Raw genomic sequence first — 288,358 nt, forward strand, 5'->3', positions numbered from 1 at the left:
TTTGCCTTCGGCAAGGGCACAACCTATGTTCTCTATCATATATATTATTATTGTGAGAATGCTGTGAAGCATTCTCACAATAATAATTTCAATAATAATAATTGTTTTCCTGTTTCTCTTATTATTGTTGGAATGCTGCTTCAGCATTCCAAGTATTATTCTTTGAATCTTTATTGTTGGAATGCTGAAGCAGCATTCCAAGTATTATTCTTTGAATCTTTATTCAACTTCTTCATATTCTTCTTATTCTATTTCTTCCATGGCACGTTTCAGCGCCTTCAAATCTTCAGCTATTAAAACCGTTCAGCTATCAAATAATTCAGCAGTTTCAGGCCATTCCTGCTATGACTTTTCAGCTTTGTACCTCTTATGCTTGAATTAATATAAATCAATATTCATAATATTTTTAACACGGGTTTCCAATGGAGTTTTCTTTCAAATCCTCTCAAACTTCTTTAAACTTCAACTTCCAAATCCTTCTTCTTCCTCAATCTTTCAGCTAGAGCCACCATTTAAACTTTAAAATGTTGACAAACCCCTAAACTATTTTTTTAATAATTCAGCTTTTTGATATCTATTCAACTTTGTTCAATATCACTGATTATGTTTCATTACTTTTTCAAGCCGTTTCTGAGATTTACATGGGTGTGTACGTGAAACCCTAGAGTGCAGACTGAAACGCTTAGAGTGGAGGGCTGCTTTGGATGTCGTTGAAAAAATATATCTAGTTTGCCAGCATTGCCACAATTTTTGCTCTTCATGCTTCATTTTTGGATCAATAGATAGCTAATTTTGTGCTGGTCGTAGACAGTTGTCTGTTGAATCCAACAGACGTACATATTTGTTCAGAGCCCCACGAAAGCGAGACAAAGTCCAACTCTCGCCCCATAGAGACCAATGCAAATCTGGTGACAAAATCGTCAGAGAAAGCAAAAAGAACAAGATTTTGAAACTGCCGGTATAGTCGTATTTCTGACCGCACAGAAGTATAAAGGACATCTCTGGTTTCGGCAGAGTCTTGGGTCTCGGAAAATATCCTTATTTTTTGGATTGGACGTATAGTTTTGCGTCTAGGTCAACTTGTTTGAGGTGTGGATGCTAGGTAAATGTTCGTTTTTCTCTCTGCCTAGCTCGTTAGCCATCACAGCTGCGCCATCACCGTGGCAACCAAACAAACACGCACCAGGAAAGCAAAAGGAACACGTTTTCGAAACTGCAGGTAGAGTCCTATTTCTGACTGCACAGACATATAAAGAATATCTTTGGTTTAGGCAGAGTCTTGAGTCTCGGAAAATACCCTTATTTTTTGGATTAGACGTACAGTTTTGCGTCTCGGTTAACTTGTGTGAGGTGTGGATTCTAGCTACATTTCTGTTATTCTCTCGTATAATCGAGCTAGCGCGATGGCTCTCCATAACTAAAAACGGTTCGACTTTTTTTCCACAATCGACCAATGGCCAAACAAGGTATGTACATTGAGCTTAAAGTGTACATAATCTAGCTATATCGTTTTTATTTTAGCAAGTTTCACAGAAATTTGCAAAAATCGAGGCAAAAGACAGTCATAGCTGACTGTCACGAACAGCCAAAAACCGGGGCTGGGGCATGTGTTTGCTGCAGCTGGCATTAATCCTACGAACAAACGCTTCGTAACTGGAAAGTTTTTACTTTTAATTGACGATATTGAACACATATGTTAAGTAAATTGTCTTTACTCTAAATATCTTCTCCGTTTTCAATTTGAAGCAGTAAATCTAACACAGTAGGAATTCTCCCACGACATCCGCTCGCTCTGCTTTGACTAACAAATATGTTCTCAGTCCACCATACATTAGACGAGCTAATTTTCGAGCACTTTCGATACAAGATACAGGCCATGTTAGAGTTGAATTGTGTGGGCAATGTAGAACAGCAGACAGATTTGAAATATGATCTTTTGTTATGGCCATTCTAGTGACACTACGACTGTCATCATACGGCGAAACCAGGTCACATAGCTAGCTGGGCAATTCCATGGAAAGGTCACCCTCACCATAGAAAAAAAAAGTTGTGCATACACAAATATAACTGTTGTTAAAATGTTCACATAGGTCTATATGTTGTTGCCTTCCCCACTCAGATCTAAATTTATAGACAATTGCACTCTTAATATATACATAATACATAATATATATACAAGTTGTGCACTCACTTTTTTTTTTTAAATGGCCGTTTTGTACCGTTTCAAGAACGGGGTAAATAGACTGCAGTTTTCAATAAAATGTTACCATTTAGAATTTTCCTGATTGACAATGGAATGATAGAGCATTGTGTATGCTCAGCTTGAGTTAAAAGCACAACTCCTTAAATGCATAGGCCTCTTGTTTATGAGTCAGTGAGTTCTATGGCCAAGTCACGTCCGTAACGTTTTGTAGAATACGTTTATGCCGTTTATTCAAACAGTGCCGATGCTACCATCCAAAGTTTCTGTGCAAAGCTTATTTATACCAATGGTTAGTTTAATTAACAAATCTTGCCCCTTTGTTACTTTTAAAAACTTTAATGATGTGTTATGGATGTGACGTTACGGACGCTACACAATGTTAATTTTCACAATACACTGTTCACAACACAATGTAAATGTTCTCAAATGAAACGGCAAAGCTGACAATCGTGTTTTTCGGCATAATGGCTGTTATAACCCCTTTCACCGACGTGTTTCAGTGAAACGGACATTCCAGTGATGATTATAGTCGTAATCATGGGTAAACCAAACATGATATAAACATATCTTCAACCATTGACATCTTCTCGAGTGACACTGACATTTCGGGCAGCCTAATTATCTTGCCGTAACTGTCTTTGACATAACCTCGATCCCCGCTCTATGTTTATAGTATTTACTTCCTACTTTAGAGGCAACTCGAAAGTGCGCGAGGGACTCGATTGGTTTAGGTGTTTAAGGCGGCGCTCTCTAATTTGCTCGCACTAGAATGAAGTCTGTACCTAATGTAATGTACTTTATACATTATACGTATATAATTGTTATTTATTTATTGTAAACTGATGGTCTATTTTATGTGAATTAATATACATTTGTATTGATTTGATTAAATACTGTATTAATTTTAAAAGAGCATTTGTCCTGATTCTTCCTCTGGATCTCAGTGAGGACTGAGAATGCAATAATTAAATTATTCAAATACTTTTTTGCTAACTCAGTGTTTCAGTGCTAAATTAATAGTTTAATGTTGAACTCACTATTCAAGTAGGTGTTTTATGTAATTTGCAGAGGACTGGTCCAGACGCGTCACATCCATAACTTTCAAACGTCATATCCGACATGCTGGTTTTCCAAAAAAGACAAATATTTTCAAAAATACTTTTTTAGTGTTTCATTACTCAAAATCATTTGTAAGACTGTGTGGGAGTATTCACAGCTAAACATGATCTGTGACCATTCTGAACTTTTATAATAGTAATTTGACAACAACTCCATCTAAAAAAGATAAGATTAGCCATTATCAATGCTATTTTGGTGGCCATCTTGAAAATCTTCAGGGACATTTCAGATGGTGTTCCTAATGTTAAAACTAATTCACTAGTTATTTTAGATGTTGAGAAAAGCGCTGTGAAAGTTTGATTCTTGATTTCCCAAACAGATTCTGTGTGTATTTCAGACACGTCACATCCATAACAGAATAATGTCACATCCATAACGCAGGTTTTTTCCTCATAAAATTCTACATAAAATACTACATGTTTTAAAAATTGCTATTTTTATGTTCACCTAAGACTCCATGATCATGTCAATATCAAACTTTCTACATTAGACTTAATGGTTCACAGAGTTACAGAAAAAAGTATAGTCTCCAGAAAATGACTGTCATTTCTCGTCACATCCATAACAAAGTGTTTTTGTAATAATTTTGTGTCTGAAAAAATTTTTTTGCCAAAAGTTTTTTCCTCCTCTATTCTACCCATTGAATGCTTTCAGAATATGCATGAGTAATTTAAATATTGTAAGAACTTTTGTTTTACTGAGACATTTTTCTTGTCATTTTGAGTACAAATGTCACATCCATAACACTGGAATAACCCAGCTACATTTTTCCAGACATGATATTCGTTACCTAGCTACAAACAAATGCTTCGTAACTGAAGAGTATTTACTTTTTATTGCCTACGGTGTTAATACAGTCTGTAAAAATACCACTTTGACACACTTGCAAGATGATCCGCTGGTTACATTTTTACATTTTACATTTAGCAGACGCTCTTATCCAGAGCGACTTACAGTAAGTACAGGGACATTTCCCCGAGGCAAGTAGGGTGAAGTGCCTTGCCCAAGGACACAACGTCAGTTGGCATGACCGGGAATCGAACTGGCAACCTTCGGATTACTAGCCCGATGTGGTTAGATGTAGCATGATCTTATTTACTACCCACAATAGTTCAACCTTTTTTGCAGCAGCATTTTAATCAGTTAGCTCCAGGTCCTCTCTAAAATACATTTCAGACCAATTTGAAACCTGAGCAAATGACTTTCTACTAAATTTTCAAATTCTTCTGAATTATTTCTCTTTTTGCATTGTTCTTCTCTTTTCTGTAGTTTTATGCCTTCGTCCAGCTCCTGACCCTTTCAAAAATACCTTTCGGGCGCTTTGAAGCTTCAGCTTATAACTTTCTACAAAATTTTCACTATTTTCAGCTTTTTTAGCATGGTCAAGCAGACAGAGCCTTGTTGTCACAGACTATCACTGAACCATCACTTTGTCCACCTGATGTCCTGCACATCTTTGCAACTAATAAACAGGTTGATTCACACAACTCAGTAACATTAGCTCTGCTCCATTCTAATATCACCAAGATCGATGCAGATGACTACAAGAAGGACCCACGAACTGGAAGAATGGCTCGACAAGCCCAACCATACAAAGGAAACAGAAATGAGTTACCCGATACACTAAACCTAGCTGAAGGTGCTCGAGTCATGCTCACCATAAACATAGACGTGTCTCAAGGATTGGTGAATGGATCGTTTGCTACACTTGTCAGGGTGATAACCTCAGAACAGAGTGGTGTTGCACATGTCACTATGCTCGGGCTAAAGATGGATGATCAAACTGCTGGAAGGAATTACCGTAATAGAGCACCAGGCGGCCCTGATGACGTGGTGTACATAGAGAGAGCTGAGGATAATCTGAAACAGAAAGGAGTGTTACGCAGGTACTTTTCCTGTTAGACTTGCATTTGCCTGTACAATACACAAGGTTCAGGGTATGACAAGGACATCAGCTGTAGTGTCACTGAAACACATTTTTGAACCTGGCATGGCTTGTTAGCTATCAGTAGAGTGACCTCTCTCAGTGGACTGCACATGCTGGATCTGGATGAGAGTAAAATCTATGCCAACCCAGAAATCACTGGAGCCCTCGAGACCATGAGACAAGTCAACTTGGACGACATGATGCCTCTTCTTCATATTACACAGACATCGAGCAGACGTGACACTCTGACCATTGTTCACCATAACACGGAAGGTTTGCCTTCTCACATCAATGACATCAGGAGCCATCATGAACTGTGTCTTGCAGATGTTTTGTGTCTCACAGAAACTCACCTTCAAGGTTCCTTTGTTGCAGAGTCTCAATTTAGAGGGCTACAACATGTTCAAACGCAACAGACACCTTTCCTACACAAATGTTCAACAAATAGCCAACAGAGGTGGTGGTGGAGTTGCCTTTTATGTGAAAAGCCACATTCAAGTGCGTGAGAAACAGTACATACATAATGTAACTGATCTTGAGTTTGTGGCTCTGAAGGTAGAAGCCCCAGTGAGTGCCCTGATCGCAGCTGTGTATAGACCTCCAGACTACAGTGTGAGATCATTCCTGTTTAACCTGGGGAGCCTGCTGGACTCATTGGAGATCATGGACTGTCAGCCCATCATTGTCTGTGGTGATTTCAACGAGAATCTCTTCTCCAACACTGCTAAGCCAATCCTTGAGCTCTTCCAGTCCAGAGGATATGCACAAATCATTACTAATGCAACCACTGATAAGAACACACTGCTGGACCTCATTTTCATCTCTCAACCACAACACTGTCTCCACTCTGGTGTGATGAGAACTTATTACAGTTATCACAACCCTGTCTATTGTGTCATGTCCTCTAACGGTCCATGAAGGTATCAGCTGAGTTTTAAAGAAAAAAGTAATGTACCTGTGACTTAATTTAAACTAATATTGTATATACATTGATTTAATACTAGTGTCCACAATTATTCAATACTAGTGTCCACAATTATTCCGAAGATGGGTATCCTCAGCCATTTTTATCTTCTCAGCCACAGCAGGGCCTTTATTCTTGTACAGTAAAAAAACTTTTCACTTGCCACAATCACGTTGTCTGTCCACATTCCTACAACAGGTCTTAAAATGTTCAGGTAAGACCAAAATCCACTGAGAATCATGGATTTTCTAACAACACCACATTGTTGTCTGGGATTATGTAATTGTCGATGTAAAGAAAACTTAATCATCTGGTCAAAACATGTTGTTGCACTTTAATTAGTTAGTAGAATGGGGTAATTTTAAGTGTTCATAGTATTGGACAACATTATGGGTCATACAGTTTTCCAGGTAACCATGTTGTTTTTAGCTATATTTCTAACACATTTTGGCCTGTGCATTTATCAGGGTGGGTTTGGCTCAGGGTCTATAAATGCACAGGCCAAAACTCTTTCAGCAGTGTACAATGCTGTGTACAGCATTGTACACAGCTGCTGACATTTAGTGTAGCAGATGCACATCAGAAAGTATGTGTTCTAGATGTAACACATACTTTCTGATGTACCTACCAGCTGAAACCCCACACTTCCATCCCCATTAATTTAATTTGAATTATCCTGTGTTCTCTGTAGTGTTAAGTTTCCTTTGTACCTCACAGGAGACACAGTCCTCCTGTGTCCTCTGTAACGTTAAGTTTCCTTTCTGATGGACAGGAGACACAGTCCTCATGTGTCCTCTGTAGTGTTAAGCTTCCTTTGTACTGGACAGGAGACACAGTTCTCATGTGTCCTTTGTAGTGTTAAGTTTCCTTTCTGATGGACAGGAGACACAGTTCGATGTGTCCTCTGTAAAGACACCTTCCAGTTTTGGCCTCACCTCCTTCCACACTGTGAGGATCAGCTCACAGCATCTACGACTGCAGCACCAACTGAACTGTCAATCAACTGAGGACCCATCACAGTTAGACCTCATAGGCACACATTTGACTTCCTGCTTGTCCCCGTCATTCTTCAAAGAAAAGGATGAAAAAACACCTGCCTGTCCTTGCCTCACTTTCTGTCTGGCTCTGAGATTCTGGATCAGCTCATACCGACCAAGACATCATGCCACCACAGAGCAGATGTTGAAGCACCATCTCAACTGTTCATCATCAGTGGACACCACTGAGCCACATGTCTTCTCCCTGCCAGTGTTGAGTTTTTTTTTCACAACAGATAATAAGGTATTGTCTTCTTATTTCATTTGTGATTTCTAATGTTTTGTTCTAATTCTGTTATCATTCATGTATTCATTTTGTATAAATGCAATATTCTTAATAACAGTAGTTGTACATCCAATATAACATTGTAATTTATATCCATTTCTTCCTTCAGGTCTTCCTTCTTTGTGATTCCTCCACATCACAGTGAAGACACTCAGGGCAGAGAGGGCAAAGCACATGAAAGAAGATGAACATCATGAAGCGTATTCAGGTGCACTGGACGTACATGTTGATCTGCCCTGCAGCAGAATTCAAGGTATTTCATTACTGTGAATCATAAACCTTTTTAGAAAGTTTAGTTTGTCTTTAGTTTATAACGATAACTTCCTGTTTTCTTTTGTCAGGATCAGGTGTGCGACTGCAAGGAAGCAAACTGCTGCAGAAGAGTCATCAGTCAGTCATCACTGTCCCAGTGATCACTGATCAAAGGTCTTAATGTTACAGGTCTTTAAAGCATTCACTACTAACTCATGAACAGTATGAATGTCTCTAAAAACTGCAAGTCTATTTTGTTTGTTTCATCTCTACCGTATTTGATCTAACAATGTATGTTTTCTTTATGATTCATCACATTTCTTTTTTTTAGTTGACTGTATTTATTTATTTATTCATGTCATTTGTCCCCTTTTCAGTCAGTTTTCTAACAAATATATGAGAAAATTAAGGATGGAAATGTTTGTTTGATTGCCTCGTGCATACAAACAAATTAACCTTGAGGAAATTGCATATTTGTATCACAATGAGTCATTAGTATGGGGTTTCAGCTGGTAGGTATATTCAAGATTTTTCACACGTGTACACCGATCCTTAGGGTAACCTAAAGTCTACTGAGAAGATGAATATTTAAGGCAAGTGTTAAATTGTATAGCTGTGAAATCCATCTAAGTGTGTCATCTTCAGATTGGCCAAAGCATGACTTGTCAAAAGATTTAACAGGAAAACAAATCCTACAAAGCTTGTGTTCTAACCTTGAGTCAACAAGTGACTCTAACTCAATGTTCAATCAAAGTAAGGAAAACTCAGTGTTTCAGTGAGCCTCAGTAAACTAAGCTTAACGTTGGAATAGTCTATATGACAATGTTGACAAGACCTATCTGTCCGGGGCTACTGGACCTTGAAGTCCTGAACTTCTGTGAGTATTAACCTAGGCCTGGAAATGATGTGAAAAGCCTTTGATTGTAGGAAATGAACCATATTGTTAACTATTGAAACTATTGAAAGTATATTTATTCATGAATATCAAAGGGACCAATGTTCACAAAACTCTGTGTTGATAAATTTGTCAAGTTTTTATTTTGCACGAAATTGTGCACTGTACTTATCTATATTATTTTATTATATTTAAATAGAAGAAAATGGGTCAAAAAATGATGTAAAGACCGGATGTAAATGCATCTTTTGAAATATAGCACACACCTCACACTACTGAAAAATAACAACACAAAATAATAATGAATGAATAATGTTCTGCCTGGTCTGTGGTATACGTCTATTTAAAAACTTTTGCTTTTTAGGCACTATGGGTACATCTTGTGGGATCTTTGTGGAAAACCCAAAGGCTTCTGCAGAAAGCGTTTATTTTTTCTTTATTTCCAATTCTATGTTTTAATTCACTTGAGAGCACTTAAATTATGATGAGTTAATTTAACTGTAACTTATTTCAGATTAATGCAGTTTGATAAACAAGGCATCCTTACTTGGACAATTAAATATACAAAGAGAAAAACATTTTTACTTTGCCAGTTTTCATTTGCACGTGTACAGATAATTTTTATTGACATTTTTTATAATTGCTATTGCTTTTCCTCAATAAAATCTAGTGATTTATATTTTTGCATGAGCAATATATTAGGCTTTTCTGTATGTTAGTTTTGACATGCTAATACTAATTACGTTTTTAATTATTTTGAAATTGATGGTTCGCAAAATTGTATTCTAAATGTTAACAAGTAAATGTTTGCAATGTCATTGTCTGCTTTATACTCGATACAACATTGAGAATACTACTGATTTTTACGACTACACCTGCTGCTACTGTTGATATACAAATGCTGCTACTACGACTGCTACTACTGAAGGTCTTGATACTAATACTGCTAATATTACTCCTGCATCTGTGAATACTACTACCAATACTTTTGCTATGACTGTTATTTCTGCAGATTCTGATGCTAGATTTCAGATGGTGCTACTATTGGTTGTATTCTACTACACCACTGATACTACTGTATATGCTACTGCTATTACTATCCCAGCTATAATTTCAGCTACTAAAACTAATATTATATGATGTGTTATAATATGTTTACTGCTTCTTCAAGTGCTTCTACAGTTTAACAGTGCAGATTTTGGCTTCTTTTGCATTGTATTTCAGCTCTTAGCTTTGTTAAATGCTGCAGTTCATCTTCCACACTGCCACTTTCTGTGTTAACTTTCATGGCGAATAAATCCCATTCTGATTCTGACTTTTATGTTTTCCTGCTGTGCTGGTCTTGACTTTTTGGCATTAACACTTTTTCAGCAAAGCCATTGGAATATTCAATATTTTCCGCAATTTAACTTAATTTCATTTTTGCGCTTGGTGGTACTTTGTCATTTCAGTTATTTGGCTTGCTGGTATATTTTCGGATTTCTGTATTTTCAGCAATTTTTGAAAGAATTTTCTGCTTTCAGCATTCCAACGCATTTTCAGCAGGAAATGCCTTTTCTAGTTATTATTCCAACTTCTTAGTTCTTCCGTGTCCTTTAACTAGTCCTGCATACTTTCACCGATTCCTACAATTTTGGAATCAAAACGTTCAGCTCCTTCAGGAGATGTGTGCTATGACTTTTCTCATTTCTCACTTTTATACTTTTAATATATTAAGGTTTTTGTGCAAATTATTCTCCCTTTAAAAGTAATGGTAAATCCTTTCAAATCATTAAAAAAGCTTCCTCCTCTTTCAAACTTAACTACTTCAGCATACTTTCAGCTAGAGACACCATTCAACCTTTAAAATGTTCACAAGACATTCAGCTATTCCCAAATGATTCATCTTTTTCAAATATTCAGCCAATTTTGAATTATGACAGTTTCAAATACATGAAAACTTTTGCTCCTTGATTTTTATGAATGAGCAGCACACTGCTGGCTGTTCTTTTTCTGATATTCAACTAAATTGTAAAACAAATTCCTCTAATGTTCATATAGTTTAACTTACAGAAACAAGTTATACCTCAAAATGTAGGACACATTGTCCTCTTTCAGCCAATGTAACTACTAAAGAGCTCACATTTACAGATTTTCAGCTATGAGCCTTGAAGCGAGAGCAGCCTTTCAAATTCTCTCACTAACTTCAATGGAGAGGTGGGTAAAATTCGTCAGAGAAAGCCGAAGGAACAAGATTTTGAAACTGCCAATAGAGTCGTATTTCTGACCACACAGAGATATAAAGGACATCTCTGGTTTCGGCAAATATATATATATATGGGTCTCGGAAAATATCCTTATTTTTTGGATTGGACGTATAGTTTTGCGTCTAGGTTAACTAGTTTGAGGTGTGGATTCTAGCTACATTTGTTATTCTCTCTGCCCAGCTCGTTAGCGATCACAGCTGCTCCATCGCCGGCAACCAAACAAACACCACCAGGAAAGCAAAAGGAACACGTTTTCGAAACTGCAGGTAGAGTCGTATTTCTGACTGCACAGACAGTAGCGGAGGGGGGGTGGGGGCGCCGAAAACCCCGGGCCCCGCACCCGAGGGGGCCCCCGATCTATGTATTTTTTTCATAATTTCTCTTTGGCAACAAAATCTATTGTGAACAGCACATATTAGCCAATAATAAATGTGTTCAGTCATCATAGCCCATAATGTGCGAACCAAATGTAGGCCAATAGGCTCGCATTCAGCATTCATTAGAATCTCTCACACACAGTATACTGTAGGCCTACACAAATCCATGCATAAAATGGGTTTAATGATCTGTCCATTTACCAAATACATTATATTCAAATTCAACGAAGAGGTCATAAGCCCCCCAAAATGAAGTTAAAGACAGTACTGTCTACTACTCAGCCTATAGTCATCCTAACAGTGACAACTTATAATAAACAAACATAGGCCTATATAACAATTCTTTCAGCAACAATTTGGGTCGAGCTACACGCGCGAACCAAGCTCCCATGAAAAAAAAACGAGTGCGCAACACACACGCGTGATGCGCACTGCAGTAGGCCACCTACAGCCGGCATGCTACAATTGAAATAAAATTCCATTAGACTATAATCATTTTCTTTTCCGAATTGACATGTATTGGGATATTCAAAACCAGCAAACTCATAGCGTACACACAGGTCAAAACACATTATTTAACTTTAGTTTTACAAAGGCAGAATATATAGGCTATGCAGACATGAAACAGGCCACAACAAATGTCCTTGCCTATTTAAATCAACATCTGTCTGTTCTTATCGTTAGCAAATCTGGCGATTACTTTGTTAATGTCAATCTCGATGTCCCTCTCGATGCACAGCAGCGCTAAATTGGACAGCCGCTCCTCTCCCATGCTTGATCGCAAGAAACTATATTAATTTCAGACGGCTGAAAGTCCTCTCTGCCTTAGCACTGCTTATCGGAATTGTCAAGTAAATACGATAAAGAATGGCAAGGTTGGGGAAAGCACGGTCCATGTTGTTGTCAATGAGAAATGGTAGGATGCTGTGTGTGTTTAGTTCATGTTTTTCCATGCTCAGCTCACGGTACATAGTAGCCTACGAAATGTAACATATTTGTCAACCACATCAGCGTCCTTAAGGCCGATTTATACTTCTGCGTTTTTACGGAGACGGAGACAGGGAACGCCCTCTCCGTGCCCTCTCCGAGCCCCTAGGAGAGCTCTACGTGCACCTCCTGATTTTCCTGACTGTCCGTCCGTCATTTTACGGATACCCCTTGGCTGTGATTGGTCTGTATTGCAGTTTTTCTCCATTCCTTTGGCTCATTTCACGAAACAGAAATGACATTTTCAAAACAACACGTGCAAACCTCCAAACCACTGGGCACTTGTTCACAACTCATTGGAATTTTTCATTCCTTTAATCAAATTGCAATTGTATTAGCACATCCTCATATATGACAAGTGCGATTGCCTACAGTTTGCACAAATTTCAAATGGTTTAGCACATCTTTGAAATGGTTAGGTATAATTGCCTTCAATTAGGCCAATTATCAATTGAAAATATCTTGCTGGTCTAAACTGACTGTTGCTTCTCAGTCAAGTGGTTGTTCGCTGCAAAACATGTTGGCATAATTTCCTTGTGTACATTGTCACCTGCACAATAGTTCACTCCACTGTCAAAATCTCTCAGACACATAATACCATGAAAAATATCATGGTATATACTGTAATATGGATCTCTTGGATGATCTGCTTACTAATTGTCATGTGCAATTAGAACTTTACTAAACAAGGGGGAGTGTCACACATCCGATCACCAATCACACAGTAAGTTCAGTTAGCTGACAGGTGCTATCCAGGAGTATAAATGCTTCCATCAAATATGTAGAGCTTGACCAAATTCAGTACATATCATGAACATGGAAGCACCTGGCCAGGGGAACAACCAAGGGCAACTGCCTGCTCGAGGAAGAGGAGGAAGAAGAAGAGCAAGGGTGCGTGGTGGTGGAGTAGGGGGAAGAGGCCGAGGAGGACGAAGGCATCTTGCTGTGCCAGATGAAATTCGTGCTGCACTTGTGGACCATGTGGTCAACCATGGCCTCACAATGGCAGAGGCAGGTCGTCGAGTTCAGCCTAATGTGCTACGCTCTACAGTGTCCTCTATCATCCAAACATTCCGCAGGGAAAACAGGTATGTGCTCAGTCTACTATGGAATTTTAGATGCTAGATTTACTGTAACTGTAGTATTCAAATGTATATATAACTAAAGTCAAAGTAAAACAACTAATTACAAATGGTAATAGTGTCTATTTGTGAATTCTAATGTTAACCCTTGTGTTATCTTCGGGTCATTCTGACCCATCAATCATTGTGACCCACCGTCGTATTGCGACAAATTGACCTCATACAAAAACAAAGTGAAGCATTTTTGTCGGGCTGTCTCAGACCCCCCACATTGGAATGGTTAAAAGAAAATTATTTGTATTTGTTTTTCTATTGGGTAAAATTGGGTAAACACAACGATGGTTCGTTATGAACCTTTGGGTCATGTGACCCGAAGGCAGCACGAGGGTAAAGGACCGGACGACAACCTGGTGCGGGTGGCAGAAGAGCAACCAACAGCAAGAACAAGAAATCTGCAATATTGTCATGGCAAACAATGCTATCACACTGAGAGAAATCCGGACCACAATCCTAGATGACAATGCTGGCATCTTCCAGGACGTAAACGCAGTCAGCATCTCGACAATTGACAGGGTCCTGAATCGAAATCAGATGAGTATGAAGCAACTGTACAGAGTACCATTTGAAAGGAACTCTGAGAGAACGAAGGAGCTGCGCTACCAGTATGTACAGGTAAAGCAGTGGTGTGCACTACGCCTAGTATATTGTACAGTCAGTGTTATGCGTTGTTTATCATTGTGACCTGTTAGCAGTGGCGCACAAGCCCAGTTTACAGTATTGAACTTGCAGAGAACACAGAACATTTCCATGTAATTTGTTGTATGATTCTACTGCTTACATAACCACTTTTGTTTACTGTTTTGTAGAGAATAAAGGATCTGGAGGCGAATGAGACCCCTCACACCCTCATTTTTGTGGATGAGGCTGGCTTAAACCTGGCCAAAGGAAGACGGTGTGGCCGTAATATCGTCGGCCACCGGGCAACGGTGGATGTCCCAGGCCAGCGCGGGGGCAACATCACCATGTGTGCTGCCATTTCAGAGAATGGTGTAGTCACCCACATTCCCAGTCTTGGCCCATACAATACCCAGAAGCTCCTGGTGTTCTTGGACCACCTTCATTCTGATCTTATCCCTCAACATGAGAGGGGTTTGGTAGGGCCTCACTTGCCTACATTCGTCATTGTGTGGGACAATGTAAGCTTCCACCGTGGCCCGCTCATCAGGGCGTGGTTCACTGCCCATCCAAGAATGGTGATGGTGCTCTTATCACCTTACTCCCCATTCCTCAATCCTATCGAGGAGTTTTTTTCTGCATGGAGGTGGGGGGTCTATGAGCATCAGGCTCAAAACCAGAGGTCCCTGCTCCAGGCAATGGATGCTGCTTGTGGTGATGTCGCAGCAGATCTGTGCAGGGGATGGTTGCGGCATGCACAACGATTCTTCCCCAGACAGACAGGAGCGCGAGGATGAGCAGGAGAATGAGGACGACAACTGGTGAAACTCCAGCTTTGCTTTACTTTCTTACTGTATGTGTTGGTAGTGTAGGCTATGCATAATTTCAGTTTTGATGTGCTTACGCATTGTATGACAGTATATTGTGCTGTACACATTTTCTGTTAACCACAATGTATGGCAATTACAGTATTCTGGAAATAAAACATTTACTACAGTAACCATTCAGTGTCAAATGACTGAGCCAAGATTGAAATGTGTACATGACTAGGTTTTACTATGGTCCACTGCCATACTGACAAAACATCTAAACATTTTGACCTGCAGTGTTTACACAATAGCAAAGGGACTTTTCATTTTGGGGACACTGACTATTTGTAAGATAAAAGGATTTAGTTTTGACTGATGAGTTGTCTGTTTTAGGAGAAAGATGACCCTTTGCAGGTGTGCCATGGTGTTTTGCTGAACCATCTAGTTTATTTTGGCAAATGTATTTAAAGCTTTGAGAATGTCCTCTTTTTTCTCGAGAGATGGGCCAAAGCAATCGAGAATGAACTTTTCATTTTGGGGGCACTGACTATTTATATGAGAAAATGATTTGGTTTTGAAGCATGAGTTAACTGTTTTGGGTGAGATATGACCTTTTGAAGGTGATCTATGTATTTGTGCTGAACCATATAGGCTATTTTGCCAAATGCACTTAGAGCTTTGAGAATGTCATTTCTGTTTCAAGAATTGACCCAAAGCAATGGAGAAAAACTGTAAGAACCGCTTGCGTCAGGGGCGCCGTTATAAACAGGACAAACAGAATCCTTTGACCACCATTGCTGTAAGTTTTTACAATTCATATTTCAGCTAAACAGTACATGTAAATCAGCATCTGAATTAAAATGTGACGACAAATGGGCAGTGTAGTTGCTGAAAATGTGCGTATTTTATTGATGAAACTGCTTATTTGTAAATTTGCTCCGACTTCTCAATAACCTAGGTAAATAAACACTCGACGACGACTTACAAAAAACCATTGCGCCACCTACTCTTCTGGCGGTGAATTGTTTTCAGCACCCACAGCCTTCGGAGTACTATAAATTCAACCAATCCGTCCGACTCCGTCCGTCCGTAACGGAGTCGGAGAAGTATAATTCGGCCTTTAGACAGATCCTCCAAATAGAACTCCGCAAGCGCTCTAACTTTCCGAGCAGCATCGGGGTGACAAAAATGTTTTGGAAAATGTAGGCCTATATATTTAGTAAAATAGTCTACCATGGATACAATCAACGTTTTGTTGCCAAAGAGAAATTATGAAAAAAATACATAGATCGGGGGCCCCCTCGGGTGAAGGGCCCGGGGTTTTCGGCGCACCCGCCCCACCCTCCGCTACTGTGTAGCGCACCCCCCCCCCCCCCCCCCCCCCCCGGCATCCCCGTTGAAATCGACATTAGCTTTGTACAAAAATGTATTCATTGTTTACTGTTTAACTGTAGCTATTTGATTTTACTTAACTGTTACTATTTGATACTTAAGATGATTTTGAGAGAGCACTCAGATGGAGCAAGACAGCTGAGGTCTGCCGTGGAAACAGAGGAGGACCAACCTAAAAAAAGAAATATCAAAAGACCAAACAAATTTGGAGACAGCAGTGAAGGTAAGAACTTACCAAAAACATATTTGGTGTGGTAGTCATTTAGCAGAATGGCCGATGTTTGACACTTTCATATTATATGATTTGAACTTGGCTGAAAATGGAAGATTCTATAGCTAAGCCTAGCGTAGCTAATAGAAGTGTAGAAGAAGAGCAACGGAACAATGTAAATGTGTATGTATACATACTGTATATGGTTTGCAGCATTATAGAAAATTATATTAAGAAAATTAATGTAATAAACCTGTTTGTGCTTCCCCCCCCCTTGCCCAATAAGAATCGATAAGAGAATCGATAATAGAATCGAAAAGCAGGAATTGATAAGGAATTGGAATTGTTGGAATCTTATCAATACTCATCCCTAGTATTGTTGCTGAAACGCATAAAACACCATTGTAATTACTGTATAATATACATATAAAATGTTACATACATTTTACAATTAATTATCCAAGGAATGAACCATGACTTGAAGATAGATCTCCTTGTCAACAATTATCGAGAAGTAAAGTATGCTACAGATCCTTCTCCTTGTCAACAATTATCGAGAAGTAATGTACAGTAAAGTACAGCTCTGGGATAGAAGCTGTTTCTCAGCCTGTCTGTTTTTGCTTTGATGGTCCTAAAGCGCCTCCCTCCACTGTTGCACTCCCTGAGTGCAACAGTTCAAATAAGTGGTGACCAGGGTGTGTTGAGTCTCTGAGGATGCTGTGGGCTTTCCTGAGGCAGCGTGTTTTATAGATGTCCTCAAGAGGTGGAAGAGCGCGGCCAATTACTTTTTGTGCGGTGTGAATGACCCTCTGGAGTACCTTTCTTTCTGCTGCCGTGCAGCTGGCAAACCACAGCGAGATCAGAATCAGAATTTGGTTTATTCGCCATGTATGTTATACGAACACGGAATTTACTGTGGCAGGGAGGTGCAAAACACTAAACATATACAAATCTTAAATTAAGTAAAAGTACAAAAGTTTAACTATTTCTAAGAACTAAACAATCTAAGAATACAACAATTTAAATATAAAATAAAATATATATAAAAATAACGATAAGAATGAGTGGTCAACATAGTGCAATAGGATACTGAGGTAAGGTGGCTTGTGCATACTGTAATTGCCATTAGATGGACTTATAATAGTTAAATAAGTGAATGAATGTCAATGGGAGTTCTTGGCCTTGTTGAAGAGGCCAGTAGCAGATGGAAAGAAACCATACCTCAACACTAACTCCTCTCCTGCAGCCTTACACCTCTCCTGCAGCCTTACACCCCCACCCGTCACCTACGGTCTTCTTCAGACAACCGCCTGGTGGTCCCACCGCTCAAGACCGCCCGGTCCCAACACAAGCTCTTCTCCTGTCTGGCCCCCCAGTGATGGAATCAACTCCCCACCTCCATCAGAGATACTGACTGTCTTTCCACCTTCAAGAAAAGGCTCAAGACGCACTTGTTCCGGGAGTACAACGGTACTTAGGAATGGTTCGCTTGACCCGATGTTAGTTTCCTCAAGGATCACAATGACTCTTGCTTAGAGACTTGTTGCTCTTGTGGTTAGTGGTAACTGTTTAAAATTTTTGTTCTCGCTGTGATATATTGTTTTATTACTGTTGCTTGCTTTTTTCCACAGGTACACTTGCACTTATAGCGGTTCATGTTGTTTAATTGTAACTTGTTTAACTACATGCTCTTATGGTTCTTCCCTTTGGCACTTACTTTGGTTGTTCACAATGTGTGCTTCATGTTTTGGCTACTCGCGATGTTTTTTGGCTATCTTGTTGTTATGATCAGTGACCTATGCACTTTGTAAAGCTCTCTCTTGGAAGTCGCTTTGGATAAAAGCGTCTGCTAAATGAATAAATGTAAATGTACCTCCACAGAGCAGCGGTAAAAGGACACTAACAGTTTCTTTTTTTATTTGTTCTTCCTAAGTAACCTCTGGAAATACAGCCTCTGTTGTGCCTTTTTCAGCAGTGCAGTGGTGTTTCTTGTCCAGGAAAAGTCCTCCTCGATGTGAGTGCCCAGGAAGCTGAAGTCCGATACCCTCTCCACTCTCTCCCCATTGATGACAATAGGCTGCATGTCTGATTTTTTCCTCCTATAGTCGACTAACAGCTCTTTTGTCTTGGAGGTGTTGAGGATAAGGTTGTTCAAGGTGCACCATGTTGACAGCCTTTGCACCTCGTCCCTGTATGCAGTCTCATCTCCTCCTGAGATGAGCCCCACCACGGTTGTATCATCTGCAAACTTAATGAAGCAGAGTGCAAGTTCAGTCAGGCAAGACCACTCCCTGCACTCGGGCATCTTCGACGATGTTTCACTACTAACTCCCCCCACTAAGAACGCTCTTCTTTCCCTCTTTCCTATGTTGGGCTGTCATATGGTTCAGTTCGATTATCGCTCCCGTCTATCAATTAACACTGTCAAAGAATCACATGATCGTGCCTTTAAATAAGATTCTCTCCCCGTGTAGTTTGTCCAGGCTATCAAGTGCGCGACTGTGTGATGCGTTGGCTGGACTCGCTATTGTTTGTTGCTTTTGGGGGATTTCCTACGATGTCTGATTCAGAGCTGGAGCTCGAGGACGCCGTCCTGGTTTCTCGCCGTAGCTCTCGGCTTGCTTCCCATCGGGGCTCCGACGGGTCTGCAGTGGCGGCGGGGCTGAAAGCTCTGGGCGTCTTTCCTGCTCCCGGGTTGGGGCTCTCCCAGTTCCAAGAACTGGCCGCCGAGGCGGACGGCGTCTCCTCTGACCAGGTCCAGTCGCCCCCAGCTTCCAGAGTCATCGGCGCTCTGGGTCGGAAGCGTGCCAGGAAGTCGCTTCACCAGGAGCTCCTGGATCCGGCCGCCGGCGCGTCCGCTGGTCCTGCTGTTGCTCCCCCGCCTGTTCCCGCTTCTCCATGGGGCGTCGGCCCATAGCCTCTCAGGCTGTCTGCACACAAGGATGTCGGTCCTTCAGCCAGCACAGGCTGTTCACATAGACTCAAGGGCGTCGGCCTTGTAGCCATATAGATCATGTACGCGGGGACGTCGGTCCTCCAGCCGGCACAGGCTGTTCACATAGACTCAAGGGCGTCGGCCCTCTAGCCCACATAGGTCATTTACGCGGGGACGTCGGTCCTCCAGCCGGCACAGGCTGTTCACATAGACTCAAGGCGTCGGCCCTCTAGCCGACTAAAGACGTCAAAGGCTATCACATGCATACCGAGGGCGTCGGGCCTCAGCCGTAAGGCTATCTCCGAAGGCATGAGGGTGTCGGCCCTCCAGCCCATATAGGTCATGTACACGGGGACGTCGGTCCTCCAGCCGGCACAGGCTGTTCACATAGACTCAAGGGCGCCGGCCCTCTAGCCCATATAGGTCATGTACGCGGGGACGTCGGCCCTCCAGCCGGCATGGGCTGTTCACATAGACTCAAGGGCTTCGGCCCTCTAGCCGACTAAGGCCGCCAAAGGCTATCACATGCATACCGAGGGCGTCGGCCTCAGCCGTTTAGGCTATCACTGACAGCATGAGGGTGTCGGCCCTCTGGCCATTGCACTTCAGGGCTTTCTGCCCTCTAGCCGTGGCTGGCAGCAGCGCTGCCTTTGCCGTCGTCTGGTTCTGGAACCGTCTACGGAGATGTCCTTGCCTTGCCATTTCCTGCATGATCCGGCCCCGGGTATGTATGCTTTAGCTATGTTATTATCCCGTAATATTGTCGCACCGATCGGTGCTATGCACTTTTGTTGGGCGTGCTGCGTTTGTGTGGCTTATTCCTCAGAGGTTCATGATTACTTCCCATTGGTGAGAATGTTTTATTGTTTCACTTCTGACCCTCTTAACTTTTGGGGATTCTTCTCGGATGTTGGGCAGGCGCCCTCTGATCTATTATTCCCCATGGGGTCTAAGTTCCAAACATTGTAGTACAATTAAAATTCTGTAATAAACATCACTTTACTCATACCAGGTCTCTCCTGATTGAAATGAAGCATAGCGCAAGTTCAGTCAGGCAAGACCGCTCCCTGCACTCGGGCATCTTCGACGATGTTTCACTACTAACGCCCCCCACTAAGAATGCTCTTCTTTCCCTCTTTCCTATGTTGGGCTGTCATATGGTTCAGTTCGATTATCGCTCCCGTCTATCAATTAACGCTGTCGAAGAATCACATGATCGTGCCTTTAAATAAGATTCTCTCCCCGTGTAGTTTGTCCAGGCTATCAAGTGCGCGACCCTCCATCTCCCCGTCGCCATCCGGTTCCTGTCTCTGTCTTCGACTCAGGGCCAGCCCAAGGCATAAGCGAACTAAGCGGCTGCTTAGGGCCCCTGTGGCCACCAGAGGGCCCCCAAGATCACATGAAATTACAGTTTAATGTACCGTGTTTCTTCAATTAAACGCTGCTCTCGTTTAAACGCTGCACCAAAATTGAACATTGTGTAATAAACGCCACCCCAGAAATACGGTAGGAGTAGCATGTCCTGAAATACCTAGTAGCAGCATGTCATTTTAATGAACATTCTCGTGTTGCACTAGGGGTCCACTGTTAGCTAAATACGTTTCAAATATCACATCAACATACCTTACTTAGCAAATTACTCTAGCTAGCTAGAGACTAGCTGTTAGTTGGCATTTGAAGGGAAGCTTACGAAAAAATAGCCAGAAAACTAATAGCAGTCTAGCCTATTGCTTGCGTTAGCAAGCTAAACTAGTTTACAGGCTACAGTAGGTAGTCTAGGTGTTTTCGCTATCTAGCTGTTCTTGCATTCCTTGCAAATCAGCCTTAATAAAAAGCAGATGAGATAGAGCTAGCTAGTCTAACTAACATTGACATTTGCTCGTTGCTTAATCGGTGATTTAGAAGACGGTACTGTTCAAACTGTCTAAGAACATTTAATGTAGCGAACTAACACGTTAGCATGTGCGCGCAGCTATCATAGAATACCGTATTTCTTCGATTAAATGTCGCACCAAAAATGAACAATGTGTAATAAATAGAAGTTTAATCGAAGAAATACAGTAATTAAGAAAAAATAATAACAATTGGCGACGCCGAGGGGCCCCCAAATAAATTCTGCTTAAGGCCCCATAAAGGCTTGGGCCGGCCCTGCTTCGACTCGTTGGTCGTCGGCTGCCGCCACTGCCACCAGTGTCTGGACTCCATGGGGGATTCTTCTTGGATGTTGGGCAGGCGCCCTCTGATCTATTATTCCCCATGGGGTCTAAGCTCCAAACATTGTAGTACAATTAACATTCTGTAACATCACTTTACTCATACCAGGTCTCTCCTGATTGAAATTATGGCATTGCTTGGGTGGGTGGAGGTGCAGTCATGGGTATAGATGGTGTAGAGTAGGGGGCTCAACACGCAGCCCTGTGGGGAGCCGGTGCTGATGCTGAGAGCTGAGGAGAGGTGAAATTAGTTACTCAAATTCTAAAACCAAACGGCACAACTAAGAATTACGAACACTAGAAAATCTAATTAAAAAAGCTGAGATCTAAATTAATACGGGTAATGGACCCTGAAAAATTACAAAATCTATCTGTAATGAGAGATAATTATGATAAATTAACAACTGACAAAGTGGCTAAAAGCCTACAGTGGACTAAACAAACATACTATGACCAAGGAGAAAAGGCAGGTATATTATTGGCCTGGAGGATTAAGTAAATACAAGCGGAAAGGACAATTTATAGTATGAAATCAATATCTGGCAACTTAGTTGTGGACCCGTTAGAGATAAATGAACATTTTAGAAACTTTTATAAATTGCTGTACAAATCAGAATACACAGAAAATGGAAATGCTCAGAATGGATTTCTTGACCAGTTGTAATTTCAGACTATATCAGAAGATGAAAAAGTTATACTTGATAGTCCATTGACAACAGAGGACCTTTGTGAAGCTATAGGGGATAAGAATAGCGGAAGAGCACCAGGACTGGATGAGTTACCAATAGAGTTTTACAAGACATTTAAAAGACAACTGGTACAACCGCTTCTTGACATGTATGAAGAATCATTTATCAAAGGAACGCTCTCAGACTCATTGAGATTAGCTATAATAACCCTGATATTAAAACCAAACAAAACCCCAACTGAATACTCGTCTTACAGGCCGATTAGTTTAATGGGATGTGACAGAAAAATACTTTGTAAAACGCTTTCAAGAAGGCTGTATAAATATCTACCTCAGTTAATAATTGATGATCAACAAGGCTTTGTACAACAAAAACAGGGCTATCAAAATATTAGGAGAGTCTTGAATATACTGCATGAGAAGCATGATGCAAAAAACACAGCAATGCTCTCAGTAGATGCATGCCAAACATTTGATAGGATAGAATGGGATTATATTTTTGATGTACTCCCAAGATTCAGATTAGGCAAAACTTTTCTCAAATGTATCCGACTACCATAAAACAAATCCAGCCGCTGAGATCCTAACTAATAGTAACATCTTAAGACCCTTTCGTTTACAGCAATCTACCCGTCAAGGTTGCCCTTTGTCCCCACTACTATTTACTAGTGCTGTCAAACAATTAAAATATTTAATCGCGATTAATCACATTAATGTCATAGTTAACTCACGATTAATCGCAATTAATCCAACATTTTTATCTATTCTAAATGTCCCATGATTTATTTTTGTCACATAATTTGTTCTCATTTTAATGCTCTTATGAACATGGAAAAGGGGATTGGATTGCTTAGTTAGTGCAAATGTTTTTTTTAAATTGAAAACAACATTGCCTGGCTTTGACGAGGGGGCTGAGAATTCGCATCAGCTGTGTGCTTGGCCATCAAGTGGTATTTTAGACTGGACGTGCTGCGATGATAGCTCAGTTCACAACGACAAAACACACAGATCAATTTGGTCTTGTCAATGGAACCATTTGGCAACTTTTTAACCCTTGTATTATCTTCGGGTCATTCTGACCCATCAGTCATTGTGACCCACCGTCGTATTGCGACAAATTTACCGCATACAAAAGCAAAGTGAAGCATTTTCTTTTAACCGTTGGGCTGTCTCAGACCCCCCACATTGCAAAGGTTAAAAGAAAATTATTTGTATTTGTTTTTGTATTGAGTAAAATTGGGTAAACACAACGATGGTTCGTTGTGAACCTTTGGGTCATGTGACCCGAAGGCAGCACAAGGGTTAAAAGTAACCTTTCCATTCAGAATCTTATTGGCATCCATTTCGGCGTCTCGCGCTCATAATCCACTCAAAACGTAACATTAGCCTACTACTCTTTAGCCGGCTCGCAAGCCCAAACAAGTGTGTGCGGCATGCCTGTTGTTTTGTTTCCAGTCTAGCTAGATCCGGTGTGGTGTTGTAGTTTTTCTAACGTCAGTAGTCGTTGCAACAGCATGTGAAAAAAATTACAAAGTTTGCTAGGCCAGAAATAATGTTAATTTCGCGATAAAAAAATGAACGCCGAAATGGGTTAACTAGCAGTAGAGTTTATTTCCGTTATTTTAAAGCAGATTTAACCATTTTGTAATGAACGCTATGCTCATGGCATGAGAAACGTAATTATAGCCTAATATAATTAGTTATAATATCGTGGCATGTTACGGCGTCATTATAGATTGTTGACATGTTATCTGGAGCAAAGACGAAGATGAATAAATCATGTCTGATAACCACAATATTGTTATGGTCGTTATATTCTTAGAACTTTATGTCAGTTAACATCACAACAATGGCATTAACAATAAGCTAGTAATAGTAGTAGTATAGATTTTACCTGAAAGGGCATTGTAAGCTATTTGGTTTTATTTTTTAATCCATTTGGTTTTATTTGTAATCTATCTGATATCAATACTGATATCAAAAAGTTTAAGTGTGTGTGGGTGTATGTGTGTAGATACGTGTATCTGTGCTATGTATATGTTCCTGGTTCCAAACTGTTGTAAGCTTCTTTGCAATGACAGTATGTAAAATAAGACAATAAATATATTTTGGGGGAAAAAAAAGAACCCCCAACTTTACATTATACAACACCGACGAAAACCACATTGCTCCTCCTGAATCCGAGGTTCGACAATCCGACTGACCCTCCTCTCCAGAACCCCTGAATAAACTTTCCCAGGGAGGCTGAGGAGTGTGATCCCCCTAAAGTTGGAGCACACCCTCCGGTCCCCCTTTTTAAAGAGGGGAACCACCACCCCGGTCTGCCTGTCCCCGATGTCCACGCGATGTTGCAGAGTTGTGTCAACCAAGACAGCCCTACAACATCCAGAGCCTTAAGGAACTCCGGGCGGACCTCATCCACCCCAGGGGCCCTGCCACCGCAGAGCTTTTTAACCACCTCGGCGACCTCAGCCCCAGAGATAGAAGGCCCCTCCCCCGATGTCCCCAGACTCTGCCTCCACGTCGGAAAGCGTGTTGGTGGAATTAAGGTCTTCTTCAAAGTATTCCTTCCACCGATCCAGGACGTCCCCCGTCGAGGTCAGCAGCGCACCATCCCCACCATATACAGCGTTGACAGTGCACTGCTTCCCCCTCCTGAGTCGCCGGATGGTGGTCCAGAACCTTTTCGAAGCCGTTCGGAAGTCGTTCTCCATGGCCTCGCCGAACTCCTCCCACGCCCGGGTTTTTGCCTCCGCGACCGCCAAAGCCGCATTCCGTTGCCCACATGAGCATTGAAGTCCCCCAGGAGTACGAGGGCATCTCCGGGAGGAGCGCTTTCCAGCACCCCCACCCCCCCAGAGACTCCAAAAAGGGTGGGTACTCTGAGCTGCCGTTTGGTGTGTAAGCACAAACAACTGTGAGGACCCGTCCCCCCACCCGAAGGCAGAGGGAGGCTACTCTCTCGTCCACCGGGGTGAACCCACACGTACAGGCGCCGTACCGAGGGGAAACAAGTATTCCCACCCCAGCTCGACGTCTCTCACCAAGGGCAACTCCAGAGTGGAAGAGAGTCCAGCCCCTCTCAAGGAGACTCTGGTTCCGGAGCCGATGTTATGCATCGAGGCGAGGCCGACTATATCTAGCCGGAACCTCTCTACCTCGCGCACCACCTCAGGCTCCTTTCCCGCCAGCGAGGTGACGTTCCACGTCCCTAGAGCTAGCTTCTGCAGCCGAGGATCGGACCGCCAAGGCCCCCGCCTTCGGCCGCCGCCCGTCTCACACTTCACCCGACCCCCATGACCCTTCCTATAGGTGGTGAGCCCACTGGAAGGGGGTCCCACGTTGCTTCTTCGGGCTGAGCCCGGCTGGGCCCCATGGGAAAAGGCCCGGCCACCAGGCGCTCGCCATCGGCCCCACCCAAGGGCCTGGCTCCAGGGGGGGGACCCCAGTGTCCCGCGTCCAGTGATACTGGCATTCAAAAGGATCTTGCCAAGCTTCTCCTTTGAATTAATTTGGCTAGTGATTGCAACGCTACCAGACAAGTTATACCAAAAGAAGTAGACAAACCGCAATTCTAATTGCGACCTGACTGAGATAAAACTAAATCTCACCGGATTTAAAGGAATTATTTTGACGAAAGGACATTTGATCGAACTATACGGACTCCTACAGCCTCGAACTTAAACGGAGCCCGCTTCGACCCACAAATCAACACACTGACAAAAGTGAATGTGACTAGCTATATTTTTTGTGACATTGGCATGAAGTTGGCATGAAGACTATTCTCACGAGGGCCTTCGTTTACTCTACAAAGTGAGACTGGTAACATTGACTGGTATCGCTGACCTAGACTGAGACACCTTGGTGTTGTAGGGGGTTAAATATTGGCCAAACAACCAAAACGAATTCCCCTATGGTTTAAAGGAAGATGGGAAACTGAACAGTGTATTAGCATGAACCAAATAATGCAAATACAAATAGAATTAAGGTTATTTGACTCTATGGGTTAAATCAGAGCAAGAATGGTTAAAGTACGGTTAAATGAAATACGCATTTAATAACATTGCAAATGAATGAAATCAATTACAAGGCAAACATGTTACAAAATGAAGGCTTTAAATCTTACCTACTCTACCATGATCATTGTAAATCGGAGAGAAAGCAAGAGTAGGACAGTAGGACAAGGGAGAACTGAGGAGAAGTTCTCAGGAGATGAAGAATCCACAGAACAATGCATTACAATTCCCTTTATACACAAGGACAACCAATCAGACCAAATCTTGAATGGGGTGTGAGACCCATCAAGTTGAGACCGTTCAGAAACTCCAGACTTTAGCATATGAGAGGTGGGGGCAGGTTTGACTTCCAGCCTTACAGTGTGTTGTATTCATTGTTTGATTGCATCATTTCTTATCAATAAACTACAAAGAACTTGGTTTGGCATTTAACCTTGTATTCTTCTCCACCCAAATTAGAACACAACATTACCGCTACTCTTCCAGTTACCAGACAAGGCCTGATTCTTTCCCCTCTTCCCACTCGTTTTACCTTTCCATTGTTCCAATTGTTCATTTTGTTGTCCAACTCTAAAGGCTTATATATGCTTCTGCCTTTTTTCGAAAAACGGACACATGGGAACGCCCTCTTCTCCGAGGAACGCCCTCTACGAGCTCTCCGTCAGCCCTCGGAGAGCCCAGGAGAGCTCGACGTGCACCTCCTGAATTTTCTAACTATCCGTCGTGAGCGAGAGCTACGGAGACCCCCTTGGCGGTCAGTATTAAGAATCGCTTGCGTCAGGGGCGGAGTTGCCGGGATAAACAGGACGAACAGAATCCTTTGACCGCCATTGCTGTAAGTTTTCACAATTCATATTTCAGCTAAACAGTACATGTAAATCAGCGTCTGAATTAAAATGTGACGAGAAATGGGAAGTGTAGTTGCTGAAAATTAGCATATTTTATTGATGAAACGGCTAATTTGTAAATTTGCTCCGACTTCTCGATAACCTAGGTAAATAAACACTCCACGACGATTTACAAAAAAACGCTCTTCTGGCGGTGAATTGTTTTCAGCACCCACAGCCTACGGAGAACCATAAACGCAGTCTATCCGTCCGTATCCGTGCGTATCCGTGCGCCCGCCCATCCGTAAACGGAGACGCAGAAGCATATTGCGGCCTTAATACTAAACCAAGAACATACAGTACTGTTCATTATATTTCCATTTACTTCAATAAATCATTGTGTATAATATTCACTTGCGTAATTTGTTCCTTCTTGTTATCTGATCTGCTCTTCTCTTAAAATGAATGAATTCTTTCAGAATACTGATTATTACATATGAACTATAGGTTTCCTTGGTTCCTAAACCTAATGTAGGCGGCCAATTTGTGATCCTCAAACTCTGCCGCCGAGAGGCTGAATAGCGCTTTGTAGATTTGTATTTATTTGGTCTTAAAACAAACAACGTTGTGCATCCAGTATAGCGGTCAGCAAAATATGACTTCCCCCGTCACCCCCTCCTCTCCTCAAACACACAGGTGAACAAGTTAAATAACATAACTTCCTCCGCCTCCCACCAGGTGCCCTAATTACCACGACCTGGCTCTTACATTCCGGCCCCTAATTAATACAGTCAATACACAGTAATAATTACATATACATGACACACGCAGAAGAATACAGAACACAATAATCGTAAGTCCATCATACAAAAATAATCCAATCTTCGGTTCTTCGGTACCCCCAAAGGCATAAAAGTCAAAAAATCTTCAATATGTCAAGACAATTAAGTCAAAGTCACGTTATGCAAGTAATGAGATCAGGGTTCGGCTGACTCCTGCAGAAGACAGATCTTAGACACAGGCCTGCATATACAACTGGTGTGGGTCTTGATCCAGACTCGTCTTACGAGTCCTCTGCTGTCTGGAACCACGTCGGTTATCCTTCCAGTGATCCAGGAGTTGCGGGGCGCAGAATCATCCACTATCAATACGATGTCTCCAGGAATTAAATTACGCTTAATCTTTGTCCATTTCTGTCGTTCCTGCAGTTGTGGCAAGTACTCCCTAGTCCACCTTTTCCAGAACAGGTCAGCCATGTATTGGACTTGCTTCCATCTACGCCGTGCATACATGTCTTCTTTCTGAAACAGCCCAGGAGGTAGACATGGTTTAGTTTTGAGAAGCAGAAGGTGGTTCGGAGTTAACGCTTCCAAGTCGTTCGGATCTGTGGATTCCTTGGTGATGGGTCTACTGTTAAGAATTGATTCCACTTCACAGAGCACCGTGGAGAGGGCTTCTTCATCCAGACTTTGTGTCCTCAATGTAGAGTTAAGGACCTTCCTAATAGAACGAATCAACCTCTCCCATGCTCCTCCATGATGTGATCTAGTAGGAGGGTTGAAGGTCCATTTAATTCCTTTCAACAAGAGTGCGTCATTGATCTGTTCCAAGTTCCATCCGTCAATGGCCCGTCTCAACTCGCACTTTGCGCCGACAAAGTTGGTCTTGTTGTCTGACCGCAACTCTTTGACCTGCCCTCGTCTTGCGATGAAGCGTCGCAGAGCATTAATGCAAGAATCTGTGTCCAGTGAGGAGGCAACTTCAATGTGTACTGCCCTTATCGCCAAACACGCTTAACCTCGAACGGACCAAAGAAGTCGACTCCAACATGACTGAATGGAGGTTCTTCCGAAGAAACTCTATCCGCAGGCAAGTCCGCCATCTGCTGTTGACCTACAACTCCATGTAGCCGTCGACACACTACACATTTAGCCAAAATCCGACTTATGGAACCACTAGCACCAGGGATCCAGTATCTCTGGCGTAATCTCGACAACAAATGATTCCTACCTCCATGGCCAACCTCTCGATGAATATGTTGTAAAATGAGGTCAGAAATATGAAGGTCTTTAGCTAGTATGGCCGGATGTTTTGACTCTTCAGGCATGGCAGCCATACTCAGCCGTCCTCCAACCCTTAACACACCGTCTTCCAGTTTCGGATTGAGTCTACGTATATGGCTTCCCTTTTTCACACTTTCTCCCTTTTGCAAGCATGAGAACTCTTCTGAGAACCTTCTTATCTGACAGAACATGATAACCTCCAGTTCAGCTCCTCTGATCTCTCCCGATGAGAGGTAACCACCACGGAGCCTGTTCCTGGAATCACGAGTGTCCTTAGTGAGAGCATCTTCATGTTGCGTTGCATCAGTAAGACATGCAGTGTCCTCCGTTCTCCTTTTGAGTTTCAAAAGCAATGCCTTGAATCTTAGGATCCAACCCATCACTCTTATTAGACGTGTCCAAGATGAGGTGCGATTTATCAAACAAGTCACGGCATCATCTTCATTCCTTGTTGTAGAAACCCCAATTGCAGCTGATACCTTTACCTCGAAGTCTTCAGATGGAAGTTGCTGCAATCCGTCTGGGTTAACGGGCCAGCATTCTTCTGATTGTAAGAGAAACGAGGGACCGGATATCCAAAAGTCGTTGTTTAGGAATGGCTCCGCCCTTACACCTCTGGAGGCAAGGTCTGCAGGATTGCGTGCAGTGTCCACAAATCTCCATTGAGATGCGTCACAAACCTTAAGAATCTCTGAAACCCTGTTTGCTACAAAGATTCGAAATCTCGAAGTCTCATTTTTGATATACTTTAACCCTTGTGTTATCTTCGGGTCATTCTGACCCATCAGTCATTGTGACCCACCGTCGTATTGCGACAGATTTACGGCATACAAAGACAAAGTGAAGCATTTTCTTTTAACAGCTAGGCTGTCTCAGACCCCCCACATTGCAAAGGTTAAAAGAAAATTATTTTAATTTGTTTTTGTATTGGGTAAAATTGGTTAAACACAACGATGGTTCGTTATGAACCTTTGGGTCATGTGACCCGAAGGCAGCACGAGGGTTAAGACAGACAAACTGTCTGTCCAGAAAACAGAATCTTGAAGCTGTAGTCTTAGCTCCTTTCTCCATAGTTGGTCCATACGTGCTGCTACAACAGCAGCTGTCAACTCCATACGTGGGATAGTAACAGGGTCATAGAAAGAGCTAACCGTTGAAAGGATCCCTCTGCGGGTCAAGGGTCTCTCCTGAATAGTTATGCTGAATTTAAAGGTGTCGGACTGGACTCACCAACACACTCCCAATGCTCTCTCGACAGGTAGTGAGTCATGGTCCAGATCCAGGTCTTTGACTTCTTTTGCTCTCTCCTCTTCTGGTATTGAGGCCAACACACTGCGGCTGTTACTTATCCACTTCGTAAGATGAAAGCCGCCTTTGGCACAGATGGCTTTAAGGTCTTTATAGAGGGATATAGCTTCCTGTTCTGAGGCTACAGAAACAAGGCAGTCATCCACATAAAAACTGTACATGATGGTCTCAAACACTTGTTGGCTGAAAAGGCTTTTGTTGTCTTCTGCACACCTTCGTAGAGCAAAGTCGAAGACGTTGCCCCAAACAAATGGACAACCATCCTGTACTCCTCCATACACTGACTGAAGTCTCCACTGGACCACCAAAGAAATCTCAACAGGTCTACATCCTCCTCTGGAACCTGAACCTGATGGAACATTGCCTCGATGTCAGACATCAGAACAACAAGCTCTTTTCTGAACCTGGTCAGGACTCCAATCAACGTACTAGTACTAGATGCTGCACAATCAAAGACAACTCAAATTTTTCCTTTCTTCGGGTGGTACACCCCATGGTGTGGGATATACCAAACCTTTCCATCACTGCGTTTTAGATCTGTGGTTGGTACTTTGTCTGCATAGCCACTGGATATAAGGTTATTCATGAAACCAGTGTAGTCTTCATGAAATAAGGAGTCTTTGATAAACCTTCTTTTCAGGTTAAGGGTGCGTTGTTCTACAATGCTACGGTTGTTAGGCATGCTTATCTTCCTGTCCCTCAAAGGTAAAGCAATACTGTAATGGCCATCAACTGATTTCACAGTATTGTTAGCCATTTCTAAGAACTTGCAGTCCTCCCTGGAAAGTCCTGGCTGTTCCTCCTGACTGCACTCTGGAAAGTCCGTCTTAAACTGTTGCTTCCAGAGTTCATTAAGTGTTACAGCAGAAATTATGTTGATGGTAACTGCAGACGGATACACATCAGGTCCATCACAACATTCTCCACCAAGGGGTCCATTCACCGTCCAACCAAGCATCGTCTTGATGGCATATGGCCCTTCTTCCACACTCCGGATGACTTCAAGTGGTTCCAAAGCTCTGGGCACATTCATGCCTATCAGAAGCTCCACATCTGTATCTATCTCAGGTAAGTACACATGTTGCAAGTGAGGCCATTTATGCAGATCTTCCTGTCGTGGGACGTTACTCCTATTAACAGGCATCCTACGTTGTGTGAATATATCTGGCATTTCACGGTACCAGTCACTGTTCAATCCAGCCACTTCCAAGTCTGACACGATACAACTGTCCACAATTATCTCTTGGCCCATGGTATGCAAACGAATCTTTGTTTTCCTCCCAGAGAGATTCAGTCTATCCATCAAACCCGTTGTGCAAAAGGATGCTGAACTGCCCTGGTCCAAAAAGGCATAGGTCTCCACCGTCTTTTGACCTTTCTTTGATTTAACCTTTACTGGTACAATGGCGAGCTTAAAGTCTTGTTCACCGGCCCCAGTAAGACCACTGGTTTGGACTTCAACCAAAGAACGTCCCACTGCACTCTTCAAGTTCCTCTTGCCTTCCTCTGCCTCTGCTCCCTTGTCCTTGTGGTGGATGTGAAGCACACTAGGGTGCCTTGAGCCACACATTTTGCAAGAGAGACGTTTCCTGCACTCCTTACTGATGTGACCAGTACACAAACAGCCAAAACACACTCCATTCCTTCTCAGGAAATCAATCTTCTCACTCTGAGCCCTTTGCTCCAGCAGAGTACAGAACTCCAGCATATGTCCACCATTGCAGTACAGGCACGTCCTTTCAGGTACATGTCCATCTTCAACCCTGTGTTCTGTGAATGTCCTTCCAACTGTAGTAGCAGCAGTGGCAAAGCTACTTCCTTTAGCCCCTAAGTGAGGTGGCCTTGTCCTGCTGCTTTCTTTATTTACCACCAACATCGGGGCATCCTGTAGGTTTCCAAACACAGGGTCTGTCATGATTTTTACTTGACGCTCCATAAAGGTCACAATATCAACAAACATAGCTTTCCGGTGATGCCTTTCCTGGACGTCACATGACACTGTTCGCCATTTGTCTCTCAGTTTGTACGGTAGTCTTCTAATCACAGTGATCATATTGGTAGGTGTATTCAATTCACACAGACTATGAACCTCCCCCATGGCATTACAACATCCACGCAAGAACAAACTGTATGCATGTAAAGCCTTTCCATCTTCTGGCTTAATTATTGGCCATGAAGAGACCTTATCCAAATAGGCAGATGCAATCATATGCTCGTTTCCAAAGTGGTCATGCAGTAAAGTCCTTGCCTTTGCAAAGCCCGAGCCGTCAGTCATGTGTTGACAGCTCCTGACAAGTTGTTGTGGTTGTCCCCTGGTGTACTGTTCCAGAAAATGAAGGCTGTCTTCAGCATTGTCGGTTCTTTCCTCAATTATTTGTTCAAAGGACCTCATGAAAGCATGGTACTGTAGAGGATCACCATCAAATATTTGCATATCCCTTTTAGACAGTGATGCAAGACATTGCTGACACACCAGCATGGATGTTATCTCATTCTGTTTCTCCATTATAGACAACATGTGGCTCGGTTCCCTGTCAAATGTTCATGAAAGAAGGTGTATGGACATCTCTACGATGAGGCACTGTACTAGCGTTTGGAACCGTGCTCTGTCTCATAAGCCCCAAGGGCATCTGCCGGAGATGAATGGTATTGTCTGCCCTTTTCTGTTTTGTCCCTCCAAAGTGTATTTCAGAATTTTCCCTTCTTATCCCTTCCAAGTTTATGTGGAATGAAGATATCTGAATCAATATTAAGAGCTTCAACTGCCTTGTCATGTTCCTGTTGCAGTTGTCTTGTCATGGTTTTCTTGAAGTATGACTCCATGCCATTAGATCGGTGAGAAGTGGCAGTTTGCACCCCAGATCCACAGGTCCTTAGAACATTCACTTTGGCCACTGATGCAGCTATATCTGTGTCAAGCTGAAGTTGTTCCTTTCGTTGTCTTAAGTCCTCTTCCTGCTTCTCAAGAGAATGTTTTTCTTTCAGTAAACCATGACGGGCAAGCAAAGCAGCCATTTCAGCTTCCGCTGTGACACATGCGGATGAAGTAGTGGAAACATTTGAACCTTGTTTTCTGCTGCTTAGGTTTGATATACTGTCACGTGGCAATATGTCATCCTGGTCGTCCTCCTGGTGAGATGAGTGGCTTTGCCCACTGTCCCATTTTTCCATCCTCATGAACTCCACATTTTTCTCAAGCAGAACTTCCTGTGGCTCAATGTTATTGGTCAGCTCTGAACGAGGCCTAATGGTTTCTGAAATCCACACTTCAACATCCTCAACAAATCCTTGATTGTATCCAGTGATGCTTGTGCACCATTCGTTTTGGTTTCCTTGTTCATCAGGTGGTATTAAACACATCAGAGATTCATGCAAGGCAGTGGCATTTTCTGACAATTGCAACAGAACGTCCAACTGTGCTTTGACTTGTGAAGAATTTTGTTCATCCTTCATGAGCTCTTTGAGAGACTGTATATGTTTCTTTACCTTGCTTAATTCCTTTTTACGCTGGTTCTGAATTGACTCAATCCTGTTTGCCAGAGCCTTTTCAGTCATTGTGAGTTTTCTCTTTTCCATTTTTGATGAAGTTGAACCAGCCCTTGAACTACTCATCTTGTGCCTGTAGACGGATGCAAATCACATAGCAACGCAACGTAAAAACCCAACACCGACAGCCGCTGCAAACACATGCAGGCACGCTAACCAGCACGCTGAAACAACACACATAGATCAGATAGGTCCGCTCCAAAAACGCTGCAGACACAATCCCACACAGCGGCAATTCACCCGCTCCACACAACGCCAGAACAAAAACTCAACAAGTGGTGGTAACCCGTTCAAACTGCGTACCAAGCAAACCGTAGCACAGTACGCCTACAACACAGGTTACATACCACTGTTTGGCTGGGTTTCTCTCGGGCTGCCGTCCTACGATCCGTTGCCGGGGCTTGCGTGTGTGGTTTTCGCGTTGTTTCCTTTCCGTTGATTTTGAGGTTGTTTGCTGACAAATGTAGGCGGCCAATTTGTGATCCTCAAACTCTGAATCTACAAAGCGCTGAATAGCGCTTTGTAGATTTGTATTTATTTGGTCTTAAAACACACAAGGTTGTGCATCCAGTATAGCGGTCAGCAAAATACGACTTCCCCCGTCACCCCCTCCTGTCCTCAAACACACAGGTGAACAAGTTCCTCCACATAACTTCCTCCGCCCCCCACCAGGTGCCCTAATTACCGCGACCTGGCTCTTACACCTAATATCAAGGTGGTTCCCCTTTAACTAAATACTTGATTAGAAATTAAGTATATCTATTCTTAAACAATCATACCCCGCTACACAAGTAATACACAATTTATATTTCCAAAACACTTTTGCCATGTCTGAACCAACTAGAGTAACATGTTAGAACAGTCAAAGTTGATGGGGAACCATTCACCCAGAAGTTACAAACAAAACAATGTAAATGCACTGAAAACGCTATTTAGGAGCTGAAAAGCAGTTTAAGGCAATAAAAACTGAATGTCTCAAAAAACGGATTCTGATACCTAAATCTTGTCAGTAGAATGTGGATAGGATGACATACAGCTGATTTGAGTCAGTGTGATCCTATTTTAAGATAGCACTGTCATGTAATGTGAACTACTAAAATGCACATGACACACAATTTCTATACTAAAACACCTTAAAGGGGTGATTGACTGTTTTTAGGGGGTATTTCACACTGTTCCTTAAGGTCTCCGAATAAGGTATGTAACATTGGTTTGGTTGAAAATGGCCCGGGTGCTGTTCTATGCCCCCTGATAGATCCTCAGAAATTTTCCCGGGAAAAAACACTAGCTTTTCTCCTTTTATGGTATGCTCATTAATATTTAGATTAGTTGCGCGCTGATTGGTTGGTTGTCAACGAGTGATGCTGGGGAGCAAAAACGCAACATGGCCAACAGCACTCACTGAAACACCGAAGGAGGAGACTTGACATAAAAACGCGCAAATAAATCTATTGTGTCTATACAACACTGTTTTCAACAGATTAACTAGATATCATTTGAAATGATAACGTTAGTTGTTTCCACTTCTGTTGTCGAAGCAAACTGGATTGACTTAGGTGGGTAGAACGTTACAGCTTAGCAACCAAACTATATCGTGATTCAACTCAGCTTCAGTTAGCTAGCTCTAGACATCTTGCTGAAAAATAACCTGACAAAGATCTGGACAAACATGCATCGTGAATTGTAGATTTACATAACAACACGGGTTATTTATTTGAATGAAACAGTCAGGAACATGAAACAACGTTAGCCCCATTGCCAATAAACTAAGCTAATTCATTCTACCTATGCTCTTGCGTTAGCAAGCTAAACTAGTTTACATGCCTACAGTCTAGGTGTTTTCGCTATCTAGCTTTTCTTGCAAATCAGCGTTAATAAAAAGCAGATGAGCTACAGTCTAGCTAATAATAGGTGCGTTCGACATGGACTGACTTCATGCAGCGCTGCAGCCGGCTGACTTGAAACAGTGAATTCTGGTGAAACGGCGCCGAGGCTAGGTCACTGTGACGTAGCCATCAAAGTACCGTGAGATCGATTCGAGAACTGCCGGCTGTGTAGCCGAGCGCATTTTCTCAAGAGCAACTGCACGGGTTCTAATGACGACACAGCTATTTCATGATTGGCCAGACTCACACACGACAACTTTGACGCGTGTTTTGTAATTATTCTGACACCTTCAGTTTCGCCAACGCTCAAATCCGGACCAAACAGTTTAATTTAATAAAAAATGTGTTGAAGAAAGGGCTTTAGTCCGCCTCTTCACTAACGGAAAGACTACGTTTAATTATAAATAAAGTAAAGTAAGCAAACTGCGCTTGATCGGCCATGACTGACGTCAACGCAGCAAACCACGAGAAGCTGGAATGTCCGACTTTACAGAGCCGTTTTAAACTCCTCCCCGACTGCAAGCGGCTACTCTCGCCGGTCGTTTCATGCAGCCGCAGTCCATGTCGAACGCACCTATTGACTAGACGGGCATGGCTGATGTTTGTCTATACCGTAGCGTAGAAGATCCCTGTGCAGTTCGACCCTCGACACATTTGCGCGAACCATTTCACCAAGGACGGTTTTGAAAACCTGGGACAATGTAGCTAAAGCAGGATTTGCTATGAAGCTGTTGCTGAAAAGAGGTGGGTTCCGACCTTACGTTCATCACAACCGCAAGCTGCGGTTGATTTTGTCGGTAACAGTTATTAGCAATGCTAACGTATCCTGTATCTAGTACCTGCCTTTCTCCAGTTCTTTCAAATAGATAATCTAGACAGGCGTTAGCAATAGGCCAGACTGCTATTTGTTTTCTGGCTATAAACTTCCCTTCTAATGCCGACTACAGCTAGTCTAGCTAGAGTCATTTGCTAAGTAAAGTATGTTGATGTGGTTAGAAACGTATTTAGCATTCTACCTATGCTAGATACAGGCGACGTTAGCATTGCTAACTGTTACAGTAGCGACAATTCATACTGTAGCCTACTTACAGCTTGCAGTTGCGATGAGCGTACGGTCGGAACAGCACATCTTTTCAGGTTCAGCTTCTTAGCAAATCCTGCTTGAAATTGACCAAGGTTGTCAAAACTGTCTTGGGTGAAATGTTCAGATCAAATGAATAATTGAATGTCGAACTTCGCCGGGATCTTCATATGTTCAAATGTTTGGCTCCTTGGGAAGACTGAGTGTTAGCCTTCCCTGTACAGCCTGGAACACAGAATTTACGACCGTGGTCCATTTTCAATATCCTTGTTATAATTCAAAACGTTCTTCTTTGTAATTCCTTATAAGCAGCCTACACAGAGCAGCGCGCAGCTAAACTAGTATCGGAGATCTACGCTACCTCGGACTGAGCAAGAACATCAGTGAGTGGGCTGGTCTGGATGTAAATTTTGGGGCTTGACAAAGATACAGACCAGAGCCAAAAAGGCGGGCCACCGGACTGACGTCAGTCCGGTGGCTTTGTTGAAAAGCTACCGTTTTACAGCAAAAAAAAATCATTTTGAGATTTGCATAGGAAAGAGGTGTCAATGGACTTGGAGGTTCACTGTATGTTCATTTTACCCACCGAACTGTCGTTAATCAACTATGACAAGGTAAAATCGGTTTTGCAATCAATGACTCCTTTAACATTAGAAGCGCCAAGCCGGTTTTACCTACTAGAAGCTGAAGGGTTGAATGACCCGAGTCTTCAGACTGGGATGTTGTTACTAAAAAGGGATGGTCGCTAGATGACGCTTCTAGCAAAGGCACGGTCAAATAAAGAACGTGCCTTTGTCAATCTGTCATTTATTTTCCATGTTGTTAGTCAGTGATTATTTCATTAGTGTTTGTTGTCTAGCCCTTCAATCATTCATCAAAACGTAATTCATCAAAACAACAAAAAACCCTATATTATGCATGCCAGGCCTTGGCGATGTCGCTCTGTAAAGAAACACTACGCGCCTGCCAACATAAGCATTCTTCCACAGAGCGGTGAATACAAACAATGAAACGATAAAGATGGCGAAGGCATAGAGCAATTTTGTCTGGATTGACAATGAGGTTGCTTTATTACTACAAGTGACCTTGGACTATAAAATGGCAAAATGTCAGGAATATGTGGACTAGGAGTCAGGCCAGTCGAACCCCTTATTCACCACGGACGCGTCTGCGGCGCGTTGCGGCTGCGATGCCGGTGTCGGAGCTGATCGCGGATGATTGCGGCAACTCTAGTCAATGGTGCAGTTCACACCAGACACGCCACGGCGCGTTTCGGAAGCGACTCAGGGCATACAGGGCAACTTCGCAAGAGATAGGTAGCTTTTCTATTTTTGACGGAGGTTGTGTCCAAGCCAACTTGTAGTAAAAAGCAACCTCATTGTCAATACAGACAAAATTGCTCTATGCCTTCGCCATCTTTATCGTTTCATTGTTTGTATTCACCGCTCTGTGGAAGAATGCTTATATTGTCAGGCAAGTAGTGTTTCTTTACAGAGCGACATCGCCAAGGCCTGGCATGCATAATATAGGTTTTTTTGTTGTTTTCGTGGATTTGTGTAGTGAATAATTTGAAAAATGTTGTCGTCTGTACACGAAACAGTTCAAAAATGCAAAGGAAAACCATTTCTGTTTTTAGTACATCATTGACGTGTGAACGTATCCTAAGAACACAAGGCACAGTTTTAAGTATTGTGTCTCATTTGACAGTCTGGGAGATCTCATTTTGATCTCTTATCACAATGCTTACAGCTCTGCAATGTCTCCTTTGTAAACATTGTAAACACAATTTTACTTACTTACTTAACAATTCAAATTCTTTGTATTTTATCTCGCAGGGGCTTCGCTAGTAAAATCTTAAATTTAAGTTTTAACAATTCACTTTATTAGTCAGTTGAGTTGTAGTTCAGTAGGCTAATGGCGGCGGAGAAAGATGCGAGCGAAGCTATTCGGTCTGTTGTGGCAACGCTGCCGAATATCCATAAGTTAAAGCCGGAGCAAGAACAATCCTTGCTGAGTTTTGTTGGTGGCCATGATGTTGTGGCCCTCCTCCCCACGGGGTTCTGGAAAAGTTTGATTTTGAAGCTACGGCAGCTAGCTCCGTTACAGTAGTGGTGAAGGAGTTGGCTAAGGCGAACGCTAGCAATTGGTTATGGCAGATCAGAGTGGCTCTGAGCAGATCCAATAGCTTTAAACTTCAACAGAGTACCTGCCTTCAAAGAAGTTAACGCTTGTCAATGGAGCAATCCCAGACCCTCTGTACAAATGAAATGTACGAGGGTCTGGTTAGGACCAGGCTACAGGTGAATGCCACAAAATGTGCAAATATTTCGAACATGTTTGGGGGGGCTTTAGCTGCTTCAACATCAGCATTACCTGTGAGGAAGGAGGAGAGGTGGCTGTCTCAGAGAGGCCGAAACATAGGCTACTGACAGAGTCAGGGAAGAAGCCGAGGAGCAGGAGAGTGACCATGACAGGGCAATGGGAGCGAGTAAGGAAAAGATGGAAGAAAGAGTAGTTGACGATGTGGTAAGGAGTAGGTAAATTAACAGGGACTCAGGAAGGGAGGCAGTGTGTGTGTGTGTTTGTATTGTATTTAGCAGACACTTTTGTCCAAAGCCACAAAATATGAATCTTACAATAATTTAAATGAACAGTAAACAGTTTTAAAGGTTGCTAAGCCAATATTAAGCAAAATAGTAATAATAACAATACAATATCAAATATCACTAGAGAGGGTACAATGTCTGGGGAAATTGTAGGGTGTGCTTGCTTGCGTCGGTTGTACAGGGATTTTAATGCAATTTTTACAACTGATATTCCTGTATATTTTATATAAAAATGCATAGGGCCTACTTATTATGCATAAATATTACATAGATTTAAAAGCATCTTTTTTTTGCTGCTCATTTACAACTCAAAATACGAGTTAAGTGTAGAATGAAATATGACGTCTTCTCATTTCCCCTGCAAGAGGCAGCCTCATAGCTGAATCAACGAATAAATTTGGCAGACCGGTGTAAAAATTGACCTAATCTCTATGACTTAAACGTCCTTTTAAGTTTTCCCTTCTCGTGATATTTTCAGGCATTTAGCCTACTCATATTGCATTCATTCATTAATAAAGAACCCCCTTTGAAGATTATTCTACGACGTTACCGGCAGAAGATAGAATCGCGATTCAAACAGTACCATCTGCTAACTGAAAATATGCCCCCAAAAACGTAAATAAGCTTGACATTTATTTAGTGGAAAATCGCTCATTCATAAAACGCTCACTGCTAGCGATCATTGTCAGTAACAACTCAAAATGCGATATAGCCCTGTGTGGAGAAGCTGCCCCGGTAAATTGTACTACTACGGTACAGTACAAGACTACTGCTGTGTTCGTCTTGGTAGCGATTGCGTTGGTTGAATTCGATTAAACGTTCCGTTGTACGGTTTAGGCTGAAATTAATTATTTTCATGAACAGATTGACAAAGTTTAGGCTGTGGCAATGAAGTTCAGGTTAGTAGTCAGATAGTTTCACCTATTGAAAGACTTTTGATTTAAGTAAGGGGAGTGCCGAACATGTTCTGTCGCCGTTTGACTTCCTAAACAGCTGTGTAGATGTTTTTCTCGTGTGTCTCGCGTAGGCTACAGTGTTGCAATGAACAACACTGGTTTGAAACCACAGGTAATGATAATTTCACCAACAAATCGTTTACTTGTAATGTCATAGTAAATCCTACAAAGAAAATTTATTTGTGAGGAATGTTTATTTTAACGATTGAAAACAGATGCATCATAGACCACTGTGGTATGTGTTGCCCGGGCAAAAGAGGCTAATGTCATGCTAATGCTTCAGTGAAATAGTAGACTACCGTTTCCGAAAGTAGATGTGGGCCTACTTCCTTAATAATATCAGCTAATATTGTACATTACATTTCATAATTGTGTTTCACATCACAAAGTAAAATGAGTAAATAGTTATCACCCTGGCCTCTTTGCTTGTGGCGTTTCTGCAGCTGCCTTGCAGTAAAGCTATAGTTAGCCTAGCTATCCCCCAAGTTAACAGATGCGAAACGAATGTTCTGCTACAGGTAGTCACGCGTGTTTTCGTGACGTTAGTGACGCAGTGACGTTAGTAATGTCAGTGACTGTGGCTAGCAAATTAGCCACCGTTAGCTTCACTTTTCGCCACAAAAACTTAACTTCAGCCTAAACCATGCAACGGAACGTAAATTCCAATAGAAGCAACTCAATCGCTACCAAGACGAAACTTTTGACACCTACGTTGTCTGAGTTTTAGGGGGGCAAAAAGAATAATAATAATAATATATATGTGAGTTAACAAAGGTTGTGCCCTTGCAGAGAATATGCAGAGAATATGTATATATTTTTTAATACCATATACAAATCATAACTCTAAGAATTAATTAAAAGTGTAAGATCAACAGATAAGTCTTGAGACCCTTCTTGAAGGATCCAAAACTATCACATGAACGCAGAACACTAGGAAACTCATTATAGAATGCACGCATATTTTAAGGACTGTCTGCAGGGAATGTGCCTGACCAGTCACGGTGGGTGTGGGCCGCCTGGGCCAAAAATGCCAGGGCCGATTTTTTGTCCTAAGCCCTACCAATCATCTTATTTTGACTCAAACATAATAACAACATGAGTCCAACATATTTTATTACATGAAGCTCAAAAAACTGTATTTGCTATTAAATTAATAAGAAGTACTATTGATATCCCTGCCAAAATTGATATCAAACTTATGGCCCTGAACTGTAATATAGTGGGTTAAGCAAGGGAAGTTTGTATAGTGCATTGTGTTGCACACTTCTTGTGGACAGTAAAGTTGGAAGAAAAAAAAGGGATATGAGAAGGGGCCTGTGCCCCGTAGAGCTTTATGTCTAACAACGCTCCTGATAACTCGGGACATTGATAGCATTGATTGAATACGCATTGTCTCGTAGAGGATCTATGTACTATCAGCCACCCACTTAATGCAGGAAGGCAGGAAGTTAATAATTATGTAATACAACAGAATAATGGGCCTCATTCACCAATGCCAGAATCTTCGTGAAAACTGCATAAGTGGGGTTTAAGAACAAATTTGGTCTTAAGAACATTTGGTGAATGAGGCCCAATGTGTTGAACCAGGCTAACTCACATGAAATAAGACATGAGTGATGTAACCTCTCACGTTGCAAACAACCTGAACATTTATGCAATGGAAGCCATTGCAAAACCCAGATTGAAGGTATTTCTTTGAATTGTACTTTTGGAATTTTATTATGTTATGTAAGAAATTGCTGATGAAGAGGCCATTTGTGAGAAGGAGCTGTTTAACTTACCCAGAAATCTAACTAGGAACACATTCCTTTGTATGTCTCCCAAGTCATTATAAATACCATCTTCCAACTTGACACTACTGAAAGTACTACCAGTAGTACCACCACAGTAGGCTAGAAAATGTTTTGGGACCATATGAATCCATTACTGCGGCAAAAAATAATTTAAATAGCTCTGAGCCACACGTTTGTTGCTTGTTGGGAGACAAAAAGGACTATATGTCTTATTTTACCTGACTTCTTATTATTTAACTAGTCACTATTAACCCTCTAAGTTGAATATTTTAGTGTGACTCCCTCACTTTTTCATTTAACAATTCTCCCATTCAAAAATATAACTTTTAAAGCTAGTATGTGTACTCCAGAGAGGCTAGTAGTGAGCAAGCAAGCTTTGAAAGCATAGAGCCCGCCCTCGCTTCAGAGGTGTCTCCATGCCTCCTCTATTACACAAACACACACACAGAGCAGAGTCTAAAAACGTAATTACATTAACAAAATATATAAAAACAAATCAAATCATGTTTGGACCATATTACCTGTCCAAAAGAAAAACGGCAACTATGGTGTCGGTTTTCAGATCCTTCAATTCCTGCAGTTGCTTCCAGCGAGGAAAAGCAAGTTATGTTGATTCTGTTTTTAGACCGCTGTTGATCCAGACGTTTTAAATTTGTTGTTTCTAATACAGACTTTCTTTTAGTCTTTGCTTTTACTTGTGGTTCAGGAGGAACATAAGGTTGTTACGGTTTTCCCTCCATTGTCACGTTCGCTCTGCACAGCAACAAGGAACCCCAGCTAATGACGTGTGATTGCCTGCGCGAACAAGTTGTGCGGCATTGTGCAAAGATAGGATGTCCTTCCTGTCTGTCAATCTATCATTACACTCGGATGACTGAGCTCCTCACCCTATCTATCAAATTTGTAATAAAAACAGTGCATGTTTGAGAATGAACACCCATGCAGTCAGTTCCACATTTTGTCTTGCAATAATTGTATAAAATGTCCATCCCAGTCAATTTATTTCTGATGAAACGAACATAAACAATTGGAAGTTTGGCCAACAAAATATGTGGATCTATATTTGTTGAGGAGAAAATCTGAAATATGTGTATGGATGTGAGAGAGAGTAGTCATATCACTGGCGGTTATCACATGGATCAGCCACTCGGCCAGTGAACACCATGGTGTTGATGGTGGACTCTCGGATGAGCAGAATGAATGGTCGGTTTGCTACAAACACCTCCCGGTTAAAGTTGATGGAACGACCAATGGCCACCACAGCTGTTGCAGCTGCTGCCTCACTGCCTTCCTCATTAACCTGGAACAATAAATGGGTTCTTAATGGTTACAATAGACTAAATAGACTAGGTATTGTATATGTATCCATTCTCATGATGATTGAGAAATTAATAATTCATTGTTTTGCCACTTTGTTTGCCGTTTCTTTTATATTAACAACAATGTCCTGTATACTGTAACACAATTGACAAATTAGTACGACAGTGCTGTTATGCCAATTTATGAAAATAGTTCTGATTAACAACAGATGACAATAATCAGTAAACCACCATCCTGGATCCAGGGTTAGGGTTAAACCAGGATTCATATTTAAGATTGTGAGCTAGTTTTTATCTACATACTGTATGTTAGGCCATCTTTGGAAAATTTATGTTCAGTTGCTTAGATATTTTGTAATATTTTTGTACACACCTCCAGGAATGCCTTATGGAAAGCATCAGAAATGTACAGGGGACTTCTTTCATCCTCAAGGATTCCTGAAATAAAGTATAAGGTTTAAGTTACTTCATAAATTATTAACCAAAATGTTGCCAAATACAAAACTAGTTTAATTTAGAGATTTTTCAGATACTATGTTACAAATCAAGTAAAGTGTCAATATTTCTACCTGGCAAGCTTGCCTTTTGGGAATTGAATAGATCATGAAGACCCATGGCCTGTAATTTTTCTTTCAAACTGAAGCTGTCCTCAATTTTAAAGCGTGGGACCTGTACAGATACTGTTGTCTCCTTCATTGCTTGCAACCAGCCCATGAGTTTCTTCAAATCCAAATTTTCTTCCACCTTACAGAGAATGTGTTAAAATAATACACTATGGCATTGTATATGTTTGTGAATGCCTTTAACAACATTGTAACAGTTTCTTTAAAAATAACATAGGAAAATCTGCAATGACACCCTAATTTTACATCATGCTGTATGCATTTAAGGACCACATAATGTGATGAATACACATACAGATATACAGAAAGCAGGCAGGCAGTTTAAATGGTAAATCGATAGTATACTGTATTGTCAGTTAAGTGTGAATGTCTGTCACAAGGAAGCAAACATCACCCCGGACCAACCTCAGACAGTGGTTTCTCTTTAAAGGGCAGGATCAGCACCATGGTAATGTCCCCTCCATAGTAAGGCAGCTCAAGGAGCTGGACTTTGTCTTCAATGAACCTGCCGTAACGGAACTTAGTTTCCTGGTACATCATGGATACATGGCAGGTCTTTGACTTACTGACATAGAAGTCAGACTTGAAGACATTCTCTTTGTCGAATTTGTTTTTCCACTGACCCTAAGAGTCAAGAATAACACATTAAAGAAACACTTCTGTATACATTATTTACAGCATGATAACAGTTAAACTTTGACAGGACTTGTAACATTCACAGGACATCTGATTTGTAATCATTTTCAAAATGAAATACTCATTGATAATGATTGAATAATACTCTTCAGAGTACCTTGAAATAGATAGTGTTAACCAGGACCAACACTGTATTAGAATCAAGCACCCCTTCTGGTAGTGTGTCTTTAATTTTATTCTCTGTCTGGTTTGAGATCCATTCGTTGATTATCTTTCGCGATAGCTCTGGCTTCTCCTGGAAGACAAGCCTGTGTTAACAGATCTTTGTTGTTAAAGATAAGAATAATATGTTTTCTCACATTATGTACTAATGTACTAACAAAAATTAAGAAATATATATCTAATTTGCATAAATCTAATAGCACAAAATGTAGATAGATATACTTTTTATATTTGCTTGCAATAGCTGCAACTAAATGCTTCCATCATTGCAGATGGAAGTGTTTAGAAACTTTTGAATGCAGTGAGCGAAGGAAATTTTACAGTGAATGTCCTATGAGCAAAACCTAAGGTTGTACAGCATGTCAAAAAACTACAAAGAGCTATTATAGTTTACTTTCCCCTATAGAATTACTATAGTATTTTTTGTCCAACCCATCAAATTAGATCGAGAGCAGCACCCCTTACAGACTTTATAGACAATTGAGAAGCAGTGCCGCTGCACCCCTTGTCAGCCTTCCTGGCTACAAAAGTGCCAAGGTTGCTTTGAAAGATAGCAATTAATCAAGCTGACAGGTGAGAGCTGGAGTCCAGCATACAAGTTGCCTCCTAAGCCAAAGTGTTCTGTCTTGTCATCTGAACAGGAGTAATCAATCCGACCCAGAGAAGCATAGCTTGTCGAGCTGAGGTCCAGGGCCGAGAGAACGACGTCCCAGCAAAATGTTGCTTTCCTTAAGTTTTCCTTTTTTCTGCATTCTTTCATCAATTTCAGTCCTGTGCTGAACTTGCTCCATGTGCCTGACTCCTCTGGTAGCTTGTGCTACACTTACGTGTCAGTGAGGTTGTCACAATATAAAATAAATAACTAGAGAGGTTACAATTCTCCTGTCTGGCCCCCCAGTGGTGGAATCAACTCCCCACCTCCATCAGAGACACTGACTGTCTCTCCACCTTCAAGAAAAGGCTCAAGACGCACTTGTTCCGGGAGTACAACGGTACTTAGGAATGGTTCGCTTGACCCGATGTTAGTTTCCTCAAGGATCACAATGACTCTTGCTTAGAGACTTGTTGCTCTTGTGGTTAGTGGTAACTGATTTAAATTTTTGTACTCACTGTGATATATTGTTTTTATTATTGTTGCTTGTTTTTTCCACAGGTACACTTGCACTTATAGCGGTTCATGTTGTTTAATTGTAAGTTGTTTAACTACATGCTCTTATGGTTCTTCCCTTTGGCACTTACTTTGGTTGTTCACAATGTGTGCTTCATGTTTTGGCTACTCGCCATGCTTTTGTGGCTATCTTGTTGTTATGATCAGTGACCTATGCACTTTGTAAAGCTCTCTCTTGGAAGTCGCTTTGGATAAAAGCGTCTGCTAAATGAATAAATGTAAATGTAAATTGCTGGGGAAATTGTAGGGTGTGCTTGCTTGCGTTGGTTGCACAGGGGTCTGTTTTTAATGAAATTTTTACAACTGATATTTCTGTATATTTTATATAAAAATGCATACTTATTTTTTATAAAGATTACATAGATCAAGCATCTTTTTTTGCTGCTCATTTACAACTCAAAATACGAGTGAAGTGTAGAATGAAATAGATGTCTTCTCATTTCCCCTGCAAGAGGCAGCCTCATAGCTGAATCAAAATGAATAAATTTGGCAGACCGGTGTAAAAATTGACCTAATCTCTATGACTTAAACGTCCTTTTAAGTTTTTCCCTTCTTGTGATATTTTCAGGCATTTAGCCTACTCATATTGCATTCATTCATTAAATAGAGAACCCCCTTTGAAGATTATTCTACGACGTTACCGGCAGTAGAAGATGGAATCGCGATTCAAACAGTACCATCTGCTAACTGAAAATATGCCCCCAAAAACGTAAATAAGCTTGACATTTATTTAGTGGAAAATCGCTCATTCATAAAAAGCTCACTGGTAGCGATCATTGTCAGTAACAACGCGAAATGCGATATAGCCCTATGTGGAGAAGCTGCCCCGGTAAATTGTACTACTACGGTACAGTACTAGACTACTGCTGTGTTCGTCTTGGTAGCGATTGCGTTAGTTGAATTCGATGTAACGTTCCGTTGTACGGTTTAGGCTGAAATAAATTATTTTCATGAACAGATTGACAAAGATTAGGCTGTGGCAATGAAGTTCAGGTTAGTAGTCAGATAGTTTCACCTATTGAAAGACTTTTGAAGTAAGGGGAGTGCCGAACATGTTCTGTCGCCGTTTGACTTCCTAAACAGCTGTGTAGATGTTTTTGTAGTGTGTCTCGCGTAGGCTACAGCGTTGCAGTGAGCAACACTGGTTTGAAACCACAGGTAATGATAATTTCACCAACAAATCGTTTACTTGTAATGTAATGTCATAATAAATCCTACAACGAAAATGTATTTGTGAGGAATGTTTATTTTAACGATTGAAAACAGATCATAGCATCACAGATCACTGTAGCATCACAGATCACTGTAGTATGTGTTGCCCGGGCAACAGAGGCTAATGTCATGATAGTAGACTACCGTTTCCCAAAGTAGATGTGGGCCTACTTCCTTAATAATATCAGCTAATATTGTACATTACATTTCACAATTGTGTTTCACATCACAAATTAAAATGAGTAAATAGTTATCACCCTGGCCTCTTTGCTTGTGGCGTTTCTGCAGCTGCCTTGCAGTAAAGCTATAGTTAGCCTAGCTATCAGGTCCTATACTTTGCGGCCAATGGATTTTCGTTTTGAAATAAGAAAACCAAAATTGGGAAACAAGCTGAATCCGTGTATCATTCGTTCTTTCATTTTTCAATTGATAAACCAAAAACCCAAAATTATTCGTTTTTCCGTTATTCAATTGAGAAACCAAAAACGAGAATCGAAAAACGATTGTTTTTCTTGTTATTCAATTGAGAAATAAATCCAAAAACCAAATCCAAAAACGGGGCACTGACCGAAAATGATTTTGAAATTTTGTTTTTGATGACCCGGAAGCTGTTACTCATACGCCCGTTGGCTGCGCGCAGTTTGCAGTGTAACCAGCGCTAGAAACCATGAAAACGAACGGAGCGTCCACCATAGATATATACACTAGATGTCTCGTCCGCGTTGCCAGACAACGGAGTCGAACGTCCGCACATGGCGGCCATCTTGCGACAGTCAACTCGCTCACCCATAACATTGTGTTGATGCTACATGTACTTTTTAAATGACCATAACTTTCTCAATTTTCAACCGATTTTGAAACGGTTTGGTTTGTTATCAACGTCAGAGATGTCGGTATGCCACTGCATACTTATGAATAATTATGTTATAAAAAAAAAAATAGAATAGAAGTATGCAGTGGCATACCGACAACTCTGACGTTGATAACAAACCAAACCGTTTCAAAATTGAGCAAGTTATGGCAACCTGTTTATGCTCCTGTTTCGCCCGCGTTACAAAAATGCTGCCCCCCCCTTCCTCAGTTACGATGCACTAAATTCTAACAAATATATTTTTTAGACGCTACACATGTTATACATCATTGTAAAGCTACGATTCTTGTGCTTCCATTGAAATAAACCAATTCAAGATCAAGTCGCAATAGCAAGCAAAGTCAACGTCTTTTTCCGGTGAACATTCCTTCAACAATGCCAAAGAAAAAAGTTGTACTCACCCTAAGTGGTTCAAATAGGTCCAGGTGTGCAAATCATGCCATCAAAACTTGATCTGCTAACAGTCCCAAGGGTTCAAAGTATCTAACCATGTAAAGTAATTTGTCCAAATACAATGTTTTACGTTCATGAATAGCCATTATCCTTTCTTTCATTATGCAAGTTAGCCGACAGAAGAAACAACTTGTTCACATAAAAGTGTTCTTTTCTCCGGTTAGCAACGGAGTATTTACAATATGAAGGCATCAAAATGTCCTTTGAACCCTCCCCTTTTGATTCACACCTTGTTTGACCCAATAGGAGCTTCCATGCCCCGTTGACAGCCCTCTAAAGCCAACTAGGTCTGTGCGTCCTGCCCCCCTTTGGGTATGCTGTTTAGGTGTTTTTAGGCACATTTAACAGGAATCTTAAGAGGATAAAAGGTACATGTAGATTCAACACAATGTTATGGGTGAGCGAGTTGACTGTCCCAAGATGGCTGCCACGTGCGGACGTTCTAGACTCCGCCGTAAGACATCTAGTGTTTATATATATATCTATGGCGTCCACCAGAAAACACAAGGAAGAATGTAGATAGATCCCAAACTTGAAATGGAATGTTTGCACTTTCAGTGTATATTTTGTTATATGTATTGTACGTATTTTTTTCATGCCAACAATGTTAATAAAATTATCAAATGCATTCAGTGGCACTCATAATTTCTCTTATTTTCACCGAAAAAATGTGGTTAGTGGAAATTCAGATTGTTACCATAGCCACATTGGCTGGTGATCAAAAAAGTTAATTTAGAACCCTGATGACAACCGAAAAAATCGGCAGGACCTTCCAGGTTAGCCTATCTATATTTGCCTATAAACCCAGCGCTGCGCTAAGAGCCACTGTGAGTAACAGTGGTATGGTGTCGACACCATATGGCCGCACTGGAACGTTACTTTGATGTAATTATGGATTTATTTCTAACTGGGAAGACGCATAAAGAGATTTCCAAAACTCTGCAGCAGATGGGAATCCATCCATGTATATTTTGTTGTATGTATTGTATGTTTTTCATGCCAACAATGTTAATAAAATGATCAAATGCATTCAGTGGCACTCATAATTTCTCTCATTTTCGGTCAGTGCCCCGTTTTTTCGATTTTGGTTTCTCAATTGAATAACGGAAAAACGAATAATTTTGGGTTTTTGGTTTATCAATTGAAAAGTGAAAGAATAAATTTTAATTCCCGATTTCCATGTTTAAGCACATCAAAGAAAATCAGATAACGGGTTGTTTTTTCGTTTTCCGTTTTCTATTATCGAAACAAAAAACGGAAAATGGGTAGTTTTTTGTTTTCCTATTTCTAAATGGTAGTCGGGAAACAGATCTTTTCCCGATTTTGGTTTTCTAATTTCAAAACGAAAATCCATTGGCCGCAAAGTACACGGACCCTATGCCCCAAGTTAACAGATGCAAAACGAATGTTCTGCTACAGGTAGTCACGCGTGTTTTCGTGACGTTAGTGACGTCAGTGACTGTGGCTAGCAAGTTAGCCACCGTTAGCTTCACTTTTCGCCACAAAAACGTAATTTGAACTTAAACCATCCAACGGAACGTAAATAAAAATACAACCAACGTAATCGCTACCAAGACGAACATTTTGACACCGCCGTTGTGTATGTAGTCCAAATATTGAGTGATCCTTAGGGGCGTGAAAATAAACAATAACTAGAGAGGGTACAATTTCTGGGGAAATTGTAGGGTGTGCTTGCTTGCGTCGGTTGCACAGGAGTCCGTTTTTGAATGACATTTTTACAACTGATATTTCTTGCATACTTATTATTTATAAAGATTACATAGATTTAAAAGCATTTTTTTTTGCTGCTCATTTACAACTGAAAATACGAGTGAAGTATAGAATGAAATAGATGTCTTCTAATTTCACCTGCAAGAGGCAGCCTCATCGTTGAATCAAAACGAATAAATTTGGCAGACCTGTGTAAAAATGGACCTAATCTCTATGACTTAAACGTCCTTTTAAGTTTTTCCCTTATCATCTCACATTCTCATATTGCATTCATTCATGAATAAAGAACCCCCTTTGAAGATTATTGTACGACGTTACCGGCAGTAGAAGATGGAATCGCGATTCAAACAGTACCATCTGCTAACTGAAAATATGCCCCCAAAAACGTAAATAAGCTTGACATTTATTTAGTGGAAAATCGCTTTCATAAAAAGCTCACTGGTAGCGATCATTGTCAGTAACAACGCCAAGTGCGATATAGCCCTGTGTGGGGAAGCTGCCCCGGTAAATTGTACTACTACGGTACAGTACTAGACTGCTGTGTTCGTCTTGGTAGCGATTGCGTTGGTTGAATTTGATTTAACGTTCCGTTGTACGGTTTAGGCTGAAATTAATTATTTTCATGAACAGATTGACAAAGTTTAGGCTGTGGCAATGAAGTTAAGGTTAGTAGTTAAATAGATTTTTTATTTAAGTAAGGGGAGTGCCGAACATGTTCTGTCGCCGTTTGACTTCCTACAGCTGTGTAGATGTTTTTGTAGTGTCTCGTAGGCTACAGCGTTTCAGTGAGCAACACTGGTTTGAAACCACAGGTAATGATAATTTCACCCACAAATCGTTTACTTGTAATGTAATGTAATAATAAATCCTACAACGAAAATGTATTTGTGAGGAATGTTTATTTTAACGATTGAAAACAGATACATCATAGACCACTGTAGTATGTGTTACCCGGGCAACAGAGGCTAATGTCATGATGCTAATACTTCAGTGACATAGTAGACTACTGTTTCCGAAAGTAGATGTACTTCCTTAATAATATCAGCTTATATTGTACATTACACGTCACAATTGTGTGTCATATCACAAAGTAAAATTAGTAAATAGTTATCACCCTGGCCTCTTTGCTTGTGGCGTTTCTGCAGCTGCCTTGCAGTAAAGCAGTTAGCTTAGCTATCTCCCAGAAGTTAACGAGCTGCTAAACTAATGTTCTGCTAGAGGTAGTCACGCGAGTTTTCGTGACGTTAGTGACGTAAGTAGTGTCATTGACTGTGGCTAGCAAGTTAGCCACCGTTAGCTTCACTTTTCGCCACAAAAACTTAATTTCCACTTAAACCATGCATCGGAACGTAAATCCCAATAGAGGCAACTCAATCGCTACCAAGACGAAACTTTTTACACCTAGGTTGTCTATGTAGGCCAAATATTGACTGAGTTTTAGGGGGGCAAAAAGAATAATAAAAAGAATAATATATATGTGAGAGAACAAAGGTTGTGCCCTTGCCGTAGGCAAAGCACACCCAACTAGAAAAGGCTGTTCCTGCGAAACAGCAGTGAGAATGCTGAAAACCTTGAATGGGGATAGCTGACCATGCTAAAATAGCTGAAAATAGTGAAAATTTTGTAGAAAGTTATAAGCTGAAGCTTCAAAGCGCCCGAAAGGTATTTTTGAAAGGGGCTGGAGCTGGACAAAAGCATAAAACTACAGAAAAGAGAAGAAAAATGCAAAAAGAGATATAATTCAGAAGAATTTGAAAATTTAGTAGAAAGACATTTGCTCAGGTTTCAAAAGGTCTGAAATGTATTTTAGAGAGGACCTGGAGCTAACTCTGATTAAAATGCTGCTGCAAAAAAAGCTGAACTATTGTGGGTAGTAAATAAGATCATGCTACATCTAACCAGCGGATCATCTTGCAAGTGTGTCAAAGTGGTATTTTTACAGACTGTATTAACACCGTAGGCGTGAATAATGCATGCATCGTGATTGTCGTCCATCTGTAGCCGAAGCGAAGCTAGAGAGAGGATGCAATGGGAGACTTTCTACAGTAAGCCATATCTACTGTTTCAATTAGAAAACGGAGACCATCTTTTGATTAAAGACAAGTTCCTTAACCTCTGTTGACAATATCTCCAATAAAAAGTTAATACTCTTCAGTTACGAAGCATTTGTTTGTAGCTAGGTAATGAATGATAGTTATTAGACCGTATGTGACCTGGTTTCGCCGTTCTATTCGCAGCCATGATGACAGTAGCGTCACTAGAATGGCCATAACTAACAAAAGATCAAATATCGAATCTGTCCGCTGTTCTACACCAAAAACGAACATTTACCTAGCATCCACACCTCAAGTTGACCTAGACGCAAAACTACACGTCCAATCAATAAAATGAGGATATTTTCCGAGACCCAAGACTCTGCCGAAACTAGAGATGTCCTTTATATGTCTGTGCGGTCAGAAATATGTCTCTACCGGCAGTTTCAAAATCTTGTTCTTTTTGCTTTCTCTGACGATTTTGTCACCAGATTTGCATTGGTCTCTATGGGGCGAGAGTTGGACTTTGTGTCGCTTTCGTGGGGCTCTGAACAAATGTGTACTTCTGTTGGATTCAACAGACAACTGTCTACGACCAGCACAAAATTAGCTATCTATTGATCCAAAAAAATATTTTTTCAACGACATCCAAAGCTCCCCTCGACTCTTAAGCGTTTCAGTCTGCACTCTATAGGCTTTCACGTACACACCCATGTAAATCTCAGAAACGGTTTGAAAAAGTCATGAAACATAATCAGTGATATTGAAAAAAAGTTGAATAGATATCAAAAAGCTGAATTATTTAAAAAATAGTTTAGGGTTTTGTCAACATTTTAAAGTTTAAATGGTGGCTCTAGCTGAAAGATTGAGGAAGAAGAAGGACTTGGAAGTTGAAGAAGTTTTAAGAAGTTTGAAAGGATTTGAAAAAAAAAAACATTGGAAAACCATGTAAAAAATATTATGAATATTGATTTATATTAATTCAAGCATAAGAGGTACAAATCTGAAAAGTCATGGCAGGAATGGCCTGAAACTGCTGAATTTTTTGATAGCTGAACGGTTTTAATAGCTAAAGATTTGAAGGCGCTGAAAGGTTTCACGGAAGAAATAGAATAAGAATATGAAGAAGTTGAATAAAGATTCAAAGAATAATACTTGGAATGCTGAAGCAGCATTCCAACAATAAAGAGAAACAGGAAAATAATAATAAATAATATATATGTGAGAGAACAAAGGTTGTGCCCTTGCCGAAGGAAAAGCACACCCAATAATAATATGTGTGAGACAACAATGGTTGTGCTCGCCGAGGGCGTGAGCACACCCAATTAAAGAATGCCTGTGCCTCATCGTCTAGTGTTCTTAACGACACTCCATGGTGACAACTAAATGTAACATTGAGCCAACACACAACCTCCCCAACAAATTGGTCCTTCGAGCCGGATAGAGTCATTACCATAGCAACCTCAGGGCACAGTAAATCCGTATCCGCACATGGCTCCAGCTTGCGTCCGCACAGGGAAACCAGAAGGCCGGCACACCTTGATGGCTACGTGGTCAGCTACGCGGACGAGCCCATCAAGCAGTTCGTTTGTCGCAGAGAACATGTGACGACATCCACCCCCCAAACCACCACTACCAGGGACATCAAGTACAACTGAGAACCTCCTGCAGCAGATAGTGGAGATCACCAGGCAGCAGAGTGAGACAGCTAGACACCAGACCGAGTTCCTGGAGAACGTCCAGAGCATCATCCAGCCATCAGACACCTCGGACCCCTTTTCAGTCACTTACCATGCCGGAGCCCAACAGGCAGTCTGCATCTGCACATAGGTTAGCACCACTGCACCCAACCTACCCAGCTGCACCCCCAGCACAAGGTTATGCCAAGCATGTACCTGCCTCCTTGCAGGTACATGCTAATGCCGTACAGCATGTCCCTGCTTATGCTCCACACTACGGGTTTCCACCTGTAGAGGGGCCCACCTTTCCTGACTTCACCAAAGAAGAAAGGGCTCAGTATGTGGAACTCTGCATGGACTGCCACCGCCCACTCCCATATCAAAAGGTGACAATGAGGAACATATAACGTGTTCTAGCAAGCAAGTATGATCCCCTGGGATACATACTCCCATTCACCACCAGAGCCAAAGTTCTGATCCAACAGCTGTGGGCAAAAGAAAGAGGATGGGATGACTCACTCCCTTCCCTCCGACCTCCTCCAATCCTGGGAAACATGGGAAGCAGAGCTGCAGCACCTTCCTTGATCACCCTTCTTAGATGCTACGTATCAGACAACTTGGATGTGCTAGATTTGAGGAGGCAACTACACATCTTCTGTGATGCCTCGGAGGCGGCCTATGGATCTGTCGCGTACCTCCGCACTGAACACCAAGGAGAGGTCCAGGTGGCATTCATCCTATCCAGATCCAGGGTGGCTCCAAAACGCTAACAGTCGATACCTAGACTGGAGCTCAGTGCTGCGCTCACAGGGGCACAATTCACCAGGCTGCTTCACCATGAGCTCTCATTGGAGATTAGCAGCACAGTCCTATGGACAGATTCAATGACTGTGCTAACCTGGTTGCAATCTGAATCTTGCAGTTTCAAGGTGTTTGAAGGCACGAGAGCCGCTGAGATCCAGGAGCTCACAGACAGCCATACCCAGCTGACGATGTTACCCGTCGGAAAGGTTTGATGGAACTATCACAGCCTAACAGATGGAGTCAAGGGCCCCCATTTCTCTACCTCCCTCCTCATTCATGGCCTGTAGGCTTGGCTGCCGGACCAACCGAGGACACCAACGAGCTTCGTACTGCTAAGTTGTGTGGCCTAACCTTAACCGCCGTTAACCCCCCTTTTCCAGATGCTGTTCAGTATTCAACTTTTGAGGACCTGGTGGAAGCCACCTGCAGGTCTCAACAGTGGATGACAGGCCATACAGGAAACCCAGGAGCAGCTTATTACCAAAAAGCCGAAACTGCACTGATTCGGCAATCCCAGAGGGACAGTTTCCCAGAAGAAACACAGGCCTGCAAATCTGGTAAGCCTGTTTCCCCTTCCAGTCGCCTCCTTACCCTATCTCCCGAGTTTGATGCCAGTGTTGAGCTCAGTGGGTGGCAGACTACGTCATGCCGATGACCTCAGCTCAGACGCCTTGCATCCCATAGTCCTGGATCCCAAACATCCCATCACCCGTCTCCTCATAAGGCAATATGACTGCAAACTGTGCCATCCTGGGCCAGAGAGTCTTCGCAGATGAGAACCTTCTGGATCCTCAGAGGGAGAGAAGCTATATGACGGCACCAAAACTCCTGCATAGTGTCAGAAGTGGTGATGGCGGACCTCCCTCCAGCCCGCCTTCGCCTCCTAAAGCCAGCGTTCTACTCTACAGGTGTAGACTGCTTTGGACCGTTCCTGGTGAAGCGGGGGAGATCCAACGAAAAGAAATGGGGTGTGATTTTTAAGTGCATGAGCACCCGTTGTGTTCATCTGGATCTGCTCTATAATATGGACACAGATTCCTTTCTTATGGCTCTGAGACGGTTTGTAGCTCGATGTGGAACTTCTCTGTGATCATGGAACCAACTTTCAAGGGGGTGATAGAGAGCTGCAGGACGCCTTCAGCGCCATGAGTTTAGACCTCCAAACACAACTGGCCAAGTAGAAGATCCGGTTTGAATACAATCCCCCGAACGCACCACATTTCGGAGGTATGTGGGAACGTGAAATACCTTTAGTCAAAGCCGCTCTCCATACAACAGTAGGAGTTCATACATTGACAGAGGAAGTCTTCAGGACACTCCTGACTGAGGTTGAGGCTATACCGAATTCCAAACCGTTGGGATATTTCTCTTCTGATGTGGCCGATCCTGATCCTGTGACCCCAAACTACCTGTTGATGGGGCAGCCTGACACTTCACTGCCGCAGGTCGTCTATCCCAGTGGTTCCCAAAGTGGGGGTCGCGAGATGATTTCCAGAAATCAAGGAACATTTTAAAACAATTAGAAATAGCATTTTTAGCCAAAATTTTAACAAGTTAAAAATAGTAGTTAAAGGCAGCGTTCTCAGCCAAGACACTGGCTGAGTTTTGGATTTCAGTGGAGAGGGAATACCCATGGCCGCAGGAACTAGGGGTGCTGCAGCACCCCCTGACAGCACGAGAATTTAAAACTAGAGAGGGTACAATTTCTGGGGAAATTGTAGGTTGTGCTTGCTTGCGTCGGTTGCACAGGGGTCCGTTTTTGAATGACATTTTTACAACTGATATTTACATTTACATTTAGTTATTTAGCAGACGCTCTTATCCAGAGCGACTTACAGTAGGTACAGGGACATTCCCCTGAGGCAAGTAGGGTGAAGTGCCTTGCCCAAGGACACAAAGTCATTTTGCACAGCCAGGAATCGAACCAGTGACCTTTTGATTACTAGCCCGATTACCTAACCGCTGAGCCACCTGACTCCCAAATATACAGATTTACATTACATTTACATTTAGCAGACGCTTTTATCCAAAGCGACTTCCAAGAGAGAGCTTTACAAAGTGCATAGGTCACTGATCATAACAACAAGATAGCCAAAAAACATTGCGAGTAGCCAAAACGTGAAGCACACATTGTGAACAACCAAAGTAAGTGCCAAAGGGAAGAACCATAAGAGCATGTAGTTAAACAAGTTACAATTAAACAACATGAACCGCTATAAGTGCAGATATTTATATTTATTATTTATTTATTTATATTTATATTATAACAGATATTTCTGTATATTTTATATAAAAATGCATACTTATTATTTATAAAGATTACATAGATTTAAAAGCATCTTTTTTTTGCTGCTCATTTACAACTCAAAATAGGAGTGAAGTGTAGAATGAAATAGATGTCTTCTCATTTCCCCTGCAAGAGGCAGTCTCATAGCCGAATCAAAACGAATACATTTGGCAGACCGGTGTAAAAATTGACCTAATCTCTATGATTTAAACGTCCTTTTAAGTTTTTGCCTTCTCGTGATATTTTCAGGCATTTAGCCTACTCATATTGCATTCATTCATTAATAAAGAACCCCCTTTGAAGATTATTCTATGACGTTACCGGCAGTAGAAGATGGAATCGCGATTCAAACAGTACTATCTGCTAACTGAAAATATGCCCCCCAAAAAGGTAAATAAGCTTGACATTTATTTAGTGGAAAATCGCTCATTCATAAAAAGCTCACTGGTAGCGATCATTGTCAGTAACAACGCAAAATGCGATATAGCCCTGTGTGGAGAAGCTGCCCCGGTAAATTGTACTAATACAGTACAGTACTAGACTACTGCTGTGTTCGTCTTATTAGCGATTGCGTTGGTTGAATTGGATTTAACGTTCCGTTGTACGGTTTAGGCTGAAATGAATTATTTTCATGAACAGATTGACAAAGTTTAGGCTGTGGCAATGAAGTTCAGGTTAGTAGTTAGATAGACTTTTGATTTAAGTAAGGGGAATGCCAAACATGTTCTGTCGCCGTTTGACTTCTTAAACAGCTGTGTAGTGCTAGATGTTTTTGTAGTGTGTCTCGCGTAGGCTACAGCGTTGCAGTGAGCAACACTGGTTTGAAACCACAAGTAATGATAATTTCACCGACACATCGTTTACTTGTAATCTAATGTCATAATAAATCCTACAACGAAAATGTATTTGTGAGGAATGTTTATTTTAACAGAGGCTAATGTCATGATGCTAATGCTTCAGTGAAATAGTAGACTATCGTTTCCGAAAGTAAATGTGGGCCTACTTCCTTAATAATATCAGCTAATATTGTACATTACATTTCACAATAGTGTTTCACATCACAAAGTAAAATGAGTAAATAGTTATCACCCTGGCCTCTGCTTGTGGCATTTCTGCAGCTGCCTTGCAGTAAAGCTATAGTTAGCCTAGCTATCCCCCAAGTTAACAGATGCGAAACGAATGTTCTGCACGCGTGTTTTCGTGACGTTAGTGACGTAAGTCACGTCAGTGACTGTGGCTAGCAAATTAGCCACCGTTAGCTTCACTTTTCGCCACAAAAACTTAACTTGAGCCTAAACCATTCAACGGAACGTAAATAAAAATACAAGCAACTCAATCGCTGGGGCTGAAAAATTAAGAGACAAAAAGACATCACCTTCACTAGACAAGGTTTTACCAATTGAAAAACGGCTATGTTTATTTTACACAAAGCTCAAAAACTATTTTGCGCTCAAATAAAGGCAAAGAAATTGGTCTCGCACGCTATTACTATACTTACAGTAAATACGGGGACATTCCCCCGAGGCAAGTAGGGTGGAGCGCCTTGCCCAAGGACACAAGGTAATTTTGCAAGGCCGGAACCGAACCGGCAACCCTCTGATTGGAGGGTTAGCCCGATTCCCTAACCGCTCAGCCTTCTGACCCCCAGGTATGCGCGCTCGCATTAACTATCAAACTCCCAAACTAGCATCACATCAAACACAGAATGTGCATGCATTAGCAGGTTAGCTGTGGTGGCGTATACGGGGGCCGGTTCTGGTGGGCTGGTCTGGATCAAAGTCCAGGGCCTATCTTTACTCCCACGTATACGTAAACCACCTCCGTGGATGCTGGGGTCGCGAGTCACTGGCACCATTATTTTAGGGGTCGTGGGCTGAAATGTTTGGGAACCCCTGGTCTATCCCGAGTCAGAGTTGCTGAGTCAGTGGAGATGGCGTCACTCCCAGGTACTGGCAGATCAATTCTGGAACTGCTTCATCAAGAAGTATCTGCCCAGCCTTCAGTTGAGACAAAAGTGGATGAAAGACACTGAAGACCTCAAGCCTGGATCTACCGTGATGCACTCTGGCCTGTAGGCCGGGTCGAAACCACCTATCCTGGAGCAGATGGCCAAATGCGGACATCCAGATCAAGGACAGACGCTACCATCGACCAGTTGCTCGCCTTATCAGGCTGCCTGCTATTCCTTATGACGATAACCAGCTGGCACCTCTTCCCTAGATAACACTGCCTACAGGACATACATTCACCCAATGAATGTAGGGGCGACTGTAAAAGAGAGGGGATGAGAGGCATGCTTTGGCCAACCATGGGATGTGATTTTGCATCCCCTGTGCACGTGAGGGACAAGCATGGGGTTAGCCAATAGCGCCACAAAAGGAAAGAACGAGAGACAATGACATGGGAGCGATAGATGCTTGTTGTGTTCGTATAGTGAGGAAAACACCATATAGAAGTTTACTATAGTTCCAGTAGTTATTTGTGTGCGTTAATGAATACCAAACAAACCAAAGTTCTTATAGTAAAAGAAATGAAAGAATGCCTGTGCCTCATCGTCTAGTGTTCTTACCGACACTCCATGGTAACAACTAAATGAAACATTGAGCCAACACACAACCTCCCCAACACTCAGTGCATTCATTTAGATTGATCATCTTGATTATAAAAGAAACACAGCATCCCAATCAATGCAGTTTAACCAAAAGCACAAACTGAACTGAACCGTGTCCGCAGAATTCATAACTGTGCGCTCTTTGCTTGCTATAATAGCCACTACACCGCGCACACATAAGTCCAGGTGTCGGCACGTCAGAATTGAGGTAGGCTAAACATTACAAAACTAAAGAAAGTTTCGAAATAATAGGCCTACCGATCATCTGATTTTGAATCAAACATAATGACAACAGTACTTGCGCTCGTTATTGCGAAAATAAATTGTCTCTTGCATTAACTATTAATGTCCCTACCAAAGCTGATATAATACTGTACGTATTATGATTAGAGGCCTGTGCCCCAGTAGAGCGTTATGTCTAGCAATGCCCCTGGCACACACTTTCAAAAAACACTTGGCAGGTGATTGGAGAAACCATCTCTCGATCACCATCTATCACAGGCAAACTTCAACCACATCAGTAGTTGCCAGGAGTTCCTCATAGGACGCTGATTAGTCTGAACCACCGTGATGAAGAATAACTTGGAGCTTGGCAAGATGGTTGTGATCTCGCAAGGTTAGACTATACTACCCAAATTGGACCCTCAGACACTGTTCCAAGCCGTCTGACTGAACTCATCACATCCAAAGAACCCAGACGTGTGACTGACTGTTTGTGTGATGTTATAACAATTTGGTCTATAGGCCAGGCTTGAAATACATCCATGCTCGAAGAAGCACGTTATAACACAGGATATGATGTGCATTTTAGAGCACACAGTCTTAAAATGCAATTCAGTATGATTTGTAATATGTTAATACTTGCTATTAGTTATACTTAATGGAGATGCAGCTCAGATAAAGTGTGATTCCATCCTGAAGCAGATTAAGTACTAAACAGTCAATGGCTGGCCAAAGCATGTTACAGACCGAACTTGAAATCTTATTGGAAGTAAGTGATAGTAACACGTGGAGATTTAGAGTACACAATTGTACTGGTACTGCTAAGAGAGCTGCGTAAGAATTCTGGGTGTTCTATTTCTCCCTTGCTTTCCTGCGTTTGGAGGAAGCTGGTCACTGTTACAATGCGACTATATTTGTTAATATCATAATAATTATTACTATTATTAATACTACATTTGTAATATGCTATAATGGCCTGTTATGGCTTGTTGCTTAACAGTACAGTCTCATATAAAATGCAGGGGAATTACCTTAAAATTAAGTGGCATGAGTTTGGCTCCATACACCAGTTCACTAATGTTCTGGTATGTTTCATTGAACACAAGGAACTTGTCTCCGAATAGACGGTTGGCTGAGATCAGTTCTGTTGTCTTGTCTTTCTTACGGTACAGGCGACAGTTGAGTTTTGCAAAGAAGAAATGTACTTGGTCGGATGTCTTCTCTTTAATTGTATCAAACTTAAAAACCTGATTTGGAAAGAGAAAAAGGGTGGTTGGTAGACTGGATTTTTACTTATAGATATGTTAAAAATAAGTTGAAGGAAAATAAAGAAAAGCAAGCATATCAAATGACAAATAATTCAGCAGTTTGTTTTGTAAATTTACTTTGTGCATAACCATTATCACAAAACAGTATATTATTCCAGGGCAGATGTTTTAATTTTGGTTTAGAGATACTCTTACATTCATGATCTGCTTCAGTGTGTCATTGCAAGCACCCAACTTTGTCATGGCAAAGGCAGTGGAGATACTAATGGGTGACAGAAAGATATTAGCATCTTGGGGTTTGCTTTGGGCCAGCTGCTTGAACAAGGACAAGGCAAAAAGGCTGTTAGCCTTGGATAACTCCCACACCCTGGGATTTGTTGCCTCAGGGACCTTCTCTGGATCTGGATCCCCAGTGGGTGCCTCATCAGGGCTGCGGTAGATGCACTTAGGCTCCAGGGGCAGGTCTCTGGGCTTGGCACTGCATATATCATGGGCACCACGTGAAGATGATAGAATGGAAAGCAGCAGCCATATGCATGTGGTCAGCTTCATCCTGTGTGAAATCATACATTTTGAAGTCAATATTTTATAATATTATATCCCAGAGGGGAGGAGAATATCTAAACAATAATCACCTTTATATTACCAAGTAACAAATCCCAGCCCCCTTCAAGAGAAATGTATAAAATGTTAATCAATAATAATAATATTGTATTTATATAGCACATTTCATACAAGAATTGCAGTTCAAGGTGCTTTACATAAAATCAATAAAAACAATAATACAAGTAATAAAAGTAATAAAACCCTTCTGAGAAAAAAAAGAAAGAAAAAAAGTAAAATGCTTTGGTAAAAAGATTAAAGATTTTAAGTTGTCTTTTGAAAATGTGTAGCATGTTTGCTTCCCTAATATTTATGGGTAATGTGTTCCATAGTTTTGGGGCGTAGTTGACAAAGGCTACATCACCAAACTTCTTATGACTGCTTCGGGTGACCTCTAATAGGCCTGCATCTGATGATGGCAGTGTTCTAGCTGGTGTGTAGTTAGTAAGAGCATTAGCAAATTAGCTAGGTCCTTGTCCATTTAGAGCTTTGTATGAGGAGAAGGACATTAAAGTCAATTCTGAAGGTAACAGGAAGCCAGTGTAAAGTAGCAAGGACAGGACTAATGTGTTCTCTCCTTTTAGTTTTGGTTAATAATCTAGCTGCAGAGCTTTGAATGAGCTGTAGTCTTTCAGTGGTTTTCTTGGGAAGACCAGCGAAAAGTGCGTTACAGTAGTCCAGCCGGCTGGATATAAAAGCATGAATTAACTTCTCTGCATCATTTTGGTTTATGAATGGTCGTACCTTCACTATATTCCTGAGGTGAAAGAAAGCTGTTTTGGTCACTTTATTAATGTGAGAGTTGAAATTCTTGGTTTAGCCAGGAGGTTAAACCTCCTAGATTCTTAGTTAGTATCTCTCTTTTGGATTTGAGACCACGAGAAACAGCTTTTTTTATTATCCAGTTACTGAACTTTGTGTAATCCATGCCTGAGAATGGCTCAATTGGCTGAGATGTTGTGCAAAGGGCAAAGGGTTGTAGGTTCAAAACCAGTTAGAGGCATGGTTTTTATTTTTTATTCTGACAAAACGGTTTCTAGTCTTCCGATCAATCCTCCGGTTGTAAAACATAGCAATGCATGTTTATTTGAGCCCATCACAACACTCCGATCATCTGTTTAGCGAGACTGTGTAAACCACTGCAGGACTAGTTGTCCTTCTGTATAAAGGGAATTGTAATGCATTGTTCTGTGGATTCTTCATCTCCTGAGACCTCCTCAGTTCTCCCTTGTCCTACTGTCCTACTCCTTGCTCACCTCTTTCTTCTCTCTGATTTACAATGATCATGGTAGAGTAGGTAAGATTTAAAGCTTTCATTTTGTAACATGTTTGCCTTGTAATTCTTAATCTGTTATGGAGCCACATTTCCAAAATGCATCTGCACAGCGACTCAACTTTAATAAAGGTGGTTCAGGAAGCCTCAACCCCAAAGCTAAACCTTAAACGTAAAAATATTACTTTAATAGGATGATCTTTTGCCTTTGGCGCTGTGTCAGATGCTCGCGTAGTGACTTGTGACTGACTGGTTTCTTTTAACAAGATAAACTAGAGAGGGTACAATTTCTGGGCAAATTGTAGGGTGTGCTTGCTTGCACACCCTACAATACCGGCCTACAGTCGGTTGCACAGGGGTCCGTTTTTTAATGACATTTTTACAACTGATATTTCTGTATATTTTATATAAAAATGCATACTTATTATTTATAAAGATTACATAGATTTAAAAGCATCTTTTTTTTGCTGCTCATTTACAACTCAAAATACGAGTGAAGTGTAGAATAAAATAGATGTCTTCTCATTTCCCCTGCAAGAGACAGCCTCATAGTTGAATCAAAACAAATAAATTTGGCAGACCGGTGTAAAAATTGACCTAATCTCTATGACTTAAACATCCTTAAGTTTTTCCCTTCTCGTGATATTTTCAGGCATTTAGCCTACTCATATTGCATTCATTCATTAATAAAGAACCCCCTTTGAAGATTATTCTACGACGTTACCGGCAGTAGAAGATGGAATCGCGATTCAAACAGTACCATCTGCTAACTGAAAATATGCCCCCAAAAACGTAAATAAGCTTGACATTTATTTAGTGGAAAATCGTTCATTCATAAAAAGCTCACTGGTAGCGATCATTGTCAGTAACAACGTAAAATGCGATACAGCCCTGTGTGGAGAAGCTGCCCCGGTAAATTGTACTATTAGAGTACAGTACTAGACTACTGCTGTGTTCGTCTTGGTAGCGATTGCGTTGGTTGAATTCGATGTAACGTTCCGTTGTACGGTTTAAGGCTGAAAGTAATTATTTTCACGAACAGATTGACAAAGTTTAGGCTGTGGCAATGAAGTTCAGGTTAGTAGTGAGATAGTTTCACCTATTGAAAGACTTTTGATTTAAGTAAGGGGAGTGCCAAACATGTTCTGTCGCCGTTTCACTTCCTAAACAGCTGTGTAGCTAGATGTTTTTGTAGTGTGTCTCGTGTAGGCTACAGCGTTGCAGTGAGCTACACTGATTTGAAACCACAGGTAATGATAATTTCACCAACAAATCGTTTACTTGTAATCTAATGTCATAATAAATCCTACAACGAAAATGTATTTGTGAGGAATGTTTATTTTACCGATTGAAAACAGATGCATCATAGACCACTGTAGTATGTGTTGCCCGGGCAACAGAGGCTAATGTCATGATGCTAATACTTTAGTGAAATAGTAGACTACTGTTTCCGAAAGTAGATGTACTTCCTTAATAATATCAGCTTATATTGTACATTACACAACACAATTGTGTGTCATATCACAAAGTAAAATGAGTAAATAATTATCACCCTGGCCTCTTTGCTTGTGGCGTTTCTGCAGCTGCCTTGCAGTAAAGCAGTTAGCTTAGCTATGTCCCAGAAGTTAACGAGCTGCTAAACTAATGTTCTGCTAGAGGTAGTCACGCGAGTTTTCGTGACGTTAGTGGCGTAAGTAGCGTCATTGACTGTGGCTAGCAAGTTAGCCACCGTTAGCTTCACTTTTCGCCACAAAAACTTAATTTCTACTTAAACCGTGCAACGGAACATAAATAAAAATACAAGCAACTCAATCGCTACCAAGACGAAACTTTTGACATCGACGTTGTCTATGTAGTCCAAATATTGACAAAGACTTAGGGGTGTGAAGAGAAACAATAATAATAATATATGTGAGAGAACAAAGGTTGTGCCCTTGCCGAAGGCAAAGCACACCCAATTATTACTCATTCATTGCAGCAAATTACAGTCCCATAATTAAAACTTGAATCTGAATTCCAACGATGGAGTGGTCTTTATTTGTCTTTAGCTGGTAAAATTAATTGTGTTAAATGAATGTGCTACCACGATTATCGTATGTTACATAATCTTACAATTTTCTTGCCAAAATCCCTTTTTCCGACTAACAGATTGCTGTCTTCCTTTGTATGTGGGGGCAAAAAAACAAGAATACGTAGGGAGTTTCTTGAGAGACCAAAAAAAGGATGGAGGACTGTCTCTCCCAAAACTGTCAAATTATTATTGGGCAGCAAATGTACAAAAAGTCGTTTATTGGTTCCAGTCTCCACATACAGACTGGTGTGCAGCGGAGGCTAAATAGCGTAAGTCAACATCACTTGCTGTACTGATTACAATGAAGGCTCCATTCTCCTCAAGTCCAGTCATTATTTATACTCTCAAAATATATAATCAATTTAAGTATCTCAACTCAGACTTTTCCTTGGACAACCCCATATGCAATAATCATATTTTCCTGTCTGCCAAGCTAGATCCTATCTTCAAGCAATGGTAGCACCGGGGACAAGTTAAATGTAGGGACTTTTTTATTGATAATATTTTTGCTGATTACAGTGATCTTGTTAAAAAATCACAGTTCGACTCAGTTCTGAGGTCGCCATCACACCTTAACAGTGCGTGTCCACTGCAGCGACGCGATGCGAGCGACAACATGTTTTCCATAAATTTTCAATGGAGCCAGGCGAATCGCTTGCGTGGTGCATTGTGGGTAGCGACGCGACCGAGTTGAGATTTTCTCAACTTTATGCAAACGAGGAGCTAGCGATGGCCAATCGGAGTGTTTTCTTGTTTCTCGTAACGTAGCAACCATGGTGAACATTTCTAGCTTTCTAGGTTTCAAGGTGGAGGAGAAACTCATCGTTTGTGTGGCTGCTTACCCAGTCCTGTACGATACATAGCTGTATTCGTACAGAAATGTTAATAAAAAACGATGCATGGCGCAAGGTTGCCGAAGTTGTTGGTGCTTGTACTTTCAAATTCAATCTAGTCACATTACGTAACTTCGTTCTGTGGTAACTACAGTAGCTAGCTAGCCCGGCTGGAATCGTATCGACAGATTAGCAGACTTTGAGTAATATAATAAAACATTTTTTACACATGTCAACGTTTATGTCTATTAAACAGTTTTGTATTTTGTATACAAGTTGTATTTTGATCGATGTTGCGAGTACGTTAACCCAAGTCTGCACACTTGTCCATGACAACTACAACAGTGACCTTAGAGAACTACATTTTACATTAATCTGTTTTAAACGCCCCCGAGCGTGGTGAACTGTGGGAAGGCAAGCGATTTGCGTCGCTGCAGTGGACACGCACTGGGATCCATTTAAAAAAATTACAACTTGACCATGTTGCTCCAAAACGTTGTCATACGTTCATTTTAGCCTACATCCATGGACAAAATAGAATGAATAGGCTTATCTCAGGCATTGCATTGTGCACAGGATGAATTTTGTTTTATTTGACCTGGTAAACCATGAAAACATCTTTCAGGCTATTTTCGTAAGATGCGATTTGCACCAACAACTTAACACATAACTTGAACCATAACCGGGACAGGTAAAGTTCAATGTAGTCAGTACAAAAATACTGGGTGATAAAACACACATATCTAGGATGAGTCAAGAAAACAGGATACTGGAATATGATTGAGTGTGAATATTTTATATCTTATATCTTTTTCTTTACTGCAGTGAAATAACCACTTGACATTTCTAATGATCAACACAAAACAATCACACCTCTCTTGAGGCGTAAAAAGGTCAATAAATCTTTGAAGCCGAATATCTGGGCTAGAGCTTTCCACATTCAGATACACTGAATCTTCTTTAACTATTTTCCAGATTTCAATGCAAAATACACATCATTTGAAAGCTTACAATTTGCACTTTCACAATCTGTAAAAAAATGGAGAAAGGACCTCGGCCGACAATGTCCCCTTTAAAATTAACTTTGTGTTGATTGATTAGGCGATTCTACCTTTAAATATTTATGATTACAAGCTAAGTGAAAAAAGGCAATTAAAGGCAATTAACTACATAGAATTATGTGATAATCCGTTAAAAAAAGAAGTTGCTTATTGCAGCATCAATTTAGCAGACACTTTAATCCAAAATTCTAATAACAGCAGCCTTTCAATCTAAATTAAGATTGTTTTAAGGGCGTGAGCTTTTTTGGACCCTAGTCTCTGTTGCCTGTTGGCTGCATTCACAATCATATTTATTCTATAACTTTTTCGTGATAAAAAAAAGACAAAGTAAACCATGTACATTTATATCAAAGATTAAAAATAAAAAAATCTATGTGAACACAATTTTTGGTATAGAATTTTACAATTAATTAATACCAAGTTGTTACAAGGCAACTTATTCATGGCCCTTGAATCTTTAAGTATGCAATTCATCTGTAATTACTCTTTAATTGCAGATAAAGAACAGGTTTCTGTTTTTACATGCCTATTACACAGTATTCACCTCCTTATGGTGTAACAGTAATGAAAAATATAAATGATTAAGTACACAGGCTAAATTGCTGAGTATCATAAGCTTATGCTCGGTATCATGGGAGGGGTTAGTAATGGAGGAATTATAATTGACTGGTACATTGACTAGAATAAGTTACAGTTTGTTACTATAAATGCTGATGAATCAGCAATTGGATAGTGAATGAAAAACATTCTCTAAACTAGAGTAGGTGTCATTAACTGTCATATACAGTGATATTCCTGAACATGACAAGTTATTTAAGACCTTTTAGGCATGAAATAATTCTTACCTTGGATATATATTTTTTTATAATTCTTTTGAGACCTGGGTGTGAGCAAAGAGCTGAGCATAAGAGTCTGTCTCATAGAGACAGGGTCAGTGTTCTGCAGTGCATGATGGGGGTGGAGAAATCCATTTGCACAACACAACCTTTGTAGTATTGATTGCTTCAGTTCAAATGGAACATTCCCCATGTCAAGTCATCCTGTAAAAATGTTTTTCAAAGTTTTTGTTCCCTGACCATTTCATTATAGCTTTGGCTGTGTAATTTGCATAATTGGCTAAAGGTTCACCTCAATTTGAAATCTGTAGCATGACTTCTGTTCTTCGAGACTCCATGCCAACACTAACAGTTTTCAAACTTTGAAAGGGATTTTTTCTTAATGTTGGTGCTAGTAGAGGCTTGTAAGCAGAAATGTCTCTCATCTATACTTTATTGGGACAAAACCAATAAAGATATTCTAGTTTTTGTTTTTATTAACTTTTTATTGTAGAGTAAAAACATTCAAACACACCTTGTGTTGTACACGAGTGAGTATTCCCGGTGCGACTTTGTTCCTGCCTCATTCTACTTGCATTTGGGTCCACCCCCGGCACTCACCTCCTGACACCTGGGGAGCCCTTTCAGAAGAGTATTTCTAGAACCCAACATAAAGGCTTATACCTAGAACCGCCTGGGAAAGGTTCCACCCAGGATCCCCTTTGAGAGGCTGTTCACGCTAGACGCACATTTCTCCTCGCAGGTCACCAAGCCTTTCACCTCCTCTGAGCTTTCTTTTTTCACATGTAAACCTGACATGGTATATAAACATGGCATAGGCTATATTTAGGCAACTTGTTGCTCCAACAGCCGTCGCAACAGCATCCCAACATGACAACATTTGGCTTTTTGTTGCCGTAGTCTTTGTAAAATATGTGCTGTGGATCATAAAACTCCATGTAGGCCTAGGCTACTTCTCAACTTCGATGATTAACTGTGTCATCAATCTTACCAAATGTCTTCGTTGGTTTGTGATGTAGCCTATGGGTTTCAGTATCTCTTCTGCTTGAGTGTAAGCATAGCTTACACTCAAGTTTTCACTCAATATGTTGTCTTGAAAGTCAACGCAATCATCAATGTGGGTTATTTATTTTAAAATGCTTACATTTTGAGAATTGTTTTGATAGTTTTTTTATCGGGGTAAACACATGGTTGACCATTTGTTACCAGCGTAGTGAAGTTGGGTGTTAAGTGATAGGCTACAGCCTACAACTAATGTAATAAAATCTTAACATGTTTATCTAAATATATCATATAATATGGTGTATTTTATCATCCTGCAGCCGAATTCGCAAGCGGCTCGTGAAAAAATTCGACCTGCTGCCGAAACGATCGCTGCAGAGCGCGAGCCGATCCCGGCGCTTCGCAGCCTGTGTGGCTGGTCCAATTTGATAACATGGGCGCCGAAAGGAAAAAGGCTGCGAAGTGCCGCGATTGGCCGAGAAGCGCCACGATTGGCTGCGAGGCGCCTGGAAGCGCAACTGTGATCGGCTTGCGCTCTGCAGCGATAGTTTTGGCAGCTCGTCAATTTTTTTCACGAGCCACTTGCGAATGTGTGTCCTAGGCGTTAGACAGAGCGGCGATGGGGAGGTGGAGGGGCATACCTAAAAGGAGAATGAACAAACAAGGCAGAGAGAAACATGTGTAACGAGACAGCAGCAAGATAATAGGCTAACAAAGGAGGCATGTCACTGTGCTATAGGATAGAGACCGGCTGATCCGAAGAGCTGATGACAGCCCAGGCATCGACAGCGAGGAAAAATTATAAAGCATGCATAGCAGTGGGGTGGGGGGGTGAACAGTGGGATGGAATGGGAATACAGGCCCAAGTGTGTAGGATTTGGTTTTGCTGACTGAACTTTTGCTTGAGCTTAATTTCCATTGCAATAAATGTTTAAATCGATACTTGTGTCTTGACAGAAATAAGTGTAAAAAAAAAAGGCTTCTCAGTGTGATAGGGGTGCTGCTGTTTAGGGCGCGTGAGGACTGCTGTATTCCAACACGCACCAGGGTGAACTTCAACAACGACAAGCCCTGGTTCTCAGCAGAGCTCAGAAGGTTGAGGTCAGAGAAGGACGAAGCATTTAGGAGTGGGGATAGAGACAGATTCAAGGAGTCGAAGAACAGGTTTAGCAAGGTGGTGAGAGACACTAAACAACTGTACTCAGAGAGACTGAAACACCAATTCTCTGCTAACGACTCTGCTTCTGTCTGGAGAGGGCTCAGGCAGATCACCAACTACAAGCCCAGAGCCCCCCACTCCACAAATGATCTGAATGAGTTGTACTGCAGATTTGAAAGAAAACCAGACTGTCCTGAACTACCCCTTCCCACCCATGAGGCCTCCTCCCTCTACAGTGACAACTCTCTCCATTCAGGAGGGTGAAGTTAACAGACTTTTCAAGAGGCAGAACCCCCGCAAAGCAGCTGGGCCGGACTCCGTCTCTCCTGCCACCCTCAAGCACTGCGCTGACCAGCTGCCTCCGGTGTTTAGCAACATCTTTAACACCTCCCTGGAGACATGCCATGTACCGGCCTGTCTCAAGTCCTCCACCATCATCCCTGTGCCCAAAAAGCCAAAGCCAACAGGACTTAATGACTACAGACCCATCGCCCTGACCTCTGTTGTAATGAAGTCTTTTGAGCGCCTGGTGCTGGCACACCTCAAATCCATGTGTAAATGCAGTTGGTGCATGTCAGTTTAGGAAAAGGTAGCCTTTTAAACCTCTAGGTAAAAAAAATTGATTGGAAATCTCTCTTTTAGTTGGATTTGACATTTAACAGACATTTTATTCATTTAGCAAGTTCTTTGACTTTCTTTCACTTACAAAACATGAATAGAAATAGCTTGCTAATCAGGCAGATCTGTGTTCCATCAACGTATATTAACCCTCGTGCTGCCTTCGGGTCACATGACCCAAAGGTTCATAACGAACCATCGTTGTGTTTACCCAATTTTACCCAATACAAAAACAAATAAAAATAATTTTCTTTTAACCTTCGCAATGTGGGGGGTCTGAGACAGCCCAACGGTTAAAAGAAAATGCTTCACTTTGTTTTTGTATGCGGTAAAGTTGTCGCAATACGACGGTGGGTCACAATGACTGATGGGTCAGAACGACCCGAAGATAACACAAGGGTTAACGAAAAGCCAGACTTTTTTCGACAAGCCATGCGAGGGATTTCAGTTGTTGTGTTCGTTCAGTTAAATGTGTGTAATGTTATTGTTTGTTAGTTAAGACAATCCTGTTGGTCACCCTGATTGTGCATGTTGTGTAGTTTAATGGGATCCGAGTCTGACCTTGTGAATGTATTGTCAGGCTGTTGTACCTTATGTTGCAATGTTAACTGTTTTGTTTGTCTTGTCCTTGTTTTTCTTATGTTTTAATGTTTAATTTTTTTAATGTTTTTGTATTTAATGCTGTTGTATTTATGTATTTATTTGTATGCAGCAGGCTATCTAACAATGGAGCGTGTAATGGTGAATTTCCTACTTGTGGATAATAAAGTTTACCTTGACCATCCCAAGGTACACTTGCAAGCAGCTGAACATTAGCTCTACCTTGGTCCAGTTGCCCGCATTATTCTTGTCAGTTGTGTTTTGACTGAGATTTTAGAGAGAGGTCAATGCAGGGAGAGTTCCAATATAAGTCCCGGGGAACTTTGACACAGTGTTGCTGCGTGTGGTATGTTTTTTTAAACCTCATACGGCCGCTGCATTTATGCCTTGGGGTGACCTGCGCTGGGAAAGAGGGAAACAGCATGGATAGGGAAAGTGTGTGGGCAGAGCAAGCAGTAGTAGTACATAACCTACACACACTTCCTTTAGTAAAGTGCATCCTCACTTTCATAAAGTTATTGTTGTAGTCCAAGTTTTTAAAGAATCGATGCATGATGGGCCTGACCAGAGCACAGGTGGCCTTACAGAACACACTTATAAGTTGTCACTTTCAAAAGGGCGGCATTTTGACCCTGTCAGGCCAATATGTCTGAAAGTTGGTACGCAGGCCTTATTGATCATGGGGAACAAAAAAGTCTCAAGAACCCATAATGTCGGCAGCATGGATTTTTCTCTAGTGACAATTTGTGACGAATTTCAAAAAATGACTTAAAATAAGCCATTGCTCCAATTGTCTTGAACTGTTGTGTACATGTATGAAATACATGTCTGTATCATGTCAATTTTGCAAAAGTTTGCAATGTTGAGGAGGAACCTGCCATTGCTGCATGCAGCTATATTTTTTATTATTCTTGTAATTTATCTCATGAACTCATGGGCAAAAAGTTTCCACCCCATTGCTCCAATTCTTGTGAAACTTGGTGTACATCCCTCATTTTTCATGAGGAACAAAAAAGCCTCATGAAAAATGAGGACCCATACAATGATAATTTGGATAAAACCTTCAACATTCTGAAAGGGGTGTATTTATGTAAATGTCCACATTGCCTCAATATGTTTGCGTGACTAAATCAAATGTCATTTTGAATGACACCCCCCTGAAGTACCCTGCAAAGTTTCACCTTGATTTGTGAAAATATGACTGAATTACAGCTGTTTGAGCTTGGACCAAATCTGACAATGCTTGCCATAGGAGAAACGTCTTATTTTATTATCCAGTTACTGAACAGGGCAAAGTCCAGATCTGGGAATGGCTCAATTGGATGAGATGTTGTGCTGGTAAACGAAGGGTTGTAGGTTCAAAACCAAAACACTTTACGAAATGTACGTATCTTTATTGTGGACAACTTTTTCTAACCCAATCTCAACGAACAGCCAAACGCAGCAAGAGGACTGACATTGTTTAAAAAAAATACCACAGTAACTTGCTCACTTCTTATGCTTCTAATCTCGCAGAATTCCATCAAAACAGTCATTTGCGCGTCTGAAACCGGAAGTTTTCAAGGGCTCAAATTAACAAATGAAAATTCTAGAATGTTCATCAAAAAAGCTCTATAGGCATTCTATACAAATTCCAAGTTTTACACATTGCCGGTAACATTTAGCCTACAATATTTCTATATCACAGTAGCCTAGGCTACGTCACAGTCTGTAGCTATCTAATAGGCTATACATTGTGAATTTGGTCTCTATGTTGCAATTGAGTCATGACGTTGTGTTTGAAGAAAGAGATAGTCTACGAATTAAGAAGATAATTATTGGAGTAAAGGATCTTTTCTTATCTTTGAAAATTTACATCAACGGCCTAGTTTGTGTTTTTGTACAACACCGTAAATCTCATGTCCTCAACAGTTACGCATTACCTTTTTCAACCCTAAACCTAACCCTAACTCGGGGGTAGGCAACCCTGGTCCTCGAGAGCCGCTGTCCTGCATGTTTTAGATGTTTCCCTGCTCCAGCACACCTGGTTCAAATGAATGGGTTGTTATCAAGCTCCGTGGAAGCCGGGTAACAACAATTCATTTGAATCAGGTGTGCTGGAGCAGGGAAACATCTAAAACATGCAGGACAGCGGCTCTCGGGGACCAGGGTTACCTACACCTGCCCTAATCCATTGGAGAAACTGGTTATTTTCTGATACAAAAACTGAACGGGCAAGTAAGATTAGTAGGATGACACAGTGCTGATGTGCGAAGGGTTGTGGGTTCTAATCCAGTCAGAAGTATATATATATTTTTTTTTATTCTGACAGAAATTACGGTTTCAATTCTTCTGGTTAATCCCAGTGTAACTATCTATTATGTCAATTTTACAACATTTTGCAATTTTTTTGGGAGGAATCCGCCATTGCTGCTTGCAGCTATATTTGCAATTTATTTTAGGAGGATTATAGGAGGAAAAGGTCAGAGGAAATTTTGTTTGATCATGAGTGAAATGGGTGGAAAATGGTGAAAAGAATACAAAACCTCTCTTTAATCTGGAAAAAGAGAATTGTGAACTCTAAGCAGTATGCAAATTTTTTATTTTACCAAGAGAGTCCCATTGAGATTAAACATCTTTTTTTCAAGGGAGACCTGGCCAAGACAGGCAGCAACATAAAAATAAAGTTATAGACAAAAGAACACAGAATGAGAAAGAAAAGTCAGTTATGTGACCTACGTAATTTAAAAACATTGACATTTTTGGAAACCTGCCTCTATTTCTTTCATTTAAGATTTAAAAGCAGTGAGTGGTATCAGTTCTTTGAGCTTTAAATCATTCTGCAACAAGTTCCATGATAAGGGTGCCCAATACATAAAAGCCCCTTTTCCCATTCTCGTTCTGGCATTTGAGACAGCGAGCATGTCCTAAGATTACAAGGAGTATTGTCCAGCACTTTTCTGCATGATAAAAACACAGGTAGTTTGGGCGCAGACCAAGGATTGCCTTATAAATGAAGGTGTACCAATGACAAAGCCTACGGGTGGCCAAAGCAGGCCATCCTACCCGAGAGTATCCGAGAGTATCTCTGGATAAGAGCGTCTGCTAAATGACTAAATGTAAATGTGAGTATAACTCACAGTGGTGAGTCAGAGCTTTACAGTTTGTAATAAAACGCAGTGAAGCATGGCAAGCTGTGTCCACCATACGAAGACAATTTGCAGAGGCATGCATATATAAAAGATCACCATAGTCCAACACAGGTAAAAAAAAGTAGCAGCAACTAATCGCTTTTTTTTACATTAAATAAGCACAGCTTATTTCGAAAATAAAAACCCAGTTTTAACCTAAACTTTTTCACCAGGTACTGCACAAGTGGCTGAAAAGTGAGGGAGTCATCAATCAAAATACCCAGATATTTATAAGAGTTAACAACCTCTATTTTATTTCCTTCAAGAGTGACCACCGAGGGGATATTCTGTGGCCTACTCCGAGTCTTTGAAAACAACATAAGTTTTGTCTTATCTGTATTCAGAAAAAGTTTCAGTTGAAAAAGGGTATTTTGAACAACAGCATTTTGCAAGAGATCAATTGCCTGCACAAGAGTTGACGCACAGCAATATATCTATCACAGTGTCATCAGCATAGAAATGAAACTTAGCGTCCAACACATTTTGGCCTAGATGCTTTATATAAATAGTAGTGGTGGGCATAGATTAATTTTTTAAATCTAGATTAATCTCACTGTAATCTTGGCGTTAATCTAGATTAATCTAGATTCTAGGCTCATTTGAATTCCGCCGAAGGCATTCAGAATGTGTGCTACCCAAATAATGACTAAAAGTAAGTCTTTGAGAATGGGTTTCTCAAGCCAGGTGGCGCATTAGACCAGGAGCTCATCTCCTGTTTCCAAAATGCATCACAAACTGCTTGAGAAAGTTGTTCTACTATGATAATTGGTGATGAAAATAAATTATGTTCAATAAGATGTACTTGTGTTTATTAACTGTTTATTGACGGGCTTGCCTCGGTTGCACTCAAACATCGTAGTTTGACGACGACTCTTCCCCTGCGCTACATCAGTGCTTGGCCCGGCATCTTCCGCATTAGCTAAGGGATGCTTTGCGTTTAGGTGGTATTTGAGACTGGAAGAACTTGAGACTGGAAGAACTGTATTTTTAAGAAGCTTCTTAAAAATACATTTTCCCTGAAGCAAACCAGGCGGCTTCATAGCTGCATCCATGTTAGCACGTCACGTTTGATGTGATAATTTCATACACAAGGCATACACACAGGATCGAAGACTCGTTCTCGCCCCCTACAGTGCAATTCGGCTAGGTATACATCTGCGCTAAACTATCAAGGTGAAAGTCATCATAGATTGCGTAGTATAGACCCAGCTCCCAACCCAACTTTGAGAATAGATTAACGACGATATTTTTTTCATCGCCCGATAAGAGTCTCACGTTAACGCAGCGCGTATAACGGCCCACCACTAATAAATAGTCAATAAAAGTGGACCTAATACAGAGCCTTGTGGCACACCTTTGCAGACGGTTGCAATATCAGAGCATATGCCATCATATCTAATGCACTGCGACCTGTTTTCAAGGTAGCTGTGAACCAAGCTGCCGCTTGCTCCGAGAGCCCTGAGTTGAGGAGCCTTAGCCTTAAAAGGGTGATTGACTGGGTTTTTGGGGTATTTCACACTGTTCCCTCAGGTCTCCGAATAGGGTATGTAACATTGGTTGGGCTGAAAATGGCCCGGGTGCTGTTCTATGACTGCTGATGCTTCCTGTGAATTTGTCCAGGGAAAAAACGCTAGGTTTTCTCCTTTTATAGTATGCTCATGAATATATAGATGAGCTGCGCGCTGATTGGTTGGTTTACAACGAGTGAAGCTGCGGAGCAAAGACACAACATTGCCAACAGCACTTACTGAAACTAGAACGTGGAGACTTGAAATAAAAACGTACAAATAAATCTATTGTGTCTACACAACACTGTTTTGAACAGACTGACTAGATAACATTTGAAATGATTACGTTAGTTATTTCCACTTCTGTTGTCGAAGCAAACAGGATCGACTAAGGTGGGTAACGTTAGCACTACAGCTTAGCAAACAAACTACAGCTTCAATTAAGCTCTAGCTATCTTGCTGAAAAATAGATCTGGACAAACATGCATCTTGAATTGTAGATTTACATGACAACATGGGTTATTTATTTGAATGAAACACAGTCAGGAACATGAAATAACGTTAGCCCCATTGCCAATAAACTAAATCATCAAGCATTCTACCGATGCTAGATACAGGCAGGATATGTTAGCATTGCTAATAACTGTTAGCGACAACATCATACTACAGCTTGCGGTTGTGATGAACATAAGGTCGGAACAGCATCTCTTTTCAGCAACAACTTCATAGCAAATCCTGCTTTATATTGTCCCAGGTTTTCAAAACTGTCCTCGGTGAAATGGTTTGAGCAAATGTGTAATTGAGGGTCAAACTGCACAGGGATCTTCTCATAGACAAACATCACCGGCCGTCGAGTATTTGGTTCCTTAGGAAGACTCTGAAGTGTCAGCATTCCCTGTAGAGCCTGGAACACTGCATTTACCACCGTAGTCCATTTTCAATATGCTAGAAAAACGTTCTTCTTTGTAATTCTGTGGAAGTACACAGAGCAGCGCGCAGCAAATTTTGGGGCTTGACCAAGGTACAGATCAGAGCCAAAAAATGTGGCTTCAGTTCGGTGGCTTTTTCAAAACCTACCGTTTTACAGCTAAAATCATTTATTGTGAGATTTGCACAGGAAATAGGTGACTTTGAGGTTCACTGTATGTCCATTTTACCCACCGAACTGTCGTTATTCAACTGTGACAAGGTAAATTCGGTTCTGCAATCAATGACCCCTTTAAAACATCATGGTCAACTGTGTCAAATGCTTTAGACAGGTCAATAAACAGTGACGCACAATGTTGCTTCTTGTCAAGAGCAACAGAAATGTCATTTACCACTTTCAGAGCAGCTGTAGTAGTGCTATGTTTTTTCCTAAAGCCTGACTGATTGGTTGATAAAATGTCATTGGTGTATAAGAACTCCTTAAGTTGTTTGCTCACAAGAGCTTCAATAATCTTTGCAAGCACAGATATATTATATATTGGCCTATAGTTATTTAAAATAGCTGGGTCACCACCTTAAGCAATGGGAGAACAAAGGCAGATTTCCATTTACTTGGCATTTCCTTATTTTTCATTGTCAGATTAAAAAGATATGCAAGAGGCTCTGCAACAAAAACAGCAGCCAGTTTCAAAAAATAAAGGTCTATACAGTCAGGCCCTGAAGGTTTCCTGTGATCTAAGCTTTTTAGGGCTTTATGAACTTCTTGCACAGAAAAAGGGATACAATTAAAAGGCTGACCAGTATAAGTATATAACCCTGTACTGGAACACCAAGAGTCAAACAGCAACACCAAGAGTCAAACAGAGAGCCAGGAGATATGACGTGTTTGTTAAAACAATTAAATATCTCCATTTTGTCATGAACAGCGACAGAACCCTTCATAATAAAAGCAGGTAAAGCTTGTGAGTTCTTGCTCACAGAGAGGGATTTTAAAGTTTTCCAAAATCTCCTTGGATCATTTAAACTTTCAGCAGTAACAGACAAGTAATATTCAGATTTTGCTTTCTTGATAAGAGGAGCATTTGTTTCTTAATTGCCTAAACACAAGCCAGTCAGTGGCAGAACCTGTTGTTCTTGCCTTAGCCCAAGCCAGGTTTCGCTCATGAATACTGTCTGCTAGATCAGAGGAGAACCAGGGATTATCACGTCCCTGTATTCTTTATCTCCTGAAAGTGGCGTGTATATTTATGAATTGGGTAAAACTCATTAAAAAAAGACCAGGCTGTCTCCACATCATGGATCAGCTCTATCCTCCTCCAATTAAAATTAAACAAATCATGATAAAACCCTTGTTCATTAAAATGTTTGAGATTCCTCTTATAAATGATACGCAGTTTTAATTTAGGGACCTTAGTGTTTCTGTTTGCAGCAACAACACAATGATCACTTAGGTCATTGCAGAAAACACCAACAGCTGAGAATTTATGAGGAACATTAGTTAGAATCAAGTCAATCAATGTGGGCTTCTCAGAGCACTTAAGATTTGGACAAGTGGGTGAATTAATTAACTGGGTAAGATTAACAGAATTCACATAACAGGCAACTCCGCCACCTTTCTTTGCCCTCAGCTCGATAAACATTGTAACCATCCATGTTAATGTAATCATCGTTAACAGTCCGCATCTATTCAGGTGGCTGAGCGGTGAGGGAATCGGGCTAGTAATCCGAAGGTTGCCAGTTCGATTCCCGGTCATGCCAACTGACGTTGTGTCCTTGGGCAAGGCACTTCTCCCTGCTTGCCTCGGGGGAATGTCCCTGTATTCACTGTAAGTCGCTCTGGATAAGAGCGTCTGCTAAATAACTAAATGTAAATGTAAATCTATTGATTTGACCCATATTATAATGATATCAATTTTCGGTAACAAGCTTCGCACATTTAAATGAATAATATGTAGACCAGGCAAAGATATAAAATCAGCTGGCGTCTGAATACACTGCAGCTCAGGGCCAGGGTTTGGCTGCACATTACCAGATATAAGCAATAATAAAACAATCAATCACGATCAACCATATCTGTTTAGAAACATGATATGGCAATTCCTTTGTCAAATCATATCAGAAGTCCGAACAAGTCCTCTCACAGTACGCAAAGTAGTTATTTAAATCCAGAAGGCTCCGCACATCCTCCTTGAAAAGTTTATGTCCTGTGTCAACTGCTTCGGGGTTTGCAGGGATTGTACTACAGCCATGACGCATGTACCTCCATTAGCAATGTCCGATGGGCAGTACACATTGTTAGATGTACTCACCCAGGTCCGATCGCTCGCTCCCAAATCCCACACAAAAAACGCACAAACAACACCACGAGAAACGCCATTGTCTCTCTCCAGGGAGAGAAAGTGCATGTGCGCACCCGCAGCAAGCCGCAGGCAGAGAGGCTGGGGCGGTAAGAGGTGAGGAGGAGATGCGGTGGTGTGGTCAAGTGCAAACACCAGGTAGATGACGATGCAGTAAGCCTTCGAGACCGATAAAGAGAAATATTTTCTGAGGATTGGAGCAATGCAAGTATGTAAGTCACAGTCACAACCCAAATGGATTCCTTTCTGGATAAAGTGGCCAATAGCGCGCACATTTTTTTCATGATGATTTCAAGAGTTTATGTGATCAAGCAATAGGGTTAGATGAGATTATGAGTCAATAAGAAAATCTGAAAGATAATCGTTCACCTGGGAATGACGGCCTAACTAGGGAATTTTACAAGGCTTTCTGTGATGAGTTACGTCCTTTCCTGGAGAGCACATTTAGAGGATCTATTGAGAGAAAAAAAACAATTGCCAGCATCATTGAGGCAAGGGGTTATCACTTCAATTCATATTAAACACCTATATGTCTGCTAAACATCAATGCAAAATTATTCGCACTGATATTTGCAATAAGATTTAAACACAGGTTAAGCTCCATCATAGATAAAGAGCAATCTGGTTTTATGCATGTGCGACATAAGCAATAGTATAGGGTTAGTACTAGATATGATACACTATAGCTACCTGATAGCCAACAAAAGTTTCATTTTCTTTAATGACTTTTACAAAGCATTTGACACTATTGAGCATTTGTTTATATTTAAGCAATACAATATAAAGAATTTATTGCAGACCTGCAAGGTCCAAATGTCTGGTACACCCAAGAGGGCTTGAAATTAACTTGTTTAATTGCTGGCACTGGTGAACTTAAAAAAGTTAGGGGCAACAGCAAAAAAAAATTGAGCACCGACCGAATATTAAGGAGCAACTAAAATCTTTGTTATAGATGTACAGGGCTTTCAAGTTTTATCAAAAGTTTGGTGTGAGATTACCATACCTTAACATACCAGATCACCATCTCATGTTTTAAACTGTTTAGGAAGCCTGAGCATGGCATCTAAAAATGGGTTGATACTCGTTATGTTCCTCTCCAAGGAAGTCTTTAGTAAAATTTGGTTTGATTGGTTTAACCTAAATTAGGCCAGTCTTCCTGATGAGGGGGTGGGGAGTCTTTTTGGTGGCGGGGAGGGGGGTAGCAGTTCGTGAGTGTGTGTGTAGGGGTGATGGTGTCCTTTTTGGGGGCCCAGTCAGAGGGGTCCCAGGTGCTGCAGCGGGTGTGGATGATGGGGTTGGGTGGGAACCGGTTTTTGGGGGTGAAGGGCGCCGCTGGAGGAGGGGGGGGGGTGTATGACTGGAACCCTGTGACGATAATAGGGGAGAGAATGCAGAGGGAAGGAAAGGAAGGGTGTAGGTAGGGGTACTGGGAGGGGTGTGTGAAGGTGGGGTGTACTTCCCATTTGGTAAGGTGGGTTTATCCTCTCCGGACCCACGTACGGGAGGCAAGTGTTGGTTCCTCTCCAAGGGGATAAGTCATAAAACTAATGAGACATAAAACCAATCTGTTAACAATTTTGTTACATCTTGAACAGTAAGAGAAGACAAACAATAAAATAATTTAGAAGCCTTCTACCTAGTATTTTAACAAGACTGCCTTTGCACTGGATTCTGTATGTCAACTAAAATAACTTTGGGAGCTGACGTAGTCTACTTAAGTCTAAGAAATGTCCAACTGACCCTCCTTCTGGCAGTGGACTCCCCCTCATGCGCTTCATGTAAAGACAGCAGCTGCTTTGCACAGTTATTTTCTTGACTTGGTGTCATGGTTGAAAAACGTTTTGGGACACAGTTGCCTTTGTAAGCACAGGTTCTGTGACTGGGAAAAGAAAGCGCTCCTGCTGATGGACCTGATCAACTTTGTTGATGGGGCACCAGTTCCAGAGGTTCTTGAGGTCCCCCTTCTTCGGTATTAATACATTCACACTAATTAGTGTGCAGCTGCTGTCTTTGCGTCTAGTTTTATGACCCCCAAGAACCCACTAACTAGTGTGAATGTACTCTGCCGCATAGACTCACCTAGCCTCCTTTCCCCGTAGACTGAGCCAGATCGCCCTTCCGGAGTTCCCAGTAAGCCTGATAGAATTCCGCCGGGATCCCGTCTGGTCACAGGACCTTCTGTGTGTTCATGGAGTGCACGGTCCAGTTGAGCTCCTCCAGGCCCAGCTCTGGTTCCTCGCCCTTGCCTCCCTCGTCGATTTTCTCCAGACGAGAGCCCCGTCAGCCGGCTTGATGTCGAACACTCTCCTGATGTTGTCAGTGTTCGTGACGGTCTGGTCGCTTGTGTTGTAGCGGGACAGGATGCCTTGTTGTTTTGACTGCGTCTCTTCCTTGGTCTCTGAAAGCTCCCGGGTGGGGAACACTGTCGCCCCACAGCAAGAAGGTCCTCGGTTTGATTCCCGCTTGAGGCCCATCGCACCCAGCTGCAAACAGGCTGCAGGGAGACCACCTTGCATGCTCCTGAGCATCAATGGGCCACCTCTGGGAGAGTTTCCTTACGATAGAGCCTTAGAGCTCTTCTTCGACCACTAAACACCACCATATAAATAGGTCTAGCAAAGAAATATGTTTAAAAAGTATGTTTTGCAGTCAAGTGTAATCTTTTCTCAACAATTCTCTATCCCCCCCCCTCCCATTCATATGGGATGAATATCATGCCAGGACTCAAAACCGTAAAAAAAAGTTTCTTAAGTTCATTAAATATTTCTAATCCGAAATAAGTTTCTTAAGTTTCGCTGTCTGTCAATAATACCTAACCCGGTAAATAGAACATGTAATTGGACTGTACTTCAGCATATATCCTATTGGTCAAAACTAAATGCCCCTACCCCGTAGGATTACGACTTGTTTTTTTCGTTTACAAACTGTGTTTTACAGACTAAGCTCTGAGAGCTACAAGAGAACACTGCCAGGAATCACTATTCACAAGCTCGTAACTGTATGGGTAAATCTTTTAAATGTGGGTATTTCATACTAAGCTCTTTAAAGAATACGAGTGGAAATGTAATTTAATGTATTAAATTTGGCCTGCCGAAAATCCAATTTCAACTTTGCAAAACCTTTTTACGAACATAGTTTTCATATAACAATTAAGTTTCAAACCTGCCAACAACAAAAAGACGAGAGAACAGTGCCATTTTTTAAACTCTGAAAACTTGTAAGCAAAAGATAAAAAAGTGGAGCAAAAAATATTCTGTCTTTTGAAAATGTATTTCGATCTTATAAAACTTTATTCAGTATTTTTAAACAATATTTTTTAGACCCCAAAAGCTTTCAAAACGTTTTGGGGGTTTCAGAGCTTTTTACGACCTTTTGCGTTTTGCCGTGGAGGATCGATATGATCCATGTTCTACCTCTCGGTCTGCTTAAGAATAGGGAGCCCCCGCAATTATCTTGACTTCTTGAATCTGACTTGAATTTGTCAGATTGCGTGAACTATAATTGGCGTTTATGGAACCGCTTTAGCCCCGACTGACTTGTTAGGTTAATTCAAGTCAGGTTTTGGAATTTAATCCCAGTTTTTTTGAGCGGCCTTTATGGAACAGGCCCCTGATGTACCCAGACAGTCTTTAGCCCCATTCTATCAAGGACCAACATGTGATTATACACGTGTAAACAAGCTTTGGCAATCAGCATAATGACAGTTTTTAGATAATACAAGCTACATAATTCATACACACAAAAAGGCAATCCAAGATGGCGCCGCTGATGGCAGCCTCGGCCTGTCGGTGCGCTGTTTTGTCTGTTAATTCAGTATTCTTCCAGGATTCCCTGAGCTCTCTAACAAGAAACTTTTTTTGCACCAACCATGTTGCACTCTTCTCTTTATCTTATTTTATATTTTTCTATACCAAAAATAACAAATTGTTGTTCATTTTCTACTTTTTGTATTTAAAACTACATGTTTACCGTATGCACCTTCCTGCCATTGTAAATTCCTTGTTTGTGCAAACTTACTTGGCAAATACAGCTGTTTCTGATACAATGATAAGGCACACAATGTTTCTCCCCTTTAGTAAGTCTGGTAATACAAGGACACGGTGGTTTGTCTGAGCACGGTAAAACACAGAACTGTTGCAACAGGATAGAGGTAAAACAATCTTAACACATTTTAGAATCAAATAAAGTATAAGCATAATATAATAATAATTTGTTAGAATCTTTAATCTTTGTTAATTGATCAGTGGTTAATGACAGACCTCTTCCCATGGAATCTCAGAGAATTTCTATTGATTGGCAGGGCTGCCCAATCTCTCCCTTTTTGCTTTTACTACTACATGTACAAAAGTACATGTTAACACAACCAAAATGTATATTCGTTTTTCACAATTGCTAAAACACTAAACCATATTCTCTGAACAAAATTATCAGTGGCCTAAACCCATTTGACACTCTTGGCAAAACTCTAAACGCATTCTCACTCACTAAAATAATTTTGCACATTTACCACTGTCTAAACTGCCATGCTTCAACTCGTAGCGCTGACTTGGAACTCAGAATATCTGTGTTTCAACTTCCATTTGCACATTATCTCTACCCTTGATGGGTTAGGGATATTTTTAGTCTATGGCCTGCACCTCTCTGTGACACTGACCATTTCTGGATAAGGGGATCCCTAACTCAATTGCTCCTTGCAAGGTTTCTTCAATTTCTTTCTCAGTGAGATTTCCTGGGAGTTTTAGGGGGTTTATGTTTGTTTAGGTACAGTTCCATGGGCCTATGTGAAGCCCTCAGTGACATTGTTTGTAAAAAGGGCTATAATTATTTTATTGGATTTGATTAAGACTCACACCAAACCTCCAGACAGGTGCACAGCATGACTAATCTTAGAATGTACTTTTAATAGGAAAACTTAAGTAAAATCAGCATTTGATATAAAATGTAAGGACATTGAAACAAATATAAAACACAGAAATGCCAACTAAAAAGCATAACCTTGTACCTAAACAAATAATGTGACTAGTAGATCTGATGACGCCCATTCCAGATCAAGAAATCAAATATGCAAAAAATACAAGACAGCAAAGGCAAACTAGGCTTGCAAAGAATGTGAAATTGTCCATGTAACTTTTTAATACTTTAATTTTCACCTGGTAAAGACAAAACAATAGAGAATTGGGAATAATGTAGATTAGAGAGAATGGAGTCTGGAAAAGCATGGTACCAGAAAGTCTTTTGACATGGAGATGTGATTTATCGAGGGACTAAAGCATCCAATGCTAATTGTAAATTATTGAGTTAGCTTGCTGCTCTTTTATTTCATTTTTAAATTTTTGTATTACTGATACTAAAGGTCAATAAATGACTCAATGAACCAAATGAAAATAAATACTAAAACTATTCAATTAAACCCTAGCAACTAAGGACATTTTGCCAAGGATAGTCCCCGTCATAGGCATGGTATCAAACATTTCTCAAAAAAGTATAGATTATACAGAAATACAACTAATTGGACATTCCTAATAATTGTACCGTTCAATATGGAATTGTGAAACCAACAATGAGCAATAGTGCACCAAGGCGATAAGTCATAAAACTAATGAGACATAAAACCAATCTGTTAACAATTTTGTTACATCTTGAACAATAAGAGAAGACAAACAATAAAATAATTTAGAAGCCTTCCATCTAGTATTTTAACTGGATAGACTGCCTTTGCACTGGATTCTGCATGTCAACTAAAATAACTTTGGGAGCTGATGTAGTCTACTTAAGTCTAAGAAATTTCCAACTGACCCTCCTTCTGGCAGTGGACTCCCCTCATGTGCTTCACGTAAAGACAGCAGCTGCTTTGAGTTCTTTTCTTGACTTGATTTGGTGTCATGGTTGAAAAACGTTTTGGGACACAGTTGCCTTTGTAAGCACAGGTTCTGTGACTGGGAAAAGAGCGCGCCTGAGGAGGGGGCTAGCTCATTTGAATAGTTTTTTTTCTGAACAAAACCTTTCTTTTGCTCCTGCTGATGGACCTGATCAACTTCGACAATGACAGTACCATGCATTTTACCATACATCTCTTGGTTGCTGTTCCCTTCAATCAGTCCATACCTCTTCATGTATTTTTGGGTAGCCATGGACATGTTGCTAGGAGAGAAAAGGCTTAGTCCCATAGGGCTAATATCAGCTGATGGCTGCCTTGAGAGCACAGTGACATTGGGGCGGAGCTTGGGCCTTGAGGACATCCTGGCAAGCTGAGAATCATTCAAGTACTTATAAGCAATGGCATTAGCTTCCAAGCTGAGGTCTCCACTGCCAGTGAGGCTACACATGTTGGCGTCCATGACCTTTGGAAGGGTCAGTCTGGGCAACACTGCTTCTGGACTGATGTAAGCCAAGGTGCTGACAACACAAAAACAATTAAACAGACAAATTATTTAATAATGACTTCAGATTAAAATAAACTATAGAAAAAACTAGAGAGGGTACAATTTCTGGGGAAACCTATTAACCTATCAAAAACCCTCCAAACCTACAGTCTAAAATATAGCTGCAAGCAGCAAAGAGGGGGCCAAACAGTTAAAACCTTTTAGAAATCCACAGAACAGGGTTCAGAGTTTAGCAAGTTTGGTGTGAATCCATCAAAGATTTGCTGAGATACAACCCAACTTCCCGTTTGGCGGCTCAGCAGCCAAATTTGATTGGCTGTACCGGACAAACTGTTTCGAAAATTGAAAAACCACGTGATAACTTTTGTGACAAGCACACACTTCCCACCCCACAGCAAGAGTTGACCGATGTTGAGTGGCAGCAATGGGAACGAGTTCAGGACCAAACAGAAGATGGAATTCACTACAATAAAAGACTTGTGAAGCACAATGGCACCGCTCATCAAACTGTATTAAGACAAACTAGGTGAAACGCACAGAAGGCATGCCTCCCTTGTCTGAGAACAACACACAAGTTAAAAAACGATCCTCCAATTCGCTAGACTTGACAATACCATATGCTCCTAGGTTTTGGTGATGTGAAATAGAATGGACGTAAAGCACAGAAGGATCAATAACTGAGTTTAGTCAGTCAAAATCTAGAGTTGCTGGACGGAGTCTGCTTGATGGGTCTCACACCTCATTATGTAACTTACTGTTGCATTGCTAGTCAAATGTTGATAAGTAAGGGGCAAGATGTGGTATGATTGGTTGTGTATAAAGGGAATTGTAAAGCATTGTTCTTGGGATTCTTAACCTTTATTTTGTTAGCCTTTTTGTTGTCAACATGTTTGCCTTGTAATTGATTTAATTCATTTGTAATGTTATTAAATATCTATTTCATTTTAACTTTACTTTGACCATTCTTGTTCTGATTTAACCCATAGTGTCAAGAACTGCAATTGGCATTGTCATACTTTGATTAATGTTAATACACTTCAGTTTAATAACAATATATATGTGAGAGAACAAAGGCTAATTGGGTGTGCTCGCCGAAGGAATTTAACATGAACCCGAATTAATCGCGTATTGCATGATAGAAAAGATCCTTTAGCACAGCGCAATACTTTTTGAGAAATATCAGTTCTCATTTACATCATTAATTTGTTGGAACCACATTAAATTATATGACATTAAAGATGATAAACAAAGTAATTATGAAAATACTAAAACATGTAAGCCTACTGTTATAAGCGATAAAACATCTAACGTGGTCACTACTATACTTGAAATTTTTCTGCTACATTTTGCCAGCCCTCTCTTCTGGATTTTGCAGGATTCGAGGTGTTCCCTGGTGTTTTGATTAAATCTTCAAATTTGGAGTAACCTTCGAGCAAGCTCTTGCTCTGTTTGGCTCGGTTGCGGAAAAAAACTGGGAGCTCTTTTTGGCCATGGTGAGCAGCCAATAGCAGCGTGGCTGATCAAGGTTTCTACAATCGATACATACCCCCTTTCAAACAAACGCATGAACACGCAATTATCCAACAATAAATGAAGAACCTTACATGTTTTGCCAGGATAACTGGATCTAATTAGCCCATTGAATGTTTACGATGTCCCTGTGTGTTTATACTTTAAATGGGGACAAGAATGCGATCAGTCAGCCGACTATAAAAAGGCAGACAAAGTCAGGCTACGCATTTATAGACCAACTTCAGTCTAAACCGCAACGTCTGACATCCCCTTTAGCCAATAAATTAGATTTTGCTGAATGGTTGAAGGGCTAAACAACAAACATTCTAATGAAATAATCACCAACTAATAACACGGAAATGAATGACAGATTGACAAAGGCACATTCATTTTCCAACATTGCCTTTGCAATGCAAGAAGTGCAAGAAGTGCCACCTAGCGATTATTACATATCAGTATCAACGTCCCTGTCGGAAGACTCAGGGGTCATTTGACCGGCTCAGCACTTCTAGTGTTGAACAACCACATCACGCTACAATACATAATGAGAGAAAAATAAAACACGTACCTAGCAGTTTCTACAACAACACGTGTGGCTTTGTGTGCGTTGGCAGAATCCAGTTCCATATTGACCCCTAGCTGCTTCAGCTGTTGTAGTGTGGCACTGAACACATGGTCCATGTCTGTGTGCTCTGAGCTAGAAGCTGGCTTCCAGCCGCCAGAGATGTAGTTTGAAGATGATTCACATGGAAAGCCTTCAGAGGACAGGCTGTGCCTTTCCAAGATAGAAGTACTTGAATGTTCTATTGCCTCCTTCTGGAGCTCTTCATTCACAGTGTCCTGGAGACGACTATTCACTTGGCCCTGGGATAGGAAAATTTAACAAAATATATATATAATATATATTTTTGCATAAAGAGACCAAACCAAAAGCGATTCCATACGAGGACACTTAAATATAGTAATGTATAAGTGATCAACTTCATGCTGAGGTTCAAATGGGTTTCAGTATTACAGCACAGTCATTAATTTAAACACTAACCAATTTACTGAAACAAACATGTAAATATTAACAAGAGCTGAGGGTAACCTTACCAATAGCTGCTGATAAAACATGTGCTCATCCTTCAATTTTCTAGTATCCTGTCTGACAGGGATCTCTCTCTCTGGGGACAAGGGCTGGCAGTACATGGAGGCACTCTCTCCCAACTTTGGGCTCTGGCAACAACTGCTTCCATGAACTACCCCATACCTGCAACAAACACACCAGCAAACATCTGGTAAAAATAAGTATAAAATAGTGCTGTCAGTTAAACGCTTTATTAACGGGGTTAACGCAAACCCATTTCAACGGCGTACATTTTTTAAACGCGAGATTGACGTTGTTTTTGGCATAGCAAACTTTTTAGTTTTTTTCACACGCTGTTGCAACAACTACTGACGTTAGAAAAACTACAACACCACACCGGATCTAGCTAGACTGGAAATAAAACAACAGGCACGCCGCACACACTTGTTTGGGCTTGCAAGCCGGCTAAAGAGTAGTAGGCTAACGTTACGTTTTGAGTGGATGGCGAGCGCGAGACGCCGAAATGGATGCCAGTAAGATTTTGAATGGAAAGATTACTTTTTAAAAGTTGCCAAATGGCAACTTCCATTGACAAGACCAAAGTGATCTGTGTGTTTTGTTGTTGTGAACTGAGTTATCATCGCAGCACGTCCAGTCTGAAATACCACTTGATGGCCAAGCACACAGCTGATGCAAATTCTCCGCCCCCTCGTCAAAGCCAGGCGATTGCAATGTTGTTTTCAATAAAAATAAAAATAAACATTTGCACTAAGCAATCCGATAAATTTTTCCATGTTGATAGGAGCATTAAAATGAGAAAAAATTATGGGACAAAAAGAAATCAAGGGACATTTAGAATAGATTAAAATGTGCAACTAATTGCGATTAATCGCGAGTTAACTATGATATTAATGCGATTAAATATTTTAATCGTTCGACAGCACTAGTATAAAAGTTAAAAGCCGGGTCGGCTGTGGCTCATGGGGTAGAGGGTCTTCTGTTAATAGCAAGGTTGGTGGTTCGATCTCCAACTTTTCCAGGCCATATGCTGAAGTGTCCTTGAGGAACACACTGAACCCCAAGTTGCTCCTGATGGGAAAAGTTAGGGCAGCTATGGGCAGTTCTGCCGCCGTCGGTGTATGAGTGTGAATGAGTGAATAAGAGCCAAAAAATGTAAAACGTGAGGCTTTAAAAATGCAGTCTGTTTACCATTTACCATGAATCTTGCACGTTCTTGTCTTTTTTGAAAAAGTGTGAATGATGTGTGAAACATATTAGTTTTTTACCAAGTACAGCACGCATCACGAAATACCTTTCGTGAGTTAATCAGCCACAACAATTGATTGACACACTATTTTCTCCTCCAATGTTCTGAAACATACAATAATCTACATAATTCATTGAGATGCCACGTCCCAGTGGCTCCAAGGACTACAGACCGGTGGCATTGACCTCCCACATTAATGAAGACCCTGGAGAGACTGGTGTTGGAACAGCTGCGGCACATGGTCAGTACAGGTGGATGCCCCCCTCGTGTCCTGGATTGTTGACTACCTGACTGGAAGACCAGCAGAATGTAATGCATAAGATAAAGAATGTCAAACACGTTGCGGGTTAAGCTAGACTGCAGTTGGTCTATAGTAGGCCGACATATCAACATTTTATAGTCGGCTGGCAAGGTCGTGTTGTCCCCAGTCAAAAGTATACACAAACACACAGGGATATCATGAACATTCAATGGTCTACTTAGATCCAGTTATCCAGCCTGTTGTCAAAAATAATATTAAACTGGTTGAGAATGTGTATTTTGGTTTTATGTAGGCTATTGTATTACTATAACATTGGGACTCCAGTTTCAAGTGTAGATGGCGGGTTACGTAAAGGCAGTAGCGCATGTAAAAAACAAAAGTTGCATTTGATAAATTAAGTAGGTGGCCTATCTACTACAACTAGCCTGACATTATTTAGAATAGCCTACGTTTTGTTCCTTTTACATCTACGGACTAAATCTAATAAATAGGCTAATCTTGGGCACCGACTGCATTGTGCACAGAATTTCAAAGCAGAGATCGTAGCTTCTAGCTTAGAAGTTCCAAACATACAATTCTCTCATTTTTGCAATACTTGGACCATGCCCTGTCAATAAATAAAGAACAATAACTGTTTTGCCAGGATAACTAGATCTATCAGACCCTTGAATGTTTATGAGACTATTTCAATGTTTACGAGACTATTTAAATATGTACTTCTATAGACCTACTGATCGCAAACTAAGGTTTGAGTGTCCTCTAATTCGCCTTACATACGTAGATTGTCAAATTACATTTTATTGGCTAATGATTCGTTTGACCCATGTTTGAATACATGCAAAAATGCTTTTATCTGCTTTACAAAACATACTATAAAAACAAAACAACTATGTGTATCTAAAGGCTGGTTAAGGGAGAAGTTGGACAGTTTTTTTTGTCTCGTTCCAGTGATTGGCACACCTGGGTGATGGGTTATATGCATTTCCACTCACATGCTGAACAACGCCGACACGCAGTGCTCGTCTTATCCACCACTCTCTCGCCTGTACTACTGTAACTGAATGGGAAACCAATGTTTTCCAAAACTTGAGATCTTAGAGAGGGATAGAGGTCCTCTATCTCTCGTGGGTCGCCACCACTCGCCATACTCATCTTTAGTGCTTCTAGCCATCTCTGACTCACGGCGGCGCCAATCAGAGCTTCAGAGCTAAAGCGGGGCAACAGATTAGGTGTTCCTAAAGAACACGAGTATCTAACAGTAGTTCCGCATTACATTAATTTGCACGAGTTGTATTTATTTTTATACCGTGTATTCTCCGTGTAATTTCATGCACCAAACCATGACGCCTGTACTGTTTTGGTTCAATACTGTAAGAGGACATATGCCTGCTACGCCCTCTACGGGGGGTGTGGCGGAGTACAGGCGTCGCCAGAGTGACCAGGTGGGGCGAATCATGCTAATGACTGTGTTTGTACCCTGAAGGTGCTGGCTGAGGCTAGAAGAAGGGAGGAAGAAGGACGGAGTAGGGGGAAGGAGGTCTCTCCAACGTTATGATGTGTTGAAGGAAGAACGCACATAAAAATACAGCATTTTCTTTATTTCGAGCCGCGTCTCTGGTTGTTTCTTTCTTTTTACACTGTCACAGTGGAGCCGTATCATACAAACGCTCACATTGGTGGAGAATGCGGGCATGCTGACTAAATTCCCCGGATAAGGACGAAGAACGGCGACCAACATGGATGAGGCAATCCTGAACCAGCTAGCAGCATGCACCGTCAAACAGACACTTATTAGAGGCAATCCAACAGGATATGGCTAAAGAAAATCCAGAACCGTGGAGGACCCCCCCAAGCATAAACAACCTCATCCCCAGACAGTCCAGGGAGGATGACATGGAAGCGTACCTCATAGCGTTCGAGAGGATCGCTAGAAGGGAGGGATGGCCAGGCGATGAATGGGTAGGGCTGATCGCGCCTTTACTAACGGGACCAGCGCAGGCCGCCTATTATGACTTAAGTGAGGACGCCGATGTTCACTATCACTGCCTGAAAACTGAGATTTTAGCCCGGTATAACCTAACACCCCGGGCACGGGCACAAAGGTTCCACGCGTGGACCTATACATGGGGTGAGTCCCCGCGAGGGCAACTCTACCAGTTGACACGGCTGGTTAAAGGCTGGTTGGGGCCGGCCCAATCAGTAGCCGCAGCGTTCAGGCAGCATGGTTTCCCTTATCCAAAAGACTATGACACACAACAGGGCAGCGGTAGAGGGGGAGGTAGCGACCTCCCCCTCTACCGCTGCCCTGTTGTGTGTCATAGTCTTTTGGATAAGGTATATATGGGGACACTCAAGTCTACCCAAGAAGTAAAGTAAGAATGATCACCCCTGTGGGACGAATCACTATGCATATGGGGTTCTCCACAAAATTAACGGTACCCGTCTTACTGGGACGGGATTGTCCCATCTTTGACAAGCTGTGGGCAAACGCAGAGAAACACGAGAAGGAGAATAAGAAAAAACGAAGAAACCGGTTGCACACGGGTCTGGCCCATAGCCCTACGAATCAACACAAACCAAGGGAAAAGAGAAAGAAACAAACAGGACGCTGTGAGGGGTTCTTAGGGGAAAAAGAGGAAACGGCTAGGGGACATGTTCGGAGGGTCATCCAACAGACGTCCAGCGACGAGACATTCAAGGGGTTTGAGAGTTCTGAGAAAGACGATGGAACTGACACGTCGGAGGAGAATCAGGAACGGAAGGAAAGAAATCGATTGCGGCAGGTCTTTGAGGAAACGACGCCTGAAGAGCCATGGCCGGGTTTTGAGGCAGATCCAAATGAAGACAGTACAGGACCACCCCCTGGCCAGCCAAACAGGAGAGCAACGACCCTGTCAGAAGACCTGATGGGCCAGTTCGGCACGGCACAACAAAGAGATCCCAAACTTCTGCGGCTGATGGCAAAAGTGGCAGTTATAGACGGAGTGAGACTCCAGGACGAGGGTGAGTTGAAGTTCCCTTTTTCCCCCCATAAGAAACGGTCTGTTGTATTGGACACGCAAGAGCAGGGGAGTCGAACATGAGCTATTGCTGATGCCTAGATCGTACAGGGACACGGTGCTGCATTTAGCTCATTCCCACGTATTAGGGGGTCACTTGGGGCGGGACAAGACAGAGGAGAGAGTGTTAGCACGGTTCTACTGGCCCGGGGTAACCAGAGATGTGGCTCGATATTGCCGCACATGTGACAAGTGTCAGCGTACTACTCCTAAGCCCCGTTACCGAAATCCCTTGATTCCCCTGCTGATCATAGAGACGCCGTTCGAACGGATAGCTATGGATCTGGTAGGGCCACTGCCACGATCAGCAAGGGGACATCAATACATATTGGTGGTAGTGGATTATGCAACTAAATACCCAGAGGCAATTCCTTTACGCACTATGGCAATGAAAGGGATAGCAAAGGAGCTGTTTCTGTTGTTTTCAAGAGTGGGGATGCCTGCTACTATCTTGAAGGACCAGGGAACTCCTTTTATGTCACGCAAACTGTACAATGTGGATCAACTCTGCACCAGTGTGTATCATCCACAAACAGATGGCTTATGCGAAGGTCTGAATAAAACCATCAAGGGCATGTTAAAAAAAGTTGTGGACAAAGACGGAAAGAATTGGGACATGTTATTGCCGCATTTGATGTTTGCTCTCAGGGAAGTGCCACAAGCATCCACGGGATTTTCCCCGTTTGAGCTATTGTACGGGCGCCCGTGTAGGGGCATATTGGATTTGGCCAAGGAGGCATGGGAAAATCAGCCCTTCCCATACCAGTCATTCGTAGAGCACGTAGTGTTAATGCAGGATAGGATGGCGGCTATATGGCCGGTGGTGGAAGAACACATGGCCAAAGCTCAAGCTACACAGGCCCGGTCATACAATCGAACTGCAAACCCACGAAAGTTTAAACCAGGCGATAAAGTGCTATTGTTAGTGCCATCTCTTCAGCACAAACTCCTAGCGCAATGGTTGGGTCCCTATGAGGTAAAGGAGAAAGTGTCCCCGGTAACGTACACAGTAAAACAGGCAGGGAGACGACGAGCAGAACAGCTGTACCACGTGAACTTACATTTACATTTAGTCATTTAGCAGACGCTCTTATCCAGAGCGACTTACAGTAAGTACAGGGACATTCCCCCTGAGGCAAGTAGGGTGTAGTGCCTTGCCCAAGGACACAACGTCATTTTGGCACGGCCGGGAATCGAACCAACAACCTTCTGATTAATAGCCCGACTCCCTAACCGCTCAGCCATCTGACTCCCAACTTGTTGAAAGCCTACCAGGAAAAGACAGCTGAAGTGATGATGGGGATCGAGGGAATAGGAAAGGAGAAGAAGAGGGAAGTGCCTTTGGGCGAAAACTTGACAGAGCATCAAAGGCGTGATATGGAGAGGCTGGTTTCACAAAACCTGAGGGTTTTCTCGACCACCCCAGGTAGTACCACTCTGATACAACATCACATACACACAGATCGAGGCGCTAAGGTGCATTTACGCCCCTATCGGATTCCTGAGGCAAGACGGATAATTGCTAATGCAGAGGTTAGGGAGATGGCAAGACTAGGTGTCATTGAGCAGTCAACCAGTGCATGGTCCAGTCCGATCGTATTGGTTCCAAAACCTGACGGCTCACTAAGGGTCTGTAACGATTGTAGGGCCCTTAACGCGGTCTCCCATTTTGATGCCTACCCGATGCCACGGGTGGATGAGCTAATAGAGAGGCTAGGGAAGGTCAAATTCATCTCCACTCTTGATCTCACTAAAGGCTACTGGCAGGTTCCGCTGGCTCCGCTGGCTCCTGAAGACCGCCACAAGACTGCCTTTGCCACCCCAGATGGCCTCTTCAAATACGTCCGGATGCCGTTTGGCCTGCATGGGGCGGCCGCAACGTTCCAGCGCCTGATGGATACCCTCCTGCGACCCCACCAGGCATATGCAGCTGCCTATATCGACGACGTGGTGATTCATGCAGAGGAGGACTGAGAGGATCACTTGATGAAGGTACGGGCTGTGTTAACGAGTCTGGAGGCAGCAGGGCTGACTGCCAACCCAAAGAAATGTCACCGTGGCCTGAACGAGGCGGAGTACCTGGGGTACACTATAGGAAGCGGACTGATTAAGCCACAGAAGGCAAAGACGGAGGCGGTGAGAGAGTGGCCGAGATCTACCACAAAGAAGGCGATCCGCGCCTTCCTAGGATTGACGGGGTATTACAGGCGCATCATCCCTAATTACGCGACCATAGCAACCCCGCTAACAGACCTGACGAAAAACGCTAAGCCAGTACGGGTGGTATGGACGGACGCTACGGAAAGGGCTTTTACTACCCTGAAATCCTTGTTATGTACAAACCCTGTGTTGCCTGACTTTAACGCCCCTTTTACCGTGTTTACAGATGCCTCAGATACGGGGATAGGGGAGTGCTGTCGCAGGGAGAGGAGGCGCATCCCATCATATATATCAGTCGCAAGCTTTCCGATAAGAGAACGGAAATATGCCACTGTGGAAAGGGAAGCCTTGGCTATTAAATGGGCGCTGGAATACTTGAGGTACTACCTTTTAGGAAGGAGTTTCCGCCTAGTCACGGACCACGCCCCCCTAAAGTGGATGACGGGACAGAAGGACTCCAACAGTAGGGTTACGAGATGGTTTCTGGCGTTACAGCCGTTCAAGTTTGAAGTCGTCCATAAGCCAGGGAAGTTGCATGGGAATGCGGACGCGCTGTCTCGCCGTTACCGTTAGAGCACGGCTGGCGCAAGACCCTCTGGGTCTGTCTTGGTGGGGGGGTTATGTAAGAGGACATATGCCTGCTACGCCCTCTACGGGGGGTGAGGCGGAGTACAGGCGTCGCCAGAGTGACCAGGTGGGGCGAATCATGCTAATGACTGTGTTTGTACCCTGAAGGTGCTGGCTGAGGCTAGAAGAAGGGAGGAAGAAGGACGGAGTAGGGCGAAGGAGGTCTCTCCAACGTTATGTGTTATGATGTGTTGAAGGAAGAACGCACATAAAAATACAGCATTTTCTTTATTTCGAGCCGCGTCTCTGGTTGTTTCTTTCTTATTACACTGTCACAGTGGAGTCATATCATACAAACGCTCACAATACAAATTCATGTACCGTTCCACCCCTAGTGAGAACACGCACATATCTAGGAAAAGTCAAGAAAGCCTGGAATTCGATTGAGTGCGAAGATACTATTTTCTATTTTCTCTTCACTTGCTCGATGAGCCATATCTGCGAAGTTTAAATATCAGGGTGCCGCTTGACAAATTCCTTTTCTACAGGGGGATTAGAAAAGCTCTTGGTGGAAATCACTTGTTGAAAATTCCCACTCTTTTCTTCCTGACCTAGTAAACTGTGAAAACCTTTCAGGCTGTTTGGAAGGTGCCATATCCCATAACATCCCCCCTTCTAATGATCGATTGGGTAGTGAATCAATGGATTTGGTCCCTCAAGTTCCCTTCAATGTATTGTCTACTCAAGTCAAGTTACCGTCAACATTCCAGGCAATACAATGCTTACACAGCTCTTTAAACACCTCAAAAATAGACCTACATTTCCTTTAGCTTTTTAAGATCTTGTAGAATACTCATTTACTTATTTATGGTAACTCACTCCACTCATTTATACCTCTCAATATTTCAGAAATCCATTTATTTGTTATGTGTAAGCTATTCTTTACAGCAGCAACCCAGTCATCCCGTTTTTATGTCCCATATATAAATATGACTAAATTACATCCGTTTGAACTTTAACCAAATCTGACAATGGGTGCCATTGGAGAAATGTCTTATTTTCTGATACAAAAACGGAATGATGAAATGTCAAAGTCTGTGAATGGCTTAGTAGGATGAGACGCAGTGCTGATGTGTGAAGGGTGGTGGATTCGAATTCAGTCAGAGGTACAAACATTTTTTTTAAAATTCTGACAGAAATTACAGTTTCAAGTCTTCTGGTTAATCCCAGTGTAACTATCTGTCAATTTTACAACATTTTGCAATTTTGAAGGAGGAATCCGCCATTGCTGCTTGCAGCTATATTTCATTGTTGATGTTGTAGTGTATAATAATAATAATAGAAGTATTTATAATGCATTTTATATTAACTAAAATCGGAAAGTGCTACAGGTTAAAAGCAAGAAAGGGCGAATGAAATGTAATAAAAACAATCATGTCGACCAAAAAAAGGAAAAGAGAAAAAAGAAAAGAGAAAAAATAGAAAAAATAGTCAATCAACAAAAGGCTCTGTTAAAAAGGTGGGTTTTTAGGCCGCGTTTAACAGCTTATGCTATTGACGCTTCTTTCTCTCCAGCTCAGAAAGGTAGCGTTACCTCTAGGTAGGGCCTAGCGTCGTCTTTGTCTTCCATAGCTATTACCTATAATGTAACAATAGTTATGGGCTTGAAATTGTGATCATCGAAATTGCTCCTGAAATTGTATCTGTGCAACCTCTAAATATATGGGAGCATTTGTGCCAGTGCAAATAATCGTTATCGTGCGACCTGTTTAAATTAAAAATGTTTGCTAATTAGCCTTCTGCACAGTATGTGCCTGCTCTACCGTTCTATCCAATGTTACATTACCATTTAAACTTAATCTTTACGTTATTCAATACAGATTTTAGGTTTAAATTTGCCGTCAATAACTCCTTGTCACTGCGCTCCGTTGTCACATGACAGGGAGCTAACTCGCGCTCAAAATTTTAAGAGCTGAAAAGTCTAGAATCTTTCAATGGGGATTTCTCTTCTTGAGCATTTCAGGTTTACCAACATTCAGATTTGTTTCTTCAACTATTTTCATGTAAATCACTTCATTTGAAAGTTTACAATCTGCACTTTCATAATCTGTGACAGAGAAATTTGATTTTTAAGGAGCAAAAGAATCTTAGAAAACTGTGAAATAACCTTTTAAGGAGTAGCATCACGTGAGCAAAAGAAAGTCACTTCGCATATTTGTGATTCGAACATAAATTGAATATTTTCCGTTAGACAAAAACTATGCGACAAACGCTTTAGTATGGATTCGGAATGTACAAATTAGAAGGCTACCAAGTAACACTAGCATGGTAGAAGAATAATGCTGGGTAACACCGGTTCAGAAAAATTATTTGTTATTAAGCTGTGGGGATTGTTGGAAATATGTGGAACAGCTAAGGGTTAAGAGCAAGAGTTTCAGCAGCAACAGAGTTTTCCTTGGCGACAGCTTCCCAAGAACGTAGTTTAAAATGATGTTACAGCTAAATAATCTTTTTACTACACTATTACACCGCGTTCCCACTCTAGAAACTTTCCCCAGGAACTAGGGACTTCTGAGGTCTAAATTAAGTCTAAATTAAGTTCCAGGTTAAATATTTTCCCCTCGCAAAGTCCCTTCTTGGGAAGTGGTACTTTTCTAAAGCCAGGAAATTTTGGGGTGGGACTTGGATATGGAACATGCTGATTGGTTGAGTGCACGCAGCATTTTATTTCTACCACCATGTTTAAAAGTCTAATAAGTCTGCAGCGTACAGTTTATGATTTGTCGCGTTGCCTCTTTTCCAGTGTTTTCTCAATTACCTCTTTAGCAAAGCAATACATTACAATCAACAGCAGCACAGCTTGAATCTCCTCCATGCTATGTTGTTGGTGTTGCAGTGTCGCACAAATATGTCTGATGCTTTGAATGACATATTATTGTTGTATAGTCTTTATCGCCCCCTCCGAGACTGGAAGGAGCAGTCGCGTGCAATCATACGTCAGCAAACTATTTGCCGAGTCTTTGCGGTATCTTAGACCACTATGAAAACGCAGACAACAAAGGTGCGGAGGAGCCAAATGGTCCCTTGAAAAAAGTTCAGACTAATTGTTCCGGCTAATTTCGGTTGCAACGCGGCTTTTGAGTGGATTGATTACAAATTACTTTGAATAACCATTAACTGCAGTGTTAGCAATTCACTAAATATTTTGGTTAGGCAAAGTTTCCCAATGAAAGGCAACACACAGGTATACCTCTCAAGATAGCAATGCAGTATGCTAGAGGTACCTGCAATGCTATTGTGTTAAGTGTTGGTAAGCCACCTTCAGAATGTTGTGATCTTGGTCAATATAGAAGCAGTGTGCAAGCACCTTTGCATCGACTGGTTTGAAGGTGAACCTGACACATGTTGCTCCTTCATGTCTTCAAGTATGTTGGCATCAGGGACATCAGGGTCAAAGTCTGCATGCCAGTCCTGCTGTGAGCACTCTTCATATGAAGGAACATCTGGGTCTCCCCAAAAGAGACTGGCACCTAAAAATTGTGGGTGAACAATTAACACTTAACGTTATCATATATTTAGCCTTTGAGGAAAATAAATGTTTTCACAGAATATAACAGAAGAACTTGTCATAGATACTTTTAGAATGACATAATTTTGTTAAAATGGTTTTATACTTAACAGACTTTATACATGACAGACTTATCTAACAACTTCACCTACACTTAAGAGCTGTGCATCACTACTTAACACTAGAAACACTGAGCAGGGGTAATTTTACCCCAATGAAGATATGTTTTTTTAATCTTGGCACTCAAATTCCAGGACCCTGCTTTCTTGACTTTTCCTAGATGTGTTATCCACCCAGTATATATATATAAAATAAAATAAATAACATAGCTAATTTAAGGCTATTTTGCTCATATTTTGGTTTAACATATTCAGTATTATTTTTATTCTATATTATTTTATCTATCGTATTTTATTTTATATTATATTGTATAGCTCTGCCAGTAGTTTATTTTATTTTGTTGTACATTTTCTTTTTGTTCATTATGTTTAAATGTTCACTGTATGCACCTGCACACCAAAGTAAATTCCTTGTTTGTGACCACTTACTTGGCGATTAAACACAATTTTGATTATGAATTGCTGCCAGCTACGCATTCGGACATTTCTTTCCCTGTCTTTCAAAGCTGCGATTTCGCTTTGGGTTCCCTTACACAAGTCTGTCATTCAGACAAAGATTATATAGCCTAAATAAGATTTATATGTCTAGCAAAATAAGTATAGTTTACTAGTGCTGTCAGTTAAACGTGTTATTAACGGCGTTAACGCAAACCCATTTTAACGGCGTTAAAGCAAACTTTGTAGTTTTTTTCACATGCTGTTGCAACAACTACTGACATTATAAAAACTACAACACCACACCGGCTCTAGCGAGAAACAAAACAGCAGACACGCCGCACACACTTGTTTGGGCTTGCGAGCCGGCTAAAGAGTAGTAGGCGAGCACGAGACGCCAAAATGGATGCCAATAAGATTCTGAATGGAAAGTTTACTTTTAAAAAGTTGCCAAATGGTTCCATTGACAAGACCAAGGTGATCTGTGTGTTTTGTCGTTGTAAACTGAGCTATCATCGCAGCATGTCCAGTCTGAAATACCACTTGATGGCCAAGCACACAGCTGATGCGAATTCTCCGCCCCCACGTCAAAGCCAGGCGATTCCGATGTTGTTTTCAATTTAAAAAAACTTTGCACCAAGCAATCCGATCCACTTTTCCATGTTGATAAGAGCATTAAAATGAGAAAAAATAATGGGACAAAAAGAAATCAAGGGACATTTAGAATAGATAAAAATGTGCGATTAATTGCGAGTTAACTATGACATTAATGCGATTAATCGCGATTCAATATTTTACTCGTTTGACAGCACTATAGTTTACATATAGCCTATAATTATGTGCAAAATGATGACATCAATATAACTGAATTCTATGAAGTGCATTAGCTGCACTACAATGGGCATTTGCGTGTAGACGTGAAGCACAATTCTTGGGCCTATGTCATGACATAGCGGGATCAATAATTTTAATGGTAAAATGCAAGTATGTTTTATAAAATGGATAAAGAATAATACATTTTGCATATATTCACACATGGGCGAAACCAATCATTATTTGACGGATAGTTTGCAACAATTTAGCTAATGGTAGGATAGTACCAGCTTTTTCCAGTATAACTATCTAATTAGACCATTGGATGTTTATGATGTCCATGCGTGTTTATACTTTTGACTGTCTTTAAAATATTTATAATGTCAGGCTACTATAGACCAACTGCAATCTAAACCACGTGTGAGACATCCTTTAGCCAATAAATTACATTTGCTGAATGATTGAAGGGCTAGACAACAAACGTTCTAATTCAATAATCACCAACTAACAACAAGGAAATGAATGACAGATTGACAAACAAAAAATTATTTTCCGACATTGCCTTTGCTATCTAGTGCCATCTAGTAATCATTACGTGTCAGTAACAACATCCCTGTCTGAAGACTCAGGGGTCATTTGACTCCTAACCGTGCTATACGTAGTGAAAACTGGCTTGGCGTTTGTAGTTTTAACATCAGGATTTGCAACAGACTCAAAAGTTAAATTACATACAAAGCTCTTAAAATGCATTTCCAATAACAAATATAAATTAATTTAAGATTTTTGTACGATCGATTTAGCCAAAATGAAAAATTATAATGCCTTACTAAACAATGTCCCAAGTACCTGTTTCTACAGCAATGTTAACTTTATTCAATGCAAGTTGTCCAGGAAAAGTCTGATTGCTTTGAATGGCTGTCTCTTCTGTGGATGGCAATTGGCAGACCGGCTTCTCCTGACACTCTAGTAGTTTTCGGATCTGGTATGTGGAATAATTAGACAAACAAGTCAACAGTCAGTTAACTATTAATTTACACATAAGACAGTCTTGACATAGTTAGGCAAATGTAGCATAACACATAACATGTGTATGTGTTTAACAAATACTGATGATCTATCCTACCATAGCAGAGTTAAACTAGACAAATTATTATTTTACAAATAGGGATACCCATGCAATTGGTCAGGAATCAAGACTGAAAGATTTCGTTATTTTACAATATAGCCTTAATGCACAAAGGAATCTTTCACATTTTTCAACACACATTACCAGGACTGATGTGCGATACCTGATAAGTTCACCAGAATACATGAAGCAAAAAGGTTTTCCCTATAATTATGGCCAAACACTACTTATATATTCACTAGGGCTGTTGAAGTTAACGTGATAATGCGTTAACGCAATCTCACTTTAACGCGATAAAAAAAAGTGCCGTTAACGCAGGTTTCTTTTTTACCCTGAACTTGTTTTATGGACACTGTAGTATGTGACTACATGTGTTAAATTTCCATTTACATATCCAAAAAATATAACAATGTGTTGTATGTAGAGTCATTGTGATCCTTGAGGAAACTAACATGGGGTCCAGCAAACCATTCCTAAGTACCGTTGTACTCCCGGAACAAGTGCGTCTTGAGCCTTTATATAGATGAGCTGCGCGCTGACTGGTTGGTTTACAACGAGTGAAGCTGCGGAGCAAAGACGCAACATGGCCAACAGCACTCACTGAAACAACGAAGGTGGAGACTTGAAATAAAAACAGACAAATAAATCTATTGTGTGTACACAACACTGTTTTCAACAGATTGACTAGATTCATTTGAAATGATTACGTTAGTTGTTTCCACATCTGTTGTCGAAGCTAACAGGATCGCCTTAGGTGGGTAACGTTAGCACTACAGCTTAGCAAACAAACCATCGTGATTCAACTCAGCTTCAGTTAGCTCTAGCTCTCTTTCTGAAAAATAGATCTGGACAAACATGTATCTTGAATTGTAGATTTACATGACAACATGGGTTATTTATTTGAATGAAACAGTCAGGAACATGAAATAACGTTATCCCCATTGCCAATAAACCATCATCACACATTCTACCTATGCTCTTGCGTTAGCAAGCTAAACTAGTTTACATGCCTACGGTCTAGGTGTTTTCACTATCTAGCGTTAGCTGTTCTTGCGTTAATAAAAAGCAGATGAGCTAGAGTCTAGCTAACATTGACTCGACGGGCATGGCTGACGTTTGTCTATACCGTAGCGTAGAAGATCCCTGTGCAGTTCGATCCTCGACACATTTGCGCGAACCATTTCACCAAGGACGTTTTGAAAACCTGGGACAATGTAAAGCAGGATTTTCTATGAAGCTGTTGCTGAAAAGAGGTGCGTTCCGACCTTATGTTCATCACAACCGCAAGCTATAGTATGATTTTGTCGGTAACAGTTATTAGCAATGCTAACGTATCCTGTATCTAGCACCTGCCTTTCTCCAGTTCTTTCAAATAGATAATCTAGACAGGTGTTAGCAATAGGCTAGACAGCTAGTCTAGCTAGAGTAATTTGCCAAGTAAGGTATGTTGATGTGTTTAGAAACGTATTTAGCATTCTACCTATGCTAGATTCAGGAGACATTAGCATTGCTAATAGGCTAACTGTTAGCGACAAAATCATACTTACAGCTTGCGTTTGTGATGAGCATACGGTTGGAACAGCACCTCTTTTCAGCAACAGCGGCTTAGCAAATCCTTCTTTAAATTTTCCAAGGTTTTCATTCAAAACTGTCTTTGGTGAAATGGTTCGAGCAAATGAATAAATGAGTGTCGAACTTCACAGGGATCTTCTCATAGAAAAACATCAGCCATGCCCGTCGAGTGTCTGGTTCCTTGGGAAGATTATGAAAAGTGTCAGCATTCCCAGTACATCCTGGAACACTGCATTTACGATGGTCCATTTTCAATATTCTTTAAAATCTTTCTAACTTTCTCCTTTGTTGTTCGTGTGGAAGTACACAGAGCAGCGCGCAGCTAAACGAGTGTCTGAGATCCTGGGCCAGAACACCAGAGGGCTGGTCTGTATGTAAATGTTTGGGCGTGACAAAGGTGATGCGGAATTTGTGACGTCACAAATTCCGCTTTTTCAAAACCGATCGTTTTACAGCTGCAGTTTCAAGTTGTGAGATTTAGATAGGAAAGAGGTGTCAATGTACTTTGAGGTTCACTGTAAGTCCATTTTACCCACCGAATTGTCGTTATTCAACTATGACAAGGTAAAATCGGTTTTCCAATCAATGACCCCTTTAACTTAATAAACAATTGTAGTTTGCAAATAAATCTATAGAGCACAACCATACAACAGAACTCAGATAAGCTCGGAAGAAACAAAGCGCAAAAGAATAAATTAGTCAAAAGCAAAGGCAGTTTATAAAAATATTTGAATATTTGAGTTCAGTGAGTGGTGATTCACCGCAGTATTGAGACACCAGATAACCTCAGCGCGCATCGTTGATGTGACGCCCATAGCCAACCTGATGTTGGTAGACGATATGGCAGACGATGGGGCAGAGGTCGCTGTCGTAGCTGTTTTGACAAGTTCAGCTGTCGTGTTGGGTAGTGTCGCTAGTGGAGCACAGAAACTGGCGATGAAACTGCTCTCTGCGGCCAACGGTGGCCTTGTGGCTAGCACCATGCATGTGGGACTCGACAGCGTGGATGCCCATCGAGGCTATACGCTAATATTCTTTTTAAAATATGTACAGTAGCTAAACCTCACGGTTGTTTTCAGCGACAGGCTTCAGTCCGCAAATTTAGCCTACATTTCCCCATTTCGGAGTCTGTTTGGCGACGTGGAGGCCGACACATCACCTAACCAGGCATTTCGCAAAATACATAGTTTATAATAAATAGGGAGGAAAATAAATATATTAGTGGTGGGCCGTTATCGGCGTTAACGCGCTGCGTTAACGTGAGACTCTTATCGGGCGATAAAAAAATATCGCCGTTAATCTATTCTCAAAGTTGGGTTGGGAGCTGGGTCTATACTACGCAAGCTATGATGACTTTTACCTTCATATTTTAGCGCGGATGTATACCTAGCCGAATTGCACTGTAGAGGGCGAGAACGAGTCTTCGAACCTGTGTGTATGCCTTGTGTATGAAATTATCACATCAAACGTGACGTGCTAACATGGATGCAGCTATGAAGCCGCCTGGTTTGCTTCAAGGAAAATGTATTTTTAAGAAGCTTCCCAATGGAAACCTGGACAAGACTAAGGTTGTTTGCACCTTGTCCTATGCTGAATTAGTTTACTGTAGGAGTTCTTCCAGTCTCAAATACCACCTAAACGCAAAGCATCCCTTAGCTAATGCGGAAGATGCCGGGCCAAGCACTGATGTAGCGCAGGGGAAGAGTCGTCGTCAAACTACGATGTTTGAGTGCAACCGAGGCAAGCCCGTCAGCACAGCTCTATCAGCCAAGCTAACTAATCTAATAAACAGTTGATAAACACAAGTACATCTTATTGAACATAATTTATTTTCATCACCAATTATCATAGTAGAACAGCTTTCTCAAGCAGTTTGTGATAAATTTTGGAAACAGGAGATGAGCTCCTGGTCTAATGCGCCACCTGGCTTGAGAAACCCGTTCTCAAAGACTTACTTTTAGTCATTATTTGGGTAGCACACATTTTGAATGCCTTCAGCGGAATTCAAATGAGCCATTTTAATCTAGATTAACGCCAAGATTACAGTGAGATTAATCTAGATTTTAAAAATTAATCTATGCCCACCAATATATTCATGCATACTTTGAGTCAAACGTTGGACAAAGCTTGAACAAAATGTAATACCTCATAAAATCGGGATTAAGACTTTTAAATACCTTTTAAGGGCCTTAATCTTCCCAAAATGGATTGATCAACTTTTAATACTTAAGACCCTGCGGTTACCCTGTTATTACTTACACCATCCAACTATAGCAGGCAAAACTGGCCCTGATGTTTTATTTCATTGTTTGTTATTCATCTTTTAATTGTTATGTGGTATTAGACTTGTTGTAACTTGTTTCCATTTGTGATTAGTCTGTTTGACACCATTAACGTGTACTTTTTCTGTTCCCAGGGGGAACAACGATGTGAATCGCTAGAAGACTGAATCGCGATTCAAATGGCAATCGATTTTTTCAGGTAACTCTGTAAAGTATATATTTTGCAGGTGTCCTTTTAAAAATCTAGTGCAGTAAGAGTGCAGTACTGCGTTTGAATTTATGCAATAAACAAAGGCAAATGAAACTAAGCGTAGTAAGGAAAGTAGAGATATTCTGTTTCGTTATTTATAAGTGAGTTTGTTTTTACAAACGATATTCAGCTGCTTCCAAAGGTGCTGGCTAGCTAACAGAAGAAAAATATAAAGTGGATATACTTTGAGTATAGATGTGATTTTGTTACAAAAATGAATGTGTTTACTGATGTCAAAACTGCGCTGTATGGTGAATTAGGCCTACAATTATGACAACTGGCTCAACCATTGTGCATGTAATGACTTCTGTCATGAACTAAATGTTTAGATGTTTGTGGTAGTAAAACAATTTAACAGAGAACCAACATAGTACATTTTGACATAACATAAGCAATGTATAAGGTACGAAAGAGCAAACAAATGAAGGCTACATAATCATTTGCATGAATGTAGGCTACCACAGCATTGGCAATTTGACTAGAATAGATGTGAAGGTTAAACAAGTATTTCAGAGATGACAGAGAATTTTAATTGTGATCTGAGAAATATAAGTACTAAAACCACTGAGAAGAACTGTCATCACCAGCTGCATCACGGGCACTGCACTATATTCTATAATTCCAGAAATCTGTGTCACCAACATCATTGCGGGCACTGTGCCCTATAATTCCAGGAATCTGTGTGTGCCACCAATTTTAATCATGGGCACTATGCACTATCTATAATTCAAGGAATCTGTATGTGTGTTTCACTGACATCTTAAATCACCAACTGCATCACAGGCACTGTGCACTAGTAGTTATAAAGGGGAGAATTAAAATGTGCATTGCCTATTTCGAGTGGGTTTACCCGCGTAAAAAAAGAAAATTGCATATATTCATGGGTTTCAGTCACGTGACTTTTGTTGCGGCCGCCATCTTTAGGACCAATTGGCCTGTCCTCGGGGGTCTCCTCAGTGAGAATGGATGATGTCGCACACGAAAATAGCACACCTTACCAGCGATGAAAAGCAACAATATTTTAATTAGATAAATACTTGCGTTTTTATCCTTATTTACTGACAAGTGAACTGCTTACTCCACTAAAGTATAGTAAAAACCAGCCAAATTTGACGTTTGCTGACATCTATATTTACCTCGTCCACAATCCTTCTCCATACACCGGGGAAGCCCTTAAGGCATTTAAAAGCACCAAAGCCTACCGCTACTTCTCATCAGGATCCATTAAATAATAATTACTGCCAAAATTAATAATTCTGGAGATGAAGAAAATGTTCTTGATCATAGGAATGGTCAGTGGCAGTCTGTTCATCAAGCAATATTAACATTACACGAATATATAGTGTTTATATCACTGAACTGCCATCAGATTCTGTTGTAATATCAGTCATATCAGGCCACCAAAAGAAAAGTAGTTTAGCATACTAACGCCACTCCAACAAATAGCAACCCAACATAATTCAACCATATAACTGTAGCCGAGGGTTTTATATATAGGCCTATATATGCTAAACTTAGGTTTGGGCTTTAAAATAAGGACACAGGCTTCCAATGCCCCGGCGGAACCAAGACGGTACTGCACGTCTCACTTATTTAACTCACTCCGCCAGACCGTCAGCACAATGACTCCCCTTGTCACAATGAAAGGTCATAATAAATACCTTACATAACTAACGTTACTAATGTAAATCTATATCAACGTTATTCTGGACATTTGATATAGCTAATGCTAGCATCTAATGCTAGATGTCCAGAATAATGTTATACATGCTCAAATTTTAAATTGTGTTCTGTAGGAGTCCAGTGATCCCTCTTGATTAGGGATGGGGATCGTTAATTTTGATCGATATTGATACAATTTTTGAGACTGCTTAACGATCCGAGTCTTTATCGATACCATACTTTTATGGGGTGAGCTTGAGCTAACCACCATCTAAATGGTGGAGTCAGGTGGCTGAGTGGTTAGGGAATCGGGCTAGTAATCTGAAGGTTGCCAGTTCGATTCCCGACCATGCAAAATGACGTTGTGTCCTTGGGCAAGGCACTTCACCCTACTTGCTTCGGGGGAATGTCCCTGTACTCACTGTAAGTCGCTCTGGATAAGAGCGTCTGCTAAATGTAAATGTAAATGAATGAATTTGGCAAATGTTAAACATATAGCAGCACCCACACAACCCACGCCACACTTTATGTTAACAAGATTACTGAACAACATTTATAACAATAACTTAAGTAAAACTGATGTCAAATAGAACAATGGGAATGTGTTGCTCTCAGGTGGAGGCTGGATAAAAGGAGCACATATTTGCACAATGGATCCTGGCTCTGGCTAAATCTACAATTGTCCACTACAGATGTACTATCCACAACCTGGATGACTAACTAGTATAAATGACTGTGATTGGTTGGTTGACAAAAAGTGACATTGACAAACCGTCATTGTTCAAGACTTTATGAAAAGTTTAACACGTTTCAACAAAAGGCACCTGATCTCGCTAAATGACCAGCTAACCAAACCAAAACCTTCCTTATCTCTATTCCTATTTTGTTCCGTCTCTGTTATTGTTTAACAAGATGCTTAAGCAGCCCACAGAGCTATGCTCCCGGTGACTATGGTTTGAATGATCAGCAGCGGGGCGGGGGAGGCTAGTCTTTACTCACACACTGACTGTGCTCGTAAACTCGCGCACGCATCAAATTTTAGGGGCATAGGCGAGTGAAATAGTTGCACTGTAGAGCCCTGGCTCTTATTATTGAGGCTTATTATTGTCAACGATGGATACTTGCTACGAAGTTGGGGTGCGCTGACTGCGCTCACCATGCAAACTTGGCTTGAGAAGGAGGATTGTCCGGCAGCTGGAGTTGGCACCGTTGCTTCTCGAAGACAGTCGAATGCATTTTACCTTTAGCTGATGCACAACGTTGAGGTGCTTATTACCCTTACAATAAATTATCTTCGAACATATATTACACGTCGCTTCGTCCTTATCTTTGGCTTTATTAAAATGTAGCCAAGCCTTTGACCGCTTACGTTCAGCCATCGTAGCTAGCAATAAAATGAGAAATAAAGCGAAGTATAGGGCGTGAGCCAATTCTTCTTCTTTTAGTTTAAAGGCTGTGAATTTAGTAATTTTATTAGACAATCGATGTACGTTTGTGCACCAGTGATTTGATTTAAATTACATAACTTCTCTCTCGAGACATAAGTTATATTATATTAGCCTACCTAGTCTCGATAGCGGTATCGATAAGCTCGGACCTTATTGATTTTCGGGTATTGAGACATTTGAAACCGGGTCCTTACAGAACCGGGTATCGATCCCCATCCCTACTCTTGATAGCAGCAATCCATTTCTCACGACGCTCAGGGTTTTTGGGACATTGTAAAAGATACATTTATGTATTTGAGATTTGCTGTTACCACAGCACGGCAGATAGACGGCATCTTGCAATTCAGTCCTAGAGACGGCGCCGCGACCACTGTGTGACATCACATGAAACCCATGAATACACACATTCTGGTGTAAATTTGTATCAAAAAGGCTAAGATGTATTGTGCAAAGATGGATGATTTAAAATTCCATAGCTCTGGCCTAACCAAATCTAACTGATATCACTAGTGTTAATGTTGTGGCAAATTTATTGATCTAATATCATTGAGCCAACATTGATTGCTCCTATATGTGCTAGAATATGTAATCTATTGAATGCACGTCATGGAAAAGTATAGTCTCCTGTTGTTGCCAGAAGCACACAAAAGAGGGCCATATTATTGCCAAAAGCACAGACCGAGGGACATCACAGGCCAAGAAAGGACACGAGTTATTCTCTTAAAATTAGGCCCAGAACACTTTACTTAGAATGTTCTCTTATCACTTGGCACAAGGGACCATGAAAAGACGAGTGATAGATAACGTCTGTTCCCTGTATGCACAAGCTAGTTATTTTTCGTGTTTTAAGGTACAAGCTAACGTTAAGGATGTGCCAAGTCGACTGACATGAACACGGCAAGGCTTCCAAGGAGCCACAGGTTGCTGATAAAACACGTGTTTGGTTAAGTTATGAATGTATGGAAAACTTGTCTGTGAGGGGAGGGGGGATTCCACTAATTTTACCTATATAAACTGTGATCAAACTAAAAGGCACTTGACTACTTGCCTCGGGGGGAATGTCCCTGTACTTACTGTAAGTTGCTCGGGATAAGAGCGTCTAAATGACTAAATGTAAAAGTAAAATATATTTTAGCCCACACTTGCTAATTTTTACTTCCTGTATCATGCTTTGAGCTTCGATAAACCATCATTACATTGATTTGCAAAGACCCCGACTTCAGCATCTTTCTTAAGAAACCTTTTCATAAAATCCATCATATTCATAAATGTTTTCTAGTAAAGTACATCAACTGCACACGTATTGCAAACTGCAATCAGGTTGTCTTCTTCCGAATCTGTGAAAAAATTTCACACCGGCCACTGTTTGACTCAAGTCAATAGTCCTACTACCATATATTTACACTGCGTGACTGCTTTCCCAGGGATTTGTTCCATAAGCGAGTTTACCAAATAGAGAATGCGAAGCTGACATCACGCTGTGTTTATTTATTTTTTGTGTAGACGCCATATTATGAAGGTCAAGCTTATTTTCTGCTGGTGCGTTTACAGCTGTTTAGATTTTCTTTGAGGTTAAAAAAAATATCACAATGGTAGGTCATTCCTGCTGCATGAAAACATTGTTGTTAAGGTATCTGGTATCAACACTAAGCGGGATAGGGTTAGCACAAGCCTCACAAGATGGTGGCTGCACACAACGCGGCGTGACGTAGCTTCACATTCTCCCTAAGCCAGGCTTATGCCAGTTACTTTCCCCAACATAAGCCTGGTTTATTCAGTAAACTAGCTGTATGGAAGAGGTGCATTAAGACTTACTTTGGTTGTTCACAATGTGTGCTTCATGTTTTGGCTACTCGCGATGTTTTTTGGCTATCTTGTTGTTATGATCAGTGACCTATGCACTTTGTAAAGCTCTCTCTTGGAAGTCGCTTTGGATAAAAGCGTCTACTAAATGAATAAATGTAATGTAAATGTAAATTAAGACCTTTTCAGACTGAGTTTGATACGAGTAAACACAAAAATGCGATATATTTGGAAACTTTTTTCGTACTGAGACCTTTCATACCAAGTCCGATGCAAATATTTGCAGTTCCATGAAAAACTTTGCATTCCATGATAAAGAACTTATATTGTCATGGCATAGCTGTCAAAATAATAGACTCAACAAGTAGCTTAGTAGTAGCGATGATGAGTTAGGGTTAGTCTTTGTCATATGACCTCTTAATGTTTTTGTAGTGTTTGTGTTGTTTGTCAAAGCTCTTTGTGGTCAGACACTGAAGCGGTCTGTCCTTAAATTCCTGTCAAATTAAAGAAAATGCCTAAAAAGGACATACCCAAAGTAAATTGAAAGCTGTTCTTGAACCATTTGGAGTACATGCATGACTGTGGTCTCTTTTGAAAGGTGACACTGAAGTTATTTCCCCTGTTGTCAGGACCCCTGTAATAAAAACCGGAAAAGTGGTTCGTACGTGGTTCACAAATAGCACCACTTCGGAGCTGGACTAGATTGGGAACCAAGTAAGAACCGCTTGGGGCGGGGTTACCGTGACCAACAGAATCCTTTGACCGCCATTGCTGTAAGTTTTTCCAATTCATATTTCAGCTAAACGGTACTTGTAAATCAGCATCTGAATTAAAATGTAACGAGAAGTGGGCAGTGTAGTTGCTGAAAATGTGCTCATTTTATTGATGAAACTGCTTATTTGTAAATTTGCTCCGACTTTTCGATAACCTAGCTAGCATCGCAGTGCAGTGCAGACTGTAGTTGCTGCGTTTTATCATAATCCTATCAAATGCGTGAAATGACAAACACAAATGTTATGAGCTATTGAGCCTATATTTAACACAAATGTAATACACAAGCACTGTACAGCAAAAGTTTATCAAATGTTGCGCTGATAATGCCAGTGTTGTCATACTGCTGCGAGTCCAGGGTATTGCGCAATAGCCAAGAAAACACGCATCTCAACCTCGCGTTCTTAGAATTGATAAACAGCCTTTAGACGGGCTCTGCTTCGTGTTTGGCGCTGCCGCGCTAGCGTTGCTGGGAAAGATGAGACGTATACAGTGACGTAATGACGTGGCTCTGTGGTGGCTCTCTTTCCGGTGGAAAAGCAATCTAAGCGATTCTTAGAAGGCTCCGTTCTTGAACCAGCTCCGAACTAGCTCCCGGTTCACTTTGGTTGAAAGGGGGTATAAGTCCTACTGGTGTTGAGTAATAGAAGCTTGAACACAAGGAAATTGAACGTTTCTATTTCCACCTAGATTTTATTTTGAAAACAGAGGCCTGAAGAGGCCTAGAGGTGGTAGGTTTTAGCTGGAAGACAGAATTGGACCACAACATGAAGCCTTACCCAATTCAAGTCAAAAGTCAAATGTAATACCACAATATATTCATATTTGACACGTTTTTATAAGAGTACATCCAGGCGTTTTCTAAAAGGGCCTTTTGGAGACTCCCCTTGGTAACGGTCAAATACTTAGGATGAAAAGGTATTCTTTTTCATAATTGTTATCTCTAATGAAAGGTGGTACTTAGAACTATCATATATTATAGCTAAATCCCCCATTAGTATTGCTGAAACACAAAAACTGAAGCATGAACACATTGGAGTGCTTTATCTGATTGGATAGGATTGATGCACAAAGAACACTGCTTCTGTCATCCATTTTGCGCCTGGACTTTTATTTTGAAGGATCCACAGATACCCATCATGTTGTGTATTAGCATTTGCAGCATTTCCTTAGCTACAAGGCTAACAAGAGGCAGCCAGTTTGATAAATTAGCTTAGAATGAGAGGGGGGGGGGGGGGGGGGGCGCACAGATCTAGTTGGCTTTAGAAGGCTATCACCAGGGCTCGGAAGCCCTGGTGATTTGGTGCCAAATGTGATGATGGCACCAATGGGCCATCATCACATTTTCTGTTATTAAATATTCAAAGTGAAACTCCTTCCGTGAGTGACTGGCAAAGGCAGAATGATGCAACAAGATAGTGATGTGTGGGAGGTAATACTGTTTTGGACGAACTACTTGCCATGGTTAGATAGTTTGGACCTTTGGGAATGTAACCAGACAATTTTTGTTGGGATGTTTTGCATAACTGGACCCCTGTAAGCCGTAGTAGGTAAGTAAATACTTTTTTTCTCACGCTTTTCAACAAATGTAGTATATCACAAAGATGTTGAGTGTACTTGCTGTTTCGACTCAATCTTGAAATGTACATCATGTACATCAATGGAAGCACAAGAATCGTAGCTTTCCAATGATGTATGGCATGTGTAGCAGTCTAAAGATATATTTGTTAGAATTAGATTACAAGTAAACAATTTGTGGGTGAAATTATCATTACCTGTGGTTTCAAACCAGTGTAGCTCACTGCAACGCTGTAGCCTACCCAAGACACTAGTGAGTAGCTAACATCTCCACAGCTGTTTAGGAAGTCAAACGGCGACAGAACATGTTCGGCATTCCCCTTACTCAAAAGTCTTTCAATAAGTGTAACTATCTGACTACTAACCTGAACTTCATTGCCACAGCCTAAACTTTGTCAATCTGTTCATGAAAATAATTAATTTCAGCCTAAACCGTTCAACGGAACGCTAAATCCAATTCAACCAACGCAATCGCTACCAAGACGAACACAGCAGTAGTCTAGTACTGTACTAGTACAATTTACCGGGGCAGCTTCTCCACACAGGGCTATATCGCATTTTGAGTTGTTACTGACAATGATCGCTAGCAGTGAGCTTTTTATGAATGAGGGATTTTCCCCTTAATAAATGTCAAGCTTATTTACGTTTTTGGGGGCATATTTTCAGTTAGCAGATGGTACTGTTTGAATCGCGATTCCATCTTCTACTGCCGGTAACGTCATAGAATAATCTTCAAAGGGAGTTCTTTATTAATTAATGAATGCAATATGAGTAGGCTAAATGCCTGAAAATATCATGAGAAGGGAAAAACTTAAAAGGACGTTTAATTCATAGAGATTAGGTCAATTTTTACACCGGTCTGCCAAATTTAATCGTTTTGATTCAACTATGAGGCTGCCTCTTGCAGGGGAAATGAGAAGACATCTATTTCATTGTACACTTCACTCGTATTTTGTAAATGAGCAGCAAAAAAAAGATGCTTTTAAATCTATGTAATCTTTATAAATAATAAGTATGCATTTTTATGTCAAATATACAGAAATATCAGTTGTAAAAATGTCATTAAAAAACGGACCCCTGTGCAACCGACACAAGCAAGCACACCCTACAATTTCCCCAGAAATTGTAGCCTCTCTAGTTATTATTCTTAGGACTGGGTGTCAATGGCAGCCCCCAGAAGCGCTTGGTCGAAAGTTGTTAAATTTGGCACACTCATTGGGGACAGTCCCCTGGTCCAATTCACAAAGTTTCATGCCTCATACTTGGGCACTCTAGCGCCACCAACACGTCAAAGTTGGAGTTGCGTTTACACAAGTAACTTTTGAACCGCATGTCTGATTGTCAAAAGGGTTAAGTACCGTAGGATTCCTTGGATCAAGCCGAGTTCAACACACACTATGGCGTCAATTTCCGGTTATATAGATTTTCCGCAATTTCCGGTTTTATCAAAACCCTTTGAAAGCCTACTCCTCCTAAAATTTTTTCAAAATTACCAGAGATGATCTTCAGACCAAGCCTCACAAAAGTTATCGAAAATAATTTTGATCCTCACAACCGTTTGTCCGGTACAGCCAATCAAATTCATCAGAAAAGCCGCCAAACAGGAAGTGAAGTCATATCTCAGCAGTTCTTTGAGGCAGTGACACCAAATTTGGTACGCCTACCCGGAACCTCGTTCCGAGGATGTCCTCCAAAATGTGTGTCCTGTGACTAAAAGGGGGCGTGGCAGGAAGCATAAACGTGTTTTGGCTAATAACTGTTGAAGTGTTTACCTTAATAAAGTCATGGAAAAGTGTAAAAACCTTTTGCACGCCACAAATTTTGTCCAACGTTTACCAAATTTGGCACAGATGATCTTCAGCTGCAGAAAAGGTATCAGATGGATTTTCCATTTTCAAAACCGTTTGTTCGGTAGAGCCGATCAAAGGCGTTGGCGAAGTTGCCAAACGAGGCTCAAGAGCGTATCTCAACAACCATTTGTCCGATTGTCCCCAAACTTCGGTTCCTTCGTTCCCATGAGGAGCAGAGGAGGCCTGCGGTGTTATACCACAAAAATAACTTTGAACACTCAGTACTCTTGAACACAAACAGATATTTCAACCAAACTTGTTGTGTTGCATGAGTGCAACAGGTTGTTGTGACTTAATTGTTGCACAAGTGCTATGGAGGCCATGTCCTGCTCTGGACTGCTTGGCCACTCCATTGCTGCTTGCAGCTATATTTATTATTATTATTATTAATAATAACTTCCGCCATGGGAGTCTATGGCAGCCCCTAGAACCGTATTGTCAGAAGTTGTGAAATTCGGCACACTCTTACGGACCAGTCCCCTCATAAATTTTCATCAACTTTCATGTCTCCCATTCCATCCATCTAGCGCCACCAATGGGTCAAAGTTGAAGGTGTGTTTACACACATTACTTTTGAACCATATGCCACATTTTCCAAAATGATGTATCGTTGGATTCCCTGGATCAAGACAAGTTCAACGCACTCTATGACGTCAAATATATAGTTATATAGATTTTCCGCCATTTCCGGTTTTATCAAAAACCTTTGAAAGCCTACTCCTCTTACAATTTGTTCCAATCTTCCCCAGAATTGGCACATAGCATCGTCAAACCCTCACTATTACTTTGGCGTACTACTTTTATATTTGATTTTCAAAACCGTTTGTCCGGTAATCAAAATTGGCAACAAAGCAACCAAACAGGAAGTTGGGTCAAATCTCAGCAAATCTTTGAGATGTCAACACCAAACTTGGTATGATGACTCGGAACCCTCTTTTGTGAAGATGTCTACACAATTTGGTGTCATGTGATCACTGGGCATGGCTGCAGGAAGCAAAAATGTGTTTTGTTCAATAACTATTGATTTGTTTGCCTTTATTAAGTGATTCCTTTGTCTCATGATATCTTGGGACATCCCGTATGTAACTCATAATAATTTGTGATAATAGCCCAATTGATGCGGCCGCCATTTTGAATTAATTGAAAAACGTTTTTTCTGTACTCCTCCTACACATGTTGTCCAATCTTCACCAAATTTGGCAGAGATTATCTTCAGACCAAGCCTCACAAAAGCTATCACATGTTTTTTTTGATTTTCGAAACCGTTTGCCCGGTACAGGCAATCAAAATGTGCCGTTACACCAGCAAACAGAAAGTTGGGTCGTATCTCAGCAAATCTTTGATGGATTCACACCAAGCTTGCTCATTGCTCTCTTCTGAGGATGTATAAAATGTTTTCTGGGTCATTTGACTGCTTGGCCACTGTAGCTGTCGCTGAAATATACACATTTTCTTTATTAAAATATGTTTGTGTTTGTTTATTTGTTTGTGTGCTTGTGCATACCAAATTGTATTTATTGTTTGCTGATGTGGAATTTTGGTATTAAATGGTAAGAACACCTACTGGTGAATAAGTGAATTGAATTGCCAATTAAGCTACCACAGTCATGTGATGCACTTAACTAATAACAGGGAAAGTGTGAGTTTTGTTCTTTTGTAGCTACAATGTGCATGAAGAAGGCTGTGTGTAAGAACGAGAAGAGATTTAGCTACCCATAACTTTCTGGTTGAAGGGCGCACACGGTATGGGTTTGTTTGTCGTATTTGATTAGTTGTGTTAAAAGTGTTAAAAGATAATTCAGAGATTTGTCCAGAAATGAAGTTTTTAACATTTTCTTAAAACACTGGGACATTATAGACAATGTAAGCACGCCACGGATTAAAAGGCTTGGTAGTCAAAGCTAGGTAGACCCAGAGCCATATTAAAAGAGAGTTGCGACACTTCCATAGACATCCATTGTAATAGAAGATTGCGGCAGTAAAAGCGTGTCATTTGCGACATATAGTCCCAAACGTATTTTCCAAAGTTCAACTCCATTCATGTTCAGTGTTCCAAAGCAAGTTAGCTGGTAAATTGATCAAATTACTGCATTATTTATAATATTTTCAAAACTTGTAAGGGCGTAATAGTTTGTGAAAGACCCAGAGAAACACAAATATCCGACGAGGCAAAATCCCGGACAATTTTGGAATCCTTGCTGGACGCATTGTTTAGGTCTCGAAAAGAGGACGTCTGGTCACCCACATTTTATATAGCCAGCTTTACTTAAAGTTTATTGTAAGATATAGCTTGTTAGATTATAAATGCAGTTAGAGCTATACTGTAGGTCTAGTATCTAACGTAAGCAACACTTTTACTGTAGCTAACTAGAGAGCACGAGTATCATAACCAGAAGGTCGTTGGTTTATAGTCTGTCAAATTAGTTCTAGTTATTGCTGTTTGTTGGAATACAAAGTTAGTCTTCTCTTATTAGCATAGTTAGTACATCTAATTAGAGCTAGCAAGTGATCACATGTCGGCGAGATCAGTGTCTCGGCTCTGGCCCATTGAATCGTCGCTCGCGCGTCATCATGCTATGTTCACATCGTGCAGTCGCGACTGTCACTTGCTTTCTATGTGAAATCAATAGTATACTTGAATACTTCACTTCATCGCGCTGTTGTTCCGTGTATTGACAACAGCCCATCACTCGCGCACTGTGCTCGTAAATTATTTTTCAAGTTCGCACATACCTATTTTTAGGCGCAAATGCGAGTGAAATACTCGCACTGTAGAGCCCTGCCATAATGTCCGCCATGATAGATTTTGCTGTACTGTCCAAATTTGGTACAGCCTTCAAAACCCTTCTCCTCATGAACCATAGATCCAATCGGCTTGAAAATTGTTACTGATTTGTAGAACACATGTCTTTCTTCAGGGTCAAATTGAATAAGGAATGCAATACAAAATGGCTGAAAGAAGAGTATTTATGTAAATGTCCACATTGCCACAATATCTTTGTGTTAATAAATCAAATATAATTTTGACTGATGGTTTTTCAAACCTTTGTGCCTTCAAGATGACATCATTCTGAAGTACCATACGCAATTTCACCTTGATATGTCAATATATGATTGAATTCAATTTAATTGCTCCATAGCGCGCGTGCTCCAAATTCTCAGACTCATCCTGCCCCTTGACACTAGGGTGACCACCTGTCGCGCTTTGCGTTGTGTCGCACAGCATTATGTCGCACAGCATTATCACCCCTAGCCCCGCACGTCGCATATTGAAAATTCTGTGCGATACAGCGCAAAGCGGGACAGGTGGTCACCCTACTTGACACACGCGCAAGCTTGGCGCAAGACGCACACACATACTTTCTGGAAATTGTGTGCTGACCAAGCCTCCACCCTCGGTTTTTTGCCCGTTTAATTTTGCTTCCAATCGCAGCTCGCCGTTACGAATATAAATAATTTTTCAGCGGCCATTGTTGTTTTCAACTGGAATTGCCTGATAGCCGTGTTGGAGGCAGCCACGTTCGGTAAGTCCTATTTTTACACATTTTAATCTACAATCAATGATTGGGTTTGTGAAAGTATACTACTCTTGAATTATGGTGAAGGTTTGAGCACTTTGAGACCTTTAGATCGTGAGTTTGAAGTGAGGGAAAACCAAACTCGAAAAGTAGCTAGGTTTTCCCCTCTGTGTTTATAATTAGTGAATCATTTAGCATCTCTGCGAATTCTTCATCAAAAAGGTAGAGGAGGGCAGCTTTTAAGAGAACAAGCGATTCCCCACAGACCTGTAGGCTCAGAATTGTGATTTGGGTCGTGAAAGTCTTTGTAATTGGAGTGAGTTCGGACGCAAGGGAGACCGCATAGGCTTAGGCGGCAGCCATGCTTTGGTCGTGTCATGTTCATAAATTCTCCATTTTACAGTTCGGTCTACACCAAAAAAAGACGAGCAGGGCAGCCTTCAAGAGATGTGCGAATTGTGCTTTTAGCCAGATGCTTTTTTTTGTGATTTGTGCAAAACGTGCAAGTGGAGTGAGACTGCGTCCCGGGGATACTGTACATTGTTTTGATGTTAGCCTCAGAGTCAGACTCGGCTCGCCCACTGGCAGTGTGTAAACAATTTTGTATTTCACTCAATTCTACTCCAATAACGTCAGGGAGGACTGTTTTTTGTAGACAAGTGCCTGCTAAAGATAGCCAGTATCTCGGATGTTTCAAGGCGAGCCTGTTTCATTCGTCATATGCCCTGAGAAAACGACCTACGTTAGCTAGGCTAGTTTTGCCAATTTCACTAGGTCAAGCTATTTACAAGGTCTCTGACAGTCAGAATCACTGTTTACAGGCAAAGGTCGAGCTAAATACTCTTGCTAGAGCCTGGAATCGAACCAGTGTTTTGAGTGACTTTGCATGGGTCTCCAACACATTTGGATTCAAGTTCAAGTAGTGCCACTGCATTTCACAGTCATAACTGAAGTCTGTATCAAGTGTAGATGGAAAAAGCTTCATTTTTCACCACTGACATGGACCCTTTCTTCACTTTTACAGGTCATGCAGAGGCCTGCTCAAGAGTGCAACAGAGGATGCTGAGAGCAACACAGACCCCTTGCTGGACTACCTCTCTCTAGCTGGACAGCTTCTCTTCAGCCCTGCCCCCAAGACAGCTTCATCCAGCTGGCCTGCCCTGCCTGCCCGCCCCTGCCTTAATAGTACGCTCTCAACGAAGGCAGTCGCATTTTCTTTCCCTCTCCTCCCCCTGACCTTCCCTGCTGGCTTCCCTGCTTGGCTTCTATCGTATTGTCTAGTTATTCAAGGAGAAATGCTCTGAAGTTTCAATCATTTGGATAGTTTTTCAAGATATTACTCAAAATCAAATACTACAAAAAGGAACAACCTGAGAGGACTGAAGCCCAAGGAGAACAGAAGTATTTTGGGCTGCCCTCCAAGACTGACCACAGGCAAGCAAACTAAAGCTTGTTCCCTGTAGAACTATGGCTTGTAATGACTGCAAACAACTTACTCAGAGGATAGTCGAACTGGAGCTAAGAGTCAGAACCCTCTTAGATATCAGAGACCGAAGACGTCATAGATTCCATGCTACCTAGCCCGGAGGCTAAGCTACCTGCCAATGAGCCACCCTTGGAACCAGCTTTCTCTCCACCGGCCGTTGGACCGGATGAGTCATGGCCTGCTCTCGGCGCTAAACCAAAGAGGCCTAGCGCCGCTTCTACCTTCATCAGAGATGGGACTGTCACCAAGGATAAACAGCAAAAAAAGCGAGGCAGAAACTCTTCCTGCATCACCTCTCCTCCTGTCACACTCAGAAACAGTTTCGAACCACTGGGAACTTTCTCTCCCTTGTGTGTGGAATCCAAGGCGAAGAGGCACAGGAGTGCTAGCCACGCAGCTAACAAACATGAAGGGCCCAGATCGCCGACACACCATGATGGTAGCTACTACACACATGCAAATCCAACACATCATCGTCTGCTGCGACCGGGAGTCCCCCATTTCACTCCAAGCCCCTCTCGGACCATTCGGGGCACTGTTCGACCCCCTATCAAGCCTAATCAGACAACAATATCACAGGATTATCAAGATCCAAGGTATGCTAAGACTACCCACAGCCCATCAACACTTAGAGGAGCTAACACTGCTAGCACTATAGAATCTACTGCTAGCACTAACGCAGTGTCTAACCTTTGTATAGCACAAGGTCCTATCATTGCTAACCCAAATAAGATAAGAACTGGCCCCGCAGCTACTGATAAGGTAAACGTTATGTAACGTTACATATGGCCACTATCTTGATTGGAGAAGCCATGACAGCACATGTTAAACTGGCAAAGACAGAAAATATTTGTCTTAGCAACACATCTGTCGAGGAACTGTCCTCAGAGGTACAAACAATCCTCAACAATAAACCAAACAACCCTAAGATTATCATCCACACTGGCTCGTTTGATATCCTACACAAGAAAACTGGCACTGAGATACTTAAAAAACATTTCACCCAGCTACTGAACACACTTAACAGATATCAAGATGTATTCATCAGTGGACCGATTGCATGCTTTCGCAGAGGAAAAGAAGCCTTCAGTCGACTACTATCTTTCAACACATGGTTGGCATCTGTCTGTCTGTGACACACAAACTGAGATTTTTCGATAAATTCAATGTGTTCTGGAACTGTGCAGACCGTTTTCAAGCTGACGGACTCCACCCAAACCGTAGAGGATCTCGACTACTAACAGCAAACATCAATCACGTGCTCCTGACCACAAATCAAGCTTCTCTCCCTATCCCTGTTGTGTCTAAGCTGACTGACGCATCCCAAACAACCTCCCATTGAACAGAACAGAACATTCAAACAGCCTCCTGCAAGGACATGGGCCCTGCACAGATCTGCACCCCCCGGATGAATTCCCTTGTGATGGAACAGCTCAGTGACAGAGACTTTCCCAAAGAAAAGCTACGCTAGGACAGCCACCATGCTATTTCATTGGACATACCGGTCATCATCACAAACAGAAAATGGCATGGTAAAATGCATGGTTACAAACCTGAAACTAGTGTTAGAAGTCACATAACTATCCATATTCTTCCAACAGATTTATCTACCCCTGTTTTATCTGTTAATACCCCACAGATGAAACTGGCCCTTCTAAATGTTAGATCACTAAATAACAAAACATTCCTAGTTAATGATCTGGTCAAAGAAAACAACTTAGACTGCATCTGTCTAACAGAAACCTGGCTAAACAATGACACGGCAACAGCAACTTTGATAGAAGCGTGTCCGCCTGATTACAGCTTTCACCAAGTTTCAAGGACATCAAAAAAAGGTGGAGGAGTCGCAGCTATTTTCTCCTCTAAACTGTTGTTCAAAATCACTGAGCTAGGTGAATTCACATCATATGAATATCTTGCTATAGAGCTCAAAACCGAATCAATACTTTTTGTTATTATATATCGGCCACCCAAGCACTCAGAATCAGAATGGGATTTATTCGCCATGAAAGTTTGCACAGACAAGGAATTTACTTTGGCAGGAAGGTGCATACAATAAACATACACCTAAAATTTAAATATGTGGACTATCTATACTAAGGGTACATAAACTAGCAGTACTAAGTGGGATTAGAATATAATTAAATATACAATAAAATAAAATATAAGTTGCCGTAAATTACAATATAAAAATACAAATATTACAAAAAATACAAATGTACAAGATACCATTATTGTAATGCAGTGCAAAAAGCAGTGTGTTTTAAGCAAGAAGTCATTAGAGTCAGTGTGGTCCCTTGGCCTTGTTGAAGAGGCCAACAGCGGAAGGGAAGAAACTGTTTTTGTGGCGTGAGGTATTGGTCCTGATGGACCGCAGCCTTTTGCCGGAGGAGAGTGACTGAAACAGGGAGTGTCCAGGTCCTCGAGGGTAGGCAGATTGCAGCCAATCACCTTCTCAGCAGTGCGGATGATACGCTGCAGTCTGCTCGTCCTTGGCAGTGGCAGCAGTGTACCAGACGGTGATGGAGGAGGTGAGGATGGACTCAAAGATGGCTGAGTAGAAGTGCACCATCATTGTCTTTAGCAGGTTGAACTTCTTCAGCTGCCGAAGGAAGTACATCCTCTGTTGTGCTTTCTTGATGAGGGAGCTGATGTTCAGTTCCCACTTGAGGTCCTGGGAGAGGATAGTGCCCAGGAAGCGGAAGGACTCCACAGTGTTGACTGGGGAGTCACACAGGGTGATGGGGGTGAGTGGGGCTGTGTTCCTCCTGAAGTCCACAACCATCTCCACTGTCTTAAGAGCATTGAGCTCTAAGTTGTTCTGGCTGCACCAGGTCACCAGGTTGGCCGCTTCCCACCTATAATCAGACTCGTCTCCACCAGAGATGAGCCCAATAAGGGTGGTGTCGTCCGCAAACTTCAGGAGTTTGACGGACGGATGACTGGAGGTGCAACTGTTGGTGTACAGGGAGAAGAGCAGAGGAGAAAGGACGCAGCCCTGAGGTGATCCGGTGCTGATGGACCAGGAGTCAGAGACTTGTGTTCCCAGCTTAACGCACTGCTTCCTGTCAGACAGGAAGTCTGTGATCCACCTGCAGGTGGAATCAGGCACGTTCAGCTGGGAGAGCTTGTCCTGAAGCAGGGCGGGGATGATGGTATTGAAGGCAGAGCTGAAGTCCACAAACAGGATCCTGGCATAGGATGCTGGGGAGTCCAGGTGCTGTAGGGTGAAGTGGAGGGCCATGTTAACTGCATCGTCCACGGACCTGTTGGCTCTGTAGGCAAACTGCAGGGGGTCCAGTAGAGGGTCAGTGATGGATTTAAGGTGTGCCAGCACCAGGCGCTCGAAAGACTTCATTACCACAGAGGTCAGGGCGACGGGTCTGTAGTCATTATGTCCTGTTGGCCTTGGCTTTTTGGGCACAGGGATGATGGTGGAGGACTTGAGACAGGCTGGCACATGGCATGTGTCAAGGGAGGTGTCAAAGATGTAGGTAAACACCGGAGACAGCTGGTCAGCGCAGTGCTTGAGGGTGGCTGGAGAGACAGAGTCCGGCCCAGCTGCTTTGCGGGGATTCTGCCTCTGGAAAAGTCTGTTAACTTCACCCTCCTGAATGGAGAGTCGTCACTGTAGAGGGGGGGAGGTGGGAGGCCTCCTGGGTGGGAAGGGGTAGTTCAGGACTGTCCAATTGTCTTTCAAATCTGCAGTAGAACTCATTCAGGTGGCCAGGCGGGAGTCGTTAGTGGAGTGGGGGGCTCTGGGCTTGTAGTTGGTAATCTGCCTGAGCCCTCTCCAGACAGAAGCAGAGTCGTTTGCAGAGAATTGGTGTTTTAGTCTCTCCGAGTACAGTCGTTTAGCCTCCCTCACCGCCTTGCTAAACCTGTTCTTCGACTCCTTGAAACTGTCTTTGTCCCCACTCCTAAACGCGGCCTCTTTCTCTGACCTCAACCTTCTGAGTTTAGCTGTAAACCAGGGTTTGTCGTTGTTGTAGCTTACCCTGGTACGTGTTGGTATACAGCAGTCCTCACAGAAGCTGATGTATGATGTCACAGCCTCTGTGAGCTCATCCAGACTATTGGTAGCAGTCGTGAACATGTCCCAGTCAGTGCAGTCCAAGCACGCCCGCAAATCCTCCATAGCTTCACTGGTCCACTGTTTTGATGTCCTCACAGCAGGCTTACAGCGCTTTAGCTTCTGCCTGTATGCAGGAATCAGGTGGACCATGGCGTGGTCAGAGTGACCCAGTTCTACTCGGGGGACCGCATGGTATGCTTTGCTGATTGTAGAGTAGCAGTGATCCAAGGTGTTTCCTTCTCTGGTAGGGCATTTGATGAATTGTCTATATTTTGGGAGTTCTTGAGTGAGATTGCCTTTGTTAAAGTCGCCTATATTATATATACTCGCCAATATTCATACAAGAATTCTCTGAACTATTATCACTATGTGTCACTAGATATGACAAAGTAGTTTTAAACGGAGACTTAAATATCCAAGTAAATAAAAAAGCAGACCCAAGAACTATTGAGCTCTTAAATCTCCTTGACAGTTTCAATCTAACTCAACACATAACAGACCCAACACACCGGCACGGAAACACACTAGATCTAGTGATAACAACTGGACTAAATATCAATAATATTTCAATAACTGATCGACCCCTCTCAGACCATCATTATAAACTTTTTAATGTGGAAATTATCCTAACAAAAACCAATAAAGAATTCTTAGTCCATAGAAGATATTTAGACGATACAGCTATGATGACATTTTCTGAACAATTTGCTCTATATGAGCCGACTAACCATGATTGCTCTCTGAATGAAATGGTAGAGAACCTCAATGATGCACTATTATCTGTGTTAGACTCTGTTGCACCACTGAAAACCAAAAAGAAGTGCACAAGCAGAACCTCCCCATGGCTGAGAAATAAAAATGTTAGTGAAATGAAAAGAAAATGCCATGCAGCAGAGAGAAAATGGAGGAAAACAAAGATCACTATCCACTACAATATCTACAAAGATACACTAACCACCTATAACAAAACCATCCGTCTAGCAAGGAGAGAATATTTCTCCAACATTATTACAGAAAATGCCAGAAATTCCAGAGTTCTTTTCTCCACCATTGACCAGCTGCTAAACACTGTCCCTGCCCCACCTCCATCCTCAGCAGTTAAATGTGAAGAGCTTGCTTTGTTCTTCAAGAACAAAATAACTCTGATCAGAGCGAGTATTATTAATAGTGGGGTCGAAACTGACATCAGTAGATTCTGCAACATAACCATGAGCACATTTACCTGTATCACACTTAGTGAACTTTCCAAAATTGTCAGCGAATTTAACTCCACAACCTCAGATATTGATCCTATACCCACAACATTCTTTAAGCGAGTGTTTGATAGTGTCTCAGGTCCAGTGCTAGAGATTATAAACACATCCCTTAGAACTGGCGTCTTCCCAGATGCCTTCAAAACAGCTGTTGTAAAGCCCCTATTAAAGAAACCCAAATTGGATAACAGTCAACTTGCAAATTACAGACCAATATCAAACCTTCCATTTATTAGTAAAGTACTGGAAAAGAGTTTTATTCCAATTAAATTCTTTTCTTGAAGAAAATAACATCCTGGAAGTCTCGCAGTCAGGTTTCAGGAAATATCACAGTACTGAAACTGCTCTCACCAAAATAATTAGCGACCTCAGACTAAACTCTGATGCAAATAAAGTCTCTATCCTTATCCTGTTAGATCTCAGTGCAGCATTTGATACAATTGATCACGACATCCTAATCAATAGACTGGAAAAGCTTATTGGGTTCACGGATAGTGTATTGAACTGGCTGAAATCATATATCACAGGAAGGAAGTTTTATGTTAGTTTAGGTGACCATAGGTCCAAGAAACATGAGAACTGCTACAGGGTTGCTCAAGGAAGCTGCTTAGGTCCATTACTTTTTTCTCTTTATATGTTACCACTCGGCGACATAATCAGAGAACATAACATAGATTTCCATAGCTATGCGGATGACACACAACTATATATATCCACTGAACCCAACGATGCAACGGCCATCAATTCCATAACCAACTGCCTGTTGGCAATAAACAAACGGATGAATGATAACTTTCTTAAATTAAATGAAGACAAAACCGAAGTCCTACTATGTGGCCCCAAATCCAAAAGAGAGATGCTTATTAAGAATCTTGGAGGCTTAACCCCCTGTCTTAAACCAGAGGTGACGAGTCTCGGTGTAATCCTGGACTCAGATTTGAATTTCAACTCTCACATTAATAAAGTGACCAAAACAGCTTTCTTTCACCTGAGGAATATAGCAAAGGTACGACCATTCATAAACCAAAATGATGCAGAGAAGTTAATTCATGCTTTTATATCCAGCCGGCTGGACTACTGTAACGCACTTTTCACTGGTCTTCCCAAGAAAACCACTGAAAGACTACAGCTCATTCAAAATTCTGCAGCTAGATTATTAACCAAAACTAAAAGGAGAGAACACATTAGTCCTGTCCTAGCTACTTTAGACTGGCTCCCTGTTACCTTCAGAATTGACTTTAAGGTCCTTTTCCTCACATACAAAGCTCTACAAGGACCTAGCTACATTGCTAACTCCTTTATAAACTACACACCAGCTAGAACACTGCAATCATCAAATGCAGGCCTATTAGAGGTCACCAGAAGCAGTCATAAGAAGATTGGTAATTCGGCCTTTGTCAATTACGCCCCAAAACTATGGAACAAATTACCCATAAATATTAGGGAAGCAAACACTCTAGTCATTTTTAAAAGACAGCTTAAAACCTACCTTTTTACCGAAGCATTTAAGTAATTTTATCTCAAAAGGGTTTTCCTACTTTTAAAGTTGTTTTCTCTCTTGAACAGAGATCTTATTGGGATTTTTATTTTTGTTTGAATTGTTTTTCACTTGTATTATTGTTTTTATTGATTTTATGTAAAGCACCTTGAGCTACAATTCTTGTATGAAATGTGCTATATAAATAAAGTCTTACTTACTTACTTGATATCTCAAAAGATCAGAATTACAGCTGTTTAAACTTCAGCCACATCTTATAATGCTCGCCACAGGACAAATAGCTTACTTTTCTACACAGTAACTGACCACAATGGTTCTCAACACTGAGAATAGCTCAGTAGGCTAAGACAGTGCACTGCAAGGTCACAGGTTCAAATCCAGCCACAGTCTTTTGGCCTGTCATCATTTTGATTATCTGTTTAGTTAAACAGGATGACATCATTCTGAAATACCATGTGCAATTTCACCTTGAAATGTCAACCGTTTCTCAACCTTTGTCCTAAAGCTGACCAAAGATAATACTCAAATCACACAGTCGTGTGATTTTTTTTCTCACAAAATAGTGCGGTTACAACAGCCGTGCGAGGGATTTCAGTTGTTGCTTTTGTTTAGTTAGATGTTTGTAATGTTATTGTTTATCAGTTAATATAATCTTGTTAGTCACACAGGTTGTGCAAGTTGTGTATTTTAATGGGACCAGAGAGTCGGCTTCTGAACTGCCATAGGCTATTCTCGCAAGGAGCTGAACATGAGCTCTGCCCTAGCCCAGTTGCCCACATGACTATTGTTAATTGTGCATTGACTTAAAGAGATCAACTCAAGAAGAGTTACAATATCTGTGGTTATTAAGCCATCTTGGGGAAAGTTTGAAAAGAGTACAGTGGTTAAAATGTGTCAATTGTGGGAGGACTATCTCTAAACCTCATGCGGCCGCCGCAGCATTTCTGCCTTGGCATGACCTGCGCTGGGAGAGGGAAACAGCATGGATGGAAGTTGTGTGTGGGCAGATGTGTCTTTATATAGGGTGAAATGGAATAAGAAATGCAATACAAAATGGCTGAAAGGGGTGTATTTATGTAAATGTCTACATTGCCTCAATATGTTTGTGTCAATAAATCAAATATCATTTTGACTGATTTTTCTGTTTTTCAAACCTTATTGGCTTCGAGATGACATCATTCGGAAGTCGTACCATGTGCAATTTCATGCAATTTGACATTGAAATGTCAACCGTTTCTTAACCTTTGTCCCAAAGCTGACCAAAGATAAAATTCTGCCCTTTCTACTCATACAATCTCAACAGTTGGTGTGTAGCAGAGAGGATAGAGAGACTGACTTGTAACCTTATGCTCTAGAGTTCAAATCCCCATTCAGCCTATTGTTGTTGGCCAAACATGAAGTTGTTTTGCTCTCTTGTTGTCCAACCTTCTACATTGTAAATTTTTATAATATTTTGCCATTTTGCAGAGGAACCCGCATCGCTGCTTGCAGCTATATTTATTATTATAATTGGCTCAGCTGTAATTAAATTATTGGAGTACAAAAAAATATCAATATTTAATTATATGCCAATAATGATTTAAGTTTGATACATATTTTGCATCCCTAAAATGAAGCATTTGGCTTGGAATTTTTGCCATTCTGCCTTCTCGATTTAGAACTATTCACTGAAACAAATATATTTCACATGCTTTTCAAAAATGGTATTCGTGCTAACATTACATGGTTAAACAATGCAGGGTATTATACAATATAAAAATATAATAGTCTGTAATGATGAAAACAGAACTTAGTGTCTTACTTGAGCTTGCAAAAACTTAAGCTGCCGATCCTGGTCTTGAAGGATCTGGTAGGCATCAGTGGGTAAGATTCCAGTTGGTCCAACAACATATTGTTGGTCCACCAATGTGGTGGCAACAGGGGAGGAATCTTGGCACTGTTTCAGGTAGTCAAATGGAGGCGGTAGCTCAAAGCAACCTCTACCATTTTTATTTATAGGAGTGCACTCTGTGTGTGCTGAAAAGGTGTGTGTTTGTGGGCCTATGGTAAGACACTCTGTGTTTTGATTGGGGTGCGTAAGGCAGAAGGGGGAGAGGCAGTTGACTTGTGGCTGTGAAGTAGGGCTGGACCCCTGTCGGACGTTTGGGTGGTGTATTGGGGTTCGGTCATCGAGTTGGGTGTAAATGCAAGAGCAAGGCACATTCAGGTTGGAGTTGGGGGTGCTTTGAAAGTGCTTGTGGTTGAGCGCCACAGAGGAGGATAAGGATGATAAACATTGTGTACATCCATCTTTGGCCAGCTTCCTAAAAAGAGATTTAGACTTTTTGCTGAAAGAAAGAGATTGTTGATGATCTTGGTGGGCAACTACCATTAAGGGTCTTCTGATGGGTGAAGATTCAGTGAGTGGGGCAACCTGATCTGGGTGTCTAGGTTCTGAGTGGGCATAGTAGGCAGAATTGCTGCCGGTCTGTTGTACATCCGGGGTTGGAGCATTGTGGGATTGGCCAGTAATGTGAGAGCCCACCATAAAACTACCCTCCATTACCAGCGAAAGTTCAGGCACTGAGGGGTGGACACGGTTAGTCTGAAAAAGACAAACACAAGACAAAAAAGCTATTATTATTCATGTGCATTTTAAAAAGGGTTGTGTTAGAGCCATTAACTTGTTCTGTTCACTATTCAGAATGAATTCTCCAAACCCAAGAATGTTGTACAGTAAGAATCAGTTCAGAAAGTCATTTCAGATAGACATACAAGTTCTGAAGTTCAAAATTCTCCATGATAATGGTGTGATGTGGATAAGTGTGCTGCAAACACAGGTACAAGAGATTGTCTCTGCTCCACTTTTAAATTCAATATCTACACACATCTATCCACTTGAGCATGTTTACAACATTATTGTAGTTGAAATTTGTATTTTCCGCTCCCGAGATACTGTGAAATACTGACTATGCCTTTGAGTTTGTGAGTGGAGCTAGCTGCTGGAATTGAAATGAGAAATGTGTTATACTTTTTGCTACTAGAAAAAGTAAATAAATGAGCAAATAAGCATCTTGTGCATGAACATAAAAAAATAAGCTAAAGGAAATGTGGTCCTATTCTTGTGGTGGTGAAAGAGCTGTGTAAGCATCAAAATGGAATGCTTGGAATGTTGACGGTAACTTGACTTGAGTGTATGTTGAAGGGAACAAAATCCATTGATTCACTATGATATCGATTTTTAGAAGGCAGGATGGGATATCGCACCTTCCAAAAAGCCTGAAAGATGTATTCACGGTGTACCAGTTCAAACAGAAAAATGAATCCTGAAAACAATGCAATGCCCGAGATTAGCCGATTTAGTTCATGGATGTAAAAGGAACAAACATATGACAGATATGTAAGCCAAACACGCCGAAAATATGCTTGAAAGTTGACAAAACTACTTATACATTATGTTTAAGGGTACTTGACTCGAGACCAAATCTGCCGATTCACTAGTTGGTGATTAGGAGGGGGGGGGGGGGTATCATACTTTCTACACAGGCAAACACAGCCTACATAAGGAACATTACAGCTATTATAGGCTAATCAGCTTATTTGGGATCTGTTGGGAACCAATGTTAGTTATAAATAAAAGGAGACATTTCAGAAGGAATTTGAGAATTTCCAAACTAGTTACACTTGCTTATCACATTTGCAATACTTGGACTGTGTCCTGACAATAAATGAAGAACATTACATGTTTTGCCAGGATAACGGTTTTTAAATTATACCATTGAATGTTTCTTATGTCCCTGTGTCTTTATACTTTTGACTGGGTCACGGTATAATTTTGAAGCATGGATGTAACGGTATACATCACAATATATTCATTTTTCTTAATCTAGTTCAGGGGTCCCCAAACTATGGCCCGCCCACACATTTAGAGCGGCCCTCTGAACAATGCCAGAGACACTTTTGCAAATTTAATTTTAAATAGGCCTATATGCTTTAATCATATATCTGTATTTGATAATGAAGGTTGGCTTTCAAACTAAAATGTCCCTTAGTTATTACCTATAATTATTACCGTAAAGTATTTATTTGTTAGATTCACCCACCAACAGAATGGTACATTCAACATAACGTTCCATCGTGATCGAGCAGGTGCACCCGAGCCAGCAAGAACATTCAGAGACAACAAGATTGCCAAATGGTTGGGAAATTGAAAAGTAGATTCAGAATGCAGGGTCTTTAACCAAAACAAGTGATACATTTTTTGTTCAATGCAAAGAAATGTCTGTTTGTCTCATCTGTCAAGAAACCGTGTGTGTTCAAAGAATACAATCTGCGCTGACACTATGAACCCACCACAGAGACAAGTATGCAAGTTTACAAGGCCAAATGAGAGCAGACAAAGTGTCAAAGCTAAAAAGTGGATGATTAGCTGTTGGAGAAATTGAAGATGTAACTGATATCCTGTATAAGAATGATTCTGAGTTCAGTATTCCTTGGGTTCAAAGAGAGGCCTAACCCCAAATCTGAATTCTGGGTAAACATACAAGACCCTTATCTTGGGGCTGAGGACTAAGAAGAGGGGGGTTTTGGTTGTTTTAAGGAGATACTCTGTGACAAAGACTATAGGTGGAGACGCATGGTCTGTTGACCATTTGCTTGACACCTATGTGACCCCAGGACCGGAGATCTTGTTGTTGTGTTTCAATCTGGGTTGATGTCGTAAAAACGCACACACGTAAACATGCACGCACACACGCGTGCCAGGTCTATTCAAGGGAGCCAATGAAGAAGAGCCATGGGACATTTGCATGCCTTTGTTTTAACCAATGACTGTCAAGAGCGGGTCTGTTTAAATAGCTAGCTAGCACAACATGCTAGCAGACAAATTTGTAGCACAATGGCGTGTGAGGTTTTTGTCTCCTTGTGGGCCGGCCGCAAGCAATAAAGCTTTCTTAAACTTGTTCACCGACTGACTGTGCAATGCTTGATAGATTAATATTCCTGACATTAGCTCAGCAGAATACGTTTGGACGCCAAACCCAGTTGAACCAGTCATCCGTTCGAGCTAGCTTTCAGGCTAAACTGATTGCACTGAGCAGTAGGCCATTCAGTGATGGTGAGTTCATCGAGAAATGTATAAATGCTGTTGCTGCAATGTGCCCCGATAAGAAACACGCCTTAAATGTGGTGAGTCTGTCCGCAAGTACAATCACCAGATGAATTGAAGAAATGGGGTATAAAGTATATGCCCAGCTGAAGGAGAAAGTGAAAGAATTCAGATTTTTGATGAGAGCAATGACGTGCAGGACACAACACAGCTGCTCACTTTTCTTTGCAGAGTTAGCTCAAAATTTGAAGTGTCCGAGGAGCTAGCAGCCCTATCAAAGTTTCAAAGGCACTACGACAGGGGAGGATATTTTTGGTAAAGTGTGCCAAACAATGGGAGGGTTGGATCTAGACTGGTCTAAGCTGGCCAGCATCACGACCGACGGGGCTCTTAGTATGGTTGGCGCATCGATGGGGCTAATAGGACGCATAAATAGAGAAATGGAGGAAAGAGGTCTCACCCCCCCTGTTAAAAGTCCACTACCTGAATCACCAGCAAGCACTGTGCTGCAAAGTTCTGAAGTGGGAATCGGTTATGAAGGTGGTGGTGTCATGTATAAACTTCATCAGAGCAAACAGACTTAAACACAGGCAGTTCTAAGCCTTTCTCTCCAAGCTAGAGTCTGCTCACGGAGAGACACACACACACACTGAAGTCCGATGGTTAGGCCGGGGCAGTTGAGGTGATTTTACGAGCTGCTACCCGAAATCAACGCCTTTCTTCTGACAAAGGGCAACACTGTCCCAGAACTGATTGTCACAGAATGGAAATGGGACCTCGCCTTTTTAAGAGATGTGACAGAAATGTTGAACGGCCTCAACTTGTAGCTCCAAGGCAAGGGGAAACTAATATGTGACATGTATTCCCACATAAAAGCATTTGAGGTGAAACTAGCACTGCTTGTGGGACAAGTGCAAAAGCAGGACTTCACCCATCTCCGTTAGCCAAAGCCTCTCAGCTGAGAAACCAACAGGCTGCTGGTTTTTCAGCTGAAAAATTATCATTTCCAGCGGAAAAATCCGTGGAAGTTGGAAATGCTGAAGGCGGAGTTTGATGTGCGATTCCGTGAGCTACGTGTCCACGCTAAAGAAATCTGCCTTTTTTTAGAACCCCTTTGCTGCCGACATGGCCAAAGCCATGCCTTCTTATCAGTTTGAGTTGGCTGAGTTACAGAACTGTGATGTTCTGAAAGACGCATTTAAGCCCAACAGTCTCATTGAATTCTATCCTGCCCTCCCTAACGAGACATACCCAAACATAAAAAAGCGTACAATGAAGATGTTCACACTTTTTGGCAGCACGTATATCTGTCAGCAAACCTTTTCACGCAATGAAACTGATGAGAAATCCAATGAGATCAAGACTCACTTATGAACATTTGCATCAGTCTTTGAGACTGCCTGTGACAGGAATGGAACCTGACATTGGACTTCTCACTAGCCAGAAGAAGGCCCACAGTTCACACTGATTAATATGCATAAGTAAATGTTTTGATTTCAATAGCAATGAATATGACTTATTACTGTGTTGTCTTATTACTGTGTAACCTAAAAGCCGCTGTGATTCTCGTATTATACAGATGAAGGGAAGCCTGCCGTGTCGCCCAGTAAAGACTAGAGCAGGGGATTCATCTGCGGTCCTGACTGAGGCGTGGGTCCGCTCACTGTGGCTTGAGGCTTCAGCTTGGCCATAGGTGCTGATCTGTGGGCATCTGTGAAGTCCTATGTGAGTGTGCTTTTCCTGTCGAGACAGAGCTAGGTTCCTCGGCACAGTGTGACAGTCATTACGATAGTAATAATGCTCTTTTAATAGGCTATATATCCTTTGATATGTACGGATGTACGGTGCATAACAAAATAATTAACTAATCTAGCATGATAAATATATTTAAAATCATAATAAAATCTCCACAATAATACTGGTAGTCACTCCGGCCCATGGAATTTTCTGTTACAGACCGACCCGGCCCCACATTAAAGAAATGAAAAATGATATGGCCCTCACAAAGTTTGGGGACCCCTGATCTAGTTGATTTGTTTGAATAGAATTCAATCCGCACCACTGCAGCTAATATACCGCACTCGGCTGCATTTGGATAGGGCACGGCTGGTGTGTCGCATGAGTTGAATTTTTATAAATTTTAGTTAGGATGTAGCTTTCAACAGTATGTTTATGTGATCACAAGAAAACAATAATAATAACAAATTACTACATGGCTGAAAACTTGATTCTGTTGGCCAGGGGTGTTGCTAGACCCTTTTAACTGGGGCACAAACACCAGTACAAATCTGTTGTGCCCCAGTAAAAAATTAAATTAAAATACGTTTGAGTTTGAACAATTTACTTCTTTAGTCAGTGCATTCATTTAGAATGATAATCTATCAGTGGAGAAAAAAATAAATTGCATCTTCGCTAGAGATGGGGATCGATACCCGGTTCTGTAAGGACCCAGTTCCAAATTTCTCAAAACCCGAATATCAATAAGGTCCGAGCTTATCGATACCGCTATCGAGACTAGGTAATATAATGTAACTTATGTCTCGAGAGATAAGTCATGTCATTTAAATCAAATCACTGGTGCACAAACATACATCGATTGTCTAATAACATAACTAAATTCAATTGAATGGCCTGCCAACCACCTTTAAACTAAAATAATAATTTACAATTTACAATCTACAATGACAACTGCGGGTTCGCTTCATTTCTAATTTTGTTGCTAGCTACGATGGCTGAACGTACTAAGCGGTCAAAGGCTTGGCTACATTTGAATAAAGCCAAATATAAGGACGAAGCGACGTTGTGTATCAGCTAAAATGCAGTATATTCGACTGTCTTCGAGAAGCAACGGTGCCAACTCTAGCTGCCGTTGCAGGACAATCCTCCTCCTCCACCCAAAGCATGGTGAGCGCAGTCAGCGCACCACTTTGTAGCAAGTTTCCATCGTTGACAATAATAAGCCTCAATCATTTATTTTTATTTTATTTCACCTTTATTTAGCCAGTTGAGAACAAGTTCTCATTTGCAACTGCAACCTGGCCAAGATACAGCATAGCAATTCGACACATACAACACAGAGTTACACATGGAATAAGCAAAACATGATAATTACAGTAAATTACAATATAACAATTAAATACAGACCACTCCCTGAGTCACCACCTTATCGCGGTGGAGGGGTTTGCGTGTCCTAATGATCCTGGAAGCTATGTTGTCGGGGGCTTTATGCCCCTGGTAGGGTCACCCAGGGCAAACAGGTTCCAGGTGAAATACCAGACAAAGCGTGGCTCAAAAAACCTACCATGAAGAAACACAACAATGGTTCCCAGTTTCCCTTGCCCGGACGCGGTTCACCGGGGTCCCCCCCTGGAGCCAGGCCCGGGGGTGGGGCCCGATGGCGAGCGCCTGGTGGCCGGGCCTTTTCCCATGGGGCTCGGCCAGGCTCAGCCCGAAGAAGCAACGTGGGATCCCCTTCCAGTGGGCTCACCACCTACAGGAGGGGTCATGGGGGTCGGGTGCAGTGTGAGACGGGCGGCGGCCGAAGGCGGGGGCCTTGGCGGTCCGATCCTCGGCTGCAGAAGCTAGCTCTAGGGACGTGGAACGTTACCTCGCTGGCGGGAAAGGAGCCTGAGCTGGTGCGCGAGGTAGAGAGGTTCCGCTAGATATAGTCGGCCTCAACTCGACGCATAGCATCGGCTCCAGAACCAGTCTCCTTGAGAGAGGCTGGACTCTCTTCCACTCTGGAGTTGCCCTTGGTGAGAGGCGTCGAGCTGGGGTGGGAATACTTGTTTCCCCTCGGTTCGGTGCCTGTACGTTGGGGTTCACCCCGGTGGACGAGAGGGTAGCCTCCCTCCGCCTTCGGGTGGGGGGACGGGTCCTCACTGTTTGTGCTTACGCACCAAACGGCAGCTCGAGTACCCACCCTTTTTGGAGTCTCTGGGGTGGGTGCTGGAAAGCGCTCCTCCCGGAGATGCCCTCGTCCTCCTGGGGGACTTCAATGCTCATGTGGGCAACTACAGTGAGACCTGGAGGGGCGTGATTGGGAGGAACGGCCCACCGATCTGAACCCGAGCGGTGTTTTGTTGTTGGACTTCTGTGCTAGACACGGCTTGTCCATAACGAACACCATGTTCAAGCATAAGGGTGTCCATATGTGCACTTGGCAGCAGGACACCCGAGGTCTCAGTTCGATGATCGACTTTGTAGTCGTGTCGTCGGACCTGAGGCCGAATGTCTTGGACACTCGGGTGAGGAGAGGGGCGGAGCTGTCAACTGATCACCACCTGGTGGTGATTTGGCTACGATGATGGGGGAGGACGCCGGTCAGGCCTGGCAGGCCCAAACGTAATGTGAGGGTCTGCTGGGAACGGCTGGCAGAATCCCCTGTCAGAAGGAGCTTCAACTCCCACCTCCGGGAGAGCTTCGATCATGTCTCAGGGGGGCCGGGGACATTGAGTCCGAATGGGCCATGTTCCGCCCAAAAATTAACGATCCCCATCCCTAATCTTCGCACAATCAAATTCCAGGACCAAATTTTCTTGACTTTTCCTAGATGTGTTTTATCTTCTTTTTTTTCTTTTTTATCCACTAATTAGCCTTACACACAGATTGTCCGTTTTCATATTGGTTACATGAATGTTTCAAACAAAACAGCCTTCCTCCAGAATCATGGTGCTGCATGAAACACAGAAATACATGACTACATAGAACTAAACAAGACCTACACCTTTTCACAGTGCAAGTTCGAGAAATTCGCTGATGGCCCTATAGTTCACAGAGCGCCTCCTTAGCGTTTGCACTTGGGGAAATGTAGCCTACACAGAACTGTTGCGAATTCCAGTGGTAAATAAAATAGTCTACATCTAAGGGTGTGTTCACACTTGCCATGTTTGGTTAGATGAAAATAAATTTTGATGCGATTACTCTGTTAGCGAACCCGCTAGCGAAACACGACAGTCATAAGCTCCTCCAGCGATGAGCAGTAGGCTAATTACAGACTAGCATTGCCGTTTTTGCACATGTTGATGTAAACACACAAGCCACAGTCAAATTTATTGGTCAGGGAGCAAACATATGAGAGCAGGATAAACGGGAGAGCAAGCGGAGATCATAGCTTCTAGCTTAGAAGTTCCAAACTAATAGGCTACACTTTTACTACATTTTTTCAATAGCCTACTTGGACCGTGCCCTGTCAATAAATAACAATAACTGTTTTGCCAGGACAACTGGATCTATCAGACCCTTGAATGTTTATGATGTCCCTGTGTGTAAATATATGCTACTTACAGGCTGACCCGCTAACCTAGAACTCCCTTTGCCGGGTCGCTACACTACTTTTGACTGGAGACAGCGAAGTGATCATTGTCAACCGAAAATATAGAAGGTTGATAATGTTGGGCTACGCATTTATAGACCAACTGCAGTCTAACCCGCAACTTGTGTAACATCCTTCATCATAAATTACATTTTGCTGAATGATTGATGGGCTAGACTGTAGTAGTCCGAAATGACGGTAGTATTAACTACTACAAAGTAGTGTCGTATAGTAGAGGATGCCCACAGACAGCTACAATACTCTTGCCCTCCATTCCTTCTAAAACGTAAGTGACGTCTCAACATTGATAAACTATTGCGACACAGCATCAAGCAAAAGACGTGAATTTGCATTGCCCGTTACTAATTTGCGTGTTTGCATTTACTTTCAATGTAATCTCGCCGCGCAAAAAATGTGTGTGAAATTGTGGTGTGAACACAGCATTAGGCCGAATTTATACCTGTATATTTCTATACCATTGATACCGTCCACCCCTACAGATAACTATTACCTCTTCTGTTCAAACTGTAACTCTTCTGTTCAAACTATGGATGAACATAGTTTTACAGTGATGTCATCCAGGGGAGGATATTGGAGGTACACATGAAAGAACTAAACATGGTAAAAAAAATAATTAAACTATAGGGAAGAACAGACAAAAATAACTGACCTGCTGAGTGAGAGGGTGTGGGTTTGGGGATGGTCTGGGAGACAAATCCTCATCCACCACTCCAGAGTCATGTTCGCTGGCAGAAATCTTGGTTAAGGGAGATCCCACAGTGGCCTTTGTTGCACTGGCAAAGAAGGAATATCGGCCAATCAATTTATTTACTGACAACTCGTACTGGCACCACATCTAAAGTTATGGAAAGATTCAATTAAATCATACAGGGATTCATTACAATACTTATTGAGGATCTTATACCTTGTAAGGACAGGATGAAAGACCAGTTCACTGAAGAGGATCAATTTTTGCCATGTTTTGCTTTCTGCACTGAGCTCAAACTGGAGTGCAAGTCCCTCTGACATTTCTGCATTCTGTAAAATGTAAAAACAAAACAAAAACACATTTAGCAAGATCAAATTAGTGTGTCACTGTGTTTCAGATACCTGAACACCTACACAACTTTGTTTCATTATATACAATTTGTCAATTAACACAACCTTGCACACAGATTTTTTTTTTTTTTTTTAACACTAGTGGTTAAAGGTTTTATAACACAATTTTTATATTCTGTCTTGATTGAAATTGTTTAATTGAGCTACTCTAAACCAAAAGCACAGAACAATTGTTGGAGATAAAAATGTAATGGAATCGTTTTATTTAACCAAATACATGTTTTGTCATAGTAGCCATCTTTTGCAGATATTAGAGATGCTCCGATCAGGTTTTTTGAAATCAGTATCTGCCGATCCGATAATACCGATCACCGATCACGGTGTCGATTGAAGCATTCTATTTATTGTGTAGCATTATTTATGAAATTAATTATTTTTAACAACATTGGTATTGTATTTTAAGTATTTAAATCACGAGACGAGAGTATCATGAATTGACAACCATCCGTTCTATTGCAGGGAACGTGCAACATTCCAGTGTAGAAGCTCTCTCGCTTACTATAAAATGTGTAAATAATAAAAATATTAAAATAATAAATAAAAAATCTTTAAATAAAAATCACAACAATAGAATCACATGTGCAACATTCCACTCTCTAGAGGCTCTCAAGAGAACTTGAATACAGTAGCTTTCCTGTGGAAAAATAATACAAACTTAACTGCAACATAAACAGGCTATAGCCAAATATCCAATATGTTTCAAGTCAGTCAGTTTCAAGTCAATTTGTCTGCATTTAGGAGGAGATAACAGACAGAACTAGAGAGGGTACAATTTCTGTGGAAATTGTAGGGTGTGCTCGCTTGCGTCGGTTACAGATGGGTCCGTCCCGTTAAGTTTTTTCCCCATCTAGTGATATTTTCAAGCATTTACCCTACTCAAGAACCCCCTTTGAAACAAGCTACTGTAACAACGTTGTCACCGGCAGTATTTCAGATGGAATCGCGATTCAAACAGTACCATCTGCTAACTGAAAATATGCCCCCAAAAACGTAAATAAGCTTTACATCTATTTAGGGAGAAATGGATAATTCTAAAGAAGTTTGCTACGAGCAAGCTAGTTGCGGTGGCTAGCCAAACTTCACTGAGTGAGGGGATTGTTTTTAAGCGCCGGAAATGAGAATGTTTCTTTTGACATAAAGTTTAGGCTGTGGCACTGAAGCCAGCGACGCACCACACAAGCTTGAGTTTAAATAAATTCTTTAATGTGACATTACTTACTGTACATGCAAGTCTTGATTTGCTTAAATGTACATGTATGATGCTGCTAGTACACCACGGCACGATACGATACTCGCTGTGCAACAGCACATCTATGCATATTGTATCCATGCGTCGTTGCTAACGTAACAACGTTGTCACCGGCAGTATTTCAAATGGAATAGCGATTCAAACAGTACCATCTGCAAACTGAATGTTTGTTTTGACATAAAGTTAAGGCTGTGGCACTGAAGCCAGCGTCGCACCACACAAGCTTAAGTTTAAACTTAACATACATTCTTTAATGTGACATTACTTACTGTATATGCAAGTCTTGATTTGCTTAAATGTACATGTATGATGCTGCTAGTAGTAGCAAAGAGTCAATATAAGTTCTTTGGTAGTAGTACACACGGCACGATACGATACTCGCTGTGCAACAGCACATCAATCCATGCGTCGTTGCTAACGTGTGCTGACGTGGTGACGTAGATAGCACTGAGTACCCTTCGTCGACTAAAGGCACTTTTTTGCCACAAAAACGTTGTAACCTCCTAAACCGTGCAACGGAACATAAATAAAAATACAAGCAACGCAATCGAGACCAAGACAAACATTTTGAAACAGGCGTTGTCTATGTAGTCCAAATATTGACTGATCCTTAGGGGGGCGAAAATAAACAATAATAAATATATATGTGAGAGAACAAAGGTTGTGCCCTTGCCGAAGGCAAAGCACACCCAATAAAGATAAAAGGTGCACAGGAAGTCAGCTATTAAACAAAAAAACTAAACATGTATATCTATCTGTATAGTGTCTCACTCACTCACTCTCACATCCTTTACTCACTCTCTCACTTCATTCACTCACTCGGCGAGGGGGCATACTAGAATATTCAAACCTTACTTCTGATTAAGCAGCATCACTGGAAGATTTGCCTTGATAAATATAAGCATATCAGCATTTTTAGGAGTCAACCTGTTCCTCTTATCTAAAATATGTCCTGCTGTGCTGAAAAGTCGCTCGCTATCTACACTTGTACAAGGTGCGGAGAGGAAGACTCGTGCTGCTTGTGCGAGAGCCTTCCAAAAAGCAGTGGCTGTCTGTGACTGTTTTCGTTCGAATGAGGGTCTTCACAGAGTAACGTCGCACATGTGCGATTCTGAAAATGTTCCGATTTCCAAAACTACGACAAACGCTATAGTATGGCTTCAAAATATACAATTAGAGGCTAGTAACACTAGCACTAGCAAGTAACACTAGCAGGTAGTAGCATTGCTACGAGTATTATGCTAGGTTGCTAGGTAACGGAAGCTAACTAAAGCTAGCTAGCTTCCGTTTGGAAAAAAGCGTCTGGTGGAAGCGTCGGAAATATTTAGAACTCACGCATCTAAAGGTTAACAAATCATTTCTTACCATTGGCGGCCTGAAATGCCTATCTAACATTTTATTGAAACGTCTCTGATAGTAGTTCTCGCAGATATTATGTCATCTGATCGGCCATGTTTGATCGGACGTTTTGAGAACGCCGATCAAAACCGATAATGGGAATATCGGCCGATATGGATCAGCGCCGATCAGATTGGAGCATCCCTAGCAGATATAATAATACATAACTAGAGAGGGTACAATTTCTGGGGATTTTGCTGCTCAGTTACAACTCAAAACACAAGTATATGTGTAGAATGAAATATGATGTCTTGTCATTTCCCCTGCAAGAGGCAGCCTCATAGCTGAATCAAAACAAATAAATTTGGCAGACCGGTCTAAAAATTGACCTAATCTCTATGACTTAAACATCCTTTTAAGTTTTTCCCTTCTCGTGATATTTTCAGGCATTTAGCCTACTCATATTGTATTCATTCATTAATAAAGAACCCCCTTTGAAGATTATTTTACAACGTTACCGGCAGTAGAAGATGGAATCGCGATTCAAACAGTACCATCTGCTAACTGAAAATATGCCCCCAAAAACATAAATAAGCTTGACATTTATTTAGTGGAAAATCGCTAATTCATAAAAAGCTCACTGGTAGCGATCATTGTCAGTAACAACGCAAAATGCTGCCCCGGTAAATTGTACTACTACTGTACAGTACAGACTACTGCTGCGTTCGTCTTGGTACTGAGGTGAAGCCTCCTCCAAGCCAATCAGAACCAGATACTCAAGTCTTACCAAGCCAATGAATGTATGCAATTGTATCTCAGGGAACCAAAGAAGGACTTTTATATCTGTTAAAAAAAAGTTTGCAAAAGTTTTTATTAAAAACATGTTTAGACACATTAAAAGTGTTTTCAACTTTGTTATAATTTCGTATTTTGAAGTATTATCAAACATATGTGGTGTCTGAAGTTTATGTACTGTATAATGCAAAGGTTTATTTACTGCCAAATGTTTTTGAGGAACAAAGTTGGACATTCTTGATCCAAAGCTAATTTAGAGGTTGATTTCTTTTCTGTCTCTTGCCAATATGTCTAACCAGTCGGACAGGGCTACTGAGCAGGGCTTATTTAACATTCCAGTTTCACTGTCTTCTAAACCTGATGGGTGACTCACACAGGGGACTATAAACTTGGCTATAGAAACTGCGTTTAAATGAGACTTGAACTGTCCTCTGTCTGCATTAGCATATTATTTTGTCATTAATGTTTGTATTTTCGAAGTATTTTTAAAAGAGAAAAATTCTGATCGTTTTTTCTATTCAAATAGAAATCAAACCACGTTATTCCTAAAATGTTTCATTTTAATATTTTCCAATACAATCTAAAACCAACAGCCACAAATACTGGGCCTCATAAAATATATTTAAAAAGTGTGTTCCATCAGTAAGTGTGATTTGACATGTGAAATAACATGGTGAGCTTGGACCTCATTGTATATCTTTCACACCTCTTGAAAACGCAATGTATTGTCTGCTACATAGAAACATGTTTTAAAACACACCCATCTCACATTGAGCAAGAGGACGAGTAGTAGGCCCCTGGAACCCCCTGAATTAATAAATTATTTCAAAAAGTAAAATTGGTTCATTTTGTTTAATCCATTCTGATAGTGATTTACAATTATATTAAAAAATGATAGGTAAAGGTTGTTTATGTCAAACAATTTCAGAGTACGCCTGAAATGCCAGGTTTAATTTTGGCCGGTAAAAAATATTATTGGCTGGTAACATTTTTCATCTACCAGCCGGTAAGCCAAAAAGTTAATTTTGAGCCCTGCCCATGACCAATAAGGCATGTATCTATCAGAAATGTTGTCCTGACGGGGTCCATCATTGTGACTGTGACAACTTTGAGGCGTGGTCAAAAGCACCACCTGTGGTTGATCAGACCCATGCTTACAGAACAGTGTTTCCCATACATTGACGTACTTGAGGCGGACTGCCATAAAAAAAATATTACCACCACAAATGTATTAACGATTTTAATTGTATTTTTTACGATTTAACATTGCAAAAAAAAACATTTGATTGTAGCGTGCAGTACATTGATTCGCTCAGCCCCTGCTTGCGCCGCTCGCGTTTTCTCTCCCTCACTACAATGGACCCATCTGAATAGCCCCCTCTCTCCATGCACGCTTTGAATCAATGCGCAGGACGAACGTCTTTTTCCAAAAATAGGCAGGAGAATCAATCTGGAGTTGACGAACGGTTAGTATCATTATTCTGTGCACAAATGTGTCCAAAACTGATACATTCAAGTTAAATATAATAACATTCATAGTTAAATACATGACACAAATATAACAATATGAGTCCAATATAACGTTTATGTTACGTAAAGCTCCAAAAAAGATTTAGCGCTCCAATTAATGCAAAAACATTGCATTACTTGTTGAAGTCCCTATCTACACACATCTAACCGATACCAGGATACATTTTTACAACGTCTGGCTCCGCGCCCCTGTATACCATACCAATATAATCACATTCTGCGGGAAACACTGCAGAATGTCTTCCTAATAGATCGGGTCAGCCCCCCCTTGTCAGAAAGCCTTAAGGCCGAATTATACTTCTCCGACTCCGTTACGGACAGACGGACGGAGGCGGACGAATTGGTTGAATTTATAGTACTCCGAAGGCTGTGGGTGCTGAAAACAATTCACCGCCAGAAGAGTAGGTGGCGCAAAGTTTTTTTGTAAGTCGTCGTCGAGTGTTTATTTACCTAGGTTATCGAGAAGTCGGAGCAAATGTACAAATTAGCCGTTTCATCAATAAAATACGAACATGTTGGATACATTTTCATTGTACAGAAAAGTCCAAGATGGCGGCCGTTATGGCTCCCAATTGCTGTTTTGCAAGGCAGGTATACCAATTTTCTGGTATTTTAGACTTTGGGCGTGGCCTGAAGCACCACCTATGGACTAGTGTGGGTCCCTTGCAGTGTGGGAGTAGGCGTGGCCTGTAGTATCAATGTGCACATTTTGAAAACGTTTTACCGTTGGGATCTTGAGTTATTGGGCACTTTAGGGAGAGATAAGCATAATAAGAATACTAACGATTACAATAGTCTTTCTCCTGACGGAAGAATCCCAATAATAAGACCTCCTACCAGAGGAATCCTAATAAAAACTAACATATACAATAAGTTTCCTTTTGACGGTAGAATCCTAATAAGTACATTAGCTAACGTTAGGCTCCATGGAAATAACATCACATCCAAATATCAATGCTAGGGTCAAGTCAGAACAACTCTAGCTACAAGTAGTGCCCGACCGATAAAGGATTTTTAAGGCCGATATCGATTCAAATATATATATTTTTTTTATCCAGAAACGCCTAACAAAACATAAACAGATTTCGACCAATTTGATTAAGTTTAGTCAACCCTCAACATCCATATCTTGCAAGTAATTAGGAACAAACCTTTAAGAGTGTGAATGACTTGGTGCACGTGAGCAGCTGGAAATCCATCTTCTGTTCATTGCTTCCAGGGTTGCACTGGTAGAAGTCTGGCTCCCTGTGAGTCAGTGAGTATAGGACGACCAGGAAACACCCATTCTCTGACATCACTCTGCAAGAGAAGATATAAAATAAAGTTGAAATGTTTTCAGAAATGTTCACACAATAGTATCATGTTCACCTAAAGCATTTTACAGTATTATAGAAAATAAGAAAATTATATTATAGAGGAAAGGTGGGGTCCATCATTGTGCAATGGAAGATTTTCAAACCATGAAGACTGTACACACAGCTAGCTGTCAGGCCTGCCTAAGTATGGCCTGATGGGTCATGGACAAGAAATTCACCAAAAACCTAATGTCCACTTTAACAAAGCGTCAGAACTGCAAAGATTAAAAGAGCCTGCCAAAAGGTAAACCATCTCTGCTGCACTCCATCATTCATAATCAGGTGTCAAGTAACGAAGTACAAATACTTTGTTACCTTACTTACGACGTGGCTACACCAAGCGCAATATGGCCTTGCGGACGCGGTGTTGACTCAGCAGAGTTCTAATCCGTTGTAAGCAATGAGAGTGGCTACACCAGACGCGGAAACTGAATTTACGTGCCGACAATTTCCGCGCGGAAAATTGAGAAATGGAAGCAATAAATCCGATTATTTCCCAAACCGACGGTGATAGTAAGTAGATCGATTCAAGTGTTAAATAGGAAGTAAGATAGTTGACAGTGTTTGTAAAATAAATAAACAAAGACAGCAAAACTGATTCATCTTCAACACTTCCAGTGTAGCCGGCTAAATAAAAGATCCGCTCCGTGAACGTTCTATTTCCGCACAGCAAAATGTCCACGCTTGGTGTAGCCGTAGCGTTAAGTAGAAATTTTGGGTATCTATACTTTACGTAAGTAATTATTTTTCAGCCGACTTTCTACTCCATACATTTTCACGCAGTTATCTGTACTTTCTACTCCTTACATTTTAAAAATAGCCTCATTACTCCAATTTCAGTTCGGCTTGTTTTCATTCCGGCTTGTCATCGTTCAAAAAAACACATCCAGAAAAAACGCGCCATCCGGATAGAGTGAATTTGATTGTGGTTGGATGAGAAGTAAAAATCACGTCAAACTCCAGCAAGGAAATAGCAGACGTATGTAGCCTACGAAGATGTCCGTGGCAGAGATTTTTTCCTCTTACTACTTTTACACTTTAAGTAGTTTTGAAACCAGTACTTTTATACTTTTACTTGAGTAAAAAGCTTGAATTGATACTTCAACTTCTACAGAAGTATTTTTAAACCCTAGTATCTATACTTCTACTTGAGTAATGAATGTGAATACTTTTGACACCTCTGTTCATAATAGTAGAAGGGATGGGCACTAGTATTCGAGTACCTGAACGTGACAGCGACGATCGATCATAAAAACAATAATGGTGTGAGTTTCTTATTTCTTGTTTTATGAGGCAGGTTTGACGGGATTGTTTTCTCGCTTCCGGGTTTCCCTTGGTAACCCTTGTGTTTCACGTCACAACGCTGTGAATCGTGTGCAATTCCCCTAGATAAAGTCTGCAAAAATGTGGACTGATGAAAAGGGTGCATAACGGGCTCAAAATGTCTGCACAGAGATAGGGGGCTATTCACAGACAAGTCCGTTGTCGCGTGAGTGTGTGTCAGAGAGGGAGCGGTGCAAGGTGCTGGGCGAATCAATGTGCAGCTCTATAATGAAATCTTTTTTTTGCCATGTTAAATAGTAAAAACAAAAAATTAGCAATTTGTAGCGGTCCATTTTTTATGAATCAATGTATGGGAAACACTGGAAATAGTGATATGTAGGCTAAATTAGCGTAACAAAATGTAAAAAAAGGGGCACTCAGACTCAAGATAATATCTCAAAAGTCCCAACTGGAAAATGGTAGCCATCCATAGCTAATCGTGTAGACAAAACCTTTTGTGAACACTTACATATATGGCACGGGGTCCAGTCAGCACAGTATGCTCAACAACTTATTGTAACTTATTCGACGATGTTCATGCGTCACTGCACAGCACATTGGCCGCAACCTTCCACCCCGTTAATTTCAGTACTTGATATGTTTAGGAAAACTATTTTTCTTCAGCTAATATACTAAAACTAACATACTGGCATCAGGCCCACCCTAAAATGAAATGGTTTGCAGCGAAATGCATTATTACTCGTGCTAAGCTTTTGACATTTAAGTAGGATATCATGATTCTTGCTAATGTTAGCCTGAAGCCTGGTGTAGGTCATAAGGTTTGCTGAACTATATATATGGAACAGACTGTATTTTGTTTTGACTTCTACATAAATTAATTAAGTGCAAATCCATAAATACTTATGGTTCATGTATACTATACAAAACTAAATACTGTCAATTCTATATGGCTAAAGTAAGATGAAAATGTTATATTATTTAACAGTGTACTTTCTTCAGGACCACCTGAAAACAGGATGTCCTGCACGCCACAAAAACTGAGAATTAAGCTGTTCTAAACAGTATCTTGTTTTAATTGTAAAACCAGCATACCAGTACCAAAACTACTTTTATGATGATTTCAGACTGTGCCTCCTTTTCTGTAATTATATGTTGATGTTCTCAACCGAAGGGGTCATTTAGCACAATGAATCAATGCTAAACATTAAATAATCTGAGATTTCATAAATAACACCACCACCTTAACCAGATAGAAGGGTTGCATGTTCACTCAGTGGGTGTTGCATGTTCACTCAGTGGGTGTATGTTTTGGGTTATGATTAAAAATAAATATAAATTGTTATTGTTAACCCTATCCAGCCAGACCATTTAAATATGGGAAACCAGTTTCCCATGGTCCCACCCTAATATCTTTGCCGTCCAGTCACCGATTTTATTTCTGAAAACTTCCAGATAGTCATGACAACATAACCAATTATATGTGCTTTTAGCTTAAGGGGTGAATTAGACGTGAATAATAAATGTATCGTCTGCAACGTCGCCCATTTTTTGCCTAAGCGGAGCCAGAGAGCAGTGGTTTTCAAAGTGGGGGTCGCGAGAGAAGGAGGGGGGGTCGCAAGATGATTTCCAGAAATCAAGGAACGTTGTAAAACAATTAGAAATAGCATATTTTTGGCAACATTTTTACAAGTTAAAAATAGTAGTTAAATTAATGCATGCAAATAAAAAAGCCATCAGCCTTTTGATTTTCCATTCACTGTAAGTAAGGCAAACCATCTGACATCCAACCAGGAGGACGCATTAGTTGAACTGTCAAGCGGCCGAAAGTTAAAGACAGCGTTCTCAGCCAAGACACTGGCTGAGTTTAGTATTTCAGTGGAGAGGGAATACCCATGGCCGCGGGAACTAGGAGTGATGAGGGTGCTGCAGCACCCCTTGATAGCACTAGAATTTAAAATAATATTGAAAATCCACCACCGCGGCACAGCCCCGCAGTAGCGGACTGGCCATCGGGAGCACCGGGAGAAGAATAACGACGGAAAACCAGGCTAAGAAATGTAAGGGTGGGGCTGAAAAATTAAGAGACAAAAATACATCACCTTCACTAGACAAGGTTTTACCAATTGAAAAACAGCAGTTTATTTTACACTAAAGCTCAAAAAATGTTTTGCGCTCAAATAAAGGCCACAAGATTTGGCCTATGCGCGCTCGCATTTACTATCGAACTCCCGAACAAGCATCACATCAAACTCAGAATGTGCATGCATTAACAGGTTAGCTGTGGTGGCGTATACGGGGGCTGGTTCTGGTGGGCCAGTCTGGATCAGATCCAGGGCCTATTTTTACTCCCACGTATACTTAAACCACCTCCGTGGATGCGGGGGTCGCGAGTCACTGGCACCATTATTTTAGGGGTTGTGGGCTGAAAAGTTTGAGAACCCCTGCCAGAGAGGATACCATGGGAGATTGCCTACAGTATTAGATTTATATGGAAGCAAATTGTTACCAAAATTCAAATGCAAATGCATTTCCAGAAATGCATTTGCATTTTAAGAATTTGGCTGCATTATTTGACTCAAATGAAATTAGTAATCAATCATCCTATTTGCATTTTTATTTTCTTCTTCAAGAGTGCTCAATCTTTCACTTAATTAAAATGAAAAAGAAATAGACATTTGAGATTTAATTTTCAAAACATGCCCCAGCAAATAGATACCAAAATTCAATTTGAAATGTACAATTTGAAAATTCAAATGCATTTCCAGAAATGCATTTTCATTTTACGAACGTGGCTGCAAAATCGTGACCACAATTCAAATTCAAATGCATTTCCAGAAATGCATTTTTATTTTCAAGAACGTGGCTGCAAAATCGTGACCACGATTCAAATTCATTTCCAGAAATGCATTTTCATTTTAAGAACGTGGCTGCAAAATCGTGACCACAATTCAAATTCAAATGCATTTCCAGAAATGCATTTTCATTTTAAGAACGTGGCTGTAAAATCGTGACCACAATTCAAATTCAAATGCATTTGCAGAAATGCTAAATGAACGAAAAAGCATTCTGAGCGGCACAGCAGAGTGACGTCAGTAGCCGCTCTTCTTCAGCTCCCTGCTGACCGAGCTATCCATCTTGTTCGGTAGGGGGCGGTGTGCACATCTGCATTGCATTACATTGCAAATGTGCCGGGAAATTGATTGAATTGCCGGGTCTTTAGAGGACGCATCACAGACTGAGCAACTTGATGTCAAACAATGAATAAAACAGTGGCAGAGCTACTATTAATGTGTAAATCTGTGACGGCAGAGTATGCAGCCAAGCTCTCTATGACTTGTTCTACTCGGTCACGGGCATCAGAGTCAGATATATTATTAGATTCTACCTGTTCAGCTAATTCTAACAGTGTTTGCACAATTTGAGGGAGCGCCATGGTCTGTGATGCGTCCTCTAAAGCAGCGGTCCCCAACCTTTTTTGCGCCACGGACCGCTTTCATGTAAGACATATTTTCACGGACCGGCAGAACGGACTGGGAGGAAAGATAGGCCCTGGACAGCTGCGCTGCTAATGCATGTACATTCTGGGTTTGAAGCGATCCTAGTTAGTTCCACACCTAATGCGAGCGCGCGGAGAAAAATAGTTAAGCTGATTTGAGTGAAAAAAAAATAAAAAAGCGAAATGTTTTGGGAGTTTTATGTAAAATAAAGCCGTTTTTTCAATTGACCCATCTTTAAGTTTCTTAGCCTGGTTTTCCATCGTTATATTGTTACTAGCTCACTTTCGATGTGTCAGTCCCACTGTTGTGTGTGACTATAAGCTACGACAGTGACACCCGAAGTGCATTCCTTATATCCAGTTCAGGCCTATTCCATAATTTTGTTTGATTGCTGTCACGGCAGAAAATCCCGCTTGATGTTGGAAATGGAAGCAGGGTTTTCAGTGCTTTAGTGGCGATCTCAGGATAGCCTTCATCCAAAACACCGATAGAGTTGTTGTCTCAAACAGGCTTCATTGAGTGGTAACTATCACTTGTCATGTGTTAAGAGGAAGAGACTCGCATGATACCGTTCAATAAAGCCCACAAACTTGCTAAAAAATGAGTAAACACACGTCTTTGCAGAGCTTTTTTGCTCAGGGGAAAAGGCACACAGAGAAGGAGAGAATCAGGTCATTTTTCAGAATAAAACGTCTTTCAGACTCTGATAATCAATTAAAAGGAAATAATGTTATTAATTCTTTTTTGTGCGGCCCGGTACGAAATGACCCACGGACCGGTTGGGGAACGCTGCTCTAAAGACCCAGCAATTCAATAAATTTCCCGGCACATTTGCAATGTAATGCAATGCAGATGTGCACACCGCCCCCTACCGAACAAGATGGATAGCTCGGTCAGCAGGGAGCTGAAGAAGAGCGGCTATTGACGTCACTCTGCTGCGCCGCTCAGAATGCTTTTTCGTTCATTTTGCATTTCTGCTGTAGCAGAGCCAACAGACAAACCACGTACCATCACACCCTTCCCCTACCCCCGACAAGGAGAAAGGGTGTTTTTCCCCCTTTGTCCTTATCTCCAGAGCAGGAGCTTCAAAGCTTCTGGCCCAGCATGGGGTCAGAAGGTAGACCAAAATGGCCTTACAGTATGGAGACAAAGGATTTTAAGGAAGAACTAACTTTTCTGGATTTACAAACATATTCTCAAGGACTACATGGCTCAGGGACACTATTTCAATGACAGTAGTTGATGTGTTATAATGTATGCTTTCCCTTTAATGCTGTGTTGATATAATTTGATGTTTTAATGTAACTTTCTTTCCTGTTATGATAAATCAGTCAATCTTGATATCATAATTATTCGAATCTACAAACTAAACCATTTATGAATGTTGTATTGTTATATTTTCAAGTATAAGCAATACATGGACATTTGAAATAGCTGAACTCTGAAAAGTTATCAACCACTTCACACCCATACGTCAATCTCAGGATGGACGCCCAGGTGGGAGTAACTGACCAATCAAAGAGTTCACCTCCAAAAGGATACCCCCTTTCGCAAGGATTATAAAACCTTGACGCACAAGCAATCCTGGCTTTTTCACAAGGATTCACCGGAAGTGTTCGCGACACATCTGACCTATCCTTCTCAATCAGCAACTCACTGGACCACTAGGAACTTGAACGAAAGATTCCTTTGCTCTAACCGTTTGACAACGACGAACGGAACCTTGACTCTTCTTCTTCAAACTGACAACAGTAACTGCGATATTGCTACATTTCTTACTTGTGAACATTGGCATATTGTGATTTAATTTGTTACGTTTGATTTTAGTTTGCAAATGATTTAACCTAACTTTCGTTAGGATTAGTTAACATAATCTCCCATTGTTCTCCAGAAGCCTATCTCTCTCTCTCTCTCCCTCCCCCCTCCCCACGCGCTCTCAACCTACCACCTTGTACCAACCCTCATCATAGTTTAGGACCTACTGTATACAGTTCAACTCAACTCACTTTCAACTAACCTATAACTTCTCTGGTATTTGTTCATTATAATTACATTTCCTTAAATAAATCATTGTTTATAATACTCGCGTTATCCCTCACGTTATCTGATCTGCTCTACTTTCATAGAATTCACTACTTAAGATTAGACTGATTATTACGAAGGCTATTATTTCAATATTATTCAATAAGGTTTCCTCTATCCCTTTAACAATAAGAGGTGGTGCCCCCAAGAACTACATACTTTATCATAAATTAAGTATTGCTAATCTTAAACGAGCGAACCCCGCTACACTGCAAATGCATTTGAATTGTGGTCACGATTTTACAGCCACGTTCTTAAAATGAAAATGCATTTCTGGAAATGCATTTGAATTTGAATTGTGGTCACGATTTTGCAGCCACGTTCTTAAAATGAATTTTCAAATTGTACATTTCAAATTGAATTTTGGTATCTATTTGCTGGGGCATGTTTTGAAAATTAAATCTCAAATGTCTATTTCTTTTTCATTTTAATTAAGTGAAAGATTGAGCACTCTTGAAGAAGAAAATAAAAATGCAAATAGGATGATTGATTACTAATTTCATTTATGAGTCAAATAATGCAGCCACATTCTTAAAATGCAAATGCATTTCTGGAAATGCATTTGCATTTTGGTAACGATTTGCTTCCATAGATTTACAGCTTCAAATTGAAATCAGAGACGATATTTTGAGTAAAGACAAGTTTCTTAATGTGTTGTCAATATTGTCAATCAAAAGTCAAAACTTTTTAGTTACAAAGCATTTGTTTGTAGGAGTAACGCAAGTTATTTCAGGAAAAAAATCACGTGACCCGGTTTCACCGTTTGTGACAGGCTGCCATGACAGTAGTAGCACTGTTTAGCCTCGATTTCTGTGAAACAAAAAATATATATATATTATGCACACTAAGAAAAAATTATATACCTTGTTTGGCCAATTTGGTCGCTAGCTAGTTTTTTTGGGGGGGGAATTCTGTTTTTTCCCCATTTTTCCACTATTCACTAGAATGGCTATAACTTTTAAACAAAAGATGGTATTTGCAATCGGTCTGCTGTTCTACATTGCCCACAGATGTATGTATATTTCATGTCATTTCTAAGTTTTTCCTCTATCTTGTAATTAACGTGGTGGAAAATGAAGTTGTCTGATGAAGTATGGCGGACGGAGAAGATTTTTGTAAAAAATGGCTGCGTGAAATGTCCTTGATAAAGGATGATTTGCCTTAAGTAATCATACATTTATTTATATCATGAGAAAGCCCTAGTCCTCTTCAATATGGTATAAACAGTTCAGGTGTATGATTTAATATGAAAAATCATGTAAATATGATTTTCAGATCATCGTGCAAATTGCATTTTCAGAAATTTGGCTCAGGCTGGAAAAGGTTAAATGGCATTTTAACAAAGTTAATACCAGATTCATGTTTCACTCACCTATCCTTGAAGGAGAAGCTGAACAGGTACTTTAGACACCACGCCCACACTTGGGGGTTGGAGACGTGAGTGACTCCACTTAGCCATCTGTTAAGGTGTTTACAACAATCTTTAAACAATCACTGCGGTCGTCTCAGAACCTTTAGTTACACCCATGTTTTACTTGATAGACTTGTATGCAATTTAATCAACTATAACTAACAAATATCCCCAGTGCATTTAGATAAAATATTATACAATACTCACACTCCTACTAATGGGAGAGTGTAGGCCTTAGGGTCAGACTCAAACATGAGGAGCAGTTTGCGGGTTTGATCCATTGTCAAAAAACTGAGCATTGAAGATATAATTGTATGGTTATTCACTTTAAAGTGCTACACATATTTAAGATAACCATTGATACAGCAAGTCACAACATTGAAACTGAAGAGACGCAACAGCTCAGCTGGTGATCAAAAGCATGTCTGACTATTTTAAAACATCATAGTTGTCAGCACTTCATTAGAATGTCTTCATACCCTCGCCTGTGGTTCACACTGTTCAACGGCTGAGCCAAGATAGACAGCGCCGTCAAGTTCCTGGCCAGGGCCGTGGGGATAATGGGGATGGGTTTGATCGGCAAAGTGTTGATTGTGTTGGCGACAGTGATTGCAGCCCAGCGCATAACAAAGTCCAGGGTGTCAGTGTGCTGGGTGCCACAAAGGTGAGCTCTGAGAATGAGCATTTTGGCTAGATCCAATGGCTCACGACTGCAGCAATAGTGGCGTAACATCTATGGTAGGGTAAAGAGTACCAATCCATTGCCAATCCTGATTACAAAAGACAAGTCATTACGAACCTAACTGCCAACCCCCCCCCCCCCCCCCCCCCATTTCAAAATTGTATAATTAATATCTTTACATACAATCAATTTGACACAGATTTACACAGATTTACACACAATATATATGTTGCAGTGCATATGTCAAGAAGCCCCAGAAGACACTGCAACTCTGGCCAGTGTGTTCCTTCCACAGGTTTGTCCCACCACACTCCATCCCGTCTCAGAACTCTACAAACAATTCCTTCAACCTAGGTTTTTGCTCTGAAATGCACTGTTAATGTGGAAGCATGGACACATTTCTGCCTTTCCAAATCAACTGAATGTATGATAGATTATAAAATTGCAGACAGGGATTGTCAATGGGAACAGAATGCACCAGAGCTCGATATTGTGTCATCGCAAAGGGTGTGAATACTTCAGTGTCCTTCTGTAAGGTTGCAGATTTGAAGACCTTTCCATAATTGTCTGTCGGTATTGTTAAAGAGCAATCATTCACTTACTAATTTTTTTAATTGTACATTTAGATTAGTTCATTTTGGATGACAAAATCTCCAATGCAGGGTTTCCCGCAGAAAATGTGTTAGGTAAGGTGGTAGGGTGGGGTTTGCCGTCAAACCGGGGAGGGGGGGGGGTCTACTTTGTGCGATAGACTAATGCGTTCTGCAGAGAAGGGAAACTGGCGTTTTGGAATGGAAGGGAGAAAACAGGATGGAGTAACACGGCGGATATCGCTATAAAAAAAAATACTGTGTTGCTTAGGCGGCCGCCTTAACTGAAAAGGGCTGCGGGAAACCCTGCAATGTGTATTTTTTCCTAAATAAAAACTTTCGTTTAACAAGAAGTGGACATGTGACACCATGTAGCCTAGGTCAAGGCTCTACGCAAACTTCTCAAGGAGTACATGCGTACACACAAATACATTTAGGAGCACAGTGAAAAATGTAACTTATTATACTCTGTGTGTATACTACGAGTGTGTGTGTGTAGTAAAGGATACATCTGTGGAATTTGGAAAGCCATATGTGCCAAAACCTGTAATTTAGCCTTTGCGTTAAGACACATTTGACCGTCTTAAGACAGAATTTCCGCCATAACATGGTCTTAAGACTTTTGGACCATCTATGCTATGCATCATGCTATGTGTGCTTGGTTGGCGTCAATATACCCACCCCCTTGTTGATGTAGTGCCTGCATTGGGCTGTACGTAGGCATTTCATTGACGCAAAATTACAGGTTTCCATAGTAGAACAGCACATGGAAATTTTGGGGGCATAACTATGAGCGCAATACAGTTTGAGCCTTATGTAAGATAAACATTACATTGGACTCATTATTAGTCTTTGCAGTCAGACATTAATTTGTAAGTTTGTTACGTCTGGTTTGTTTACTATGCAATTCAGTGAGGGAGTGAGCTCAAACCTAGCCAACTTTGCAATGGCTAGCAAGCTAGCTCTGACTAAAGCACCAGCTACAGTTTGGCTTTTAACGCTAGCCAGTTTCATAAGTTGTGAATAATATTTAAAAACAAAAAGTTATTTAAACCTAACAGATTCTGGGCTTTTGAGAAAACATTCAGGGCTCAAGTCCCAGAAGCCACCCCCCACGGCCTATACCAATACCTTTTTCCAGCGTTGTTCACCTCTCTCTGACTGGACTGCATTATCAAAGAAAACTTTACTTTGTTGGCATGTTGTTTACTTTTTGGAATGTGGAACTTGTCGTTTTTAAACAATTGCAGCAGGGGGTAAATAGATTACGTTATAAATATTTTTAGGGGCAAATGCAAGTTAAATACTCGCATTGTAGAGCCCTGGCCTAGAAAAGCAAATGTCAGAAAAAGAGAACAACGCTCACCACAATAGTGACACGGTCCAGTCAGAAGGGGCTCTTGTCGGCATTCCGTATTGACCGCTAGAAGCCACAAATGCTTTTTACAGTTTTCATTTTCTTGCATATTACAAAAGTTAGTGTTAAAGAAACCACTCAATATAATAAACACGTTTAGGATCACTAAATACTCAATTTCTTCTTGTTTACCCAAGCTTCCAGTTGAGTTGTGGATGCGTCATGCGATTTGATTTGCCTCCCAGTGCCGCCGGTTTTTCCCTAGGCTACTTATGCTAGTGTGGTGGTACTAGCTGTAATGTTTTGTATGTAGGCTGTGTGTCTGTACAAAGTACAATCCCATCCCCCCCCCTCATAATCAAGTAGTTAATTAGCAGATTTGGTCTTGAGTCAAGTACCCTTAAATATATTGTTTCACAAGTAGTTGTGTCAACTTTCAAGCATGCGTTCTGTGTGTTTGGTGTACACTTTTGTCATACGTTCGTTTTAGCCTACATCCACGGACTAAATAGAATTAATAGGCTAATCTCGGGCATTGCATTGTGCACATGATGAATCTCTGTTTGACCTGGTAAACTGTGATTACATCTTTCAGGCTGTTTTTGGAGAACCCACAGAATATTAAGGAGCACCACAACTACAATTTTTATGTTGTAGATGTATTTTGCGAGCTAGTCATCTCCTTGCCCCCCCCCCCCTCCCACGACCTTCCAGCCCCCCTTAAAGTATTATGTTAGGCTACACTACCGTTCAAAAGTTTGGGGTCACTTAGAATTTTTTTTTATTTTTCAAAGAAATTCACTTTTTTTCAATGAAGATAACATTAAATTAATCAGAAAAACACTATACATTGTTAATGTGGTAAATGACTATTCTAGGTGGAAACGTCTGTTTTTTAATGAAATATCTACATAGGTGTATAGAGGCCCATTTCAAGCAACTCTCACTACAGTGTTCAAATGGTACATTGTGTTTGCTAATTACCTTGGAAGACTAATGGATGATTAGAAGAATTAGAATTAGAATGCCAAAGGTCTCCAATGCTGTAATTGCTGCAAATGGAGCATTCTTTGACGAAAGCAACGTTTGAAGAACAAAATTAATATTTCAAATAAAAATATTTATTTCTAACCTTGTAAATGTCTTGACTATATTTTCTATTCATTTTGCAACTTATTTGATCATAAAAGTGTGAGTTTTCATGGAAAACTGTCTGAATTGTCTGGGTGACCCCAAACTTTTGAACGGTAGTGTATATTTTCCAAAAAAGACACAAGAAAGCTGTATTTACAGAGAGGCAATTCTCCTCTTGCTCATCACCTCAAAAGTTACATTAATTTCCGACTAAAGTTTGCGCAACGTTGCCCTTGTTATTTATGCCTGATCGCCTGTCAATGAATACACTAGATACTGGCAGCGACTAAATTCCCAAGAATTGGCCTATACACTCCTTGCGAGCGGCTCCATGTGGTGCTGGGAAAAGCATTCACACCATAACGATTATTTGCATTTGCAAAAATTCTCCCAAATATAGGAGGTTGCATAGACAGAATTTTGGGAGCATATGCAACCAAAATGGTCGCAATTTCAAGCCATGCTAGGATAAGTTAAGAAAGCAGGATCCTGGAATTTTATCATTAAAAAGTAGGACGTTGTTTGTTTTAACCCGCTGAGTTTGCTACAAGAAAAGCTTGCTTTGCTATCTGGCTACTTGACTATTCATTCATGCAATAACAATCAATATTTAATGAAGTGTTCTTAATTAGGAGCACATGCACTCCTTGGGGATTTTTTTTTGGTGTAAAGTCCTGTAACCAAATAATAGATGTGTTTCTAGTTTGTGTGCATTAGCCATTTCTATTATTCTATTTTACTATACTCGCTATGTATAAGGAGTGATTTCTCATGTGGTAAATAACTTATCAATTTCTTAGTTCAACATTACATTCCAGTGTTTCCACTATATGCACGTAACAGCAGCGCTATGGCGCACGATTGTAATAAAGGATGGGGTTTGCGAGCGCAGCTCCATAGCACAGTTACCACCTAAGCTTAATTTTGAGCCTGTAACAACTCTGTACATTACAGTACATTTCATTTAATAATGTTAATATTATTGGCAATATTTAAACTACAATGTTATTATTGTTTATGATGTCATCGGGTCACACCATCCCTCTACACCTCCATGCCAACCTACAACTACCTCCTGCTACCCCATTGCCACCCCAGGAGAAAATGTATAGATCTGCCCCTGGTCAGGACTGTACTTAAATGTACAATGTCTGCCACATCAATTCAACAATTTCATGAGGTCCTCAAATTCAATTCAAAACCTTAAACATGGTCAACATCAGTTTGTTAGAATTCACTAAGAGCTCATTTATCAGTTGTGTAGAGCATGACATTACAACATGGCTGTATTAATGCATGCATTGAGAAGCAGTCCAACATCAACAGTTAAGGTCAGAAACCTTTAGTTTAGCTGTTTCTTTAACCATCACTTAGATAGATATTACCTTGAAAGACATTTGGTCTTCAGCAGCATGGAACACATTGTCAGCAGAAAACAGCTCTTGGGTTCCAAAAATACAGGGGACCAGAATGTCACCAGGTAACAGAGCAGTGGGGATCTTGACAGAAGTATCAAGCTCTTCCCGACCCAGGTCGAAACGGTTTAGAGCCACAGTTACACCCTCCTCATCTTTGACAAGACAAGTGAGCAGATTAAAAGTTTAAAAGTTAATGACTTGATGTTTTACGCAAACATTAAATATTAAGAATAATCAACCCTTCACGTCTTAACTTATAATGATCTTGGTGAATAAATGTCTTGTAACTAAATCTAGTGATGAAAAATGAATAATTCTCAGTCTACAATCTCAGGCATTGTTTAATACTCACCAGCATCTACAACTATATTACCCAGTAAGAAACAGGTAAACTGTGGCTTGTTACCCTGCTGGGCATGACGGTGAGCCAAGCGAAGCACTTTCTCAGATAAAAGTAGTTTGGGGTTTCTGTTGAATACCAAACATGTTTAACTTAATAAAAATGCTACCGTTCATTTGGTCAGTTCTCTTTAAGACATGGATGATCAAAAATACCTGGAATTGGAGAGGTGGAGGTTAAAAGCATCCCCATTAGGTGTAGGGTCCCAAAGAGATATTTTGGATTTGGAGTAGGTGAGGCGAATTACATCATTTTCCGCATATCTGTGGAAAATCAGAAACTGTCATAACCTGGCAAACTTGATTTCAAATCCATACATATAGCTTACTTGCAAAAAAATATCAAAACACACCTTGCCATTTTCAGACCATTCGATTCATAAACATTCTCCAATCCGTTTTATGGTAGCCTAATCCACAGAGATTTATTGGAACACGTATGTTGGAAGATGCGTCAGCAGGAAGAAAGCTTCTGTCAAACAAAAAAAGTTTCAATAAAATATGCTTGCTACTTTCAGTTAGCTAGACCTGCTTGAACAGGTACGACTAGACAGCATGCTAGCAACAATTAAACATCACCGCACGTTGGTCTGCTATTCTGAATGATTACGCAGACGTTGGCCATGGCCTATGCTGCACGGCCTTCCGACTTGCACACGCTGGTATTAAGCAAACTAGCGCTACCTGCACGGCGTTCTTACCGAAGATACACACCTATTTCAAAATGTTCCAGTTTAAGAATCCAATAAGAATATCTGTAAGTGTTATTTTTCTCATTTTGACAATTAACGCTAGCCATGGGGAATCTCTTTTCGTCCATCGACCACTTACTGCACGTCAAAAAAGTTTGACGATGCACCAGACAAACTATACATACGGTTTGACGGTCTGTATATTTATATATCAAAGTAGGAGGCTACAAGGAGTCATTTTCTTTCGTTGCAGCAGTAAATTGTTTACAAATACAGAAATTGTAGTCTGGAAGTCCTTACAGGGGAGTCTGGAAGGTTGGAGAATTTGAATGATCAATAATGGATCTTTCCATTAACTAACTTCCTACGAGCTGTTCTAGCTAACTACTTGAGAGCCACTGTCTGATATTATAAGCGTGTACGTAGCTCTCGACTTGGCAGTAACGTTGCCCACGCTAGACCCTTTGCTCTGGGTAACTAATAACTTAAGCAAATGCTGTTATTGTCTGCTGTATTGATTGTAGTGAAATATCTATAATCCATCTGCCATACCTCCCATTGCCGTACCTAGTACACCAACGTTGTATCCATCTGCTTAAAATATACCAGACGAACTTTCCCTTGCATCAGTCAAATGTTATGGCGCGGTTTGCAAGTAGCAACGGCGGGATCCAATCAACGACTGCATCTTCTTTTTCTTCTTCTTCTCTGATGTTTTACGGCAGTTGGCATCCACGTAGTTGCATTACTGCCACCCACAGGTTTTATTCTCCCTCGGTCCATTCATTTAAAATCTTATGTCCAGTCCAAGCCCCCACTACATCAGAATCAGAATTATTTTTTGTTGCCATGTAAGTTAACACAAACACAGAATGTACTGTGGCAGGAAGGTGCATACAATAAACATCTACGGATATTAATTAAAAACCCAAAGTAGAAAAAGCAGAATGTATCCACCTTATTCTCAGGGGGTCTACTGCATAGATATATATAAAGACTAGATGTCTTACGGCGGAGTCTAGACCGTCCGCACATGGCGGCCATCTTGCTACAGTCAACTCGCTCACCCATAACATTGTGTTGATGCTACATGTACTTTTTAAATGACCATAACTTGCTCAATTTTCAACCGATTTTTAAACGGTTTGGTTTGTTATCTACGTCAGAGATGTCGGTATGCCACTGCATACTTATATTCTTTTTTTAAATAACATAAATATTCATAAGTATGCAGTGGCATCTATGGTCTACTGTAGAAATGATTATGGGTGCAACTTCCGCTATCTCACCGGAAGCTGCACCCATAATCATTTATCACGTATAGTTTGCTATACGTTAGCCAGCTGTCAACAGTAATTGTTTCTAAAGTAATTTCAACTATAATTTCACTAAAACTGGTTTGTTTTTAAATGTTGTCATTTATATTGTTATTATTATTGTTATAAAATGTCATTGCGGGGCTCTGGCAGGCTACCTGTTGCGCTGTTCGCGGCTGTACTAACAACTAGACTTAGCTAAATCTGGCTTCAACTACAGTGTGTTGAACACAACAAAAAGGGATTGTTCTTGTGACAAACGGCACAGTTTCCATCGCCTGCAAACAGTTGAGGAATACAAAATAATGTAGCTGGAAAAACCTAGCCTTGAAGAGACCATCCAAAACACTGTATCGTATGTGTAGATTACTCATTTCATTTTGTGGACAAAAAGCCGACGGAGGAAATCCGCATCCTACTTTGTGTTTGGGCTACGAAAGACCTCTACAAATTTAGCTAGTTGCAGTGCTGCCAGTAAAGGTGGGATGCAAGTGTTCATATAGGAATTTTTGTGGGTTAGTAGTGCCCTGGTCCACCAACACATGAGCACCCAGCCGTTTGAATTTCACTCTGACAATGAAACTAATATGGAAGCAAATCGTGACCAAAATTCAAATGCATTTGCAGAAATGCTTTTTCATTTAAAGAATGTGTATGCATTATTTGACTCATAAATGAAACTAGAGAGGGTACAATTTCTGGGTAAATTGTAGGGTGTGCTTGCTTGCGTCGGTTGCAGGTGGGTCTGTCCTCTAACTATTTCCCTTCTAGTGATATTTACAAGCATTTAGCCTACTCATATTGCATATTTCATTAAGAACACCCTTTGAAACAGCTGCGAACCCCCTTTGAAACAAGCTACTGCACAACGTTGTCACTGGCAGTATATTTCAGATGGAATCGCGATTCAAACAGTACCGTCTGCTAACTGAAAATATGCCCCCCCAAAACGTAAATAAGTTTTACATCAATGTAGGGGGAAATGGCTAATTCAAAATAAGTTTGCTAGAGGCAAGCTAACGGCTGTTGCTCCACATTTCACTGATTGTTTGAAAGCGCCGGAAATGAGAACGTTTCTTTTGATATAAAGTTTAGCTGTGGCATTGAAGACAGTAGTACTGTCACAGTACTACACTGCCAGTGGGCGAGCCGAGTTTGACTGAGGCTAACGTCAAAACAAGCCGCGGTGTCACTCAAATTCCAAGTTTGACACAAATCACAAAAATATGCTGACCCGCTGGCTGTCTTCGCAATCGAAATATCATTAAAACACTGCCCTCCTCAGTAGCGGTTAGAACCGAAACTGTACTGTACTGTAGCGAGTGGTACGTGACAGTGGAGCGAGTGGTACGTGACAGTAGCTAGTGGTACATGCCAGTGCCTCCACTGGCACGTGACATAGTGATGGGTCGTTCGCGAACGATCCGGCTCTAAGAGCCGGCTCTTGAAGGTGAACGTCGGGAGCTGGCTCGCATATCTGAAGAGCCGACTCTATTTTTAATAGATTAATACAGCCTATAAAAACTAAATGATTATGAAATAATGAATTTTAATTGTATTTAAAATAATTGACTAATTCAAAGAACAACAAAAAAATACTTGTAGGCTTAAAGGCGCACACGATCATCCTCACATTCTGTTCCTGTCAATCCTGCATGAGGGAGGGCCGAGCCAACTCACACACAGTCAGAGAGTAGTCAAAACTCGGAGGAGAGCCATGACAAATCAATGCATTTTTAAAGATATGTGGTTACGGTTGAGTATGATTTCATTTCATCATTTAATTCAAATTGTTTTCACACCCATCATAGTCAAATTCATAGTTAAAACATGTATTTTTTAAAGAGCCGTTCGGGAGCCAAAAGAGCCGGCTCTTTTTGGTGAGCTGAGCCATACGAGCCGGCTCACGAAAAAGAGCCGGAATGCCCATCACTAACGTGACAGTGGCTAGTGGTACGTGCCAGTGCCTCCACTGGTACGTGACAGTAGCTAGTGGTACATGCCAGTGCATCCGCTGGTACATGACAGTAGCTAGTGGTACGTGACAGAACCTCCACTGGTACATGACAGTTACTGTTCTGTTGATAGTGGTATGCAAGTGTGTCGTGGCAGTTGCATTGGGTGTCTTGCAGATTTTGTTTACTGTCGTGTAACTGCCCCGCAGCCATTTTAGAATAGGAGAACAGGCTATAAACTTTTATTTAAAAAAATAAGTTAAACTGTTCGTGCTAACAGACTCCAAACCATACTTTTGATGTCTCACTACAAGCTCACCATACAAAGTAGTCGATTTAAACATTATATTGCATATAGTGTAATTGTGTGACTGTAATGTAAAGCAGACTTGAATGAATTAGTAACAAATTATTTTACTCAGAGTAACTGAGTTTAAGCGTGCACATGAGCCACCGTTGTAGACTCTCGTCTCTAATGCACATCGTTGTGTTGTTATCAGCGCCTCCTAGTGGCGTACATCATTAATTGTAATAACTGAAGTCAATATAGGTAGCCTACATTTGCATTTCGATACTCTGAGTGAATATAGTTGTTAATAATAGTTCATTATTTTCATATGAAGAACCGTGTCAATTAATGACACCCTATGATTGCAAATGTACTTTCTGGGTATTATACATATTGGAAACTACAAACTCTCCTGGATACAAATCTGTTTAAATCACTCAGATATCTTTATCACAACTGAAGTTACATCAGTCGACCTGTGTCAAAAAGTGATATGGGAGAAAATCCTTTTGTTCGTAATGACGTTGTGAATGTAAATGTCAATTTAAGTATAGGCTACATTAATAACTTCTCAGCAAGTTATTTCATTGATCGGTTGTTATGGGCTGCTGCAGCACTCAAAAGAGCAGGCAAATTAAGCATTTGATTTGACATGGCTTGAAAATCTTGCTAGCTGACATGTCCAAAAACCGTTGAAATTAATAGTTTTTCATAAGTAGTCATATACTTTTTGTACATTACAATGAAGTTTAGGGTGTTAACGATACAAAACATCAAAAATCTCAATTTTGACAGAAAACGATTTTCAATCTTTTATGGCTTATAGCCAACAATGAGCGGCCGCGACATCCACGGGTTTCCGCAGGCCGCCACACATATTTAAACAATTCTATTCTAAAATGGCCGCGGGGCAGTGACACGACAGTAAACAAAAGCTGCAAGACACCCAATGCAACTGCCACGAGACACTTCATGCATCAAAGTCATGTACCAGTGGAGGCGCTGTCACATACCACTAGCTAGTACTGTCATGTACCAGCAGAGGCACTGGCATGTACCACTAGCTACTGTCACGTACCAGTAGCTCCACTGGCACGTACCACTAGGTGCCAGTAGAGGCACTGGCATGTACCACTAGCTACTGTCACGTACCAGTGGAGGCACTGGCACGTACCACTAGCCACTGTCACGTGCCAGTGGAGGCACTGGCATGTACCACTAGCTACTGTCACGTACCACTCGCTCCACTGGCACGTACCACTAGCCACTGTCACGTACCACTCGCTCCACTGGCACGTACCACTAGCTACAGTACAGTACAGTTTCGGTTCTAACTGCCTCTCAGGAAAAACCCACTGTTTTAAAGGAATATAATCTCAAGCGTCATTACTTGACTAAACACGGAGAGCAGTATGAGAATTAGGGAGACGAGAGGAGATACGAGTAACGCAGATACAGAAAGGACTCACGTCTCAGCAAGTCAGCAAGTCTTTTCTATTTTTGAGGCCTCCATTTTGGAGTTATGTGGCAGAGGGACAATCCCACAGATTTTGGGCGTGGCCTGTAGTGCCACCTATGGTCTTATGTGGGCCATTGGGGGTTGTGGTGGTTACTTCTAGCCAGCAGTATGTGCCTTATTTGAAAAGGTTTCATGCATGAGATCTTGAGTTATTGGGCACTTTAGAGCTACTAGAATAATAATAATAAAACTAACAATAATAATAGGTTTCCTCCTGATGAAGGAACTCTAATAATAACAGTAATAATAACAATAGGTTTCCAATAGAATCATAATAATTACAATATGGTTCCTCCTAACGGAGGAATCCTAAAAAAGCATTTGTAATGCACTAACAGAGCAGCAATGTCGGATGAGCATGCAATTTCTTGGTCTTAAATTCAGTGCTTTATTAATGTTAGTGAAGTTGATTGGATGTGCAAATAGAGCTCAGAAAAGAGAGTACTTTTTATTTCCGATCATCCATTTATTCATTCATTATTATCATCCCATTTTTTTTATACTGAATGTTCAACGGAATTGTATTTGAACTATGTATGCTAATATTTACCAAATTAAGTATGAAGCTTTCAACTTTAAAGATTCTTCCAGAAAGGATAAACCTATTTATCCTCCACATTTGCATCATTTATTGTGCTTATTTATAGTTTAAATCAGGGGTCCCCCAACTTTTTTCTGCGAGGGCCAGATCATTTTCCTTTCTTTACAGTTTTTCCCCATTGCTTTGGCTCATTTCACGAAACAGAAATGACATTCTCAAAACAACACGTGCAAACCTCCAAACCACTGGGCACTTGTTCACAACCGATTGGAATTTTTCATTCTTTTAATCAAATTGCAATTGTATTAGCACGTCCTCGTAAATGACAAGTGCAATTGCCTACAGTTTGCACACATTTCTAATGATTTAGCACATCTTTGAAATGGTTAAGTACAATTGCCTTCAGTTAGGCCAATTACCAATTGAATATATCTTGCTGGTCTAAACTGACTGTTGCTTCTCAGTCAAGTGGTTATTCTCTGCAAAACATGTTGGCATAATTTCCTTGTGTACATCATCACCTGCACAATAGTTCACTCCACTGTCAAAATCTTTCAGGCACATAATACCATGAAAAACATCATGGTATATACTGTAATATGGATCTCTTGGATCATCTGCTTACAATCTTTGTCAGGTGCAACTAGAACTTTACTAAACAAGGGGACACATCCGATCACCAATCACACAGTAAGTTTAGTTAGCTGACAGGAGCTATCCAGGAGTATAAATGCAGCCATCAAATATATAGAGCTTGTCCCAGGCCAGCTCGGGGGCAACATCACCATGTGTGCTGCCATGCTTTCAGAGAATGGTGTAGTCACCCACATTCCCAGTCTTGGCCCATACAATACCCAGAAGCACCTGGTATTCTTGGACCGCCTGCACTCCGATCTTATCCCTCTAAATAAGAGGGGTTTGGTAGGGCCTCACTTGCTTACATTTGTCATCGTGTGGGACAATGTAAGCTTCCACCGTGGCCCACTCATCAGGGTTCACTGCCCATCCAAGAATGCTGATGGTGCTCTTATCACCTTACTCCCCATTCCTCAATCCTATCGAGAAGTTTTTTTCTGCATAGAGGTGGAGGGTCTATGAGCATCGGGCTCAAAACCAGAGGTCCCTGCTCCAGGCAATGGATGCTGCTTGTAATGATGTCACAGCAGATCAGTGTAGGGGATGGTTGCAGCATGCACAATGATTCTTCCCCTGTTGCATTAGCTGGAGTGAGGACGACAACTAGTGAAACTCCAGCTTTGCTTTACTTTCTTACTGTATGTGTTGTTAGTGTAGGTTATACATAATGTTAGTTTTGATGTGCTTATTGTATGACAGTATATTGTGCTGTACATGTTTCCTGTTACAGTAACCATGATGTATGGCAATTACAGTAATAATTTCCATAGCAGTGTGAGTGCAATATGTGATGTGAAACCTTGTAGGCTACTCTTGAATTATTGTAATCTTTTTTCTGATTGATACACATTTACATTTAATATTTATTCATTTAGCAGACACTTTTATCCAAAGTGACTTCCAAGAGAGAGCTTTACAAAAGTGCATAGGTCAATGATCATAAACAACGAGGTAGCCCCAAAAACATTGTGGGTAGCCAAAACATGATGCATTCATTGTGAAAAGCAAATAAGTGCCAATGGGAAGAAACATAAGAGCATGTAGTTACTAAACAAGTTACAATTACATGTAAGCAACATGAACCTCACAAGTGCAAGACTGTACCTGTAGGAAAGCAAGCAACAATACGTAATATAATTCACAGCGAGTACAACTGTGATTTACTGTAACAAAGTTACAGTAAATCAGTTAGAACTAACCAACAAGAGCAACAAGTCCCTCAATAAGTGTCATTGTGTTCCTGGAGGAAACTAACATCAGGTCCAGCAAATCAATCCTAAGTACCGTTGTACTCCCAGAACAAGTGCGTCTTTAGCCTTTTCTTGAAGGTGGAGGTGGGGAGGTGATTCCACCATTGGGTGGCCAGACAGGAGAAGAGCTTGGGTTGGGAGCGGGCGCTCTTGAGAGGTGGGACCACCAGACGGTTGTCAGAAGAAAACCGTAGGTGGTGGGTGGGGTGTAAGGCTAGAGGAGGGACTTGATGTAGTCGGGTACAGTCCCGTTCACCGCTCGGAAGGTCAGTACCAGGGTCTTGAATCTGATACGGGCCGTGATGGGAAGCCAGTGGAGAGAGATGAGGAGCGGGGTAACATGGGAGCGTCTGGGTAGATTGAAGACACATAGTATTCTGGAAAGAAAACATCTACCACAGTAACTGTAGCACAGTGCACGAGGGACATTTCTAAGGTCCACTGCCATACTGTCAAAACATCTAAACATTTTGACCTGCAGTGTTTACACAATGCCAAAGGGACTTTTCATTTTGGGGGCACTGACTATTTATATGAGAAAATGATTTGGTTTTGAAGCATGAGTTAACTGTTTTGGATGAGATATGACCATTTGAAGGTGATCTATGTAGTTGTGCTGAACCATATAGGCTATATTGCCCAATGCACTTAGAGCTGTGAGAATGTAATTTCTGTTTCAAGAATTGAGCCAAAGCAATGGAGAAAAACTGTAATGTGGGGCCGGGTCGGTTGGCCGGAGTAACTACCAGTATTATTGTGGAGATGTTATTATGATTTTAAATGTATTTATTATGCTAGATTAGTTTATTATTTTGTTATGCACCATACATCCGTACATATCAAGGGGTATATAGCCTATTAAAAGAGCATTAGTACTTTCGTAATGACCTTTTTTTATATTCATTGCAATTGAAATCAAAACATTTACTTACGTATGCGTATTATTCAGTGTGAACAATGCCAGAGACATTTTTTATTTTATGTCTCTGGCATTGTTCAGAGGGACGGTCCAAATTTCAGTAGATGAAATTCCATTTCACTCCAATGCAGTAGATGGCAGTAAAGTGTCTTTACCTTGGTTTCCAACTGCTCTGGAATGTAAAAAAAGAAGAAAAGCCGTTTCTTGCAGTTACCCTGTAATGATCCTTTAACTTTCTCAAAGCAATGTTTTACAATAATATGACTTATTTAGTAGATGTTTATTAGTAGATGTATTATTGTTTAGTCCTAGTTTAGTTTGCTATAAAATGGCATATGTGGCTGCAGAAAATGAAGGATCTCTTCAGTCTCAAGTAAGTAAGCTTTGAAAGAAAAAGTCATACTGTAGCTCAAGGGTCAGCAACCTTTTTGATATTAGTGCTAGTTTAAACATTTTTAGTTAGTGTCAAATCAGCATTAAGTTTAGCAGTGTTTTATTGTCTGTTTAATTATGAAACCACAAAAAAAAAAACATTTCCAACAGACCTGTAATTGTACTACTTCCAAATAGGCTACATGCATAGCAACAACCTAGAAACAATGCTGGCTAGAAATAGCCTGATAATGCAAAGTAGATACTTAGATATATATAATCTATCTTGCACAAGAGCTGCAAGAGCCCAGTCATCTAGCTATCACAATTTGGCCATTGTCAAAGTCGCTCGAATCCTAACAGTGCGTTCACACTGCAGCGACGCGATGCGAGCGACAACATGTTTTCCATTCATTTTCTATGGAGCCAGGCGAATCGCTTGCGTGGTGCATTGTGGGTAGCAATGCGACCGAGTTGAAATTTTCTCAACTTTATGCAAATGAGGAGCGATTTTCGCTAGCGATGGCCAATCGTAGTGTTTTCTTGTTTCTCGTAACCCAGTCCTGTACGATACATAGCTGTATTCGTACAGAGATGTTAATTTAAAAAAAATTATGCATGGCGCAAGGTTGCCGAAGTTGTTGGTGCTTGTACTTTCAAATTCAGTCTAGTCACATTACGTAACTTCGTTCTGTGGTAACTAGCTAGCTAGCCCGGCTGGGACTCCCTAGTATCGACAGATTAGCAGAGACTTTGAGTAATATAATAAAAAGTTTTTACACATGTCAACGTGTATGGAAGAAGTTGTTCGACATCTACCTGCTGGCTATTGGGGGAGATGCTTTTTCTGCTGAGAGGAAAAGAGCCCTGCTATTCACTGCTTAGGAACAGAAGGAAACCAAATCTACAACAATTTGCAGGCCTGGAGTGGTAATCTGGCATACCGGGAAAATGCACTTGGGGCCAATATGATATTTTATATATATATAAATCTCTCTCTATTTTTTTTTTATAAACTTAAAATTGGCCAACGACCAACCCATAAAGCAGGACAGCAGCCCATTGGTTCACTGGGCTGGCCCAATCACATCTCTTAACTATTTTGGTGTACTGGTGGGTGGTGTCCGACCGGTGGCCCGGTCTGAGCAAAAATGCCAGGCCCATTTTTTTGTCCCAGTCCAGCCCTGACACCTTGCCACTCACTGCTGATACCTATGAGGGAACTGTGCTTGCGTTAAAGTTTTTCACTCCCAAATTGAACGTTGTCGCCGAAAGATGACGTTTCAGACAACAAGCTCAAGCTGTTGGTGAGTCGACCGATCACTATGTTGCAGCGCTGCACGAACTGGTGAAAGACTGCAAGTTCGGCAAGATGGAGACTGAAATGCTGTGCGATCAGATTGTAGAGAAAACAAATCTACCTCGTATTCGTGAAAGGCTGCTAATGCAGGATACATTGACGTTGGACAGGACATTGGAAATAGCTACGCAAACAGAAGCTGCTATAGCTGATGCTAAAAGAATTACAGATGGCGACGCTAAGCATGTAGCTGTCGTTCATGTAAAAAAAAGAGCGGGACAGCCAAAATATACAAAGAAACCAAATGAGAAGCAAGGAAATGCTACTCACATGTGCTATCGTTGCGGTTCAATCAACCACCTAGCTACATTTACATTTAGTCATTTAGCAGACGCTCTTATCCAGAGCGACTTACAGTAAGTACAGGGACATTCCCCCCGAGGCAAGTAGGGTGAAGTGCCTTGCCCAAGGACACAACGTCATTTTGCACGGCCGGGAATCGAACTGGCAACCTTCTGATTACTAGCCCGCTTCCCTAACCGCTCAACCACCTGACTAGCTAATGATAACTAATGTCCTGACTCATGTCGGGAGCTTACTTGAAACCGAGGGGTATGTTAATCAGAGTTGGGTAACGTAACTTTTTAAAGTAACTAATTACAGTTACTAGTTTACATTCCTTGTAAAGTAACTAGTTACGTTACTTAGTTACTTGCTGTAGAGAGTAAGGCGTTAAGTTACTTTTGCGTTACATTAAGAAAAGTTTTTTTTATTTCTAAGACAATTCACCTTGGTCACTCTTATGCCCAGAAGGCACATTTAATGGGTTGACCTCAGCAATAGCACATATTGAACTGAATATTCAGTGTCACTTGCATATAACATGATCAATCCTCATTATACAGCAAGACGGATCAAGGTAATAATCCCATAATGAAAAGCAATATTTGTATGAAGTTCTTGAATCAGGAAACTCTTTAACCCGTGGCGACTATTTTGACTGACCTAATTGCTGTTTCTGGAAAAGACTTCCAGTCTGCGTGCCGTGCCTGCCCTGTGTTCACAAAGCTCCGTGTACAGATACGGAAAGGCTGGCCCTCACAAAAGAAAGCACTTGACCCTGACTTACAACCGTTTTACCTGATTCGCTATGAGCTGGCAGTCATGGATGACTGTATTGTCAGAGGTACTCATCGGTTGCCCGTGCCTGAGTCATTGCAAAGAGACTCATTGATATTGCTCATGAAACACACCAAGGTGTTGTTCGCACAAAACAACGCCTCAGAGAACTCTACTGGTGGCCCAAAATAGACAGTCAGACAGAGATACTAATAAAAAACTGTACAACTTGCAGACAAAACGATAAGACGACCATTACACATGATGCTCCGCTTCAACCTGTCTACCAGCTGCTGCCTGAGAGAAGGTTTCAGTGGACATTGTAGGCCCATTTGACATAGCACCTGCTGACTGTAGATTTGCGATAACATTGGTGGACTACAGTAAATGGCCTGAAGTAGCCTTTACTCCCTGTGTTGACACTGTCTACTGTCATACAGTTCCTGACCACTGTTTTCTCTCGGGAAGGGAACACAAAGGAACTGGTCAGTGATAATGGACCTTAGTTTGTATCTGTTGACTTTGCTGAATTTCTCAAAAAGGGGGAAATCATACACCACAAGTCTTCAATCTAAAGCATTGGGTCAACTGAGGGTCAGAAAGATAAGTGATCACGTGGTTCATGTGTCTGTTCATGTTTCAGAAAAAAGCCGAGCGGGAGATTTAAATGAATGGAAAGACACACCGAAGCGATTACGGAGCTCTACAAAAATAGTTTTCTGGTAACTAACGAACAAAATAATATGTGTATTGTTAGCTGAAGATATGGGCCGACTTGTGGGATCTCTGTAATATTCATGGTTTAAGGTAAACTAAAGAACAACTAAATACATAGTAACATTCAAAATTGTCTCTCCATAAATATAAATAATGCACTCAATTACACTAGCCTACATAATTAGCTCACAACTGACTTTGTAGTACATTGTTTAATTTAGTTCAGCTAGACTACAGTAACCCCTTAACTATTGTTTTTGGTAGCAGTACGTTAGCATTATTAGCTAGCATGACATCTCAGTACTTTAAACTAACAACGTTAAATGTACTAGATGGCAGAAAATGAGATTACATGCTACAACTATTTAGCTACTGCCATTTGACTGTGATAAGATAGAAAAAAGATTAAACATGGTGCAAATTTTACTTCTTACCTTTGAACAGTGCCGTCATACAGCAGTTTCTCAGCGAAGCGGCTACTTTGGAACTTTTCTGTTCTCCATGAATGGCCATATTGGAAAAGAAAACAGTCTCATTGAAGGCAATGGAGTTGACACAACTCTTTCTCTCTATGGCTCTGCTCATGGTTGATTCCGAGTAGACTGAACCCATTTTTAAAGCATAGTAATTTAGCTAGCTCACTTGATGCTGGCCAGTAGCAATCTAGCTTCGGCCTAACAAAAACATTTAAGCACAAACTTGGCAATGACGAATCCAACCATTTGCGATTGAGACTTACATTATGGTTTTAATTGGGTGTGCTTTGCCTTCGGCAAGGGCACAACCTTTGTGCTCTCACATATATATTTATTGGGTGTGCTTTGCCTTCGGCAAGGGCACAACCTTTGTTCTCTCACATATATATTTATTTATTATTTTTATTATTATTTATTTTCGCCCCCCTAAGGATCAGTCAATATTTGGACTACATACACAACGGCGGTGTCAAAAGGTTCGTCTTGTTAGCGATTGCGTTGGTTGTATTTTTATTTACGTTCCGTTGCATGTTTTAAGTAGAAATTGCGTTTTTGTGGTGAAAAGTGAAGCTAACGGTGGCTAATTTGCTAGCCACAGTCACTGACGTTACTAACGTCACTACGTCACTAACGTCACGAAAACACGCGTGACTACCTTTGGCAGAACATTCGTTTCGCATCTGTTAACTTGGGGGATAGCTAGGCTAACTATAGCTTTACTGCAAGGCAGCTGCAGAAACGCCACAAGCAAAGAGGCCAGGGTGATAACTATTTACTCATTTTACTTTGTGATGTGAAACACAATTATGAAATGTAATGTACAATATTAGCTGATATTATTAAGGAAGTAGGCCCACATCTACTTTCGGAAACGGTAGTCTACTATTTCACTGAAGCATTAGCATGACATTAGCCTCTTTTGCCCGGGCAACACATACCACAGTGGTCTATGATGCATCTGTTTTCAATCGTTAAAATAAACATTCCTCACAAATAAATTTTCTTTGTAGGATTTACTATGACATTACAAGTAAACGATTTGTTGGTGAAATTATCATTACCTGTGGTTTCAAACCAGTGTTGTTCATTGCAACACTGTAGCCTACGCGAGACACACGAGAAAAACATCTACACAGCTGTTTAGGAAGTCAAACGGCGACAGAACATGTTCGGCACTCCCCTTACTTAAATCAAAAGTCTTTCAATAGGTGAAACTATCTGACTACTAACCTGAACTTCATTGCCACAGCCTAAACTTTGTCAATCTGTTCATGAAAATAATTAATTTCAGCCTAAACCGTACAACGGAACGTTTAATCGAATTCAACCAACGCAATCGCTACCAAGACGAACACAGCAGTAGTCTTGTACTGTACCGTAGTAGTACAATTTACCGGGGCAGCTTCTCCACACAGGGCTATATCGCATTTTGAGTTGTTACTGACAATGATCGCTAGCAGTGAGCGTTTTATGAATGAGCGATTTTCCACTAAATAAATGTCAAGCTTATTTACGTTTTTGGGGGCATATTTTCAGTTAGCAGATGGTACTGTTTGAATCGCGATTCTATCTTCTGCCGGTAACGTCGTAGAATAATCTTCAAAGGGGGTTCTTTATTAATGAATGAATGCAATATGAGTAGGCTAAATGCCTGAAAATATCACGAGAAGGGAAAACTTAAAAGGACGTTTAAGTCATAGAGATTAGGTCAATTTTTACACCGGTCTGCCAAATTTATTCGTTGATTCAGCTATGAGGCTGCCTCTTGCAGGGGAAATGAGAAGACGTCATATTTCATTCTACACTTAACTCGTATTTTGAGTTGTAAATGAGCAGCAAAAAAAAGATGCTTTTAAATCTATGTAATCTTTATAAATAATAAGTAGGCCCTATGCATTTTTATATTAAATATACAGAAATATTAGTTGTAAAAATTTCAATAAAAAACGGACCCCTGTGCAACCCTCTCTAGTTGTGAGAATGCTGTTCAGCATTCTCACTATTGTTTTTCAACTTCTTAGTTCTTCCGCCGTTTTTTGGCCTTTAACTAGTCCTGCATACTTTCAGCGATTCCTACAATTTTTGTATCAAAACGTTCAGCTCCTTCAGGAGATGTTGGCTATGACTTTTGGTATTTCTCACTTTTATACTTTTTAAGACATTAAGGTTTTTGTGCAAATTATTCTCCCATTAAAAGTAATGGTAAATCCTTTCAAATCATTAAAAAGCTTCCTCCTCTTTCAAACGTAACTACTTCAGCATACTTTCAGCTAGAGACACCATTCAACTTTTAAAATGTTCACAAGACATTCAGCTATTCCCAAATGATTCAGCTTTTTCAAATATTCAGCCAATTTTGAATTATGACAGTTTGAAATACATTAAAATGTTTGCTCCTTCTTGATTTTTATGAAATGAATGAGCAGCCAGCAGAGTGGCACACTCTGTTGGCTGCTCTTTTTCTGATAATCAACTAAATTGTCAAACAAATTCCTCTAACGTTCATATAGTTTAACTTACAGAAACAAGTTATACCTTAAAATGTAGGAAAAAATGTCCTCTTTCAGCCAATGTAACTACTAAAGAGCTCACATTTACAGATTTTCAGCTATGAGCCTTGAAGCGAGAGCAGCCTTTACAATTCTCTCAATAACTTCAATGGGGAGGTGGGTAAAATCCGTCAGAGAAAGCAGGAAGGAAGACGATTTCGAAACTGCCGGTAGAGACATATTTCTGACCGCACATACATATAAAGGACATCTCTACTTTCGGCAGAGTCTTGGGTCTCGGAAAATATCCTCATTTTATTGATTGGACGTGTAGTTTTGCGTCTAGGTCAACTTGTTTGAGGTGTGGATGCTAGGTAAATGTTCGTTTTTCTCTCTGCCTAGCTCGTTAGCGATCACAGCTGCTCCATCGCCGTGGCAACCAAACAAACACGCACCAGGAAAGCAAAAGGAACACGTTTTTGAAACTGCAGGTAGAGTCGTATTTCTGACTGCACAGACATATAAAGAATATCTCTGGTTTCGGCAGAGTCTTGGGTCTCGGAAAATATCCTTATATTTTGGATTGGACGTACAGTTTTGCGTCTAGGTTATCTTGTTTGAGGTGTGGATTCTATCTACATTTCTCTTATTCTCTGCCCTCAGAGCGTTAGCAATCATAGCTGCACCATCACCGTAACGACAGACACGCACCACTCAGTCTCTCACACAGGTGATTGGTACGTTTACTTGACCATGAGAAACCCGATTACTAGCAATTGTCGGTTTATACCAATAATACGATTACTCCGTTTACATGTGTAATTAGTTATGCGATTACTCAATAAACGCGTCTACATGATTCTTTTTTATTAATCGTTGTATGCTCCACGGCCAAAACTTGCACCATCATCCTTCTGCAACAAAGTGTCGTCGTGTCTTCCTGTATCGGCTCTACTGCTGTATGTTTCATTCCATCAACACATTGAATCCTACTAAGAAAGCCGAGTAAACACACTCAATGGTAGGCTACATCTGCTACTGCTATTACTATCCCAACTATAATTTCAGCTGTTAAAACGATAATATTCTTGTTAAGACTAGCTAGCCTACTTCTTCTGTTTAACAGTTCAGCTTTCAGCTTCTCCCGCATTGTAGGCTATTTTAGCTGTTAGCGTTGTTAGATGATGCAGTTCAGATTCCACACTGCCTCTTTTGTGTGACTCACACATTTTTGAAATTAATTTCAGCTTTCAGCTTGCAGGTATTTTCTCATTTATCACTTTTATACTTTTTTAAATATTAAGGTTTTTGTGCAAATTATTCTCCCTTTAAAAGTAATGGTAAATCCTTTCAAATCATTGTTGGAATGCTGCACCAGCCCCTTTCAAAAATACCTTTCGGTTGCTTTGAAGCTTCATCTTATAACTTTCTACTAAAGTTTCACAATTTTCCGCTTTTTTAGCATGGTCAGCTATCCCCATTCAGGTTTTCAGCATTCTCACTGCTGTTTCGCAGGAACAGCCGTTTCTAGTTATTGTTGTTTTCCTGTTTCTCTTTATTGTGAGAATGCTGTTCAACATTCTCATCTATTGTTTTTCAACTTCTTAGTTCTTCCGCCGTTTTTTGGCCTTTAACTAGTCCTGCATAGTTTCACCGATTCCTACAATATTTGTATCAAAACGTTCAGCTCCTTCAGGAGATGTTGGCTATGACTTTTGGTATTTCTCACTTTTATACCTTTTAAGACATTAAGGTTTTTGTGCAAATTATTCTCCCATTAAAAGTAATGGTAAATCCTTTCAAATCATTAAAAAGCTTCCTCCTCTTTCAAACGTAACTACTTCAGCCTACTTTCAGCTAGAGACACCATTCAACCTTTAAAATGTTCACAAGACATTCAGCTATTCCCTAATGATTCAGCTTTTTCAAATATTCAGCCAATTTTGAATTATGACAGTTTGAAATACATTAAAATGTTTGCTCCTTCTTGATTTTTATGAATGAGCAGCAAGCTGCCTGCTCTTTTTCTGATATTCAACTAAATTGTCAAACAAATTCCTCTAACTTTCATATAGTTTTACTTACAGAAACAAGTTATACCTTAAAATGTAGGAGACATTGTCCTCTTTCAGCCAATGTGACTACTAAAGAGCTCACATTTACAGATTTTTAGCTAGGAGCCTTGAAGCGAGAGCAGCCTTTCAAATTCTCTCACTAACTTCAATGGAGAGGTGGGTAAAATCCGTCAGAGAAAGCAAGAAGGAAGACGATTTCGAAACTGCCTGTAGAGACATATTTCTGACCGCACAGACATATAAAGGACATCTCTGGTTTCGGCAAATATATATATATATATGGGTCTCGGAAAATATCCTTATTTTTTGGATTGGACGTGTAGTTTTGCGTCTAAGTCAACTTGTTTGAGGTGTGGATGCTAGGTACATGTTCGTTTTTCTCTCTGCCTAGCTCGTTAGCTATCACAGCTGCGCCATCACCGTGGCAACCAAACAGACACGCACCATGAACGTTTTTGAAACTGCCAAAGGAGTTGTATTTCTGACCCCACACAGACACATAAAGGATATCTATGGTTTCGGCAGAGTCTTGGAATGAAATATACGTAATTATGTGGGCAATGTAGAACAGCGGACAGATTCGATATTTGATCTTTTGTTAGTTATGGACATTCTAGTGACGCTACTGTCATCATGGCTGCTAATAGAACGGCAAAACCAGGTCACATACGGTCTAATAACTATCATTCATTACCTAGCTACAAACAAATGCTTCGTAACTGAAGAGTATTTAATTTGTATTGACAACAGAGGTTAAGGAACTTGTCTTTAATCAAAAGATGGTCTCCGTTTTAAATTTGAAGCAGTAGATCTAGCTTATGTAGGAAATTTTCCATTGCATCCTCTCTCTAGCTTCACGCCTTCGGTTATTGATCAAGCCTATGGTGTTAATACAGTCTGTAAAAATACCACTTTGACACACTTGCAAGAAATGATCCGCTGGTTAGATGTAGCATGATCTTATTATTTAAGTATAAAAAACTCACTAGGGACAACGACAACATTGGCAACCCTGCACTATGAATTATTATTTTGATGTCATCTTAAATTAAGTGTCTGAACAGGACTGGGTGTGCAGGCACACATGATTTTTCTCCTCAGTCTTGAACCTGAAACCTAGATTCTAGGTTAGAAATGTTGCCAGTCTGTTGCCAATGACCGACGGTCGCTACGTTTTTCCAGCAAGTTCAAGTCATTCCAGTGTTGTCCTTTTACCTTCAAATTCGTTCAACCCAGACTTCAGCAACTGGTTTTCTGCTACATTTTCCAATTTTCCTGCAGCTCATATTTCTGAATTTTTGCCCTTATTGTTTTGCATTTTTCTTCTTCTTTTCTTCTATTTTCTTCTGTTTTCTGCCTTCATCTTGCTCCAGGTCCTTTAAAAAATACCTTTCACAGCAGTACCTTCCAACTTCCAGTACTTTTGCATTTTTCTTCTATTTCTGTACTTTTCTGCCTTCATCTTGCTGCAGGTCATCTGTGCTTTTCTGTGGTTTTATACATCCGTCCAGCTCCAGCCCCTTTCAAAATTACCTTTCAGGCGCTTCAGCTTATAACTTTCTACAAAATTTTCACAATTTTCCGCTTTTTTAGCATGGTCAGCTATCCCCATTCCCCAGCATTCTCACTGCTGTTTCGCAGGAACAGCCGTTTCTAGTTATTATTTATGTTTGCCCCCCTAAGTCTCAGTCAATATTTGGACTACGTAGACAATCTAGGTTTGAAAAGTTTCGTATTGGTAGCGGTTGAGTTGCTTGTATTTGTATTTCCCCTCCGTTGCACGGTTTAGGCTCAAGTTAAGTTTTTGTGGCGAAAAGTGAAGCTAACGGTGGCTAATTTGCTAGCCACAGTCACTGACGTTACTAACGTCACTACGTCACTAACGTGACGAAAACACGCGTGACTACCTGTAGCAGAACATTCGTTTCGCATCTGTTAACTTGGGGGATAGCTAGGCTAACTATAGCTTTACTGCAAGGCAGCTGCAGAAACGCCACAAGCAAAGAGGCCAGGGTGATAACTATTTACTCATTTTACTTTGTGATGTGAAACACAATTGTGAAATGTAATGTACAATATTAGCTGATATTATTAAGAAAGTAGGCCCACATTTACTTTCGGAAACGGTAGTCTACTATTTCACTGAATCATTAGCATCATGACATTAGCCTCTGTTGCCCAGGCGACACATACTACAGTGGTCTATGATGCATCTGTTTTCAATCGTTAAAATGAACATTCCTCAAATAAATTTTCGTTGTAGGATTTATGACATTACATTACAAGTAAACGATTTGTTGGTGAAATTATCATTACCTGTGGTTTCAAACCAGTGTTGCTCACTGCAACGCTGTAGCCTACGCGAGACACACTACAAAAACATCTAACTACACAGCTGTTTAGGAAGTCAAACGGCGACAACATGTTCGGCACTCCCCTTACTTAAACCAAAAGTCTTTCAATAGGTGAAACTATCTGACTACTAACCGGAACTTCATTGCCACAGCCTAAACTTTGTCAATCTGTTCATGAAAATAATTAATTTCAGCCTAAACCGTACAACGGAACGTTAAATCAAATTCAACCAACGCAATCGCTACCAAGACGAACACAGCAGTAGTCTAGTACTATACTGTAGTAGTACAATTTACCGGGGCAGCTTCTCCACACAGGGCTATATCGCATTTTGCGTTGTTACTGACAATGATCGCTACCAGTGAGCTTTTTATGAATGAGCGATTTTCCACTAAATAAATGTCAAGCTTATTTACGTTTTTGGGGGCATATTTTCAGTTAGCAGATGGTACTGTTTGAATCGCGATTCCATCTTCTACTGCCGGTAACGTCGTAGAATAATCTTCAAAGGGGGTTCTTTATTAATGAATGAATGCAATATGAGTAGGCTAAATGCCTGAAAATATCACGAGAAGGGAAAAACTTAAAAGGACGTTTAAGCCATAGAGATTAGGTCAATTTTTACACCGGTCTGCCAAATTTATTCGTTTTGATTCAGCTATAAGGCTGCCTCTTGCAGGGGAAATGAGAAGACATATATTTCATTCTACACTTCACTCGTATTTTGAGTTGTAAATGAGCAGCAAAAAAAAGATGCTTTTAAATCTATGTAATCTTTATAAATAATAAGTATGCATTTTTATATAAAATATACAGAAATATCAATTGTAAAAATGGCATTAAAAAACGGACCCCTGTGCAACCGACGCAAGCAAGCACACCCTACAATTTCCCCAGAAATTGTACCCTCTCTAGTTTGGAATGTTTTACACTCTTTAAACTATGGAAAAACATTTGCAATTTGTTTTATTAAGTATTTTTCTTTTCATGCAATTCATACTATCCCAAAAAGGAAATAACATCGCAAACAGGCTCTGTGAATTTTATTTAAACGTTTACATTTGAGCATTTTTATGCAGTCCTGTACTGGATAGTTAGCCTGGTCCTAACCAGACTCTCATACATTTCATTTGTACAGAGAGTCTGGCCTCGCTCCATTGACAAGCGTTGACTTCCTTGTAGGCGGGTACTCTGTTGAAGTTTAAAACTATTGGATCTTCCCAGAGCCACTCTGATATGCCATAACCAATCGCTAGCGTTCGCCTTAGCCAATTCCTTCACCACTATTGTAACAGAGCTAGCTACTGTAGCTGGAAAATTAAACTGTTCCCGAACCCCGTGGGGAGGAGGGCCACAACATCATGGCCACCAACAAAACTTGTTCTTGCTCTGGCTTTAGTTTGTAGATATTCGGCAGTGTTGCCACAACGGACCGAATGGCTACGCTCGCATCTTTCTCCGCCACCTTTACAGAATTACAACACAAACTAGCGCACGACATCAACGTCATCGTTCTCAGCCACTCCCTCTGTTCGCTGATTTGCCGGTAGAAATTCTACCGGAGACATCTGACTTACATACCTCATGGCCAGACCTAGTACAGAAGCAAAATCAAAATTGAGCGGAAGTACGTAGGAGGGCAGAACCAGGCTACTGGATAGTATCGTCTTGAAAGAAATTCTGTTTCATATACAAAATATGCATACATGTTTGGCAAAATTACAGGAAATATTATCCTGTTCCAGCAATTTAGATAAGACTGATAAAAAGACATACAAGATTGAAAAAGTGGTCTTTCTGTCACTCAATTGAACAAAACAAATATATGCATCGTTGTGGGCCTACGTATATCCTTGTTATGGTCATTATAATATCTTGGTTACCATTACCTTTTTTCTCATTAGAAAGAAGAGGTGGAGGCACTTTCCTCTATATATGGTGATGAATGGTGTGTTATTGACGAATCATCAAGAACATTTTGTATCAAAATATCGGATGATCTTCCACACCCCAAATACTCAGCACGTTTACAGGTAAGACATAAGTTACATTAAATTTAATAAATTAAATGTGAATATCTTTGATCACTAACTTTTATTTCCATTACTAGATAATGCTGCCACACGATTATCCTAGTTCAGCACCACCTATCTATCAGATAAAGTAAGTCTACTACTACTAAGTCTACTATGATATTCTATTCAGGGTTTTTCCTGGCTCAAAAATAGGCTTAGGTGGTGGGTCGTGTAACCCAAATTGGGTTCTTGAATTATGCTAATTACAACTAGGTATACAGTAAACCTAAATCTTCTGGATGGTTTTTGAAAAAACTCTCCAGGACGAGGATTCAGGGCTCTCTAGTCTCAAACATTTCAACAATTTCTTACCCTCTCACACAACACCTTGTATTTCTCACGCTAAGAACTAAGGGATAACTTGTCCCGCTATATACATTTAATAGATGAGGCGCAGGCATACGGAGGTAAGTTATGAGCCGAGTTGAGAGTTGTCTTGAGTTATACTGAGTTAAATGCCACCCAAAAGCCAATCAGAAACACCAGCAGCGTCCAGGATACCTGACTACTAGGGCTGAAACTATTTGTCGAGGTTATCAACCATAACGACCAAAATGTTTTTTAGACAAATATTTCTGTTGTTGACAAGTCGTTTGATCTAATATGACCAGTGATGGGCAGTAATGCGTTAGAAGTAACGCGTTACTGTAATCCGATTACTTTTTTCAAGTAACAAGTAAAGTAAGGGATTACAATTGCAAAAACAGTAATTAAATTATTGTTACTTTCCCGCAAACAGGCTGTGTTACTAAACCGTGATTTTGTTTGTGAGAGTGTTTCATGACAATCACGTATGAGCTGATGCTGCACATTATTGGAGACAGTGGATGATTTTTTTTACTATTCACAGGGCCTTTGTCATTATATCCATTACTTCAAAAAGTAACGTTAAAGTGGAAGGGTTTTCCCTCTCGAGCTTCACTCGCAGTGCACCGGTGTGAGAATACAAACAATCTCATGTGACTGGGGGCAGAGGGCAACGCTGACATTATGGTGGCAAAATAAATTAACACAGAACTTGATGATATCGCAATTTAATTGTATTTAACTTTACTAATGATGGGCTTATCGTATTGATGCAGCCACAATAAAAAAAGTCATTGACCGCTTTGCTGCATTGAAAGAGAGAAGAGCACAGTTTCAGTACAAGTAATGTAGCCTCTCTCTCTTCTTTCGTCAAACTTAGCAGCACATCATCATTCAGGTTTGGTCTGCAATGTGTAAAGCCAAGATGCACAGACCACACTAGGTCAAGCCTCACTTGTTCATTCACTTATTTGGGACAACCAGTGTTGCCACAGTTACTTTGAAAAAGTAATATGATTACTGATTACTCCTTTAAAAAGTAACTTAGTTACTTTACAGATTACTTGATTTTAAAAGTAACGCGTTAGATTACTCGTTACTGAAAAAAGTGGTCAGACCGGCATCACTGTGTATTTCCAACTCGAAAATGCCCATCTCTCTCTCTCCTCCTCCATTGTTGTTTGTGTTGCTGCGCGGTACTTCAATGGTCTCCAAACATCTCCACTGTAACTTAGCCGATGAGAGGCAAGACACAAGTGTAATGTTGATTTATAGACAAGAGTTTCTTTTGAAATGTTGACCTAAGAACGCACTTGGAAAAATGACTCAAGTCGTAGGCCTACTTGGGGAAAAAAACAAACCATAAAAAACACCCCGAGGAGGCTACAGTAAATCTGAGATATTTTGCGAACCATTACTTTTAGAAAAAACATGGATTTAGTTGTGGTTCGTTGCATTTGTTCATGTAATAGTTTATTAATCTTATTTGTCTTTCTTATTTGTCACATATAATCAAATTGAGATGGCACCGGAGCAAAGGGGCTTGAGGAAAGTGGCGACTCAGTCACTGGGAGGGAGTGGTATGTCTATGTACAGTTAGGTCCATAAGTATTTGGACATTGACACAATTTTCATCATTTTGGCTGTGTATACCACCACAATGGATTTGAAATGAAACAATCAAGATGTGCTTGAAGTGCAGACTTTCAGCTTTAATTTCAGGGTATTTACATCCAAATCAGGTGAACGGTGTAGGAATTACAATACATTTTATATGTGCCCCCCCCCCCTTTTTAAGGGACCAAAAGTAATTGGACAATTGCTGCTCAGCTGTTCCATGGCCAGGTGTATGTTATTCCCTCATAAAGGGAGTTCGTTATTTCATTGACAAGGAGCAGATAAAAGGTCTAGAGTTCATTTCAAGTATGGTATTTGTGTTTGGAATCTGTTGCTGTCAACTCTCAATATGAAGTCCAAAGAGCTGTCACCATCAGTGAAGCAAGCCATCGTTAGGCTGAAAAATCAAAACAAACCTATCAGAGAGATAGCAAAAACATTAGGTGTGGCCAAATCAACTGTTTGGTACATTCTTAAAAAGAAAGAACGCACTGGTGAGCTCAGCAACACCAAAAGACCCGGAAGACCACGGAAAACAACTGTGGTGGATGACAGAAGAATTCTTTCCCTGGTGAAGAAAAACCCCTTCCCAACAGTTGGCCAGATCAAGAACACTCTCCAGGAGGTAGGCGTATCTGTGTCAAAGTCAACAATTAAGAGAAGACTTCACCAGAGTAAATACAGAGGGTTCACCACAAGATGTAAACCATTGGTGAGTCTCAAAAACAGGAAGACCAGATTAGAGTTTGCCAAAAAAACATGTAAAAGAGCCTGTACAGTTCTGGAACAACATCCTATGGACAGATGAGACCAAGATCCTCAAATCCTTCTCTTCTCACATAACTGGTGCTAAAACCCTCTACTTTCTGAACAAAATCAACTCAAAATCAACCGCTTCAAACCCCCACAAACTTTTTTCTACCTTCTCCACCCTTCTTAACCCTATCCAGCCGGACCATTCAAATATGGGTCGAAAAAGACCCATAAGACCCGCCTTAATATCTTTGCCGTCCAATCACTGATTTTATTTCTGAAAACTGCCAGATACTCATGACAAGTTAAGCTCAAAGTACATATCATTGGTTAAGGGGTTACTGGGAGGGGAAAATAAATGTATCGTCTGCAACGGCAGCCATTGTTTTTCGAGGCGGAGCCAGAGCGGAGACCATGGGAGATTGCCTACAGTGTTAGATTTACAGCTTCGAATTGAAATCTGAGACGATATTCTGAGTAAAGACAGGTTTATTAATATGTGTTGTCAATATTGTCAATTAAAAGACTAAACTTTTTACTTACGAAAAATTTGTTTGTGGGAGTGATGCAAGTTTTTTCCAGAAAAAACTCGCGTTCTGCCGTGTCCGGCAGGACAGGCAGTAATGACGTTAGTAGCACTGTTTAGCCTCGATTTGAGCAGATTTCTAAAAAACTTTGAAAAACAACATTAACTAGCTAGATTATATACACTGTAAGCTAAATGTACATGCCTTGTTTGGCCAATTCGGTCGATTGTGGAAGAAACTCCAACGTTTTTTAGTTATCGAGAGGAGTATCCAGCCATAGCGCTAGCTACTTTTGGGGCAGAGAAATGTAGGTTTCCCCCATGTTTCCACGTGTTTCCATGTAGTCACTAGAATGGTCATAACTTTTAATCAAAATATGATATTTCTAATCTGTCTTCTGTTCCACATTGCCCACAGATGTGTGGATATTCCACCTGCTCAAAGTTTTCCTCCATCTTGTAAATAAAGTGGTTAAAAATGAAGTTGTCTGATGAGGTATGGTGGATGGAGAAGTTTTTGTAAAAAATTGCTGCCTGAAATCACCTTGATAAAATATGATTTGCCTTAAGTAATCATATATTTATTCACATCATAAAAATCCCCTAGTTCTGTTCTTCAATATGGTGTCAACAGTTAAGGTGTATGATTTAATATGAAAATTCATAAAATTTGCATATTAATATGAATATCATATTTCAACAGCATATGGAATGTTTGGAATGTTGGCTTAGGCAGCAAAAGGGGCCCACCTCCCCCACCCCCTCCCTCCACCCTGACAGCAGACGACTTCTCCTCCTTCTTTGAGGAAAAAGTCGCCGTCATTAGCAGTCGGTTCTCTAAACCCACCTTTCCTACCCTCTCACCCTCCATGACTGACCTAACTAAATGTCTAAACTCTTTTTCTCCCCTGTCTGAGGCAGAGATCTCTGACCTCATTCTCTCTCATCGCCCCACCTCCTGTCCCCTTGATCCTATCCCCTCCCCTCTCTTTCAAACCATCTCCCCCTCCATCATAACTTTTCTTCTCCATGTCCTAAACTCCTCTCTTACCTCTGGCACCTTCCCCTCTGCCTTCAAACAGGCTAGAGTTACCCCTCTACTCAAAAAACCCTCCCTTAACCCTGCCGTCCTCCAGAACTACAGACTGGTATCACTGTTACCCTTCCTTTCAAAAACAATTGAACGTGCTGTATCTAACCAACTGTCTAACTTTCTCTCTCAGGACAACCTGCTTGACCCCAACCAATCGGGCTTCAAGACTGGCCACTCCACAGAGACTTCCCTCCTTTCAGTCACCACTGCCCTCCAGTCTGCCAGAGCGGCTTCCAGGTCATCCGTCATCATTCTGCTGGACTTTTCTGCAGCGCTTGATACGGTTAACCACCAGATCCTGCTCGCCAGACTTTCTGAGATGGGCATCACTGGCACTGCACTCCAGTGGATCTCATCCTACCTGTCGGGAAGATCCTACCAGGTTTCCTGGGGAGGCAAACTGTCAGGACCTCGCCAGCTCTCCACTGGCGTCCCACAGGGCTCCGTCCTTGGACCCCTCCTCTTCTCTCTGTACACCACCTCACTTGGACCAATAATCACCTCCCATGGCTTCTCCTACCACTGCTACGCTGACGACACGCAGCTGTACCTGTCGTTCCCCCCGACCGATCCGGGGATCTCAGCTAGGATTGAGGCCTGCCTCACAGACATCTCCGCCTGGATGACCGAGCACCACCTCCAGCTGAACCTCGCCAAAACAGAACTTCTCATCATCCTGGCTAAACCCTCCATCTCCCACGATCTCTCAATCACCCTGGGATCTGCGACGGTGACCCCTTCATCCTCTGCCAGGAACCTTGGGGTTACCATGGACGACGAGCTCTCCCTCACGGCCCACATTGCTGCGGTCTCCCGGTCGTGTAGATTCACCCTCTACAACATCCGGAAGATCAGGAGATACCTGTCTGAGCACTCCACCCAGCTGCTAGTCCAAGCACTTGTCCTCTCCAAGTTGGACTATTGCAACTCGCTGCTCGCTGGTCTCCCAGCATGTGCAACCCGCCCTCTTCAGAGGATTCAGAACGCAGCGGCCCGCCTGGTCTACAATCTACCCAGACGCTCCCATGTTACCCCGCTCCTCGTCTCTCTCCACTGGCTACCTATCATGGCCCGTATCAGATTCAAGACCCTGGTATTGACCTTCCGAGCAGTGAACGGGACTGCACCCGTCTACATCAAGTCTCTCCTGCAGCCTTACACCCCCACCTGTCACCTACGGTCTTCTTCAGACAACCGCCTGGTGGTCCCACCGCTCAAGACCGCCCGGTCCCAACACAAGCTCTTCTCCTGTCTGGCCCCCCAGTGGTGGAATCAACTCCCCACCTCCATCAGAGATACTGACTGTCTCTCCACCTTCAAGAAAAGGCTCAAGACGCACTTGTTCCGGGAGTACAACGGTACTTAGGAATGGTTCGCTTGACCCGATGTTAGTTTCCTCAAGGATCACAATGACTCTTGCTTAGAGACTTGTTGCTCTTGTGGTTAGTGGTAACTGTTTTAAAATTTTTGTTCTCGCTGTGATATATTGTTTTTATTACTGTTGCTTGCTTTTTTTCCACAGGTACACTTGCACTTATAGCGGTTCATGTTGTTTAATTGTAACTTGTTTAACTACATGCTCTTATGGTTCTTCCCTTTGGCACTTACTTTGGTTGTTCACAATGTGTGCTTCATGTTTTGGCTACTCGCGATGTTTTTTGGCTATCTTGTTGTTATGATCAGTGACCTATGCACTTTGTAAAGCTCTCTCTTGGAAGTCGCTTTGGATAAAAGCGTCTGCTAAATGAATAAATGTAAATGTAAGATCAACTTGTACCAGAATGATGGGAAGAGAAGAGTATGGAGAAGGGAAGGAACTGCTCATGATCCAAAGCGTACCACCTCATCAGTGAAGCATGGTGGAGGTAGTGTTATGGCGTGGGCATGTATGGCTGCCAATGGAACTGGTTCCCTCGTATTTATCGATGATGTGACTGCTGACAAAAGCAGTAGGTTGAATTCTGAAGTGTTTCGGGCAATATTATCTGCTCAGATTCAGCCAAATGCTTCAGAACTCATAGGACGGCGCTTCACAGTGCAGATGGACAATGACCCGAAGCATACTGCGAAAGCAACCAAAGAGTTTTTTAAGGCAAAGAAGTGGAATGTTCTGCAATGGCCAAGTCAATCACCTGACCTAAATCCAATTGAGCATGCATTTCACTTGCTAAAGACAAAACTGAAGGGAAAATGCCCCAAGAACAAGCAGGAACTGAAGACAGTTGCAGTAGAGGCCTGGCAGAGCATCACCAGGGACGAAACCCAGCGTCTGGTGATGTCTATGGGTTCCAGACTTCAGGCTGTCATTGACTGCAAAGGATTTGCAACCAAGTATTAAAAGTGACAATTAGATTTATGATTATGTTAGTTTGTCCAATTATTTTTGGTCCCTTAACCCTTGTGTTATCTTCGGGTCATTCTGACCCATCAGTCATTGTGACCCACCGTCGTATTGCGACAAATTTACCTCATACAAAAACAAAGTGAAGCATTTTCTTTTAACTGTCGGGCTGTCTCAGACCCCCCACATTGTAATGGTTAAAATAAAATTATTTTTATTTGTTTTTGTATTGGGTAAAATTGGGTAAACACAACGATGGTTCGTTATGAACCTTTGGGTCATGTGACCCGAAGGCAGCACGAGGGTTAAAAAGGGGGGGGGGGGCACATATAAAATGTGTTGTAATTCCTACACCGTTCACCTGATTTGGATGTAAATACCCTGAAATTAAAGCTGAAAGTCTGCACTTAAAGCACATCTTGATTGTTTCATTTCAAATCCATTGTGGTGGCATACAGAGCCAAAATGATGAAAATTGTGTCAATGTCCAAATACTTATGGACCTAACTGTATATCACATACACACTTATGGTGGATTAGTCAAGTTAAAGGCATACAGATTACTTCTGCCATATTACTCTCTCCATATGTGAAAGATTCACCTTTTTATGTCACCACAAAGCTATACTTTAACCCTTGTGTTATCTTCGGGTCATTCTGACCCATCAGCCGTGTGACCCACCGTCGTATTGCGACAAATTTACCTCATACAAAAACAAAGTGAAGCATTTTCTTTTAACCGTTGGGCTGTCTCAGACCCCCCACATTGCAAAGGTTAAAAGAAAATTATTTTTATTTGTTTTTGTATTGGGTAAAACTGGGTAAACACAACGATGGTTCGTTATGAACCTTTGGGTCATGTGACCCGAAGGCAGCACAAGGGTTAATAGTATCTTGCCTCTAATCAAAAGTCTAGTCATTAAAGGCAGTTTGCAGAGAGAGATCTTTCTTCTGAATTAGGAATAGCAAAAATGCATCATAGTCAAATTTGGTAAGATCAAATGTGCCAGATAAGTACCAATTACAAGTAGCATATTTTCTTAATTTCTCCAGTACCGAGAGGAGAACCAGTAAGATTGGAACTTACTAATGCTGTCTTTAATAATTTAGTCCCGATGCTTGTTTAACACTGGTGCGCTCTGTGATCGATCTACCGGAGGACACGTATCGCTAGTGTCGTTCAGTCGAGTGATAACGACTCGAATACACATCCAGTCTTATATAGACTCACAACATCTGGTCATTCTAAACAATTGTTAATCAATACAAACAATGAACTCATTCTTTTTGTATGTAACAAAAGGTCTCAACAGCAAGAGGTCTCAACAGCAAAAGGTCAAACAGCTGCTTCATTAGCACCTTACTGTAAGTCTCCAACTGACCCTTTCACAAACTTCCCCCTTGGTCGTAAATATAGATTGGAATGATGTGGGAAGTGCCCACCCACCCCAAAGGATTTACTGTCCTACAGGGTGGTCAGAAGCCTCGAGACAAACAAGCATTCCCTTTCATCCTGCACCTGTTGCCCCAACTCGTTTCCTAACACAGCATGTGTTCGTAACAATAGACATAAAAACATTGTAAGTCAAATTTACATTTAGTCATTTAGCAGACGCTCTTATCCAGAGCGACTTACAGTACAGTAAGTACAGGGACATTCCCCCGAAGCAAATAGGGTGAAGTGCCTTGCCCAAGGACACAACGTCATTTAGTTTGAACAGCCAGGAATCAAACCAGCAACCTTCTGATTATTAGCCCGATTCCCTAACCGCTCAGCCATCTGACTCCTTTTACTCTCGAACCCACATAAATTCTATCACAGTACCCATCCCAAATATTTCCTTGTGATATTGCAGTGATACAGGAAGACTTAAAATCACTATTTGTATTTATATTGTTTTATTTTTGGTTGTATTTTCACCAAGGGCACTTCAAAATAGGCTATGAAATGTCATCAAATCATGAAGTACCTACATTTACATTTATGCATTTAGCAGACGCTTTTATCCAAAGCGACTTCCAAGAGAGAGCTTTACAAAATTGCATAGGTCACTGATCATAACAACGAGATAGCCCCAAACATTGCGAGCAGCCAAAACATGAAGGATACATTGTTGAAAACCAAATAAGTGCCATAGGGAAGAACCATAAGAGCATGCAGTTAAACAAGTTACAATTGAACAACATGAAACTCACCGCAAGAGTGTACCTGTAGAAAAACAATCAACAGTAAAATATTTCACAGTGAGTACAAGAAGTTAAATTCGTTACAACTAACCAACAAGAGCAACAAGTCTCTCAATAGGAGTCATTGTGATCCTGGAGGAAACTAACATCAGGTCCAGCCAAGCATTCCTACGTGCCGTTGTACTCCCGGAACAAGTCCGTCTTGAGCTTTTTCTTGAAGGTGGGGAGACAGTCAGTGTCCCTGATGGAGACAGCGGCGAAAATCTGCTATCAACTTTGGGGGGGACAATTATATGACATTTTCTCAAGAGCAATTTCTGAGGGGGACACCAAAATGACTGCTGTAACACAGCCTACATTGTAATATGTTAAATGTATATTGAGGAACCATAATTAATACTCCTGGATCATTTATAGTTAGTAACTGAAGGGTTGTCTCAACTTGTTCAAATGTAGTTATAGTAGTGTTTCTTATCAGTCAAGTATGAATGCAGGTGTACAGTATTTACAACCAGCAATACCAAGAAAGGCCAGTATGTACTGTACACTGTATGGGTGCAGTTTATGTAATTACAATGGGCATGGTACAGTCTCATCTAAAATAATCTCAATTGAACCATCATAAAGTCGGGGGAAATCGCAAAACCATTTCTCTTGAAATGTCAACACTTTGTTGGCAAGAGTCTGCGGTTCTATAAATTGTGGGTGTGGCTGATATGGTTCTGTGCCACCACTGAGGTGACTAGACAGTGCTGTGCCACTGTCTCCTATACTGGTGCTGCTGGCAAAAAGGTTGACCCCCGGTCCTGCCATGGCTATGACACTATCATCTGAAGTCTCTCCCTGGATCTTTCCCTTTCACCACCTTCACTGACTCACAGTCTGTCTCCTAGAAAATAAATAAGATGTTTGCCATCCTCCTAACTACCAGTACCCAATACTACACAATTAATCACAACAACAATACCATTGCCTCAAATGAATCTTGGTTCAGTCACCAGTTTAAGTAGAGAATGGGGGTATCCATGGCATTGTGCAATTATGTCCCTATTTTATAAGTCTAAAGAAGAGGAACCCGTCATGTTGCCAAACAAGAGACTCAACAAACTTATTTTAGCACATTTCACATAATTTTTATGAACATTTTATCAACTAGTCTTTGAAATTAGGCCACTAGGGTTCTTTCTTCGCGTTTTGGTGTCCTGAAATGCTCTGATGTCAGTCTTTCTTTTTTCTGCAATTTTTCTACCATGCTGGCCGCACACACAATGTACAGGTTATTTACAGTAGGAGATGGGCTTTTATCATTTATTACCATTCTTCTAGAATAGGCTTCGATCTACCAGGTAGCTAGACAGTCAGTTAGGAAAGGTGAAACGGATTGCATTGACAGCTGGATTGACAGCTGTATGAGTTCACCCTTTACACAACGCAAACTGCAACCTTTTGTCATTTTAATATAATTCATGTTTTGGTTTTATATTTGGCTGGCTTCCCAGAATAGCTGAATATGCAGCTAGCGAGCCCCAATTCCGTTTGTATGGTATTTGCCATCATCTTTGTTATAGCCAGTTTACTCCAGATCGGCACACAGGTGCTTCAAAGTCCCTAGAGACGATTTAGCTTTTGCAACGAGACCATTTAAGATAATTATGACAACGGTAGAATATAGTATAGTTCTGTTCAGTATCGCTAAGCATGGCAAATGGATTTAGAAGAACTACAATATCCATGCTGATCTTGGATTAAATTGACGATAGCAAAGTTTCCATCTTTGGACGACGCCAAATGGAATAGTGCTAGCTAATGTTTTCTCTATCGGTTTGTTTGCTAGCTATGCAAATGCAGCTAGCTTAGTGTGTGTGAACCCTGCCAACATAGTGAAATCGCTATGGTGCGATTAACTGGATTAATTTCACGTTAGCCACGTGCATTTCAAATGGTAGACACTCAAGTCACCTTGTCAGATATTACAACTACTTACTGGACATCAGCCACCAACAACACAAACAGATACTGTCCGATTTTCACACACGCACCTGCATCACTGCTGAGGGCTGGGGCTGTGGATCAAACCATTGTGGGACCAAGGGCGGGGTTCGAAATCTTTTTAAACTTCAAAAAGCGCCATTGTGTCCATAATCAGCAAAGCGCTTTCATTGCATATTATTAATGTTGTTGAAATTACATAGTTATGTTTACAGTGATTTATTGGGGGGGACAAATCATATTTTTCCCCCCTGTCCCATCCGGGATTTCCGCCCATGGATGGAGATGGGGAGTTGATTCCTCCATTGGGGGGCCAGACAGGATAGCACATGATCTTGTGATATGGGGAGTGTATCAGACCATGAAGACCATATCGAATTATTATTTTATTTTTTGGATCCTGTATCGTCTCACCCATTGTAGCACCCTGGACGGAGTCTCTACTTGATGGCTCTCACACCTCATTGCGTAACTTACTGTAGCATTGCTAGTCATATGTTGATAAGTAAGGGTCAAGATATGGTGTGATTGGTTGTTCTTTGGTATAAAGGAAATTGTGAAGCATTGTTCTGTGGATTCTTCATCTCCTGAGGGCTTCTCCTCAGCTCTGGCTTGTCCTACTCCTACTCCTTCTCCTTCCTAACCTCTTTCTTTCTCTCTCCGGTTTACAATAATCATGGTAGAGTAGGTAAGATTTAAAGCCTTCACTTTGTAACATGTTTGCCTTGTAATTGATTTCATTCATTTGCAATGTTATTAAATATATATTTAATTTAACTCACTTTGACTATTCTTGCTCTGATTTAACCCATGGTCCAATAACTGCAATTCCAGCATATTGGGTAAATGTTAATACACTGTTCAGTTCTTCCTCTTCCTTTAAACGTATGGGAATAGTTTTGGTTGTTTGGCCAACACAAAACCCCCTACACTTGCAACGTAGTCTACTCAAGTCAAGTTACCCAACATCCCAACATTCAATTCGAATGCTTACACAGCTCTTTCACCTGCTCCAAAATGTTCTTTAGCTTTACGTTCATGGACTCTTTGTACAGATTATTGGCATTCTTTGCAGCCAGATCCAGATATGATAATACTCCTTTACTCATTTCTACCTCTCGATGTTTCCCGAAAATGATATTGTAAGCTATTTTTAGTGGCCTGTTATGTAGTGTACAGAAAAGGGGGACTTTGATGATGAAGAAGGAAGTCGTGTGTGAAGAGTATATGGAGACAGTAAAGTGTGACCGCCTCGCAGAGTCACGGAGACCCTTATTCTGTCCGTGTCTCAAATGACTATAAATGATAGGCCTTAAAGACGCTCGGTTACACTATTAGCAATCCAGTGAGCCCTCATCCATGCCTTCATCTTATTTTGTAGCGGAGTTTGCTCGTTTAAGAATAGAAATACTTAATTTATAATCAAGTATTTAGTCAAAGGGGCACCACCTTGATATTGGGTTTGCGGACATCAAGGAAACCTAGGTTTAATATAACCAGTCTTCTGAAGGAATGAATTTGTGTAGAGCGGATCAAATAATGTAAGGGAAAAGAATACGCAAGTTAAAATTATACAAAATGATTTATTGAAGTAAATGGAAATATAATTAACAGTAAGATATATTTGTTATTAGCTTTAGTTAGAGTTTGAAGGGCTAACACATGAAACAAAACAAACAATGGGTTAGATCAGGGGTGGGGAACCTTTTTTTCTGCCAAGGGCCATTTGGATATTTATAAAATCATTCGGGGGCCGTACAGAATTATCAACTTAAAAATGTGCCTGCTATATTTGGTCAAACATTTAATTAACTCACCCCTAATGTGATGGCTGGAACTGCTTCTCTTTGGTGAGGTTTGTGATGTTAGCTGGCACGGATGCAGCCTGCTTTGACTAGAGGTGCATCGAACATTTCTTGGGGGGTATCATGATTACGGAAAGGGATCGTATTATTTTTTATATTGCTACCATTTTTGAGACTGCTTATCGATCTGAGTGTTAATCAGGCGCGGAGCCATACATTGTAAACATTCTGGGCTTAGCCCAAACCAACAACGTATTCTGGGTTTGTATAGATAGTCCACATATTTAAATTTTAGGTATATGTTTATTGTATGCACCTTCCTGCCAAGCAAATTCCTTGTCTGTGCAAACTTTCATGGCGAATAAATCCCATTCTGATTCTGATTGATTTGCTAGAAAGGAATTCCACACTTAATGCAGAGCGCGCAAGCGACATGTTTTGGTACATTGGTAGTACGCAACGCGCGCGCCTCCACGGTCCTCTTCCGCATATTAAAATAGTGCTGCTGCCAACGAATAGTGCACCTAATAATATGGTTCCTGCAGTGCCATGGCGGGCCGGACCAAATGATTTCGCGGGCCGCATACGGTTTTACGTGTCGTCTAATCAAACACGCACAATATAAATGTACTTAATGCCAATGTCACAAATAAGAAATATATAGCTAGTTGCATTTACATGTGCTGGTGTGTTAAAGTTGTGGGTCGAAATGGGTCCGTAGTTAAATGTGTCTGTGTAATGAAATCAAAAGGTTAATTTGTGTAAGTACTTTTAATCTTCAGTGAGACTGAGTTTGGGTGATTTCAGTCTGTTGCAATTAGAATTGCGTTTGGTTACTTGCAGAATGGATCAGGTAGCAGTGCAATCACTAATCTTGTTGAATGGAGAAGTTTGGCGAGATCCTTTTTGAATGCCTATCCGGTGTGACTGGACTCGCAGTATCAATGGACTCAACAAGTGATTATTCGTTGTTAGTATTTATACTCGGAATGAAGGTGAATTGTCTTGATGCAGGTGAGACATTTGATTGGTCAGTTCCTTGACCTGGGTGTTGTCCGAGGTGGTTCACAGATACGTGTGAAATGGAATGTAACTTTAGGATTGTGACCTTAAAAGGTTTATACCTTCCATATACTTCATAATAAATATACACAACATTGATAAATGGTTTTGTTAGTAGATTAAAATAAATTAGACACCAAGGTTGACTTATCATACCATGATATTATTTTATTTAAAATCTTATTTTATATTTTCCATTGTATAGTATTGTTTAGAATTATTTAGACTATTTTTCTACTTTTATATTTAAGATTCGTATATGTTTATCGTATGCACCTTCCTGCCACAGAAAATTCCTTGTTTGTGTGAACTTACATGGTGAATAAAGTCCATTCTGATTCTGATGAAAGGAATTTACATTAAAACAGCAAATAAATCAACACAGAAAAGAAAAAAGAAGCATTGATTTTCACACATCCCTTCTTATCATCCCTGAAGTGTTCATGAATTATGATTTTGCACATAATTTAATCTATATAAATGATACACATTTTGATATACATATTAATATTATTTAGGCTATATAACCTTTGTCTCTTGCAACATCTCCTGATAGAAAAGTGAATCTCAGCCTTAAAAGGCAGGGGAAAAATGGCTGAATGTGCAGTTGGTAGCAATTTAACAAAAACAGGAGCAAAATAACATAACTAGCTTTTCCCAGTGTGATTTAGAAAATATCAAACTACTGGGTGGTAAAACACACTGGAAAAGTCAAGAAAGCAGAGTCTTGGATTTTGATCGAGTGCAAATATACTTTTTTCATATTTTTTTCCTTGGGTCAAATGATCCCCGCTCGGTGTTTCGAGTACAGGATCTGCTGCTAACATTTTGGTGCCAGATACCACAGCACACCTGCAGAGGTCTAGTGGAGTCCATGCCTTGACGGGTCAGGGGTATTTTGGCAGTAAAAGGGGGACCTACACAATATTATCCAGGTGGTCATAATGTTATGGCTGATTAGTGTAAATTATATGTTTAAGTTGGTTAGACTTGCAGATTTTGTTTTTGTACCAGAATCTAGACACTAAGTATACTAACTACTGGTGTTTCCTAGAGAGGGGGATGTTAATGTACAAATATGGGCCTTCCGATGTTTGTGCCAACATCACAAGGTCTTAGTGTCTAGATTCTGGTACAAAAACAAAATCTGCAAGAGTCTAACCAACTTGTATAATTTGTATACATTCTTAATAGTGTATTCCTGCATTCTCCCCTCTCCAGTGCTGCATGGCTACGAGGTCTTGAGAGGATTAAACTGTCTAACAGTCTGGAGGAGCTGTATTTGTAAGTACAGTTAATCAAAACATGTCATGTAAATATAAGTATTCATATACTGTTTTTGAAATACTATTTTTATGTACTAGTACAGTGCCCATGTCCATGTTTTGTTTCAATACAGCTAAGCTAATATATTAATAATTTCTTCCTTTCAGTCTGCTAGCTAGCAAGTTAGTTAAGTGTTCCACTTGACCATGCTCTCATTTGCCTTTTTTGTCTGCTCCACTTAATAAATCCTCTTTCTTACTTTGACTTTCAATTCAAACTTTGAGAATGTTACAGGTTTCATGCAAGTTCATCAAATTTAGCTAGCTAATAAGGCAGTTTGTCAGCCCTTGGAGACCCCCTATCGGGCCTGCCTTGCCTGTTAAACAAGCTGAGGCTTTTATATTACCTCAAATATACTTTTTGGCACGTCCAAACACATGCTTCACTTCACTGCAAGCATTTGAATGATTTTGTAGCATGGTGTGGTCATTAAGAAATAGTGGATACTTAAAGTGTAATAAAGTATTGAGTAGGGGCATCACCTTAATATTACCTAATGGCAAATCAAGGAAAACATGTATTTGATCTGTAAGAATCAATATTCTGACGGAATGAATTCATTTAAAGAGTAGTGCAGATCATAACATGAGGCAACACATTCTAGTTATGCAAGTAAAATTATACTGTTGTGTCTTCTAGGGAAAATCTTGGGGAAAGCATCATTTTTCTTTGGGTGGAGAAGATTAGGGAGTTCCTCTTGGGGAAATCTCAAAGTCTAAAAACAGGTGAAATGTGATTTTCAAGATGTTTTTTTCAAGATTACTTTGATACAGCACATACACAAAGTATGTCTAATTTTGTGTAACTATTGGTCAGTAGTACTTCTACAATTTACAAATTGTAAGACAACACAGCCCAATACATATCCCCGTTTTACAGATTAGAGAAAAGAGAAAGTGAAAATAAACCCATGTCCTCCTTCTAAAGCGTTCATGCTTGAAGAGAATGCTTTCTGTGATTGAATGGATTACCAACGTAGAATGTGTGGATAAAAAACAATTTCTGCAGTATTACGTATGATTTATTTCTTTTTTCTTTTTAATGGTAGTAGATTGCAGGGAAAAAATAAAACATTTGATGGCATCTACAGCAGCAGGGGGTACTGAGACAGAAAAGACAGCACACATATATACACTTAAAGCATACAAATGTTCTTTCTTTTGAGGATTTTCACAAACCACAACTATTCACATTTTTATTTTAATATAAATAAATGTTGGTTTCAATTTAAGGATGTAACAAGATAATGTAACTGTTGTATAAGAGATTTACATTTAGCAGACGCTCTTACCCAGAGCGACTTACAATACGTACAAGGACATTCTCCCAGAGGCAAGTAGGGTGAAGTGCCTTGCCCAAGGACACAACGTAATTTTGCACGGCCAGGAACCGTACCGGCAACCTTCTGATTAATAGCCCGACTCCCTAACCGCTCAGCCATCTGACCCCCTTAGATTTGCTTCACTTCTGCTATTTATGTAACTACAAATTCTATGTTTAACATTGACACTACTACAATCACACCTCATTATCCTTGTCATCCTACAATACTAATAGTCTATTAGTATTTTTTGCACTTTGAGTCATAGCTGTGTTATGGTCTCTGTATGTCCACAGTGGAACACAATGCTGTAAGGAAGAATACAGAGGAGGAAGAGGAGGATAATAATGAAGTAATAACAGATTTTGGAGCTCTAAAGATAAAAGCAGACCATGCACATAAATCTTTGGATCATGCAAGTGGTAAAGTATGATCTATATAGAATCAATATAGAATATCTAGAATTAAATTATTAGTGCTATACCGGAAAGATAGATTTAGTAATATGAATGTGTCCTTGTATTCTTGTAGATGATGAGATACCTATAATAAAACATGGTGAGACAATAACAGACAGACGCAGCACATTTCAGCCACATCTGAGCAGAGTGGTAACACCCAGACAGGTAGGTACTCATTTGTTCCTCTCCAACTACTGAAATCGCCTGGATTAACCCACAAGCATCAGACTCATTGCCCCTTAATATGTCTATTTATGATTTAAAAAAATATGATGGTGACACACCTGACAGTGGGACCCTTGCATGTTAACAACACGCAAATAACTGATTCTACGTTACTGGTACTAACTTTGTAACTTTTAAATCAGTTGTACGATATTAGTTCATTAGCATGGTGATTGTGCAATAATCAATGCATTACAAGACAGGAGAAGCATTATTCTCGGGGGCATATGGCTGCATGTGCCCAAGACTGATTATGCCTCTTTGTGCTTTTCTGTTAAAATTTTATTTGAAATGACATGGGCTGACATCAGTTTTGTCGGGAAAGATTAACATTATAAATCCTGTGCGGTAAACCTGACCATGCACGGTTGTCATTGGAATAATTGGTAATATTTTCTACGTCTTGTGTAATTTATATTAAAGACATTGTAAATGAAAATACAGACAATTTTTTGAAAAGTCAGGAATCAGCAGGATTGTATTAGTCTTGGTCTTGTCTCTGTCTCCATACAATCTGTTCATGGTCTCGACTTGGTCCCCATTATGTATTACATTGTTGTAAGTGATTAGGTGGAGTAGGTTGATACATTATATTGTGTGTCATACCTTTGTTGCAGGTTACAATGGTGCTGAACAAACTGTACGAAAACAAAAAGATTGCAAGTGCCACTCACAATATATATGCATACAGGTTAGTCAACACATTATTATTAACATTATAATAAATGATTATTTCTGTAAGCAAGACTCGTTTTGTAAATGTCCATGTGTTTTTTTAAATTTATTTAGTATTATTTATTTTTTTATAGCATACCCAAGTAATACATTTGCTTTCTGCCTCATGTCTTCTAAATCATAGCCAAGGTTCTCAACCCTGGTCATCAGGGACCCCCTGTCCTGCATGTTTTAGATGTTTCCCTGCTCAAACTGATTCATATAAATGGTTGTTACCAGGCTTATGCTGAACTAGATAACGACCCATTCATTTGAATCAAGTGTGTTGGAGCAAGGAACCATCTAAAATATGCAGAGCAGAGGTTCCCTGATGACCAGGGTTGAGAACCACTGTCCTCCAGTGTCTTTTAATGTTTTTGAGCTAGGACCTCTCTAGTGTTTCTTCATACCATGTAAGTTAACAAACACCTCTTTTGGTTGTCAGTACCGTTTACCTTTGCTAAAGGAACACATTGTATATTGTCATCCTATCACATATTTCTACACTCTTATATTTCCCACTCTTTATCCCATTTTCACTCAGTTGCCAATTTTTTTTGTATTAACCTATTCATTTATAGCCCATCCTACTGTGCCATTTCAGTTTAAACTAACCTTTTTATACTATAAACTAAATGTTTTAACTGCTTTAAGCAAGCACACAAATTAATTGTCAGGAACCTTTCAGGATTCTTTCTGGTTACAATATTGATTACATATTTGGTAATAGGACAAAAATACAGACCAGTTGTGGAATTTTTATGTTGAAGACGAGGGAGAAAATAACTGCTTCAAAGAAGTTAGTGAGAGTATATTATAAAGAAAGCCATGACCCTTGCATGAGTGTGTGAAATTGGCAATTGTTGTAATTTAAAGAAAAACCCAGAAGCAATCTGGTTGATCTTCAGCCAAAGGAAAGAAATTCTGACCTTCTGACAAATTGAAAAATATATTCTCTACATTTCAGAATATACTGTGAGGACAAGCAGACCTACTTACAGGACTGTGATGACGATGGAGAGACAGCAGCAGGAGGGAGGTTGCTTCATTTACTTCAGGTTATTGTGGGGGAATTGGCTACTCTTCTTCACTGACTCTTGTTGAGTCTTATTTCCAGAGTAAAAACACTCTGGTCTAAAGGCACAATTTAATTTGTAGAACCAGCAGCCTGGTTTCGCAGCATATTTATTTGTCAGAAACAAAACACAGACAATTAATTTAAGAATAAGGCCACACCGTCATTCAAATGAACAAAATTCAGTTGCTGAAATGTAAGCTGTATAACAACTGATTAACATCACATTGTAAATAACACGCTACTGACAATATTGATCTATTTCTTTTTACAAATGAAAATATTTACAATTTGGTAATGTTTTGCACATGACTAAAGAAAATGTATTACCTAAGATTGCTATGGATACACACAAAGGGGAGGGGACAAATGTGACCATGTCCCCAAGTGTACAAATTCTATGAAAGCCCATGTAATTACCTTAACTGTATCATCCTTTGTGTAAACCCAATATTCTATTCTGAGTAGAATACATATTTTCAACCTTCTGGGGCCAAATGTACGAAGGCACGTACGCATGAAAATGTACACAGAAACATGTGTAATGACAGGTGTACGCTCTGAGACCCACCCCGTTTGCTTTAGTATTTAATTTAAACTGGTACTGCACTAGCAGTGCACAATAATGTGGCATATTGTGCTCCCCCAGAAAAGAAAAGCGACACTACTCTGTAGTTACCACAAGCACTTCCGGGGAAAAAAACAATTTGCGCCGTAGATGACGATGTTTTCCCTGCATACACCTACACTTATTACTTATGTAATAATTACAACTTTTGTCGTATCAAAGTAAAGCCGAATTGTTAGCCTAACAATGCTTGTTGAGTAGCCAATCAGAACGCTGGCCACCGATAATCCAATAGGCCTTTAACACACTTCCATGTTTGCAAAGCAGAAGCTGCAAATATTAGCGTAAAAATCTTCCACTCTCGTCTGTATCAATGGCGGTCCCTAAATGCTCCCTAACTCTGTGTCCATTCTTTCCAACTGTGAAGAAACAAAGAAAAGGTGGATTCATGTTTTTTGGCAGGATAAAGGATTTTTTTTTGTATGTACGTGTGCGGCCAGCATTTCACAAAGTCTGACTACTCGCCAACAACCGGTCGAAAACGCCTGAAGCGTGGAATTATATCATTAAGATTTGAATGTAACAACTGGGGAAGTGTTCACCAAAAACGATCAAAAGTACCGGAAAAGAAACATTGTCAAAATTGCAGTGGATCTGAGAACAGCAATGAACAGCTAGCAGTCAGTTACGGACCCGCTCCACATGTAGAACATGACTACCCGACAGCCCCTATTACAGATCTTTTGGATGGTTCAGCTGAGAGAATAAGAGAGTAGGATTGATTGGAGTTGCTCCGTGTGTGGTCATAACCTTTGTTTCCCAGCTCTTCACAGGAACCATCTCTGACAGAGAGATAAAGCAGTCGGGACTTTTGGACCTGCTGGAGCCTGATGTATGGCAGATAAATGAATGAAAACCTTTATTGCCACAAGGGGAATTTGTTCTGCACCAAGAGCTTAGAAACAGAGATACTATCAACACTGCAGACAGGACATTACAGTGGACATAACACAATTATTAAAAAGCATAGCAAAGGTTTTTCCATAGAGAGACTACTTGAGGATGTGGGAGCCAAACTTTTCATTCCTCCATTCAAAAGAGCAGCAAAACTCACAAGGAGATTAAATTCACACAAGCAATAGCCCATCTACTAATTGTGGTGGAGAGACTCATTCAACAAATTAAATAAAATCACATCTGGGACTCTACCATTCCTCTCACCCTCACAGGCACATTGAACCAGATACCCACAGTTACCCACAATCACATGTAATTTAGATACCAATTTTTTTTTTCAAGAATGAACTGCGTTTATAGTTTAAATTGTACCAAAAAAAAAACACAAACCTAAAAAAACGTGCATTTGATGTTGGAAAATGAAATGTATTTGTATTGAATGACAAGTTTCAAACTGAACAGAATACATCGTTTTAGGGCGATTCTTCAACTACAGGCACTTTTGGCCTTGTGAACTTGAGGGGGGGAAAAAGTGTTCAAATCAAAATTGTCACAGTCTAACCGGTTAATATAACTTGTCTAGTTTGATGATCCATAAGAGAACGCACTAACAAAACAACCCAAATTGATGTTTTTTGACATATTTTCCAACCCGCATTGAACAAATGTCCTTTCCATCACGTAAATATTTGATTATTATAAAAAAAATAGTATGATATACATAATTTCTTAACAGTGTAAGACCACTTTCACACATAGTTTGACCAGTTTATACCTATATTGCAATTACCATACATTTGTGGATTAAGTAAATTAATTGTCATGAGGACTAAACACAAAGCGTACATCCACCACTACCTGAAATATAATATTGGATTGGTTAGATACATTTCAGCAAATAACTACTTGTGGTATTACATTAAGTGGAACATTATCCCATAAACTAAGTTTTTAATGAGTGTTTGGAATTTTGTAAATATAAAAACAAATCAATTTAGTCTGTTTGGTCTCATAACCAGATGAACAGTTACAGTCTTACTGTAAACAACTTTAACCACAAATAGTCACCCGAAAAATGTAAACGCATAAATTGTGATAAAATAAAAAAATATTTTTTTTTACATTCTAATTGGTTAGATGAACAGTGTTTTTAATTTTGGAATACTTTAAAAAACACCTAAACCGTCATGTCAAGGCATTGTAACATGAACTATAAAGCATCTTGAGCGCCTGTAAAGCATCTTAAGCATTTAGGGTGACCAGACAGTATGTGTGTGAGAGATAATTTAGAGTATGTGTGCATGAAAGTGAGGTAGTGTGTGTGTGAGAGAGAGAAACCGTGGCAATGTGATTCAAGGCAAAATCTTGCAGATTTCTTTCCAAACTGCCGTCTTAATCTCCTTGTGCCGTTTTGTCACTGGTACGGGCTCATGGATGAGGCCTATTATATCCATGGATGGGTACCAGATAACATCTCTCAGTGGCCAATAAAAGCGATTGATCCCGATACCAGTCATTGTTTTCACTTGAGCACCACTGTATAACTCAACATCCTGAATAATACCTGGGTACACATCTCCATCATACATCACTGCACACCACTGACCGATAAGACCCTCATGTAAGCTGTTTCTTCTGTGGTAAGCGTTGTTAGATTCGGCCAAAGTTTAAAAAACTCTAATTCAATCATATTTTGACATACCAAGGTGAAATTGTTTATGGTACTTCAGAGTGATGTAATCCTGAACCCTATTAGGTTTGAAAAACCATCAGTCAAAATGTTATTTGATTTATTAACACAAAGATATTGGGGCAATGTGTACATTTTAGTGCTGTCAGTTAAACGCGTTATTAACGGCGTTTCCGCAAACCCATTTGAACGGCGTACATTTTCTATCGCGAGATTAACGTTCTTTTTGGCATAGCAAAACTTTGTAGTTTTTTTCACATGCTGTTGCAACAACTACTGATGTTAGAAAAACTACAACACCACACCGGATCTAGCTAGACCGGAAACAAAACAACAGGCACGCCGCATTAGTGATGGGAAGTTCGGATCATTTTACTGATTCGGTTCTTTGAATCTCGTTCAGTAAAATGAACGAATCTTTTTTCGAGTCAGTCGTTCATTTCAACGGGGGGTGGGGGGGTATCCGTCCACTGCAAACACGTATCATATTCTCATGTAGGTTAGTGCATGACTTGTGCACCAGCAGATACTATTTTAAAAGACATTTTTGCATTAAAATAATGTATCATGACAGTTTGTATGATTTGGTCATTTATTATCACACTAGCATTTAATTATCACGGCAAACATTTACACTGCACTAAACTTGTGTAAATGTAAAGTCAAAATAACAAAACCAGTCAGTATGATGACTTGAGCGAATATCATTCACGTCTTACTAAAACAGCGGCCACGCGAAAGGGAATGGGGAAACTGTTTCCTCTACTAAAAAATACAATGCGGGTCACGTGAAAAAAGGATCCAAAGACTCGTAGAAAGACCGAGTCGGGAAATGAACGAATCGTTCGTTTCCTCTAACTACCACTACAGAGCCTATGCAGGTCACGTGAAAAATGATCCAAAGACTCGTAGAAAGACCGAGTCGGGAAATGAACGAATCGTTCCCTCTAGCGTTTCCTCTAGCTACCACTACAGAGCCTATGCAGGTCACGTGAAAAATGATCCAAAGACTCGTACCCGAAGACCGAGTCGGGAAATGAACGAATCATATCTGTTTACTTGGACGAGCCTATGCAACAGTCCCGATGCGCGGCCACGAGAAAATGAACGAATAACTCTTTGAGAGGACTCGTTACTCCCGAGTCCTTGTAAGGATCGTTCACGAACGACACATCACTACGCCGCATACACTGCGCTTGCGAGCCGGCTTAAGAGTAGTAGGCTAACGTTACGTTTTGAGTGGATGGCGAGTGCGAGACGCCGAAATGGATGCCAATAAGATTGTGAATGGAAAGTTTACTTTTAAAATGTTGCCAAATGGTTCCATTGACAAGACCAATGTGATCTGTGTGTTTTGTCGTTGTGAACTGAGCTATCATCGCAGCACGTCCAGTCTGAAATACCACTTGATGGCCAAGCACACAGCTGATGCTAATTCTCTGCCCCCTCGTCAAAGCCGTGTTGCAGTGTTGTTTTCAATAAAAACTAAGTTGCACTAAGCAATCCGATCCACTTTTCCATGTTGATAAGAGCATTAAAATGAGAAAAATAATAATGGGACAAAAATAAATCAAGTGACATTTAGAATATATATTTTTTTTATCTATGACATTAATGCGATTAATCGCGATTAAATAGTTTAATCCTTTGACAGCACTAGTACATTTACATAAATACACCTCTTTCAGCCATTTTGCATTGCATTCCTTTTGTTTTTCCAAACTATAGAAAGACATATATTCTACACATGCATACCAAGTTTGAAAACTATTGGACTTACGGGTCAAGAGAGGAAGAGTTTAAGGTTGTCCCAAATTTAGACAGTTCAAGAAAATTAATAAGTCTGACTATATGGGTCCTTGAGAATCCGTGTATCATTCGTTCTTTCATTTTTCAATTGATAAACCAAAAACTATTCATTTTTCCGTTATTTAATTGAGAAACCAAAAACGATAAACCAAAAATGATTTTTTTTCTTGTTATTCAATTGAGAAACCAAAATTGAAAAACCAAATCGAAAAACAGGCCAATGGCCGAAAATAATTTTGAAATGTGGTTTTTGGTGACCCGGAAGTTGTGACCCAAATGACTTCTTCTAACCCTAATGACAACACATACAAGTACACATACACTACTACAAAACAAATGCATAAACAAATCATATTCCAAGGAGTCTGCAAAGTCCAGTAAGGCTAATTAGCAACCAGTCCAATTCATAGCATCACTTAGAAGAATTCCAATTTCATTCAGTCATGTGAAGTCACAAGTGTTGAATATATCTGCAGTCTTCAGGAGCCTGGGACCCAAGTACACAAATCTTTTTCTTCTACGGAGACACAAAACTTTTTTTTACAAGTACACAAATCTTTTTCTTCTATGGAGACACAACTTTTTTTTTACAAGTACACAAATCTTTTTCTTCTACGGAGACACAAAACCTTTTTTTACAAGTACACAAATCTTTTTCTTCTACGGAGACACAAAACTTTTTTTTACAAGTACACAAATATTTTTCTTCTACGGAGACACAAAACTTTTTTTTACAAGTACACAAATCTTTTTCTTCTATGGAGACACAACTTTTTTTTTACAAGTACACAAATCTTTTTCTTCTACGGAGACACAAAACCTTTTTTTACAAGTACACAAATCTTTTTCTTCTACGGAGACACAAAACTTTTTTTTACAAGTACACAAATCTTTTTCTTCTACGGAGACACAAAACTTTTTTTTACAAGTACACAAATCTTTTTTGCAAGTTACAAATCTTTTATGCAAGTACACAAATCTTTCCTTCTTCTACGGAGACACAAAACTTTTTTTTGCAAGTACACGAATCATTTTCTACAGAGACACAAATCTTTTTTGCAAGTTACAAATCATTTTTACAGAGCTCGCTCTCCTGGCACTAATTTCAAACAGCCACAGTCTGCCACTGTCCAAGCCCCCTCTGGATCTGTTGAGGCAGACTATGTTAATTGGAAATCTGGGGCAGCTGTCCATACACTGTCAGCCTGAATAGTAATAATTGGATTTGGATTAAATATGCACGCGTAGTATAATAATTATATATTCTTAGTCATGCTGAGCAATTTTAAATGACTTTTCTGCCAAGCAAAGTGTGCTACAGTTTGGATCACCTTCTGATATGAAAGTTTGTTCTGGATCTGTGCAATAATACTTATTTCAGTGAATCCCCATTTTAGTCATGGTTATCTTTCCCTTTTATCTTAAAGGCCATATGGCAGGTTAAACACTACTGTTGATTAATGGGTACATGAAGCACTCAAGATATGTATATCATTAAAAAAATCTCCAAATGGTGTCTCCAAATGGTGTTAAAGACCAGCTTTTGTCGTTTTTGGTGTTAGCATTAGCATATTAGCGCAAATTGGCGATGACGTCACGTTGGGGAGTCATGGAGGAGAGAAGCCTCAGCCTAGTACTAGAACTATGGCGACTGACTGGGATGAAGAAGAGGTGGCAAAAACCACTAATGTGTATGATGGCCCGCAGCCGTATAATTTCGAACCAAGTAGACGAGAGGGCAAATGAGGTATTGCCGAGACCTGATGACCGTCAAAGCCAATTAAATGGATGGTCCGAGGAGAATGAGTGGAGAGTTGGTGAAGTGTCCTGGTGAGTTACTATCATTTAGCAACGCAGGAACGATCTCTGGAGCTAGTCTACGAACAGCAGTGCACATATAATTTTTTTTTTTACTGTCAGTGAATAGCACCGACTGAAAGTCAACGACAATCATGTCGTTAGCTGTAGTTCAGATAAGTAGACTAGTACTACCGGTAAACTTATCTAAATCTAGAAAGAAGACATCATGCTAGCTATGGGCTAGCTATGGGCTAACTTGCCAGTGCCACCTAGAAATCCCCCCATGATCATCCCTAATTAAATATTTTCCCCGACGTTGTAAACACATTTCCGATTAGATGTCCCATGTTTTGATGGTACTAGCAGAGACCATATTAGACATTCTCTGGTACTAGCCTAGTGTTTATTTCTAATCGATTTCAATGGTCTCTAAGCGGGCGTTGGTCGGTCGTCTCCCCAACGTGACGTCATGCAATGCATTGTGGGGGAAAGAAGAATCATTGCAAAAAGTAGCTACTTTTTCGTATTATATTCCGTTTTGTGACACCCAACAACATCAAATACAATGGATAACAGTTTAAGTGTTTATTACCAACAAGCAAATATCGCAAATTCGTTGGAAAAATTTACCTGCCATATGGCCTTTAAAGCTCAGCATTTAGCCTATCAGTTAATAAATGTGTGTGGCAAAGTTATTTTGAAGTAATTTATTAATTTTGTTCAAGATGTGAAGACAAAAACATTATTAGCCCACATCAAGTGCAATTAACCATGGCTTTCTTCAGTGTTTTGAATGTTATCCTACAATTTTCAATTGCTGCCACATTCTTTTGGGGGATATTATTCTTAATCTCCTATTGAGAATATTGGCCATAGGCTACTGTCAGAACGGTTTCAGACAGCTCATCAAATTACGCTAATTATCAGTATGCCTAACTGCATATAGTTATGTTCAGTAGATTTGGTATGCCTACAATTTACGCATTTTAACGGTCGTAATGGTTTGACAAATGTCTCCCTTGCCGTGTTAATTGCGGCAACAACTTTTTGGGGACAACTCCAAAAAAACTAAAAATATCCATTTACGCTGCTGAAAATAACACCCCTCTGCTGGTTTACGCTTTGCTTTTTGCGACATAACTCCTCTTTTCGACGATCGCCTGATCTGGGCTGCACAGTCTAAGATTATTGAGGTCTAGCTTGAATTAGCGTTGCTAATTGAAGGTGGGAAAATATTGCTTGTGATGTCGACTAAGTGATCTGGCCTGACCCAGCCCAAAGACAAGAAGAAGCACATTGATCACATGTTTACTTGTTTGATTTGTGTCCCTTTTAGTATTGTATACTGTAGTACAGTGCATTGTAGGCTGTATACTGTACAATGAACACATTGTATGGCCCTGAACATTGTGCTTTTCATTTGTTACAGTAACAGTACTGACTGCTCAATAGATTTTGACTGGTTGCAGGTTCATATCAACAAAGAACAAGAGTGAGTTGTGAGTAGTGAGATGCAGGGTACAGTACTGTATAGGGGTACAAGGAGGTGAAAGAACAAAAACAATTGCAAAGAGCAAAGCAGAGTAGTAATTTCTGATCAATTTTGAGCTACTATGATAGAACATGTTTTCGTTCATCAAAAGACAATGACGGATAAATATGAAATTTGTTTTGAGATTAAAAATGTACTTCTCCCTGAGAACTTGTTTTGAACAAGGTGTTTTAAATTTTTTGGTGTATTGTTTACTGACTGCTTGATAGTGTATATCATTTTGATCACTTTGTTTATGATTTGAGAGCAGTGTTTAATTTTGAGCACAGGTAAATCTGTTTTGAGGCGAAAGTTTGATTTTGAGCACAGGTAAAACTGTTTTGAGGCGAAAGTTTCATTTTGCAAGAGGATCCAGAGGTTTTGTAAATTTCGAAAAAAAATGGGTGAATGTTTAAAGAAATGTGTTTTAGCAATCGTGAGAAACTGTAACACCTTGAAATAACTGGATTTCATGTTGCTCAAAAAACAACAACAGTGATACTAGCAAACGATAGGAGTAGCACAGAACTTTGCTCATCCTTAACAGAAGGGAAACACGTCTTACACAAACAAAATTGAACGTAACCAAAATGATCATGTTATGACCTATGCGGGTAGTGTTATGGTTTGTTTTATTTTGGACGTATCATCCTAGAGTGCACCACGTTTACTTTGCCTAGGGTGAGGGGCAAGGTATTTGGTAAACTTCTATAAATCGTTTCTGCAGATTATTTTAAAATCTGTCAGATTAGACAGGAAGTGTGGCTGCATAGCTATATTCATGTACAGGGAAGTTCTCCAGACATGTTCTATGTAGAAAGTATGTTTTTTTTATCCATTTGAAATTCTGGTGTAAGGTTGCAAAAGGACAAATATTTGTAGGGTGTACAAGTACATTTACATTTAATCATTTAGCAGACGCTTTTATCCAAAGCGACTTCCAAGAGAGAGCTTTACAAAGTGCATAGGTCGCTGATCATAACAACGAGATAGCCACAAAACATTGCGAGTAGTTAAAACATGAAGCACACATTATGAACAAACAAAGTAAGTGCCAAAGGGAAGAACCATAAGAGCATGTAGTTAAACAAGTTACAATTAAACAACATGAACTGCTATAAGTGCAAGTGTACCTGTTAAAAAAAAAATAAAAAAATAAAAACATGACAAGCAACAATAATAAAAAACAATATATCACAGCGAGTACAAACAATTTTACATCAGTTACCACTAATCACAAGAGCAACAAGTCTCTGAGCAAGAGTCATTGTGATCCTTGAGGAAACTAACATTGGGTCAAGCGAACCATTCCTAAGTACCGTTGTACTCCCGGAACAAGTGCGTCTTGAGCCTTTTCTTGAAGGTGGAGAGACAGTCAGTGTCTCTGATGGAGGTGGGGAGTTGATTCCACCACTGGGGGGCCAGACAGGAGAAGAGCTTGTGTTGGGACCGGGCGGTCTTGAGCGGTGGGACCACCAGGCGGTTGTCTGAAGAAGACCGTAGGTGACGGGTGGGGGTGTAAGGCTGCAGGAGAGACTTGATGTAGACGGGTGCAGTCCCGTTCACTGCTCGGAAGGTCAATACCAGGGTCTTGAATCTGATTCGGGCCATGATAGGTAGCCAGTGGAGAGAGATGAGGAGCGGGGTAACATGGGAGCGTCTGGGTAGATTGCAGACCAGGCGGGCCGCTGCGTTCTGAATCCTCTGAAGAGGGCGGGTTGCACATGCTGGGAGACCAGCGAGCAGCGAGTTGCAATAGTCCAACTTGGAGAGGACAAGTGCTTGGACTAGCAGCTGGGTGGAGTGCTCAGGCAGGTATCTCCTGATCTTCCGGATGTTGTAGAGGGTGAATCTACACGACCGGGAGACCACTGTACAGGTTACCATCTGTTCAATGCTAACCTGCTTCTTGTCTCTCTGAGTTTTTTATATTTGGCAGGACTAAATGTGACAACTGACAGTAGAGACCGAGCTTATTCTCTGTGAAGCAACCTCTATGAACTAATGCCCTTTTCATTGTGGCTTCCAAACTAGAATTTGTCGTGAATTATTCCGCTATCTTGCAAATGTATTTATTATGCGATGTATCAGGAAATTACGATGGCCCTGAAGTGCACAACACAACGGCAAATAGGAAAACACAGTTTTATGATTGGACAGACAGTCCGTCTGTCCAAGTATTAACAGTTGATAAATCCATTTTGGGAAAATTAAGGCCCTTAAAAGGTATTAAAAAGTTGTAATCCCGATTTTCTGAGGTATGAAATTTTGTTCAAGCTTTGTCCAAAGAGTTTGACTCAAAAGTATGCATGAATATATTTATTTTCCTCCCCATGACTATTATAAACGACATGCTCGGTCAGCGAGTCACGTATTATGCGAAATGCACGGATAGGTGATGTGTCGCCCTCCACATGTCGCGAAACTGACTCAGAAATGGGGAAATGTAAATTTGCGGACTCGCAACTCACAATGGCTGAAGCATGTTGCTGAAAACAACCGTGAGGCTTACTGTACATATTGTAAAAAGAAGATTAGCGTGGCCTCGATGGGCATCAGCGCCGTCAAGGCCGCCCTTGGCCGCAGAGAGCAGCCGCAGCTGTCCATCGCCAGTTTCTGTGCTCCACCAGTGACACCACTACCCAACACGACAGCTGAACTTGTCAAAACAGCTACGACAGCGACCTCTGCCCCATCGTCTGCTGACATCAGGGTGGCTATGGGCGACACATCAACGATGCGCGCGGATAATAATCGGGTGTCGCAATACTGCGGTGAATCACCACTCACCGAACTAAAATATTTGAATAAACCTTGACCGTTGCTTTAATTTATTTTTTCGAGCTTTTTTTCTTCCGAGCTTATCTGAGTTCTGTTGTATGGCTGTGCTCTACAGATTTATTTGCAAACTACAACTGTTTATTAAGTTAAAGGTTTGTTGCAGATTAGAACTTGAAGTGGCGATGAGGTCTTAAAATATTTTGAGAAGGTCTTCAAAAAGTCTTAAAAAGGTATTGAAATTAACTTCAGGATTCCTGCATATACCCTGTTAATGTTGTTGTGTTTTCCTATTTGCCGTTGTGTTTTCCTGTTTTCCTATTTGCCGTTGTGTTTTCCTATTTGCCGTTGTGTTTCCTATTTGCCGTTGTGTTTTGCACTTCAGGGGCCACCGTAGGAAATGGACCAGTGACCTGCAAAACCTAATCATGAAACTGACATATACACAGGCATTAAAACACACTATCATCCTCAGATTATACATTTTTTCTGTTTCAGATTCTGGATGTGTGCAACGTGATGGTGGTTGTGTCTCGGTGGTATGGGGGTATTCTTCTTGGTTCGGATCGTTTCAAGCACATTAACAACTGTGCGAGAAACATCCTGGTCCAGGAAGCTTGCTTCTCCTCCCAGGTCAGATACTCATCCCCCTGGTATTGGTACCACAATATACTCATCAGGATTGCACCATCAGTTTTGACATCTCAGATTTTCCTTATGTTTTCCTCGCTATTATGTACTTCAGTGAGAATGGAGAAGTGGGCACTGCCTTGTGAACTATTGTTTGAACAGAGTGAACATTTTAATCTACGTATATTTACGTAAACATTTTACATTTAGTCATTTTAGCAGACGCTCTTATCCAGAGCGACTTACAGTAAGTACAGGGACATTCCCCCGAGGCAAGTAGGGTGAAGTGCCTTGCCCAAGGACACAACGTCATTTGGCACAGCCGGGAATCGAACCGGTAACCTTCAGATTACTAGTCCGACTCCCTTACCGCTCAGCCACCTGACTCCTGATACATTTATTTTGTATTAGTCATTGTGTGAGGCTTGTTTTTCAACAATGGACGCTATTTTAATAATTAAACATTTTTAATTTTGCCTGAATTTATCCTATTTACCTATTTATAACAGGATGTACTGTTTACCTTTTTATTTGGTCAATGACTGTCTTTTGCAAAATATTTACACAGAATTCCTCATTGTTTTTATATACTATAGAGTTTAGTTATTGTTTACTCATAAAGGTCAATAAGTGATTTTTAAATCAAGTGTATGTAGTGACAGAACCAGTGAGAACATCTGCATTTTAGGCAGCACTCTGAGTTTTTACTCATGAACTGATCAATGGGCCTCATTCACCAATATCTTCCTAAGTTATTTCTTAAATTTGTTCTTAAGAAAGTTCCTAAGAAAAATCTATGTGTGATTCATGACGTGTTCCTAAACAGCAGAATTGTTCGCAGGTGTGGTCTTAGAATGATGAATCCCAATATTTCGTATGTTGAAAGCTTGTGCCCCGTTGCTCCTATTTAGCATAGGTAAACTCCCCGTTAATTCCCATAAAAGGGCATGAGATGGCAGGGCCGTGTGCACACTCAGAGAAATGTCAAAAAGAAGTGGTAAAGATGGTGGAGGCCTCGACAAAAGACAGAAAAACTTTTGTAATTCTGAAGTGGAGGTACAGAAGGTACTGCAAGAAGTTAGCGACAAACGACACATCATATTTAATAGCGTCAGCGGTGGATACAAAGCAGTAAATAAAACCGATGCATGGAATGCAATTACTCATGTAGTGTAGTGAACGTTGTATCTGGAGAAGGGTGCAGAACTGATGAAGTGAAAAATAAATGGTTTAACTTTAATCTGAAATCTGAAGCAAAAAAACATATTTCAAAACATAGCCTAGAAGACAGTTGACCGTTACAAATATCCATGAGGACTGCTCTTGGTAGCCTAAAGCATCCCAACAGGTACTCGTCACTCTCTGCAAATAAATCGGTATGGTCACGGAAGATGCGTTCCCTCCTCAGGGCACGATCTGCCAAATTTTGCAGCAGCAATAAATACGCCATTGTGTGATGTTGTCCTAGTGTGCGGAATAAGCCTACTTTGGGCCTATAAATACTGTGATAAGTCACTTATTATTAGATGACAAGGTTCCCTGTTAACATAATTGATGTGAATTGAAGGCAAAGCAAGGCTAGTTTATTTATATAGGCCTAGCACCATTCATACACAATTGCAATTCAAAGTGCTTTACAAATGAGCCAAAGTGTAGTGTGTATTTATTAAAACAAACAAACATATAATTATGTGTAAAATAATGAAAATTATTAGTTGCAAAATTATAAAGCAGAGAAATATTCAATTTTTAATTAGAACAGACGAAAACGGTATAACTACTTATTTTTCGCAAATATGTCAGCTCTCAATTGTGTGTAAGAGTGCTCTCCCAAATAAGAAAACATTGATGAATGCCAGAATCTTCGTGAAAACTGCGTAAGTGGGATCTAAGAACAAATGAGTTCTTAAGAACATTTGGTGAATGAGGACCATTGATAATGCTAAAATAATAAGAGTATATTTAGCTGTTTAATATATTGCTCAATAATAATTACGAAGATTTATATAAAATAATAAAAAGACAATTTTGACCATGTGACACTGTTCTCTTAGAAGAGTCAATGTAACAAATATGCAATTAGAGTTATTGTTCATGTTTATACTCAACCCCTCCTTTCACATTGTTCTTGTTTTACAGGATGACTCACCCAAACGAGGAGCAAATAGCAAGAAGCAAAAAATCAAGAAGACAAATTAAACATCATCCATGCCTTCATCAACTCCCTTTTGGACTCCTGCTATGGAGTGCTGTCCAGGGTATCCAACGAAGCACTGAACAAGCTTCAGCATTTCTGGAAGAACCAGAGTTCTTACCCAGACCAAGCCGTGGCAGAAAATCATCCACACCCTCATCCACCTTCACTGGCTTCAGATCAAGTTATTCATTATGTAGGGAGTTAAATAATGGCCAAACAACCAAACCTTTTCCCCACGGTTTAAAGGAAGAGGGGGAAACTGAACAGAGTATTAACATTAACCAAATAATGCAAATACCAATGTAATTACCGTTATTTGAGTCTGTGGGTTAAATCAGAGCAAGAATGGTCAAAGTAAGGTTTTGTAAGGTGAAATAGATATTTAATAATATTGTAAATGAATTCAATCAATTACAAGGCAACATGTTACAAAGTGAAGGCTTTAAATCTTACATACTCTACGATGATTATTGTAAATCAGAGAGAGAGTTGAGCAAGGCGTAGGACAAGCCAGAGCTGATGAGAAGCTATAGAGAAGCTTCAGTTATATAATTCTATAACTTCAGTTATAGAATTCTATAACATACAGTACTGTGCAAAAGTCTTAGGCACAATAAAAATAAAAAAGGTTAAGGAAAAATGCTTATAATAAATAATGAAATTTAACAAAAAGTTTAGCAAAATTGCACTTTTATACTGCTGCACAAATTAAAAAAATTATATTACATATATTTATTTGATTAAACGTTGCATCCAAATCTCATACACTTAAACGCCGCCCTCGAAAAAAATGCAGCAATATTAAATGTAGATTTAATGTAATTCTTTTTTTATTTTTTTTACTTCAAATAGGTACGGTACAAAACTTTCTGCATCACTATTAGTATCCTCATCTGCCTCCTCACCGACGAGACACCAGAGATGTCGCCTACTAATTAATAAACTGCTTTGCGCAATTCCTGTGTTGTTCTTAATTACGAATTAAATAATAATAAAAGTTGCCCTTGTGTACACACCGCCCTCATCGAAACATGTAAATCAAGAAAAGCTGTGGCATTTAATTGAAGAAATACAGTATAAGACATTATTTGTGTAAAAAATCTTGGGTGCCCAAGACTTATGCACAGTACTGTATATATATAACACTTATAGTCACAGTTACATATAACATATATATATATATATATATATATATATATATATATATATATATATAACAGTTATATAACATTCTCTTGTTGCTGAAAAAGACATGAGTATATGTTTCAGTGTTGAAATAAAAGAGTGACGTCAACTGATTAATTGCTGTCTTTCTGCACTGTGAAAACAGAAAACCCAGATGTTCACAATGTTTGTGATGAATGACAGGTTGTTTGTTCATGCTAAATAGATTTGGGGTTTAAAATTCAATTAAGTTGCTTTATTTTAGGAATTTTTTGAAGGTGAATCATTAGGACAAGGGGAGTGTAGCACAGTCTAAACTTCAAAACAATGATAATCTGATCTTCTCAGTAAGACACGGTACTGCAGACCACATTTGCACAAGAACCCCTGACTTTTCATTCTTTGACGCCATTTATCAATATTGTGTAGATACATTATGAAGTATATTGAAGGTATGAACATTTTAAGGCCACAATCCTAAAGTAACATTCCATTTCACAATAATCTGTGAACCAGCTTGGACAACACCCAAGCCAAGGAACTGACCAATTAAGTGTCTTACCTGCATCAAGACACTCCCCCTTAATTCGGATTATAAAAACCAACAACTAACAACCATTCTTTGAGTTCATTAATACCGCAAGTCCAGGATAGGCAAGGTTACGGTTATTAGGCAATGTGGCATGATCCTTTCTAAATGGTAACTTGAGACTGTAATGTCCATCCACCATTTTGGCCGATTCATCTGCGATTTTCAGAAACTGTTCGTCTTCAATGGACATTTCCTTCACCTCTTCGCAAAGTTTCTCACTGAAGTCAGTATTGTAATGAGCAATCAGCATCTCCTGCAGGTTATTTACTGTAATTCGGTTGACTGTATGAGACAGAATTTCATTGTTAGATCCTGTCCCTACTGGGCCATTCACTACCCATCCAAGAAGTGTTTTCATTGCATATGGGCCATCTCCTTCGCTGTTTATGATTTGCCAGGGCTCTATTGCTTTGGGTGCATTTGTGCCTATCAGCAAGTCAATGCCTGCATCAATGGTGGAAATCTTGACATCTTTAACCCTTGTGTTATCTTCGGGTCATTCTGACCCATCAGTCATTGTGACCCACCATCGTTTTGCGACAACTTTACCGCATACAAAAACAAAGTGAAGCATTTTCTTTTAACCGTTGGGCTGTCTCAGACCCCCCACATTGCAAAGGTTAAAAGAAAATTATTTTCATTTGTTTTTGTATTGGGTAAAATTGGGTAAACACAACGATTCGTTATGAACCTTTGGGTCATGTGACCCGAAGGCAGCACAAGGGTTAAGATAAGGCCACTTTGGTAGCAACTTCTGGTTGGGTATGTTACTCTTTGTTACAGGAATCTTTGTTTGTGTGTATGTCTCTGGCAGTTATGAACCTGTTGTCTTGAAGTCCACTTACTTCCAGTCCAGTGATGATATTAGTAGACATAGTTTTCTCCTGGCCCATTGGGCGCAGCATGATGCTTGTTCTTTTCCCTTCTACATTTAGTTGGTGCATTAACCTATCTGTACAAAAGGTGGCAGAGCTGCCAGGGTCAAGAAACGCATAAGCTTGTATAACCGTGCTGCCCTTGTTGGATTTTACCTTTACAGGTACGATGGACATCAGACACTGTTCTTCTTCACCGGCCCCAGTTTGACTGCGTGTTTCGAGGGACACAAGTCCTGTGTTCTTCATCCTGTTGGGTTCCTTGGCCGCCTCCTTATACGTTTCCTGTTTTTCTGCTCCTTTGTTCTGCTCCACTTGTCCTATGTGCAGTACAGTAGGATGTGCCCTCTTGCAAATGGTGCACAACCAACGCTGGTCGCAGTCTTTGCTCATATGGCCTGTTAAGAGACATGCAAAACAGATACCTCTTTCTTTCAAGAATGTGATCTTGCCAGTGTGACGTTTCTTTCTAAACCAAGAACAGCTTGCCAGTAGATGTTCTCCTGAGCAAAACAGACAGAATGGCCTATGTTGGACTGGTGACGTGCTATTCCTCTGCTTGGGAGAAGTGGGGATAACATCAATGGTGGCTGCATTGGTTGTGAAGCCCTTGCCATTGAATTTGGATTTCCCATAACCTGAGTGTATGGGCCGTAGACCTTGCACTTTTGGTGAGGGATCTTGTATATCACATTTACATTTAGTCATTTAGCAGATGCTCTTATCTAGAGCGAAGAACACTTTGGAAACGAATATCAAGTCTCCAATGTATATCACCAAAGACAGGATCTGTCAAGATTTTGACTTGTCTTTAGATAAACTCAACCAAGGTTCTGAATGTGGCTCTGTGGTTTGTAGTTTCTTGAACATTGCATACTTCAACTCTCCATCCCCCTCTCAACTTGTAGGCCAATTGCTGACTAACAATTTCAAATTAGAAGCCAGATTTAATTCATCCATGTAGGCAATTTCGTTCATACCATTCAAGCAACCTTGGTACAGAGCATATGATTTCAGGGTTTGGGAATCCTCCGATCGAATGGAGGGCCATGTCAACGCCTTTTTAATGTACGCATTGGAGACTTGATATTCGTTTCCAAAGTGTTCTTGGAGCAATTCTTTGGCCCTTGCAAAGCCTATGTCTGCATCTAGGAAGAGACATGTCTTAACCAGCTATCTGGACTGACCAGATGTATATTGCTCGAGATAGTACAATTTCTCCTTTGCCTGTTCAGTTTTGCTCTCTATGATATGTTCAAATGAACTGATAAATGACCTGTAGTCAATTAGATCATTAGTAAAAACCTTCATCTCCTTTGGTGGCAAAGATGTTTTGTCCTGTTGCCTTATCAATGATGCTGTGATGTCGTTTTGCCTCTGCAGAATGTCTTAGAGATGAGCAGTGTCTTGTTCTTCAGGAGAAGCCCTAGGTGCACCACCTTGGGACCGTTGCCCTGAGTGGGGTTGTGATGGACCCTGGGGGTGTAGAGTGGTTTGAGAGGGCTGTGTTCGATGAGGCTCATAAATATGCCTACGGGGTTGTGGCTGGAACTTTTGTTGACTTGGCTGGGCAGGGAATCTGTACGGAGATGGATCTGGCCAGAGGGGGGGCCGCAGAGATGTAAGGAAATACGGCTCTTTTGTGGCATGAAGTTGCATTGGTTGAGGGGTGAGGGCATGTGATTTAAGTCTAACACTCACATCTTGCGTTCCTTTGCTATGCCCCTTTTGTGTGTTGGAGTGTTTTCTCTAAATGCTCATTCATTCCGTCTCTCTGTGAAACACCACTTTTTTGGTCACTCAATATATCGAGTTTGGCGTTAGCTGCATCGCTTTGGACAGCTAACATTTCCTTTTGTTTTCTCAATTCTTCTTGTCTTTGAGCCAATTCTATTTCCTCGCTCTCTATGGCGTGCCTTTCTCTAAGAGCCGCCAATCGAACTTCTAGCGCAGCCTTCTCCGCTGCTGCGCGACCCAACGCGGAGGAGGTTGAAGAGACGTTTGATCCCCCATCGTCTGATTTCCTTGCATGAGTTGCAGAAACACTGTCCTCTGGATTTATGTCCTCTTTATCGTCATCTAAATACTAGTGCTGTCAGTTAAACGCGTTATTAACGGCGTTAACGCAAACCCATTTTAACGGTGTTAATTTTTTTATCGCAAGATTAACGTTCTTTTTGGCCTCGCAAACTTTGTAGTTTTTTTCACATGCTGTTGCAACAACTACGACGTTAGAAAAACTACAACATCACACCGGATCTAGCTAGACCGGAAACAAAACAACAGGCACGCCGCACACACTTGTTTGGGCTTGCGAGCCGGCTAAAGAGTAGTAGGCTAACGTTACGTTTTGAGTGGATGGCGAGCGCAAGATGCCGAAATGGATGCCAATAAGATTCTGAATGGAAAGTTTACTTTAAAAAAGTTGCCAAATGGTTCCATTGACAATAACAAAGTGTGTTTTGTTGTTGTGAACTGAGCTATCATCGCAGCACGTCCAGTCTGAAATACCACTTGATGGCCAAGCACACAGCTGATGCTAATTCTTCGCCCCCTCGTCAAAGCCAGGCGATTGCAATGTTGTTAAAAAAATTAAAAAATAAAAAACATTTGCACTAAGACTAAGCAATCTGATCCACTTTTCCATGTTGGTAAAAAAATTATGGGACAAAAAGAAATCAAGGGACATTTAGAATAGATAAAAATGTGCGATTAATTGCGATTAATCGCGAGTTAACTATGACATTAATGCGATTAATCGCGATTAAATATTTTAATCGTTTGACAGCACTACTAAATACCCTTCGTGTTCCCCTAGCCATGCATTCACTTCCAACACGAACGATTCATTAGTCTTTTTCTTAGGTTTAGTTTCCTCCAAATCAGTTTGCACATTTTTGTATTCTGGCTTACTGGTTTCATCAGCCATTGTGTAACAAAAAGGGGAATAATCTTCGCAAAATCAAAGTATCCTTTCCAAAAAATATCACCGCTCCGTTGCAGTTAAATTAACAAGCAGCGCTTAAACTTTCGTCTAGTAACTTAAAGTCTGATCAAACTTGATTCAAAAGTAATCCATAATTCGAACAAAAATGTTATCTAACCAATTCGTACTAGCTTCGGCTCCTAGAGCTCTTTATCCAAGTATAACTTCAAACTTAAACAGAGGCCCATACAGTTTCGGCTTTTGTTTGCGCCGGCTTTCCTTTGTTCCTTTGCGGTCTGTACCTGGCGTGGCTTTGGGGCTCCAATCCTTGTAGTCCACAGGGTTGTCCGGATCCAAAAGTGAGCTTTTGACTATTGTGGTGACCATTTATCCTGCAGGAGTGTCCCTTTTGTTAGTCACATTGTTGGCGTTGACTGTTTTGTTTTTTACGCTTGCCATATGAAATAAAGGAGATCCAAAGAGGTCCAAGTACAGTTGTAAGTGGTTGGTTTATTTAAATGAATGTTTACACCTTGTGGTTTGAAAATAAATAAATAAATAATGCCTTAGAGCACAAAGACCAGCGAGGCCTATCCTCGACCAACAAACCAGCAGAATGCAAGGTCAAAAGCTGTGTGCTCCCAGTCAGCCGCACCTCCAACAGGTCACTATCCTATTTAATGGCCTTTTGACCTGTAGAGGGCACAAACTCTCAGAAAATAGAAACAAACGAAAGCGTTAAAGTAACATATAAAATAAAACACAGAAGTGGCTCCTACAATGCCTTTAACCTTGTTTAAATTTGGTATGTACCTAGATGTACATGTGCTGGGTGACAATCAGTGTTTCTCTTAAAATGGGTTCTGTAGCCCACAATTACAATGAGGCTGCTCACGTTGCTTACACAATGAGGCTTGTTGTAAATGGGAGACACGTAACACCTCCCTATTTGAGCCTAGAGGTGACCTTGTGCAGGCGACAACATAATATTCTGGGCGTAGAGCCAAAAAGTGAATCTTGACTTCTAGCTCAGGCCTGCGAAGGAAGATACCTGCCTCCAGGTGGCCTTCTCCCTCACTCCTCAGCCTTTGTCACCCTGATCTCAGACACAGGCCCAATATCTTCTATCATTTAGTGGTGATAATTCTCAGTCAACAGCTTAACATATTGTTTCCAGTAATATAGAATAATACTAAAAGTCAAGACTTTAATTTTCATTCAGATAAATCAATAATCATAACCCATCTTCATCATTTCAACAGTAGGGTGTCAATTTCCACGTCACTCATTTACACTTGAAAATACTAAGAGTGAAGTCAGGCCCGTAAAGAATACCCCCGCAGCTCCCGCACCGCGGGGGGGCCTCGCAGGGATGGGGGGACTCGCGTGGCAGGCCCCCCAATTTGAATTACATGGGATGTCTTATTGTCTTGTCTGTGTTTCCAGAGTTGATATAAAAATAAAGGAAAGTATATTTTATTGTGCTTTCTTTGTTAGCTAGGTAAGTGACATGACGAAGTAGGTCAGATGGTCACACAGACCGGCGAGCCCGCTGCAAATAGGTTGCTAACTGTAGCGTAGTAGGAAAAATGAAACGCACATTTAAAAGCGGTGCCCAAAAGCGGCATTCAAAACATAAAATTTCTGAATTAAATGCCAAACTTCCCAAAATTACAAATTTATTTTTCGACCAGCCGGTGAAGGATGCACTCATCTGCCAGAAGAGACAGGTATTGTACTGTTTGCTATAGCTAACATTACTGTACCACGTAGCTAACGTTAACCTATACTTTGACAGCTCTACTGCTGTCTGTGTTGTGCTTCCTAGCGTTAACAGAGCCTCCTTTCCAAGAGCCAGGAAAATTAGCCTGGCTCCTTTATTGACTTCCTATCAAGCTGACAACATTGAAATGGAGTGAAACTACAAAAAAAGAGAAAGTAGAAAAAGTGCATAATTATAAAATATATTACATAACTGACAATATTAGCAAACATGATAACGTATGCTTTTACTTTTTCTTACATACACTTGCACGTATAGCGGTTCATGTTGTTTAATTGTAACTTGTTTAACCACATGCTCTTATGGTTCTTCCCTTCTCCTGGCACTTACTTCGGTTGTTCACAATGTGTGCTTCATGTTTTGGCTACTTGCAATGTTTTGTGGCTATCTTGTTGTTATGATCAGTGACCTATGCACTTTGTAAAGCTCTCTCTTGGAAGTCGCTTTGGATAAAAGCGTCTGCTAAATGAATACATGTAAATGTAAATGTATGCGACAGTAGTATCGTGCAGTTGCAGCGATTGCGTTTGACTATTTAAACATACAAAAAACATAATTGATAAGATGTAAATTCTGGAGAAGGCAGGCCGGAAGGAGTCACGACAAAGGAAAGGAGTTGACTTTGGTTTATTAGTCGAGCAGCCTGGATCAAGCAATCAGTTCAAGACGAGCTGATGGCATGAGTGAGAACTCTGTCTCTCAGTTGTGCTTAAATACATGAGTTGGACATTACATATATAGAATGACACAGAATTGCTTCCTTAACGGGTCTTCAGTGGTCAATGTATTGCCACCCGAGAACGTTCAGCAGGTGAAGTGGTCGTTAATTACTTAAGCCTTATTTGTACATGATTTTCCTCACTGTCTCCCCTCAGTCTGGACTGCATGCTATATTCTGCTCAGAGGGGGCCTCGCTGTATGAACTCTTGACCTTACTGAGACACACGCTGTACGTGTATCCAGAAACTCTGCCTTACAATAATCAAAGTTACAATAAGTCATTATATTTCAGTTATATACATATTATGATTGTGTAAAACGTACAGTCAGATTCACACGACAAAAAAAAACGGCTCCATTTATGATTTAGCGAACACGCTAATAATAAAACACAACTCCATACTATCAAGTGTGCCTGATGTAGCCACGGCCATCAAATTATTTCTGACAATACCCGTGACTGTCGCAAGCGCTGAAAGGTCATTTTCCAAGCTGAAACTGATCAAAACATATCTCAGAAGCTCCATGTCACAAGAGAGGCTGTCAGGTCTGGCCATCCTTAGCATAGAAAATGAATGTGCGCGCAGTTTAGATGTAGAGTGTGGTAAAAGACTTTGCACACAGATTTGCTAAAAGATGCGCACCTGTGTAGGCTATTCACCTGCAAACCGTTTGAGCGTTTTTTTCTTATTGAATACATTTCCCTCACAAGACAAGCTTGAGTGTTGATATCTTGCATTTATTACACGGCTCTTCAGAATGTTCCAAAAAGTTCAGTTGATCGCGTCGGGGTCCTGTTCGTCCCGTCGGTATTTGTGGTGGGGGGGGGGGGGGGGGGTATTCTGCGGGGGGGCCTCATGTGTTTCCGTTACGGGCCTGAGTGAAGTGTAGAATGAAACAGGGTTCTCTTCTCATTTCCCTTAGTGCAAGAGGGAAAGGTGATAGGATTTCTGGTAGCCCTAAGTTACATTTACATTTATTCATTTAGCAGACGCTTTTATCCAAAGCGACTTCCAAGAGAGAGCTTTACAAAGTGCATAGGTCACTGATCATAACAACAAGATGGCCAAAAAACATCGCGAGTAGCCAAAACATGAAGCACACATTGTGAACAACCAAAGTAAGTACCAAAGGGAAGAACCATAAGAGCATGTAGTTAAACAAGTTACAATTAAACAACATGAACCGCTATAAGTGCAAGTGTACCTGTGGAAAAAAGCAAGCAACAGTAATGAAAACAATATATCACAGCGAGAACAAAAAATTTAAATCAGTTACCACTAACCACAAGAGCAACAAGTCTCTAAGCAAGAGTCATTGTGATCCTTGAGGAAACTAACATCGGGTCAAGCGAACCATTCCTAAGTACCGTTGTACTCCCGGAAACAAGTGCGTCTTGAGCCTTTTCTTGAAGGTGGAGAGACAGTCAGTGTCTCTGATGGAGGTGGGGAGTTGATTCCACCACTGGGGGGCCAGACAGGAGAAGAGCTTGTGTTGGGACCGGGCGGTCTTGAGCGGTGGGACCACCAGGTGGTTGTCTGAAGAAGACCGTAGGTGACGGGTGGGGGTGTAAGGCTGCAGGAGAGACTTGATGTAGATGGGTGCAGTCCCGTTCACTGCTCGGAAGGTCAATACCAGGGTCTTGAATCTGATACGGGCCATGATAGGTAGCCAGTGGAGAGAGATGAGGAGCGGGGTAACATGGGAGCGTCTGGGTAGATTGTAGACCAGGCGGGCCGCTGCGTTCTGAATCCTCTGAAGAGGGCGGGTTGCACATGCTGGGAGACCAGCGAGCAGCGAGTTGCAATAGTCCAACTTGGAGAGGACAAGTGTTTGGACTAGCAGCTGGGTAGAGTGCTCAGACAGGTATCTCCTGATCTTCCGGATGTTGTAGAGATGAATCTACACGACCGGGAGACCGCAGCAATGTGGGCCGTGAGGGAGAGCTCGTCGTTCATGGTAACCCCAAGGTTCCTGGCAGATGATGAAGGGGTCACCGTCGCAGATCCCAGGGTGATTGAGAGATCGTGGGAGATGGAGGGTTTAGCCGGGATGATGAGAAGTTCTGTTTTGGCGAGGTTCAGCTAGAGGTGGTGCTCGGTCATCCAGGCGGAGATGTCTGTGAGGCAGGCCTCAATCCTAGCTGAGATCCCCGGATCGGTCGGGGGGAACGACAGGTACAGCTGCGTGTCGTCAGCGTAGCAGTGGTAGGAGAAGCCATGGGAGGTGATGATTGGTCCAAGTGAGGTGGTGTACAGAGAGAAGAGGAGGGGTCCAAGGATGGAGCCCTGTGGGACACCAGTGGAGAGCTGGCGAGGTCCTGACAGTTTGCCTCCCCAGGAAACCTGGTAGGATCTTCCCGACAGGTAGGATGAGATCCACTGGAGTGCAGTGCCAGTGATGCCCATCTCAGAAAGTCTGGCGAGCAGGATCTGGTGGTTAACCGTATCAAACGCTGCAGAAAGGTCCAGCAGAATGAAGTTGCAGAAAAAGGAAGAAATTGGGCAATCCTATGTAAATATTTTCCTAACCAGGAATGTAGTGGAGGCTAAACGCACGTAAACGCCATTTACGCACCTCTCGAAATTCGGAAATAGCGTTTATCCACTGCTAAATTGCGGAAATTGCGTTTATCCACCTCTAAAGAGCGTTTATCCATTTATTACATGTCTCTTCTTAATGCTGTAGAATGCTCCATTCACTTGAACGTTGCTTCCCAACGTTCTGTGGTCAACGATTTTTCCATATTTGACCGTTGCTATGCATAATTGACCGCTGTCTAGGGAAGTGGCCTTTTTGCCTCGGATTCACGTCTTTCGTAGCACTCCACAAGTAGTCCAGTAACTTATCAACCCCAGCATATTCCGTTGCTTAGCGACGTCAGCTGATGATCTGAAGCCTACCGGAAAAAAACGTAGCCTACATACCAGGCAACTATGGATGAGTTTCCAATTGGCTTTAATATTTTTGGGAAATACGGCGATTTTGATACTTGGTTAAAGGCTGAGTTGTTGCCATCGCCAGTGAAGAAAAGACAAAGAGAGGACAGCAGCGTTTCTTAGCGACGTCAGCTGATCTGAAGCCAACGTCTTTGGCGAACTATTTCTCTACTGATCAACACTATGAATGGTAACAAATAAATTGTAAAAAGACACACTGTGTTAAGTAATTTTTTCGTTTTGGCAAGTAGCCGTGTAAACAAGGGATAATGTATAGAACGCCGGTCATTATCGGGAAAATAAGCCCCGACAGGGCGAACAGCACTGCTTCGCCCTGAAGGGGCATGAACTCATTCCCCTAAAGGTCGATATATGCTTCTCCGTTTTCCAAAAAATTGACACATGGGAACGCCTTCGTCTACGTGGAACGCCCTCTCCGAGCTCTCCGAGAGCCCCGGAGAGCTTGATGTGCACCTCCTGAATTTTCTAACTATCCGTCGTAATTTTGGATAGTTACGGATACCCCCTTGGCTGTGATTGGTCAGTATTAAGAACCGCTTGCGTCAGGGGCGGGGTTGCCGTGATCAACAGGACGAACAGAATCCTTTGACCGCCATTGCTGTAAGTTTTTACAATTCATATTTCAGCTAAACAGTACATGTAAATCAGCATCTGAATTAAAATGTGACGAGAAATTGGCAGTGTAGTTGCTGAAAATGTGAGTATTTTATTGATGAAAGGGCTACATTTGTAAATTTGCTCCGACTTCTCGATAACCTAGGTCAGGGGTACTCAATTAGAAACCCAAAAGGTCCACTAACCAAATTTGTATTCAGTCCAGTCTCTGGAACAATTATGGTTTATTTTTCTGGCCCTTACCTCAGAGTTCTGGGGGTAATTTTGTTCAAAGTGTCCATGCTTTGTGTCATAGTGACCATAGCCGCGGGAACATAGGCTATTTTATCAGGGGGGACATAGCCGTTTTTCAATTGGTAAAACCTTGTCTAGTGAAGGTGATGTCTTTTTGTCTCTTAATGTTTCAGCCCCACCCTTACGTTTCTTAGCCTGGTTTTCCATTGTTATTCTTCTCCCGGTGCTCCCGATGGCCAGTCCGCTAATGCGGGGCTGGGCCGCGGTGGTGAATTTTCAAATATCATTGGAATTTCTCGTGCTGTCAGGGGGTGCTACAGCACTCCTAGTTCCCACGGCTATGATAGTGACGTTTCACATTAGCTACCACTATTGACAAGGGCAACTGTCTCATTAAACACATTGGTTTTGTGCTCCCCACCGGCAGCACAAATGCATACTCGTCTGAAATTAGGTCTTTTTGGAATCAACGTTTCGCCGGGTTTAGAGCACGCCATGTTTTTCGCTAAGGAAGAAACAGGTGCTGTTAGCAAATCGATTAGCCTGCGTTGTTGCGAATGACACAAACAACCTGACCCACAGAGGTTGCGGCCAACTTTCAGTGAGTGAGTTGTCATGGTGATTACAGTTATTAAAGCTCCTGATTGGACCTTTGTATTGGACAAGTAAGATAGAAACCACATTTAGTTGGAACAAAAAGATGTTCCTTCAAAATTAACTAATTGGGTGTGCTCAAGCCTTCGGCGAGAGCACAACCTTTGTTCTCTCACATATATATTATTATTATTTTTATTTTTTTAATTTATTTTTGCCCCCCTAAAACTCAGTCAATATTTGGCCTACATAGACAACGTAGGTGTCAAAAGTTTCGTCTTGGTAGCGATTGAGTTGCTTCTATTGGAATTTACGTTCCGTTGCATGGTTTGGGCTTCAGTTAAGTTTTTGTGGCGAAAAGTGAAGCTAATGGTGGCTAATTTGCTAGCCACAGTCACTGACGTTACTAACGTCACTGCGTCACTAACGTCACGAAAACACGCGTGACTACCTTTGCCAGAACATTCGTTTAGCATCTGTTAACTTGGGGGATAGCTAGGCTAACTATAGCTTTACTGCAAGGCAGCTGCAGAAACGCCACAAGAAAAGAGGCCAGGGTGATAACTATTTACTAATTTTACTTTGTGATATGACACACAATTGTGATGTGTAATGTACAATATAAGCTGATATTATTAAGGAAGTACATCTACTTTCGGAAACAGTAGTCTACTATTTCACTGAAGTATTAGCATCATGACATTAGCCTGTGTTGCCCGGGCAACACATACTACAGTGGTCTATGATGTAGCGTTATCTGTTTTCAATCATTAAAATAAACATTCCTCACATATACATTTTCATTGTAGGATTTATTCTGACATTAGAAAACGATTTGTTGGTGAAATTACCATTACCTGTGGTTTCAAACCAGTGTAGCTCACTGCAACGCTGTAGCTTACGCGAGACACACTACTGTACAAAAACATCTACACTAAACAGCTGTTTAGGAAGTCAAACGGCGACAGAACATGTTCGGTACTCCCCTTACTTAAATCAAAAGTCTATCTAACTACTAACCTGAACTTCATTGCCACAGCCTAAACGTTGTCAATCTGTTCATGAAAATAATTAATTTCAGCTTAAACCGTACAACGGAACGTTAAATCCAATTCAACCAACGCAATCGCTACCAAGACGAACACAGCAGTAGTCTAGTACTGTACCGTAGTAGTACAATTTACCGGGGCAGCTTCTCCACACAGGGCTATATCGCATTTTGCGTTGTTACTGACAATGATCGCTACCAGTGAGCTTTTTATGAATGAGCGATTTTCCACTAAATAAATGTCAAGCTTATTTACGTTTTGGGGGGCATATTTTCAGTTAGCAGATGGTACTGTTTGAATCGCGATTCCATCTTCTACTGCCGGGTAACGTCGTAGAATAATCTTCAAAGGGGGTTCTTTATTCATGAATGAATGCAATGAGTAGGCTAAATGCATGAAAATATCACGAGAAGGGAAAAACTTAAAAGGACGTTTACGTCATAGAGATTAGGTCAATTTTTACACCGGTCTGCCAAATTTATTCGTTTTGTTTCAACGATGAGGCTGCCTCTTGCAGGGGAAATGAGAAGACATCTATTTCATTCTACACTTCACTCGTATTTTCAGTTGTAAATGAGCAGCAAAAAAAATGCTTTTAAATCTATGTCATCTTTATAAATAATAAGTATGCATTTTTATATAAAATATACAGAAATATCAGTTGTAAAAATGTCATTCAAAAACGGACCCCTGTGCAACCGACGCAAGCAAGCACACCCTACAATTTCCCCTGAAATTGTACCCTCTCTAGTTACTTTTTGTATTTTAAATATGTGATGGGCATTTCAATTTTTTGGTTCAGAATGCATCCTCATTCGAGATCCTGCAAGACCTAATTGTACGGAACAGCACCATGTTGCAGATTGGAAATTGAGAACCTGTCCGACCAGAGCTTAGTCCAGATGGAAGGAACAAGAGGGTCCAGGAGGAAAAAACAAGTTTCTGGGCGGAGTATCTTCTTGATTGCGAAGGTTGGTCAATCCTCCTTGTCCCATTTCATCCACTCAATTATTATGAAAAGCCCCAGTGTTGTTGTGGATACTGTTTGAAGTCAATTAATTCTACTTTCAGAAAATGACAGTGCAGTAACCCTGGAGGAGGTCATGATGTTTGCCACAGGTGTGCCATGCACACCTACTGCTGGAATGGAACCTCAGCCACACCTTCAATTCCTTAACAGTTCAAAACTCCCTATAGCAAATACATGTGCCAACACTTTGAAGCTGCCTCTCTTAGATTGCTATGACACCTTTAAGGCCAATATGAACTTTGGGATTAAGAATTCACCAGGTTTTGGATGCACCTAATCAGCCCTTAACTGTCAGTTGCTTGAGTCAAACTGTTAAAAAGATAACTCAAACTGTTTGGAAATCTCATTTATTTTGTTGAAAACACTGATGACTATACCATATTCTTTGGTTTAAGCGTTGTTTCTATTGGAAATAAAACAAAAAATACATTCCCAGACTGCAGACTTCTATTTAGATGTTATATTTATTTAAAGTCATGAAAAAGGTATTGTTTCATGCAGTTAGGAGTCTTAACTTACAATTAGGCTACATTAAACATCAGCCATGTTCTTCAGGGTGATTTAGATTTTTAAAGCAGACTGCCATTGTAGAGAAGGTGTCAAACCACTGTCTATGCAGTTCTTCATAGTGAATTTGCTGTTCATCTCTGCCAGCAGTTGCATGTTGCATGTTTTTATGGGAAAAAGGCAGAAGAGGACTTTGTACTGTGGATTCAAGCTTGCGGGTGTTCTTTTAGCACCACTCCCTACATACATGACTATCACTGTGACAATAAAACATGTTTCAATTTCTTGCAGTAACATGTTGAAATGAATGAATCCGCACGAATGGTTTCTGCAGATGTAGTTCAAATAAACATGATGCAATATTCACCTGTTAGGCACATGGTACATAGCCTCTGGTTTACCAGATGGGCATTGGGATTGGCAAACAGGACAAATAGTGTGTGTTCCACAGTTGCTTGTATTCGTCAAGTTCTTTTTGCAGGACACTCAAGAAGCAGAATCGCACCAAACTTGTGTGTTCATAGCTGCCATTGAAGAGATGCCTCTCCCTCTAGTCACTGAACATATCCATCCAAAATTGACTCCTATTTAGAGTACACACATTTTACTATAATGTACATTGGCCCTGAAAAAGACTTAACAATGGTTGGCATGACGTTTAAATGTGTAATGAAATTTTAATATGCTTTGAGAAGTGTTTATGTAGAAGCAACTTAATCTCACATAAATTGCTGCTCCTATGGGCCAGAACAAATTCCTTGTTTGTTGTAAACTTACTTGGCAATAAAGCTATTTCTGATTCTGAGTCAGAAATAGCTTTATGAATCTGACTCAGATTCTGATAGTCTCAAGCTGACACTAAATAAATACAACAGAAAAGGCACAGAGAAAAAAAAGTAGTAATGCCTACTCAGTATAATCACATACAGTGAATGTGGGGTCAAGTACATGAAGCATAAATCAATAAAGAACTATTAATACAAGCCACAAACTTTTGTTTCTGAAAGTAAGACCACCAGCTTTCAATGCGTTGGTTGGATGTTGAATACATGTTGCTTTTGGCTCCTGCAAATTCATCTGCATGGTCTGATCTCAAGCAACAGTGAATTGCTGCAATCAGTCCATTTTCAGTGCCGCAGTCTGTACATCTCCAAACTCAGCTACACGCTGCATGTAATTTTTAGCAATGAGCCCAGGATCACTGTTGGACTTTCCACATTTGAGCCACATAACTTTTCTGGAGAAGCCATCTATACAGCCACCATCTATACATCCAATTCCAAAAGGCTTTAATTTGTCATACCCATCAACACGCCAGACTTCGTTGGGTCCCATTGAGTGGTATTCTCTAAGGACAAATCTGCGTCTGGAGCGATTCTCTATTGCAGATGGATCCAGTTCTCCCATTATGCGCATCACATCATCTCTTCTGACTATAACCGAGTACTTCTGTTTTAGAGTATGTCACATCGCTCCGTAATGTAAGAGCTGGCCTGATCCCTTCGGTTCCTCAGAAAGAAAAAAAAAGAAAAAAAATCGCAGAGCGCCCTCTTATTACAAGCACAAAATGGAGCAAGCAGAAGGCAAGAATTATGCTAGGCAGAGTTCAGTACACGGTGAGGCAGGATGACAGGGCAAAGGTACCAGACGACAGGCTAGTATGGTAATCCAGGGCAAAAACGGTCCAGGGCAGGTCAAATACAAAGGGCAGAAGAATAAGGCACAAATGGTAGTCAGTAGTGATGTTACGCTTGATACCGTGCTCACGAAGCGGTATCGACCTTTCGAAACAATTGGTACCAATGCAAACGTGTCGAGCGTGGCTTCAAATGGGCAAAAACCACGTGATCACCTGTCGAAGTGTCGAAGTGACATCAGAAGCTTCGGACGTCACACGAGCAGCTGAGACAAACGGCATTTTATTCAAACGCTTAAAAAGACATCAGAAATCACTAATATTCGTAGGTTATAGAAAGGAGACATTGGCCTATTTACGGACGCTATAGAATACATTCATTGACAGAGCCAGAGATACAGATAGATTGCCAGAGCTAGATAGACAGAGATAGATATAGATGTGAGATAGTAGGTGTACACAAGCACTAGCCTACATCTTTCTCTAGTTATACCAGCCTTCAAATGTGGCCATCCCTGTCCTGGTTGCAAAAGCATGTTATAAAACCTTAACCGCTAGCCTACATTATCATATAATAATGTATTCATTTAGCATATACTTCCACTAAAACGGGGTGCACAGATGCGATCTCACTATGACTGAGTGAGGGGCAGCGCTCTTACCACGGGGCAGGGGCGACGCCAGAGAATTTTTAACCCTCGTGCTGCCTTCGGGTCACATGACCCAAAGGTTCATAACGAACCATCGTTGTGTTTACCCAATTTTACCCAATACAAAAACAAATAAAAATAATTTTCTTTTAACCATTCCAATGTGGGGGGTCTGAGACAGCCCGACAGTTAAAAGAAAATGCTTCACTTTGTTTTTGTATGAGGTAAATTTGTCGCAATACGACGGTGGGTCACAATGACTGATGGGTCAGAATGACCCGAAGATAACACAAGGGTTAATGCAGGTGCTAAGGGGGTGCTAGATCATTGACAGGGGGAGCTGCGCAATTATATATATTATATATAAATACTATCAGGGCCGCCTGGGCCGGAATGGGACCCATTTTCAGCCCAGCAGTGTAATGGCCAAAGCCAGCCCATCCCCCATCAGGGGCCGAGCCATTCGTTGAACAATCGGGGCTTAACCCGAACCTAGAACCTAGTCAAGGTTTTGATGCGAGGTGAAATCGGAACTTCACATGAATGCGAGCGCGCACCGTGCGCGATCGCAATTTTTGGCATTCATTTCTGTGCAAAATAGTTTTTTGAGCTTTCTGTAGGCTAATATAAATATTTTGTTGGACTCATATTGTAATATTTTCTGGAAATTACAACCCAAATTTGTACCTGAAAGATTCAGAGCTTTTGAGAAAACATTCCCACCCTTGCAGGAACCTAGATTTATGAAGTGACAGATCTTTCTTTTTTTACCTGGCTTTTTCAGTTCCTCCTGGCATCTTTCCCCCATCCATTTTATTCTTTTTGCATCAGCTTAATCTTGCTAACTCCACAACAATAAATGATTGTTTAGGCTTGTCTCCGTGGCAACAAACTTGGTACACGCACTTGTGTTTGAGAAAGAGAGCATGCGCGACAACTGAAAACAGCACTTTTTAATCCACGGTTTGATCATGCGTTTATTTAGATTAAAACCTAGTGTAGCCTATTAGCTTACTTATCAGTTACAGTAATTTAACGGTCCGTGTACCTTGTGGCCATTGGTTTTTCTAATTTGCAACCCGTGTTGACAAACGCAAAATAGGGCCGTAATATCGTTTTGTCACTTTAGTAAATCGAACACACATTGAAGTATAACGGCTTGTTTTTGGTTGTTTCGTTTTTTTTTTGGGAATAATGAAATAACCATATAACACAAATGGTATAACGAGCCATTAATCGTTGTTTTGATTATTCCATATCCTTTATGCTGATATCTGCAAAAGATGAAAAATAGGCTCGTAATATCGATTTGTCCATTTCGGAAGTCAGAACCAGATGATGGGGAAATGCGTGGTATCCGTTGTTTTGTTTTATTTTGGAATAACGGAATAACCATATAACACAAATGGTATTACGAGCCATTTACTCGTTTGTTTGATTATTCCATATCCTTTATGCTGGTATCTGCAAAAAATGAAAAATAGCCTCGTAATATCGTTTTGTCCATTTTGGATGTCAGAACCAGATTATGGGGAAAGGCTTGGTTTCCGTTGTTTTGTTTCATTTTGGAATTACGGAATATCCATAAAACACAAACGGTATAACGAGCCATTTACTCATTTGTTTGATCGGCCGTATTATGCATACTGGCACAAGTGAAAAAGAGAGAGAGGGGGAAAAATGTGAAACTATTGGGGGTGTTATAACTTGCGAACACCAGAGGGCAGCAACGACTAGCTTTTAAAGAAATGTTCCTGTGATCTTCAGGCCTACAATCTTGACGACACGGCAGCAGGTTCTTTAGTAGAAGACACACACACCAAACTTCCTGAAAGTTCTTCATTAAGCTGTTTTTGGATTTTTAAGAAGTTGAATTTGGACATAGAATATGATCAGAACAGAAAAGTATCCACAACAGTGTCAGTTGTGTGTCTATGTAAACTGCAAAGGTAGCCCACATGACCTCAACTTGCTCACTATGATTGCGTCAATGCACTTCATTAAGACGTACAACAGAACTGAAAGCGTCATTTAGGTGGGGGGAGGGAGGGTTGGGGCGTGGAGTGTTACTGGCACGGGTGTGATTGATACCGTCTGGCACTTTTGGCCTTGTTTGAACACACACTGGAGCCCCGTCTTGTAATGTTTCTAATATATATTAAAGAAACTTAATATATATTAAAGAAACGTGGGTTCATCAAAGATTTATTAACTAAGTAGCAACTAGCAAACGCGGTCAACATGTGCCTTCAGTTTGGTGTGTGTGTCTTCTACTAAAGAACCTGCTGCCATGTCGTCAAGATTGTAGGCCTGCAGATCACAGGAACATTTTCTTTAAAGCTAGTCGTTGCTGCCCTCTGGTGTTTGCAAGTAATAACACCCCCAATAGTTTCAAATTTTTCCCCCTCTCTCTCTTTTTCACTTGTGCCAGTATGCATAATACGGCCGATCAAACAAATGAGTAAATGGCTCGTTATACCGTTTGTGTTTTATGGATATTCCGTAATTCCAAAATGAAACAAAACAACGGAAACCAAGCCTTTCCCCATAATCTGGTTCTGACATCCAAAATGGACAAAACGATATTACGAGGTTATTTTTCATTTTTTGCAGATACCAGCATAAAAGATATGGAATAATCAAACAAACGAGTAAATGGCTCGTAATACCATTTGTGTTATATGGTTATTCCGTTATTCCAAAATAAAACAAAACAACGGATACCACGCATTTCCCCATCATCTGGTTCTGACTTCCGAAATGGACAAATCGATATTACGAGCCTATTTTTCATCTTTTGCAGATATCAGCATAAAGGATATGGAATAATCAAAACAACGATTAATGGCTCGTTATACCATTTGTGTTATATGGTTATTTCATTACTCCAAAAAAAACGAAACAACCAAAAACAAGCCGTTATACTTAAATGTGTGTTCGATTTACTAAAGTGACAAAACGATATTACGGCCCTATTTTGCCTTTGTCAACACGGGTTGCAAATTAGAAAAACCAATGGCCACAAGGTACACGGACCCTTAACACATATCGTTTTATTCGGTGTGTGAAAAAAACTACGAGAAAGCAGGCGATCTGCTGGGCCAATTTATGAGCGGGCAGAGCGGCCCACCGTGAATTCTCCCGATTCTCCCGATGGCCACTCCGGGCCTGAATACTATTAATAAATGAGCAATATTTTTGGGGGTGCTATCGGGGTGCTTTAGTCTTTCTTGGGGGTGCTGAAGCACCTGCTAGCCCCTCCCTAGCGCCGCCCATGCCACGGGGCCATACTCTGATGGGCTGTTTGTGTAATTAATATTATAAGAACCTAAACAAAAATGTTATGAACGTAAAGTAGCATAGACGTTATGTTGTTTATAATACAACAATATATATTATAACATATTTTTGACACTTGCAAATCGAAATATTTGTCACATAACCTTTATTTATCAAGATGTCAATGACGATTGTGAGATTGACGTCTCGAGGACTTGACATCACTAGATTCCTTCCATCGCTCGATACAGTCGACATACCATAAACTGACCAGCAGATGTCCCTATGGAGAAGATGTATCGAACGCTTCGAAAAAGCGATACTTTTTCGAGGAGAACTTTTCGAAAAAGCTAAACTTTTTCGACACAATTGTGTCAAATAGCTCGTTGCTTCGGAAAGCTTTGTTTCCCCCATCACTAGTAGTCAGATAAACGGTCCAGGAGTCATACACGTAATCAAAAGACAGGGAACAAGGGGAAAATATAAACGGCTTGGTAATGAATGCTACAAAAAACAATACCTCACAAAGCACCAAGGCCAAATGGGCGTACTAAATAGGGAGTGCTAATAGGCAACAGGTGCTAGTACTCAGGTGACTGTGATCTTAGAGTAGAGTTGTGTTCATGAGAGGCGGGTTGTGTGTGTGTTTGAAAAGGAACTGCAGGTAGAGGGCGTTAACGAGCTGGAGAATGATTGAGGGAAGACCTAACACACGCACAGTAGAAATTGGAGTATAGTTATTCCTCAGGGCAGGATCCTGTAGTCTTCTTTTCGAGACTCAGTGAAATGTTGTGTTTAGTTGCCAGAAAGTCCATTTTTATTTCATAACTGTAGCCCTCATTGAAATACCCAAGGATAAGTTCATCCACCATTGTAGCTTCAGGACCTAAAGGGTAGGAATACATTATGTTACGCCATCCCCTTTTGTATTCTCATACATTTGTGCTGGTGCATACACAGACCAATAGTATTTTGCACCATGCTCCTTATACATAGAATAAACCATTATGGTTTTTACACCTTAGCTTCTGGTGTCCCTCTTATTCATGCTAAACCCCCCCTGCTATAAGAAAGCTTATGCTTGCAACTGGTTTAAACTTCTTGACCATCTTTACCAGTTTTTTACCAGCCTGATGACCATCTTAATTAAAATATGTTTTCACATGACATTTGATGGTCAGCAAGACCTTGGCATAACCGACTAGGAGCATCTTGAACCAGTTACGATAATTTATACCAGTTGTTACATCAGTGCCCCAGATAGGGGCTCTTTATATTTTCATACTGTAATATAGCATAAAGGAAATGACCCAGCTATTACATTTGAAAACTTGGGAAATTAAATAAATGCCTAATGAAAATTAGACTTAATTCTGAACAGCCATCTTACTCATGCTTGAATGACAATTTAAGCAGGTTTGTTTCATATTGTTAGTGAGAAAGACAATTTCACCATAGTCCAACCGGATTCCCTCTCATTGCTGGGGCAATTTGACACTGGCTGAGTGGACTCAAACAAAACCAAAAGGAATAAAGGAGCCAAGGGACAAAAAAGTCCCCAGTGGATTTTGGCATTCCTCCCTGTGGCAGACTGAATAACCTCTCTAAAGAGAACAACATTGCATAAGCACCCTCCAGATCACCAACAAGAGTCATTAATTAGGCCCCAACTGATGGTTTTGAGGGAAGAGTGGATCATGAGGTCACATGTTCCAGTGATGAAGCCTGGCTGTTTACCTCATCAAAGACAAATCATAGAGACACACTACACAAGATGAAAACTGTGTGAACTGTCACCAGTGGAAGTAATATGCATTGTGTCAACATAAACACTGTTGCTATAGCAACAGTTTCTAAAGTCGCTTTCTGAGTAAATGTTATTGACATACAATTTTGCAAAGGTCTTGTGGTTAAACATCAACTGGAGGTATCTCTGAAGATCTTTACAGAAAAGCACCCTAAGATAATCCTGTAGAAAGCCTTTTTAGGCGTGAAAAGAATACACAACAATGCCTGTTTTATTCCTCTAGATACATCAACAGCTTTAGGCCAGGGTGCTAAGGGAAAGAGCTGTCTGTTTATTCCGTCTATTTATCTCCCAAAATTTTCCCACCGCTTGAGCAGAGTAGTTCTCAGTAACAACCAAATAGTTTTTAGATGCTAGGCAGGCAGAGTTTCCGTGGAAACGGCTGGGAGGCATAGAACAGCCTGGCGTGGCAGCAATGAAAAGGGCATAGGGAGAGATCCAGGCAGGCTGCAAATTCCATTGGTTCAGTGAACCCATTTAACTGGGCATAATGTGATTTGACGAGATCTTCTCTGCACCTCACAAATGGGGAAGAAGCACCACTGTCACATTTTCAAGAAAATTACGACTGGAAATGGGTATTAAAGATGTCAGTTTTGCTGCCTTGCTTAAATACAGTTTTACCTTGCATATCTTTTCAAGCAGATAGGGAATGAAATGTGTACAGCTTTGTTCGAAGAATTATGTCATTAAAAAAGTATTTAATGAGCGAATCAATTAGCAAAGTAGTGGACCATATCATTGATTAATTTCATCACATACATTTACATTTAGTCATTTAGCAGACACTCTTATCCAGAGCGACTTGCAGTAAGTACAGGGACATTCTCCCCGAGGCAAGTAGGGTGAAGTGCCTTGCCCAAGGACACAACGTCAAATTTGCACGGCCTGGAATTGATCCGGCAACCTTCTGATTAATAGCCCAATTCCCTAACCACTCAGCCACCTGACTCCCCACCTGACACTTGACTCCTGACACATACCTAAAGTGCTGGACCAGGATTGCAATAATTACTTGTTTCTTTTTCTTTCAGTTTTTTAAATGAATGGATAAGGTGGGGAATTGTATTTCAACAAGATGATTGGCTGTTAAAGGTAGATGATTCACACAATGCTATATCTTATAAGTACAACGGTACTTAGGAATGATTGGCTGGACCTGATTTTTCCTCCAGAATCCCAATGACTCTTATTGAGAGACTTGTTGCTCTTGTTGGTTAGTTGTAACTGACTTTAAACTTTTGTACTTGTGGTGTAATATATTTTTGTTGCTTGCTTTTTTCCACAGGTACACCCTTGCACTTGTTGAGGTTCATGTTGTTTAAAGGTCCTGTAAAGTAAATTCCATGTTTTGCTTCTAAGAACATTATATACGTGTGAAATGAGTTCCTGAAAGCATGTGCAAAGCGCTAAAACTTTGTCGCACTGAAATGTGGAGTTAAACCGAAGAACAGTTTCTCTTCCGTTTACAGATCAGGTTTTAATGGGTGGAGCCAAAAAATGCCCTATCTACATCATTTCGCCCCATCTACGTCAGATCACTGAATGGCTCCTCCTGCTGTACTGTTATTGTAGCTTACATCAGCTAGCTAGCTAGCTTCAGGATGTCTCCCACCACCCGCAACTGCATCTTCCCTGGATGCAAGAACTCCAGCTGCGCTGCAACGCCATTTAAGTTCCCTGGTGATAATGACAGGAAAAATAGGTGGATAGATTTTGTGTGTTCAGGCGACACGCCCCCCAGTCTTAAACAGAGAAGACTGATGATTTTTTCTTTTTAATTATTATTATTTTTTAGTCATTTATCCAGAGGGACTTACAGTAAGCACAGGGACATTCTCCCCGAGGCAAGTAGGGTGAAGTGCCTTGCCCAAGGACACAACGTCATTTGGCATGACCGGGAATCGAACTGGCAACCTTTGGATTACTAGCCCGATTCCCTCACCGCTCAGCCACCTGACTTCTACCTTCATCAGAGATGGGACTGTCGCCAAGGATAAACAGCAAAAAAAGCGAGACAGAAACTCTTCCCGCATCACCTCTCCTCCTGTCACACTCAGAAACAGTTTCGAACCACTGGGAACTTTCTCTCCCTTGTGTGTGGAATCCAAGGCGAAGAGGCACAGGAGTGCTAGCCACGCAGCTAACAAACATGAAGGGCCCAGATCGCCGACACACCATGATGGTAGCTACTACACACATGCAAATCCAACACATCATCGTCTGCTGCGACCGGGAGTCCCCCATTTCACTCCAAGCCCCTCTCGGACCACTCGGGGCGCTGTTCGACCCCCTATCAAGCCTAATCAGACAACAATATCACAGGATTATCAAGATCCAAGGTATGCTAAGACTACCCACAGCCCATCAACACTTAGAGGAGCTAACACTGCTAGCACTATAGAATCTACTGGTAGCACTAACGCAGTGTCTAACCTTGGTCTAGCACAAGGTCCTATCATTGCTAACCCAAATAAGATAAGAACTGGCCCCGCAGCTACTGATAAGGCAAACGTTAGAAATGCAAACACAACACCACATATGGCCACTATCTTGATTGGAGATGCCATGACAGCACATGTTAAACTGGCAAAGACAGAAAATATTTGTCTTAGCAACACATCTGTTGAGGAACTGTCCTCAGAGGTACAAACAATCCTCAACAATAAACCAAACAACCCTAAGATTATCATCCACACTGGCTCGTTTGATATCCCACACAAGAAAACTGGCACTGAGATACTTAAAAACATTACACCCAGCTACTGAACACACTTAACAGATATCAAGATGTATTCATCAGTGGACCGATTGCATGCTTTCGCAGAGGAAAAGAAGCCTTCAGTCGACTACTATCTTTCAACACATGGTTGGCATCTGTCTGTCTGACACACAAACTGAGATTTATCGATAACTTCAATGTGTTCTGGAACTGTGCAGACCGTTTTCAAGCTGACGGACTCCACCCAAACCGTAGAGGATCTCGACTACTAACAGCAAACATCAATCACGTGCTCCTGACCACAAATCAAGCTTCTCTCCCTATCCCTGTTGTGTCTAAGCTGAGTGACGCATCCCAAACAACCTCCCATGGAACAGAACAGAACATTCAAACAGCCTCCTGCAAGGACATGGGCCCTGCACAGATCTGCACCCCCCGGATGAATTCCCTTGTGATGGAACAGCTCAGTGACAGAGACTTTCCCAAAGAAAAGCTACGCTAGGACAGCCACCATGCTATTTCATTGGACATACCGGTCATCATCACAAACAGAAAATGGCATGGTAAAATGCATGGTTACAAACCTGAAACTAGTGTTAGAAGTCACAGAACTATCCATATTCTTCAAACAGATTTATCTACCCCTGTTTTATCTGTTAATACCCCACAGATGAAACTGGCCCTTCTAAATGTTAGATCACTAAATAACAAAACATTCCTAGTTAATGATCTGGTCAAAGAAAGCATCTGTCTAACAGAAACCTGGCTAAACAATGACACGGCAACAGCAACTTTGATAGAAGCGTGTCCGCCTGATTACAGCTTTCACCAAGTTTCAAGGACATCAAAAAAAGGTGGAGGAGTCGCAGCTATTTTCTCCTCTAAACTGTTGTTCAAAATCACTGAGCTAGGTGAATTCACATCATATGAATATCTTACTATAGAGCTCAAAACCGAATCAATACTTTTTGTTATTATATATCGGCCACCCAAGCACTCACCAATATTCATACAAGAATTCTCTGAACTATTATCACTATGTGTCACTAGATATGACAAAGTAGTTTTAAACGGAGACTTAAATATCCAAGTAAATAAAAAAGCAGACCCAAGAACTATTGAGCTCTTAAATCTCCTTGACAGTTTCAATCTAACTCAACACATAACAGACCCAACACACCGGCACGGAAACACACTAGATCTAGTGATAGCAACTGGACTAAATATCAATAATATTTCAATAACTGATCTACCCCTCTCAGACCATCATTATATACTTTTTAATGTGGAAATTATCCTAACAAAAAACAAAAAAGAATTCTTAGTCCATAGAAGATATTTAGACGATACAGCTATGATGACATTTTCTGAACAATTTGCTCTATATGAGCCGGCTAACCATGATTGCTCTCTGAATGAAATGGTAGAGAACCTCAATGATGCACTATTATCTGTGTTAGACTCTGTTGCACCACTGAAAACCAAAAAAAAGTGCACAAGCAGAACCTCCCCATGGCTGAGAAATAAAAATGTTAGTGAAACGAAAAGAAAATGCCATGCAGCAGAGAGAAAATGGAGGAAAACAAAGATCACTATCCACTACAATATCTACAAAGATACACTAACCACCTATAACAAAACCATCCGTCTAGCAAGGGAGAATATTTCTCCAACATTATTACAGAAAATGCCAGAAATTCCAGAGTTCTTTTCTCCACCATTGACCAGCTGCTAAACACTGTCCCTGCCCCACCTCCATCCTCAGCAGTTAAATGTGAAGAGCTTGCTTTGTTCTTCAAGAACAAAATAACTCTGATCAGAGCGAGTATTATTAATAGTGGGGTCGAAACTGACATCAGTAGATTCTGCAACATAACCATGAGCACATTTACCTGTATCACACTTAGTGAACTTTCCAAAATTGTCAGCGAATCTAACTCCACAACCTCAGATATTGATCCTATACCCACAACATTCTTTAAGCGAGTGTTTGATAGTGTCTCAGGTCCGGTGCTAGAGATTATAAACACATCCCTTAGAACTGGCGTCTTCCCAGATGCCTTCAAAACAGCTGTTGTAAAGCCCCTATTAAAGAAACCCAAATTGGATAACAGTCAACTTGCAAATTACAGACCAATATCAAACCTTCCATTTATTAGTAAAGTACTGGAAAAGATAGTTTTATTCCAATTAAATTATTTTCTTGAAGAAAATAACATCCTGGAAGTCTCGCAGTCAGGTTTCAGGAAATATCACAGTACTGAAACTGCTCTCACCAAAATAATTAGCGACCTCAGACTAAACTCTGATGCAAATAAAGTCTCTATCCTTATCCTGTTAGATCTCAGTGCAGCATTTGATACAATTGATCACGACATCCTAATCAATAGACTGGAAAAGCTTATTGGGTTCACGGATAGTGTATTGAACTGGCTGAAATCATATATCACAGGAAGGAAGTTTTATGTTAGTTTAGGTGACCATAGGTCCAAGAAACATGAGAACTGCTACGGGGTTGCTCAAGGAAGCTGCTTAGGTCCATTACTTTTTTCTCTTTATATGTTACCACTCGGCGACATAATCAGAGAACATAACATAGATTTCCATAGCTATGCGGATGACACACAACTATATATATCCACTGAACCCAACGATGCAACGGCCATCAATTCCATAACCAACTGCCTGTTGGCAATAAACAAATGGATGAATGATAACTTTCTTAAATTAAATGAAGACAAAACCAAAGTCCTACTATGTGGCCCCAAATCCAAAAGAGAGATGCTTATTAAGAATCTTGGAGGCTTAACCCCCTGTCTTAAACCAGAGGTGACGAGTCTCGGTGTAATCCTGGACTCAGATTTGAATTTCAACTCTCACATTAATAAAGTGACCAAAACAGCTTTCTTTCACCTGAGGAATATAGCAAAGGTACGACCATTCATAAACCAAAATGATGCAGAGAAGTTAATTCATGCTTTTATATCCAGCCGGCTGGACTACTGTAACGCACTTTTCACTGGTCTTCCCAAGAAAACCACTGAAAGACTACAGCTCATTCAAAATTCTGCAGCTAGATTATTAACCAAAACTAAAAGGAGAGAACACATTAGTCCTGTCCTAGCTACTTTAGACTGGCTCCCTGTTACCTTCAGAATTGACTTTAAGGTCCTTTTCCTCACATACAAAGCTCTACAAGGACCTAGCTACATTGCTAACTCCTTTATAAACTACACACCAGCTAGAACACTGCAATCATCAAATGCAGGCCTATTAGAGGTCACCAGAAGCAGTCATAAGAAGATTGGTGATTCGGCCTTTGTCAATTACGCCCCAAAACTATGGAACAAATTACCCATAAATATTAGGGAAGCAAACACTCTAGACATTTTTAAAAGACAGCTTAAAACCTACCTTTTTACCGAAGCATTTAAGTAATTTTATCTCAAAAGGGTTTTCCTACTTTTAAAGTTGTTTTCTCTCTTGAACAGAGATCTTATTGGGATTTTTATTTTTGTTTGAATTGTTTATCACTTGTATTATTGTTTTTATTGATTTTATGTAAAGCACCTTGAGCTACAATTCTTGTATGAAATGTGCTATATAAATAAAGTCTTACTTCCTAAGGAGTCAGGTGGCTGAGCGGTGAGGGAATCGGGCTAGTAATCCGAAGGTTGCCAGTTCAATTCCCGGTCATGCCAACTGACGTTGTGTCCTTGGGCAAGGCACTTCACCCTACTTGCCTCGGGGGAATGTCCCTGTACTTACTGTAAGTCGCTCTGGATAAGAGCGTCTGCTAAATGACTAAATGTAATGTAATGTACTTCCCTCTATAAGTACGAAACTGAACCAAGTTATTTTAATCAAGTGAGCCTGAAGCTTTAACTCTATAAAATGACAAAGGATATGACTCAGTCTTCTTTCTTGCATCTCAGGTATCAAAGTCTTTGAACCAACCAGGAGGTTTTCGCTCTCTAGCGAGATGTGCTCGATCATTTCTGTCTCTCTCAGGTGCACAGTCTTCGGCTGTCTCAGCCACAGGTTGGTCTGTGGTTATCCTTTCTGTGTCAGCCGCCTGACTGTTCTCGTTGGCAGGTGTCACTGCCGCATCAGGTACCTGTGTGAGGTGAGAGGAATGCCAGAGTTTCCCATCCGACAATCCGTATGTGCATGAACCAACTTGCTTTTGGATTTGAACTGGACCCGTGAATCTGGGATGTCCTTTGGAAACATGAGTCTGTCTTCTCACTCTTACTTTGTCCCCTACTTTGAAAGCAGGCGCACGTGCTCCCCTCCGTTTGTCACAATATGCCTTGATCTGGGTCTGACGGTTGGCAGAATGGCCAGTTTGGTTCTCATTTTACGACCAAACATCAGTTCGAAAGGCGCCACGCCAGTCATGGCATGTGGAGTTGCATGGTAAGTCTGTAGGAAAGCGGTCATTGTCTCTTTCCATGGAGCAGCTTGTACAATGGCAGCTTGCACACAGCTTTTCAGGACCCGATTGAATCTTTCCACAGCCCCATTAGACGCTGGATGGTACACAGACACTTTGATCTGTGTGATGTTACGCTCTTTCAGGAATGTGGAAAACGCAGTCGAAACCAGTTGTGGGCCATTGTCAGTCACTACGCATTCAGGGTTGCCATAGCGACTAAAGATAGTAGCGAGGAATCCTATTATGACCTCACTGGTAACGGATGATGTAAATGCCACTTCCGGCCATTTGGAATAGTAATCAGTAAGAGCAATGGCATACCTACAGTTCCATGAAGCTGTCTCGAAAGGTCCTACTATGTCAAGGCCTATCTTTGTCCACGGGGCAGCAGGCAAGGGGACAGGCTGTAGTGGTGCGGCAAAGGTCTTTGCAGTACGGTCCATGTTTTGGCAGAGTGTGCAGGCTGAGATGTAGGACTGGGCCAAGGAGTCCATTGCCGGGAACCAGTACAGCTTGCGCAGACGCTGTTTAGTTCGCACAATACCCTGGTGGTTCTCATGTGCCAGCACAACTAATGTTTTCCTTAAAGCAACCGGCACCACTAAGCGAGATCCACGGAGCACTAAGTTCTCATGTACACTCAGTTCATTTCGCATTTTGAAGTATGGTTGCAGCTCAGTACTCACTGATTTTGGAGAAGCAGGCCATCATTTTTGGATCTGTGTGCGCAATGCAGAGAGCTCGGTGCATACTGCAGAAGCAGACTTGAACTCAACAGGTGTAATAGCAGCTTGTGCTGTAGTGAGCAGTGCCACCAACTCGGGCTCAGTCTCTGGTTCATGTGAAGTAGCAGTAGGCAGTGGCAATCGGGACAGACAGTCTGCAGTTTGATTCTGTGTGCCAGCACGGTAGATGACGTCGTAGTTTACATTTACATTTAGTCATTTAGCAGACGCTCTTATCCAGAGCGACTTACAGTAAGTACGGGGACATTCCCCCGAGGCAAGTAGGGTGAAGTGCCTTGCCCAAGGACACAACGTCAGTTGGCATGATCGGGAATCGAACTGGCAACCTTCGGATTACTAGCCCGATTCCCTCACCGCTCAGCCAACTGACTTCCTGTAGTTAAAACACAACAAGCGTGCTGACCATCTGGTGATGCGCATTCCAGCTCTGTCAGCACCTTTTGTGCTCAGAAGTGTAGTAAGGGCCTGGTGGTCGGTGCGGAGAGTAAACTTGTGTCCCCACAAGTATGTCCTCGACCGCCCAAACACAGGCTAAAGCCTCTTTCTCAACAGTTGCATATTTTCTTTCAGTCTGTGTAAGTGTTCTTGAAGCAACGGCAATTGTTCGTTCAATGTTGTTTGGGTGAATCTGCGTGAAGACGGCGCCTATGCCGTAATCAGAGGCATCTGAGGAAACAATGCATGGTAAGGCAGGGTCATATAGGGCTAGTGCCGGACTGTCCAGCAGCAGCTGTTTGACCTCCCCAAAACACTTGTCAGCCTCCGCAGTCCATTTGTACTCTGAGTCGCTGCGAAGGCACGTGCGCAGCGGCTCGACCACAGTGGCGTAATTGGGTAAGAATTTGTTGTACCATGACAGCATCCCTAGCAGTGACCGTAAGGTGGCAGCATCCTTTGGTGGAGGCGCTTGTGTGATGGCTTTGACGTGGTCTGTATCTGGTTCAATTCCCTGTGCGGTCACTATGTGTCCCAGGAAGCGCAGGCTGGGCTGTCTGTATTGGCACTTTTTCTCATTGATACGCAGACCTGCCTTTCTTAGACGCTGCAACACCTCCTGAAGTGCAGCATCATGCAGCGATTGTGTACTTCCAAAACAAATGATGTCATCAAGATAATTCTGGACATTAGGCACTCCCTGCAAGACCACAGACATCATCTTCTGAAATGCCGCGGGCGCGGACGCTAACCCGTAAGGTACACGGCAGAATCTGAAAAGACCCTCGTGAGTTATAAATGCAGTCAAATACCTACTATCTGGATGAAGTGGGAGTTGGTGGTAAGCACTTTCAAGATCAATAGTTGAAAAGATTATTGATCCAGCAAGGGTGGCAAGTAGTTCATCCATATGTGGTAGAGGATGACTGTCCACCACTATGGCTTTATTTGGTTCTCGTAGATCTACGCACATTCTTATGCCACCTGTCTTCTTTTGTGTCACAACGATGGGTGAAACACAGGGTGAGGCATCAATTCGTTCAATCACCCCAGCAGAGAGCAGTTTGTTCAGTTTGTCACAGCTGATCTGACAGCGAAGGGCAGACGGCGCAGCTTCTGTCGAACAGGTGATGCAGACTCAGAGATCTTGACTTTGTGCATAAATCCTTTAGCACAACCCATAGCAGGGGAATCTTGGCTGGCTGTGTCCAGTTGCATTACAGGTCTGGAGGTAGGTGAAGCAGAAAGCAATGTACCTCCTTCAATACGCAGTTTAAGAGCGGATCAAGTCCATACCCATTAATGGGGTTCCATGGTCTGTAACATAAAAGTTCACTTTACAAGAATCATTGTCTCTCACCACTGTAGCAGGCATGCACCCCAGCACTTTGATTGGAGTTTGGGAGTAGGTCACAAGGCGAGCTGCCGGTGGTTGTAGGGTCACTCCCTTGAAGTATTCCTCCACTAGTCCTTGGGGCAGAACCGACACAGATGCTAGAAGACCGTTCTAGGAGGAATAATGTGAGGCTGGTGGGTCTGCTGGTGGGAAGTGAGAGAGATGACCCAAGAGGCTACCTCCAGAAAATGCTTCCTATCTGGATTCCACAGCTAGATAGATCTGTCCCACTGGAGATAGATAGAGCGCACAGGATCTACTCGAACAACACAACAAGACCGCGAACCATGATCTTTCGACTACTACGATACACCGACTGCCAGACTATCCTGGAGGGAGCTAGGAAGGCGAAACCAACTCTCACTGATGGCACCAAGTTACAGTTCTTCGCTGACTACGGCCCCGGGACGATGCATGAACGGCAGAAATACAAGGAGATTCGGGCTAAGCTGTGGCAGAAGAGGATAGATGCATATCTCATATATCCTGCGATCTTGAAGGTGACGTACAAAGGCGTGAAGATGTCATTCAACTCAGCGGAGGAAGCGAACAAAGCCCTTAAAGTTTCAGTGCTAGCAGATGGAGAGGACGACACATAGCTGGACTCGATTGCTTCACAGGAACAGGAGACGGCACAATGAGAACTATGTTTGTATGGGTAGGCTAATCTTTGGACATTGTTTTGTGCTAGCTTTTTTGTTAAATGCTTCTGGAAGATTACTTCACCAGTCTGTAGTATTGCAAGTAAGTGTGATCCAATAACTAAATTAGTCTAGTGATATTCACTTAAAGATGAATGCTTAGGAAATATTTTCAGTTAGCTTGGTTAGTTATCTAGCCGTCATGGTACACTGTTGTGAGAGTGAATCTTAACTTCAGCCTATTAGGGCAACAGTTGGAATAATTTCAGGTTTTCAACAAAATATCTTGGTTTGGTTTGGTTTTCCAAAATGGTTTCATACTCTTTCAGTGGACCTTTCAGTACTATTCTTATACGAAAAATACTTCTACTGAAAAAACATGAGTTAATATCATGGTTAGGTTCCAAATATTTGGGTAACCTCTCCTGTTGTTATGATCAGTGACCTATGCACTTTGTAAAGCTCTCTCTTGGAAGTCGCTTTGGATAAAAGCGTCTGCTAAATGAATAAATGTAAATGTAATGTAAATGTTGGAGAAAAGTACCAAGTTATATGTTGTTATAGATCTACCAGGGTTTATATTTTTATTTTTATTTCATTTTGAGATAACATGGATAACAAAAAGGTGGAGTGCAATCTCCGGGTCGGGGAGGAGATCTTGTCCCAAGCGGAGGAGCAAGTATCTCGGGGTCTTGTTCACGAGTGAGGGAAGGATGGAGCGCGAGATCGACAGGCGGATCGGTGCGGCGTCCGCAGTGATGCGGGCTCTGCATCGGTCCGTCGTGGTGAAGAAGGAGCTGAGTCGAAAGGCGAAGCTCTCTATTTACCAGTCGATCTACGTTCCTACCCTCACCTATGGTCACGAACTGTGGGTAGTGACCGAAAGAACGAGATCGCGAATACAAGCGGCCGAAATGAGTTTTCTCCGCAGGGTGTCCGGGCTCTCCCTTAGAGATAGGGTGAGAAGCTCGGTCATCCGGGAGGGGCTCAGAGTAGAACCGCTGCTCCTCCGTGTCGAGAGGGGCCTGTTGAGGTGGCTCGGGCATCTGATAAGGATGCCTCCTGGACGCTTCCCTGGTGAGGTGTTCTGGGCACGTCCCACTGGGAAGAGGCCCCGGGGAAGACCCAGGACACGCTGGAGGGACTATGTCTCTCGGCTGGCCTGGGAACGCCTCGGGGTCCCCCAGGAAGAGCTGGTGGAAGTGGCCAGGGAGAGGAAAGTCTGGGCCTCCCTGCTTAGGTTGCTGCCCCCGCGACCCGACCCCCCGACAAGCGGAAGATGATGGATGGATATTCCCAGTTAGAGGGGGGACTTGGGTGTTCAGTGCTTGACATTGCTGAGTGACACTCACGGATGGCACATTCTGAGGGGATGTATGGGAGGGGGGTCGGGGTTAGGGATGGTAGGGGTGGGAGTGGGGGGGGGGGGCAGGGGGGGTTAGGGATGGGTTCCACCACCAATGCACTATCCCAGGTCAGCAACACAGACAAGTCAGAGACCTTTTTTGTTATTCAATGTTAGAGGTCTAAATTATCCCTACAAATGCTCTAAAATACTACACTTCTTACGCAGAAAGAAAGTAGATATTGCACTACTTCAAGAAACACACCTGAAACCCAATGATGTTACCAGATTTCAGAATAAATTCTATAAACCAATAGTGGCTGCAGCGGATGGTACTCGCACCAAAGGAGCCTTGATTTTACTGAGATGTGGTATCAACCTGACAGTTGAAAAGACTGGCTCTGACAATGCAGGACGAATGGCATTTTGCTGTACGTCCCTTCAGGGTAAAAAGGTTGCTTTTATAAGTCTGTATGCCCCAGCTACTTTTGAACCCGAATTTCTTCCCTCAATCACTTCACAATTACTGAAGTTGGATGATTATCAACTTTACGTTCGGTCAGACATGAACGCCGTTATAGATTGCAATCTTGATAAATCCTCCTAAGCTGTATCAAGCTCCCAAGATTCTGCCTCTAAAGCACTTAACCTTTTTATATCCGACTTGAATCTAACTGATGTGTGGAGAGCGCAAAATCCTTCTGTTAAAGACTATACTTTCTTCTCCACGAGACATAAGACCTTCTCGCGACATTCTTGTTTCATCCAGTCTGTCACACCTAGTAACTATAGAACTATTACCCAGATACCTATCTGATCACAACCCTGTAATGTCCACCTTTCATTATGGAGGAATCAAGAATAGGTTCAGTAGGTGGAGGTTTAATGCTTCCCTGTTAAAAAACGGCCTAGAGGAATTTATATATTTCAACAAGGATAGTGTATCAGATAGGACGGGGATTTGGGCCTTTATCAAGGGGTTCATACGGAATAATGCATACGGTTCAGCTCCCATCTACATAAAAGTAGATTGCAAAAGATAAACACCCTAGAGGAAGAATGTATGCTCTTGGAGAATGATCTTAAGGACGATTACAATATAATAACAGAAAATCAGCTTAAAATAAAACAGGCAGAATTGAATGACTTACTAAGACGTAGGGCAGAATAAATGATACAGATTATAAAACATAAGTATTACGCAGAAGGCAGCAGGCCAAGTCATTTGCTAACATTGACACTCAAGCAGCAGGAAGCAAAAAGAGCGATACCAGCTATCTGATGTGCCAGGAAGGGTGTGGTGACATCAACAGAGGAAGTAATTGAGACTTTTAAAGATTTCTATCAAGACCTGTATACAGGTGGACCAACACGTTCCGAAAATGACTTTTCCGGCTTCCTTAGTGGACTAGAGCTTCCTATGTTGACAGCAGAAGATAGCGGGGAACTAGATTCTGCCATTACATTAGAGGAATGACTTAAAGCAGTAAAAGCTACAAATAGAGGCAAAACACCCGGCATAGATGTGATACCGGTTGAACTATATCTTGAACTCTGGGACATTCTTGGACCAATATGGATGGACGCTTTGAATTATGCTGTTGAAAAGGGTGCCTTTCACAGGGACTTGAACACAGCCCTGATCATAGTCATTCCTAAACCCGGTAGGGACCCCTTGGAGTGTGCCAATCACTGCCCAATATCTTTGATAAATGCTGATCTCAAAATATTTTCCAAAGTCTTGTCCAGAAGACTTGAGAATGTTATAGGGGACATTATTAGCCCGGATCAAACTGGTTTCATCAAGGGGCGCTTAGCGTCTGATAATATCCATCGGCTATTACACATACTTAGTGCATCCCATAAATTACCACCGGACAGTGGCCTGCTTTTTCTAGATGCTGAAAAGGCGTTTGATCGCCTGGAATGGCCGTTCCATTGGAGCACAATGAAAGAATTCAAATTTGGTGATAAATTCATGAAAATGGTTCAAACACTTTACGCCAATCCTTCAGCCCGAGTGTGTTTCAAAATCTGCCCTTATGCTTATTAATACAGATAAAGATAAGGTATCTCTCCCAGCCAAGATGAATGTCATAAATGAGGTCCTATACCTGGGTGTTAAAATAAATACTTCCCCTATGTCTGTGGCGAAACTAAATTACTCAACCATTTTGAATTCTTTTTAGGTGGATATAAAGAGATGTAAACATTTGCCAAGCTCAGTACCTGCCCGTATTTCAGTCATCAAAATGAACATTTTGCCCCGCATTAACTTTGTAAGCTCAATGATCCCACTTGCACCTCCAATGGGATACTGGAAAGAATTGAAGTTCTTACTAAGAGGTTATGTGTGGAACGGTAAACGACCACAGTTAAAATGGTCAGCTCTTCAGGCTAGTAGAATGGATGGGTGATAAGATGTAAATTCTGGAGAAGGCAGTTATGAAAGGGTTGACTCGGTTTTATTAGCTCGACGTCAGATCATGCCACCAATCCACAACAGAGTGGCTAGCATGAGTGAAGACTCTCTCTTACAAGAGTGCTTAAATACAGTATCTGGACATGTTCAAACATAGAATGCACAGAATTGCTTCCTTAACAGGTCTTCAGTGGTCAGTACACTGATACACTAGAACGTTCTACAGGTGAAGTGGTCGTTAATCACATAAGCCTTATTTGTACATGATTTTCCTCACTGTCTCCCCACTGTCTGGACTGCATGCTATATTCTGCTCAGAGGGAGCCTTGCTGTATGACCTCTTGACCTTACAGAGACACACGCTGTACATGTACCCAGAAACTCTGCCTTACAATGGGGGACTGGCTTGTCCTAATTTTAAGTTATACCACTGGGCATTTGTACGAAGAAGTTTCAGGTACTGGATAGATGAGGCCTATACTAACTCATGGAAAAATATAGAAGAAGAACTAATAGCACCTATTAGATTAAAAGACTTTCCTCTCACAGGCGTGCGTATCAAGATGTACTTTACATTATGGTCCAATTTTGATATACATGATTCAAGTGTTCAGGGCAGCAGAAAAATTCATTAACTTCAAAAATATATATGGTGTAAATCATCCTCATTATGGAATAATAGTCACCTTTTGTCTGGGGGGAAACCTTTCATTAACAAACATTGGGAGGTTAAGGGCATCAACACACTGCTGGACATTAATGGGGCTTGTACAATACTTAATTTTCAAGAGTTGGTATCTCAATATAATATTGATAAACGTTCTCTTTTCTTTTCTTTTAGAATAAGATCGGCCTGTAAGGCCTACAGGGTTCCTTGGGGGTCAGAGTTAAAGGAGCATCCCATTTTTTGCTGGATACAACAGTCTCCAAAGCAAATAGTGTCATACCTCTATGACAGACTCAACTCCCAAAAGTATACATCCACAACAGGAATGAAGGCCTGGGATAGAGACATAACAGATTTGGGACAATAATTAGACTGGGAAGCCATTTGGAACAACGTCTCTGATGCCTCAAAAAATCCAAATCATAGATATATACATTTGAAATTCTGCATATGTAACGCCCAGAATAAGACATCTGATGGGATTTGCCCCTGACCCATATTGCTCTTTTTGCCCTCATGGAACCCTTGGCTCCTTTTTACATGTAATGTGGGAGTGTCCAGAAGTATCTAGATTGTGGAGAAAGGTGATAGACATTGTTACGGATGTAACAGGAGTTCAGTTTCCTGTGGACCCTGCTGTGCACCTATTAAATGATGACTCCCGTCTTTCCCTTGCCGAAAAAGATCGTAAAGTCTGGCTTGTAGGCCTCACTGCAGCCAAAAAGATTGTAGTGCGGTCATTTTTGGACATATCTTACATCTTACTGTCATCTGCAAGAGTGAATAATGCTCAGCCACATACACTAGCAATGTGGGAGAATTTGATATCCAGGTTGAAGGATCTACTATTGCTGTAGACATGATTTGTCTGTGACTGTCTCAATGCTCTGTTGGGTGGTGCGGGACTAGGGTGGTGGTGGAGGGGATGGGGGGGCGGGGTGCCGGGTGGGTTGGGTATATCTGTATCTATATAACATGTTCTCTGATGTGTTTGGTTGTATATCTTTGATATGGAAATAAAAAATGAATGAGAAAAAAAAAAAACATCGACCGAGCTTTAACAAGGTTGATACGCCGAAACCGAAGTTAAATATGGATAGTAAAACTCAGACTGATCCCTTTCGCTCATTTTGAAATTTTCGTCGGAGGGCATTACGGATCCGTATTGAGCTGTGGCACCTTAATGCACGGGCTTACCTGGGCTTAAGCCCGGGCCTCGACCAATCAGGGGCCTCTTAATAATAATACAAAATAATAATGATGATAAACGTCCGTATTCGCGGTGTCATTACTCTGCTCTACAGTGGCATCTGGTGGTGTATGTGGAGGGAGGGGAGGCCCCCCCTCCCCCTTATCTAAACAAAATGTAACAAAATGTAACTTGGACCAATCATCACCTCCCATGGCTTCTCCTACCACTGCTACGCTGACGACACGCAGCTGTACCTGTCGTTCCCCCCGACCGATCCGGGGATCTCAGCTCGGATTGAGGCCTGCCTCACAGACATCTCCGCCTGGATGACCGAGCACCACCTCCAGCTGAACCTCGCCAAAACAGAACTTCTCATCATCCCGGCTAAACCCTCCATCTCCCACGATCTCTCAATCACCCTGGGATCTGCGACGGTGACCCCTTCATCCTCTGCCAGGAACCTTGGGGTTACCATGGACGACGAGCTCTCCCTCACGGCCCACATTGCTGCGGCCTCCCGGTCGTGTAGATTCACCCTCTACAACATCCGGAAGATCAGGAGATACCTGTCTGAGCACTCCACCCAGCTGCTAGTCCAAGCACTCGTCCTCTCCAAGTTGGACTATTGCAACTCGCTGCTCGCTGGTCTCCCAGCATGTGCAACCCGCCCTCTTCAGAGGATTGAGAACGCGGCGGCCCGCCTGGTCTACAATCTACCCAGACGCTCCCATGTTACCCCGCTCCTCATCTCTCTCCACTGGCTACCTATCATGGCCCGTATCAGATTCAAGACCCTGGTATTGACCTTCCGAGCAGTGAACGGGACTGCACCCGTCTACATCAAGTATCTCCTGGGTTAGGGTTAGCTAACCCTTACACCCCCACCCGTCACCTACGGTCTTCTTCAGACAACCGCCTGGTGGTCCCACCGCTCAAGACCGCCCGGTCCCAACACAAGCTCTTCTCCTGTCTGGCCCCCCAGTGGTGGAATCAACTCCCCACCTCCATCAGAGACACTGACTGTCTCTCCACCTTCAAGAAAAGGCTCAAGACGCACTTGTTCCGGGAGTACAACGGTACTTAGGAACGGTTCGCTTGACCCAATGTTAGTTTCCTCAAGGATCACAATGACTCTTGCTTAGAGACTTGTTGCTCTTGTGGTTAGTGGTAACTGATTTAAATTTTTGTTCTCGCTGTGATATATTGTTTTATTACTGTTACTTGCTTTTTTCCACAGGTACACTTGCACTTATAGCTGTTCATGTTGTTTAATTGTAACTTGTTTAACTACATGCTCTTATGGTTCTTCCCTTTGGCACTTACTTTACATTTACATTTAGTCATTTAGCAGACGCTCTTATCCAGAGCGACTTACAGTAAGTACAGGGACATTCTCCCCGAAGCAAGTAGGGTGAAGTGCCTTGCCCAAGGACACAACGTCATTTGACACGGCCGGGAATCGAACCAGCGACCTTCTGATTACAAGCCTGACTCCCTCACCGCTCAGCCACCTGACTCCCTTTACTTTGGTTGTTCACAATGTGTGCTTCATGTTTTGGCTACTCGCGATGTTTTTTTGGCTATCTTGTTGTTATGATCAGTGACCTATGCACTTTGTAAAGCTCTCTCTTGGAAGTCGCTTTGGATAAAAGCGTCTGCTAAATGAATAAATGTAAATGTAACAAAAGCTAAAGAGGGTACAATTTGTAGGGTGTGCTTGCTTGCGTCGGTTGCAGATGGGTCCATTTAATAGGAAACAAGCTGAACCCCCTTTGAGACAAGCTATTCTAACACTGAAGGGATTGTTTGAATGCGCCAGAAATTAAAACAGTTTATTTTGACATAAAGTTTAGGCTGTGGAATTGAATACAGGGACGCACCACACAAGCTTGAGTTTAAATACATAATTTATTGTGACATTACTTACTGTATATGCAAGTCTTGAATTGCTTAAATGTATAATGCTGCTAGTACACCACAGCACGATATGATACTTGCTGTGCAACAGCAATGCACGTTGTATCCATGCGTCGTTGCTAACGTGTGCTGACGTTGTGACGTTAGCACTGAGTTCCCTTCGTGGACACAAGGCATTTTTTCCCACAAAACCATTGTAACCTCTTAGACGTAAATCCCAATAGAAGCAAAGCAATCGAGACCAAGACGAACATTTTGACAATGACCTTGTGTATGTAGTCCAAATATTGAGGGATCCTTAGGGGTGGGAAAATAATAATATATATGTGAGAGAACAATGGTTGTGCTCGCCGAAGGCGTGAGCACACCCAATACATGTTTTGCCAGGATTACTGAATCTATCAGACCATTGAATATTTATGATCCTGAGTCCCTGTGTGTTTAAACTTCTGACTAGGGACAACAACGTGATCAGAAGTGGGTTTGTCTATTTTGTGGCCCCAATCAAAGCTCAGTTTAGGGGCCCCTCCTTCTCTACCTGTCATGACCATTTTAAGCGTGACCACACACAAGCGCTGGCCGTCCGAGAGAATGACAGTTTCACTCACCACCGGGTCATGTTGCGAGGATTCGGGCGAGGCCTCGGCAAGTTCTGCGGCAGATGGAGCTGCTTCCTCTGAGCTAGTCGCTGTAACGTTACCCGGTAGGTCTGTGCTAATGGTGCTGCTGCAACAAGCTGAAATGGTGGCATGACGAGGAGGACAAACATTTCCCACCTCGTCGGATGATTTCTTTGCAGTGTTACTCTTAACCCTTGTGTTATCTTCGGGTCATTCTGACCCATCAGTCATTGTGACCCACCGTCGTATTGCGACAACTTTACCGCATACAAAAACAAAGTGAAGCATTTTCTTTTACATTTTACATTTAGTCATTTAGCAGACGCTCTTATCCAGAGCAACTTACAGTAAGTACAGGGACATTCCCCCCGAGGCAAGTAGGGTGAAGCGCCTTGCCCAAGGACACAATGTCAGTTGGCATGACCGGGAATCGAACTGGCAACCTTCGGATTACTAGCCCGACTCCCTCACCGCTCAGCCAACTGACTCTCCCTCTGACTAACCGTTGGGCTGTCTCAGACCCCCCACATTGCAAAGGTTAAAAGAAAAGTATTTTTATTTGTTTTTGTATTGGGTAAGGTTCGTTATGAACCTTTGGGTCATGTGACCCGAAGCACAAGGGTTAAAGAAACTACTGAGCTTCTGCAAACTTTCCTGCTGAGTCTTTGATTCTTTTATCTTTTTTCGTTTTTAAGCTCCGCTAAGATACGTGCGCTTCATTTTGCTTGATTTCACTGACTGAAGCTGGCCTAGTTACGGTACTGTAGCTCAAATGTGTCATGACGTGCGCTGAATAAAATTAACTTTTGTAAATATATAGAAGTGCAGACAGGGTGTGTGTGGTCTATGAAATCAAATGTGTATATTATTTTACTTCATCTGAGAAAATAAAGATTTGGTTGCAATTCAGGCAGTAATGTAACACTGTTACTAGGCATCCGGGGGCCCTCTAGCCCCGTGGGGCCCCACGCAATTGCGTGGTTTGCGTGTTGGGAAACCACGGCACTGGACGTGATCATTGTCATCCGACAATAGAATGTTGATAATGTCAGGCTATGAATTTACTGCACATTGCTGAATGATTGAAGGGTTACAACAAACGTTCTAATGAAATAGTCACTATCAACACGGAAATTAATGACATATTGACAAAGGCCAGTTCAGTTTCCGACCTTGCCTGCGTACAACAAGCGCCATCTAGCGATCATCAGGGGACCATTGACCCACTATCCGCGCTAAAAGTAGCCTTGAGAAAACCGGCTGCACGTGATGAAAATCAAATTACATCATACATGACGCACCCTCAACTAAACTGGAAGCTTAGGTAAATAATAATAAATTATGAGTATTTAGTGATCCTAAGCATGTTATTACATTGAGTGACTTAACACTTTAACCTTTGCAATATGCAAGAAAAGGAAAACTATTAAAAAAATGAAATAATAACTTCACATTTATGCATTCCCCTTTCAAGGCTGGGACTGCATTATATTGCAATATCACTTTCATTATAAATCTGTTTCTATTTCAGATGACACATTTTATTTATTTGTTACTGGTTGATTACAATTGGTTAATTCTTTCAATTTCACTGTCTATTTGACTGAGTTAAATGTACATGTACACTAATTGTGTGCATTGGATTTCAAATATATTCAATGTTTATCCCAATATTCTATCAACCTTTGACTGATTCCAGTTTAAAGCTAAATAAAAATATATACTGTATGTCTCTGTATTCCCTTTGTACATAATTAAAAATGGTGAACTGCAAACATGGACTTAAAAATTGTAATGTGGACCTAGCTTGATTAGACTCTTGATTACTTGGTACACTCTATGGTTTGCGTAACCACATTTTCTCATGTTTTTTGGCAGTGCAGGGGAAGATAACAACTCGTGGCCAATGACCTGACCAAATCCCATTTCCTGCGTGTAACTGAAAGCCACTGAGAAAAACAGAAGCTGTGAAAGAAAGGACAGAATTGTGAAGGGGGCGTTGCTTCGACAAAAGAACCTTTTTTCCAAGTGCAGATCACTCTTTTCAAGGCCATGCATAGTTTATTCTGCACCATGGTGACAGGCCTTCGGGGCAAAGATGGAGAACTTACGTAGTAATATAAAATGTGCCTGTACTATATCAATCCCTCACAAGAAATGTGTCCTCCATTTGTAAAGGTGAATTTAGTAGCCTTTAGGAAATAACTTTTCAGGAACAAAGGAATTCAATTCAATTGATCATGTTTTTAAGGGTAATTGTTGAAGTTCACTTTTGAAGGGGGAAGTTCAGTTGGGTTTGATGGAAAGCCATGGTGTGGCTGTACTCTCTGGAGGGATTACAACCTGTCTGTGCTGTCTTCTTGGATTTGATATTGTCGAAATAGTAATAAAGAGTCCATATTAAAATAGTTGTTCATATTACAATTCTGGCATTAAAGGAGGTTCATGAAGCTGGAATGACCCAATCATTATTTAAATTATTTGTCCTGTTGTTCAAACTGGACACTTGAGGAAGGCATGCTTTTTCACTGCAGGGTTGTTTGAAGCTTTCTGTGATATAAGTAAAAGGCAGATGTTTGTTGATGGGGACAACTAAGTTTCATAAATGCCAAATGTTGTTAAGACCTCTTCTGAACATGAAACATGGTCTTAATTTTATGTTTTTTCATTTCAATTGTACTTTAAGCTAAGAGGTGCATCTTCAATTGAAATTATAATGATATAATGTATTCAGTGCAATACAATGACATGCGCAGCATGTAAATAACTTTCACCATAGTAAAATACAGACACAAAACAACATACCTTGTTGGTTGCATGCTGTACACAAGGGAATAGAGGTTTCCTTAGATCGCTAGCATCCGATAACAACCATAAACTTTTACCGGAGAATTAAACGGTCCGTGCTCCGCTTGCTGTTAGCTTGTCCTCTCACTCATGAGCGTTCCAAAAGGCCTTCAAAATAAAGGCATTGTACTCTTTCCAAATAAAGTCACCTAATAATACTGAATGCAATTATAACATTCTAAATTACGACATGTGAAAACAAATTATACATCATAATAATGTAATTGCGACAATTACATGTAGCCTACAATATAGCGAGGTAGCTGACTTCACTGGGAATTCGCCTTTCATCAACCCCAAGTTCGCATGCTACAGATCTGTTGCTGGTGGTGAGTGCTTTCTGCACAGCTTTCTGTTTGAAACCTGAAGTTTAAGAACGTTTCGGCATGCTGCTTCAGATTTCTACACAATGTAGACCCACACGCGGCTTCAATTTTATACTAGGCTTTGTGTTTGACCTCCTTCTCTATTTCTTTTTTTGTCTATGGCTGCACTGCAGCTGCAATTCTCTAAATCTCTCTTACTAATTAAATGCCGGCCTCGAATAAACGCCACTCTCGAATAAACGCCGCACCAAAAATTACCATTGTGTAATAAACGCTGCAGTGTTTATTCGAAGAAATACGATATCTAAGGACCAGGGATAGACTTTAAAATGTCATGTCTGTTGGATGCATGTTGTGTAGAGTTTTAAGCCTAACAATTTGGTGACTGTAAAGAGTAGAATAATATTAAATATAAACTTTTCTGAAAAAGGATGTCAAACACAAAGATTTACTTACAATTACAATAATTTACACATTTATGTGTTGAACCTGTTCTTCACTGTCTCTTTCACAGTCTCCTCCACATTGACACAAAGATGTACACTTTAAGGTGGTGCTTTTTTGCATTTGTATTGCCCTCTTTCTTGCAGTTAACTTAAGAGTTCAAGGATGGACTGGGTTGCTTGTGTAGCAGTTGACAAGAATGGTCTCCAATAAGTGACGTCCATTCAACCCCAATCTGTTGGAGATAGCATATGTAAGTTATATTTTTCTCTCTCGTACATTTCATTTGTACAAAGAGTCTGGCCTTGCTCCATTGACAAGCGTTGACTTCCTTGTAGGCGGTATACTCTGTTGAAGTTTAAAACTATTGGATCTGCCCAGAGCCACTCTGATCTGCTATAACCAATCGCTAGCGTTCGCCAATTCCTTCACCACTACTGTAACAGAGCTAGCTGCCGTAGCTGGAATATCAAACTGTTCCCGAACCCTGTGGGGAGGAGGGCCACAACATCATGGCCACCAACAAAACTCAGCAAAAGTTGTTCTTGCTCTGGCTTTAGCTTATGGATATTCGGCAGCGTTGCCACAACGGACCGAATGGCTTCGCTCGCATCTTTCTCCGCCGCCATTACGGAACTACAACACAAACTAGCGCACAACATCAACGTCATTGTTCTCAGCCACTCCCTCTGTTCACTGATTGGCCGGTATAAAATTACATTTGACTCACTTACCTCATGGCCAGACCTAGTACAGAAGCAAAATCAAAATTGAGCAGAAGTACGTAGGAGGGCAGAGCCAGGCTATAGGACGTCTATTTTTGCAGGGCTCTCAAGTCCCGGTACACCCAAAGCGAGAGCTGTGTCCGGGTGTGGGGGTTGGTCTCCGCCAGGGCTACGCTTTGTCACCATTCCTGTTTGTAATATTCATGGACAGGATATTGAGGCGTAGTCAGGGTGGGGAAGGGTTGCGGGGTTCGGTGGACTGGGGATTTCATCGCTGCTTTTTGCGGATGATGTGGTATCTCTGTCATCATCAGTCCGTGACCTTACTGTGATGGACAGGGGTGCAGTCGTGTGTGTAGAGGGAGTAGAGCAGGGGACTCAGCACACAGCCCTGGGGGGAGCCAGTGCTGAGGCTAAGGGCCGTGGATGTGTGATGGCCCACTCTGACTCTCTGTCTGCGACCAGAGAGGAAGCTGCTGATCCACCTGCATGTGGTATATGGGAGCACGAGGTCCCCCAGCTTGACCACCAGCTTGTGTGGGAGGATGGTGTTTAATGCAGAGCTGTAATCCACAAAGAGCGTCCGCACATAGCTCCCTTGCCGCTCCAGGTGTGAAAATGTGGCATGGAGTGCTGTTGCCACTGCGTCTCCTGTGGATCTGTTCGCTCTGTAGGCAAACTGGTGGGGGTCAAGGCTGCGGGGCAGGGCTGCTGTGATGTGACTGCGGACCAGGACTCTGATGCCTCTCTTCCGGTTGGCTCGGGCTGTGCTGTAGAGATCACGGTGATCACAAACTGATGCTAATAGCTAATGAGCGTAACTACCTAGTTAGTTGCATGTAGCTTTCGTAGCACAGAGCCGTATACAGTGACGTAATGACGTAGCTCTCTAGCCTGTGGAAAAGCAAACCGATTCTTAGAAGGTTCACACAACAGATCCCATATAGAAACACATGATGTTCATATCAACTTGTGAACCTTCTAAGAATCTATGCTACGCAGGACCTTCTTCAGCATTCTCAAGGCGTCCTCTCTGCATGCCCACCGTGTATTGGACAGCCTTTCTAGCTCATAGACTCTCTGGCCTGGATACATGGACTGTTGCTTTTTCACAAATGCTGTATGGCGCTTTGTAGATAAGGCTATGATAGTGTATGATAGGATCTTAAAGGTGACATGACATGCTGTTTTTGGATGCTTTTATATAGTGTAGCAACTCAGGGGACTTGAAGGCCCGATACACAATAAAACAGGACTCCGACACGGGGGGTTAACATAAATGGGTCTTTACTAAAGGGTTTCAGGGTAAGGGTAATGGGACAAACTTTAAATCAGGGGTCTTCCCGTCCGGGGTCTGTGGTCCTTCAAGGAGTGTGGTTCTGGGGGGGTCAAAGCAGAGGGAAAGTTTAGTCGTTTGGGCAACGTTCCTCCAGCGTTGTCTCCCTGGTTCTCTCCCTCCCCTGCAGCCTTGGGCTGGCTCCCTTTAAGCCTTCGCCTGATTGTCTGATGGGCTCCAGGTGTGACCACTGTCATGTGCCCAGTGGCTGCAGCACCTCGACAGGCAGATAGATTCCCTCGATCACCTCCCCCAATTGAAGTCGATGGACCCGCCTTCGGGGCCGGACTGGCAGGTCTGACTCCCCTGGTTTGCTACAATAGGCCTTAGTCGTCCCCTAATACTGTATCAGAAGTCTCTTTCCCGAAATTCAGCCTTGGTGCAGAATTACAGCCACTTCTAGCAGTCCTACAAGGAGCTTTCCTCAGAACGCGCTGTTTTGGTGTCTGTAGCTTTAAATGCTAATGAGGAGCGGCACCATGCGCTAATGTTTACAATGGATGTATCGCAACGGCTGTAGCCCCGTTGCTGTAAGATGCCTCGAATTTGCTCATTCTCATCTGATAACCCTGGTTTGCAGAGGTACACACTCAGTCATTTCAATGAGGGGAAAGGCGGATATCTCCATAACACCAACAGCAGAATGGTTATCCAAAGAACAAAGAAGTGTACAACACTCACGTTACAGCATGTGTATTCACACACATACTTGATGCTATCTACCTTTACATTAGCGACAGTAACTCAGCTGTTATCTGCAGAGCTAATGTTACAGCCACATTGTAAGGGTAGCAAGCTAGGTAACCATATACAGTAAACCTACAAAATGATATAGCGTTAGTTAACTTACTTGTCCGAGGTTAGTAGCTGGACGAAGGAGTTAGTACTGATCCAGAATTTAATTTCAGCAAGGCCAGTTTTGTATTATCTCAAGTTGAGGAAACAGTCGTGGCTGAAGTGTTTGGCGCAGACATACAAAACAAATGCGCCTACAACAGAAGTTGTTTAGGCGCATTTCCAGAGAAAATAAAATTAAGACACTGGGTCTTCAGAGGCTCGGATGAAGGAACTGTAAAAAGATTTTTGTTTTCCTTTGTACATCCAAACTGAGCAAATGTAATGCTTCGTTGGTTTGCAAGCCATGATGTCTCTCGAGGATAAAAACACTTGCACGGTCGTAGCTCAGTTTCTTATGGGCAGGCCAGATTCTCTGGGCGGGCAAAGCAGAGAGAGGGGAGGTAACCTTCCTCCTTGTGACGTCACAAAGAGGAGATTTTCAAACAGAGCAATTGAGCCTTAATTTTCTCAAAGGCGGAGAAGAACACTACGGTGGCCCTGAAGTGCAAATCACACCCTCCAAATGAAAACATTCCCCCCAAATACGAGTCAACTCCCCCCAAATAGGATTGCTCACCTCCCCCCAATACAAAGACACGCTCCCCCAAATGGGAAACAACATTACATTAACTCAAAAACACATTACATTAACTCAAAACGGAAAGGGTAGGTACAACACTTCGTCGCTGAATGGATGCAGTAACTAACAAGAAATTGATCGACAGAAGTACAAAATGCAATAGCCTGACAGAGTTACGTGCACCAGGACATTTGTTTGGCTATCGAAGCATGTAGAAAATAGTAGGCTACTTATGCAAAAGTATATATTGCGTGTTAAACGTAAAAATCGATAGCCAAACAATTATCCTGGTCCACGTAACTCTGTCATTGTGGCATTTCGTTCTTCTGTTGTGGACTATTCGTTTTTTCTTCTGAAAAGTCCTGCTTCCTTCAACTGTGTTTTTAGCGTGCGCCTAGGCTACTTATTTTAATGTTGTGAAACGTTAACAGCATATCTAAGATTATTTCATAGGAATGTCCCTGATTAAAATAAAGAGTAGTGCAAGTCATGACTCTGAATTGTTAACACAATGTTTCTTCTTTTATTCCAACCAAAACGATCAACTTCATGGTAATGACAGAGTTACGTGGACCAGGATGGTTGTTTCGCTATCGATTTTGACGTTTAACATGCAATTTATACTTTTGCATAAGTAGCCTACTACTTGCTACATGCTTCAATAGCCAAACAAATGTCCTGGTGCACGTCACTCCTGTCGATCAATTTATTGTTAGTTACTGCATCCATTCAGCAATGAAGTGTAGAACCAACCCTTTCCGTTTTGAGTTAATGTAATGTGTTTTTGAATTAATGTAATGTTGTTTCCCATTTGGGGGAGCGTGTCCTTGTATTGGGGGGAGGTGAGCAAGTCATCCTATTTGGGGGGAGTTGACTCGTATTTGGGGGGAGTGTTTTCATTTGGGGGATGCACTCATGTTAGTGGGTGTGATTTGCACTTCAGGGCCACCGTAGAACACCCAGGGCTTGGTTTACACCTATCGAAAATTCTAGTCACTGGGGGACCAAAGGCAGGCTAGGGGAACTCATATTAATGTTAAATAACTTCCTAAAGTTAAGTTTTCGTGTCATGTCACCTTTAACTAAATCGAAAAATCTGACAAAATGTTGACTTGATTTGGCACTCTCTACCAAGACCAAGTTCAGACAGTGAGCATGGCAGTGCACATATAAAGCTTTCTGATTTTGGCTCAGAATTCGCGACTGCACACCCCAGTAGCTTCCGCTCATATTTGCTGCTCCATCATAACCTTGGACCCTGATGTTTTCCATTTTCAACCCATTTTCCTCAAGGAGCGCCATAACAACATTGTTGTCATCGCCTCCAAATAAAATGTATTATTATTATTATTATTATAGCAACATCGTCAAATTACCCGTAGTTCCCGTCATGTCACAAACTTGTAAGAATTGCTCCATAATTTCCATATCATGGACAAAGCAAACAACAAAAGACACCTGTTTGACATGGGAAACATCACAAACATCCAAGAGAATGGAGAATATTTTTGATTCATCCATTTCTTTAAGAATTACTCTTCTGACATAAGCGGCAAGGGCCTTGATTATGTCATTCTGTGACTTATAGGACAGCAGGGACATATGTGGCTTTTTCTGTTCGGACTGGATGTGATTGATGTTATCAAGGTGCATTATGAAGATGGAGTCATATTTAACCAATAGCTGCACAAGTTCGAGAAAGTTGCCTTTGTTTAAATATGTGCTACTTTCATCATTATCCCTGAATGCTCCATTTTGCCTTGCAAGATACAGGGCCCTATCTTGTACCCAGCCCAATTGACTTTGAACACCGACGCATGTATCATTCCTATTTTGCACCCAACGCACAGCGGACTTTTCCCTCCTCAAACGCACGTCGGTAAATTAGGGAATGAACTTGCGCTCCCGGGGGCGGTTCAGCTAAAAGAGGAGGCGTGTTCCTGCGCAAACGTTCCCTGGTGCAATTTTGCAGTTTCAGAAAACAGTTCCGCCACAGACCAGGAAAAACTTTGTCTAAAGTCAGGCGCGTTATTCAGATGCTATTTTAAGGGTGAATGCTTGGCCATAATGTAGCTTGTGCACAACGCGCATACACTTTGCTTCTCTCATCTACACAGACGCAGCAGTTCCCATTTTTGCAAACCATACATAATTACAAGGGAAAAATACTACCACACAAGGGAAATAATTGTGGTGACCATAAAGATGTGAAAAAAGGCATAAATCTAGCGTACACATTTACCCAAATTATTCAGGCTAATTGCAGTAATGACGGATCAAACCTGTTTGACCAATAGTATCAAGCCATATAGGTATATAAGGACACCTGACAAAGTGGGTTGTCCGTGAAGAACCAGGAAACTAAATTCTGAAGACTGCGAAATCACCTTTACCATCATGTAAGTTAATTAAAAACCTTACTCATCAACTTACTAGTTAAGTTGCGCTTGCTCATAATTTTTCTATTGCACAGTGATTTGGAGTATGGATTCCCTGGTGTCCTTGGTGCTACCAAGGACACCAGGGAATCCATACATATGTCTTCTTGTAGTTGTCTCAGTGTTGTCCTTTGTTTGTCCCTTCGTGTCCTCCATGACCCATTGCATGTATTCCACTTGCATGCTGGCTTCAAACTCTCCGACTATTGGGATGTCCTTGTCTTTACAGTTGTCACAGTTATTGGGTGTGCTTTGCCTTCGGCAAGGGCACAACCTTTGTTCTCTCACATATATATATATATATTTTTTTATTTTTTTTTCGCCCCCCTAAAACTCAGTCAATATTTGGACTACATACACAACGGCGGTGTCAAACGTTTCGTCTTGGTAGCGATTGAGTTGCTTCTATTGGAATTTACGTTCCGTTGCATGGTTTAGGCTTAAGTTTTTGCGGCGAAAAGTGAAGCTAACGGTTGCTAATTTGCTAGCCACAGTCACTGACGTTACTAACGTCACGAAAACACGCGTGACTACCTTTGGAAGAACATTCGTTTCGCATCTGTTAACTTGGGGGATAGCTAGGCTAACTATAGCTTTACTGCAAGGCAGCTAATTTGCTAGCCACAGTCACTGACGTTACTAACGTCACTACGTCACTAACGTCACGAAAACACGCGTGACTATCTTTGGCAGAACATTCGTTTTGCATCTGTTAACTTGGGGGATAGCTAGGCTAACTATACCTTTACTGCAAGCCAGCTGCAGAAACGCCACAAGCAAAGAGGCCAGGGTGATAACTATTTACTCATTTTGCTTTGTGATATGACACACAATTGTGATGTGTAATGTACAATATAAGCTGATATTATTAAGGAAGTACATATACTTTCGGAAACAGTAGTCTACTATTTCACTGAAGTATTAGCATCATGACATTAGCCTGTGTTGCCCGGGCAACACATACTACAGTGGTCTATGATGTATCTGTTTTCAATCGTTAAAATAAACATTCCTCACATATACATTTTCGTTGTAGGGTTTATTCTGACATTATTAAACGATTTGTTGGTGAAATTATCATTACCTGTGGTTTCAAACCAGTGTAGCTCACTGCAACGCTGTAGCTTACGCGAGACACATTACAAAAACATCTACACAGCTGTAGGAAGTCAAACGGCGACAGAACATGTTCGGCACTCCCCTTACTTAAATCAAAAGTCTATCTAACTGCTAACCTTAACTTCATTGCCACAGCCTAAACTTTGTCAATCTGTTCATGAAAATAATTAATTTCAGCCTAAACCGTATAACGGAACGTTAAATCCAATTCAACCAACGCAATCGCTACCAAGACGAACACAGCAGTGCACAGCATGCAATATGAGTAGGCTAAATGCCTGAAAATATCATGAGAAGGGAAAAACTTAAAATGACGTTTAAGTCATAGAGATTAGGTCAATTTTTACACCGGTCTGCCAAATGTATTCGTTTTGATTCAACGATGAGGATGCCTTTTGCAGGGGAAATGAGAAGATCTATTTCATTCTACACTTCTATCGTATTTTCAGTTGTAAATGAGCAGCAAAAAAAAATGCTTTTAAATCTATGTAATTTTTATAAATAATAAGTATGCATTTTTATATAAAATATACAGAAATATCAATTTTTAAAAATGTCATTCAAAAACAGACCCCTGTGCAACCGACGCAAGCAAGCACACCCTACAATTTCTCCAGAAATTTTACCCTCTCTAGTTGTACATGCATTCTTTGTTGAGTGGGTCACAACAGATCTCCGCCATCAACGTCTCCAGCTCAGGGGTCTTACACAACTTCATGCTGAAAAGCTTTTGAACTACAAAGCCGAGGTTCTCATGTAATTTACACAAGCATGTGTCCCTATCAGAGAGTGTTGGGTGCACTACCCAGTACGGTCTCAGTCTGCAAAACAGAGAATAGGAAATAGATTTCCTCGGATTATCTGCCAAGATAGATGCAGGTTCCTCAGGGTGTCCATCAGGAATCTCTTTTGCATCTTGACCTTGTTCCGTGTTACAGTCTGCCTTTTCCCTGTGGTGACACGGCTCACGTCGTCTCTGTTGTAAAAATCTTTCACACAATTTTTGAATTCCTTTTTTTTTTTGGTGAAGGAGTATGGATTTCCCCCTATGGATTTCCATCGTCTTTGGGTGAAGCCTAAGACACTTTGAGCATATTTCTGGAGCCGACATTTCTTTATAATCTGCCCTGCCACCAAGTTAGAGGCAAGTTGTCTTTCCCGACTATTACTTGCATTTTGAAGGTTTCCTCTTAGGTCTGCAATCAAGGCATCATGGAATAGGGTTCTCTTTGCTGTTGGGGTTTTGTCTTTTGGGTTTGCATATCGAATTTTTGTTGTTGGGGACCCTGACCTTGATAGCAACTGGTCGAATCTCTTTTTATATTTCTCTTTTCTCAGCTCCTAAGGCATCCTCTAGTGCTTTTATTCTGGCCCAAAGCTTCTTCCTTTCTTTCTTTGAACGTTTTCGCCCCTCTGTCCTTTGCCTGCAAGATATATACACACCAGTGAAAGATGATCTAGTAGTCATAAAAAGTAACAGCCTACATTACATTTACTATGTGCCAAGTACATTTGACTTAGATATGTGTATAGAATTCATTTAGCGGAAATACAATCACATGACAATATGCTGCCAAGCTCTATGCTTGTGCTCTCACACTATAGTAATGATTTTGAAAACTGTAATGAGAGTGTTGGCATATCCTTTCTTAAAACATAGATGGTATTAGTGTGCTGACAAGTTGTATTATAAACTAGAGAGGGTACAATTTCTGGGGAAATTGTAGGGTGTGCTTGCTTGCGTCGGTTGCACAGGGGTCCGTTTTTGAATGACATTTTTACAACTGATATTTCTGTATATTTTATATAAAAATGCATACTTATTATTTATAAAGATGACATAGATTTTTTTGCTGCTCATTTACAACTGAAAATACGAGTGAAGTGTAGAATGAAATAGATGTCTTCTCATTTCCCCTGCAAGAGGCAGCCTCATCGTTGAATCAAAACGAATACATTTGGCAGACCGGTGTAAAAATTGACCTAATCTCTATGACTTAAACGTCATTTTAAGTTTTTCCCTTCTCATGATATTTTCAGGCATTTAGCCTACTCATATTGCATTCATTCATGAATAAACAACCCCTTTGAAGATTATTCTACGACGTTACCCGGCAGTAGAAGATGGAATCGCGATTCAAACAGTACCATCTGCTAACTGAAAATATGCCCCCCAAAACGTAAATAAGCTTGACATTTATTTAGTGGAAAATCGCTCATTCATAAAAAGCTCACTGGTAGCGATCATTGTCAGTAACAACGCAAAATGCGATATAGCCCTGTGTGGAGAAGCTGCCCCGGTAAATTGTACTACTACTGTACAGTACTAGACTACTGCTGTGTTCGTCTTGGTAGCGATTGCGTTGGTTGAATTGGATTTAACGTTCCGTTGTACGGTTTAGGCTGAAATTAATTATTTTCATGAACAGATTGACAACGTTTAGGCTGTGGCAATGAAGTTCAGGTTAGTAGTTAGATAGACTTTTGATTGAAGTAAGGGGAGTGCCGAACATTTTCTGTCGCCGTTTGACTTCCTAAACAGCTGTGTACTGTAGCTAGATGTTTTTGTAGTGTGTCTCACGTAAGCTACAGCGTTGCAGTGAGCTACACTGGTTTGAAACCACAGGTAATGGTAATTTCACCAACAAATCGTTTACTAATGTCAGAATAAACCCTACAACAAAAATGTATATGTGAGGAATGTTTATTTTAACGATTGAAAACAGATAACGTATATGTACTTCCTTAATAATATCAGCTTATATTGTACATTACACATCACAATTGTGTGTCATATCACAAAGCAAAATGAGTAAATAGTTATCACCCTGGCCTCTTTGCTTGTGGCGTTCCTGCAGCTGCCTTGCAGTAAAGCTATAGTTAGCCTAGCTATCCCCCAAGTTAACAGATGCGAAACGAATGTTCTGCTACAGGTAGTCACGCGTGTTTTCGTGACGTTAGTGACGCAGTGACGTTAGTAACGTCAGTGACTGTGGCTAGCAAATTAGCCACCGTTAGCTTCACTTTTCACCACAAAAACGCAATTTCTACTTAAACCATGCAACGGAACGTAAATAAAAATACAACCAACGCAATCGCTACCAAGACGAACCTTTTGACACCGCCGTTGTGTATGTAGTCCAAATATTGACTGATCCTTAGGGGGGCGAAAATAAATAATAATAAATATACATGTGAGAGAACAAAGGTTGTGCTCTCGCCGAAGGCTTGAGCACACCCAATTAGCACTGTGATCATAGTCAGCTAACCTTGAAGGCCCTGGTTCTGCATCTGGCCCTGCCTGTGGAGCTGGCCCTGCCTCTGGATCTGTGGCCTTCCTCTTAAGTCTACTTTTTTGCTTCTGCTCTTTCCATAACTTGCGCCTGTGTCTTTGTGCTCTCTCGCTCAATTCATTAATGTTCTTCCTGTTAACCTTCCTCTCTTCCCATTTCTCCCTCTCTCTCTGAAGATGCTGTGCCTTTTTCTCTGGGTCTGCATTCTGTCGTGCTCGACACTGCCTCTGTCTCTCAGCTGCACTAACAGGAGCCATCTAATAACAATCTGCAATAACAGTCAATGACACTCAGAGTATATATAGTAGAGTAACAATTACAGAAGTGAATTAAAATATCTATACAATGTGCAACTTAATGTTGGAGAGGGCTACATAAAAAATAGAGCATTAGCTTAAAATTCACAATGTAATGGCTATTATAAGAGTAATTGTCAATGTGAAATGGTTTATATACAGTCAAAATGTAAAATCATGCAATGCAGGCCTGAAACAAGGAATAATTGCATCCATTTTAAGGCCATGTCAGGCCCTGTCACACAGGGTTGTGACAGGGCTGTGACAGGGCCTGACCTGACAGGGCCTGACTGTCAGCCATTTTAGCTGCCATTTTTCTGTCTGCTAATATGCTAGCATCAAAACTGTTTTGCTTGTTCACAGGAATTTTAATAACCTTCTGAAAAGTGTTTTTACTATTTATCAATACCATTCTTTCTCAGAGAAATTACTATGACAGGGCCTGACCCTTAAGCTTGTCCCCTTTAAATTGAGCAACAAAAAAAGTAAAAGTAGTCAGAGAATTCAATGAAAGGACTTACCCTTGATCAATGACACCTTCACCATGATCAGATGATGTCACTCCCTGTAAATAGTTTTCTTAAAGGCATACTGCATATTATTTATGCTGTGTTTCATATAGCTGTGACAGGGCAGGACGACAACTTGGACAGTTATAAAATACTATTTATTGTAAAAAATTATGCATACTTTTATGTTTTTAATGTACTTATCTGAATGAGAACATATTGAAGTTTGTATTAAGCTATTTGTTTTCTAAAAAAACTACCTTTTATTTTGACTGAACTAAGAGAGACAGTGCTCAATTTTGACGTGGGACAAATCATTTTCCAGGATATGAAAGCTAAAAGAATTGAGAAAAATACATCTGAGAACCTAATAACTGGTATATTCAAATACAGAAGAACTCAAATAAAGTGGTCATCTAATCAGTTTTAGACATTATTGGATTGTTCTCATGTTATGTGTTGAAACAATCCCGGACAGGAGATATACGTTTCTGGTAGAATGGCCCTATAGACTGCACCCATGTGCAGCTATGTGCCCCATCAGAAAATGCACTGATATACATCAACCGCAAGGGAACCCATTCAATCAACATACAAGTCATTAGCGATGCTAATAGTAAAATCACCCATGTAAAATTACCCTGGCTCAAGCCACGACTCATTTATACTGACAAACTCTGCCATTCCTGCCATCTTGCAGGGGAATCCCCCTTGGATGGGTGGCTGTTAGGGGACAAGGGCTATCCGTTAAAGACATGGCTGATGACACCATTTATGATGCTAGCAACAGTGTGTGAAATGCTGTTAAATCGAAAACACAAACACGCAGTGTAATTGAACGAACATTCGGCAAACTGAAAATGCGCTTCAGGGGCCTCATGTATAAAAGATTGTGCAGCTTTCATACCAGAAGATAAACACCCAAAAATTATTTTACAGACTGTGAGATTGAGGTTCTAACAACAGAGGTGGAGGCGAGAAAATGTGTCCTGTTTGGCGGCCTGTCATCAGGTATTAGCAACAAAAGAAAGTTGCCGGAGTGGAAAACTCACTATTAGCGCCCTTTCTTGTTTTTAACCTGTAGCACTTTGAGATTTAGCTAAATATAAAGTGCATTACAAATAAAATTATTATTATTATAGGGCCGTAAATGCTGTGGGTTTGGAGAACCGGACCATGGCAGAAATTAAGAAGAAATGGTCCGATGTAAAACTAATAAATTAAGAAACGAGTGGTGGCGCATTGTAACAGCATGGCAGCTATAGGGTTAGTGTTACATGCATTTCCTGAGTGATTTTGTCGTTCGTTTGACACCATCAAGTTTAACATAAATTATTAAGTGGTGGCGGATTAAACAGTAGGCTATAGCCTATAGCATTTCCCGTTTGGGTTTTGGCATTTTGATGTGATCATCCACATTAATGATCAAACTTTTATTTTAATGTTTTTTGAATAGTCAACGTCATAGACGTATGACAGTAACTGTAGTGGAAACCTTATTTTTTAATGTTTGGTAGTTTCTGCACTTTTCAGTTAGAATTCGCCATGTTACAGAGCCAGACAAGACTTTGCGGACGGCCCGCACATTCTCACGTCTGCTCAAAAGTTTCCGTGACGGCCCCTCACGTCAAGTTAATTTTTAGACATCACACAGTTTGTGTGAAAACCAGCGTACGCAAGCTTTTCGTGCGTACGCAACGTTTATACATGAGGCCCCAGGTGTTTGGATAGGTCAGGAGGCACTTTACAATACAGTCCTCAAAAAGTCGCAGCATTCTTTGTGGCTTGTTGTGTTTTACACATTTCCTGCATGTGCCGATGCCACTTAACCCAAATGCCCCAGCAGCAGCACGGGAGAGGAGAGCTTATTTGACAGAAGAGCTGCTGCATCGTCATCTCGGTCTAATGTTAGACTACATTGCAAAAATATCACCATGCATTCATACCCTCGTGATTCAGTGACAGTGAAGCCAAAACATCGGTATGTCTCTTTGTGACATTTATTTATTTACATTTTGTCAAAAAGAAAAATCAATAGCAAACTGTAACTGAACAAAAAAAATACAAACGGAAAATGAAATATTCAAAAGATTTAAACAGAATAACTCATTCTTTTCCCCTCCTCTGATAGGCATGCAACACGCGCCACGGCGGGATTGGACACTTGAGGGTCTGGAAGTGGCAATGCGCGATGTGCTCCTGGTGGAGCGGGTGGACGGAGATGGTGTGGGGGGGGGGAGGAACGGGTACAACAGGAGGAGGAACGGGCACAACAGGAGCAGGTGTTGCGTTTGGAGGCCCATGCTCCATGGTTGCAGCAATCCTCTCCAGACTTGAGGAGATGCGCCCGAGAGGCTGTAGCAACATCGCCACCCGGTCAAGACGGGCATTTATACTTTGCCGCATCCCAGACAGCTCCCGCTCCAGCATGTCAAACCCGGTTTGCTGGAGCTGCAGGAACGGGTGGTCCTCCGGTCTGATGATGCTTCCACGGCGTGTAGTGGGTCTGGATCCTCTGCACCTTGGTGGTTGCACTGTTCCCTCCTCAGCTGGCCTGTGAGCACTGCTCGGCCCTTGCGCTCTGCTGGCGAGACCAGGGTCTTCTTCTTGCGAAGCTGCGTTACATTGTTTTGATTTATTGTATGGCTGTGTTACATTTCTTTCATGTCAATGATTATAAAGATTTTCATGAGAAGTCTTTATGAACTTGATTTGGAAGTGTACCTTGGGGTTGGACAACTAGTGTTTCGGGTTGGGTGCCGATTTCAAAGCCCCCAAATCCCTCAGAACTTTCAGCGGTCAGGGAGGACGCAGCGATGTCCTCTGCTGGCACGTTACGCCCAAACCACACCTATGAGTAATGTAGCTACTTCAGACCAACCCATTTTAGATTTGCGTCAGGCGCAAGAGTCATTTATCCCGCCGGTATAATAGCAACAGCCCGAGTTCCGCCCACAAAGTTACTTGCGTTTTGAGTTTGATACTTGCGGTTCAGATCGTTTAAATAGGGCCCACAATGTTATATCTATTAGCGTCGCCATGATTTCTCAGTTTTTCTGTCGGTCTTGATCTTTTTTGGCTTTGCTTTCCATGTCTGCTCTTTCAAATGCTTGGTCTCCCTGGTGTACAGGGAGAAGAGGAGGGACCAAGGACGGAGCCCTGTGGGACATCAGTGGAGAGCTGGCGGGGGCCTGACACTTTGCCTCCCCAGGAGACCTGGTAGGATCTTCCGACAGGTAGGATGAGATCCACTGAAGTGCAGTGAGAGTGATGCCCATCTCAGAAAGTCTGGCGAGCAGGATCTGATGGTTAACCGTATCAAATGCTGCAGAAAGGTCCAGCAAAATGATGACGGATGACCTTGAAGCCGCTCTGGCAGACTGGAGGGCAGTGGTGACTGATAGGAGGGCAGTTTCTGTGGAGTGGCCAGTCTTGAAGCCCGATTGGTTGGGGTCAAGCAGGTTGTTCTGAGAGAGAAAGTTTGACAGTTGGTTAGATACAGTGTGTTCGATTGTTTTTTAAAAGAAGGGTAGCAGTGATACTGGTCTGTAGTTCTGGAGGACGGCAGATAGACTCCCTGTCTTTGTTCGACCGAGTCTTCGTGCACCAAGGCTGCCAGACGAGGCTGCCATTGCAGTGCTAGCCGCCCTAAATATGCTAGGGCGCAGCTGACAACGACCCTAATTATGTAAACAAAGCAGGGTCTGCACGGCGGCAAGTACTCCGAAACTCTATCTCTCGCTAGCTACTTATTGACCAATTTACCTGCTACCCCCTAACCTCTACTCCCAGCTTAAACACAATAAAATAAAAACAGTCAGTCACAATATACACACAGGAAGACACTATTCGCTTATATCGCTTGTATATACTGTATGTGTGACACTCGCACTTCCAGCGCAGCCCCAAAGATCCCATTCACCAGAGTTTTGATTTTGTTTCCCTCTCACACACCTGCAGTACATTTACTTTATTAATTGTTTATTACAACTATTACATCATTAATAGTTTTTTTACTTCAACATAGAAGTCCTGCACCTGAGTTCATCTCATCTAGTGGTTCTGTTGCATTCTTACAGTATTAATTTATATCAAGGTTCAAGGTCTCTTTATTAATACCGAGGGTACATTTGTTGTGCAGATGGGAAATTCAGAAATCCATAGTTAAGACAACACATCAATACAAATTCATAAAACATCAAAACACAAATGTACTTTAAAACAGAGTAACATTATAGTAAACTTTTTAAGTTAAAATATAGGGACCCCCAAGAAGGTCATGACAAAGTGCTTGTACACACACACACACACTCACCCACCCCCTCAAAAAATGCATGCATGGCAAAGTAGTGCAATAGTTACTTGCTATGATTGAAACAGTCTTCAAAAATAGAGCTTGTCTTTTGCTGCAGTTGTGTTGAATAAAACACTGATAGGTTGATTTACAATTCACCTATAAGCTTACTAGCCCACTTGACAATTTGGTTCAGATCATTTTTGTTTTCCAGGGACAGGTTACCAAACCATGATACAAGGGAAAAGCCAGATAAAAGCCAGATAAAACATTGTCATTGTGGTTTTAGCAATGTGAAATCTGAACTGTTTTCTATTAATATAGTTCAGTCAAGACAATCACGTATTAGATTTGAGCATTTATTGTTACATGACATGAACATGTAGATTTAACTTTGGCGGACTGGATGATCTAAGGGAAGCACTCCCTGCCTCCTTGATGCAACACCTCCATACATGACATATGAGGCAGGGAGCAATAGAGATATAATCCCCCTGGTGGAAAGAACATACAGACAGCATGGGGGAGAAGGGGATGGTGGAGGGTGGCAGCAGCACTGATCATACAACAACCGGGGTGAGTGTGTGCGTATCCGCGCGTCTTTTAAAGACGCCTTATCGGACGTGGCCCAATGGATATGTGCTGCTAACATGGGTGTGGTAGTGGGCGGAGGAAAGGAAGGTGGAGTAAGAGGCCTTACGTCCCCGATGACTGACGCGCGCTGCCCGATTGCCCTGCCTGAACTAGCTGCGCTTATTCATAGTAAGTTTTTTTTTGGTGAAAATATTGTCATCCTCTATTGCCCTTTGAGATGCAAAACACCTAGATATGGTAAATATTTGCCTGTCTTTTATAAACATTTGGTAAGATTTGATGGAAATACATGTCCTTTGCTTTTGATGTGCCATATATGTCGGAGAATTCATGTATCTCCTAGTTTCTTTACATTACTTTTGACATTTCGGTTTGGCTACTTGTCAAAGTACAACAAATGTTCTACTGCCTGTCATATAGTTAAACAAAGAGACCTGTTAAAGAAGGAAGGGTTTCCTTTGTTAGTTTTCCTTTTCCCCTTGAGTCATTTTCCTCTCACATTCTTTCTCTCTCTCATGTATGCATCCGTGCACACAGACTCTATTGCACACTATGTGCTGGCCAAAACAGTGTATGTTAATGCCAGTCAGGAATATTTTAAAGTTCTTTCAAATTGTTATTGTCTTCCACTGGCGTGATATACATCAATATGCTCAATAAACCTAGCAGTCCACACATTCAAAACCTCTGTCCTTTAAATAAAATAAAATATATAGATAATATAATTTGGCAACACTATTTTAAAGGGTATACATAAGCATACAAAATAATATCATAGATAATCTGTGGATGGGTTCCCACTCACGCACCCTGTTGTGATTCTCCTTAAATTCCAGAGGTGGAATGATCCCCTCATTACACTACGTAACTCTCAGTCACTGCCTTCCTTCCGACAAGGTCTGAGGATTCACCTCTTCAAACTCTACCTTGACTAATGACTTGACCTGAAGGCACCTTACGCTGCACCTTTTGTGCAATACTTGTCATGGTACCTTTGAAATATACTTTTTTTGTGCATGTTGTACTGGATATATTGTTGTTTCAACATTTATAACAGTATATTATAAATGTTTATTATAAATAATATATTTTAATATAATATTCATGTGTTCATTCATGTCACATTAATGTCCAGTCTGTCATAACTGTAGACTTACAGAAGCAACATAAATGTGACATAGCTTTCACAAATGTGGAATTCACATTTAAGGAGATTTTATAAATTATGTATGCTTTCTGTTTTTTTATATATACATCCCTTTCAAATAAAATGTTACCATATTTTGTATCTACAACACTCGCATGCAACAAACTCTACAACAATGCAGCGACACAATGGGACAGTCCAATATTAGGACAAATGTACTCATACATACATAAACTCACACACTGACAGATACTCTCTCTGTCTTGGTCTTTGTCTCTCTCAAGCATACATCAGAAGGCAATGCCATGTCTCCTGTTTGGGCCCAACCCCTAAGTCTGAGCGAGACAGAGCTAAGCCAAGCAGCAGACCTGAAGAGACAGGGAAGCACATGTGATTAATGGCCAGAATAAATGGGGCAGGGGTAATGGCTATGGGGTGGGGGGTAGGATACTCATTCACATTGTATTAATGTGGGGGGTAAATGTGCACAGCTGGTGCCTTCCCAATAAACCCAACAAAAGGATATTTAATAGAGGAATTTATCGTTTATATAATTTTAGCTGCTTAGAAATAAATACAAATACATTTACATCTACTTTCAATTGTCATGTCTTCTTTTAGAGATGCTTTTGTTGTTTTCAATGAACTTATTTCCATTTCTTAATGCTTTCTGTCAATCTGTAAATGTAAAAATATAGCCAACATTGTGTATGTAGAACACTTCAACTCATCGAGGTACTATTCTTAAAACAAATATGTTTGAATGAATAATATTTGCCTATGCCTGTTAAACAATTAAAATGAAGTTATGTTACATGTTGTGTTCTAATTATTTCATTTAGATTGTATTTTTATTGGGAGAAAGTTGAAGGTATGATTTTACCAAAGCATGACTCAGATAGATATGGATAAATTGTTACAGAATCCATTTTGAGGCAATGCAAAAAATGAGGCACATACCCCTCATTGACTCATGACATCTCGCCAGAAACAATAAAAGATAAACAATACTTATTATAAATACACACAAATATTCTACAATTGAAGATTGAGGTTTTTTATCGAAAACACCATACTGTAGTGACAAATTCAGTTTTAAACTTCCATTGTTAGTATACTCAGAATCAAGTATTAAACCAAGCCATGTTATGTCTGGCAGACATTTCCCTCATAGCCTACAGATCAAAATAAACTGCCCACTCTTTGACCAACTAAAAGGCACTGGGGGAGGGGGAGTACTATTGAATTAGTGGGTTGTACTGGGAAAAAAAAACCTTTTTCTCAGGCTCACTGCATTCAGTCCAGTGGAGACATTACTGACAGACCACATCTCAACAGTCATTCACACAGAGTGGAGAAATAGAAGTTTTGAAGGAAGGGTTTTTGGAAAAAAACAAGTTTTGTATAAACCTTTATAATCTACATTTAGCTGTATGGATATCTGTCTTTAAGGTAAGACGACAACTCAATATTAGATACACAGGGAAACAATGTTTACAGGTTAACACAATTTTTAATTATTTCACATAATTCAGAATTGATACAATTGACCACATTCTCAATTGGCCTACAGTATATTATCAACTCATGATACAATATGACAGGGTCGTTCTAATAATTAATACTGTATCCAATAACTTAATGTGTTTCACATTAGTTATGTGTATCTCAGAAACTTTTTTTTATTGTTATATTCTATTTATGGGAATTGGTAACAGTGTCCTATTCCAATTCTTTGATAATTGTTTTTATTAAAGTGTCATTATAAAATATATTGTAAAATGTTAACCTAAAAATATTAACCTAATATATTAACACATTTAAGGTGTATAAAAAAATATACAGTGCCTGATAGCCATCTCAAGATAGTTCATTGCTTCTGACAATCATTCTGTCCCAATCCCTTTTAAATTGTGTAGAAGTTGACCAAGTGAAACATATAGATGTTGGCCTACAGTTTGATTTTGACTTACAAACCTAGAATATTTCTTGTGTTCAAATAAGGTAAAAAAAAAAAAAAAAAAACGTTTTGTCAGAAGACCTATTTTTGTTTTGGATTTGGACACACTGCTTTTAGGGGGCAATTGAGGATACAATATGAGCCGAAATACAATTACTCTAAGCGGTCTTAGATAATTCTTCTCTTTTTCTCAGGACTTTCCAGATGTACAGATTTTTTCTCAGAATAACCTGTGACAATGAGGATTACTACTTGACTTCAAGATCTGCAATGACAAGCAAATAAGAACAAAGGAATACATTTTCCTGTTTTGCCTTGGACTGCCAGCACCCCTAAGTGGACTACATTTGAAACTACAGATCCTGGGATTATATTTAAACAGAATAGGGCTATGGCTGAATCCATGTATTCCGACTTGATCGCTAGACACTACAATTATACTGGGAAGTTTCGCAAAGTTGAACAGGATTCTAGGCTCAAGGCAGATTCAGTGATTTTTATAATTGTATGTTGCTTCATAATACTTGAGAATGTTTTAGTCCTGCTCACAATTTGGAGGACCAAGAAGTTCCACAAACCCATGTATTACTTCATTGGAAACTTAGCCCTTTCAGACTTGTTGGCAGGGGTGGTATACACTGCCAACATCTTGTTGTCGGGAGCCAACACATACAAACTGACCCCAACACAATGGTTTTTCAGGGAGGGGAGCATGTTTGTGGCTTTGGCTGCTTCAGTCTTCAGCCTACTGGCTATCGCAATAGAGCGACACCTCACAATGCTTAAGATGAAGCTCCACAACAATGGCAATACCTGGCGCGTCTTTATGCTCATTAGTACAGTGTGGATGATTGCTGCCATCTTGGGTGGCCTACCAGTTATGGGTTGGAACTGTATTGAAAGCATGCCGAAGTGTTCTACCGTTCTCCCACTCTACCACAAGACCTACATCCTATTCTGCACCACTGTCTTCAGCATCATCCTAATGGCCATTGTTGTTCTTTATGCCCGCATCTATGCCCTGGTGCGTACACGCAGTCGCAAGCTGGTCTTCCGCAAAGTCTCTAACGGTCGTGGTGGTGGAGGTACCAGTAACAAAAGTTCTGAGAAGTCCATGGCCCTCCTAAAGACTGTCATCATTGTCCTGAGTTGCTTCATTGCCTGCTGGGCACCTCTCTTCATCCTTCTGCTGCTTGATGTGGCCTGTGAAATCCGCATGTGCTCTATCCTTTATAAGGCTGAGTGGTTCCTGGCTCTGGCTGTGCTCAACTCAGCCATGAACCCGCTGATCTACACACTCACTAGCAATGAGATGCGTTGTGCCTTCCTTAAGATGCTCATGTGCTGCAGTGTCTGCATACGGCCTGCTGAAAAGTTCACCAGACCCATCATGAATGCTGAGTTCAGCAGGAGCAAGTCGGATAACTCATCACACCCCAATAAAGATGAGCCAGAACACTTGCCAAGAGAGACCATTGTATCCTCTGGGAATATCTCCTCTTCATCTTAAAAGGTCATCTCGCATTGCTGTGTAATGTCAAAGCTTGGTGAAACTTTGGTTTATACTGTATATTTTGCATAGTAGTCTTGTGTGTACATTTTGTTCATACTACTGCAAGTGTGTATGTGTGTGTTTGTGTTGTGTGTGTACTCTAGATTTTTCAATCTCTCACAGAGGTCTTTGAGGCCTGGGAACAAATTGATGCCTCCCAGAAAAGGGGGGATGCATCTTGCACCCAGTAACTCATGTTGAATCACAGGGAAAGAACTGGGAAAGATTTTTTGATATTGGTAGGTTTTTAATACTGAACTATTTTATCACACATGTTACATACATGTCTTAAGACCACACTGTCTGTAAACAATTCTACAAACCTGACTTATGTATTACTTCAAATATGCCAATATATATTTCTATGTCTACAGATTCTGAGTCCTGTGGACTTAGTACAGCATTAAAAGTGCTCTTAAAGAACCATCACCCAGTGACAGATTTTTCTTTCAGATGTCTTTCAAATATACTGATTAATTTATATTTCGTAGTTCACCCTTGTGTAACTTCTGAATTTCGAAACATTTTAAAGGCTAGTAGTCCTTGTTTGAAAATTTATTTGTATTAAGGCCTGGTATGTCATTTTCAGGGTTAATTATAGGTAATCATGAACTTTTTAGGGTCAACAAGTGCTGGGGTAAGGAAAGACAACTTGAAAGCGTACCTATAAGATTTAGACTTAATAATTGACCAATAAAATGTAATGTTTTATTATGTTGTAATTAATGGTCACGGTATGCTTAAGGAATCTGTGCAATAAAAGGGGAGGAAATTGGAACATGAGATAGCATAAAGAATCTTATACCAAGTAAAGTTGTGCGCAAAACTTTGCATACTTTGGCAGCAATTGTGAAATGTTGACATTGATTTTGAAAATATGACAATATGAAAACAAATGGTCTGTTATTTAAGGATAGTGATCATATGAAGCTTGTATGGTTGTTTGGCTCTTTTATAAATCCTAATGTTAACAAAAATCACCTAAATGGGCCTGATCAAAAGTTGACATACTTTTGAATTTTTGGCCTTGTTACAGACACACAAGGTGACATATACAGGTTTAAATGGTAATTAAAGATTAATTTTCCACACCAGTGCCTTTTAAAATTGGAATTAATGTCTGTGTATAAATAGTCAATGAGTTTGTTAGCTGTCACATGGATGCACTGGCTACTTACTGAGCCATGGGGATCAGAAAAGAACTGTCAAAAACCTGCATAACAAGGTAATTGAACTTTATACAGATGGAAAAGGATATAAAAAGATATCCCAAGTCTTGAAAAAGCCAGTGAGTACTGTTCAATCAATTTGTAAAAAAATTAAAAAAGGACAGGTAGACCCAGAAAGATTTCAGCCACAACTGCCAGGCGAATTGTTTTGGATACAAAGAAAAACCCACAGGTAACCTCAGGAGAAATACAGGCTGCTCTAGAAAAAGACGGTGTGGAGCACAATACGACGATACTTGAAAATGTTTTTGCTGCATGGTCAACTTGCCAGAAAGAAGCCTTTACTGCGCCAATGCCACAAAAAAGCCCGGTTACAATATGCCCGACAACACCTTGACATGCCTTACATCTTCTGACACACTGTAATTTGGAGTGACAAGACCAAAATGGAGCTTTATGGTCACAACCACAAGTGCTATGTTTGGAGAGGGGTCAACAAGGCCTATTGTGAAAAGAATACCATCCCCACTGTGAAGCATGGTGGTGGGTCACTGATGTTTGGGGGGGTGTGAGCTCTAAAAGGCACAGGGAATCTTGTGAAAATGTATGGCAATATGAATGCAGCATGAATGCAGGTCGCTCTTGGACTTTACGCATGACAATGACCCTAAAGCCGCTTGCACACTGCCCAACAAACGCCGACCAACTCCAACCAACGCCAACTGTCGGATCAGTGTGCGCCGTCAGTTGGAGTTAGTTGGTGTTAGTTGGAGTTTTTCGAGTTTGTCCAGTCGGGTCTGGTGGAGTCATGGAAAGTCTGACGGTGTGTGCTGTTTTCCAACTAACGGCAACATTCTGAGAGTATATTCCCTTGACAACTAGCCCATACTCGCATGCGCAACGTCAGCATGCACAATTTTCTTTGATGTCAAAAACTGTAGATCCAACTGTCTATTACTGGTACTGTTCGTTTGGTAAAATATTTTGTATTTAATAATGGCTGGGTTTTGGACACAGGAACGAGAAGAACGCTTGATTGAGTTGTGGGAAGAAAAACCCCAACTCTACAATATTAGCTCACAGGCATTTTCCAACCGCGACAGCAAGATCAACGCTGAATGTGAAATACATCGCGGAGAAACTGGGGACCTCTGGGGAGTCAGGTGGCTGAGCGGGTAGGGAAGCGGGCTAGTAATCTGAAGGTTGTCAGTTCGATTCCCGGCCATGCAAAATGACGTTGTGTCCTTGGGCAAGGCACTTCACCCTACTTGCCTCAGGGGGAATGTCCCTGTACTTACTGTAAGTCGCTCTGGATAAGAGCGGCTGCTAAAATGACTAAATGTAAAGTGATCTACTGTAACCTGTTGTCAACATTGTATTGTAAAAACAGTTTTTTAATTAGCGTTACGAATGTCTCAATTAAAATGTCATAACGTTTATTTTAGTCACGGGAGGGAGGGGGGGGGGGGGCGCTCTGAGATGTAGCTAGGCCTACTAGTCTAACTGTAACATTAGCGATTAGGCCTATGTGCTTGTATCTGATCCCAGATGGTTATTTGTAACATTCACACCCAGGCTACTTGGAACTTCAGTTGAATATTTAATGGTCAAAATGTAGCTATGTACCTGGATATATTTGATAGACTAGCTAGTAACGACTGATAGAAAGATTTTTTTTAAATGACATGATCTTCTGTCATATTATCTAAAATTATAAAAATGTAGTTTACTAATGGTGGCTGGAAACTGAAGTTTCTTGAGATCCACATGAAAAAAAGGCAGTCGAAATCAAACATCCCTCAAAACGTGAGATTATTTATTTTACATCTGTAATTACATCTACCAATCCTACTCAACAGGCTAAGATCATCTGGACACATCTAGATACTGTCCCATTGCCATGCAACAGCACCATTGCCATGCAACAGCACCATTATCTGAGTTAGTGATCTTAGCCTGTTGAGTAGGATTGGTAGACCCAGACAGAACAGCCTGCTGCAAAGAAGAATTTGTTTCTGGTCCATCATATACTGCACTGTATTCCTCTCTGAGAAAGTTGTGCATGGCACAGCAGGCAAGGACCATATTTTCCACCACATCTGGTCGTTGGTTGATGGGTGACAGTAGTACACGCCACCTGTTGGTCAGTATGCTAAAGGCATTTTCTACCACCCTACGTGCTCTTGACAATCTGTAATTGAAGACTCTGTTCTGTAGAAAGACCTCTCCTAGCGTATGGCTTCATGATGTATGGTTTTAGGGGGAATGCTTCGTCATGCCATGTGTGTACCATGTAGTATGGTAACTCCTTTACTGATTCAAGCAGAGGAGCAGGTAGGGGGATGTTGAATGTTTGCCGCTCCAGTGTGCATCCCCTCAACACTCCTCCGTCTGACACTCTGCCATTGCATCCAATGTCCACATATATAAATCTATAGTTGCTGTCGACCAGGGCCATGAGTACTATCGAATTAAATAGCTTGTAATTATAAAAAAAATAGCCACTATTTGGTGGGGGTAGAATTGCTACATGTTTCCCATCCAAAGCACCCAGACAGTGGGGGAACTGCCACTTTTTCTGGAACTCATCAGCAACCTCCAGCCATTCAGATGTTGTGTTTGGGCACTAAATGGAAAAAAGTATATTAACATTAGTAACATTAATATTTTTTTAACAGGACACTTCATCTAACACAGAAACAGAAAATGAGAATGAAGAGGACAACAGTTCTAATGATGCTGCCAACAGTGATGATATGACAAACAGGGAAGAGGAGGAACCAGCCCCATGTGATAGGACACCGCCATTTATTACCCGCAAGAGGAAGTCCCCAGACACACAAGCGCAAGAAAAAGATATCCAAGTGCTGGAGATGGTTAATGCTACTCTGCACACACTTACTGAGAGTGCAGTTGCCAAACGTTCTGACAACATAACGGCATACTGTCAATATTTAGAGCAGGGGTCACTAATTGGCGGACCGCGGTCCGGGTCCGGACCCAGGCGGTTCCCTATCAGGACCCGGACCTATAACCGATATATTATTATGGAATTAATTCATTTTGACGGAACGTTTCCATTTTAACCGGCACATCTTTTTGTTCCAACTAAATGTGGTTTCTATCTTACTTGTCCAATACAAAGGTCCAATCAGGAGCTTTAAAAACTGTAATCACCATGACAGCTCACTCACTGAAAGTTGGTTGCAACCTCTGTGGTTCAGGTTGTGTGTGTCATTCGCAACAATGCAGGCTAATCGATTTGCTAACAGTACCTGTTTCTTCCATAGCGAAAAACATGGCGTGCTCTAAACCCGGCGAAAATCCAAATCCAAAAATACCTAATTTCAGACAAGTATGCATTTGTGCTGCCGGTGGGGCGCACAAAACCGATGTGTTTAATGAGACGGTTGCCCTTGTCAATAGTGGAAGCTAATGTGAAACGTCACTATCATGGCCGTGGGAACTAGGAGTGCTGTAGCACCCCCTGACAGCACGAGAATTTCCAATGATATGACTTGAAAATTCACCACCGCGGCACAGCCCAGCCCCGCAGTAGCGGACTGGCCATCAGGAGCACCGGGAGAAGAATAACAATGGAAAACCAGGCTAAGAAACGTAAGGGTGGGGCTGAAACATTAAGAGACAAAAAGACATCACCTTCACTGGACAAGGTTTTAACCAATTGAAAAACGGCTATGTTCATTTTACATAAAGCTCAAAAAACTATTTTGTGCTCAAATAAAGGCAAAAAAATTGTCTTGCGTGCTACGCGCGCTCGCATTTAGTATCCGTTCTCACGAACTAGCATCACATCAAACAGAATGTGGATGACCTATTTTTACTCCCAGTCCATCCCTAGCGCCCCGCAACATTAAGAACCCCCCCCCCCCCCCCAGCAGCACCCCCCTGATAAAATATCCTATGTTCCCGCGGCTATGGTCACTATGACACAAAGCATGGACACTTTGAACAAAATTACCCCCAGAACTCTGAGGTAAGGGCCAGAAAAATAAACCATAATTGTTCCGGACCCTGGACTGAATGGAAATTTGGTTAGTGGACCTTTTGGGTTTCTAATTGAATACCCCTGATTTAGAGCATTAATTTAGAGCCATTCAAGAGTCCAACTCATGTTATTTTAGATATGTACAAGCTCTGAGTCACCACCTTACCGCGGTGGAGGGGTTTGCGTGTCCTAGTGATCCTGGAAGCTATGTTGTCGGGGGCTTTATGCCCCTGGTAGGGTCACCCAAGGCAAACAGGTTCCAGGCGAAGGAACAGACAAAGCGTGGCTCAAAAACCTACCATGAAGAAAACGAACAATGGTTCCCAGTTGCCCCTGCCCGGAAGCGGGTCACCGGGGCCCCCCCCTTGGAGCCAGGCCTGGGGGTGGGGCTCGATGGCGAGCGCCTGGTGGCCGGGCCCTTTCCCATGGGGCCCGGCCGGGCACAGCCCGAAGAGACAACGTGGGACCCCCTTCCAGTGGGCTCACCATCCGCAGGAGGGGTCATGGGGGTCGGGTGCAGTGTGAGACGGGCGGTGGCCGAAGGCGGGGGCCTTGGCGGTCCGATCCTCGGCTGCAGAAGCTAGCTCTAGGGACGTGGAACGTCACCTCGCTGGCGGGAAAGCAGCCGGAGCTGGTGCATGAGGTAGAGAGGTTCCGGCTAGATATAGTCGGCCTCGCCTCAACGCACAGCATCGACTCCGGAACCAGTCTCCTTAAGAGGGGCTGGACTCTCTTCCACTCTGGAGTTGCCCTCGGTGAGAGGCGTCGAGCTGGGGTGGGAATACTTGTTTCCCCTCGGTTCGGCGCCTGTACGTTGGGGTTCACCCCGGTGGACGAGAGGGTAGCCCTCCCTCTGCCTTCGGGTGGGGGGACGGGTCCTCACTGTTGTTTGTGCTTACGCACCAAACGGCAGCGCAGAGTACCCACCCTTTTTGGAGTCTCTGGGGGGGGGGGGTGCTGGAAAGCGCTCCTCCCAGAGATGCCCTCGTCCTCCTGGGAGACTTCAATGCTCATGTGGGCAATGACAGTGAGACCTGGAGGGGCGTGATTGGGAGGAACGGCCTCCCCGATCTGAACCTGAGCGGTGTTTTGTTTGTCCATATGAGCACTTGGCACCAGGACACCCGAGGTCTCAGTTCAATGATAGACTTTGTAGTCGTGCCGTCGGATCTGAGGCCGAATGTCTTGGACACTCGGGTGAGGAGAGGGGCGGAGCTGTCAACTGATCACCACCTAGTGGTGAGTTGGCTACGATGGTGGGGGAAGACGCCGGTCAGGCCTGGCAGACCGAACCCAAGACCAAAACCGCAGACCAAAACCATTTGTCGCAGCATGACAACCCTTTTGCATTTGATTAATCCTTTCTTCTTGCAATAATATCTGCTTACTCTATCAATGTAGGCTACCGTTCATATATTATTATATTTATTCATAATATTTTTCTGTTTATTAAACTGACACTGTCAAGTATATTTTAATGGCTTTGTGTGTTTTTGCATCATTTACATTATTTTGATTACATATTTTGCTGAACGGTGCCTGTAAGCCAGTGTTTCTCAACCCTGGTTCTCTTGACCAACTGCTCTGCATTTGGTAGTTGTTTCACTCTTCCAACACACCTGATTCAAATGAATGAGCTGTTATCACGCTTAGTATATGAAATAATGATGATGATGAGAAATTGTTTATGCTTACCTTGAGATATTTTACACAGAGAACTTGATAGATGGCCACACAGGTTTCAGGAACAAACAAACGAATTGTTGAGCAACCAATCCGGAATTGGTAAGAAAGGCTCTGGAAGGTTTCACCTTGTAAAACAAAGCCATGTTAGGCATTCATTTTTCCTATCTAAAGTGTATTGTAATTTGTACAAATAAATTAGCCTATATTGACACATTGTAGCACCTCACCTGTTGCCAAGAATCTTAGTCACCATAAGGCGTTCACCAGGAGAAATGCAGTGCCTGAAATTTGTGTTTTTTCTAGCAATGAGTGAAGTAACCATGGTCAGTAGATGCTTAAAAGCTGGAGGCGCAAAACGGGCAAAGTTTGCAAAAGCTGGGGCATCTTCAGAGTAGCTCTTTGCATAAATTAGGATATGCCCCCTGTTTTTCATGTCGCATTAGCCACGGTTTACTCCACAGTCTCCTCCTGGCTCGTCTCGATCGCAGTCTGTCCTGTACACGCCCAACAGCTTTAAAAGCCAGGTAGACCATGACTACTTTAACAATATTTATTAATCCCTCTACTTTGTCGATGTCAAACAAGGCAACCTGTTAACTTGTCTTTAAAAAAAATAGGCAACAAAAGTGTCTAGTTGTTTACAATTGGATACAGTCTGGGCAGTGTGGAACTGGCAGTTGGTTTTCTGAACATTCAAAAGACTGCAACCAACTACTGCCAACTTAGAATGTTGGGGCTAGTTGGGCATTGTCTGAGCAGTATGCAAGCAGCTTAAGCACAAAGCCAAGTTGACCCTTCAGTGGTTACAGCAGAAAAAGGTGAAAGTTCTGGAGCCACTCTAGGGAGATCTCAAATGTGCGATTCATGCCAGACGAAGACTTTGCCTGACCTGGCAGGGATTCTGCCAAGACAAATGGGTAGCTATACCACTTGCAAGAATTTGAGGCCTCATAGACAATTACAAAAGGCTGCACGCTGTCATTGATGCTAAAGTGTGTAAACAATACACAGTATTAAGAACTAAGGGTATGCAGACTTTTGAACAGGGGTCATTTCTTTTTTTTCTTTGTTGCCATGTTTTGTTTTATGATTGTGCTATTCTGTTATAACCTAAAGTTGCACCCAGACAGTGGGGGAATATGAATCCCATAAGAAATAAAATACATGTGTTTTGCCTGCTCACTCTTTTCTTAAAAAATTGAACATATCACTAATTCTCCAAGGGTATGCAAAATTTTGAGCACAACTGTTTCTTCATATGTCTCTTTTTGTCACCTTGGGTAAAGGTTTTAGTAGACCGATGTATTGAATACTGTCAGCTTTAATTGATGAGGCACCACACATATCGAATACATAGTGCCTTCATCCATCATAGGGCACCAACAGTTGAAAGTCATGTACAATCAAATAATTATTATTTATTAGTAAATTTTTGCGTAGCCTATTACATAAGGATTACCATGATTAAGTAACAATTGCCTGACGTCTGTTACCTACTGCAGCCACGCTACAGTATGAGTTGTTTTAGGACTGTCTTGATGCCAGTTTCCTCTTTAAAATGTAAAGGACATTCTCAATTGGATTCAGATTAAGTGATTGACTTGGCCCGTCAAGGCCTCTTCCACTTTTTGTACATTACATTTAGTCATTTAACAGACGCTCTTATCCAGAGTGACTTACAGTAAGTACAGGGACATTCTCCCCGAGGCAAGTAGGGTGAAGTGCCTTGCCCAAGGACACAATGTCATTTTGCACGGCCGGGAATCGAACTGGCAACCTTCAGATTACTGGACCGCTTCCCTAACCGCTCAGCCACCTGACTCCCTACATAAAACCTATTGATTGCTCTGGCAATATTTTTTGGGTAATTGTCTGCATGATACAGCACTGTCCAATGAGTTTTGTTGCGTCTGAGCAGATAAAATCACATTATACAGTGCATATGGATAAACATCCCCACAGCATGATGCTGCCACCACCATGCTTCACTGTAGGGATGGTATTGGCCAGGTGATGAGCAGTGCCTGGTTTCCTGCAGACGCTTGGCATTCAGGCCAAAGAGTTAAATCTTTGTTTCATCAGACCAGAGAATTTTGTTTTCATGGTCAGAGAGTCCTTCAGGGCCTTTTACTGAGGAGTGGCCTTATTGGTGGAGTGCTGCAGAGATGGTTATCCTTCTGGAAGGTTCTCCTCTGTGACCATCGGAGTGATCATCGGATTCTTGGTCACCTCCCTGACAAAGGACCTTTTCGCCCGATCGCTCAGTTTGGATGGGCGGCCAACTCTAGGAAGAGTCCTGGTGGTTCCAAACTTCTTCCATTTACGGATGATGGAGGCCACTGTGCTCATTGAGACCTTCAATTCTGCAGACATTTTTATTTTCCCTTCCCCAGATCTGTGCCTTAATGCAATCCTGTCTCAGAGGTCTACAGACAATTCACTGGACTTCATGGCTATCATGTATTGTGTGTAGAATTTTGGAATACGGCTGTAACATTAAAAAAAAGTGAAGCGCTGTGAACATTTTCCGGATGCACTGTATAATAAGACAAGAAAACCATTTCCAGAAAGAGCCATTTTCAGCTGAGGCCATAACAGTATCACTGCATGGTTTCCCATACAAACATTGGATCATGGGCAACAATTTTCTCTTCTTATCACTCTAGTATAGGTTAATCTTTGGCTCATATGTCCAACTGACTCTGTGGAATTCTCCAAGCTCTTTTAGCCTTCTTTGGTTTATCAGGTCTGTAGTTAATATTCTTGCCTTTTTCTTTGCTGTTAATGATTAATCAAACTGTTGATGAGGTTGCACC

The 288,358-nt window shown here is 41.2% G+C and overlaps 4 protein-coding genes and 1 pseudogene across 6 annotated transcripts; 2 read left to right on the plus strand and 3 right to left on the minus strand.

The window, feature by feature from the left end:
* Positions 1-43,374: 43,374 nt before the first annotated feature.
* Positions 43,375-68,261, minus strand: serpinc1 (serpin peptidase inhibitor, clade C (antithrombin), member 1). Its single transcript, XM_067230685.1, has 8 exons — positions 68,206-68,261; positions 61,715-62,072; positions 61,283-61,498; positions 45,116-45,253; positions 44,728-44,946; positions 44,269-44,443; positions 44,073-44,137; positions 43,375-43,680 (listed from the first exon to the last, which is right to left on the minus strand). Exons 2-8 carry the CDS (start codon positions 62,069-62,071, stop codon positions 43,498-43,500), a joined length of 1,353 nt encoding a protein of 450 aa, XP_067086786.1. The 5' UTR covers position 62,072; positions 68,206-68,261; the 3' UTR covers positions 43,375-43,497.
* A 15,558-nt stretch (positions 68,262-83,819) lies between these two features.
* Positions 83,820-159,925, minus strand: stil (STIL centriolar assembly protein). 3 transcript variants are annotated; one of them, XM_067230668.1, is made up of 17 exons: positions 159,823-159,925; positions 158,917-159,035; positions 158,720-158,827; positions 158,517-158,632; positions 158,132-158,316; positions 153,463-153,716; positions 153,191-153,274; positions 152,945-153,031; positions 144,506-144,653; positions 138,249-138,361; positions 137,994-138,117; positions 128,725-129,507; positions 101,598-101,730; positions 99,184-99,346; positions 88,528-88,684; positions 88,001-88,296; positions 83,820-85,933 (listed from the first exon to the last, which is right to left on the minus strand). In XM_067230668.1, exons 2-17 carry the CDS (start codon positions 158,922-158,924, stop codon positions 85,276-85,278), a joined length of 3,417 nt encoding a protein of 1,138 aa, XP_067086769.1. In that variant the 5' UTR covers positions 158,925-159,035; positions 159,823-159,925; the 3' UTR covers positions 83,820-85,275. The 3 variants fall into 3 exon arrangements, with proteins under 3 accessions (XP_067086769.1, XP_067086768.1, XP_067086770.1); XM_067230667.1 differs by having other exon boundaries at positions 159,808-159,892; XM_067230669.1 differs by lacking the exons at positions 153,463-153,716; positions 158,517-158,632; positions 158,720-158,827; positions 158,917-159,035; positions 159,823-159,925 and having other exon boundaries at positions 158,132-158,306.
* Positions 159,926-167,893: 7,968 nt separating this feature from the next.
* On the plus strand, positions 167,894-214,498 carry impact (impact RWD domain protein). Its single transcript, XM_067230692.1, has 11 exons — positions 167,894-168,053; positions 180,488-180,616; positions 180,694-180,746; positions 195,559-195,621; positions 196,303-196,388; positions 197,281-197,406; positions 197,516-197,610; positions 198,288-198,361; positions 199,352-199,442; positions 211,091-211,225; positions 213,362-214,498. Exons 1-11 carry the CDS (start codon positions 168,009-168,011, stop codon positions 213,419-213,421), a joined length of 957 nt encoding a protein of 318 aa, XP_067086793.1. The 5' UTR covers positions 167,894-168,008; the 3' UTR covers positions 213,422-214,498.
* A 63,019-nt stretch (positions 214,499-277,517) lies between these two features.
* s1pr1 (sphingosine-1-phosphate receptor 1) lies at positions 277,518-278,636 on the plus strand. The gene has a single exon (XM_067230649.1). The coding sequence runs from the start codon at positions 277,518-277,520 to the stop codon at positions 278,634-278,636; it is 1,119 nt and encodes a 372-aa protein (XP_067086750.1).
* A 3,077-nt stretch (positions 278,637-281,713) lies between these two features.
* LOC136936557 (uncharacterized) lies at positions 281,714-286,075 on the minus strand (annotated as a pseudogene).
* Between the last annotated feature and the right edge of the window lie 2,283 nt (positions 286,076-288,358).

The sequence above is a fragment of the Osmerus mordax genome, chromosome 27 (genome assembly GCF_038355195.1).
Source record: "Osmerus mordax isolate fOsmMor3 chromosome 27, fOsmMor3.pri, whole genome shotgun sequence".
NCBI lineage: Eukaryota > Metazoa > Chordata > Actinopteri > Osmeriformes > Osmeridae > Osmerus > Osmerus mordax.

Excerpts from the sequence above, each read along its gene's own strand:
- impact (XM_067230692.1), top strand. The coding sequence starts at position 168,009 with ATGGCATATGTGGCTGCAGAAAATGAAGGATCTCTTCAGTCTCAA. Across the intron at positions 196,389-197,280 it reads ATCTCAAAGTCTAAAAACAG|TGGAACACAATGCTGTAAGG; the intron begins GTGAAATGTGAT and ends GTATGTCCACAG. Across the intron at positions 199,443-211,090 it reads GGTTGCTTCATTTACTTCAG|ATTCTGGATGTGTGCAACGT; the intron begins GTTATTGTGGGG and ends TTTCTGTTTCAG.
- s1pr1 (XM_067230649.1), top strand. The coding sequence starts at position 277,518 with ATGGCTGAATCCATGTATTCCGACTTGATCGCTAGACACTACAATTAT.
- serpinc1 (XM_067230685.1), bottom strand. The coding sequence starts at position 62,071 with ATGAAGCTGACCACATGCATATGGCTGCTGCTTTCCATTCTATCATCT. Across the intron at positions 61,499-61,714 it reads CACTGAAGCAGATCATGAAT|GTTTTTAAGTTTGATACAAT; the intron begins GTAAGAGTATCT and ends TTTCCAAATCAG. Across the intron at positions 45,254-61,282 it reads TCATGCCACTTAATTTTAAG|GAGAAGCCAGAGCTATCGCG; the intron begins GTAATTCCCCTG and ends CTTGTCTTCCAG.
- stil (XM_067230668.1), bottom strand. Across the intron at positions 153,717-158,131 it reads AAGACCAAATGTCTTTCAAG|ATGTTACGCCACTATTGCTG; the intron begins GTAATATCTATC and ends ACCCTACCATAG. Across the intron at positions 153,032-153,190 it reads ACTCTCCCATTAGTAGGAGT|ATGGCTAAGTGGAGTCACTC; the intron begins GTGAGTATTGTA and ends ACACCTTAACAG.